The following is a 288,358-nucleotide window of genomic DNA, read 5'->3' on the forward strand; positions in this document are numbered from 1 at the left end:
ATAATTCCTGCAAGCTTAAGGCAATTACTTGACAGTTTAGTCAGCGTTTCCAAGGATAAGTATAAATATATTCACGAATATGAAATAAACAATTAAACATAGATATGCGGGAGGTTACTTCGTACCTTGGGGTCATTATGTCATTATAAAATAAAAGCTTTCAACTTATGACTGCAAAAGGATAATAATACGGCAAAAAGATAAGGTCAAAAATAGGTCAATTCTGAGTCCCAACAGGTGTGACTTGATATAATATGATATTGTGTTCATAATATTTGAGATATGATGTTGCATCTATCTATTGCTTTGAGCATAATCACTTGATGAAATATTGATGTCATGATGATGATAACCATAATAGATATGTGTTTATGATCTAATAGATCTAGGAGATTTCGTCTCTGGTCACACACATGCTAAGGCCTAGACAATGTCCAAGTAGCTAAGGTCGCTCCCATGCTAACTTGAAGAGAGTGACCAGAGGTTTGACTATTTTTGACCATCATTTGAAGTTGTCTAAACTCTGAATCATGATGTTCCTAACATATTCTGCCACTGATAACTGATTTTTGAAGTTATTGAGTTAAATTGTTGATCATATAATGAAGTATTGTGCATGAAATGAGATAGTCACCTAGAAGATATCAGGACCACAGATGTATTGCAGATAACAACAATATCTACTAATAGGAAAAGGTTGAATGTTTTCCATAACATGAACATGTAGACTAAACTTGTGTTTGCAGGTGACTGGGACATACATATAGATATATCACTATGTTTGTGCTACAAGAGGTTGGCATGATTTGGCACTACTAGTATATACGAAAAGTGTTTTATCATGATGTTTGATAATAACTTTGAATTAATGATTGAGATGTGCTTTGACTATATATCTCTCTACGATAGAATTTGGACTTGACCTGATGTCTAGTGATTTGATTTGACGATTGTTAATTTTCCCTGATATCAATACTATGTGGGCATGATGACTTATTTGGAGATTGGCCTCCTTATTCTTATCACAATGGTTTAAATAATGATAATTGTGATTTGGCATGAAAAATGGAACCTGTATGAGTTATCCTTAATGTATGAATTTGCACCTAGTGACGAGATTACTTATATTATGATTCTGAGAATTATTTAATCAAGTTCGGATTGATAATGCATGACTTGTTCGCATGATGAAGTCATGATTTGATATGAGCTACACCTATCCCCTGGTTGAAAGTATTAATACTATGATACTGATGACTTTGATAATGGTCATGCTTTGGATTATAAACTTTGATGAGTTGCCCTTGTTGATTGTTGGTATAACATTGAGTTATGTAAAAGATAATTATGGTGGCTTAGCAAGGCATGTCACCTATAGAGAGCTTTGCATGAAGAAAGCTCCCCAATCCAGATATGTCAAGATTTGACAATTATCTGATGAAGTCTGGATGATGTGTTCCAAGGTATGGCTTTGAAATTGATTATGGTTTTGGTTTTATATCTTGATGATCTACTTGTGACAGGTGATGAGCATCTGATGTTCTAAATCAGAGGGAGATGACCTATGAAGCCCAAAATGATGTATAATGGCATCTGACGCTTGAAGCATTGATGTTCCATTTTGAAAATCCATTTGTATATGTATGATGTGCATAGAACCTTAATGAATTCATGAGTGAGTTGCTTCACTCACATAGAGTTGCCACCAAGAATGCTTTGAAATACCTTCATGGGATATTTCTCCTATGATATGTATCTGCATAGATGTATTGTTGATGTTTGATATTATTTTTGATAAGCACCTTTGGATGTTGCTTCAGTATGCGATCTACCATGATATCTTGGACGAGAGTTCCATTACATGACCGAGGTTGATCATGATGTTGCTAGCATGGCTAGTTGTGAAGCATGATACAAAAGCTCCTTAAAGAGTTGTTTGAGCATGATCTGGATATGACATGGATACCATGGATATATTGTGATGATCCAATTGGCAGTAAGTTAAATATTTATAGTTGGGACCAAGATACTCTCATATATTGAGATAGTGTAGATGTCTGAAACAAGCTTAGGCTTGTGGTTGGTACCTCCTTGAGAGGGAGGATGATTATGGTATCCTTTTGTGATTTATGTGATTATATATGATCTGACATGATATTTGATGCTCTATATGAACAAGAAACAACTACTATTGAGACAAGCAGATGGAAGATATTCTCTCAAAGGCATCTTGGTTTTTAGAGAGCATCCCCTCCAAATGAGTGACAACACTGATCAAGGACATTGAGCGAACTCTTCCTACCCTGTTTGAGCTCCCAAGGTGAGGAATTGAGGGATAAGGGCTCTTGGAGTTGAGGGAACTCTAGACAATAGGGTGTTACCCCTATCTGTTACCCATAGGGTTGAGGGTTTTACTCCCCTTTTTGGTCTTCGTAGAGTATACCCCAGTTGGCATCATAACCACAAGAAAGGCTTGTTGGGACTATTACTCCTTGTTTGGCCAACGAGTTTAGGGTGTACTTCAAGGTGTACATCCCAATGATATTATGATGCAGGTGTTCTACCACATGACTACTGAGAGTAATTGTTAGGAAGATTGGTAGGCGATAGGATTCTGGGTTGAGGGTAAAGCTCCCTAAAGAAATTACGGGTTGAGGGTAAAGATGCCCATTGAAATTCTAGGGTCGAGGGTGTACTCCCCTGTGTGATCCAAGGTTGAGGGTTTACTCGCCTATGTGATGAGTTATCCTATTTCTTGGTATAAGTGGAAGCTATTTCTCCCTGATATTATCCAAGGTTGAGATGTGCTCCCTGATTATATGCTCTCTGATGATGATTGATGATGATCCGGGTAGCAACCCACCAACAGTGATTCCAGATAGCATCTTGATGAATATAGGGTGGTAGCTTGAGCTCACCTTCGGTATCAAATTATTCTTCTTCTGGATCTGAGAATGTTCAGCATATGAGCAGGAATAATGAAGAGATAAGCAAAAATATGCAAAGGATAGATCAATATGTACAATGATGATTTTTTATCATAAGACACTTGAGATGGACATGGCACAATGACTACATTACATAGATGATCTGTTATGATACGTGATGACACTCTAAGATTCCAGAATGGCATATTGTTTGATAGATATATATTGGTAGGTGGAATTCTTCTTAGTTGAGAGGGAGTGATAATTTTGGCAACTGCGGTAAAATTCCACCTTGGACAACTCAAATGACTGAGATAATGATTTCACTAGATTCGTCTTTTCAAGAGGACCAAATACAACCTAAAGATCACCTAATTCGGTTAAACAGAAATTAATTTTTTAATTATTTTATTCACGCATACATTATGAAATGGGTCTGCTCTAACCACATGAGTAACTACTTGGGTCAATCTTAATCCCAAGTAAACCCTCAAGAAAAACTATAAAAGGAAGAGAACTCAAGCTCATTTGGACACATTCAATCAAAGACATGTTTTGTTGTTCTATTTTGTTTGGGCTCGCACATGTTCATCAATAGAAATTTGTATTGAGTCTGAAAGTATAGGCATAAGGTTCACTCTGGGTTTGGGTAATCTAGATCTTGGCCACTGTCACAAACTAGAAGTTTTTCATCCACAGTAGTAGGCATAGAGTGGTCAAGAGAGTGCATTTGGCTCTGTAGTCACTCAGACACAGTTTAGAGGGAGAGAACTTGAGTTCTGAAGGGTTCAATCCTTGGTTGCTCTCACCAAGAAGCCCTGGGAGTGACTCTGATAGTACGGTCGCTGGTACAGTTCAACCAGAGAGTAACTTTTCCCCTTCTGGTCACTCGCACAACTCCTTAAGGGTGCGAATGTGCATTTTTACAGTCCGGAGCCAAGGTCACATGCACAATGACCTCCTAAGAGCGATTGAGTAGTTACAGTCGCGCACATAAAATCTTCATGAGAGAGATCATGAAGTTTAAGTCATTCGTAGACAATGTTTATAAGGGAAACCTAGTCCAGATCTAAGTTTTCGTCATCTCGACATCATTTATCTTCAGTGATCTGCTAGATCTGAGTTTCTTTGTTGTTATTACAGATCTGTAGATATGTATATCTGATCTATTGTTTTCCACTGCAAAACATATGTATTAGGCTCATTGACAATGACAGTAGTACTCAACAGTGTTCAACACAGTTATAGAAAATGAAATCAGTTTGTGATAGCAGATTATAGTCATCAGTATGAGGGTTCTGATTCCTAAATTTATTACAACTGTTTCATAGATATCATTATTGTGTTGCTGCATAGATAAAGTGATGGATAATTGTACTCTCTTTTGCTGCATCATTTGATGATGATTTAAGAAAAAGAAGATTTGCAAGGGTTTTACCCATAGTGAGTTTTGCCTTGGTCTCAAACCAATCTAGTGTCTCTATGTGTGTGCACACTTTCTTATATTGTCCCTTTTATATTCTGTTGCATTGATGATGATGGTGATGTTGTTTCTTCCTATGTAATTGCATATGTTGATGTATAATGGCATAGATCTAAATAATGTAATGATGAAATGGGGTGAAATTAATGTATTAATTATGAAATGCTTGGGGAGCTTTTCCTAATTCTCAAATAAGGGGATACTAATTCCCTTATAAGAGGCTGATCAAAAAAGCCAATACTAACTTCCAAAAGGTGTTGGCGGTTTGGGTCAAGGGCCTTCGATGGGTGATTCGATTTCGAAGGTCCCGGCGGCAGTCAACTTGAATAAATGAAGGGAAAGGCCAAAAATAGCATGGCCGTGTTGGGCTGGCATTTGGGGAAAGGGAGCCTGCCTGCTCGCTAAGAACGAGAAAATGAAAGAAAAAGGTTCGTAGGTCTTGTCCTTCCTAGGGCAAGCATCTTTGGTAAGGTTAGGGGATGTTAAGGGCAATCACCTTACTGTACTATCATAGCAAAGAACAATGTCGCCTTAAGAAAAATTAAAAAACTTGTCTTACCATCCTCAATCCGATGGGAAAATTGAGTTTGTGAATAAATGTTTAGAAAGATATCTATGTTTCTTTGCATCTAATAAAAAAACACAATGATTCAAATGGTTTCCATTAGCAGAATGGTGGTACAATAGATATTTCCGTACTTCATAAAAAATAACACCATTTATAGCACTTTATGGATATCTCCTCCATCCATCACATTACCTTTGTCAAAGGGACTATAAAGGCTCAAGAAATAAAGGACTGCATCCAACACCAACAAGAGGTTCTCAAACTATTAAAGAAAAACTTGGTTATGGCACAAAATAGGATGAAACAACAAGCATATCAATATCATAGTGAAAGGGAGTTTGAAGTGGGAGATTGGGTATTTGTGAGACTACAATCATATAAACAAATGTTCCTCAAGCAACAAAAGAAGGACAATAAATTAGATCCAAGGTATTATGGCCCCTATAAGGTGTTGCAGAGTATTGGAAGTATGACCTAAAAATTGAAGCTACCTCCATCTTCACATGTACATCGAATATTCCATGTTTCTTGCTTAAATAAGGTAATTGGTGATAATATCCCAATCTAAACTCTTCTACTAGAGATTAATTAAGAAGGAAAAATAATACTATAACTATGAAAAAAATTGAAACAAGGACTAAGCAACCGAGAAATCAAGAAACCACCGAGTACCTCATCAAATGGAAGAAGCAACATGGGAAGATGATTTTTTCATGTAGAAACACCCACAAATAGTCAAGTGTTGAGGACAACACTTGTTTGAAGTGGAGGGGCTTGCTAAGCCCTATATAAGCCCCATGTCAACCCAAGAAACCCTTATTAATCCCTATATAGTGAGTGATAACATTTATTGTTATATCGTTATGTAGGCTAGAACATCTTATCTATATATATATATATATATATATATCTATATATATATATATATATATATATATATATATATATATATATATACATATATATATATATATATATATATATATATATATACATATATATATATATATATATATATATATATATATATATATATATACATATATATATATATATATATATACATATATATATATATACATATATATATATATATATCTTGTTCATTGTATTTATTGTAAAAGGAGGTTCCCCCCTTGAAGTAGACTGTAATTATTGGTTTTTTTTCATTTCTAAGATGCAAGGACCATAACAATATATCATTGGCCAATTTCCTGTTGGAAAAATTTGTATGGGATCTGAAACAAACCTTCCCATTTAGGAATTGAAGCTAAATTATATAGCAAGATAATCCAAAACTCGAGATGGTTGCAAGGATATATTCTAGATGAAATGCAATCTCTTCATGTCAATTCATCAATTGTCCATCAAGTTCAGGCAGTGAAAGGTAGGCTTCACGAAAGTGGTGTACTTACCAATGTGTGCCTATTGTGGGACCCTTGATAGATTGAAACATATTTTATAGAATTCCCTGCTACAAGGAATTTGGGATGTATATATAAGCATATATTTGAAATAGTTTCAATAGAAAAGTCAAGATCTAGAACAATAGGTCCTTAGTTCTAAAGAAATAGTTCCTTGGTTCTAAAGAAGAATATTGGAAAGATCCATATGGTATCTGAAACAAGCCCTCCCATTGAGGAATTTGAAGGAAATTAGTATAGCAAGATAATCCAAAACTAGAGATGGTTGCAAGGATATATTTTAGAGATTTTATATCAATTCATGAATTGTCCATCAACGTCCAACAGGGAAAAGTAGGCTTTATGAAAGTGGGATACTTGCTAATGTTGCAAGGATATATTTTAGATATTTTATATCAATTCATGAATTGTCCATCAACGTCCAATAGGGAAAAGTAGGATTTATGAAAGTGGGATACTTGCTAATGTGTTCTTGTTGTGGGACCCTATATAGATTGAAACATATTTTATAGATTTCCCTGTTACTAGGAATTTGGGATGTATATATAAGCATATATTTGAAATAGTTGTAATAAAAAAGTCAAGATATGAAGCAATAGTTCCTTGGTTATAAATGAGAATACACCATTCAAGTAATAATGCTGTGACATATTAAGAAGACATCTTATAAATCTTAGATAGACAAAGTTCTATGAATTTTCTAAGCTTGAGATATATTGGTATCTTCTTCTAGAATTGATTTTCAGTTTATTGTTTGGGATATGTTGTTTATTTAGTCAAAAATATGATTATTTTGTCAATGGGGTTTCCATGGTTGAAGAAAGCAGGGCATTGTTAATGCAACACTAGCGTCAAGTCTTCCCAACACGTTTCTCTTTATGCTTGCACTTGTGTGTGTTTTCCTATGGAAAAAAATATCATTTAAAAAATACAACAATTGTTTAAACATTAGGCTTAAACAACAACATAACATGGAAGGCTCACAATCATAAGACTTATCGTTCTTAGTATACCTATTTCATATGTGCATACTTGTCCATATGTATACATCATAAAGATTATTATCATGAAGAAATTGTTATTATACTTAGAGGTATGTTTCGAAAATATAAAGCTTTTGTTCGTAGGAGAGGATTCACAATGTACCTATCAATTCTTCTAACTAATATATTTAGTAATTTTAAATAAAAAATTGAATATTTTCACACCCAATAAATATCCTTATAAATTAAAATGCTTTAAACTTTAGGCGATCATTATTTTTTAATTATTAGAAATGAGAATCTATAGATTTCCTTTAAATTTACTTTTATAATAACAAATCTATCAATCAATAAAAGAATCCCATATACATAGGTGCTAAAGAATGGAGTTCACCTATAAATTTTCAAACTATGATAAAATAATAGAGAAAAAAATGAACACCTAATTTTTCTTGCGATAGAACATATTTTTTTTCACCAACACCACATTTTAATTTCTACCATAAAGCATAAAATGTTTCATGCACCAATGGTATAATGTTTACATAAACAAAACAAATGGTTGTGTTAAGCCCCCATGTTAACCATAAAATCACTTATTAAGCCCTAGATATTGAGTTATTACATTTATATTGTTACGTAAGCTACAACATTTTATTGTACTCATTCATTATAATCATGCATTTTGTCTCCTACATACACATACACACACCAAGGAAGCTTAATCTTAGGATCATCATATCTTGTTTTGTATTGTATTAATTGTAAAAGAATGTTTTGCCCTAAAAGTGAATTGTATTAATTGACTTCTTATCATTTCTAAGACTCTTGATTCAAGACACATTGATTCACCACTATTCCTCCATCACTTAGAATATATCAAAATTAATTAAAATACAGTTTTCAAATCCAAAACATGTATTCTTTGCATTTTATTCAGCATACATAAAGCAACATTCAACGGTATAGAACCTAATCATATGATTACTAACAACCAAACAATCTTGATATAAAATTTTCAAAAGCAGTCATGGCTCTAAAAGACTGAAACTTCCACAAATAATTCGGATATTACATATGTTCCGCATTACTTCACAACCTTGAATGTCCATTCTTTCTTCTTTTGTATATCCTACCTGAAAAACCTTTCAAATCTTGATCAATACATATTTACTACTCGAGGCTCTAAGAAAGAATAGGGTATGAAGCACAAGTTGCAACACCTGCAGAAACACAATCCAAAATTGTGTTATCACGTTTTCTTTTTCATGTGCAACCTTTCAAATCTTGATCAATACATATTTACTACTCGAGGCTCTAAGAAAGAATAGGGTATCAAGCACAAGTTGCAACACCGGCAGAAACACATTCCAAAATTGTGTTATCACGTTTTCTTTTTCATGTGCAAAGCCTTTGAAATGCAGATTCTTGAACAAAAGAATACAATATATAAACAAAAAGGCATAAAATAACTTACCACACATATTCTTCCCCATCTCTATCTTGAAGAATCCATCAGCACCCCAACTCTCTCCCCAAGAATTCTTCATGATCCAGTATGGAGTCCCCTCCTCACTAACACCATACCCAACGGCCAAGACTGCATGATTGACATCCTGCAAATAAATTTCACACCCACTTTAATGCTTTCACATACAGTGGCCCCGCAAGCATTTCATCAAAGCCTCACGAGGTAAAAAATTGGGAAGTTTTAGACACAGAGACAGTCCACAAATGCTTCGGACATCCTTTATTTAGATCGAGGATTTCACATCAGGATTATAAACTTAACAATTGATCATCCAATGCCTATTTTTGTTATAGTTTGGATGTTTCAATAAAATAAAGCAATGGAAAATCAGCTTCGACGTATTTAGTTTTCTCTAAATTTGAATCTAGAACTATACTTTGTTTGGAATAATCCTTTTGAATAAAAAAAAAACTTTTTAATCATTAGCGATGAATTTCCCCGCACCGTTGGGCTTTGACCACAAGTTGGGTGGGTGAAGACTCCTTCCTTGTAAAATCGAATTTCATTAATAGCATTGAATGCCACACTGACAGGGCGAACTAGACCCACAGCGGCTTTGAGTTCATCCTCTGCCCCCTGTACATCATTTTTCCAGCATAAAATTCATTTACTTCACCAATGTATTAATTGAAATAGTTGCATATATTAGCAAATAGAAAGTTTGAACAAAATGTAAAGCAAAGTTACATTCTCAGCAATGAAGGAAAATCTGATGAGGGAAATAGAAGTTACCAAACTGATGTTGACACTATCAACAACCTTTACACCGACATTGGTTGCATCATATTTACAAACACCATCTTTAGCTTGGTAAGGATAAGCTTCCTCAGTGTCAAGCCCTCCATTGTATTTGATATACTCAAATGCTTGGGATGGCAGACCACCACTGCAACCAAAGTTGTTAAAATCTCCAGCACAATCAACCAGTTGTTGTTCAGACAAGATGACAATCTTTCCTGTAGCCTGAGTATAGGCAGCCTCTAGTGCTCCAGTAGTGCTGAAATATTTAACCAAATGTCAACTTGATTTTGGTCTACTAGAGTTCTGAGTGGATCATAAAATTAAGTTGTTTCTGAATCATTAACTTGATTTATAAAAAATAAAAAAATAGAGTGGAGCATCTACCTGAATGTCCAGCAGGATCCACAACTGGCTTGGTTTTTTATAGGACTCACTATGCCTTCTTCTCTCCAGTCTTTCTGTTAGCACAACAGTCCAATTAAGAAATAACACATATTAAAATATTAAAAAAAAAACACTTAAATATTTTTACGATTCCTCAAATTACAAATGCCAAAGAAGGAAGAGAAGATTAATCCAATCATCTAATACATAGTTGAAAGGGTGTATCCAGGCACAATAACATTTTATTGACCTTCTTGTGCAAAAAAAGATGTCATATTTTGTATTCACCAATATCTTGAAATTCCTTTCCTTTATATCCTTTTCCCATGGGGTGAAATTATTTCCTAAAGAAATAGGTTGCTAAAAAAAGGCATGAAATTCATGGAAGACTGGAAAATTCTAAACAGAATTGTATGCTTTATATGTCTACACAAAGTTAGTAAGACTGAGATACAAACATAAAGAAGCTTTGAAGACTTTCATTACTCGCAATGAGTTTATTTAGTATCATTAAGAGGATTATTGTATTACCTTCGCAGGAGGCTTGGCATAGGTCAACTTATGATTACTGTAGCAGCAGCTGAACAGTTTTGTGAAGCACCCAAATATTGTCCATGGAATTCCTCCCATGATATGTCAGCAAACTCTGCAAAACATTGTTCAACCTACTTTATCAGTTCCAACTCCATTTCAGCTTTAGTGTGATCAAGGTAAGCCCTGATGAACCCAACAAACAAATTTCATAGCATGAGTGCATTGTAAAATTTTATATTGTTCCACAAGATCTTTTTTTAAAGTTCCCTTATTTCAAACTTCGATTTTTTGTAGTGTCTTTTCTAATGACCTACTCATTATTCTTGTTTTGTTTGGTTGTCATTTGTTACTTCTATCAAGCATGTTCAACTCTTTCCTTCCATCTTTCGCAGACTTAGGTTCGCAGATTTTAATACTTCCCCTACTTACATCTACTAAATGTTGGACAGCTTGGAAATAATGTCATGGTATCCCAGCACTCGAGTGAATTGATATTCTATTTATATATAACCTAGAGTTTTGAGAAAAATGAATTAGGGAACTAGTTGGTTTGAAAGCATAGACAAATAAGATTCTATGTGATTTTCGCCGAAATCTTTCTCTAACTAAGAAACTAGTTAAGCACATTGTCATAGTCAGTAAAACCCATGGAAGTGTTGATAGAGACCGTAGATAATTAAAAATGGAAAATGTGATCAGTAATAAAATATAAAAACTAAACAAAAATTCGTATTATAAGAAAAGATGAAGCCACGTGGGTGTAACAGTGAAGCAGTTACAAACCCGTGAAGCTGCTGTCACAACCAGACATAGGCAACAACTGGATATGACATCCTTGCTGCCACCAGCCTGTGCAAGAGAACTGTTTATCTCTGTAACTAAAACTCTGTATATTGTTCTCCAGTTGAATTAATTTTAGAGCAATTTCTGAAATCTTCTTGTGATGAATCTTATTGATAAAACTTCTGATTTACACCGTTTATGACTCTTAGAATTAAAATTGCTGATGTAATTACCTGTTTCATTTCGATAGAATTCACTCTTAAAAAATTAGCATACTAAGACTTTTAAGGAAAATAGTAAAAAATTAGCATACTAAGACTTTTAAGGAAAATAGTAAATATATTACTTTTAAGGAAAATTGTAAATATATTTAATTATTGTTAAAAAAAGGAAATAAAAAAATTGATTCACTTTATATTTATTAAAATAGAAAAATTACATATCAATTAGTTTCAGATCACCAAGAACCTGGTATTTCATACATCATTAAATAGAGAGATTGAGCCCAAAACACATCTCTACAAAATGTAAAAGAGACACTGCAACTAAGATTCAACTGAAAAGCAATAAGAGTTTTGATATGAACTATACTGAATGGTTTGAACTATTCTGATGATGTGATTTTCACCGAAAATTTTCTCACTTTTTAGAACAGCATATTTTCAAAAAATATTAACATAAGATTTCACTTTTCAAAACCGTATATTTTTAAAGAAATATTAACACCAAATTTCCCCACAATCCAAATAGCACAGAGAAATGAACCATCAATACACAGGAATCCACAAATATGTTCAGAGAGAAAAATCTATTGTGAGAAATTTTGTAACAATTTCTGAAAAATATACGAGTACATTATGTAAGTATCATTATATAAACCAGTATTTTTTTCATCTGAAAAAATAGATATGTTGAAAACCAAAATAGACTATTGTTTTGTTGACTAATCACAACAATAGCAAATTTGATTTTGCCATTAAATAATAATTTTAAAAATAAAAGTTTTATACAGATGGAGATGTAGCTGTAAGGAAAAGAGTACCATTTTGATGTAGCTGTAAGGAAAAGAGTACCATTTTATTTCCATGAGTTATGGGTTTTTGGAATTATTGAAAATCCTTGAAATTTAAAAATTTTTATAAGTATTTAATTGTTTTATTAAGAAAGATTATTTTTATTTTATAAAAAAAAATAATTTATTTCGATGTTTTCTAATTTTTATTTGTTTTTATAAATTATATAAAAAAATTAAAATTATAAATAAGATAATTAAGTATTTTAAAATTAAAATAAATTTTATTAAAAATTTAATATTAAATATAAATTTTTAATTATAATTTGGTTAAGCTAAATTATATATCAAAATTCAATTTACCAGAAAGCATAAATAAAAAACTAAATCTAAATACAATATTTCCTAATTCATATATCAATATTTAATTTCTTTGAAAACAAAAGATTATTGCAAATAAAGATTATAATTTTTATTCCAATAATTTTTTATATATATTAAAAATATTCACTATAAATTTTTGAAATTATAATTTTACAATAAAAACAATATCATATTAAATTATATATCAAAATTCAATTTCCAAAAAAATATAAATAAATAACTAAAATTAAATATAGTATATAAATTTTGAATAATTTAATTAAAAAATACACCTCTTATCCTAATAACTTAATATTATAACAAACTATAATAACTTAATATTATATCAAATTATTTAAAATGTGTTTTGTTTTTGTAATTGTATCTTTTTTTTCGCGTGTCAAAAGATGTTTGTACAATGTCTCTATATCATACTAAGTTAGAGAGTACCTCAACTCAATAATTCAAAAGAATATATATTAAAAAAAAATGATTTTTTTTTTTTTTAATTTCTAACCTGGGGAATAGCTATATACCCTCCCTCAACAACACCACAACAAAGTTTATGGCATATGGGGAATAGCTATATACCCTCTCTCAACAACACCACAACAAAGTTTATGGCATATGAAACTATTAGACGTACATGGAATCTAAAGAGACATGAATGATACAACAATTAATTGCCTTTACTATTAACATAGATTTATATTTATAATACATTATTGTGATTGTTGGATTCATCTTCCAATGTTTCTTGGGCTCCTTTGACCATTCATCTCCCACACCAAAACCCTTGAAGGCTTAGGTGTCCAACATTCTCCCCCCACCGCCCTTTAACCCGAACGGGTATGTATGAGTCTAACAAAAGAGTTGTAATACAAAATGTGCAAAAATACATGGCAGCCCTAGGCTGAATGTGCTCCATGAAATGTTGGTATAAGGGGGTGGTTTAAGGATAACCACCAACACTGTAATGCTTAATGCAGTTCCCGGAACTCTTCCAAGTCTGGCAAGAAGTTGAAATCTTCTGCTAGAGGAAGTGTCCCTAATGCTTTGGAGAGGGAGACCTTCAACCTGGAAAATGGGACATCTATAACCTGTGGTGGTTTAAGGATGACCAACAACTCTGGAATGTTTAATGAAATTACTTGAACTCTTCTAAAACTGGCAAGAAGCTGAAGTCTTCTACTAGAGGAAGTTTCCGTAATTCTTTGAAGAGGGAGAAGCTCAACCTGAAAAGGGAGGTCTCACCTTGCATAGATGGTTTAAGGCTGACCACCAACCAATGGCATGCTCGGGGGCATCTTTGTCTCTGGATACAACTCCAAATCTGATATGATAGGTTGTGGCTCAAGCTCGCTTGATGTGGCTTTCAAGCTTATATATGACCATCACTTCCCCCCCCTGTTAGATACAAGGTGAGAGGATGAAGAGATCTCAACTGCAAGACTTTTTAATAGTCGAGAACAAATCATGTGGCATGAGCGAAATATCTTCTTGGTTGTTGAAGCCCATCACCAAGAAGTGATCTATCCAAGATTAATCTGTGTTCTTGCAGGAGGCTTGTTTTTGAAGCATCTGTTTGAAGAATGAGTACGCTGACTAGAATTCTTGCACGAATGAAGATAAAAACAATGATCTTTCATATGGCCATCTCTGTCACAATGTTGGCATTTGACATTTTGTTGTTGTTGCTATGGAAGAAGAGTAGAATCTAGAACATGTGAAGGTGAGTTGTCATGAAGAAATCCAACACTCTAAAATTTAATGGGCTTTGAGTAATATGGAATATGAAAGGACACCTCCTTATCATATCCAAGACCAGTTATGTGCTTGTTATGGACAAGCTCTTCCCAAGGTCTGATGATGTGCTTGGGAAGTGCAAGTTGAATTTCTGCATCTGCATGCAAATATGCTCCTAAAATGGGCACATGATGGGATTCAAGTTCAATTTTATTGATTTTGCCACTTGTTGGTTGTTGATGGGTGTCATGATGCTTGTGTTGTTGTAACTCATCTCTCTATAACTGTGATTCAAGTTGCAGAAATTCTATCTTTTCATGCGCATTTTGCAAACATGTTTGAATGTCTCAGAGAGAGGCTTTGTTTATTTTTATTGTATCATCAACAATAGAATGTAACAAAATTTCCATGAACTCTAATACTTCAGAAATTTGAGCCATTTTCTCCATACTTTATAAAAACATTGATCACAACTATGAACAAATGAAGAAGCAGCCCCTACTCACAATACTATGTCAAGAATCTTTTCTTTATCACTGGAGATTTGGAACTTTGAGTAAGTCAACATTACCATCGACTAAGAAATTTTTAGCTTTGGAAAGAGAATAACTTACAGTTCAAGGTATATAATTCAAAGCAGAGAATACATCATCATATATATACCTCAATGCACATATAATTTTTCATTTTTCATACCAAGCAAGTTGTCAATGCAAAGAGAAGAGCCACCATACCACATACCACTTGCAAAGAATACCATGAATTACACACTCTCCAACATATACATACCACGACCTTCAAAATATATGCTCCATTCACCATTGCACAAAAATAATGCAACAGATAAACTAACACCCATCACAATGCATATATATGGCTTCACCATATATAAAATAAATGCAGCAAACGAAGTTTAGATGACACTAGTACTCACGGAATTGTAAACACATCAATGCACCTTCTTCACCTTCAAACGCACAACACACCACCACATTCCAACACATATTCAATGTAGACAGTCATGATTTTAACCAACACACGGTTACGATTGAAATGATACAAGAGTTATCAGTGCACATATCATGCATAAATACAACTGCAAGAAGGTAAACTCCAAATGCAACAACAATACTCGTAGGAATGAAGGTACTAACCAGATGGATATGCATGGGCCATATGCATTTCCAGTGCCAACAAAAGTCTTGTAGTGTTGTTTTAATCAACCTTAATTGACTTACAATGAAACATTAATTGTCAGCCCAGGGTAGGCCTTGTTGTTTCATTGGAGTTCACAGTGTCTGTTCCGATACAATCCAGCCAAGCATAAGAAAGTGCAGAAAAGTTGTAAAAGATGTCGTTGATCTAAATTGCTAAATCAAACCATGCGTGTAGATACAAAAACACTCTACAGAATTAAATCACAACTCACAGCTATTGAAGTAAAGGCGCGCCACACAAGAACTAACATCTATTCTAGCTGGTTACTATTACTATGTTGTTTAACTCTGTGTAACAGCATAAGATAAATAGAAACAACAGCGAATGCAATCCATGATTTGTATAGCAACAACGAGAAACCATAAATCAATGAACTGAACTGAAATGTACACTACCTAATCACTGCAATCCCTGCCAAAGAGGAGGGCCCTTCCTCCTCAGTAGGGCACAGGAAGAACACAAAAATTGATTAACGAATCAGTTGGAAAGTAACAACATCACCATGCCAATTGATATTGAATAAGTTCACGATTACATAAACAGAGCAACGATACTCTTCTATATTTCGTCTGCTAATACATAAAAAGTCGAGTCTTTTATAATTATTACAACCCAAAAATCAGAAAATAGATCAGTCATGAGAATCTCTCGATTCTCATGCCGATAAAAAATAAAAAAGTTACAACTTATTACTAAATAAATATACATCGGTTGCAACTGCTTGAGTTTTGTTGCTTCAAAAATAAACAATCCTACTACCGATAGTTTTTATGTGGAATAGTACCGACATTTCCAGCTTCGGTGCAATAACATTGAGCAGATGGTGGTTTGGGATGACGCAACATAACTAATGACAACACCGTTGATGTGACGGCGGATCCACGCGAGGTGTAATAGCATTTGATGTGTAACAACAACCTGTAACGGCATCCAATGTGTAACAACAATCTGTAACAACAACAACCTGTAACAACACCTAGTATATAACAGTGATCTGTAACAGCACTCAGGGTGTAACAGCGAACCGTTCTACCCTTTTCTTGCAGTTAATCCTTGCTTCTTGCCTACTTCATAGCTTCATTAGCACGAGCCAACACCTGAAAAAGATGAACTTCCCAAAATACTCCTTCAATGCTCTCCCAGTTAGCCACAAAAAGGAATAAAGCCTCGTATTATTCGGTAAAATACAGCAAAGTAACATGACACTAAAATGGATTGGAAAGGTAAGAAAAGTTTGTGTTTGGTCATATAAGGGCACAGGCTTGGAGGATAGAAAGGTAAAAACATGGGAAAGAATGTGCAGAAAATAGGTAGAAAACCACACCCAACAAGGCCCAGGTCTCAAAGATAAAGATGACAATAATATGTGAGCCTTCAACATATTCAAAGTAGCATACAATAGATCTGAGCCGTGGAATTTCAACCTCCCCACTCAATTTCAAAAAATACAATGCCAAGGAGATTGCCTTATGCAATTCTCAATGCTCAACATTCAAATGGTCATGCCAATGCACCAATACCCTACAGAGCTCCAAGTTATTTAATATCAGGATATTTTATTCTTTAGCAATTGACAGGTCAAATCAATCCCCCTATAGGAAAGGTCGCAAAATTGTTGTTGCTACATATAATCATCTTAATTTGGTGCTCCAAATGTGTCATGTTTGAATCTCCCAAGGCACGAAAAAGTCGCAAAATTTTGAATTTCTGACCTCATGTTTCATGCCAGGGTTTGTGCTCATAAGAGCATGAAAACTGGGGTAATATAAGTTTTTTTTTTTTTTGTAAGCACAAGATTTGGAAGAGGATGAAGCAGAAAGAAGTTTCCTTTAAGTGGAGCTTGCTCTGGGGAGAGTATCAAGTGCAAGTACAACTTCGGTGAGAATCTCATCAACAATGGCCTTAAGCCACATTATACATATATCATCCCCTGTGTCTGAAGCTTCAGTTAGAAACCTCTCAAAAATGACTTTAGTTTACAGGGAAAACTCAAATGTTTCAGCTAAAGGAGTTGAGCTGAATTTACTAAGTTGGTAACAATTCGAGCAAATGAGACGTAGTTGATAGGTCTGGAGAGATAAATAAAAATGCAGAGGTGTTACTGCAATGGTAGGAAGGTGATAGAGACGTTAGAAAGAGTGTTGGCAACGATTTTTGTGAGGGAGAGGAGTATTTTCTTAACCAACAATCAGGTATGCAAAGATATGAAACGGTCAAGTGCGCAGATGTTCTCTTTTTGCTGAATATCCTAAAACCTGCATACAATCTCCAAGCCAACAAATAAAACTGCTCCAATGACAGGATTTCAATGCATGTAAACTATGCATGGACTTCAACACAGAGAAATATATTTATAGCACAATCAACTAACCAACACAAAGATGGTCACGATCCCCCAGATGCATTTTTCAACAACCTTCCATGGGTTTCACAATTTGGATTCCCAACTAGTATACATTCAATCGTTCACATTGTATACAATTGAAGCACTAGTCCTAGAATATAGCGTACAAGTGAGGAATTTAATCATTGTAGAGAATCACATAGGAAGCTCTCCAACCAATGCTCACACCAACAAAGAATTAACGCTCCAAATTTTTCATAGGAAATAGCATAAACAACTCTCGGTGGGAGTAGAAACTAGCAGAAGATAGGAGTTACAAAACTAAAATGGGCCCTGTGCTCTGATACCATGTTAGACGCACATGGAATGTGAAGAGACATGAATGATAGAACAATTAATTGCCTTTATTATGAACATAAATGCATATTTATAATACATTCTTGTGACTATTGGATTCATCTTCCAACATCTCTTAGACTCTGACCATTCATCTCCCACACCTTAACCCTTGAAGGATTAGGTGTCCAACATAAACCTTTTTTAAAAAAACCAAAAATATTTAATTTAAAAAGGTTTTTTTGAAAAACAAAAATCAAAGAATATATTAAAATTGATAACTAAAACAACTTAGGAATTTCCAAATTATTTGGAAATAACTATAATCCTTTGTGTAATAACACCACAACCAAATTAATAATACTATAAACAATGTTACAATTCTAATAAATTATTAAATTTTCTAGTTCTATTGAAAATAATATAATTCTTAAATCAATAAAATTTGTTATTTAACATGATTTTTGTTATTTAATATGTGTTTTTGAATGTATAAATAGATTCAGTTCTTTAAAAAAATTTGGAACACTTGCATTGTATATATTTCCCAACTCAAACTTATGATTCCAACAAAACCAATGAATCCCTATAAAATTTTGGAGAGAATTTATCAAAAATATATTCCCAAAAAAATAAAATTATGAAAGAATTAAACTAGCCCATAAGATTTTGAATGCATGGTGAATAGGTGCATTATTATAGGAACCAATTTCGAGAGAAGAATCATACATTCTCGGCTCATAGGGTATTCTTAAACCAGATGCCGAATATGTTCTTAGATACTGATAACCTACGAATGGGGGGACTGATTACGATGGAGGAAGTTGAAGGAGTTCTGAATTCCAGTGCCAAGGACAAGAGCCCTAGACCTGATAGATGGGGCATTGAACTATTTATTCACTTTAAGGATCTAATGGGGCCTGACATTCTGGCAGCTATAGAGGAATCTAGGACTAATGGATTCAATACAAGGGCAATCAATGCCACAATTATCTCTCTGACACCCAAAAAGGAGCAACCTTCATCTTTTGTGGAATTCAAGCCCATTTCCCTTTGTAATGCTATTTATAAACTTATATCTAAAATCATTGCAAACAAAATGAAATCTTCCTTATCTAAACACATCTCTCTAGAAAAGTTTGGCTTTCTGGACCATCAACTAATCTAGGACACAGTTGCAATCACTCAAGAATGCCTTCATTCCATCAAGACCCAAAAAATAAAAGCTAGTCTTATGAAGATCAATATTAATAAGGCATATGATTACATAGATTGGGAGTTCTTGCGATTGGCACTATACAAGATTGACATCAACCACCAAAATATACAATGGATTATGGCATGTGTAGCGACTGCAAACTTTGCTATCATCATCAATGGGCTACCTACCACTTACTTCAACTCTTCAAGGGGGTTGTGACAGGGATGTGCCTTGTCACCATTACTGTTCATAATTGTTTTTGTTGATGATGATGATGGTGGTTAATGTCCACTGAGACCAAATTGGTCTATCGGACCTATAATTTTCTTAGTTTTTAATTATCTGGCTCCTCATCTTTCTTGGCGAGATTGGTGTTGTAGCTTTCTTTTTTTTCTCTACGGTCTTCCAACTTCCTTTATCTTGCATCCCCTTCATCTCTTCTAGTTCTTGGGACATTGGTGTCTTAGCTTCGCGATCTATTGTGTTCATCCTTTTGAAGATAGTCGGAGAAGAAGTTTGGTCTAGGAGATCTGCTTTGCTGTTAAATGAAGATTTATTTTGTGCGGTCGAATCCTCATAACTGTTGATTTGTTGGGCGGGGCTTTCTCCCTGCCTGTCTTGAGAGTTGTTTCTTTCCTGCCCGATTTCTTGTGATTCAGAGTTTTCTCTAGAGTATTCTTCTTTGATGACAGTGTAGTGTTCTTTTTGTGCTCCTTCCCACCATGTAGATCTGTGGTGGTTGTTTCTAGCAGAATTTTTCTGGGAGGCTTTTGGGCAATTTTTGGCTAGATGCCCTATCTCAAAGCAGGATCGACATCTGAAGAGGACACTTTCGTAATCGAGTTTCTGGTTCCACACATAGTCTTTACTTGTTAGGTGTATTTCAGCTGGGAATCTAGCGCTGAAATCCATTTCCACACAGATGCATGCATAGGTGGTTCTTGCATATTCCTCTGTTTCTGGGCACCTGCAATAAAATTTCCCAATTGTATTTCCAATGGCTTTTAGCGAGGAGAGATTCCAAAGATGCAAAGGTAAGCTTGGCAATCTCACCCAAACTGGTGCTGAAGTTATGACTGTTGAAGAGGGATCGAATGATGGGTTCCATGGCTTCATGAATAGGCCTGAGTTTTCCCAAAACCAAGGGCCGGAATGTAGAATACATTGTCTACTTTCAGGATTTTCAAAATCTACTATAAAGAAACCCCTAGCACAGGGGTAGATATTAATTTCATCAGAAATGACAGGCTTCCATACCTCTGAGATCCAGTTGTGGAGAGTTGTTAGTCGCGGCCAAAAACCATTGAACCGGTAGATTAGGGCATTTTCGAAAAACTTCAAAGCCTCATCAAGTGAGGCCTGGACCACCTGGACAGTGGGAGTTGGGGCTTCACTGACGATATGGGCAGGAGCTTGCCCTCCAGAAGCGGATAAGCCAGCAGCTATTTTCGTGAAATTGGGAGCCATATTTTACTTGCCCGTAGAACCTAGCCGCAAAGAAATAAAGTAGAAGATAAGATTAGATCTAGATCTCGCTGTAGAAGATTAGATCTAGAACCTAGCCACCTAGATCTAGATCTAGCCACAGAAGATTGGATCTAGAATCCAAAATGTGAAAACAAACTTATTCACTCAAAATTTTCAAATGCCGGTGACTAACCAAATCTCATCTAAACAGCGAGTGTGAATCAGATCGCCACATCCACTATAAATAAATAACCAGAACCCTTCGCGGCAGATCGAAAATGGTAGATCGCCTCGCAGTGGAACCCAGAATGGTAGATCGGGGTAGAACACTTTGCGGCAGATTGAAAATCGTAGATTATATGTGATTATTAATAAATTTGAGAAAATATGGCAGAAAATTTCCTGCAGGAGCGCTCAGTTTCCGCGGCTAAAATGCCCTAAACACAGTTGTTGCAGCAATGACGCGGAAAAAGATTGAAGATGAGTGGAGGCCTGCTTTGACCATCATGAGAAATGTAGATCCTTCCTTCCGAGCCAGTCACACCACCTGATCATAACTTATATTGCGCGGATGCAGAGATTCCTGTAGACGTTGGTAGAAACGCGCAGCGTAGAAAGTACTACAACTATAACTTTAGACGTTGGTAGAAACACGCAGCGCAGAAACACTTCAGATCTGCAGCGCAGAAATAATATAATAAAATATTATATTACCTGTCCTGCATCACAAAACCACTTCAGATCTGCAGCGTAGAAAACCGAAGATATTACAACCATACGCTCCAGCAGGAAATACGACACGATTTGGTAGAAACGCGCATTACGTGTTATGGACGGATTGAGTAGGAAATTTTCAGAAGTAAGGAATAGGGGTTTGATTAAAGGGATTAATGTATCAGAGGACATATATATTACACATTCGATGTTCGTGGATGATCTGCTATTGGGTGGAGAGAATAACATTGAAGAATGGAGTCAGATTTATGAGATACTAACTGCATTTGGTGCGGCTACAGGTTTATACATGAACAAAGGTAAATCAACCCTTATTACAGATTCATAGGATGCAATGGTTAGTATGGAAGTTTTCCACATGTTTTGAATTACAAAGATACAAATAGATGAGGGATTCAATTACCTCATATATACATTGAAACCAAACAAATATGGAAATAAAGACTGGGAGTAGTTGTTAAAAAAAATTGAGAAGAAAATATTCTTTTGGAAAAATAAGTGGCTTTCCCTGGGGGGTAGACTCACCCTTATCAAATATGTTCTATAGAATATGTCAGTCTATTGGATGCATTTGTATATATTTCCAAAGGAAATTATACATAAGATCAATAAAATATCGACTAGATTTCTTTGGGCGGGTAAAAGTACAGGAAGGAAATATCACCTGGTTTGTTTGTCCTCCATAGCTTGACCTATTCAAAGTGGCAGATGGGGTATATTGGATATGGAACGCTTTAATATTTCATTGATCACAAAATCCCTTTGGAGGGCACTATATGGCACAAGTATTTGGAAAAATATCATGAAGGGGAAATACCTTTGTCATATTGAATCTACACAGTGGATTAGAGAAGGGGCTAAGGAGTATAAGGGTGCATCATACATTTGGCGCAGTATGATGAAAATAAATAGTGGCTCTTTATTGGGATGAGATGGGAGATTGGCGATGGTTATTAGATTCAGGTGGGTTTGGATGCTATCAAGGGTATGAATGGTCATCATTCACTTTCTGCCCCATTATTATATCATTTATCCCATATAGGTATTACTTATATCTGGCAGGTGGCGACTGAGCTAAACAAAATTTGGGTACTCGAACGTGGCAGAATGCAGAGACTATGGGGTTGTCAGGGAGATGGGGTATAGAATGGAAGGATTACATCCATTGTTTAATTCATACTAGAGCTTTTCTCTCTGACGTAGAGGATAAAATGTGTTGGGTGGGCACACTTAAAAAGGGATAGATTGCAGTCAAAGACATATATTCCAGATTCCCTTTAGATACATATGATGAAAGACTCTAGTGGTATAAAAAAACATGGTATTGGGACATTCCCATGAAGCTGAAATGTTTTAATTGGCTAGTTCTTCACAACAAAGTGCTTACTTGGGATATATTAATCCATAGGGGATTTCAAGGACCAGGCATTTGCTCCCTATGCTTGGAAGCCATGGAGGACACACATCACCTATTTTTAATATGTCCATTTGCAACAGCTATTTGGGATGGAGTTATGACACTACTCAACATCAAAGGAAGGTGGCAACAGGGATTGATTGAGGGATGTCTATCCTCCTGGTTCATCTCACATAAGAAACACTCAACATTACCCTCTATATATTCTGAGGGATATGGAGATGCAGAAACAAAAAAATATTTAAACACTGAGAACCAAATATCAAGGAAACAATAATAAAGGCTGTTAAATACTTCAGGGAGATTGGACCAATTATTAAAAAAGGCCATAGAAGTATCATCAAGTATATCAACATTTGGAAGGAACTCCCAACTAGGTTTTTTGATGGGCCATGTGTGCAAAGAAAATGTGGATGTGGGACATATATTGTAATGGAACCTGGCACGTTTTACCACTTTTGGTGGGAAGGAGGAAGGGGCACAAATAGCTTGGCATAAGTTATTGCACTATGGGGGACATTACTATGTGCAAAATGGTTGGGTATTGAGACTTTAAAGATTTACTGGGACTCAAAAGGTGTCATAGAATGGGTATGTTGTCACTCACTGCATTAGGGGTTTCAATTGGTCAAGGTTGCCCAAGAGAATTGAATTTTGGAGCCACTTTCCTAGGCCACAGAAGATCTCAGAGCTTAATCAAACCCACTCCAATGCCTAGTGCTCAGAAAGAGATTTCCAATGGTATATAGAAGTCCAAAAAAATGACTCTTGGATCAGAAGTTAGAGCCTATTGAAGATTACCTTTGGAAATCCTAGAAAACCAAGAAAATGGCTAAGTATGAGGGCATCCCGCAATCCCACATCCTGCAAATCAACAGTCTTGTAGTCATAGTAGTTCTGCATGGCCCCCGCAATACCTGTTGGGCCATCCTTAAGGAATTGCGGGGGGGAGGATCGTCGATAGTGTTAAAGCATCGGGGAGGACAGAGGTCGATTTACACTGAAATCAATGAAAAAAATGTCGGGCCTCACCCTTCTCACTTCTCCACGTGGCGAAATGTGGTAAATCCCACATCCCATAATCCCACAATATCTGTGGATCGACGGGGTTCTAACTTAGTAGACCTTGTGGGGGCCAATTCTGCAATACAATGTAAAAGTCCTAAGGGAGGCCGAATTTATTTTGCATAGGAGGAAACCTATGCAAAAACAGGGCTTTGTCACCCCCCTTCTCTCCTCCATGTGGCAGTGTGACAATATGGAAAATCTCACATGTCGCAATCCCACAATATCGACGGATCAGTGGGTTTTTCATTCCAAGACCATGCGGGCGCCGATTTTGCAGTATAGTGTAAAAGATCCAGGAAAGGCTGAAATTCATTGACAAAGGAAATGCCTGCAAAACCAAGGCAGTCGGCCCCCTTTCTCTCTCCTCCATGTGGAAATACGACGAGTGACGTGGTAGTACGAAGGGTGACGTGGCCATACAGAGGACATGTGTCACCCAGTTTCGACGTTTTTAGGGGTGAAATGGTGCCATTTCCAGGTGCCACGTGTCACCACTCATAGGATGACACATGGCAGCAATGATGTCATCTTGCAGATCGTCGATCAAAGCCATTAAGGGGAAAATCCAAAGGTAAGGTGCCTGTGATTGTGATATGCGGGGGATCCCCCCAGATACAATACAACATGTGTTATATTGTATAAGGATTTCACATCCAGACTATCAGCTCACACTAAGGAAAAAGGTAAACGGTCCCCCTCTCCTACAGTGCGATTGTGATGTCCTTGGTAGGCCTAATCCCGTAGATCGTTGATCGCAGTTGTCTAAAGAAGAAGCTTAAGGTAAAGCACAGTAATGGGACAATATGTGGTATTTTTCTTTACAAAAGAAAAAGGCTCCCAGACACAGGTATGATGGCCTTACCACCTAATGGATATGCCCCTGGTTCTATCCCTCGGTCATCTGAGGAAAGCCACATTATGGGCTATAATAAAGGGGGACTAAAGGGGAAATCAAAAGTGCCTGTTTCCCTATTTTAGAGGAAAAAAGCCCACACCTGAGAGACTGTGTTGTTACACTGCAATACATATCACCCACTACATCAAGGCACTGATAGTGTGGGATAGAGTTTTAATGGGCAGATGGGACAGAATCTAAAGAATTAAATGGAGCATGGCACAACAATGGAGCAGTACATGAGACTCAGGAAGATTAATGGCCCAACATGGAGCCCCATCCCTCTACATAGATAAAGACCACAAATACGGGCACTTACAGTCGACCCAAACCCTACTCCATAGAACAAGGCATCCGAGCCATAAAGGCAGAAGTGACGGGGTCAGTTGAGCAGCATAAGAGGCCATACCATGAGTAAATTACAACCTGAAGTAGAGGGGATCATAGGATGTGCACAAAGACTCTTCATTTACTTTTTTGTCTAGTTATTTACTTATTTTTGTCCTGTAACATGCCTTCCTTTCAATGAAGCTTTTAATTCCTTAATGTTTTGGGCCATAGAGCCATCTCTGACTGAGACAGCTAGTCGACTTGACAGCTGAGTCTAGACTAGAGATATTTTTCTATAATGAATGTTCTTGCTTCTCTCTCTAGATAAATAAGGGAAATCAAGTCTTAACAAAGGTTCAGAAATTCTATAGAAAATAGTACATGCCATTTTCAAAGTATTTTTTCTTTGTAATTCATATCTTTTTTAGAATATCAAGTATATGGTGGAGATTTCCCCTTCAAGTATTACAGTATGTGTTCCTTCTGTTAAATCTCATTTCATGTTCATCTTTCCTCTCTGTATTCTTGAAAATTATAGCTTCTAGAAATGTTTCAAGCTTCATCATAGATTTATTTGTATTGATATGTGAATGCAAGTGCATGTAATTATTTCAGAGATTCACTTGTCTCAATACTGTTGATGTGTATACCCATGTGGGTTATTGAAATCATATCTTTAAATCTGCAACACGTGAATCATATCATTCTTCCCCTCCTTCACCCATTATTTATGCTTGTAACTCAAATAAGTATAGAAATCCTTAATGCCTCAAGCTCTATGAGTTATGTGTAGAATGCTTGAAGCCTTATGCTCTATGTGATGAGTTGCTCCTTCTCCTTGTCCTCTCTCATATGCTCTTGCAAAATCTTATTAAATTGTAAGCCCTTGAATTACTTGGCCTCCACTGTTTTCATGCATATTTCTGAGATCTGAACTTGTGAGGAAGTACCAGAAATTCATGTTTTATTTCTTTGGATAAATGAACCAGCCCATTTCCTATATATATGTGTGTGTGTGTGTGTGTGTATGTGTGTGTGTGTGTATTTAGAAAGCATAAGTGATGTCTCCAGTTTCTTGTAAATAATTTGAGACACACCAATTTAGATGTGCCTAGGCACTGGTCTTGTAAGAAATCCAAGGTTGTCTCTGGGAGGTACAACATCTTTTGGCGTTGTTGTCAGGGGATCTTATTGAAGGATTTTTTCCCCTGGGATACAACAAGTTGAACACTCTTTTTATAGGTGAGCAGAGTTTGTTCTGATTGCATTCACATCACCTTGGTGACTCCACACCCCCTTGGGTACTCGCTCAGATACATCCCATCAGAAAGCCCCATTTGTATATGACCTAGAAAAGTTAATTTCCAAGAAAATCTAGAAAGAGAAACTCCCCCTGACTATGTTACCATCTCACCAGCCTTTGAATTTCTCTCATCTAGTTCTCAGCCTATTACTGCTCATTATTCAGGACTTAATCCTAAGGCCCTGACATACCCTCCTTCCCCTCCAAACATTGTGGTCTTGACCCCAGTTCCTCAAGAAAACTTTAATACCCCTCCACTAATCTAGATGGCTCTTCCAGTATTTTTGCTAAACAAGTATGCACCTATTGATCTACCTCAGCCCTTAAGTGTCATGCCCCAATATTACCTAAAGCTTTTGCATAGATTCAATGGGGAAGATGACAACACATTAGAGATACACATAGAAACCTTTTGTGCCTTTGCTGAGAACCTGAATGTGGAACATCTGGATGTGGTCATGAGACTTTTTGTACAAAATCTTGATGGAGAAGCCAGAAAGTGGTTCAAAGGCCTACAAAATGCCTCCATCAATACTTGGGAGGAGCTGGAAAATGATTTCACCCAGAAATACGGAGAAAAGATGAATCATGAGTACCTCTTCACTGAGTTTAATTTCCTAAGAAAAATACCAAAGGAGGATACTTCAAAATTTATCAAAAGATTTAATAAGAAGTACAATAACCTGCCAACTGACATAAAGCCTCCTCTAGCTGTAGCTCATGTGGTTTTCTTGGGAGCCTTTGAGTTTGAAGTTGGTTTTACCCTGAGAGAAAGGAAGTCTCTCACTCTAGACCAACCTTAGATTGATTCTCTAGAAGTAGAAGCAAATATGGCCTCGATAGGGAAGTCAAGGGTAAAGCAAGAACCTACTAAACCCAGAAGAGGGAAAGAAGAGGCATCCTCCTCTGGTCAAGATAGAGAATCATCAGACCTGAAGTGGGATGATCTAGACAAACTCATCAAGAGTTTATCACAAAAGGTTGGAAAGCTTGAAATTAAGAACAAGAACCTCTCCAGACATAATGCTCCAGTCAACAACTAGGGCTATAACCCGCAATATAGAAGACCTCCACTGCAACTACTTCCAAGGGAAAGAAACAAATAACTTGAACATATCCCTCACCCCTTATACTTGGAAGATGGTCCTGACAAACAAACATCAGATACACAAGAGATGCAAGGAAATATATATTTTGGTTTTGCTAAAGAAGAACACGAGAATATAGCTCACTAGGAGGCCAGTTATGATAAAGAAGCAGCAACAGATGAGGAAGATATGGATTATTATTGCAAATAGTGTGCAGAGTTCATGCAAACATAGCACCAACGTAATTATAATCTAAGATATTCAAGGAAGAGGACGATAGAACCAGAATGGCAAGGGGAAGATGCTCCTGAATTGGTTCCTCCAACACTAGACAAAGGGAAAGGTAAGCTCCATCCTGACCCACCCAAGGTAGAAGTCTATGAAAATAAGGAAAGCAATGGTCCTAAGGGGCAGATAGAAAAGGAGGCACCTATTTTGCTAACAACGGCCAATGGGAAGGGAGAAGGAATAAAGTTGAGAGATACAGAAAAGGTCCAACCTACATTCAATCTCTAGAAGGAGCTTGAAAAGGTAAAAATTCTTGTTCCTCTGACTGAGCTTCTAAAGCAACCTCATTACAAAGCTCAAGTCTCTCAATTCATGCATCCATCCACCTCAACATCATCCCATGATAGTTTGAACCTCCAAGAGGAGAGGCCCATGGTTTTTTTTGGGTCGCATGTGGAAGAGTTGGACCCTTCTACTGCACCTTTCTATGTGACTTTCGTGATCCATGACCTTTTGTTGCATAATTTCATGTTGGATTCTAGGGCCTCACACAACCTCATGCCACTATCAATAATGGAACAACTGGGTTTAGAGATCACTAGACCATACAAGGACTTGCACTTCTTTGAATCCAAGAGATTCAAGTGCTTAGGCATGATAGAGGATCTGGTGGTAAACCTAGCTCAGATCTCGCTGAAGAGTTTGGTAATGGATATAGTGGTGGTTGATATACCTCCTTGTTTTGGAATGATATTATCCAGATCTTGGGGTCCCAAAGTGGGTGGCTCTATCAAGCTAGATCTGATTTATGCCACCATTCCCACTGTTGGAGGTGAGAAAAGGAGGTTGTATAGAGAATCCCGGTTTGTGAAAACCGTGACCCCAGCTAAAGGCTCAGAAAACTCCCCAGTGCCTGGGAAGGATATCGACATCTCCTTCCTATTCTTAGAAGAAGATGAGAATCTCTTAGAAGAAGCATCAATACACTTGACAGGGAAGTTGAAATACCAACACTTAAATGAAAATGAAATATGGAAATTGTACTTCGACGGAGCAAACTAAAGAGAGGGAAATGGAGCTGGAATATTGCTGGTATCTCCAAAAGGTAGCATGATACCCCTCTCAATCAAGCTCGAATTTGAGGCGACCAACAATGTGGCGGAATACAAAGCATTTCTCCCGGGGTTACAAATGGAAATAAATATGAATATTGAATGCATATCAGCCTATTGAGACTCTGAGCTAGTCGTAAGGAAGATCCAAGACCAATGCCAAGCCAAACACCCCAGGCTGAGGACATACTGAAATGAAGTGTGGGACTTAATCAAAAATTTCTTCCTCGTCTTTAACATCTAGTTTCGGCCCAGGGAATAAAATAGGATGGCTGACTCTCTTGCGGTAGCTACAAGCACCTTCATGCACCCACATAATCCACTCCTCAGATATGAGATAGAAGTCAGACATAGACCTTCAATACCTGATAATGTCAAACATTTGCAGGTATTCGAAGATGACGAGTAGGTAAAAGGATTCACAAAATTCATTGGGGAGTTTTCCCACTCCACCATCGATAAAGAAGAAGAAGAATCAGAACAAGAAGCCACTTCGTGGAAAGACATAGTGGCTAGGTAAAAAAAATTGCAACTAAAAAGGAACACCATCCCTCATGGACTTGTTCCACTAGAAAGAATATTTAATAAAGATTACATAGCTTCCAAACAAATGGCCCTAGATAAGGATGAGCAAGTTGAAGACTGCAACATCAGATCAGAGGAGGAACCCCAGACTATCGAGCTGTCCAAAGGAATCCCCTTACAATACAAACAGAGGTATTTAGATCTATTCAAAACTTACAAAGATGTATTTTCTTGATCTTATGATGATTTGAAATCATTTGATACTAATACATTTGTTGAGCCCCAAACTTGCATCTTCCCTATACACCTTTCTAGCCTTTTTCCATTTACCTGGACCTCCTAAGCTGTCAAATCATTGCATATTAGTTTAAAAAGAGCATATAAAGTGGTTTCCTAACTATGTTTTGTGTCTGTTGTTTGAATTAGATTTTTGCTCATTCAGCTGCGGAATCTTGTCACTTTCCGTAGCCTTTTTGTTAAAGTCTATGTTACTGGTGTCTTCAGGAAAATCTAGCCACGTGGGGAAGTTGCAAATGATGTGGACTGGACCGAGTCCTATTGGCTCAGTCGAATTCACCAAAGAAGGCCGTGGTCAAAGGTAGTCAATCAGTGGTCAACGTAAGAGTCCTACAGTGACAGAACTCTGTTTTTCACCACGTGAAGACTTGCGTGGCCGTTCCTAGATTTCTGGGGACATATCAACACCTGTGGACTGCTCCATGAACCAAATCCAACAGCCACCCTCCATAGATTTAATCACCACAGCAGCCATGATGCTAGATCCCTGGACGTGGTTGTTCACGTGTCTTTTATCAGCGCAGATTTTAGGAAAGTAGTTATGTCATCCTCTGTTATAAATAAAGCGTTCTCATATGCATAGTAATGTAATTTTGACTGTTAACGAGCGCACTGTGCCGTGACTTTTTCTGTGTTATGACTGCATTTTAATACATGAGAAGACTCTGTTTATAAGCTCAATTCTTGGTTGATTGCTGATTGCCCAAGGTTGTGCAGAGGGCCCCTGTACACACCGAGGTTTTGTTTACTGTTGTATAGTTTCCTTCTTTATTTCTTTATGTTCCTTATGCCATAATCATTCACTTGTATATATTGCACTTCTTATGGTATTAACGTTGATTGCTTTCCATAGTTTTTATGCTTTACAATGCTGTTAACTGATGAGTGTCTTTGTTTCAGATTACAGTAGGCAGCCCGGTCATTCGCAGAGAGTTTTATAATGACTAATGACATGGAATTATTATTTTCCTTCTGCTGATTTATTTTTCTTAGTTCTTGGTTCCAACACTGTTTTATTTATTTCAGTTTTGCTCATTTACTTTTCTACAAGATAGATATTAGATTGCTCATGTCATTTTCAGTTACCTTCGAACTTTTCTGCAAGTTAGTTATTGAATTGCTCATGTCATTTTCAGTTACCTCTGAAAGCCATAGTAAGACTAATGGTGAGGGATTGAAGTATGAGTGTGTAGTTTGATATTAGTTTACTTTTCTGCAAGATAGATATTGAATTGCTCATGTCATTTTCAGTTACCTCCGAAATCCATAGCGAGACTTATGGTGAGGGATTGAAGTATGAGTGTGTAGTTTGATACTAGTTTTATTTTCTGCAAATTAGATATCAGAATGCTCAAGTTGTTTATGATTACCTCCGAAAGCCAAAGCGAGACGAATGGCGAGGGGTCAGAATATGAGTTGATGTAATTTGATTTTAGTTTACTTTGCTTGCAATTTTCATATTTCTTTGAGTTCAGTTTCTTTTATATTTATACAGCAGCAAGGATATTGGGTTTCATGATCAATAGTTCACTGTTTGTTTAATTAGAATAGTGGCATATTTTCATTCTCTTTTAGGAATTAATTTCATCATTGCATGTTTTAAAACCTTTTTGCAAGTTTGAAGTTTTGGAAATCATTTTAAAGGACATCATTGCCTTGAACATTTTTATCCATACTTGTCTTTTAGAATTGCCATCTCACATTAGGGAATCAACGAATATAAAACCAAAAACAAACTAAAAATCAAAAACAACAAAAAGTAAGAAATTCGTTATCTTGCATATATAGTGTGCCTCACTTCAGCAGTTTACGACTCTCGGATTGACAATTAATATAGCAATTTAGGACACTCTAAATTGACCAAACATTTTGGCGTCGTTGCCCGGGAAGTGAAACTAGGTAGCCAATTTCTTAAAAAAAAAACAGGAAAATTTCAAGGAAGGAAAAAAAAAATTGATAACTTCTCAAAGTATGCTCTCCTCTTGCACCTAGTGTGATCTGGAGGATCAGAAAAGAGAGTTATTGGTTTAATAATTTCTTGAGTATGCTCTCTTCTTGCACCTAGTGTGACCTGGAAGATCAGAAAGAGAATTATTAGCCCGACTTGAAGAAAAATAAAAAATGACATGCATAGAGCAAGAGATTCTAGGGGAAGGTTTATAGCTAGGGCCAAGAGTTCGATTTTTACAACTCCATCTACTTCAAGGCATAGACAAGATACACCTCCATCATCTCCAACTCACACTCCCAGCCTTAGGATTCCTGGAATTCAAGGGGCAACAACTGAATTAGGAGACTCTCCCACACTATCCACCGAATCTAACTTAGGAAAAGAACCTTTCTTTACTTCTATAGGAGAACAAATTGTAATCAAGGAAGTAGAATCACCTGAAGAAGAAGAGGGAGAAATTCCTCCTCGTTCGCCATTAGTAGAAGAACTAGAGGACTCTAAAATCTCTGAGGAAACTATCATGATAGAGGAAGTAGTAAACAGGTTTGGAGGAGGAGGTAGAGGTAGAGGTAGAGGAGGAGGAAACAATGGAGGAGGTAGAGGAAACAATGGAGGAGGTAAAGGTAACAATGGGGGAAATATGGATGGAGATAACTCATTTGAATTTCCTATAGTTGATGAGGAATCTCATACAACAAGAAAAACATCTCACCATCTGTCCTCCCAAACTTTTATGGGTTGCGAAGTGAGGATCCTGAAACATTTCTATTTGAGTTTGAAGTCATGTGCTGAACTTATGATTATATGGAAGAATCTCAAAAAATCAAATTGTTTCCTTCAACATTGAAGGGAGATGCTTTGAAATGGTTCATGGGATTAGTCACTCAATCTATTAGGACTTGGAATGATATGAAACAAAAAATTTTGGATAGATACCTGGACTATTGCATGCCCACCAACCATAAGGATGAGGTATTCAAAATGGTGCAAAAAGAAGATGAAAACTTGGAGGATTTACTTGAAAGATTTCAATACAACCTGAAAAGAGAAAAAATGAGTAACTTAGATGAGGAGACCTTGAAAGCCCTTCTATTAAAAGCCATTAGAGATGAATGGATAGATATTTTAAACATGATGGGAAAGGGAGATATTTCTCAACTTCCACTTCATGATATAGCAGAACTATGTGTCCATCTCTCAAGGGGAAAATCTAAAACCGAAAAAGGGCCTAGAGATCCTTCTCTCATTAGAGCAAACAAATCTGCAACTGGATCAGTAAGTAGGGATGAGATTGGCAATATGCTTGATGAGTTCAAAACTAATATTTTAGGGAGCCTTAGTGAGCAACTAGACACCCTTAAAATACAAAACAAGCAGAAAGCAGAAGCTGAAGCTTTGGCCATCTTTTGTCCAAAATGTACGAAGAAACATGCTCTAAGGGAATTCCCATTGGATGCAAAAGTTGTAGAAACATGCATGATTTGCTCAGAAAGCCATGAGACCAAGGATTGTCCTTCAATTCCTGGGCTCAAAGCTGTCTTTCAAGAAGATCCAAATTCAATTGAGTCTCTCTGCTTTGTTTCAAGGAGACCTTGGCAGGGGCAACAAAATCAAGGGTTTAACAACCCCAAGAACTTTCAACCCCCACCAAATTGGAATCCTTGGCAACAACCTTGGTCCCAACCTCAAAATCCATTTCAATCATGGGTACAAGATATGCAAAATCCTTATGGGAGATTTGCTCAATTTTATCAATATCCCCCATCTTTTCAAAATCAACAAGCTCCACAACTTCCAAATCAGAATCCACAACTTTCATTGCCATTTCCACAATAACAACAACCTTCTCAACAAAATCCAAATTCTCAACTCTTGCTTCCATTCCAACAAAAGAAAAATCAGTTACCTTCCCAGCTATTGCCAAATCCCAATAATAAAAATCCTCAAAATGCTTACATGGTAGAAGCAAAACAATTTCCTACCTATATGATTGTTCCTCTCAATGATGTACAACTCAGATCTGGTAGAGTTTTAGAAAAGCCTTCTATAGATGCTCAAAAGCAAAGTATTTCTAAGGAAGATTCTCTTGAAGCCAATAAAGGTACTGAAGCATCTCTTCAAAACCCAAACACTCAAAAAGAAAAAGAAAAAGAGTCAACCCCCACAACTCCTATAGTTGAGCAACCTGCATCTTCATCCACACCTCCTTTTCTTGAAAGATTACAAATTGACAAAGGAGTGGAAAAACAAATCTTGTTGCTTGACTATGATTTCCTAGATGAATTAAAGAATGTCTGTATCAAAACTCCCTTGCTACAAGCCATTAGAGAGATTGCTATTCTAGCAAAAACAATAAAGGAGTTGAGTCTTAAAAGACCAAGAAGGAAACCAAGAGATACAAGAAGAATCCACCTGGTAGGAAAAATTGCAGATATCATGATGGGAAAAATTACCATGTAGAAGTATGTAGATCCCGGTAGTCCAATTGTCAAGACACATATCAATGGGGTAGAAATTCCAAATACTCTGATTGACTAAGGGGCTGCTATCAACATTATGAGTAGACAGACTATGGAACAGCTAAAACTTCCTAATCTTCCTTTTACACCTACTCTACTGCAACTTGCAGATCAATCAATTATCAAACCAGATGGTGTATTAGAAGATATTTCGGTCTCCTTAGATTCTTGGGAATATCCAGTAGATTTCATGATTTTGACTCTCAAGAGTAATTTAGGAGGGCACCCACTCATCTTAGGAAGACCTTGGCTAGCCACAGCTGATGCTTTCATTAGTTGTAGATCTGGAGATATGTACATTTCTGATGGTAATTCGACAAAGAAATTCAATTTGTATCCTCCAACAAAAGCAATTACAGAAGTAGGAGATAATGAATGGGTCGATGATGAGGACACTATACAACCTGTCTTTACCATTTCTGAAATCAGTGAAGATAGTCAAATTCTGAACACATTAGAAAATTTTGAAACATCTTCAGAATATGACCACACACAATTTCAGTTAGATTCTGACATTGAGTATCTATCATCTAGACAAATGTCTCTTTACTCTATGGAAGAGTTTGGTAGTTTCGCCATTGAGATTTTTCCAGGTAAAACATTGAATATCAATAAAAATTTGGAAAAATCACAACAGGAAGAGCTAACCAAAATCTTGCAAAAACATTCTACTGCATTTGCATGGGAGTATACTGATATGAAAGGTATTGACCCTAAGACTTGCATTCATCACATCTACATCGAGGAAAACAGTAGACCAATCAGACAACCTCAGAGAATGATGAATCCAAACCTTAGGGAGATAGTGAAAGAAGAGCTCCAAAAACTACTCAATGTAAACTTCATTTATCCAATTTCAGATAGCCAATGGGTTTTTCCTTTGGTTATAGTACCTAAAAAGAATGGTAAATGGAGAGTATGCATTGATTACGAGGAATTGAATAAAGCAACTTTGAAGGATCACTTTCCTTTGCCCTTTATCGATCAGGTATTAGATACACTAGTAGGCAAAAAGTACTTTTCATTTTTGGATGGTTTTAGTGGCTATAATCAAATTTAAGTAGCGCCTGAAGATCAAGATAATACCACATTTACCTGTCCATGGGGAACTTTTGCTTACTGAGTGCTTCCTTTTGGATTATGTAATGCACCCGCAACATTCCAAAGAGTAGTACTAGGAATCTTTTCTAATCTAATCCTTGATTGTGTAGAGGTTTATATGGATGATTTTACAGTTTATGGTAATTCATTTGAAGAGGAATTAAAGAATTTGGAAAAATTCCTTATAAGATGTAAAGAAACAAACCTTTCATTGAGTCATGAAAAATTCTTTATGATGTTTACTGAAGGTATTGTTTTGGGACATCACATTTCAGGGGATGGGATTAAAGTTGGTAGATCAAAAGTTGAAGTCATCTCCAAGTTCCCTATTCCAAGTTATCAAAAACATGTTAGAAGTTTTATGGGATTTACTGGGTACTATAGAAGATTTACAGAGAACTTCACCAAAATAGTATCTCCACTCTTCAAATTGCTTACAAAAGACTGTGAATTCAAATGAGATCCTGATTGTCAATCAGCATTTGAAACTTTGAAAACAAGAATATCTAAAGCACCCATCTTGAGAGGGCCAAATTGGAAACTTCCTTTCCATATTTCTACAGATGCTTCAGATACAGCTCTAGGAGCTGTGTTGGGTCAAAAGGATTTAGTTCCTTATGCCATTTACTATACCAGTAAAAATTTGACTCCCACTGAGTTGAACTATATTGTGACTGAAAAAGAGTTCTTAGCTGTTGTTCATGCAATCAATAAGTTTAGACATTATATAACATGCTATGAAACTTTTGTCCATATTGATCATTCTGCGATTAGATATCTAATGAACAAACCTGTTACTAATGGCAGAGTTACAAGATGGCTCTTACTTTTACAGGAATTCAATATTACTGTGTTGGATAGACTAGGGAAACAAAATACAGTAGCTGATTTCTTGTCTAGGATCCAAAATACTAAAGAAGATTCTCCTGTAGAGGATAATTTTCCGGATGAATATTTATTTGCAATAACTACTAAGACCCCTTGGTATGCGGATATTGCTAACTATTTGGTTACAGGGAAACTACCTCCACATTTATTTCCTAGTGAAAGAAGAAAGATTATTTAGGAGAGTTCAAAATATTCATGGATTTCTAACGAATTGTTTAAAACAGGGCCATATATTGTCATCAAAAGATGTGTTAGGGAAGATGAAATGCTTGACATCCTCAAGGAATGTCATGATGAACCATGCGGCGGACACTTTGCTGACAAAAGGACGACCTATAAAATCCTTTCTTTAGGATATCATTGGCCTTCCCTCTTCAAAGATACAAAAGAATATGTCAAAAGGTGTGACAGCTGCCAAAGAGTAGGGAAACCAACTCTTTCAAATGAAATGCCATTACAACCACAGGTACTCATCGAACCCTTTGAAAAATGGGCTTTAGATTTCATTGGACCTATTAATCCACCATCTAAACAAAAGAAGTATATATTGGTATGTACTGATTATGTCACTAAATGGGTAGAAGCCAAAGCATTACTTTCTGCTACTGAAAATTCAGTTGTTAGTTTTCTTTATGAGGATATTTTTACTCGCTTTGGTGTTCCAAGAGAAATTGTGACAGATCAGGGAAGTCAATTCACATCCAACATGGTGGAAAAGCTGATGGAAGAATACAAAATCAAGCACAAAAAATCTACTCCTTACCATCCACAAGCAAATGGCCAAGTGGAGTCTACAAACAAAGTTATTGAAGGCATCATCACCAAAACTATTCATCTACATAGAAGAGATTGGGCAAAAAGGCTTCCTGAAGCCTTATGGGCCTACAGAACTACATGGAGGAATACAACAGGACATTCTCCCTATGAACTTGTTTATGGGAAAGAAGTCCTACTCCCCATTGAGTTTCAAGTCAAAACTTTCAAGATGGCAGTTCAGTTAGGGATGGATCTATCAGAAGCTCAAAAGCATAGAATGGAGCAGTTGAATGAGTTGGATGAGATCAGATAAGAAGCAATCCTAAGAACTGATCTATTTTAATATCAAAGAGCTAAGTGGCATGACAAATACATCAAAGAGAAAAAGTTTCAAGAGGGAGATTGGGCATTACTATTTGATTCCAAGTTTAAAGACTTCAAAGGTAAATTTTAGACTCATTGGCTTGGGCCATATGAGATTGACAAAGTCTTTAGCAATGGAGCGGTAAGAATCAAGACCATTGATGAATTTCAAACTCCTCTTATTGTGAATGGCCACAGATAAAAAATCTATCATAAGCCACTCTCAAAAGAGGAATTTGTCAAAATGTTTCAAGAGAATTCTGCAATAAAGCTGGTGAAGAAGAATCCTTCTTCTCCACCAGCCTAGCCTTTGTTCCTTTCTGTTAAAAAGAAATAATAATAATAATAATAATTTGTATAAGCCTAAAAACCAATCACTGATTGGCAGTCTTATACAGAAAATATAGAGTGAAAATCAAGAACACCTGACACCCTATATTTTCCAAAAAACAAAAAAAAAGCTCTTTCTTCCCCATTTTCACTTCACTTCACTTCATTTTCATTCCACTCCATTTCATTTTCATTCCACTCCACTCCATTTCATCCCACTCCATTTCATCCATTTCATTTCATAAATAAATAAAAGTCTCTTTCATGACCATTTTCATTCAGTTAGTTATTATCTATCCATCTTCATTCAACCAAGTGGTTGTTGTGTTAGTTTCCGCAGCTGGAATTAGTTTCCGCAGCCAGAAGCAGTTTTCGCAGCCACCACTCTGTTTTTCAAATTGACAGTCAAGATGTTAGTTCAATAATCATGAAAGCAAATGTAGGTATGACCTAGGACATATTATGAAGACATGGAGCATCTAAAGGCATCAATAAGGATCAATTGATCAAGGGCTAATGGACAACAAATGGCAAAGATTCCAAGGTATGAGTAAAAATTTCTTTCAAATAGCAATCAAAGCACATTTTTGCATAGTTATTAAACCATAAGCTCCACTATATGCAATGATTGCCATGATAGCTCCATAATTATTCCACGACATTCCTCCACGAACCATGCATTTATTTTCCAAACAGTCTCATGATTAATTCTCGAGTTTAACTCATATTTGACTGCACTTTCACACTCCACCTGTAATCATGGGATGTGATCGATTTAATTACGGCTCCTCTCCACCACATAATTTCCGCAGCCATTTCATAAACGTGTTAACATCTCCTCCGTAGCCATTTAGTTTAAAAATTATGCCGGGTTCACTTCACTCCCCTACCATTTTATTGAAGCCACAGCTACATTACCACCTCGTTCACATACGTCTCCACTCCATTTCATGAACTCACCTCGGCTGCCTGTCCTCTATTTTCCACTTACAGTCCCTGAACACTCCCGCTACCTGTTCTCCAGTTTCCATTTTCAGCCACTGTTTTCTTCTCCATAAACCCCGTAACCTAGCCGTCTTACCTCTGCTAAACCCCTCACATGCAAACGAATTTCAAACAGAAGAAAGGATGAGTCGGTTATTGAGGGCAGAACCGGAAGGGTCCATGTTTTTAGAAGGATACCCTCAAGTGAAAGACTTACTGAAGAAGGCAAAATGGCTACGTTTCATTCAAAAATTTAAGGGCCACAATAAGGAGATTACAAAAGCTTTTGCAAGGTCTTTTAACAGCCAGGTGGTGGAAATTGGGGACCTTAAGTTTACAGTCACCGAGGCATCCATAGCAGCTACTACAGACCTGCCCCAGGAAGGTGAATGTTGGTTCAAGAACAAGATCTTGGACGAGCAGGCTTGGAGAGTCATATTACGCAACCCAGGTATGGACATAACTATATTCACAAGAGGAATTCCTGTTCATGCTTTAAAAGAGGAGTGGGCCAGCTTACTGTTAATCATTCAAAAGTTCATTACTTGTGAAGGCCATTTTGGGGCAATGTACATGTATCATACTCAATTATTGATGAACATTTTAGAGAACCAAACCCTCAATCTGCCCTACTTTTTATTGCTGAGCTTGAAAAAGATGTGCACAACAATCCAAAAGAACATAGAAGACATAGAACCCCATTTGTATCATCATGGGCTTGTGAAAATTCTAATTGAAGACCAATTGAAGAAAAATAGGGACACTTGGGAACGGTTTTTAGTGAGAAACTACTTTCAAGAGCCACCCGAGGTGCCTGAGAGCAGTAAAGCAAGAAGGAGTAGGAGGAAGGAGACAAGTGCAAGAATTCAAGACCCTCCTATTAGTAAAACCAAAGAAGTTGATCAAAAAGAGAGGGAGGAAAGAACCAAGGATAGAAAATAGAGAAAATTGAAAGGGAAAAGAAGCATAGAGGATGTCTACCAATCACCAGAACCTTCTTTAGAAGAATACCATCAAGTATCGTCTAAAAGACTAGTGCATCTTCGAAAACAAGCGCTACATCCAAGAAGAAAGAAAAAGGAAAACGGAGTATGGAAGAAGAGAGTAGTAGCCCACAGCATTTAAGAAGAAGCAACAGGCTTAGAGGAAAGTGGAGGAAAGCACAAATAAAAGGACCCCACTTTATTGACTTGGGTGGGGAAACACCGGAGAAACCTCCAGCTGGTCGTAGCCCACCTCATCTTCAGCCAAATATTGAAACCAGTCCTCCAGATGTTGATATGAGTCCTTCTCGGCCAGAGTTAGAAATCAGTCCTCCTCAACAGGACTTTGGGGTCAGCCCAAGGAAAACACCCAAAATAGACCCAAATCAGCAACAGGTGTATGATTATCTAGAATCCTTAGAGAAGACAGCTGCAGGACCGAGCACGTCATCCACTCTGCCTCACACAGCACAAGAAGCACAAGTCCAATCATTGAAAGAAGAAGTGTTTGAATTGGAGGTCTTAAACAGACACATTAAACAATAAACTGAAGCATTAAAGGAGAAAAGCAGATTGGACAAGATCATTCATGACAACACTATGTTACATCTGGGACTGTAGTAAAAAAAGAATAGGAAATTAAAGAAAAAGTGCAGGAAGTTGAGTAGGGAATTGATCACTCTCAAATTCAGATGTTTGATGAGGAAGCCCAGGATGGTAGTAGTACCAAGGAAGAGGAAAAGAGGACTGGATGTACTTGCAGAAGCTTCACATCACCTGGACTAAAGGGAGGATGATCAAAATTTTGGTTGCATGAGGACATGCAACACCTTCACAGTGGGGGTATGTTGAGCCCCAAACTTGCATCTTCCCTATACACCTTTCTAGCCTTTTTCCATTTACCTGGACCTCCTAAGCTGTCAAATCATTGCATATTAGTTTAAAAAGAGCATATAAAGTGGTTTCCTAACTATGTTTTGTGTCTGCTGTTTGAATTAGATTTTTGCTCATTCAGCTGCGGAATCTTGTCACTTTCCGCAGCCAGTTCAACTTTCCGCAGCCTTTTTGTTAAATTCTATGTTACAGGTGTCTTCAGGCAAATCCAGCCACATGGGCAAGTTGCAAATGACGTGGACATGGACCGAGTCCTATTGGCTCAGTCGAATTCACCAAAGAAGGCCGTGGTCAAAGGTAGTCAAGTGGTGGTCAATGTAAGAGTCCTACAGTGACAGAACTCTATTTTTCACCACGTGAAGACTTGCGTGGCCGTTCCTATATTTCTGGGGACATATCAACACCTGTGGACTGCTCCATGAACCGAATCCAACAACCACCCTCCATAGATTTACTTACCATGGCAACCATGACGCTAGATCCCTGGACGTGGTTGTTCACATGTTTTTTATCAGCACAGATTTTGGGAAAGTAGTTATGTCATCCTCTGTTATAAATAAAGCATTCTCATACGCATAGTAGCTAGCTTTTGTAATGTAATTTTGACTGTTAACGAGCCCATTGTGTCGTGACTTTATTTCTGTGTTATGACTGCATTTTAATACATGAGAAGACTCTGTTTATAAGCTCAATTCGTGGTTGATTGCTGATTGCCCAAGGTTGTGCAGAGGGCCCCTGTACACACCGAGGTTTTGTTTGTTGCTGTATAGTTTCCTGCTTTATTTCTTTACGTTCCTTATGCCATAATCATTCACTTGTATATATTGCACTTCTTATGGTATTAACATTGATTGTTGTCCATAGTTTTTATGCTTTACAATGTTGTTAACTGATCAGTGTCTTTGTTTCAGATTACAGTAGGCAGCCCAGGCATTTGCACATAGTTTTATAATGACTAATGACATGGAATTATTCTTGTCCTTCTGCTGATTTATTTTTCTTAGTTCTTGGTTCCAGCACTGTTTTATTTATTTCAGTTTTGCTCATTTACTTTTCTACAAGATAGATATTAAATTGCTCATGTCATTTTCAGTTACCTCCGAAAGCCATAGCGAGACTAATGGTGAGGGATTGAAGTATGAGTGTGTAGTTTGATATTAGTTTTATTTTCTGCAAGTTAGTTATTGAATTGCTCATGTCATTTTCAGCTACCTTTGAAAGCCATAGCGAGACTAATGGTGAGGGATTGAAGTATGAGTGTGTAGTTTGATATTAGTTTACTTTTCTGCAAGATAGATATTGAATTGCTCATGTCATTTTCAGCTACCTCTGAAAGCCATAGCGAGACTAATGGTGAGGGATTGAAGTATGAGTGTGTAGTTTGATACTAGTTTTATTTTCTACAAATTAGATATCAGATTTCTCAAGTTGTTTATGATTACCTCTGAAAGCCAGAGTGGGACGAATGGTGAGGGGTCAGAATATGAGTTGATGTAAGTTGATTTTAGTTTACTTTGCTTGCAATTTTCAGATTTCTTTGAGTTCAGTTTCTTTTATATTTATACAACAACAAGGATACTGGGTTTCATGATCAATACTTCACTGTTTGTTTAATTAGAATAGTGGCATATTTTCTTTCTCTTTTAGGAATTAATTTCATCATTGCATGTTTTAAAACCTTTTTGCAAGTTTGAAGTTTTGGAAATCATTTTAAAGGACATCATTGCCTTGAACATTTTTATCCATACTTGTCTTTTAGAATTGCCATCTCACATTAGGGAATCAATGAAGATAAACCCAAAAACAAACTAAAAATCAAAAACGACGAAAAGTAAGAAATATGTTATCTTGCATATATAGTGCGCCTCACTTTAGCAGTTTACGACTCCCGGATTGACAATTAATATAGCAATTTAGGACACTCTAAATTGACTAAACAACATTCAACATAAGATTCCTTTGAAGAGTGGGATAAATCCATGCAAACAAAAACTTATACAGATAAATCCACTCTTACTCCCCTCAATTGAAAAGGAGGTAAGGAAGCTGCTGCAAGCCAAGATCATAGTACCTTTAAGGTACTCTGAGTGGGTGGCTAATTTGGTCACTGTCCAGAAAAAGAGTGGAGAGATAAGGCTATGTGTGGACTTCCAAAATTTAAACAGGGTGTCTCTAAAAGATAACTACCCTCTTCCCAAGATGGATAATATATTGCAGAAGGTAGTGGGTGCAGCCAGAATGTCCATGATGGATGGATTCTCCAGATATAACCAAATGGCAGTCCACCCTGAGGATCAAAAAAAGATTTCTTTCACCACCCTGTGGGGAAAATTTATGTACACCTGCATGCCATTCGGGTTGATAAATGTAGGGGCCACATTTCAGAGAGCTATAGACATAGCTTTCGTAGGCAAGAAAGACAAATTTGTGGTAGTATACTTAGATGACATCACAATCTTTTCTAAGATTGATGAAGAGCATATCCTCCATTTAAAGCTCAACTTCAAGAAGTGAAGAAGATATAATCTCTCTCTGAATCCTAAGAAATATCAGTTCGCCCTGAGTGAGGGGAAGTTGCTTGGACACATAGTAGGATAGGAAGGAGTAAATATTGATCCTGAATGAGTCAAAGCCATCAGCCATATTCCCTTGCCTAGAAACAAGAAAGAAGTCCAAGCCTTTTTGGGGAGGATAAATTTCTTAAGGCGATTCATACCCAACTATGATGAGATAGTCAAAGGTATTATAGACATTCTCAAGAAGGATAATGAAGTCAAGTGGAGCTTTCTCCCCATGATTCCTTCACTAGAATCAAAGAAGCTTTTTTAGAGGCCCCAGTACTAGTCAGCCCCAACTATTCAGTGCCTTTCTACATCTTTTCTTTCGCCTCTCCACATACCATTGCAATTGTGTTGTTACAGAAAAATAAAGAAGGTTACGAGCAGCGCATTGCCTTTTCAAGCCAAGTCCTAAGGGACGTTGAGTTGAAGTATACTATATTGGAGAAACAGGCCTATGCATTGGTCAAGTTGATGAAGTCATTTCATATGTATGTGCTGCAATAAAAAATCATAGCGTTCGTCCCAATGACTGCAGTCAAAGACATCCTAGTGCAGGGAGACAGCGAAGGAAAGAGGGGCCGATGGATAGCTGAAATACAATAATATGAGCTAGAAATAAAGCCTACCAAGCTCATTAAAGGTCGGGGTTTGGCCAATATTTTATTTGAATCCAACTGCCAAGCTCTAGGGATAAGCTTGATCACAGAGGAAGGCAAACCATAGGATCACCAGAGCGTAATTAAAATAGTTTAGCAGAAGATCTATGCCAAGTATGAGGGATTCCCTAGGTATAAGAACATTTTTCATTACCTCTTATTCCTAAGATGCTCGTTGGGACTGGTTAGATCTAAATACCAGAGTCTAATATTGCAGGCACAAAAATACATCATATCCAATGGACTTCTCTACTAGAAGGACCCAGTGGGGGTATTACTGCTATTTTTGGTTGAGGGAGAAACCCATGAAGTGATCGAGGATTTCCATGGGGGAGTCTGTGGAGGACACTACAGTTGGAAGAAAACAACACACAAAATCCTCAAGGCAGGATTCTACTAGCCCACACTATTTGGAGATTTTTATTCTCAGGTCAGGTCATGCCAGAAATGCCAATTGTTTGCTAAGAGAAAGAAGTTTTATCCTATCCCCCTGATTCTTATGCACATAGAGGATCCTTTTAGATAGTGGGAATTGGACTTCACTGGAGAAATAAACCCACCTTCTAGTGGCCAACACAAATGGATTTTAACAGCCATTGACTATTTCACCAAGTGGGTAGAGGCTATCCCAACTAGAAATGCTACTGACTCAGCGGTGATAAAATTCATGGAGGAGAACATACTATCCCACTTTGAGTGTTCTTTCAAAATTATCACTGATAATGCACAGGCCTTCAAATCTACCAAGTTCACCAACTTCTGCCATAAATTCAATATCATTATTGGACACCCTACTACATACTACCCTCAAGGGAATGGCTTGGTTGAGTCTTCTAACAAAACTGTGGTGAGGGTTCTAAAGAAGACCATCACTGAAAATCAAAGGAACTGGGACTCCCAACTGAGGTTTTCTCTATGGGCTAGCCGTGTAATGCCCAAACAATCCACCAGGAAATCACCTTTTGAGCTAGTATATGGCAAGGTTGTTGTCTTCTCGATCCAATTAGCAATGCCAATAGCTAAGTTGCTACAAGTATCTAAGGAAGAACTAAGCGCCTTGACTAGAAGGATAAATCAGCTCAGGGAGCTTCATGAGAACAGAGAGCAGGTGGGGACCAAATTGTCAAACTACTAACAAAGGATGAAATCTATATTTGACAAGAAGGCTAAGAACAAACCTCTTCAGCAAGGAGATTTAGTTCTCTAGTGGGATGTCTAACGAGAAGACAAAGCAAAACATGGGATGTTTGACCCACTATGGTTCGACCCCTTCAAGATTACAAAAGAAAGGGGAAATAACATTTACATGCTTGAAAACTTGGATGGTGAAGTACTAGAACTACATGTAAATGGTCAGTTCCTAAAAAAATATTTTCAAAATTAGAAATATATGTCTCTTGCTCATTGTAAATATCAGGTGTGTGTGTTGAAATTGTTATTTGAATTTTTCAGTTTATTATAAAAAAAGTCCTTTTTCACATAATTATATTTTGTTTAAGAATAACTCCATGCCCAATGGAAGGAAAGGCTACTAGTCTATAGGCCCTCAGCACCTTACTAGCAAGGCATTGTCCCCAGTTGGAGCCCGTGTTGTCACTCACTGCATTATGGGTTTCAATTGGTCAAGGTTTCCTAAGAGGAGAGAAGTTTGGAGCCATTTTCCTAGGCCATAGAAGATATTAGAGCTTAACCAGGGCCTCTCCAGTGCCTAGTGATAAAAAATAACTTTCCAATGGTATATAGAAGTCCAAAAAAAGAACTCTTGGATCAGGCGTTAGAGCCTGTTGAAGATTGCCTTTGGAAAGTCTGGAAAATCGAGAAAATGGCTAAGTATGAGGGCATCCCACAAATCGGCAGTCCTGCAGTTATAGCAGTCCCACATCATGCAGTCCTGCATGACCCCCGCAATACCTGATAGGCCATCCTTAAGGAATTCCCAGGGGGAGGATCACCATTTTAATAAAATGTCAGGGAGGGAAGAGGCTAATTTACACTAAAAATCAACGAAAAAAAAAGTTTGGGCCGCCCCCTTCTCACTCCTCCACATGGCAAAATGGGGTAAATCTTACATCCCACAATCTCGCAATATCAGTGATCGACAGGGTTCTGACTTAATAGAACTTGCGGGGGCCGATTCTATGATACAATGTAAAAGCCTTGGGGGAGGCCAAATTTATTTTACAAAGAAAACCTATGCAAAAATAGGGTCAAGCCGCCTCCCTTCTCTCTCCTCCACGTGGCTGTATGGTAAATCCCACATCCCACAATATCGGTGGATCGGTGGGGTTTTCATTCCAAGACCATGCAGGGGTTGATTTTGTGGTATAGTGTAAAAGTTCCAGGAAAGGCCAAAATTCATTAACAAAGGAAATGCATGCAAAACCAAGGCGGCTGGCCCCTTTCTCTCTCCTCCATGTGGCAGTACAGAGAGTGACGTGCCAGTATGGAGGGTGACATGGTTGTACAGGGGACACATGTCACCCAGTTTCGATGTTTTTGGGAGTGAAATGGGGCCATTTCCGGGTGCATGTGTCATCACTCACAGGGTGACACGTGGTAGCAATGATGTCACTACACAGATCAACAATCGCAGTTGTTAAAGGGAAAAGCTAAAGGTAAGGTGCTGTGATTGTGATATGTAGGGCAGCCCCCGGATGTGATATGACATGTCTTACATTATATAAGGATTTCGCATCCGGATTGTCGACTCGTGCTAAGGAAAAAGGTAAAGGGTCCCCTTCTCCTACAGTGCGATTGCGATGTCCTAGGTGGACCTGATCCTGCAAATCGGTAGTCGCAGTTGTCTATGGAAGAAGCTTAAGGTAAAGCACAGTAATGGACCGATATGTGGGATTTTTCTTTACAAAAGAAAAACGCTCCCAGACACATGTCTGATAGCCTTAGAGCCTGGGTGCTAAGCCTTGGTTCGAGCCCCCAGTCATATGAGGAAAGCCACATGAGGGGCTATAATAAAGGGGGGCTAAAGGGGAAATCAGAAGTGTCTATTTCACCTGTTTTAGATGAAAAAATCCCGCACCTTAGAGACTGCGTTATTACATTGTAATACATATCACCCACTACGTCAAGTCACAAATAGTGTGGGATAGAGTTTTAATGGGTGGATGGCCCGACAACTAAAGACTTAAGTGGAGCATGGCACAACAATGGAGCAATACATGGGACTAAGGAAGATTAATGGCTCAGCATGGAGCCCCATCCCTCTACACAGAAAAAGACTGCAAATATCAGCACTTACAGTCGACGCAACCCCTACTCCATAGAATAAGGCATCCGAGCAGTAAAGGCAGAAGTGACAAGGTTAGTTGAGTAGCACAGGAGACTATACCATGAGAAAATTACAACCTAAAGTAGAGGCGATCACAGGATGGGCACAAAGACTCTTCATTTACTTTTCTATTTGGTTATTTACTTACTTTTGTCCTATAGCGTGCCTTCCTTTCAATGAGGCTTTTAATTCTGTAATTTTTTGGGCCACAGAGCCATCTCTAACTGAGACAACTAGTCAACCTAACAACAGACTCTAGACTAGAGATATTTTGTTGTGATGAATGTTCTTTCTCCCCTCTCCAGATAAATATTGGAAAGCAAGACTTAACAAAGGTTCGAAAATTCTATAGAAAAGACTACATGCCATTTTCAAAGTATTTTTTCTTTGTAACTTAAATGTTTTTTAGAATATCAAGGATATGGTGAAGATTCCCCCTTTAAGTATTAGAGTATGTGTTCCTTCTGTTAAATCTCATTTTATGTTCATCTTTCCTCTCTGTATTCATGCAAACGTCCTCATTAGAGTAGCTGCTAGAAATGTTTCAAGCTTCCTCGTAGATTTATTTGTATTGATATGTGAATGCAAGTGTCTGTAATTATATCATAGATTCACTTGTCTCAATATTGTTGATGCATATACCCGTGTGGGTTATTGAAATCATATCTTTAAATTTGCAACACATGAATCATATCATTTCACCCCTCCTTCACACATTATTTCTACTTGTAACTCAAATAAGTATAGAAATCCTTAATGCCTAAAGCTCTATGCATTAAGTGTAGAACGTTTGAAACCTTATCCTCTATGTGATGAGTGGCTCCTTCTCATTGTCCTCTCTCATATTCTCTGCAAAATATTATGAAGCTGTAAGCCCTTGAATTACTCGGCCTCCACTATTTTCATACATATTTTTTAGATATGAACTTGTGAGGAAGTACCAAAAATTCATGTTTTATTTATTTGAATAAATGAACTAGCCCATTTCATATATATATATATATATATGTATATATATATGTATATATATATGTATGTATGTATGTATGTATGTATGTATGTATGTATGTACTTATAAAGAATAAGTGATGTCTCACTTTCCTGTAAATAATTTGAGACACACCAATTTAGATGTGCCCAGGCACTAGTCTTGTAAATAATCTAAGGTTGTCTCTGGGAGCTACAACAGGGTACATGGATCTTCTCAATTTAATCCATTCATTCTTACTACATAGATGAGGCACATTTGGATTCTGGAGCAAACCTTTCATCAGATCACATACAGGCATGTGTACCATGAACAAAATGGGGTTGCAGACATGTCAAAAAGGGGAATTACAACATAAACATGTATGATTCACTTTTATGCATATCAACAAGGTTCAGTAGTAAATGAAGGAACTATAGAGATCCTGTAGCACAACGTATACATAATATGCATTTTGTATAAGTTGTAATGATTCTAATTGAGACTATGACATAGATACTATAGAAACAATCAGAGGTTTATACTAACATATATTCAAGTGGAATCATAGGTAGGTTTGGATGATATGTTATGTAAGTAGAATATTGTATTACTCTTTAAATGGAGGTACATCGATAGAAACAAAAATATTTATTTGAGGAAGCAAAGTCTCGTTTCTATACTCACAGGGCCATTTCTCCTCCACTCCCTCTTATTTAAGCTCAAAATTTATAAACTTCACCAACCCAATATATGAATCTATTTATGTTTTACAAACCAATGAGGATAGATGTTGGTTCAATTACCCTCTAACTAAATTGTTGCATAGTCACATATCCATTCTCCGTATGCATATTAAATGGAACTCAAGGTCCTAATTAAATATCATAGTTTGGTGACAACTTATGTTTAAAGTAACAAGACAAGGTAAAATCTATTTGCGACCTCTGTGGTAGTTACCTTTGTAAGCTCACACCCAGGATTAAAAGATTCGTAGGACCTCTCAAGTGTCTCCACCTTGCAATCTCAATTCTACACAAAGGATGCATGCCTATTAATGGCCTCATCTGGTTTAGCTATACTGACCAAAAGAATATTCTCCCCTTTTCTACCCTACTTTTCTAGGTGACAAAGATGGTCTCTTGAATGAAAAATGAAGCGTTAACCTCAGTTTTAGTAGAGAAAAGATAAATTGTTTATTTAGATACAACCAAAATTAGCTATCTAAGTGTTAGCTAGTTCATATTGGAAGCTTTGAGGATTCACATGCCATTCTTCCCTGTCCACAAGAACAGAACACAGGTGGGATTACTACAAATCGATTCCAAACAGCAAGATTCAAGAGGATGGAGTTGGTGATGGGAGTTGCTTTCATATTGCTTGTATCCTTCTACACTATGGTCACATGGGTGATGCCTCGAGAGATTTGAACATGGGTGGGATTATTGAAATTGATTCCAAACACCAAATATTCAAAGGCCGGAGTTGGTGATGGGACTTTCTTTCATATTTCCTGTATCCTCATACACTATGGGCGTATGGATGACGCCTCCAGAGATTTGAACACGGGTGGGATTACTGCAAATCAATTCAAAACACCAAAATTCGAGAGGTTGGAGTTGGTGATGGGACTTTCTTTCATATTACTGGTATCCTCCTACACTACGGGTGTATGGGTGACGCCTCCAGAGATTTGAACACGGGTAGGATTACTGCAGATCGATTCTAAACACCAAAAATCCAGAGGCTGGAGTTGGTGATGGGGCTTGCTTTAAATATTCCTTGTATCCTCCTACACTACGCTCGTATGGGTGACGCCTCCAAATATTTGAACACGAGTGGGATTACTGCAAATTGATTCCAAACACAAAAACTCTAGAGGCTAGAGTTGGTGATGGGACTTGCTTTCATATTTCTTGTATCCTCCTACACTACTAGTGTATGGGTGATGCCTACAAATATTTGAACATGAGTGGGATTACTGCAAATCGATTCCAAACTCCAAAACTCCAAAGGTTGGAGTTAGTGATGGGACTTTCTTTCATATTTCTTGTATCCTCCTACACTATGGGCGTATGGGTGACGCCTCAAAAGATTTGAACGCGGGTGCGATTACGACAAATTGATTCCAAACACCAAAACTCAAAATGCCGAAGTTGGTGATGGGACTTGATTTCATATTGCTTGTATCGTACTACACTATAGGCGTATGGGTGATCCCTCCAGAGATTTGAACATGGGTGGTATTACTACAAATCGATTCCAAACACCAAAACTCTAGAGGCCGGAGTTGGTGATGGGACTTGATTTCATATTCTTGTATCCTCCTACACTACAGGCATATGGTTGACGCCTACAGATATTTGAACAATCGTGGGATTATTGCAAATCGATTCCAAACATCAAAAGTCCAAAGGCCGGAGTTGGTGATGGGACTTTCTTTCATATTGTTTGTATCCTCTTACACTACGAGTGTATGGGTGATGCCTCAAGAGATTTGAACACAGGTGGGATTACTGCAGATCAATTCCAAACAACAAAACTCCAAAGGCCAGAGTTGGTGATGGGACTTGCTTTCATATTGCTTGTATCCTCCTACACGGTGGGCGTATAGGTGACACCTCCATAGATTTGAACATCGGTGGGATTACTGCAAATTGATTCCAAACACCAAAACTCCAGAGGCCAGAGTTGGTGATGGGACTCGCTTTCATATTTCTTGTATCCTCCTACACTACGGGCGTATGGGTGACGCCTCCAAAGATTTGAACATGGGTTGGATTACTGCAAATCAATGTCAAACACCAAAACTCCAGAGGCTGGAGTTGGTGATGGGATTTTCTTTCATATTTCTTGTATCCTCCTACACTACGGGCGTATGGGTGATCCCTCCAATGATTTGAACACGGGTGGGATTACTGCAAATCGATTCCAAACACTAGAACTCCAAAGGCATGAGTTTGTGATGGGACTTGCTTTCATATTGATTGTATCCTCCTACACTAAGGGCATCTAGATGACGCATCCAGAGATTTGAACATGGGAGGGATTACTACATATCAATTCCAAAGTCCAAAACTCCAAAGGCCAGAGTTGGTGATGGGACTTGATTTCATATTTCTTGTATCATACTACACTATAGGAGTATGGGTGATTCCTCTAGAGATTTGAGCATGGGTGGGATTACTGCAAATCAATTCCAAACACCAAAACTCTAGAGGTCGGAGTTGATGATGGGACTTTATTTCATATTTCTTGTATCCTCCTACACTACGGGCGTATGGGTGACCCCTCGAGAGATTTGAACATAGGTGGGATTACTGCAAATTGATTCCAAACACCAAAACTCCAGAGGATGGAGTTGGTGATGGGACTTGCTTTCATATTGCTTGTATCCTCCTACACTACGGGCATATGGGCGATACCTCGAGAGATTTGAACATGGGTGGTATTATTGCAAATCAATTCCAAACACCATATATTCAGAGGCCGGAGTTGGTGATGGGACTTGTTTTCATATTTCCTGTATCCTCCTACACTACGGGCGTATGGATGACGCCTCCATAGATTTGAACATGGGTTGGATTACTACAAATCAATTCCAAACACCAAAACTCCATAAGTTGGAGTTGGTGATGGGACTTTCTTTCATATTGCTTTTATATACCTACACTACAGGTGTATGGGTGACGCCTCTAGAGATTTGAACATGGGTGGGATATATTCCAAACACCAAAACTCCAGAGGCCAGAGTTGGTGATGGGACTTTCTTTCATATTGCTTACATCCTCCTACACTACGGGCATATGGGTGATCCCTCCAGACATTTGAACACAGGTGGGATTACCACAAATCGATTCCAAACACGAAAACTCTAGAGGCCGGAGTTTGTGATGGGACTTGCTTTCATATTGCTTGTATCCTCCTACACTATGGGCATATGGGTGACACATCCATAGATTTGAACATGGGTGGGATTACTGCATATCAATTCCAAAGTTCAAAACTCCAGAGGCTGGAGTTCATGATGGGACTTACTTTCATATTAATTGTATCATACTACACTACGGGAGTATGGGTGATGCCTCTAGAGATTTGAATATGGGTGGGATTACTGCAAATCGATTCCAAACACCAAAACTCTAGAGGCCGGAGTTGGTGATGGGACTTTATTTCATATTGCTTGTATCCTTCTACACTACGGGTGTATGGGTGAACCCTCCAGATATTTGAACATAGGTGGGATTACTGCAAATCGATTCCAAAAACCAAAACTCTAGAGGGAAGAGTTGGTGATGGGACTTGCTTTCATATTGCTTGTATCCTCCTACACTATGGGCGTATCGGTGATGCCTCCAGAGATTTGAACATGAGTGGGATTACTGCAATTCGATTCCAAACACCAAAACTTGAGAGGTCAGAGTTGGTGATGGGACTTGCTTTCATATTGCTGGTATCCTCCTACACTACGGGCATATGGGTGACATGTCCAAAGATTTGAACATGGTGGGACTACTGCAAATCGATTCCAAACACCGAAAATCCATAGGCTGGAGTTGGTGATGGGACTTTCTTTAGCATTTCTTGTATCCTCCTACACTATGGGCATATGGGTGACACCTCCAGAGATTTGAACACAGGTGGGATTACTGCAAATCGATTGTGAACACCAAAACTCCAGAGGCTGGAGTTGGTGATGGGACTTGCTTTAACTATTCCTTATATCCTCCTACACTATGTCTGTATGGGTGATGCCTCCAGAGGTTTGAACATGAGTGGGATTACTGCAAGTTGATTCCAAACACAAAAACTCCAGAGGCCGAAGTTGGTAATGGGACTTGCTTTCATATTGCTTGTATCCTTCTACACTACTAGTGTATGGGTGATGCCTACAGATATCTGAACACGGGTGGGATTACTGCAAATCAATTCCAAACTCCAAAACTCCAGAGGTTGGAGTTGGTGATGGGACTTTCTTTCATATTTCTTGTATCCTCCTACACTATGGGAATATGGGTGATGCCTCTAGAGATTTGAACGCGGGTGCAATTACTGCAAATCGATTCCAAAAACCAAAACTCCAAATGCCGGAGTTGGTGATGGGACTTGCTTTCATATTGCTTGTATCCAAATACACTACAGGTGGATTGGTGATGCCTCCAGAGATTTGAACATGGGTGGTATTACTACAAATTGATTCCAAACACAAAAACTTTAGAGGCCAGAGTTGGTGATGGGATTTGATTTCATATTTCTTGTATCCTCCTACACTACAGGCATACGGTTGAAGCCTGTAGATATTTGAGCAGTCGTGGGATTATTACAAATCGATTCCAAACATCAAAAGTCCAGAGGCGAGAGTTGGTGATGGGACTTTCTTTCATATTGTTTGTATCCTCTTACACTACTGGCGTATGGGTGATGCCTCAAGAGATTTGAACAGAGGTGGGATTACTCCAAATTGATTCCAAAACAACAAAACTCCAGAGGCTGGAGTTGGTGATGGAACTTGCTTTCATATTGCTTGTATCCTCCTACACTATGGGCGTATGGGTGACACCTCCATAGATTTGAACGCGGGTGGGATTACTGCAAATCTATTCCAAACACCAAAATTCCAAAGGTCGGAGTTGGTGACGGGACTTTCTTTCATATTTCTTGTATCCTCCTACACTACGGGTGTATGGGTGACGCCTTTAGAGATTTGAACACGGGTTGGATTACTGCAAATCGATTCCAAACACCAAAACTCCAAAGGCCAGAGTTGTTGATGGGACTTTCTTTCATATTGCTTGTATTCTCCTACACTACGGGCGTATGGGTGATCCCTCTAGAGATTTGAACATGGGTGGGATTGCTGCAAATCGATTACAAACACTAGAACTCTAGAGGCCAGAGTTTGTGATGGTACATGCTTTCATATTGATTGTATCCTCCTACACTACGGGTGTCTGGGTGATGCATCTAGAGATTTGAACATGGGAGGGATTATTGCATATCAATTCCAAATTCCAAAACTCCAGATGCTGGAGTTGGTGATGGGACTTGCTTTCATATGGCTTGTATCATCCTACACTATGGGAGTATGGGTGATTCCTCTAGAGATTTGAACATGGGTGGGATTACTGCAAATCAATTCCAAACACCAAAACTCTAGAGGTTGTAGTTGATTATGGGACTTTATTTCATATTGCTTGTATCCTCCTACACTACTGGCATATGGGTGACCCCTCCAGAGACTAGAACACAGCTGGGATTACTGAAAATTGATTCCAAACACCAAAACTCCAAAGGATGGAGTTGGTGATGGGACTTGCTTTCATATTGTTTGTATCCTCCTACACTACGGGCATATGGGTGATGCCTCGAGAGATTTGAACATGGGTGCGATTATTGCAAATCGATTGCAAACATCAAATATTCAGAGGCCAGAGTTGGTGATGGGACTTGCTTTCATATTTCTTGTATCCTCCTACACCATGGGCATATGGGTGACGCCTCAATAGATTTGAAAATTTGTTGGATTACTACAAATCGATTCCAAACACCAAAACTCTAGAAGCCAGAGTTGGTGATAGGACTTGCTTTCATATTGCTTTTATACTCCTACACTAAAGGCTTATGGATGACGCCTCTAGAGATTTGAACATGGGTTGGATTACTGCAAATAGATTCCAAACACCAAAACTCTAGAGGCCAGAGTTGGTGATGTGACTTTCTTTCATATTGCTTGTATCCTCCTACACTATGGGCATATGGGTGATCCCTCCAGAGATTTGAACACAGGTGGGATTACTGCAAATCGATTCTAAACACCAAAACTCCAGAGGCTAGAGTTTGTGATGGGACTTGCTTTCATATTGCTTGTATCCTCCTACACTATGGGCATATGGGTGACACGTCTAGAGATTTGAACATGGGCGGATTACCGCATATCAATTCCAAAGTCCAAAACTCCAAAGGCTAGATTTTGTGATGGGACTTGCTTTCATATTGCTTGTATCATCCTACACTATGGGAGTATGGGTGATGCCTCTAGAGATTTGAACATAGATGGGATTACTGCAAATTGATTCCAAACACCAAAACTCCAGAGGCCGGAGTTAGTGATGGGATTTGTATCCTCCTACACCATGGGTGCATGGTGATCCCTCCAGAGATTTGAACACAGGTGGGATTACCGCAAATCGATTCCAAACATCAGAACTCCAGAGGCCAGAGTTTGTGATGGGACATGCTTTCATATTGATTGTATCCTTCTACACTACGGGCATCTGGGTGATGCGTCTAGAGATTTGAACATGGGAGGGATTACTGCATATCAATTCCAAAGTCCAAAACTCCAGAGGCCGGAGTTGGTGATGGTACTTGCTTTCATATTGGTTGTATCATCCTACAATACGGGAGTATGGGTGATTCCTCTAGAGATTTGAACATGGGTGGGATTACTACAAATCGATTTCAAACACCAAAACTCTAGAGGTCAGAGTTGATGATGGGACATTATTTCATATTTCTTGTATCCTCCTACTCTACGGGCGTATGGGTGACCCCTCCAGAGATTGGAACATAGGTGGGATTACTACAAATTGATAACAAACACCAAAACTCTAGAGGATGGAGCTAGTGATGGGACCTGCTTTCATATTTCTTGTATCCTCCTACACAACGGGCATATGGGTGATGCCTCAAGAGATTTGAACATGGGTTGGATTATTGCAAATCTATTCCAAACATCAAATATTTAGAGGCCGAAGTTGGTGATGGGACTCGCTTTCATATTTCATGTATCCTCCTACACTACAGGCGTATGGGTGATGCCTCAATAGATTTGCATATGGGTTGGATTACTACAAATCGATTCCAAACACCAAAACTCCAGAAGCCAGAGTTGGTGATGGGACTTGCTTTCATATTGCTTTTATACTCCTACATTGCAGGCATATGGGTGATGCCTCTAGAGATTTGAACATTGGTGGGATTACTACAAATAGATTCCAAACACCAAAACTCCAGAGGCTGGAGTTGGTGATGGGACTTTCTTTCATATTGCTTGTATCCTCCTACACTACAGGCGTATGGGTGATCCCTCCGGAGATTTGAACACAGATGGGATTACCGCAAATTGATTCCAAACACTGAAACTCTAGAGGCCAGAGTTTGTGATAGGACTTGCTTTCATATTGCTTGTATCCTCCTACACTATGGGCGTACGGGTGACACGTCCAGAGATTTGAACATCGGTGGGATTTACTACATATCAATTGCAAAGTCCAAAACTCCAGAGGCTGGAGTTTGTGATGGGACTTGCTTTCATATTGCTTGTAACATCCTACACTATGGGAGTATGGGTGATGCCTCTAGAGATTTGAACATGGGTTGGATTACTGCATTTCGATTCCAAACACAAAAACTCCAGAGGTCAGAGTTGGTGATGGGACTTTATTTCATAGTGCTTGTATCCTCCTACACTATGGGCGTATGGGTGAACCCTCCAGAGATTTGAACACAGGTGGGATTACTGCAAATCGATTCCAAACACCAAAAATCTAGAGGCTGGAGTTGGTGATGGGACTTTCTTTCATATTGCTTGTATCCTCCTACACTATGGGCATATGGGTGACGCCTCTAAATATTTGAACATGGGTGGGATTGCTGCAAATCAATTCCGAATGCCAAAACTCGAGAGGTCACAATTGGTGATGGGACTTGCTTTCTTATTGTTGGTATCCTCCTAAACTACGAGCGTATGGGTGACGCCTCCAGAGATTTGAACATGGGTGGGATTACTGCAAATCGATTCCAAACATCGAAAATCCATAGGCTGGAGTTGGTGATGGGACTTTCTTTAACATTGCTTGTATCCTCCTACAGTACAAGCGTATGGGTGATGCCTCCAGAGATTTGAACATGGGTGGGATTACTGCAAATCGATTCTGAACACCAAAACTCTAGAGGTCAGAGTTGGTGATGGGACTTGCTTTAAATATTCCTTGTATCCTCCTACACTACCGTCGTATGGGTGATGCCTCCAGAGATTTGAACACGAGTGGGATTACTGCAAATTGATTCCAAACACAAAAACTCTAGAGGTTGGAGTTGGTGATGGAACTTGCTTTCATATTGCTTTTATCCTCTAACACTACTGGTGTATGGGTGATGCCTATAGATATTTGAACATGGGTGGGATTATTGCAAATCGATTCCAAAATCCAAAACACCAGAGGCTGGAGTTGGTGATGGAACTTGCTTTCATATTTCTTGTATCCTGCTACACTATGGGTGTATGGGTGACCCCTCCAAAGATTTGAACACGGGTGGGATTACTGCAAATCGATTCCAAACATCAAAACTCCAGAGGCTGAAGTTGGTGATGGGACTTGCTTTCATATTGCTTGTATCCTACTACACTACGGGCGTATGGGTGATGCCTCCAGAGATTTGAACATGGTTGGGATTACTGAAAATCGATTCCAAACACCAAAACTCTAGAGGCCGGAGTTGGTGATGGGACTTGCAATCATATTTCTTGTGTCCTACATAACAGGTGTACGGTTGACACTTCCAGATATTCGAACAGTGGTGGGATTATTGCAAATTGATTCCAAGCATCATAAGTCCAGAGGCCGGAGTTGGTGATGGGACTTGCTTTCATATTTCTTGTATCCTCTTACACTACATGCGTATGTGTGATGCCTCAAGAGATTTGAACATAGGTGGGATTACTACAAATTGATTCCAAACAACAAAACTCCAGAGGCCGGAGTTGGTGATTGGACTTTCTTTCATATTTCTTGTATCCTCCTACACTACGGGTGTATGGGTGACACCTCCATAGATTTTACCATGGGTGGGATTACTACAAATCGATTCCAAACACCAAAACTCCAGAGGCCGGAGTTGGTATCGGGACTTGCTTTCATAATGCTTGTATCCTCCTACACTATGGGCATATGGGTGACACCTCCATAGATTTCACCACGGGTTGGATTACTACAAATCAATTCCAAACACCAAAACTCTAGAGGCCAGAGTTGGTGATGCGACATACTTTGGTATTGCTTCTATCCTCCTACACTAAGGGCCTATGGGTGATGCCTCCAAAGATTTGAACATTGGTGGGATTACTGCAAATCGATTCCAAACAGCAAAACTCTAGAGGCAGGAGTTAGTGATGGGACTTGCTTTCATATTTCTTATATCCTCCTACAATATGGGCATATGTGTGTCGCCTCTAGAGATTTGAACACGAGTGGAATTACTACAAATTGATTCAAAACACCAAAACTCTAGAGGTGGGAGTTGGTGATGGGACTTGCTTTCATATTGCTTGTATCCTCATACACTACGAGCGTATGGGTGTTGCCTCCATAGATTTGAACACGGGTGGGATTAATGCAAATCGATTCCAAACACCAAAACTTCAGAAGCTAGAGTTGGTGATGGGACTTGATTTCATATTTCTTGTATCTTCCTACACTACAGGCCTATGGGTGATGCCTCCAGAGATTTGAACACTGGTGGGATTACCACAAATCAATTTCAAACACCAAAACTCTAGAGGATGGAGTTGGTGATGGGACTTGCTTTCATATTTCTTGTATCTTCCTACACTATGGGCATATGGGTGACGTCTCCAAAGATTTGAACACGGGTGCGATTACTGCAAATCAGTTCCAAACACCAAAACTTTAGAGGTCGTAGTTGGTGATGGGAATTTCTTTCTTATTGTCGGTATCCTTGTACACTACAAGCGTATGGGTGACGCCTCCAAATATTTGAACACAGGTGGGATTACTGCAAATCGATTCCAAACACCAAAAATCCAGAGGCTAGATTTGGTGATGGGGATTGCTTTCACATTACTTGTATCCTCCTACACTACGGGCGTATGGGTTATGCATCCAGAGAATTGAACATAGGTGGGGTTACTGCAAATTGATTCCAAATACCAAAACTCCAGAGGTTGAAGTTTGTGATGGGACTTTCTTTCATATTTCTTGTATCCTCCTACACTACGGGCATATGGGTGACACCTCCGAAGATTTGAACACGGGTGTGATTATTGCAAATCGATTCCAAACACAAAAACTCCAGAGGCCAGAGTTGGTGATGGGAGTTTCTTTCATATTGCTTGTATCCCCTACACTACGGGCATATGGGTGACACCTCCATGTCTTTGAACAAAGGTGGGATTACCAAAAATCGATTCCAAACACCAAAACTCTAGAGGCTAGAGGTGGTGATGGGACTTGCTTTCATGTTGCTTGTATTCTCCTACACTATGGGTGTATGGGTGACGCCTCGAGAGATTTGAACATGGGTGGGATTACTGCAAATTGATTCCAAACACCAAAACTCTAGAGGTTGGACTTGGTGATGGGAATTGATTTCATATTGCTTGTATCCTCCTACACTACAGGCGTATGCGTGACGCCTCCAGAGATTTTAACATGGGTGGCATTACTGCAAATCTATTCCAAACACCAAAACTCTAGAGGCCAGAGTTGGTGATGATACTTGCTTTCATATTCCTTGTATCATCCTACACTACGAGCGTATGGGTGATGCATGCAGAGTCTTGAATGTTGGTGGAATTACTGCAAATTGATTCCAAACACAAAAACTCCAGAGAGTGGACTTGGTGATGAAACTTGCTTTAATATTGTTTGTATCCTCCTAAACTATGTGTGTATGGGTGACGCCTCCAAAGATTTGAACACAGGTGGGATTACTGCAAATCAATTCCAAACACCAAAACTCCAGAGGTCAGGGTTCGTGATGGGACTTGCTTTCATATTGCTTGTATCCTCTTACACTGTCGACATATGGGTGATGCCTGCAGATATTTGAACAACGATGGGATTACTACAAATCAATTCCAAACACCAAACTCTAGAGGCTAAAGTTGGTGATGGGACTTGCTTTCATATAGCTTGTATCCTCCTACACTACGGGCATATGGATGACACCTCCAGAGATTTGAACATGGGTGGGATTACTACAAATCGATTCCAAACACCAAAACTGCGGAGGCCAGAGTTGGTGATGGGACTTGCTTTCATATTCTTGTATCCTTCTACACTACGGGTGTATGGCTAACGCCTCCAGAGATTTGAACACTGGTGGGATTACCGCAAATTGATTCCAAACACCAAAACACTAGAGGTGGGAGTTAGTCATTGGACTTGCTTTCATATTTCTTGTATCATCCTACACTACGGGAGTATGGGTGATGCCTCTAGATATTTGAACATGGGTGGGGTTCCTGCAAATCAATTCCAAACACCAAAACTCTAGAGTCCAGAGTTGGTGATGGGACTTGCTTTCATATTGCTTGTATCCTCGTACACTATGAGCGTATGGGTGACGCCTCCAAAGATTTTAACATGAGTGGGATTACTACAAATTGTTCCAAACACCAAAACTTTAGTGGCTAGAGTTGGTGATGGGACTTGCTTTCATATTGCTTGTATCCTCCTACACTACGGGCCTATGGGTGATGCCTGCAGAGATTTGAACATGGGTGGGATTACTGGAAATCAATTCCAAACACCAAAACTCTAGAGGCCAGTGTTGGTGATGTGACTTGCTTTCATATTGCTTGTATCCTCCTACACTACCTGTGTATGGGTGCTTTCTCCAGAGATATGAACATGGGTGGGATTATTGAAAATCAATTCCAAACACCAAAAATCTAGAGGTCGGAGTTGGTGATGGGACTTTCTTTCATATTTCCTGTGTCCTCCTACACTATGGGTGTATGGGTGACACCTCCAAAGATTTGAACACGTGTGGGATTACTGCAAATTGATTCCAAATACCAAAACTCCAGAGGTTGGGGTTGGTGATGGGACTTGCTTTCATATTTCTTGTATCCTCCTACACTACGGGCGTATGGGTGACACCTATAGATATTTAAGCACAGGTGGGATTACTTCAAATCGATTCCAAGCACCAAAAATCCATAGGTCAGAGTTGGTGATGGCACTTGATTTCATATTGCTTGTATCCTCCTACACTATGCATGTATGGGTGACACGTCGAGAGATTTGAACACAAGTGGGACTACTGCAAATCGATTCCAACAACCAAAACTCTAGAGGCCGGAGTTGGTGATGGGAATTGGTTTCATATTGCTTGTATCCACCTACACTACGGGCGTATGGGTGACACCTCTAGAGATTTGAACATGGGTGGGATTACTAGAAATCTATTCCAAACACCAAAACTCTAGGGATGGAGTTGGAGATGGGACTTGCTTTCATATTACTTGTATCCTCCTACACTACGGCGTATGGGTGATGCTTGCAGAGATTTGAACACGGGTGGGATTACTGCAAATTGATTCCAAACACCAAAACTCCAGAGGCTGGATTTGGTGATGGGACTAGCTTTCATATTGTTTGTATCCTCCTATACTACGGGCGTATGGGTGACACCTCCAAATATTTGAACACAGGTGGGATTCCTGCAAATTGGTTTCAAACACCAAAACTCCAGAGGCCAAAGTTGGTGATGGGACTTTATTTCATATTGCTTGTATCCTCCTACACTATGGGTGTATGGGTGACGCCTCAAGAGATTTGAACATGGGTGGGATTACTACAAATCGATTCCAACACCAAAACTCCAGAGGCTGGAGTTTGTGATGGGACTTGCTTTCATATTTCTTGTATCCTCGTACACTATGGGCATATGGGTGACACCTCCAGAGATTTGAACATGGGTGGGATTACTACAAATCAATTCCAAACACCAAATCTCCAGAGGCCAGAGTTGGTGATGGGACTTTCTTTCATATTGCTTGTGTCCTCCTACACTACGGGTGTATGGGTGATGCCTCCAGAGATTTGAACACAAGTGGGATAAATACAAATCGATTCCAAACATCAAAATTCTAGAGGCTGGATTTGGTTATGGGACTTACTTTCATATTTCTTGTATCCTCCTACACTATGGACGTATGGGTGACGCCTCCAGAGATTTGAACATGGGTGGGATTACTACAAATCGATTTAGAACACCAAAACTCTAGAGGCCAGAGTTGGTGATGGGACTTTCATTCATATTGCTTGTATCCTCCTACACTATGGTCGTATGGGTGACAGTAGGGCGCGGGATACCCCAAGGCAAGTTTTGAGGCTTAAAGCCCAAGTTTTGACTAAATCTGATGTAAAGACTCTGCGATTTGTGGGCGTGGAGCGCGAAGTTGTAATTGAGTCATAGAGTTGTCCACCCTTACTTTTGTAATGTAATGTTGGCTTGAGAGTTCTACCCATGGTCTGCGGACCATGGGATTGTATAAATAGAGTGAGGCTCTAAGTTCTAGAGACATCTAATCTAATCTAGTCGAAGAGAATGAAGATGAAGCATTGATTCTAAGTAGAAGTGTAAAGTCGTGTCTTGGGTCGTAGAGTAGGAGAAGGCTCTGCAGCTGAGTGCGCAGAGGCCTAGTAGTCCGCAGTTGAGTGCGTGGACCCTTGCAGTTGAGTGTGCAAGGTGAGTTGAGTCTATAACCGATTGAAGAAGTAATAAAGAGAAGTTCTTATCATTCTGTGTACCTTTCTTCCTGTCTTATGCATTGAAGTATATTGGATATGAATTGCAAGTTTACTATTTATTTGTTGTGCGAACTTATATGAATGTGTTGAATAAGCTAATATAAGTATCTGTTTATGCGAATTTAACTAATAGTTATAAGAAGATAAGTAAGATCCACGGTGGAACTTAGGGAAAGAGTGCAGATCGCTACCTTAGTAGTGCGAAATCACCTCAGCCCCTAATTAGTGTTGCGCGAAGGCGATCGTAACAGAGCATGAAGGCCTCACATGTCAGGGAAGTGCGTGAAGTGACCTGCATGAAGCTACTCCTAGTTGGACTAGGTCGACACCTTAGACATCTCAAGGGTGTGGAAAATTAGTTCCAGCATCTCCCAATGCTGCTTCAGGTGAGACCTCAGTCTGCGCTCCGCAGGCTGTTGCCGAAAGGGTCAGTAGTACAGGGATTTGTTTGGCTAACTAACCCTGAACTTGGGGCATGCCCCATCAAGCCAACAAATGGTTTTGTTGTCAAGACTAGAATCTGCATAGAGATGTCTGATGTCATATCATTGGAATCCAACTAAGAAGGAAATTGAAGGTTGGTTAGACAAAAGAATTCATGAGTTCGCAACACAGGAGAACTAGAATTCGTGACTAAAAAAAGAAGAGTGGTTAGATTGCTACCTATACATAGAGATCCATGAAATATTCTTCGCATCTTTCCCTACTGAGCTATACAAGTGGGTTGTGAAGCTAGCAGATAGCCAAGGAAGGTGGAAGCTTGACGGCCCTATTGTGTGGACCCGAGAGTTGGTGTGCAGATTGGAAGCATCGGAAGATAAGATCATGCACGCTGTTGATCACTGGCTCGATTGGATTATAGGAGGATTAATCACTGAATTCACGGTAGACACTTCAGTCAGCTATAATGAGGCAGAGTGACGCTTCCTCAAAGGACCGTGAGGTAAGTACGTAAATTCCCTTAATACTTGGATTAAAATGTTATTGTGTGAAAAGATGATTATGCAGCTACATTGATGTCTAGGGCTACGCAAAGTGGAGAAACCTATAGGAATGAAGGAAGTAAGGGACTAGAGAATAGCCCTTTGATTTCACCTCCGCGAGATGAGGAAGAGCTCGCAAAGGTATCTCCACGAAGTGTGATCCATTAATAAGGTAGAGAATTTCGCACATACCACCCCCACCCACACCACCACTAGCTTCACCACCATCAACTCCATATTCGCCCGTACCACCTCCACCGCCACCGCGAGTCAATATGGCAAGTGCAATAAAGTTCTTTGTGTTCAAGGGATTGGGAAATGAAGATCTGGATCAATTTTGGTCCGTGGTAAAAGATGTATGGGAAGCGCAAGGAGTTATGGATGACAATATAAAGAAAGAGACATTGGTTAGCACTCTGCAGGATTGTGTGTTGACCTGGTACATTAAACAATCAAGTGATAATCCAAATGCAGGAATCACAGATATCCAAACTGCGCTAAATAAGGAATTTAGTAGGCCAAAGTCAGAAGTGTAGTCAATCATTGGGTTTAGAGAAATCACAATGGTACCAAGCGAGACTCCTTGGGAGCTAGATCAGAAGCTGAAGTGTATGATTCACGAAGCTAATATGACTTTGATGAATGGAAAACGCCACGAATGGTTTGTAGCATTGCTAATGCTGCATTTGAGGAACGCGTTATCGTAATAGAGGTTAACAACTCAAGCAGAGGCCTTGGAGATTGCGATGAGGCTGCATGAGACCCCAATACAGGATCCTAACTTGGGAGTTCAGCAGATCCACGTGTAGTTGAAAAACTTATGCCTTGAAATGAAGAGTCTGAAATAGGACAAGACAACTCAACCAGAAGTGCGCGAAGAGGTATGGTTCATTAAATGTAAGGGTCAAGGTCATGACAAAGGACTAGTGATCGGGGTTCACAAATTACCTTGTGGGAGGGGGACCAATGCCATTAAGGCCGAAAACACAAGCAGGACCTAGCATGGAACCTACTTTGTGGTGCACAATTTGTCAAATAGGAGGAAAGCATGCTATGGAAAACTGCCATTTGTTTCAGAAGTACACGTAGCATTCGTAGCAATTGTTTTTTAATTTCTATAGATCGGTTGGACATGATGAACGCACTTGTAGAAGGTATGACTTGATGATGGATAGAACTCCCACCTATAGAGTTCAGGCCGAAACGCGGCCCCTAGACCAGAATGTAGGGATGGCGTGAACCAGATTTCAGGGGCGCGGACGAGGCTGAGGTGGAAGAGGACCTAGAAGAGGTCGCGAACAGTTGATATGCTATAATTGCAGAGGGCCAGGACATTATGCCCCACAATTGTACAAATCCAACGTGTCCATCATGTCTATATTGTACCTTGTTTGATCATGAGATGGAGGATTGTCCTACGCTGATAGCTAGGCTACGTGAAAAGGGAGTGCTACCACCTCCCTCGACTCAAAACCTGCAGATGATGAGGTCTAAGTCGCGCGAGGAAGACCCAAATGTGAGAATTGTGCTCTGAAGTGGAATTACGACGAGAGATGATAAAGGAAAATAGCCAAAAGATAGTTCTTGGGTTCGCAAATCTCTGATGAAAGAAGAGAAGTTTGATTTGGAGTGCACTTGAGAAACCTTTATGGAAGCTAAGAAGAGCTTCGCTGATGCCTCCACTTCAGAAAGCAAGGATAGACTGGAGCCAGAGATGGACCCATTGATGCTCATAATGTTCCTAGAAATGTGCATGAAGCTACTGTGCGATAGTAAGGCTGTAAAGGGATTACAGGAACTCATTAACAAATGCGAGGGGACCACGCCAGGAGAACTGCGCATAATATGAAATATTAGAAAACACAAGACAAGAACAGGAAGATAAATGAGGTTAACCATGCAGATTGGAGAATATGAGATGGACCAAGTAATTTTGGATTTAGGATCAGATGCAAACGTTCTAGCGAAGCAGACATGGGAGCGCATGGGGAGGCCTACGCTGCAATGGTCTCCTATTTAATTGTACATGGTGAATCAATAGAAGATAATACCCCTAGGGTGATTGTAGGGAATCACTGTGCATATTGAGGGAGCGAGCGCGCTAGCAGACTTTGAAGTAATAGAGATTGTTGATGACAACAATCCCTACCTCGCACTCGTAGGAATTGATTGGGCCACTCACATGAATGGGGTGATAAATCGGAAAAAGCACAAGATGATTTTTGAGAAGAATTCTCCGCATAGTAATACTGTTGGACCCTGCTAAGGGATCATGCTACACTGAGCCAATGTGCGACTATGAAAATGATGACGATTTGGACTGCATATACAAAATAATCACACGAGAGAAAGACTGGGTAAATCCCACTGTGTATGGATGGATTTCATGGGAGCGTGAGAGCTCCTGTACTTCAGATTTGGATGAGGAAATAGAGCAGTGGCAGAATTGGTTACACGAGGTAACCACACTTAACTGTAACATGATGACAAGATCGTTGCGTTGTGTATCAACGAAAACGAGAGATTTACCTACTTATGATGGATTAGGTGAGGTAGATGCTTTTGTGGACCAATTTGAAAGGGAGTTGCTGGAAAAACAATGTTTCAAAGCCTTCAATTGCGTACTATGCGCTACGCCCATGATGTGGTTGGGTACGCACAAAGGAAACTTTAATGACTAGCGTGCAGGTAGGAGGATGATGCGCACACAGTTTGGGAAGCATATAAGGCAGTCGGTAGCTAGATACAATGGTCAGGATGGTCTGCGTGCGCATCTGGCGAGATGGGTACAGACCTATGGTAAACAACCTACGCGAATTCACATGAACTTCGCGAAGGGAAATATGGAAAATAAGCATGTGTTGGGGGGGGGGGGCAAATGCGCGAATGGCTCCTTAAGTTGGAAATGACATAGTGGTGTGGAAAGAATGAGCACACAGATGGTTATCCATGCGGAAGCCTTTAACGAAGTGTGTGGAGCACTGAACAAGGTATGTAATGCACAACGAAGTGATTGGGACTTGTGCACACCAGCAGTCCTATGGGTTTATAGGGAGACGTGTAAGAAACTGATGAGACTGATGCCTTCTAGGTTGGTTTATGAAGCGAACGCTGAAATACCGATGAAGTATATCATGCCTAGTCCACGCATAGCAGCACCCATGGATATGACAGATCGCAGAGCCTTGAAAGAAGGGATCACGCAGTTGGAAGAAGAAGAATGCTTGGGACCTGATGAAGAGATCCAGCAGGGTAATCTTAGGCTCCAAGAACTCATGAATAAAAACGTCCGTTTGAGGGAGAAAACCACCATGGCAAAAGAAGAAGTCAAGAAGACGGAGGGAGGAATGAAAATGGATTTTCTTGATAAAAAGATTATGGTGATAAAACAAGATTCGCATGATTATGTTGATAAATCTGGAGACTAGCACCGAGATTTGATCAGTTTGATGCCTTGGATTGGACCGCGTATTACTAAGAGGATCACAAATGGTGGCGTGATGGAGATGGCAAAGTGCGTGATGCAGGTAGTGAAGTTAAAAGGTGAACTTTTCTTAGGAAACATAAACGATAGTCAGTTGAAGCCGAATATAGGTAGCGTGGCCACCTGACTAGTCATGGGAAGCGCAGTCTTAGCGCTCCAGGTAGTTGAAAGGAGGCACGAGACTATAAATTACTCTGCCTAGAGCTGCGCGATGTCAGGGCTACGCACAGGAGAAAAGTGTCACAGGGTCCGCGACAACGCAAGGGTAGCTGTGCTGCGACGTAGGTTGGCTGAAAAGTGACCGTTATAGTCACTATTCGTGATGTGATACTTGGTTTGAGACCAAATGGAGTGGGAAGCATGCATTTAAGGCAAGATTTATAGGCTATATTTGGGAAAAGTTGCCACCAAGGGAGCATTAATAAAGCGGATTTAGGGGGAACGGTCGAATTCGAATTCAAAAGGCACTATAAATTACAAAGGGCTGCCCAATAAACAACACTTGGTCATTTGAGAATTGAGCTATCGTGCACCCAAAGACTTATAAACCCAGACCTGTTGAGAGCATTGTTTGAGCACCCACATGAGTAGTTGAGAGATTTCAAAAAAACAAGATGGAAGCGTCTAAAGAAGCTAGGGATATCAGAGAAATGACCGTAGAAGAGGTCGCGTGGGCCATGACAGTAGAAGATGCCCCTGAGAGCACCGAGATAGTTGTGGAAATCCCTAAATCACTGCGCACGCTGAGACCCAAGAAAGATAAGCAACCCATGATTCCGGTGCACGTGTCCTCTTGAAACCCACTATGAACTAAGTTGACCATGGAAGAAAAGGGGAAAGTGGTTAATTTGGAAACCGATGAGGAGGAGGAAGACGTTGAGGACATCCTGATAGAAGAAGATGAGGACAAAGACATGGAGGAAGAAACCGAAGGTGTGGACCCTCCAACTAGGTTTCCCGCGTATGTTCCTCCACAGAAGGGGAAGGCCAAGGTGCCCAAGGAACTGGATGATAGTAAAAGCTCTCTGCAGGCTCCATTGCTACCCGACAATATCATTTTTAAAGGAGCGCACTTGAGACAAGTGCCAAGTTTGAAGTTTGAAGATTGGGATCTCGCCAACCAAGAAAAATTCCCTCACTTGGCGACTGTGCAACTCATGAATCCAAAGAAACACACCGTGGCGGGAGTCATAAAGTTGGAGTTGCGCAAGTGGTTGCACAGAGTCGAAAATGCAAGGTTATTGAACCTGCTCTGGGTGCCAAATTACCATCGCACCCTAGTGACTATCTTCGTCATCAGGCAGCTGCTCTGCCTGGTGCATGATGGGTGTTTGTGGCTGGAGGAGCCCATCCCCATCATGGACCACCTGATCCATAGAATTACATGACTCCCTTGTAAGGGGGAAGACCCAACAGACATTTCAGAGGGTAAAAGCAGTGATTTTGCCATCTCGGAGGCCATGAAAAAAAAATATAAGCTGGAGAAGAAAAAGAGGGGCTACGCGATCTCTAGTATCAACAACAAGGTAGTCATAGTTGTGGCTCAGATAATGGCAAGTAAGGTCATGCGGAAGTTCTGCGCGGATGAGGTGCCCACACCGGTGGTTGCACTTGCTAAGTAGTGCACAAAGGGGGTCCAATTTAACTAGTCCGAATAATTGTGAAAGGAGTTCCTGGATAATTTTATTGAGGCACAAGAATAGGGGAAAAACTTCCACTATGCATGGCTTCTCCTGTCCATAGTGATGGTGGCTGGGGAATTTCCTAAGGACAGCCAGTTCCCCACAATTGAGAGGGATCTCCTAGAGGCTGTGAAGTACACTTTGCTATGGGCCACTATAGACACACACAAGATCCAAGATAGTAAAATATTATGGGTGTTCATGGAGATGAACATTAGAATGGGGATTAACCACAAGTCGCAGTTATCGCCCACTATTTATAATAGTTTACAAAGCTTCGCGGAGTTCAAAGCGAACTTCCATCACATCTACATCAGGGCGCGCAAGGACCCCATAAAGAAGTGGAATGAACTACCATACCTAGCCACGGACAATGTTATCTTCAATGTACTTGAAGTGTGGCCATTGAAGTGGCGTACTCCAGACATCTCCATGATGGAAGCAGACAAGTCTACTGCACAAAAAAAGAAGGTGGAGGAAAAACTGCAGGTGGCACAGTTGGCAGAGAAGAGAAGAAAAGAGGTCATAGCAACAAAGGCACAGGAGGCGTGGAACACTGTGAAGGCAGTCGTAGAACAAAAGAATGCCGCGGAAAAAGCATAGAAGGCAGCAGAGAAGGAGCACGAGGACCGGAAGTCGCCTTTTCCTGAGTAGGAACAAGAGATGGAGACAGAAATAGAGGAGGGTGGCACAGACCCACAAACAATGTCGACACTGTTAAAGCGCCAGCACTTGAGAGAGCATGTGGGGCCGTGAAAGAAGTCAAAAACGTCTAAGACTTCTTTCGACCCAATCACCCTCACTGAGGGAGATTTGCGCGATATAAAGGAGATGGTGTAGGATGTCACCGCAAAGGCCCTCTAGTAGTTCACGGAGGAGAATCAGATTGTGTTGGGGGGCCTCCGGGTACAGATTTAGGAGTTACGGGTGCACACTCCTCAAACTAGTACTCTCTCGACCAGCCTCGTAGTAGGAACAGTCGTGGCTGAGGAAATGTTGCGCATCCGTAGGACCAACACAATAGTGCTGCCATAGGGGGCACTGGTTACAGAGAACGATTGCGACAGACCTACAATCAATGCATTAAAGGGAGTAGGATTCAACATGGCTGCACTCCCTCAGGAGATGCTCTATGTTCTAAAGGATGAAGTTACTGCAGAACTACGGGCTAGGGAGGGTGGCGCATTACAGGTGTTAAGAGAAAAAAGAATCAACATGGAGAAATTAAACCTACAGCGCCACGAAGTAGTGATGCAGTACCGGAAGATGGTGTTGGTGGTTAAGGAGGCCTACCAGATGGTCCCTAAGTTAACCACCCCAGCAGAGGCACCAGCAGAGGCGCGCATCTAGAGGTTAGCAGCAGGAGTGCGTGAGGTGGGAGAAGAGATGGCCAAGGTTCAGCTGGAGTTGAACCTTCAGATAACTGAGCTTCGGTTGAAGGCATAGCCTTCAACTCCTCCAGAGGTAAGTGAATAGCGCGCTAGTGCCATCACAACAGGAATAGAAGAGATTAGCAGTGCAGTGAAGGACTGCACCAAAGTGTTGGAAGAATCGTTCAAGGTCCTCACTGCTCTGCAGGAGGACCCGAACATACAATGCTTGGAAGCAGAGGCACGTGAGCTACAACAATGACATGACAATGTCAAAGGGACCACACAGATGGTGGCCCTTACACAAAGGCTCGTGTGGATGAAACTGGCAAAAGTGCTCAAGGAGAAATTAGATGCAGTGTGACACAAAGAAGTGGTTTTGAAGGCGCACGTCCAACCATGGATCGATGAGGCCTTTGCCATCATAACAATGATTGAAGGGAAGCTCGCACAAATGTAGGGGACGCAAGAGCAGATACAACGAAGCAGTTCAGATACCGTGGTCTATGAAAAACACATCCAAGAGATACACCAGGTAGCTGCTCAGTGCATTGTCGACCTTGCAGTGGTCCAAGCAGAGTTGGGAGGTCTCCTCGCGAAGATCTCTGCACCGATAGAGTGACTCGAGGGCAAGTCACGATGTTTGTGTTGGGGGTCTGTTGGGCGCAGGATCCCCCAAGGAAAATTTTGGGGCTTAAATCCAAGTTTTGACTAAGTCCTATGTAAAGACTCTATGATTTGTGGGCGTGGAGGGCGAAGTTGTAATTGAATCATAGGTTTGTTAGCCATTAATTTTGTAATGTGATGTCAGATTGAGAGTTCTACCCATGGTCCGCGGACCATGGGATTGTATAAATAGAGTGAGGCTCTAAGTTCTAGAGACATCTAATCTAATCTAATCTAATCTAATGGAAGAGAATGAAGATGAAGCATTGATTCTAAGTAGAAGTGTGAAGTGATGTCTTGGGTCGTAGAGTAGGAGAAGTCTCTACAGCTGAGTGCACAGAGGCCTAGTAGTCCACAGTTGAGTGCGCAGACCCCTACAGCTGAGTGCACAGGGTGAGTTGAGTCTATAACCGATTGAATAAGTAATAAAGAAAAGTTCTTACCATTTTGTGTACATTTTTTCCTATCTTATGCATTTAACTATATTGGATGTGAATTGCAAGTTTACTGTTTATTTGTTGTGCGAACTTATATGAATATGTTGAACAAGCAAATATAAGCTAAGTATCTGTTTACGCGAAGTTAACTAATAGTTATAAGAAGATAAGTAAGATTCGAAGTGGAACTTAGGGAAAGAGCGCAGATCACTACCTTAGTGGCGTGAAATCACCTCAGCCCCTGATTATGGCTGCGTGAAGGTGATCGTAATAGAGCGCAAAGCCCTTGTTAGGGCCTAAATCTACCTCAGACTGAGAAAGGCAGGTCTAGGGTAACATAAAACCATGCTTAACCTGGTAGCTAGCCCTACCAGGTCGAGAGAGCACTCTCTCCTTGTCAATCTTAGGAGAATATAGAAAATTAGGCTTGAGATGACTGATGTAAAGACTAATTTTAGGCTAGGTATATGCTCAGAGGAGTTTGATTGAATTTTATGGTTGATTGCTGGCTCAAATGTGAAAGGCAAATTTGGGTCCGGGGAATGGACTTAGTCTTGCAGAGGTTTCTGTGGGGCGAGGTAGGCAAATGATTTAGTACTTTGAAATAAGTGAGATGGAGAATCTAAAGACTGGTGAGGAGTTGGAGAGTGCAATAAAGTCTCAGGGATCCTCTTCAAATAGTTGAAAACATAAATAACTAAACAAACCCTAGGTAGAGCACTGCGACATCAATGAATTCTACCTTTATCCTTGATTCATTTAGTTAAGCTGAATAGAGAGAGATGATGGCATACATAAGCACATGTAAACTTTGAATTACAGAAGGAAAAATAATACCAAATCAACTTGCCACAAAAATCCCACAAAATTCTGCAAATCCTGGTCTATTCCTTTGCCAAACTGCAGAGACGAATGTACAATAATGCTCAAAGCATTCACAAGAGTCCAACCTTTACAAATGACTGAAAAAATACTAGATATAGGAAACAAACAACTCATGCTAGGCTTTAGGGGTCGAATTCATGAGTTTAGAAGCTGTTTCAACAAGATCTAAACTAAGAACTGAAAAGTAGGCAGTGGAACAACCTGCCTCTAAAACCTAGGAAACTGATTCATTCAGTTCAAAACTACCTTTTCATGATGTATCTACCTCCATGAGTGAATTTTGAACATTTTTACATCAAATTCCATGAAGTTACATCAAATTACATCATGAGTTTTACTATGAGAGAGAGAAAATTCAAACTAAGAAAAAACTAGGCGAAAAACAGAGTTTTTTGGCAAAAAAGTCAATTTTCCATCCTGTGCACCGCGCCACTGTCCCGGTGCGTAGTGCATTTTTCCAGCTGAATTTCGAGGCCTTCCCGTGCACCAAATTTTCTCCAAGTGGGCTTGTTGGAAAGGACTATCTATATACTTTCTATAACAGGTGGAATTTATGAATTTGCTGTCCATTTACCCCTCCTAATGTTAGTTCTCCCAACACTGCTTCTTGTGTGGCCAAAAAGGGGCAGAAAGGGCGTTTTTGAGGTGTTTTTGACCCTTTTGGAAGTTCAAAACTTGAAAAAACCTTCTATCCATTTCTATTCATTCATAATTTTGCATGAGGAATCCAAAAATGTTGATTTTTCCTCTAGAGGAGGTCCCTAGCAAAAGCAAGCGCCAGGTGGCGCTACGCACCAGACAGAAAAATCTGTGTTTTGCTTCAAAAATTCAAAATTGAAATAAGTGTGCCAAATTTCTTGAAATTTGGACTGAGTGACCTGCATCAAGTACTACGTTGAGTCAAGGAAGCTTAAGCCAAGATCTTGAGCTTATCTTGCTCTTTCTTCCTCCTCAAAGTTTTCCTCAACTTGGCCTTTAAGGTCCTTATTCTCGCTTTGAAAATATTGTTTCTTGCCAAATAGTGATAGGCCATGTGCCTCAACATATTTTTCTCTTTTTTGGCCTTCTCCAACATCTTCTCCAAGTTCGTTTTTCCCTCTCAAGCCAAGATTCACGATCAGCATCAATCTCTCGCTCTAGCGGTGTCAACTTGATTTTCCTCCTCTTGGCTGCTTGCCGGTTTTCTTTTATGTTTTGCAGCTCCATGATAGTCTACTAGTCTTCCAACTATTTGTTCCTTTGCTCAAGATAGTTTATTACCCACTTGGCTCTTTCCAGGTTGAGAGACAAGTCATGAATGTCAACTTCTAGTTCCTGTATGATCTCCTTGAGCTTTGAGCTTTAGGAGCCCAAATCAGAGTCCTCATCCTGAATGAGAATGAAATCCCTCTCTTGGCCTTTAGAAGGCTTTTCATCATGCACTAGTTGTTTCCCTTTGTCATGTACCTGCTTTTTGTTGAAGGAAATGAGATCCCTTCCACCCCGGGTGGAGATAGTACTCGTTTGGCAGCTGCAAATAATATCCTTGTTCCCTTTTGGTAAGTGAAAAACACTGGCACACTGGTGGTTTGAGTCTCATGCACCTCTTGCTAATGTGAAGGCCTTCCTGCCTCATGAAAAACTGATGGTGTCACTTGAGGGCTTGTGAAGACCTCATGTGAAATGAAATCATCCCATGAAACATTCAGTAAACTCAGCTGATGCAAAACCACAATCTTGATCAATGCAAAGTGATAGATGTTGTTATACTGCTGATGAGGAGGTTTCCTTTGCACCAATGTGGTCATCTTCTCCATATTCCGGCATATGAAGTAGTGGATGTTCATCATCCTCACTCTATTAAAATGCATCAATAATCTGACATGATAGGTGTATAGGCGAGAAAATCTGCCTTCACAGCCAAAATATTTGATTATGAGTTTCATAAGGGGAGCATATGTGTCCTGTAGGTATCTGAAAGGGAAGACCCTACTGATATGCCTCTTAAAGCCAGCCTTGATATAAGGCTCATAATGATCTCTGTCCACCAGCTTCTCTTGTTCCACTGTTCGCCCACATTCGGAATACCTGTTGCTTTAGCTATAGTCTCAGGCGTGAAAGCGAATGTCACACCTGCCAAATTGACCTGGCCATTGTGAAGATGGAGCACAAAAAGTCTGGCAAGCTCATGGTGTTATTTGCCTCTTTCCACCATCTCACAAAAATGGTAGCAAGTTTGATGTTTGAAGCATGCTACAGCAAGAGGACAAGCCAATAGCTCAATAAGTGTAGTGGGCTCCTCCCGGATGTGTTTTCCTCCCTTGTGAGGCTTCTTTGGTGCATGAATTTCTTGGGAGGACTCACTTACTATTTCCTTATTTTTGTCATAAGATGAATCTATCTCCATGTTTTCCATTGTTTGATGTTCTTTAATGAGTATGAAGAGATTTTGTATGAACAATAGGTGTTTGTTGTTCAATGAAAGGGATTGAGGATGGAGGATAGTGAATGAGGGATTGTGATGTTTGTTGTAGGGTTTTCAGGAGTGGCAGGGTTTGGGGAATAAGGATTAGGGTTTAGAGATGCTAATTAGGGTTTGGGAGTAGTGGGATTAGGTATTAGCGTTTTTAGTTTTAGGGATACGGGGATAGGTGAATGTAAATAAAAAAAGGAAGGAAAAATGAGGTGAGTGAAATGTAGTGAGGGGGTGTGAAAATGGTAGAGGGGGATAAGACAGCAAAAATTGCAACTTTGTAAACCCTAGGCAGCTTTTCAATTTGACTGTGCAAGGAACTAGGGTTTTATTTTTCACCTATTGAAACACCATGAAAACTGATTAAACCCCTTGCAATGGCAATATGAGATGCTTGACTTACTTGGAAGGAAGAAGTTTGGAGCTTTGAGGAGGCGATTTGAGTGAAGTTTGGGCTCAGAAGACCGGTGCGTCACGCCCACTTACAGGTGCACCGCACCTCTCTGGTGAATCGTGCCCATTACAATTCCAGTGTTAAACCTACGTTGCGTGCGCCACACCGACCAGGTGTGTCGCGCCTCGACCAAGGTGCGTCGTGCCTCAAGAATTTTCATAGTTTGCTGCAAATTCACTCCTTCGGCTCAAAAATGACTTAACTCTTGTTTTTCTCTTCTTTGGAACACAAATGAACTTCTTCAACAAGAAAAAGACTTTCTATACAAAGGATTTTAATTTTTCACTTATAAAACCCACTTTTCTAATGTTTGGATTTCATTTGTCTTTAAAACTCTGTTTTGGCAGTTTGATTTGTTTTTTGCCTTTGATGGACTAAATGCTTTGAAATTTTGACTCTTTTGTAGGACTTGGAGTGCAGGAGCTTGGCAAGGTGACCAGGGCTGCATCTCGGAATTATTACATATAAGAAAAATGAAATTACATGAAATTTAGTATATGAAATATAGAAAACTCCGTGTTTCCTCAAAACAGGGTTTTGAGGAAAAATCAATCACTAAGCATGTGATTATTGAAATTTTTGTTGCTAAGACTTTATTTGACCTCCTCATGTGCCTGCTGACCATTTTTGAGCTTTTACAAGACTTTATTGACAAAACCCTAGACCTAATGAGACCTAAAACCCTAAAAATGACTTTTGCATATGTAAAGACAAAAAATGACTGTAAATGACCTGAATGTATGAAAATGGGCCAGCAGGTAAAGACCATGAGGGAAAATTGATAATATGGCACTACCATCAGATGATCCATGATCCTAATGGAATGCAGCTGATCGGATGAGACACCTAAAATGCAATGCAACAACAGAATTTTGATCACTGATGGAGGGATGAAGATACCGACACTAACAGGCCTCGCAGGTCAAGGAAGTGCATGAAGTGACCTACGTGAAGCTATTCCTAGTTGGACTAAGTCGACACCTCAGACATCTCAAGTGTGCAGAAACTTGGTTCCAACATCCCCCCATACTGCTTTGGGTGAGACCTCAGTCTGCACTCCGCGTGCTCTTGTCGAAAGGGTCAGTAATATAGGGATTTGTTTGGCTAACTAACTCTGAACCTGGGTCAGGCCCCATCAAGCCAATAGTGACACCTCCACAGATTTGAACACCGGTGGGATTATGACAAATAGATTCCAAACACCAAAACTCCAGATGCCGAACTTGGTGATGGGACTTGCTTTCATATTTCTTGTATCCTCCTACACTACAAGCGTATGGATGGTGCCTCCAGAGATTTGGACACTGGTGGGATTACTGTAAATTGAATCCAAACACCAAAACTCTAGAGGCCAGAGTTGGTGACGGGACTTTCTTTCATATTGCTTGTATCTTCCTACACTATGGGTGTATGCGTGTTGCCTCTACTAGTCTTCCAACTATTTGTTCCTCTGCTCAATATAGTTTATTACCCACTTGGCTCTTTCCAAGTTGAGAGACAAGTCATGAATGTCAGCTTCTTGTTCCTGGATGATCTCCTTGAGCTTTGAGCTTTGGGAGCTCAAATCAGAGTCCTCATCCTGAATGATAATGAAATCCCTCTCTTGACCTTTAGAAGGTCCTTCATCATGCACTTGTTGTTTCCCTTTGTCCTGTACCTGCTTTGTTGTTGAAGGAAACGAGACCCCTTCTACCCCGGGTGGAGATAGTACTCCTTTGGCAGCTGCAAATAATCACCTTGTGTCCTTTTGGTAAGTTACAAACACTGGCACACTGGTGGTTTGAATCTCATGCACCTCTTACTGATGTGAAGGCCCTCCTGCCTCATGAAAAATTGATGGTGTCACTTGAGGGCTTGTGAAGACCTCACGTGAAATGAAATCATCCCATGAAACATTTAGTAAACTCAGATGATGAAAAACCACAATCTTGATCAATGCAAAGTGATAGATGCTGTTATACTGCTGATGACGAGGTTTCCTTTGCACCAATGTGGTCATTTTCTCACTATTCTGGCATATGAAATAGGGGATGTTCATCATCCTCGCTCTAGTAAAATGCATCAATAATCTGACATGATAGGTGTATAGGCGAGAAAATCTGCCTTCACAGCTGAAATATTTGATTATGAGTTTCATAAGGGGATCATATGTGTCATGTAGGTATCTGAAAGGGAAGACCCTACTGATATGCCTCTAAAAGCTAGCCTTGATATAAGGCTCATAATGATCTTTGTCCACTAGTTGTCCCTTGTTCCACTGTTCACCCACATTCAAAATACCTGTTGCTTCAGCTATAGTCTCAGGTGTCAAAGTGAATGTCACACTTGCCAAATTGACCTGGCCATTGTGAAGATGGAGCACAAAAATTATGGCAAGCTCATGGTGGTATTTGAATCTTTCCACCATCTCACAAAACTGGTAGCAAGATTGATGTTTGAAGCATGCTATAGCAAGAGGACAAGCCAATAGCTCAGTAAGTGTAGTGGGCTCCTCCCGGATGTGTTTTCCTCCCTTGTAAGGCTTCCTTGGTGCATGAATTTCTTGGGAGGAATCACTTACTATTTCCTCATTTCTGTCATAAGATGAATTTGTCTCCATGTTTTCCATTGTTTGATGTTCTTTAATGAGTATGAAGATATTTTATATGAACAATAGGTGTTTGATGTTCTTTAATGAGTATGAAGAGATTTTATATGAACAATAGGTGTTTGTTGTTCAATGAAAGGGATGGAGGATGGAGGATAGTGAATGAGGGATTGTGATGTTGGTTGTAGGGTTTTTGGGAGTGCCAGGGTTTTGGGAATAAAGATTAGGGTTTAGAGATGCTAATTAGGGTTTGGCAGTAGTGGGATTAGGTATTAGGGTTTTTTGTTTTAGCGATAGGGGGATAGGTGAATGTAAATAAAAGAGGGAAGGAAAAAATGAGGTGAGTGAAATGTAGTGAGGGGGTGTGAAAATGGTAGAGGGGGATAAGACAACAAAAATTGCAACTTTGCAAACCTAGGCAGCTTTTCAATTTGACTGTGCAAGGAACTAGGGTTTTATTTTTCACCTATTGAAACACCATGAAAATTAACTAAAATGCTTGCAATGGAAATATGAGATGCTTGAATTACTTGGAAGGAGGAAGTTTACAAGTTCGTAGCTTGGAGGAGGTGATTTGAGTGAAGTTTAGGCTTACAAGACCGCTACACCGCGCCTCTCTAGTGCATTGCGCCCATTACAATTCTAGTGTTAAACCTGCATTGTGTGTGTCGCACCGACCAAGTGCGCCGCGCCTCGACCCAGGTGCACCGTGCCTCAAGAATTTTCACAGTTTTCTCCAAATTCACTCCTTCGCCTCAAAAACAACTTAGCTCTTATTTTTCTCTTCTTTGGCACACAAATGAACTTCTTCAACATGAAAAAGACTTTATAGACAAAGGATTTTAATTTTTCACTTATAAAACCCACTTTTCTAATGTTTGGATTTCACTTTGTCTTTAAAACTCTGTTTTGGCAGTTTGACTTATTTTTTGCCTTTGATGGACTAAATGCTTTGAATTTTTGACTCTTTTGCAGGAGCTAGAGTGCAGGAGCTTGGCAAGGTGACCAGGGCTACATCTCGGAATTATTACATATAGGAAAAATGAAATTACATGAAATTTTGTACATAAAATATAGAAAACTATGTTTTTCCTCAAAACAGGGTTTTGAGGAAAAATCAATCACTGAGCATGTGATTATTGAAATTTTTGTTGTTGAGACTTTATTTGACCTCCTCATGTGCCTGCTGACCATTATTGAGCTTTTACAAGACTTTATTGACAAAACCCTAGACCTAATGAGACCTAAAACCCTAAAAATGACTTTTGCAGATGTAAAGACAAAAAATGACTGTAAATGACCTGAATGTATGAAAATGGGCCAACAGATAAAGACCATGAGGGAAAATTGATAATATGGCACTACCATCAAATGATTCATGATCCTAATGGAATGCAGCTGATCGGATGAGACACCTAAAATGCAATGCAACAAGAGAATTTTGATCACTAATGGAGGGATGAAGATACCGACACTAACATTGGCTCCAATGGGGATGGTAGCTCCTTGGAGGTGCCAAGAACTACAGATCTCTGGAAAGTAGACATTGCCTTCTTCCATTTGGCTATGGAGTCAATAACTTCGACAAACCAAAACCAATCTCTTGACACACAACTGACTCAATTTCAGGACTGAAATCTAACTCAAAACTGACTCAATTTCAAGACTAAAATCGACTGAAAACTGACTCAAACAATCCACACCAAAACTGAAATCAAACCTTCAATTTTATAGCCTTCACTTCGGGCCCCAAATTAAATGAATGATAACAGTACACACTTGCAATGAAGGAAATAAAACGATATGTACAGTGATACATATGACAGCAGAAAACATTTCAAAGATGGTATCGTTTCAGCAACTGACCATTGACTGGCCCACCTGGACAATCTTCTCCATCCATTTCTTTTAGCAGGAAAGCATTTTGACCCCGATATGTAGCAATCTTGAATGGTCCCTTCCACAGATTCTCAAACTTGCCATGCTTGCCTTTGTCTTCGTTTCGAGCATCCCATTTCAGCACTATGTCTTTAATCTGAAACTTGTCTGCCTTTGCCTTTCGATCATATATTTTCTTGATTCTCTCTTGCAGCCTGAAGGTATTCTGAAAAACCTCCTCTCTCGTCTACTGTAAATGGATCATTTGATTGATTCTTCATTGCAAATGATCTTCTTGTAGAAGTTTAACAACTGGGACTGCGAGAGACATCGGGAACATCGTGTCAACACCATACATGATATCAAAAGGGGACATGCCTATTTATTTTTTCTAACTTACTCTATCTGCCCATAGTGCATTGACCAATTTCTTGTGCCAACTCTTCTTGTTTGTTTCCAGCAGCTTTTTGATAATATTGACTAATGATTTATTTGAGGATTCCGCCAATCTATTACCTTGTGGATAGTATGCAGTTGAGTGCCCCAAGGTAATTTTATATTTATTACAAAAATCAATCATCCTTTTAGATTTAAAATCTGCTGCATTATATGTAATCAGCGTGTTAGGACATCCAAAACGTGACAAAATTTTGTTTTCAAGAAACTGAATGATTACCAAATCAGTGGCCTACCAAGTGGGAATCGCCTCAATCCATTTAGTGAAATAGTCTGTCACTGTGAGGATCCACTTGTGCTGAGCTGAAGAAGTAGGATGGATCTCGCCAATGAAATCTAAACCCCACTACTGAAATGGAGCACTTACTTCAACCGACTTGAGTGGTAAAGGCTGTAATTTTCTCCTACCTTGAAAAATATGACATTCGTGGCAACTTGTAACAGTTTTGTACACATCAGCAAAGAGGGTTGGCCAATAATATCCCGCTCTCAAAATTTTATTAACTGTTGTCTTCCAAAATAGATGACCTCCACAATCTCCCTTGTGAAAATCATCCATGACCTATTTTTCTTCTTCTTCAACCAAACAATTCAGCAAGACATCGCTGGGATCTTTCCAGCAGAGTGCATTATTCATTATACAAAACTTGGTAGCTTTAAATTTCAGAGTCCTACTTTTGTTCTTAACCATTCTAGGTGGCGGTGAAAGATGTTGGAGCACATAGACAATATCCGAATACCAAAGAGAAAGAAGAAACATTTCTGATACCTGAACGAGTGAACTTTCTTCATCTTCTTCGGACATAGCAGCAATCAGATTTATGTCCAAGGCATGCAGATTAGACTCTGCCATTAGTTTGGCCAACCCCTGACCCTTGATGAGCTTTGTTGGTTTGATCTTCACATCATATTCTAACAAAGCTGCGATCCATTTGCTTTGTCTCCCTTCTGGATCTATCTGCACTAAGACATCTTTAACGGCAGTGTTAGGGACATAAGCAAGGATGTGAGAATGTAGAATATAGACTCGAAAATCTTTCAATTCTTTTACTAAAGCAAGAGCTTTCTTTTCAATAATGTTGTACTTTAAGGCTGCATCTCTTATTGTTGTGTTGAAAAAAGTAATTGCCTTCTCAAGCTGGTCTCTTTTCTGCATTAACACCACTGCCATAGTATGATCCGAAGTAAATGAAAACAAAATAAAATCTTGGGAATAATCTGCGCTGATCAAAATTGGAGCTTAAGAAAGGGCCAAATTTACCAAATTGAAAGACTTGATGGCTTCCTCAGTCCACTTCACTACACTATCTTTCTTTAACATGTTTGTCATTTCCCTCAAATGTTCTGCTAGATTTGACACAAAACGATGTAAGAAGTTCATCTTACTGTTGAATGATTGGATCTTCTTTTTACTTCATGGGAAATCAATCTTCTGAATTGCTTCTACTTGAGCTGGATCGATGCGGATTCCCTCCTTAGATATGATGTGACAGAGAAGCTTGCCTTCATCCATGGCAAACAAGCTCTTTTTTGGATTGAGAGATATGCCATACTTTCTACACCGCTGAAATACAATCTTCAAATGATAAAAGTGCTCTTCATCTGAATTAGAAAAAACTATCAAATCATCATGATAAACAACTAAAAATACATCTTTCTCATTTGAAAATGTGATATCCATAGCCCACTGAAAGGTTGCACCAGCGTTCTTCAATCCGAATGGCATTTTGGCATAATGGAAAGTTCCCCACGAAGTGGTGAACATTGTTTTGTCCCTGTCATCTTCATGGACCAGAATTTGGTTATAGCTAGAATACCCATCGAGTAGCGACATACGAGATGCTCCAACTACTCTTTGAAGTATGTGGTCCATCTTTGGCAATGGATAGTTATCTTTCAAAGACACCTTATTCAGATTTCTAAAATAAATACATAATTGAATCTCACTTGTTTTCTTGCGCACGGGCACCAAATTAGAAATCCAATCTGAAAATCTTATGGGAACGATTATGCCAGCTTTGTACAATCGATTAACTTCTTTTTCTATTGAGGGCAGCAGCTTTGGATTTACCCTTCTTAGCTTCTATCGGAATGGCTATTGATTTGGCTTGATCAGAATGATGTGCTGAATTATGCTCTTATAATACGCCTTCAAATCTGAATAGTCCCATGCAAATACATTAGTAAATGAAGACAATAAACTAATGTATTTTTCCTTTACTTGTGGAGGCAACACCTTTGATAACTTCACCATTTTTGGATTGTCTGCTGATCCAATGTTTACATCCTCAATTCCTTTCTCGGTTGGCACCAAGCTCGGTTTCCGGGCTACATCATCTTGATCAAAAAACTCCTCAAAAGGTATTAGACCTTTAGGAATGACATTTTCCTTCAGCTGCAAAACTTCCATCTGATTTACTTCCATGTCTGCTTCACCATCATCATGCTCTCCATCGATAGAAGTGTCTTTGTACTTGCCTTCATTTTGCAGAAATTCTTCGATCTCTTTATCATCTTGAAACACCTGCCAATATCTTTGATTATCAGGGATAGCAGGGTGATGTTTCACATGAATTTCAAACTTATTGTTTGAATTCATCAGAATTTTCAAATTACTTGCAGTTGCCGCAAGGGAATCTGCAATAACATTTTGTACATGAGGGACACATGTCAAAGTGTAATCTGGAAACAATCTCAAAATATCTAATATCGCATTACGGTAAGCCCGCATCCAGGATGTTTATCTTGGTATTCACCTTTCACTTGCTCGATAACTAACTCGAAATCGTCATATACTGAAATTATTTTAGCATTTAACTTCTTGAGGATTTTCAAACCAGAAATTAAAGCCTCATATTCAGCTTCATTATTTGAAAAATCAAAAGCCAATTTATACGAATAAACTCTTACATAACTTGGAACTTTTTTTGGAAGAAATGTAGGGTTGTGTATCCAAATACCAATTCCAGCACCTTCCCTACCTACTACGCCATCAAAATCCATGCTCCACAAACCGGCTTTGTCCTCCAAATGCTGAAATTTTGTTTTCTCTTCTACTTTTTCTTGTTGTCCATCAATTTTTTGCTACTGTCGGAAGGCTGATTGCTCAGTAGTACTATCAAGCCTTTGTCTTTCTTGATCTAGTATAGCTCTAAAATTTTCAGTGATCTCTGGAATATCTTCTACTTCAACTACTTGACTATTTACATCATTAAAACTATCAGAATATACAACAAAAGATTCTAAATCAGTATGTACATAATTGATTGGATGATTTAGAGGTTTCTCCTTGCTAGTGATCATGTACTTCATCTTTTTCTCCCGGTATAATTTCCTCAACTGACCAAACACGGGAATAGTAGCATAGGAGAAATCAAGTTGCAATGTCCCTTTGAGTTTTGCTCCCCAAGATCTGGAAAGAAGCATGCTAATTCTGGGAGGAATATCAACCACAACCACATCCAACAAAACATTCTTCACCAGAATTTGATCTAATGTGACAACCAAATATTTAATAAGCCCAATGCATCTGACCCTACCAAAATCAAAGGAATAAATATCATGGTACTTGCGAGTGATATCTAAACCCAATTTTTCCATGATTTCTTTGGGCATGAGATTATGAGAGGCTTCTGAATCAAACATGGCGTTGTGCAATACATAATCATGCAATCTAAGGCTAATGTAAAATGGAGCTACATCACTATCCTCAGATTGACCTTCTAATGCCGGACCAAAGATAAGTTCGTGCTGGTCATCCTCCACATTTAACATATCAGATAATGTATCCAAATTCAAAATCTTTGACACATGACCTTTATAGCTGCTATTTTTCATTAATTCAGTCAAAGGAATTGACATTTTTAACTTAGAAATTTCATTTTCTAAGCTAAAGGCTGAAGTTTTTTCTACCTCTTTGACTGGAGAATCCTTCTTTTCAGTCTTCTCGTTTAATACAATTGGCTGATTTAATCTTTCATTTGCTAATTGAGTTTAGCTCGTGGTAGGATCAGCTGCCTCGTTTCCCTTTTTCTGCGTTATTGGAGAGTCGTTCTTTGGCGGTGTCACTTCCTTCCTCTTCTGAATTGGATTGATGGGTACCTCTCTACTCCTGAGTGAATATTGTCATTGTTGGGTTGTCAAAGCATTCATGTATCCCCTCTGATATTCATCAGACTCTTCTTCAAGAATTGTTTCATTTGCCAAGATGAAATCTTCATCCTTTTGTACAGTTGGGCTTTCTGAATACTCTTCATCTTCCGTAATATAAATGGGTAGATCATCAGGTGTAAAGAAATGATTCTCCTCACCTATTATGTTCTCATCATCATCTGATTTCGGACCATGTACAAAATTCTGTTGTAAGGGTGTCTTTACTTGCTGTTGTGCTGCTTGGTCTTGTGCTCTTTGTTCTCGTTGCTTGATTCTGAATTGTGGTTGCTGCTGACCACGAAAGTTTGGATTTCTGACTTGTGTTTTAGGCTTATCAGCAATTGTGAGTCTATCAAACATCTTCTCGATCTTGCGAAGCAAATGATCTGAGGAAGAAGCTTCTTCTTTTATGGTCACCTTCTTTTCAGCCTTTGCTCTAGCTCTCTTGGCAAGTAGATTTGCCTCTACGCTGACTGCAATCTTTTGCATGTCCTCCAATGTGGCCAAATCTCTTTCTCTCAATTGATATTCCATGTTGGGATCAAAGCCATCATGAAATTTAATCAAAGCCAGCCCCATAGGTGGCTTTATATCAGCAGGAATTGCATTGTAAACAGTATTGAATCTGACACAATAATCTTGGACACTCTCACCAACATTCCTCTTAATAATTTTATATTCAGAAAGAATTTGAAGAGGGTTTTTCTTTACCTCCTAGCGATCCAAGAATTATCTCTGAAGAATAGGCAATGTAGTGATACTTGCAACTGGCAAATCTCTGAACCACTTCCGCACTTCACCTCCAAAAGTTTGCACAAATAGTCTCATAGTGACATTTTCTGCATCAATCTCATGAAGGTCAAAGAAATTGGTCATCTTATCCACATGCTGCTGAGCTGTGATACTTTCGGGGGTGCCATCAAACAATGGAATTTTTCTTTCGTAATCAGCGGGGATGGCATCCAAGTTTTGAGGCAACACAAGAGGTGCATATCGGGCAGCCATTGCTCTAGGTGGATTTGAAACTGGCCTCGGGGATGTAGGAGGAGTCAGAACAACGATAGCAACTGATGTAATTGGTGTATGAGGTGTAGAGGGAGGAGAGGAAATATGAGATGTTTGAGCTGTTGAAGGGGTTGATAGGGGAGAAGAGACAGGAGGTCTCTGATCCGATATGGTGGGCTGCACGGAAATGATGGGGATGAAAGGAGTTTCAATAGGAATTTCTTAACCAGATGTAATAGCAGATGAACCAAGAGTTGCAGATGTAGATTCTAAGAACTCGTGAATGTTTGTAGCCACAATGGAAGTTTGAAGATTCAAGATGTAATCGTCAATTGATCTATTGGCCTTTTCAATTTCAAGATCTTTGACAAACTCCATATTTAGGATAGTAGAACCAACAACACTTTCAGATTTAGTCTTAAACAACGACAGATCAAAATGTTCATCAAACTCAAGATCTTCAAGATATTCAAAAACAACCGGACATGAATGAGATTTGAACATGAGAATCACAGAACTTTCTTGTCGAAGAATTCTTGGGATGAGATTTAGGTTTTCATACAGAAGAGGAGGATTAGGATCAAGATTGGCCCTGGTGTATCGCCTGGAAGCGAGTGTGTTGAATTATTCCCAAAAATCAAATGGACATTATCAACTTGTTCAGCCTATCAAATTATAAACTCATCATCCAAAGTCTAGAATTGCTTTAAGATACTAGAGTAATCGTTTAGATCAAATGTTTAGTCTATAAACTAAACCAGAGATTGACTGAAGCAACATTCATCTACTTTCGATAATGTAAAGAAAGAGCATTTCGAAGGCTACCTGGCTAACTTCAGTCTTCGTCTATAGTCTACAAAGCAAAACAATGATAATAAACTTTTCTTCCCCAGTACAGTTGCCAATATGTTAGGGCCTAAATCTACCTCAGGCTGAGAAAGGCAGGTCTAGTGTAACATCACACCACGCTTAACCTGGTAGCTAGCCCTACTAGGTCGAGAGAGGGCTCCCTCCTTGTCAATCTCAGGAAAATATAGCAAATTAGGCTTGAGATGACTAATGTAAAGACTAATTTTAGGCTAGGTATATGCTCAGAGGAGTTTGATTGAATTTTATGGTTGATTGTTGGCTCAAATGTGAAAGGCGGATTTGGGTCCGGGGAATGGACTCAGTCTTGCAAAGGTTTCTGTGGGGCGAGGTAGGAAAATGATTTAGTACTTTGAAATAAGTGAGATGGAGAGTCTTAAGACTGGTGAGGAGTTGGAGAGGGCATGAAAGTCTTAGGGATCCTCTTCAAACAGTTGAAAACATAAATAACAAAACAAACCCCAGGTAGAGCACTGCAACATCAATGAATTCTACCTTTATCCTTGATTCATTTAGTTAAGCTGAACATAGAGAGATGATGGCATAAATAAACACATGTAAACTTTTAACTACAGAAGGAAAAACAATACCAAATCAACTTGCCAAAAAAATCCCACAAAATGCTGCAAATCCTAGTCTATTCCTTTGCCAAACTGCAGAGATGAATGTACAATAATGCTCAAAGCATTCACAAGAGTCCAACCTTTACAAATGACTGAAAAACTACTAGATATAGGAAAAAAACAACTCATGCTAGGCTTTAGGGGTCGAATTCATGAGTTTAGGATCTGTTTCAACAAGATCTAAACTAAGAACTGAAAAGTAGGCAGTGGAACAACTTGCCTCTAAAACCTAGGAAACTTATTCATTCAGTTCAAAACTACCTTTTCATGATGTATCTACCTCCATGAGTGAATTTTCAACATTTTTACATCAAAGTCCATCAAGTTACATCAAATTACATCATGATTTTGACTATGAGGGAGAGAAAATTCAAACTAAGAAAAAACTAGGCGACAGAGTTTTTTGGCAAAAAAGTCAATTTTCCATCCTGTGCGTCGTGCCACTGTCCTTGTGCATAGCACGTTTTTACAGCTGATTTTGGAGGCCTTTCCGTGCACCAAATTTTCTTAAAGTGGGCTTGTTGGAAAGGTCTCTCTGTCTACTTTCCAGAACAGGTGGAATTTCTGAATTTGGTGTCAATTTACCCCTCCAAAAGTGAGTTCTCCCAACACTGCTTCCTATGTGACCAAAAAGGGCATTTTTGAGGTGTTTTTGTCCCTTTTGGAAGCTCAAAACTTGAAAAAAATTTCTAGCCATTTCTAGTCATTCATAATTTTGCGTGAGGAATCCAAAAATGTTGAGTTTTTCTCTAGAGGAGGTCCCTAGAGAAAGCAAGCACAGGTTGGCGCTATGCACCAGGTAGAAAAATCTGTGTTTTGCTTCAAAAATTCAAAATTGTGGTTGGCCCTTTTGCATAAGCACAGCTCCGATCCCCTCACCTGAAGCATAACACTAAAAAACAAATGGTAGTGAGAAATCGAGAATGGTAAGTACAGGGCATGAGCACATCACATGCTTGAGCTTATAAAAATCTCTATTAGCTGCATCACTCCGGCTCCTTTCTTCGTCATTTCAGTTACGAATGCCTCGTATATAAAGGCATTGGGTAGATAGCAGAGGCACAGGCGAAGATAACTCAAACCTCCGCCTCCTAAAATGACAAGAATAGGACCTTTAGGTACTCGACCATAAGGACCTTTAGGTGCTCGACTGTTAAGGAGAGGGAGAGGAGGGAAATCTGTGATGTGAAAACCTCCGCCAAAGCATATATTCTCTATGTCATTATGCATTCATTCGTTATATACGTAATTACGCTTGAGCACTTAGCATGATTAGATCTGACCTGACATGATGCAAATGAGAGAGATCGATTTGGTTCATTTCGACCAGTGATTCCAGTCATGAATGTTCCGATATTATATATGCTTTGAATCTCCCTCATTCATCAGAGTGGAATGGACAAGATCTCTTCGATATTGGCTATTGATGGATTCCCCCAAAGCCTGACCCGCCTCCGGACTATTTGTGGGGGTGGATAGGGGAATCTCTTTCCGGAGGGATGGGGGGCGTGGAGAAGTAAGAACAGAATAACCTACCTCGGTATAAGCATCTTTTTTACCATCATAGTGGGGAAGGAAGCATTTGCCCCTGTTGCCTTTTAGCCATATAAAAGGGCATACCATAGAAAGAAAGCATGGATAAAAGAGACTTAGGACGTAGGGAGCACACATCGAACTAATACTGAGTCAAATAGAAAGTAGGATCTGGGCGAGACGATGACTCTCAAACAGGAATTGAATAAGTGAAGACGACAGGGATGGGGGAAAAGGTAACAGGAAAAAGACCAGTTCCCTACCTATGTTATTATTATCCATCGCAGTGGATCCAGTTCTAGGTTCAAGTAATTCTTTATTTGTTACAATGGACAAGGTCAACGTCCCGATGCGATATCAAATTATTTGGATTCTTATTCCCCACCTGTTGATTCCCCATATTAGACGAAGTTGGCATATTGTCCAACCACACTTATTTGTGTGCCTGCCCCGACTGGAACCTGAGGCCATTGAGAAAACTATATTGTCTGGATGGAGGCCTTAACAGTCGAGCCTGCTTACGCATCCTCTCCTCTCCCTATGGTCAAGTACCTAAAGGTCCTTATCAGTCGAGCACCTAAAGGTCCTCTCCTCTCCTCTCCCTCTCCTTAACAGTCGAGCACCTAAAGGTCCTTATGGTCGAGCACCCTAAAGGGTCCTCTCCCTATGGTCGAGCACCTAAAGGTCCTTATCAGTCGAGCCCCCTAAAGGGTCCTCTCCCTATGGTCGAGCCTGCTTACGCATCCTTAACAGTCGAGCCTGCTTGCGCATCCTCTCCCTTGGGGTCGAGTACCTAAAGGTCCTTATCAGTCGAGCACCTAAAGGTCCTTATGGTCGAGCACCTAAAGGTCCTCTCCTTAACAGTCGAGCCCCTACCGGTCCTCACCATATGAATAGTGAGTCCCTACCGGGCCTTGCCCTCAGAAGCGCAAGACCTCCGGACCTTGAAGGATATTTAGTTTCGTATGGACTTGTTAGCTCGTACAGCCAGGTCTATCTCTTGCTCACCATCTCTTGCTCTTGCTCCCACTCGTTCATACAGGTAAGGAAAGAGTTTGGATAGGATATCTCTAGTTTGGAAAGGTCAGTGAGGGGCTTTGAACTGATCTCTAACAAAACTGAGAAAGCTTCAGTCTACTCCTTTAGGAGGATATAGTATATCGTCATCGAGAACACACATTTTGTGTTCTTGCTCATTGTATGTTCTCAAGGTCTAATCGAAAAGTGGTGGTTTACTCGATTAGCAAGCAAAGGTCTATTAGGGTTATCAGATGATGAAAGGATCAAGATCAGGAGTTGTTTGAAACTATCCGTCCTAAGATAGCTAGATGGATAGATAGATACCCCCTTGTATATGTTGAAGGGCCAGAGCAAGCACGATGAATTAGGTTTCGTTGATCGGACCTTTGGAACTACTACATCCTCTTCCAAAGCTAAGGTGTTCGAGAGACATTCTAGCTCTCCCTAAATACACATAACCATATCTTAGTCCTGCTCTCACCTTCATCTTACCTCAGGGACCTTACAGTGATAGAACCAGAAGGTAACCCGGCCTTTTAGATTAATAAGGGCAAGAGGTAAGGACAGCAAGCATGTTCAAGAGCTATGATTCGAAGGGTTGGCCTGTAAGAGCTAAGGTCTCGAACGAAAACATAGCAAGCTCAAGACCGCAGCAAGCAGGTTATCCCTTGATAACTACTCTATGTGGTAAGAGCATGAGTTCCTTTTATCTGGGTTGACCTTAGATTAGACCTTACCAAAGCAGAGTTGTTGCCAGAACCTTCGATTTGAGTTGGGCCCACCCTTCTGAATGAAGGTCCATTCATGGTCATCAACTTCAACTGGTGGATCAATAGGTTCCGAGTAAACCACTGCTACGGGTGTTTCAGGCGGATCAACTGGTTTCGGTTAAACTAGCTCTGAAGCTAGCTCGGATGCATGAACAAACTCTTGATCTCACTTTCAATATACTGCGGGTGAACCTGCTGGATCAACGACTTAAACTTATGGTGGTTAAACTTACATATTCACCGGTGAAATGGTCGCTGTTGCTGAGGTGAAAGTGCAGGTTTCAAGTTATTATTAGTTACCCCCCTTAGAAATACAATGAAATAGTTGCTGCACCATGTTCCAATTGGGTAGATCTAATTGAATGGACCCAACCCTTCCACTTCATTGATTCGCTGGTTTTCTCCACCAGTAAAGGCCTTCCTTATTTATCCGATGAGCATCAATATGTTTCTCTAATAGTTTTCTGCCCACGTAGATAGGGGAAGGAAACAGCCTGATCAATATCAATTTCGGAAACCTCGAAGGGATAAAGAGCGACCAGTAAAGAAAGAACAGCAGTAGGTACCCGCTTGCATTGGGTGGTAGCAAGCATAGTCGAGCCTGCTTGCGCATCATGACTGGAAGAAAAGCATAATTACATATATAATAGTGGCATTTTCAGCGGTGCAACTAAACTTCGATGGATGGATTCAGTTATCATTCAAGGGCAGGACCAAGATGGAGGGAGACGGGCGCGTGAAAAGACCGGCTTGAATGACCTGTATTATAAATAAGCATCTGGGACTTGCGACCAGGGGATGAAATTGATTAAGTGGTAATCGTGTCGTGGTGAGCTTTCAATTTTATTTCGGAGAAGGAGTAGAGACCCTGACCTTTCTTTCTTATCCATAGATAGATCTTTATACTTCATGGCCGATGAATGTGCCCAGTTATATACGTATTGAAAGGAGCGTTAGCTGAAGGGTTTTGGGGGAAATAACAGTTGCGTACCAGGAGCTTAGCCCAAGAAACTACGTACGACATTACGAGATTAAGGAAGGGTCTCGGATACAGATAGAGGGTCGGGTCGAAACGAAAGAAAGTAGCACAGCCCAGTCCCGTTCCCTATGAAGCAAACGGTTTACGCTCCCATCTCCATCATCTCATTACGAGATGAATTACAGGCAGGCGGGAAAGAGACAAAGAAAGCGAGATTAGATCCGGTCCCACAGAGCTTGTACCGCAGAGAGAGAATGGAATGGGCTTACAGAAGCGTCATGAGATTAGCTGGCACTAACAGAATGGATTTCACTATTTACCTATCATTTTCACTATTCTCATTTGAATTTCATAACCAATAGTGGTTGAATGTTAGGAAGCGTATTAGCCTTTATGTATGTAATTACAGCAGCGCCGTACAACATCCTTATAATTGTCGCGAAATATCGTAGCGAAATATCGTATCTAATTCATTACCTTCCTAGGGCATGGAATTACACGACATTAGCATTAGTCGAAGAGGAACAGACGGGATATCAGTGGTGTTAGCCACAGAGGTACCGACGGGATATCAGGAGCTTAGCAATTATACGACGTACGACATTACGACATGATAGGACAGGTCTCGGATACGGAGGCGAGGATAGGACGTAGGGTTGGATAGGAAGGTCGGGTACGGATAGGACGGTCAGATACGGAATTAGCCATTCAACGAATCAACCAGATTGGTCAGACCAGGTCATCAAATAGAACAGAGTAGGCAGACCAGGTCATCAATAAAACTATAAGTTGGCTAATGGCCTAAAGAGTTTGTAATGTACTTTCCCACCTACGGGCGCATATGTATATATGTAAAGACCTTGGCCTATAAAAGGGTTTTGAACCAGTGGATCCCGCAGAGGCAGAAGCAGTGGTTTCACCTGTTTCTTTAGTTGGAGATCCAGTTGTGCTAGATATTTATATGGAATCACTTTGGCGGGCACCTAAAACTGGACATGAGCTGTTCCCAAGTTAGTAGAGGTAGAGATAAGCTCGGCAGGAGAAGCAAGATCGGGATGCCTCCATTTACTCTAACCAATTGAACTACAATACCATGGTCCAGTAAAGTCCACTTCTTCTTTTATAAGTAATCGATATCAAGTTAGTACCAACATCATTGTCGTTATTGATTACTTGTGCGTTACAGAGGACAGAAGTCCATAATACGTTTCAAGTTTGAGGGATTTGCTTCCCTTCCGGTTTGTGCGTGACTGAGGAAAGAATTCCATAATGCAATGCGGGTCACGCCGAGAGTCTTTGCGCGCTTAATGGGCACTGGAAATCCTTCCAGCCAGAATGAACACAGTTGGCGATAAACAAGCCCTGTCGCCCCTAGGCCGGTAAACCAAACCAATGTGTAGCCCAGGGGTGACGAACAGGACAGAAGTCCGATCGCGCGTGTTATTCCGCTGGTCTTGAGTAGGGGGGCATAGACGAAGAAAAAAGCCTACCTGGTGAGGACCTTGTCGGGGCAATGGTGAGTCCACTCCGGTGAGTAGGATGAGAAGAAGGTTATCCCAGTCCTGCTCTTCTGGCTCAATCCAGAGGCGGGAGCAAAGCGCTTTTGGCACAGACTATCTAGCCTGGTCAAAAGAGGGATGGTATTGGGGCACACACTGACCCAAAATCCGGTCTTAGGGCCGTAGATGGACATCCATACTTGGGTGTGAGCTGTCTCTGAACAATGCTATTCTATAGTAATATAGGATCCTGCGCATAACAGTTTTGACTGTAGTCCCCCCAGGCCCCGATTCAAGGAAAAGAAAAGAAGTGTATTTTCGCTCCCGGGACAGGTAGGATAAGATACCCTGGTAGTCCATGATGGAGTCTTCGATCCTTATCTACCGACATTCGAACGCATTCCAGTATGTGGGAGGTATGCGCTAACAAGGTAGGCTCCTTTCGGGGTAGGCTAAAGCTAACGGCTCGCACGAAGAAAGTGGCCGGGTGACAAAATAGTTATAATGGAAAAAGTAAATAGAGAGTTCGAGCGGGTGTGACGAACATGTGATTATTTTGGAGTGATCGAGGGACCACACTATTGGAACACACAAGGGCGGGTCCCAAGTCTAATATGAAAGGAGCTTTCAAACTGCCGCTCTCTATCCTTATAACAGGGAGATAGCTTTTAGATCAGCACCCTTAATATAAGAGAATTCGCCCCACTTTTCTCAGGATCAGCACTGGTTTTCACCTATCTAATAGACTCCTTGTTGCCGAATGCACAAATGCACTTGACTGGGGAGTCGCCCCCCCGCTACTTACTGATCAATGGGACAGATAAAGATCAGAGCAGAATTCTCCCATCCCCGTGATTTCACACCGCTATTATATGTCCGGAAGGGATGAAACGAAAGGCACCACCCACTTGCAGAACCAATTACCAATGGAATGGAAAAGGTCTCTTCAAGCTCTACCCTATTCGTTCCATTCGCTCAGTAGAAAGCGTGAAACGCAACTGCATGCCGCGAGCGGGTGAAAATCTTGTATCTAGAATGCTGCGGAAGCTAAGTCGCTAATCTTTCTTCTCTTCAAGTTCTCGCTTTCTGAACATCTCTTATCACTTCGATAGGCGATCGGTGTGAAGCTCATTAGATCGTACTAATACTATCTAATAAGTTAGACTATCTAATAAGTTTTGGAATGCGCCCGAATTATCGGTATAGAATTCGTCTATAGATCAATTCACCTCCCACTTCCCGTCTTTAATATGCGCCCCGCTTTGACTACGGATTGACTTGGGGCTATCTGACCTTATATGGGGAGGCAGGTGAGCTCTCGGGATTGGGGACCTGGTTCAAAGATTATCTCTCTTCTGGATACGACGGACGGGGTGGTTGTTTGTTCTTTGAAAGCAAGCACTACTAGGGGGTCGGGTAGGTAGGCGGGGTCATTCGTTCTTTTAAAGGTCAGCCATTGAATTTGTCTGTCGGAAAAGAAAAGTAATTCTCCTAAGAGCCTGGGCTCGGAAAATCCCGTTAGTGCGAGCGTATTCTAGGCCACCCTAACTTTTCCCATAATCAAAAACTAGCGGTCCCATCCCTAAAACAAGTGAAGTGACCTATCACTCTCAAATAGGGTAGGGAAAAATGTATGGCCTAAACCTTGTTTGTAGTCACTTTCATTCGATGTCCAAAGAGAGGGGGTCCAACAGGTATGCTCCATCTGTGGTCCCGAACTCTTTATTGTCTATAGGGTGAGTAAGCGAACTCTCGACCAGGGGAAGAGGGAACTCGCTTCATTTCCTAATTCCCCATAGCCTAGTTAAAGTATGTTCCGGAAAGTCCTGAAGGAAAACCTATATGTGGTAACACCTTTACTTGAGGCTACTTCCTTATCCTTATCTATGCGAGTCTAGGAACTCAAGGTTTAGACCGTCTAATTGTATAGTGAGCATTCAGCCAGGAACTAACCTAATCTGGTATAGCTATGATGTGTAGCCGGCACCAATCGATATGGTACAGGTTCAGTTGTTGATCCCGGGAACCAACTACTGGTACAGGGATTGTCCTCCTACTCGTACGCGTAGAGGGGGCTCTTATCCAGCCAGAAATTATATCTATGGTAGAGGGATAAAAGAGCCCTATACTTGGAATATTCTTCTGTATCCGGCACCTATACTTGCAAGAGACAGGGGAATACGTCTGTTTGGGTTACGCAGTTGAAATAGGCTACATTATCTATGCGAGGATGTATCTTTAGGAGCTCGAGGTGTTTGGATCCTAGCATTAGTAGAATGAAATAAGGGTATATCTAATGAAGAGCCGGCAACAACGACAGGTACGGGGATGCTATTTCCCGGGTCAGAAACTACAGGTACGGGGAGCTATTTAGCACCCGGCAACTCTAATTGTACAGGCAGGGGGCAATTCACCAGCCCGCAACTCATTATCCAAGCCTTAGGAGCGCTACTACTCGTACGTCTATCTGCCTTGGGAGAGCTCAAGATCGTACAGGTCTATCTTCCAGTAACCATACGCCTATAGGAAAGCGTCTTAAAGGCCTTTATGTAAGGGTTCGCATCCTGCCGTATGCCCCAACCGGATGAAAGTCCCACAACCGGCCAAGTTGAAGGGTTCATGAGAGCCCCAAGTGGAAGGTAAGGGGAGCAACCCAGCCAAGCACTACATATAAGTTCCGTAGGCACACAACCAAGCTATGACGAGCAACTAAGTGGGTGATCATCCTTAAATAAAGAACTAAATACTTATCACTTACGATTTAAGCCCCCTATTCCCCCCTGATCGCAGTATTTTTCCATCTAAATACCATTTTCCCTACCTTCGCAGAGATCTATTTACTATTTGATTCTCTCCTCTATAGAATAGAAGACTATGAAAGGGTTTTGGAGAATAAATGAATAATTCATAACCTTCTTTGCAGGTTCAATCCCCCATTCCTAAGAGTTTTTTAAAGACTTTGCGAACTGAAACATCTAAGTAGAAATAGGAAGGAGAATCCACCCTTATGGATGGGGGCCTCGTCTCGTACATCCATTGGTGGGCTTATCATCTGTCGGACCTCGTGCTGCTCTTTATTAGGCTGCATCCCTTGTGCTGGCTGGGTGGCCGCATCCCTCGTACTTATCTTGCTTGGCTGAGAATATGTCTCTTGTACCTCGTCCTGCTATTGCGCTGGATCCATAGCAATTTGGCCAGTCAAAGCTGTCAAGCAATAGATAAATAAAAGTTCGATTTTGCGTAAGCATTTTAGGACTGAAGGGATAACGATTTTGCGAAAACATAGCCCTCGATACTCGAACTCAAACTTGACCCTAGACCTAGACCCTCTACGGAGGAACCATAGCTCTCGAACCTCGAACCTAACCCTAACCCTCAACCTCTATACCCGCTACCATAGACACGGTCTTACCTGACTTACGTATACACAACATTAGGTACTACATCACCATCACGTAGGGTACCTCACATAGCCGAGCATTGCCAAAAGGTCATTGCCTCAAGGCATCATACGCCATATCGATTTTGACCAAGTTCGCGCCATACGCGAAAGAGAAGTGCCCCCATCATTACCACCAGACGACGATAGAGGCCACAGGTTACCTGTTCAAACACCTTACTCCGTTCACCCAACATGGATGGTACCAGTACAAAGATGAATCGGTAACACTGTTATTTGTGAGTCACCACTAGACATACCATCACACACATTCGTCCACCCAACGATATTTCATATGTTACCATTTGAACACCAGATGAATGAGATCGAGCCAAGGTGTTTGTTGCCATACGAGCATTGCCTTTGAGCCAGGGTGGCACCAAATGAGATAAGAGATGGACCCCATGTTCCCAACAGATGAGAGACGAAAGGACTTACCGGCAGACGACGAGAGGAGAAGAATCACAGGAGATACCCGAGAGAAGGAGGTAACCCATCGATCTAACGAATTAGGTTTATTATGTTACCATGTGAACACCAGAAGAAAGACATTGAGCCATGTCATTTACATATGAGCAGATCGATTGAGTTAAACGGATTGAGAATTGAATCTTCTTATGATGTTGGTCGTATCGGAGCGGCCACTTAGGAAACATTCCCCAAACTCATACACCCCTTCCCAGTTGCCAACAGATGAGGTTGAAACATTCCTAGAGCCATACAGGTCAGGGAAGGCAGATAGTAGATAGATAGACATTCAGCGAGAGAGAGGGGACTATAGATAGACTTTCAGGTCAGGGAGGTTGAGACATTCACGCTGGTCAGGTAGTGTCTTTCACATAGGTCGGGTAGCTGGTACGGAGGGAAGAAGTGATCTACTTACCTTCCTCCATTCCTTATCTATGAGATTCTAGATTCCATTAAGCTAGTAACAGCCAGCAAGCACGTAAGTAAGCCTGCCTCATAGGATGAAACACGGAGCCCGCATCCTTGAAAGCCGAACACAAATCTGGATATGTGTAACCTGCCCCGGGATAACCATAAAATGCCATTCTTCCCAAATAAAACAAAATCACTTGAAATTGAAGTTGTAATATCATCTCAGGTTCAAAAGAGTGCTTCCATCGTGCGAAAATGGCGATCCAATATCTTTCTCCTGTAACTGTGTCCCCCTTCCAGCTTCTCCCTTTCCTGCCTTCCTCGGCACACGTTGTTTTCGCGTCACGTTCTAGCCTAACGGGTCTCGGGTAAAAGGCAAGCAAGCTCCGTCCGTCAAGTTCATTGTATCCAGTTTGCAATATTTAGATCCGGGTAAGATAGGGTCTCAATCGAGAGGAGGGAAGGTATATCAGGCAGAGAGAGATAAGATAGAAGGCAGGCAGCAAGATCTTTCAGGCAAGGCAGGAAGTTTGTTCGATGAAGGCAGGTTGAAGGTTTGTTGTTCGGTTTAGTTTAGCGAAGCAGAATCGGTCTTCGTCGGAGGTCAGTTGTTCTCCATGCATTCAAGATATAAGCAGGAAGGTTCAAGATCGACTACAAGCAGTCCTCTCATGCTCGCTGGGCAACTGAACGCTGGACGTTTCCCTAATAATCTGGCCGCTCTGAAACGGCCAGGGAGGTATCTCTATCCGTCCGTTTCAAACCCCGCCACATGGATTCTTCCTTCGTCCGGTGGAAAACGCCTTCACACATACATCTAGCATGCACGTAAGTAAAGGTCAAGGTAGGCCCAGTAAGAGAGCAGCAGCTACCGATACTCGCCCCAAGCAAGTGTTATTGAAGCCTTTTTGTATAGAAGCCCGTCCAAAAGCTCACACGGTGGGTCTACGATGGCAATTGATTGATTGATTGGATTTATTAGATTGATGGCCAGAGATACCGGTGGAAAATAACCGAAACAAAGAACCGGAGGAAGGCAGCTCTACCGATACGAACTACTCTAACCTCGATACCGATACTAACGATACTAACTCTACCTCGAATTGACATACAGGACATAGGAGTTCAATAGTTCAATTCAAGACAGACTTATGTTCAATGAAAGACAGACGTTCAGTTCAGTCTACGTGAAGCATATATACGTTCAATCCATGGGAAAGGGTAGCTCGGATGGTTCGATCAACCCAAACTAAATGGTTCATGGCATGGGGAGCAAGGGAAGAAGCTACAGGTCCTCGTGGAATCGATCATGCACCCGTGTCTCATAAGTTCTGGACGTAATTCATGAATCCATAGGGCAGTTCCGATCCTCCGACGATCCCACACAAAACTTAGCGGTCTAAAGCAAGTAGGCAGTCAATAGTAGCTGTACCTCCTAAGATTATTCATTAAGCAAGCATCTCCTTGTAGTAATAAGGCCCGGCAAACAATGCTCTGAAGCAGTCCTTCCATTCAATCCCATCCTGCCCGGAATAAGTCTATAGCTGTACCTCCCAAAAAGAAATGAATCAAGTGTGATAGGGCTAAAAGGTCTAGGTCTGAAGGTAGGTAGGTTGTATGCTAACGCTTAAGTAAAGGTTGTATCATGCTATGCCATTTATATCCCGCCCATATTGATAAGAGAAGGGTTTTTCTCTCTCATAGCAGTACCTCCTAATTGATTCATTAAGTAAGTGGTCTAGTTCGAACATGTCTAGGTTTTAAGGTGGTGGTTAACTATGATGATTAACATAATCAATCGGAGGAATTTCATTACGCGGAGGAATGTGATGAAGATCGTCCGTACGAAGATGGATATCCTTATAGTAATAAGTGTAAGAATCAAGATGGATGAAGTGGATAATGAAAGGCATCCTGAAAATAAGATTCTATATCTATGTCGCCGTTACCAGTTAGGTGAGAGAATAACGGTGCTACGCTACATGAGTTAGTTGAGTGTGCTAACGCACCCTAAAGGGTCCTCTCCCTATGGTCGAGCGCCTCCGGTCCTTATCAGTCGATCCCCCTAAAGGGTCCTTATTAGTTGAGCGTGCTTACGCACCCTAAAGGTCCTCTCCTTAACAGTCGAGCCTGCTTACGCATCCTCTCCCTCTCCTCTCCTTATCAGTCGAGCCCCCTCTCCTCTCCCTTGGGGTCGAGTACCTAAAGGTCCTCTCCTTAACAGTCGAGCCTGCTTACGCATCCTCTCCCTTGGGGTCGAGTACCTAAAGGTCCTCTCCTTAACAGTCGAGCCTGCTTACGCATCCTCTCCCTTGGGGTCGAGTACCTAAAGGTCCTTATTAGTCGAGTGTGCTAACGCACCCTAAAGGGTCCTCTCCCTATGGTCGAGCGCCTCCGGTCCTTAACAGTCGAGCACCTAAAGGTCCTTGGGGTCGAGCACCTCTCCTCTCCTCTCCTTAACAGTCGAGCCCCCTCTCCTCTCCCTTGGGGTTGAGTACCTAAAGGTCCTCTCCTTAACAGTCGAGCCTGCTTACGCATCCTTATTAGTCGAGTGTGCTAACGCACCCTAAAGGGTCCTCTCCCTATGGTCGAGCGCCTCCGGTCCTTATCAGTCGAGCCCCCTAAAGGGTCCTTATTAGTCGAGCGTGCTTACGCACCCTAAAGGTCCTCTCCTTAACAGTCGAGCCTGCTTACGCATCCTTATCAGTCGAGCCCCCTAAAGGGTGCGTTAGCACACTCGACTGTCAAGGCCGCCATCGACGGAGTCACTCACTATTCATATGGTGAGGGTCCTCTCCTCTCCCTCTCCCTCTCCTTAACAGTCGAGTACCTAAAGGTCCTTATGGTCGAGTACCTAAAGGTCCTCTCCCTATGGTCGAGCCTACTTACGCATCCTTAACAGTCGAGTACCTAAAGGTCCTTATGGTCGAGTACCTAAAGGTCCAATGGTCGAGCCCCCTAAAGGGTCCTTAACAGTCGAGCTTGCTTACGCATCCTCTCCCTCTCCTCTCCTTATCAGTCGAGCCCCCTCTCCTCTCCCTTGGGGTCGAGTACCTAAAGGTCCTCTCCTTAACAGTCGAGCCTGCTTACGCATCCTCTCCCTTGGGGTCGAGTACCTAAAGTTCCTCTCCTTAACAGTCGAGCCTGCTTACGCATCCTCATCCTTGGGGTCGAGTACCTAAAGGTCCTTATTAGTCGAGTGTGCTAACGCACCCTAAAGGGTCCTCTCCCTATGGTCGAGCGCCTCCGGTCCTTAACAGTCGAGCACCTAAAGGTCCTTGGGGTTGAGCACCTCTCCTCTCCTCTCCTTAACAGTCGAGCCCCCTCTCCTCTCCCTTGGGGTTGAGTACCTAAAGGTCCTCTCCTTAACAGTCGAGCCTGCTTACGCATCCTTATTAGTCGAGTGTGCTAACGCACCCTAAAGGGTCCTCTCCCTATGGTCGAGCGCCTCCGGTCCTTATCAGTCGAGCCCCCTAAAGGGTCCTTATTAGTCAAGCGTGCTTACGCACCCTAAAGGTCCTCTCCTTAATAGTCGAGCTTGCTTACGCATCCTTATCAGTCGAGCCCCCTAAAGGGTGCGTTAGCACACTCGACTGTCAAGGACGCCATCGACGGAGTCACTCACTATTCATATGGTGAGGGTCCTCTCCTCTCCCTCTCCCTCTCCTCTCCCTCTCCTTAACAGTCGAGTACCTAAAGGTCCTTATGGTCGAGTACCTAAAGGTCCTCTCCCTATGGTCGAGCCTGCTTACGCATCCTTAACAGTCGAGTACCTAAAGGTCCTTATGGTCGAGTACCTAAAGGTCCAATGGTCGAGCCCCCTAAAGGGTCCTTAACAGTCGAGCCTGCTTACGCATCCTCTCCCTCTCCTCTCCCTCTCCTCTCCCTTGGGGTCGAGTACCTAAAGGTCCTCTCCCTATGGTCGAGCCTGCTTACGCATCCTCTCCCTTGGGGTCGAGTACCTAAAGGTCCTCTCCTTAACAGTCGAGCCTGCTTGCGCATCCTCTCCCTTGGGGTCGAGTACCTAAAGGTCCTTATTAGTCGAGTGTGCTAACGCACCCTAAAGGATCCTCTCCCTATGGTCGAGTGCCTCCGGTCCTTAACAGTCGAGCACCTAAAGGTCCTTGGGGTCGAGAACCTCTCCTCTCCTCTCCTTAACAGTCGAGCCCCCTCTCCTCTCCCTTGGGGTCGAGTACCTAAAGGTCCTCTCCTTAACAGTCGAGCTTGCTTACGCATCCTATGGTTGAGCGCCTCCGGTCCTTATCAGTCGAGTCACTAACGTACCTGGGCATGGTGGTAGTTAGTTATATATGAGCATGTAGTAGTTTAGGTTCAGTATGGCGTAATGACATATATAATGATAGTGATTTCCTAGCTAGAGGCAGCCTTGAGCAATATATAAACCCCCAAAGAATGAAGCGATAACTCGATTTGGGGATGCGCTTTAAGGCTCGACCACTATTTACCCACCCAATCCCCTTAGGCGGAGGTTTTCACATCTTTCCCTTAATTTACTTATTGGGTGGGGGGCCTGGTCGAGCGTTAAAACCCTACTAATTTGGCCATTTCAGGATGCGCAAGCAGGCTCTCAATCTAGGGAGAGGAGGCGGAGGTTTTGAAGCGTAATGACATATATAATGAATGAATGCATAATGACATATCTCGAATGACGTAATTACGTATATAATGAATGACTGGAATCACTGGTCGAAATGAACCAAGGACCCGACAGGGGGCTCGACCAACGCCCCCTCCACCCAATAAGTAAATTGAAACTTTAGTTTCTCGACCACCGGGAGAGGTCCCGGAGGGGCTTGCGCTTCCTCTCCCTCTCCCCTATGGTCGAGTACCTAAAGGTCCTAATGGTCGAGCCCCCTAAAGGGTCCTAGTGCAAGGAGACACGGACTAGTCTTTCTTCTCCCCGTACGGATGGTTGAGCCTTAAAGCGTAATGACATCTATAATATATGCATTGTCTGCTAAACCGTAATGACATATATAATGAATGAATGCATAATGACATATGCCCATAGCAGCATTTTCTGCTAAAGCATAATGACATATGCCCATAGCAGCATTGCTATCCACACCATTTAGGAATAGCCAAAAGCGAACGCCGGCACGAAGATCTGAGATGTCTTCCCGGGCGGGCATCATTGTCAGACGGGAAACACACCCGATCCCATACCGACCTCGATATGTGAAATCGTCTTACGCCATATGTACTGATCTTTCTCGGGAGACATGGTCAAAGCCCGCTCTGAGATCTGAAACTCAAAGGATGCGTAAGCAGGCTCGACTGATAAGGCCGCCATCACCTTTAAGTACTCGACCATAGGGAGAGGATGCGTAAGCAGGCTCGACTGGCCGCCATCGCCCCTACTTTTTCATAGGGTTTTAACGCTCACTCATCATATGGGTGAGGGTGCGTAAGCACACTCGACTGTCAAGGAGAGGCCCGGTAGGGGCTCACCATTCCGATGGTGAGGGATTTATCGCTCTATTTTCCCAAAATAGAGGGACGGAGTCACTCACTATTCATATGGTGAGGGGTTTCAATCTGACTTCAACTATATATACTAACCACCTGAGCTCGAAGGGGGAAGGATCATCTAAATCTACGTCTTTTATCTCTCTCTATGTGCTTCTCCGGCGTATCGAGAGGAACGAACGGGTGGACGCCCGCCCTTGCCTGGTTGGAACTATGATCACGAGATAGCGAGTGCTGCAGGTGGATGGGATTTCCCTCTATCCAATAGGACCCCACCTATGAATGTAGCAAAATATGGAGATGGCTAACAGGTATGGAATTCGAGACAAAGAAAGATCAGCAGATTTGCCCAGATCGGGCCAAGGTTTCTGTTCAGTTGGAGTGGAGATGCTTGTCCGGTTATTCTACCTCGGGCCGAGCTAACAGCTGATGGTTTCTACCCGGAGCCGAGTTGAGTATTTGTCAATCTAAGTCGCCTTACCTATTCATTTGAATTCCCCCTACCAATTCCATAGAGGCACCTTTTCCGAATGGCGTTGGTTGTCACTAGACATTAGGAATTGATCCCTGGCACGACGCGCAAAGAAAGAAGCTTCTCAAGCGTGATTGCCCTTTGCTATAGCAAATATTTTGATTTGAGAATGCTTCTTTTCACCTTTCTCTCTCGGTACTTGTACGCTATCGCTCTCCCGTAATATGACTGCTTTACGTTTCCCAATGAATAGTTATTACCTATGTAATAACACCTATCGCTAATTGGACCTTCCTTATCGCTGGCGCTCACTGCACTCCGCGTTCTTCCTCTCCTTATCAGTCGAGTCATGCTTACGCATCCTCTCCCGGGGGTCGAGCAACTAAAGTTTCAATTTACTTATTGGGTGGGGGGGCGGTGGTCGAGCCCCGTTGCCGGTCCTCTTCTTCCCTCTTCTATCGCTATCTAGGAAGTCGATCCGCGAAAGCTAGACCAAACCAATAACCAACCCAACCTGCGCATTACCAAATCGATGGGTCCATAAGCAAACAGAACAATTGGGATATTCTTCCCTTTTCATGGCAGGGATATTCTTCCCTTTTAGTCGCAGTGATCATAGTCATGGTCCTAACCCATAGGACCTACCTAATCGCCGCTAACGAGTCAGTATTTTGTTACAGGGGCCTAAAAATACTATCTACAAATTACCCAGGTACCTTATTTAGAAGAAGAAAAAGAACGTACGGGCTTGATTGAAGGCTTGTAACTAGCTCTTTCCACCGGCCAAGCAGTAAGGAACGCACCTTCTTGCCAAGGTAAGGTTTTTTCACTTGCTTTCAGGATGGTCATGCTCGCTTCTAATTACGTTCTGAAGAAAGCTTGCCCTACTTGTCAGCGTGCAATTAAGGGAAAGATATTCAGAAACCAACCTCCCAGAACTAGAACTATTTTGAACTAACCAACCCTAACTTGAAGGCTTGATAGTGACAAAAAGCGAGGAAAGAAGCTGTTACGTTGAGTTACAAAGAGTGACAAAAAGCAGATACAAAGAGTGACAATGACAAATAGTGACAAATAGTGACAAAAGCATATTCATTATGACTTACTTAAAGCACCTTGCCTAACAGAACATATAAAACAGCCTGAGAGGCAAGGCAGCAGACCCTCATCAATTGATTACTCGTTGAACTCATGATGGTGGAAAGGCGACTACGGGCTGGCCGGAGCTAGAAACAAAGGATCTTGCCTGGGGAAGGAACTATATAGCAACTTGGGGCTGGCCAACCCCACCCACTGAAGGCTGGCCGTAGCTCGGATGGACAAACTGCTTTCTCATTGAACCGTTTCATACACTCTATTCTCCTTGCCCTCACCCACTCTCCGGTTAGGGAGTAGAATCAAGGGATAGATAACTTCACCCACGGTTGGCCTAACTCTGCTGTCCATCGAGAAGTAGGAAAGCTATCCAGCCTATAGCTAGTCGATGGTAACAGCATTAACTACAGCCCCACCCCCACTGAGACTAACCTTCACTGAACACCCCAGGGAGGGAGAAGCCTACTTACTGCCTGAGCCCAACCCGATATTGAACTGAGCCCAACTCCCTGATAATCCTTAGGGAGGGTGTCGCTAAACGACTGCTTTGATCTTGCCTCGAACCCTGCCTACTGATCGGTTTGGCCCGTGTTATTAAGGTCACACGCTTCTACAGAGGAAGGACGGACAGGCAACTCCCATCCCGTCGGTTCAAATGGCCCTTATATACTCTTCTCTTTCCTTAATAACTTGAGATTCTCCTAGCTTTTCTTCATGGATGTTACTACCCGACGAGATCACACCACTAGACAAGAATGAGGATCTTCCCCCAGATGACCTATTTCCTTCCTCAACTTGATTGCTTTTGGCTTGCTATACTAGTACTATGGGCACATACACACATTGATCGCCCAACAAGCAAGAAAGAGATTATGGTTCTTCACGAATAACACAGCGGAGGACACCTACATTTTAGGTAGGTCTCAATCCCACTCTATAATGGGGTAAATAAACCAACCTACCTATTTGATCGCCTTCATCATCCCGGCCAGAAAGTGGGGCGCATGCCCAACCACATACAGAGGTCAAAAACCCTAGGTCAGTTGGAAGGGGCAATGATGGATGGCATAGATGGAACTTTGAAGTTCCCATCATCGAGTAGGCCGGCCAGGGCTCCAATCCAATATTGCTTTGCTGGGAGAGAGAATTGCATCCCAGACCCAGAGCAGACCCCCATTGAACAGGTGACTAACGAACATATATAGAGGTGAATCTGTCCCTCCCTCACATTGCGGTTTCTTTCATTGAGCCCTCCAGACCCAGGGCTAGGGTGTATTCTTCAATTTCGTGAAAACAAATACATACTAAGCTCGTCTTAGCGAGCTCTGTGTGGGTAATGAAGCCACCCCCCCCCATATTTTTTCATATCAAATCCTGATCCATACGGAGCGAAACGAAACCACTACCCCACTAGTCACTTTGATCTATACTATAGTGCGTGCGGTGTTTGCGAATAAAACTATAGCAATGACTCAATTCCGATCCATCATTTCTACTCTCACCCATAGAAAGAGATGCGAATCATAAGAAGAAATACTGGGTGGGCCCCTCTCAAATAAGTAACTAATGGTTTAGTTTCAGAATTCCGAGAAAGTATCTCCGCTTTATAGAGAGAAAGGGCCGAGGGACTTCACTGCTTGGTCGAGCGGATAGATGTTGAGCTTCGATCGATCTGGGGCTAAACCATAGATAGATAGGGGTTCGCTTATCCATTTCCTCTATTTTCATGGGTAACAAAGCAGTACAATAGTGCCGGTGCAACGCCTTAGTGCCAGTGAGCGGAGGGAGTAGGACCAACCATGCGGGTTAGAAGCAGCTATCTACCACCTCCTACACCTCTATCGACCTATCTTCAAAAGGTTTTCTTCCCGCAGACGAGTAGAAACATTCTGAAAAGAAAAGCCCGGTTCAGGGGAGGGTGGGATACCTCCAGAGGTGGGCCTGGGGATTTGACAAGGAGTCAATAATTGACCATTCTGACAGGCGAATCAGCAGTTTCAATAAGCTCGCGGAGCAGAATCCAAAGAAGCGGGTGGAATCTTCTAAGGATACTGGGCGGGCACTACATCTTTAGATAGAACTGGCGGGGCATAAATAGGTCCCTCCTACCTCCAAGAATATGGAGCGGGTGAGTCACTACAAGAACTGGCGGGGCGAAAAGATGCCTGCCTATTTCGGTTCAGATTACAAGGCTACTACTGCGCGAGGCGGCCTATAGATACTTCATTCCGATTCGGGTTACACAGAAGATTCGGATTACTTAGTATCGGAACAAGGCGGCTTAGCTAGAGCATTGGGATGGATTCGAATGAAAAGGCAGTATAGAGACTGACTTTATAGTTCCAGCGGGGCTAGTTCTTTCTTACTGTTTCCCAGGGCCCTCGGAGCAGAGGAGAAAGAGAAAGAAGTGCCGAGTGCAGATGAGAAAAGCCTAGACAAACTGAAAAGGTTTAAGGCTCAACCATTACGGGGATATGTTTCCGATGAAAAGAAAAACACTAATTACACCAGAAAATGCATATATTATATATGTCATTACGCTTTCTTATCAATGCATCTATTATATATGTCATTACGCTTTAAGGCTCAACCATCCAGCTTGGCGGAGGTTTTGGAATATTGAGCAACGAATGAATGCATAATGACATATATAATGAATGTCACTCTCTCTGGTCTCGAAGTCGAAAATGAATGACGTAATTACGTATATAAAGAATGACTGGAATCACTGGTCGAAATGACATATATAAAGGTGCGAAGCCGCTTGTCCCTCCGGTCCTCCCTTTTCCCACTCATTGAAGGCCAAGCCAAGTGATTCATCTGGAAAGAGGGTATATGGCTCGAATCTGATTGATCGATTCATGGTAGGCACGGGCATTTCGTAAGTGTGAAAGATGCCTCCCTGGCCCCCTACTATATAGCCTGGGCGTGTTAATTCCCTGCGGGGACCAAAAAGCCCGTCATTCTCTCTTGAAAGCCTACCCCTAGCATTCTATCTACCTGAAAGGGAAGCGAGACTCGAAGAGCATGGTATGGGGGATCGACCATAATGACATATATAATATCTGCCCTCAATCTCTCTCATTTTCTCTGGAAGGGAAGGGTGGGAAACTATTTACCCACCCACCCCAATCCCCGTGTGAAAAAAGAAATATGGGTGAAACCCAAAACCATAATGACATATATAATCTCTCTCATTTTCTCTGGAAGGGAAGGGTGGGAAACTATTTACCCACCCACCCCAATCCCCGTGTGAAAAAAGAAATATGGGTGAAACCCAAAACCATAATGACATATATAATATCTGCTATCAATATCTCTCATTCTCTGGAAGGGAACGGATGCATCGAAGAATCAATCCCCTTCGACATCGAAAAAGGTCCGGGGGCATCCCGGCGACATAAGTAAGCGTATAAGGAAATCTGAATGGCGCTTCTCCACTTGTCGGGAAGGGAAAGAAACCCCGAAACCTAAATGGCATTCCAACGCCATGCTTCATGGGTGGGAGAGCAAAGACATAGTCCCGCGAACGCGATAATGGGCCATCGCGTCGACTCTGGCGTAGAGTGCGTTCTGGAGAAAATGGTTGGGTGCGTTAGACACACCTGGTGGGGTGCGGGAACCACCTTCGGCCCAATATGGGAAGTCGGCCCGTATCCCACTCACATTACACTCCATCCCAGCAGCCATCACGTGGTCCAACGAAAAGTGACCTATGATGGAAAGGGTAGCATCACCTCAACTGCCGAGGATCCCATCTCCCTATAAGAGAATCATTGAAAACCCCATGCCATCTTCCAATCCAGCTGCCCGGGCTCCAACCCAACCGGACCCATTGAAGACCCGGTGCGTATCGCTCGGAAATAGGATTCGTCTCGCCAATAAGGGGGCGGATACCGTAGAACAGGCACCTGAGGAACGTAGAACAGGACCTGAGGAACTTGGAGATTGGGACATGAGTCATTGAGTAACTGAATGGAGGTAAGGGAGAAGAGGGCACGATTCGAATTCAGGTCATCTGGGCGATTTGATTTTCTCGTGGGATCTGAATCTTGGAATTGAAAGGCAAGGACCCGGAGGGGCTTGCGCTTCCTAGGGCAAGGACCCGACAGGGGGCTCGACTGATAAGGAGAGGAATTTCTTACTTGTCCCGCATCGGGCAAGGAATCGAACCTTGAGGGCCCATAAAACAGCCTCTCGAAGGGGGGACGCTTTCGCTCATCGGATGAGCTCCAGCGCTCCGGGACAGGATTTCGAGAAAGATATGATCGACCTGGATCTAACTTTGATTGATCGAAATCCTTGCCCCTCCGTCCTGATGTATACAGCACCGGCTCGATGGATTCCCTCGTTAGCTGGCACTTTCCCTCATAGCCGAGCCTCATGCTGGGGTGAAGCGATGGGCTCGACCGACTCTTTGGTCCGTTAGGCCCCTCCCATAGTGATTCTACAAGAATTCCTATGACCAATGTAATTGATAATTAAAGGAAGGCGGGGAGGACGGATTCACCGAGGGCTAGGCACCATGGGTAGGCGTGGTTGGCCTTCCATAGTTGGGGTGAAAATCATTTACTTATCAATCACATGAGGTATTCTGTTAACGCTTGTAAGTTTACCACTATACCCTTCAATTTACAAGTCTCACCGTAACAATTGGAAGAATAATTACACCCCCCAATTTACAAGTATCACCGTAACAATTGGAAGAATAATTACACCCCCCAATTTACAAGTATCACCGTAACAATTGGAAGAATAATTACACCCCCCCCTTATTGGTTTGAATAGCATCTTTCCTCTCGATGGCGGCCCTCTTGGGTTTACTTATTGGGTGGGGGGCTTATGGTCGAGTACCTAAAGGTCCTTATGGTCGAGTACCTAAAGGTCCTATGGTCGAGCGCCTCCGGACCTTATGGTCGAGCCCCTACCGGTCCTCTATTGAAATTGATCTTAAAACAATGACCTTGCAGCAATGACTGTGTCCATCCCATCCCGAGTATCCAAGCCAAGCAGCCCGGCCCAGTAGCGCATTCGAGTCTCCCCAGCCAATGAACCCATTCTGCTATATAGAAACTTCATGAAATGAAAAATTTGATGAATAAAACATTCTTTTTAGTCCCCGTGTGAGGCCCATGCCTCCGACCTCAACAAAATGCTACTGCTGAAGAACCAAATTCATGTCACTCTTCGATTGATTTTTCGTCGATTCATTCACACACACATTTCTTTATTTATTGTAGGGGCTGACTGCCGGCTGGAAGCTGTATGAGCGGTAACGTCCACGTACGGCTCTGTGAGAAGGTGGACGGAAATGGCCTTGTTGTACCCTACTCTCGTCTTCGATGGGGTCTGCTCCTTCTTTTCTAGGGGAGTATGCCAATATGATCTTAATGAGGTGCGGAGCTTTGCATCTGACATTCGTTGGGCCTCTGCCTGCGGGAGCCAGCGTCCCCGGGCCTTATCTGACTGAGCAGAGCTCTTTGAGGGGAATAAATCAAGGTGCCGTAAGGCCTAAAGACCATAAGGAACGTAGTCGCTCGACCATAAGGATGCTACAGCAGGCTCGACTGATAAGGCCGCCATCACCGGCAGGATGCGTAAGCATGCTCGACTGGCCGCCATCGGCTCGACTCTTTTTTTTACTTATTTGGGGGGGCCAATAAGTAAATTGAAACTTTAGTTGCTCGACCATAAGGTCCGTCAGGGTGCGTAGCACGCTCGACTAATAAGGCCGCCATCGGCTCGACTGATAAGGAGAGGATGCTACAGCAGGCTCGACCACATTAACCCTTATCTAACGAACGAAGAAGTCATCTTTTCAGATCAATACTTCAGACAATAAGGCAGGCCTTTAAAGGAAGGATATATTATTTGATTCTGGGAATCTTGGTCTGGGGTAAATCCTGGAGTAGGTAAGGTCCCCGGCCTTATCCGGTCCTGAAAGGCCGGCCTTACTGGGTTGGTCCTGACTGCGCCGGTCAACCCAGGAGCAGTAAGGCAGGTAAGGTCCTGTGCCGGCCGGTCTTACGCTAAATCAGAACCTTTCAGTTTGAGGGGAAGAAAATAGTATCCTGACTGTGCTGGCCCTAGATTGATTCCCTCAAGGGTTGCTTCGCAGAGCTAGCGAAAAGAAGAACCAGGACCTTTTTTTGCAGTAAACCCCTCCGGGCGATCCGGAGAAGACTAGTGGTAGGTGGTCCCGCGAAGCTTTCGGAGAAGGGTAGCCTAGTGTGTAAGCACAGCAATGAAGGCGAACCCTCGGACGACCAATCTAAGATTAGGGGGGAGATCCCAAGTAGTGGTGACCTTGTAACTCTTCCACCTATGCATGTACCGAATGCTCATACGGGGAAGTGCACTCCTGGGTCTGGAACCAGGGAGGGTTGCTCCGATAAAGACTTTCCCGTCCACTCCAGGGGGTGCGGACACACCTGCGCGGATTGCAGGTGACGGTGACAAGAATGGCGGGGAAGTGAAAAGTACCCGACGACATCCAGGGATGAATGTAGACCCATCGGACAGGGATAATCATTCCGGTCCCGGGGGAGGATACTCACTCATTTATTATGAAGTGGTAGAACCAGTGGCCCTATCACTGGCAGGAGGCGAAGCGCACCCACCCATTGACTGCCTGCTGCTATTGCGAAAACAAGGTGCCGTAAGGCCGCTCGACCATAAGCCCCCCCACCCAATAAGTAAATTGAAAGGTCCCGGAGGGGCTTGCGCTTCCTAGTGCAAGGACCCGACAGGGGGCTCGACTGATAAGGAGAGGATTGCTCACTCATTCATATGGGTGAGGAAGGATGGCTTGCTCGACAATAGGTTCTTTATTGCTCACCCATCAAGGGTGAGGAGGGCAAGGAAGGAACTAGTCTCTTGAAAAGGGAGAGGATGCGCAAGCAGGCTCGACCACTATTTACCCACCCACCCCAATCCCCTGAGGCGGAGGTTTTTCTTCCTTGATGCTTATTGGGTGGCCCCTCTCAAATAAGTCACTAAGGTTAGTCCAAGTAGGACCTAATAACTTATAATCTATGTAGGAACTGTAGAATCGCATCGAGACGTCCTACTTGGACTAAAGGCAAGTGTAGTAGAGCTCTTACGGAAACAACTAGTATAGTTTTACACCACTACAGGGAAGAAATATCTATACTCACTATCACTTCGGAGTCTCCTCGGATAGGAGGAACTGACACGTAGTTTTCTCCTCACCATCGGAATAGTGAGTCCCTCTCCTTATAGTCGAGAGTTCGGCAGGCTCACCCTACCGGGCCTCTTTCTTTCAAACAAATGTAGTAGGGCAAGTAGTTATTACTCTACAGACTACAGCTCTAACTCTATATATATGGAGAACACTCTCTACGGATGAGGAAGGGTAGTAGTCGAGAAAGAAAGAACTGAAAAGAAAGAACTTAGGGAAAGTTTGGAACTTACTTTTTAGGACTAAGCCAGCGAATAAGGGAATTTGTGTGTACATCCAGAGGCCAGTAATATGACAAATTAGGGGGCAAGCAAATGGTTGATATGGGGAACCTTCTCTCTTACTAATATCACTCACTTCCTGGAAACGAACGTGGGAACCTTAATAGTATAGTCCCTTATCCTTTAGGTCTTATGGTCTACCGGTATCATAATACATGTATGACTACTGGCAGCTGTATGACACAAGGTCCCGGAGGGGCTTGCGCTTCCTAGTGCAAGGACCCTCTGACAATGTGGAATAGTATGTTTCCATCGTATGCCCTAAGATTGCATAATATATATATAGGAATGATATATGCCTTCGTACTCAGTCACTTTATTATATGGCTTCACGTGTAGACTTCACACTTCTATATTTCTTATTATTTGGTTTTGTTATTTGGATGGAATTGGCATATAAACCTGGCATTTCCACTGGACATGGAGTAGTAGTACCGGCATATTCAGAACTACTAGTGAAGTCTCCATTGCCTGTTGAGACTGGTTGGTGGCTTATCAGCGAGCAAATCAAATATGGGACTGACTTATCGGCGGACTTATTGGAATGTGACTATTTGACTTATTTCTCCTTCCTATCAGCTATGTTAGAAGTGGGAAAGCTAGTAGTTCAACTAGGGCTAGTTTCTTTTGAATGGAAAAGGTAAACGTATAAATGCGATATCCTATAGTAATAGGCTGTATAGTAGCAGGTCTGGCTGATATGGCTAGGTATCCTGGCTAGTCCTCATTTGTCAGTAAGAACCATGCCCATATAGATAACCACCTTCCTGGGCACGTGGTAACCTCCTTAGGTGTAGTCCATCCATGTCAATGGGTAGAGTAAGAAAGAGCCTTCTCTTATTAGCCCTACTTATTAGTAGTTCCACTTATTAGTTTCCAAGGTAGGAGAAATGAGCTTTCAACTTGCCTTGATCTCTAGCAAAAGTAGTGAAATGAAAGGGGTGTTAGATCATACCCCCACCCATCAGAGGTAAACTGCAGGAAATGCCATTTTCGTCAAGAAGAAAACTACACTTTATGATCCCCGATGATATTCCTCCAACCCCTAAAAATGAGGTGAGGTATTGAAATGGAAAAGTGAAACGTAGAATAGAATTCACCCATCCATGTGTCCTTTCGAAGATCCTGAGGTGCATAGTAAGTGTGGTGGGTACTATGGGTCCACGGAGAACTTGGCACGAACACCTATTCTCTTTCTTTTGGTTTCACGTCTCCATGCGATATCATATGTATATAGCCGTACCTTACTGTGTAGGGTTGTAGGTTGAAGGTGAGAGATATGACTCGTAGGACTTAAGCTAAGGCAAAATAAGAAGGGCAATACTAACTAGTCCTGTCTAGAGGGGAATTATTAGAATAGAGCGAATAAGCTAGGTGGAATCAACTGGTTTCGGTATTTATGGAATGGGTGTTCAGGCAGGATCACCTAAAATGGATAGTTTTAGTCCCATTGGTTTATTCCCACTATTGGCAACCGGTAATTGGGGCACCATCACCTCATCCTGGGGATCTACCTATTGGCTGGCAGTGACCTTTTGGCATGGTATCTCAGCGAACCCATGTGCCTCACTCATTCCACTTGGTTCCGTACCTTCCCGTACTTCTTCTATGGAACTTAGTGCATGGACAAAGCTAATAGTCTAAAGAGTGCTAGTTCATAGTCTATTGTTGTGTCCGTTATGGCTAGTACTTACTCTACAGCTATTCTATTTTCTTATCAGGTAGTCCCAGCCAGGAGTCCTTGCCGATCCTAAGTGTCTTTCGTCGAGCCCTCTCCTCTCCTCTCCCTAATGGTCGAGCCCCCTAAAGGGTCCTTAACAGTCGAGTACCTAAAGGTCCTTTTAGTCGAGCATTCGTTACCTCACCCTGCCGGACCTCTCCTTAACAGTCGAGCATGCTTACGCATCCTACTAATTTATTTTAGCTTGGCGGAGGTTTTTCAAGATTCCCCTCCTCTCCCTCTCCTTAACAGTCGAGCACCTAAAGGTCCTCTCCTTAACAGTCGAGCCTGCTTACGCATCCTCTCCCTCTCCTCTCCTCTCCCTTATGGTCGAGCACCCTAAAGGGTCCTCTCCCTATGGTCGAGCGCCTCCGGTCCTTATCAGTCGAGCCCCCTCTCCTCTCCCTTGGGGTCGAGTACCTAAAGGTCCTCTTCTTAACAGTCGAGCCTGCTTACGCATCCTCTCCCTTGGGGTCGAGTACCTAAAGGTCCTCTCCTTAACAGTCGAGCCTGCTTACACATCCTCTCCCTTGGGGTCGAGTACCTAAAGGTCCTTATTAGTCGAGTGTGCTAACGCACCCTAAAGGGTCCTCTCCCTATGGTCGAGCGCCTCCGGTCCTTAACAGTCGAGTACCTAAAGGTGATGGCGGCCTTAACAGTCGAGCCTGTTTACGCATCTCTCCCTCTTGGTCGAGCACCTAAAGGTCCTTATGGTCGAGTACCTAAAGTTTCAATTTACTTATTGGGTGGGGGGACTATGGTCGAGCCTGCTTACGCATCCTTATCAGTCGAGCCTGCTTACGCATCCTTATCAGTCGAGTCACTAACGTACCTAATTGATAGCCTGGTGAAATGGTGGTAGTTATATATGAGCATATGGTAGTTTAGGTAGAGATAGAGATGTGCACCTCGGCGAGATGGCGTAATGACATATATAATTCATGCATAATGACATAGAGAATATATGCTTTGGCGGAGGTTTTCACATCTTTCCCTCAATTTACTTATTGGGTGGGGGGGCTTTTGGTCGAGCACCTAAAGGTCCTATTATAGCATTTTCAGGACCCTTTAGGGGGCTCGACTGATAAGGAGAGGAGGCGGAGGTTTTGAAGCGTAATGACATATATTGGGACTTGGGAGCACTTGAACCTATTTCTATATTTAGAAATACTAATGAATGATATGTACAACCCTATTTAGGATTGACAAATAGGCACAGTGAAGGGCCCCTTTGCTTGGTTACATCAACCCATCTTGGCTTAGCTGTTGCTTACTCACTCCCTAGGTGATGCCCTAGTTCTCGGGGATTCCACTATGCCGAGCTACACCAGGGGACTATGCAATCAGGAGGGACGGCCATATGTATATGTGCTCTACTTAAGGGCTACCTCAGATAACCATGCACAGATGCCTATTAGATAAAACACACAAGCTAAGGGACGGCAAGGGGTTAGCAACCCTCTTCGCCTGGAACACCCACCATGCCACAGGATTGATAACGTTCACCACCGCGGATGAACAGTAAAGATACCCTAGAAGAGAACATTAGACTGAGGATCAGAGCCTGATGACCGGAGAGCAGGAGTCCTTTTCCCTGATGAGTAAACTAAGGAGCGAGATTACAGTACTATATAGGCACAGAGCCAGGAGCGAGATCCCATTCCCAACAGACAGGGCCGAGGAGTAGAAACAACTATAGCGAGTAGGCATTAGACCTACAGATCCAGATAAGCCAAACGGACGGAGATCCGGATGAGGACACATATAGACACATATGGATGGATGATAATATGACACGACGCGAGATGATATGATAGCGCATTCATACACTTTGACAGAGCCCCATTAATACCCTCGGGGCGGGGGATTCCAAAGCGGAGATTCCAAAGGCACATGTATGGTAATCTCTAAGGCCATCCCTTCGTCAAATCGATAAAAAGTGCATCTAGCTGAATCGGAAAGCCTTGGATATAGCAGCCCTGTCGGTGAATCAACAGCACATAGCGTAAGGTTGAGACAGTGATTCGTAAAAGGTCTATAATGCACATCGAAAGTACATCGCGGAGTGTGGAAGTCACACCCTGTAGAGGGAGGATCAACAGCTCATCACCAAATGTCAAAGGCCATAGATTCAAAAGGTTCCAGGCCGGGAATTCAAATTACATCGCTGTGCGCAGCGGACCAATCATTGAGAGAAGCGAACAGACCTATCCGAAAAGTTTCAAGGCCAAATCTTCTATTGACATAAAGCTGTAGGCCAGCCTCCCTTCATACTCTGCTTTCACTTGGTCAACAGCTACTTTGACCACCTTAGCTGAGGGTGGTGCCTGCGCGGGATAAACTCAGTCTCCAACCATGGGGCCTCAATTTCGATCTTTTGGATATGCAACTGAAACAACTTAGTCAACTTGATCGGGGTAAACACGAGAAACAACTAAAGAATCAACTGGATCAATGGATGAAACTGTAACTCAATCAATATCTTCCACCGCCTTGACTTTTGTCTCTACCTTTCCTGTTACTGGGCGAAGGTAAGCTAGGACAGGATCTTGACCTAGAGTTCAATATTGATCCGCGGGATCTTAATCTGGATCCGAGGTGGTAGTGAAAGGCTTCTTTTGCGCTCTTCGCTACCAGGTAAACTGGTCAAACTAAATCCTAGCGTTGGTGAATCTGTACTTGGAATTGGATATGCTTGGGTTCTGCTTTGTTTTCCCTTGCCTTTAGGAGGGCTCGTAGCGCCTATTGACTGACCAATTGATGGTCGTAAGTCGTAACCAATGCCCAGCTTATGTGTGACTTATGTTGAGAGTACACGTGATGACTAGTACGTGCGGAAAGTATACTATACATCTAAGCGATGACTTTTAGAAAGATGTTTACACACTTGTGGTATGCACATTATATACAGATATATATCTTTACGCCCTTGCTAATGGCGGGGAAGAAAGTCCAAGCATAGCAGGAGGTTCACCACCACTAGAAACAAAGGTAGCAAAGTCATACCCAGTTCCAGGTTACCTTGATGACCTAGAACTAGTAGATCCCACAACTTCACAAGGCGAGGTACAAGAATGAACATCTAGTATGGATGTATAAAGCGTGATACCATCGTTGAGGTCCAGGGTTACCCCGCTTACCTAAAAGCCAGTGTGAATAGTATAGGTAAATTCAATTGACCGAGAAGTGAAACCCAGTAGAAGATCGAGCGGATTTCATTGCAGAGGCGAAGGTAGTATCTAAGGTGGCAAAGCACACAGCGGAGTAAGCTATAGTAGCAGAGGCAAGCAGTTGACCCAGTCACATTATAATAGAGCCATAGCCAGCAACACTACTACTAACAACATTAGTAGTATAGTCCTAGTAAGCAGAAAAAAGAGTAGATCCAGTTCCGCCAGCCTTAGCAGCCGATGATCCAGTCAGAAGTTGACCTCATTGACCGAGCAAAGGAACCAGTAGCTATAGAAGCAACATATTATATAGATCATAATGACCAAGATGCAAGGGCATTCTCAGTAGCAGATCCAGTACTAGCACCACTAACATCAGCAGATCGAGTCGCATACCCAGGTGCCACTCCTGTATCAGTCCCATAATCTGTGCGGTGGATGCATACCCACTAGCGGTAGCTTCCTTCCTTCTAACTTATCCCGTCCTAACTTGCTTCCTTGGCTCAATTACATATGCGTTATATAGATAGTTGCGTTATATAGATAGTAGGGGATTCCTTATCAATAAGGTTCAAGGTGTTGCCATATTAACCCGTCGCAAATCTATACCCATATGGATACCTTCCTTGGTGACCAAGATGCATACCATAGATACCTGTAAGCAGCAGAAGGAGAACCAATAAGAGCAGTAGTATCATCTTCACTAGTTCTCACTGAAGTAAGAGTGATGATTACTGCCAATGAAGGAAGTGTTTCCAACGAGTGTTACTTTGCTGCTAACGAATGAATGCTTTGCTTCACAAGTGAATTCTTTGCTTCACGAGGGAGCCATAAGGTGCCGTAAGGCCGCTCGACCATAAGCCCCCCCACCCAATAAGTAAATTGAAAGGTCCCGGAGGGGCTTGCGCTTCCTAGTGCAAGGACCCGACAGGGGGCTCGACTGATAAGGACCCTTTAGGGTCCTCGACCATAAGGGAGAGGAGAGGATTGCTCACTCATTCATATGCCCACCACCCAATAAGCATCAAGGAAAGAGAATATCTAATAAAAGAAAGAAAGTAGCTCCGTGGGGTCTAGTTAAGACAGTTATAACCTCTCCTCGCGATAAAGAGGAGCCAGACCAGCGTGACTTTCTAAAGTGAGTCAGTGAACCGATACGAATGATAGAGGCAGTTAACCCATACGGAGGCAGTAAACTGATAGCAATCGCATCTGTAAATAATCAATATCCTTGCCCTCAGAAGCGCAACCCACCTCCCTTAGTGGCACAACCTGACTAGCGTGAATGAAACCGTGTGTATAGCACATGATCGATCCTAATATGAAGCAGTTGATTCCTAATAGTAAGTTGATCCAGTCGATGAACCAGCAGCACCAGTAGCGGATCAATATGTAGCTGGAGTCATAGTGGTAATAGCAGTTTCTGACCTAGGAGCTAAGGCGGTTTATGGATATGAAAAGTGGGATGCTCATGGTGGTAATTAAGATGCTCGTGAGCGTGATCGGTATTCAGAGCCGTATGTTCCAGGAGCAGGACCAAATCGAGTAGTTGAAAAGGTTGCTAAGCGCCTAGTGGAATTTGTAGATGTAGATAAAGCCCTAGGTGCACACGCATTCCTGTTCGGATCGTTTGTTAGAAAGCCACTACCCTACCTTTCATCTTTGACTCTTTGGAGTGCCATAGCCCGCAGCACTTCAGTAATGAGTGTAGTGAGTGATAGAAGTTTTCCCCCTGTACTTGTTGGACTAGGGTGTGTTTTGGGGTATATAGGTGTTTTACCGGAAGCATCGCAATGTGTGGGACGTATTCAACTAATTGTATCAGGAGTGCTTGCTGTGAGTGGTGGAGTCAATGGTATACAGCGCTCCCATCTCTGTCAAGCTCTCGTCCTAGAGGCAATGGGATACAAAGTCTATGGCAACTTGAAACTCCGGAATGACCTCCCTACGTTATTGTAAGCTGTAGGCGGCGTCCAAAAACACTCTGCGTAGGTGCCATTCTATTGACGATGGATTTCTTCCCTCATCACTCCCAGCTCAGCTATTGTGTTGCTAATTTCCATGGCCAGCTGAGCTAGCTCCTCCTGTCCGATCCGGTTATGTAAGCTACGTAGGCCACATGATTCAACTAGCACCTATTCGTTCTTCTAAAGGTCGGATGTAAGTGCTTCTGCCTTTGCTTTATGAAGTGCTTATTAAAGATCATAGTCAACTGCATAATCGAAATAAAGAGAAGAATCAACGGAATCAACTGCTACTGGTGCTTCTGTAGGTTCTTATGCATCTGGCTTTGGAAAATCTGAATATGGATCTGCTGCATCTTGGTCACGATCGCTTTCAACCCTAATCAAAAGGCTCCTCTACTGGTCACATAATCTGGCCCATTCAAGTTTACCAAGTATTTGAGTTCCGCAGCATTATCTATAATGTGCCTCTCTTACCCGCCCAAAGCAAAGCGCGGTTGAATAACTTACCCCTTCAAACTCTATATTGCCTTGCCCCTAGCGGTAATGACCATAATGACATATATAATAGCAGCATTGTCGAAGATCAGGTTCTCACTTACCAAATCTTTTCTTAACCAAAGGGTGTTAACGCTCACCCCAATCCCTTGGGTGAGGGAGAGGATGCGTAAGCATGACTCGACCAACGGGAGAGGATGCGTAAGCATGACTCGACCAACGGGAGAGGATGCGTAAGCATGACTCGACTGATAAGGAGAGGAAAAACCTTTCCCGAGTGTCACGAGGGGAATGGGGGGGCGTGCAACAACCTGAAACTCCCCACACAAGCACTGCCTGCCATATCGCTTCTTCGAACCGAGCCAATATATCCGATCCTGGGAGGAGCCGTATGAGGCGGAAGCTTCACGTACGGTTCTGAAGCCGAGCCTTTCCAGCCAGCAATGGGGCTTAGGGACCGATATGATGATCGGTTTAGGTAGGGCGGCCTACTACAACCTGTAGGGATACCCGTAGTGAGACCGCGATCCACAAACGAAGCATGGGACCCACCCTTACTCGAGAACGGAGAAGGGAAACATAGCATGTCGCAAGAGCGAGGCGAGGGGGGGATGGCCCTACCTGCCCCCCGACCCGATGGTAGGAGCCTGCCCCAGGACGCCTCGCGAGCCTCCTGATGCTTTTAGAGATGAGGCCTTTCGGTCGGCGAAGCCAAGTCAATTTCGGGCCACCAAACCCTCACCATATGAATAGTGAGCGACTCCGTCCCTTCAACCAGAAAAGCGAACGTACGTTGTAACACTCCCTGCCTTCCAAAGGTGCCTAGATAGAGGACAGGCCAGACGCAACAGAGCGACCGGGAGCGGATTACCCACCTAGGGGGGAAAAGAGACGGCCATCTCGAAGCACATTGCGACCTACAGGCAGCACCGGCGAGACCCAACACAAGGGAAGGAAACTCGATTGGGAGTCAGAGGATCCATAGCACCTGCCTACCTCGATTTGGAAAGGACCTCGTCTTTCTTCATCATTTTGGCGCCGACTGACTAAGGGTAAGGGATCTATTCTCTGCAACCGTGCAGATTTGACAACCTAACGATACATCCAATACCAATTAGTTAGTGAATACGGCTCCAACACAGATTGGACGCGTTGTTAGACCTCTGGATCTCCAAAACCAGAACCAAGATCGGACCAAGCAAGAAGGAAAGGGAGGGAAGGAGGTCAGGTTATCGCAGAGCTCTTTGAGGGGAATAAATATGAGTAAATGGCACAAATTCTGTTCGAACCTTTTGGTATGTATGTATCCCTTCCCCCGGAACTATAGATAGATCCGAAGATCCACGAGAAACTCCATTCCGCACTACTGAGTCGTCGGACTTATCCACCAAGGATGGGATAGAATTTGAGTTTGTGGATTGCGTCGGGGAAAATCTACCTACCAAAGCTAGGCAGATATATAGACTCATTTCCCGCTGCTAAGAGAGAGCAAGGAACAAAATGATTGTTTTAGATATCATTTTTGGGATTCAACTGCGTTAAGTAAGTCATTCAAAGTATGACCATTTCCATGAGAGGTAGTCGTAAAGTGACTAATTTCTCATGATTTTTGAATAGTTCACTTAGCACTCATTGCATCGGGTGATGCTCACAGGGGTGAAGAAGTGGGATTGAAACTAGTGAAATGTGGAGAACGAATCACATAGCATCAATCATCACTTCCGGGGCTTGCACCCGGTAACCAGGACTTCCCAGGAGGTCACCCATCCCAGAACTCCTCTGGCTCAAGCGCGCTTAACTGTGGAGTTTTTCCCCACAATCAAGCCCACTTAGCTTGCTACCCCATTTGCAAAACCTTAGCAAGTATTGTGCCTCATGAACCATTCAGGTAGAGATCCCTTGACTCTTATTGAATTTAAGTATGGGGGATTTTCGCAGTGCATTATATTAGATATCATTTTTGGGATTCAACTGCGTTAAGTAAGTCATTCAAAGTATGACCATTTCCATGAGAGGTAGTCGTAAAGTGACTAATTTCTCATGATTTTTGAATAGTTCACTTAGCACTCATTGCATCGGGTGATGCTCACAGGGGTGAAGAAGTGGGATTGAAACTAGTGAAATGTGGAGAACGAATCACATAGCATCAATCATCACTTCCGGGGCTTGCACCCGGTAACCAGGACTTCCCAGGAGGTCACCCATCCCAGAACTCCTCTGGCTCAAGCGCGCTTAACTGTGGAGTTTTTCCCCACAATCAAGCCCACTTAGCTTGCTACCCCATTTGCAAAACCTTAGCAAGTATTGTGCCTCATGAACCATTCAGGTAGAGATCCCTTGACTCTTATTGAATTTAAGTATGGGGGATTTTCGCAGTGCATTATATTAGATATCATTTTTGGGATTCAACTGCGTTAAGTAAGTCATTCAAAGTATGACCATTTCCATGAGAGGTAGTCGTAAAGTGACTAATTTCTCATGATTTTTGAATAGTTCACTTAGCACTAGCGCCCACCCTCACTCCTTTCGGGTATGCGGGTACTAAGAGTCCTCCCACTACCAACCAGCAGACAATATATCATCTGGCTGGGTCTTGCCGGTATCAACAACAACAATCTAAATCACAACCTATGGAAACGGGAACAGCAACTCACTATGGCTCTTGGCTGGCCCAGACAACGTCCTGTGGGTGAGTAAATGCAACAAGACAGGCTAGACGACGTCCTGGGCTGCAGTAGATCGAGAGGTCGTTCCGTCCCTTGTCCCCAATAGGAAATAATATGGGTAATATGTTTCCATACAATGTTGCTCCGATCTGACCCAGCTGGCGAGCAATCCCAGTCCGCGGCAGAGGAGACAGCGAGCGTACCTTTGTTCGCTTCTTCTCCACCAAGCACGGGAGTTTGGGTGGGGATAACTGTAGGTCGGTGGCTACCTGAGGAAACTCCGATTCGATCCGCCGGCTGGGAGGCACCTACCTCATCCCGATCGCAAGGAGAGGTTCACCATGATGGGCTAGGTACTTCTCTTTGTGTCCCGGAAAGGTCCCGGAGGGGCTTGCGCTTCCTAGTGCAAGGAAGGACCGGACATCATACTTTTGCGGCATGCTCTTCATATTTACGGATTCGCATGCATATAGACAGACTCACTCCCTCCTTCCCAACGTCTTTCCTTATCCATCTGACTGAGGTAGATAAACATATATATATTATGACTGACTTCCACTTATTGATTGATCCCGGAAAAGTGAATGGTTCCATATTGGGATCGAATGAAATGAGAGTGATACTGAGGTTTCGTGAATGGGCCCCTAGCCAGCAGCCCGCCCACACCTGTGTAGAGTGGATCGTTCAGCACCTGCGGCACGAACCAATTTTTGACCCATCGGCCCTAGTATCATAGGCGACCGAACGGCCGCCCCCCTAATTACTGGACCAACCTGCTATTATAATTCCATAAACACCTAGCGAAGATATGGCAGACAGATGAAGTATACCTATGTCCGAATCTGGCGATACCATACCATGATCAAAAGGTACAACGGCCCGAGCAACCAAACTTAGCATAGATGTAACCACTGGAGCCATTCTAAAAAGAGATAAATTAGCACTACTTGGTGAAATAGGTTCTTTCATAGCTAATTTCAAACCATCTGCTAAAGGTTGTAACAATCCGAACGATCCAACTACATTAGGACCCTTTCGACGTTGCACGAGAGCCATTACTTTACGTTCGGCTAACACTAAGAAGGCTACTCCTAGTAGAAGTGGTATGATTATTCCAGGTATTTCAACTAGAATAGCAATGTACATTTCCGATTTCCTATTTACTCATGATCGGGGTCGCCCCGATCATGTCATGATATTTCTCTCATGATTGGGCCAATCATGATAAGGATGGGACCTATTCTCGAGGAGCATCTCCAAAGGGAGAGGAACTATTCACTATTCAAGGTCATCCCCTATATTTCTTTCTTCCCCTCAAAGCCTGCGCATAGCTCAGGTAAGGTCATCCCCTTCCCCTCAAAGAGCTAGAAGGTGGTAAGGTATAATCCTTACTTAGCGGAGCTAGCGGAAAATAAGGTCCAGGATGATGGCGGCCCGGTGGTCGAGAGTTCGTTATCTCACGATGGCGGCCTTTTAGTCGAGCGTTCGTTACCTCTCCCATAGGTCGAGAGTTCGACAGGCTCACCCTCATCCATATGATGGATGAGCGATAAATCCCTCACCCTGCCGGACATTTCTTCCCCTCAAAGCCTGAGCAGAGCGAAAAAGAAGGTCCTGAAAGAAAGGACCTGACTCTCTCTCCCAATTGGTAGGTAATAGTGGTCGATGCTAAAGGGGGAGTGACATTCGCAACTCACTCTATGTTCCCGGCCTGGGTGATATTCCATCTTTCTTTCCAAGAGTACTACCCCGTACGTAGTCCATGTCTGGGGAGGTGCGGTAGATAGGTCTCCCACTTAGATCCCCGTTAGCATATTCGAGAGAGATAAGGGCCCCATATTACTTATGGGCGGAGCCACTCACTATTCCGATGGTGAGGGGTCACTCACTATTCATATGGTGAGGGTGCGTTAGCACACTCGACTGTCCAGGATGCGTAAGCAGGCTCGACCATAAGGGAGAGGGCTCGACTGATAAGGAGAGGAGAGGAGAGGGATTGCTCCGTTAGGTAGGTTTTTACGGTCCGGAGCCAGCCGGTAATGGACCTCGCGGACAGCCAAGCTAACCTTTGTTCCACCGCCCGCTATCGAGACGATTTCTTTATGCCCATCAAAGAACCTCGAGATGCTAATCCACGAGAAACGATACGAGGAATGCGAAATAACTTATATACGGAGCGAGAGCGACCAGTGAAAATACATCGGTTTCTTACTCGTGCAAAGGAACTATTTCTCGGCAACTTAGGAAACTTATAACGATGTTTGTCCCACATGTCACTGGGAGGATTGGGATCCCTACAAAAGGCCTTATGAGGCTCCCGTCTTAATTCATATTTAGCCGCAAGCAATCTACGTCTGTGATCTCGTATATTTCGCTTCTCCAACATATTCCTAATAATCCCCCTCATCCCTCTGCGAAAAGCCGCTCCACGATGGTAGAGTCTCATCTTGCGTGTTGGCCGAAGTTACAATAGTCACATTGAAACCTCGGATATGCTCGGAAATATCGAAATGATCTTCTAGTTCCGGGAAGAATTCGCAAAACTCCGTCTCCATCGGGAATTGAATGGATTTTTTCCGTATCTCGACCGGAGAATTGTAGATAGACATTACTGCCAAAATCTTTTCCAAGAAATTATACATCATATGCCCTCGGAGAGTGCTTTGTCGTGCTAGGTTACTGACATATCCCGTGTCTTTCTCGGACCCCTGATCGGGAAAAAATTGATTGGATCGAAACGACTTTCCTGTCGAACCTCTTTGTGCCTGTACGAATCTCTGACCGCGCGGAATCTCCATAGCCAATTCTCTATCTGTCATTATGAAATTTTGGAGTGCCTTTGGAAATACTATTATTTCACACGATCTAGGAACTTCCGTGATGTTGGCGTGATTCGATTTAAGCAACGGATCTTGACGTAATACATTTTCGTGATGAAAATGGAGTCCATTTGGTGTGATAAACATAAGTTGGCTTCCCCGGTTGAGATATAATGAGCATTGCGAACTACCTCAAAGATAGTGGATCGGAACGATTTGGGGCTTGCGCTTCCTAGTGCAAGGACCCGACAGGGGGCTCGACTGATAAGGACCCTTTAGGGGGCTCGTCCATAGGACCTTTAGGTACTCGACCATAAGGGAGAGGGAGAGGAGAGGAACTCTCATTTTCGTTCGTGGGGGTCGGGAATGGTTATTTGGTTGGAAAGAGTGAGTTTCATTTACACCTCTACCTACCGGGTAGGTCTCTCTAAGGATCGGTGGGCTTATCAGTCGAGCCTGCTTACGCATCCTTTCCGGTGGTCAAGCCTGCTTACGCATCCCCAAATGGCCAAATTAGGCTATTTCTTAGGTCTACGCAGCCTTTGGAACCCCAGACCAGCTTGGGCATGTCAAGTAGCCATAAAACGCACGCAAATGCCCTCTCCTCTCCCTATCAGTCGAGCACCTAAAGGTGATGGCGGCCTTAACAGTCGAGCCTGCTTACGCACCCTTTCAGACGAGATTCCACGGGGCTCTCGATGCATGCCTCTGGAAAACTACCGCAACATAGACTGGCTAAAGAGAGATAGATCGAGTAAGTGAATAGGTCTACATTGAATTATATATATGTCATTGCATCAAAACCTCCGCCAAGCTAAGATGCTTATGGGGTGGTGGGGCATATGGTTGAGCCTTAAAGCGCATCATGACTGGAAGAAAGAAATGAGAAACCATAATGACATATATAATATATGACTTGAAGAAATGGGAGAAGGGAAAGAAATCGATCTCTCATTCATGGCATAATGACATATATAATAGCTACATGCAGATGACCTCCTTAGAGAGGGACGGGACCGGCATTCATCTATTGCTGGTGGCATATCTCTCTCATACAAAAGGGTTGGGAATGGATACTTATCTATTGGCTCGGTTTATTGGTTGGACCCTACTAACCTCATCCGTTGCTTGGTCCGTCTTACCTATCGCTTGGCTTGGTCGTCCCGGCCTCCTATTTTCCAGTTATTGCTTGTTCAGTTAGATAATGGTGAAAATCCCGCTTCTCCTATCTGATCCAATCAAGGGCCAATTCAATTGCTATCTACTATCTACCCGGAACCCATTATCGGGGCAGGACAAGAATACATCGGTTCACAGACAGACAAAAGAAGACATCACCACCTGGCATCGAGTGATCGACACCTGGCTCTCGTCGACCGCTCGCTGTCTATCGTCGACCACTGGCTCTTACCTCCTGTCTCTAATCGACTATCGGCTGATCTCCCTCCTGACAATGATCGACTGGAATGACCCGGCTGGCGGTGATCCACTATCGGCTGACCTTCCGGCAATGAGCACTGGCAATGACCCCACTGGCGAGGACCGGCAACGGGGCTCAACTGATAAGGATAATCTTGAAAACCTCTCCCTCTCCCTCTCCTCTCCCTTATGGTCGAGTACCTAAAGGTCCTTAACAGTCGAGCCTGCTTACGCATCCTTATGGTCGAGCCCCTGACGGACTTTATGGTCGAGCCTGCTTACGCATCCTCCGCCAAACTAAAATAGCAAGAATGGGAGGGACATAGTCGCTTGTCCGCATCGGGCAAGGACCAGTAGGGGCTTGCTTGACGTTAGGAGAGCAAGGGGAATCTTGAAAAAACCTCTCCCTCTCCCTCTCCTCTCCCTTATGGTCAAGTACCTAAAGGTCCTTAACAGTCGAGTACCTAAAGGTCCTCTCCTTAACAGTCGAGCCTGCTTACGCATCCTTATGGTCGAGCCTGCTTACGCATCCTCCGCCAAACTAAAACGGCCAAATTAGTTGGGATAATGTCCAAAACCTCCGCCAAGGGAGCTGATCATAAAGAATATGGTCGAGCCTGCTTACGCATCCTCTCTTAGCTAAGCACGAGCAGGGCTAGCAAGGATCTTAGCTAAGCTAGAACAAGCAAGGCTAGAAGTGGATCCGTCATCGAGTGGATCCAGTGGGAGTGGTGGACCCGTCTCCATCTCCGTCCTCCATCTCATCTCCGTCCTCCATCTCATCTCCGTCCTCCGTATCCGTCCTCCGTCTCCATCGAGAGGACCCTCACCATATGAATAGTGAGTGACTCCGTCGATGGCGGCCTTGACAGTCGAGTGTGCTAACGCACCCTTTAGGGGGCTCGACTGATAAGGACCTTTAGGTACTCGACCCCAAGGGAGAGGATGCGTAAGCAGGCTCGACTGATAAGGACCTTTAGGTACTCGACCATAAGGATGCGTAAGCAGGCTCGACTGTTAAGGAGAGGAACTTTAGGTACTCGACTGTTAAGGACCTTTAGGTACTTGACCATAAGGGAGAGGAGAGGGAGAGGAGAGGACCCTCACCATATGAATAGTGAGTGACTCCGTCCCTTTAGGGTGCTCGACCATAAGGGAGAGGTTTTTCAAGATTTCCCTCTCCCGGTGGTCGAGCGTTCGTTGCCTCACCCTACTAATTTGGCCCCACGAGGAGGCGGAGGTTACCCTCACCATATGAATAGTGAGCCCCCTAACGGGTCCTACCGGGCCTCTCCTCACACGTTACCTCTCCTCTCCCTCTCCCTTATGGTCGAGCACCTAAAGGTCCTCTTGGTCGAGCACCTAAAGGTGATGGCGGCCTTAACAGTCGAGCCTGTTTACACATCCTTTTAGTCGAGAGTTCGGCTGGCTCACCCTCACCCATATGATGGATGAGCAATAAATCCCTCACCCTTACAGTCACTAACCAGCCGCACGAATTTTTCTTTCGACGTCGTGTCTTTATATACGCTATTTCCGTAAGCGCGAAGCCCTAACCAGTAAGGTGCATCCTTATCAGCGCATCCTTGGGAGTGGATCTAGTTGGTTCAGAGAGAGAAAGAGCGAAGCCCTCTCCTCTCCTCTCCCTAATGGTCGAGCCCCCTAAAGGGTCCTTATCAGTCAAGCCCCCTAAAGGGTCCTTATCATTCGAGCCCCTGCCGGTCCTAACCAGTGAAGGCGAAGCCCTTGCTAGTAGAGTGCATCCTTACTGGTGGAGTGCATCCTTACCAGTGCATCCTTGGGAGTGGATCCAGTCGGTTCAGAGAAAACAAGTTGTTCCTCTCCCTTATGGTCGAGTACCTAAAGGTCCTCTCCTTAACAGTTGAGCCTGCTTATGGATCCTTATGGTCGAGTACCTAAAGGTCCTTAACAGTCGAGCCTGCTTACGCATCCTTATCAGTCGAGCCCCTCTCCTTATTAGTCGAGCGTGCTACGCACCCTGACGGACCTCCCACGTTACCTCTCCCAGAGGTCGAGAGTTCGACAGGCTCACCCTTGCCCTCCTAACGTCAAGCAAGCGGGTTCATTTGACTTACTTTTTGATCAGCTCCCTTGGCGGAGGTTTTTCAAGATTCCCCTCTCCCGGTGGTCGAGCGTTCATTGCCTCACCCTACTATTATAGCCATTTTAGTTTGGCGGAGATAGATCGAGTAAGTGAATAGGTCTACATTGAATTATATATATGTCATTGCATCAAAACCTCCGCCAAGCTAAGATGCTTATGGGGTGGTGGGGCATATGGTTGAGCCTTAAAGCGCATCATGACTGGAAGAAAGAAATGAGAAACCATAATGACATATATAATATATGATTGGCCTCTGCACTCTCTCGATTGGAGACGGAAGGGCATCTCTCATCGATCTGGTTTAGTGCCTTCCCTGGTTAGGTTTACTGCCTGGATTTTCTATCTTTACAGCTATGAGGACCCGGAGGGGGCTCGACTGATAAGGACCCTCACCATATGAATAGTGAGTGACTCCGTCCCTTTAGGGGGCTCGACTGTTAAGGACCCTTTAGGGGGCTCGACTGATAAGGAGAGGAGAGGAGAGGATAATCTTGAAAACCTCTCCCTCTCCCTCTCCTCTCCCTTATGGTCGAGTACCTAAAGGTCCTTAACAGTCGAGTACCTAAAGGTCCTTATGGTCGAGCCCCTGACGGACCTTATGGTCGAGCCTGCTTACGCATCCTCCGCCAAACTAAAATGGCAAGAATGGGAGGGAATCTTGAAAAACCTCCGCCGGAACATAAAGCACCTGGACTTGAACAAAGAGAATGGGGCCTGAAAAAGCTTTCCCCGCATAACGTACCTCTCCTCTCCCTCTCCTTAACAGTCAAGCACCTAAAGGTCCTTATGGTCAAGCACCCTAAAGGGTGCGTTAGCACACTCGACTGTCAAGGCCACCATCGACGGAGTCACTCACTATTCATATGGTGAGGGTCCTCTCCTCTCCCTTATGGTCGAGTACCTAAAGGTCCTTAACAGTCGAGCCCTGCCGGGGGCACCCTATATAGATTGGCCATTTTACCTTTGCGGCGGTTTGAACATCTTTCGATGGCGGCGGTTTGAACATCTTTACCTACTCCCCCGGTATCGGCTATGCGGCAGCTGACAATGTGCTCCGTTGTATCGGCTAGCGGCTAGCGGGAATCAGAACCTCCTGGTATTGGTCGACTATTGGCTGACTGGCATCGAGTCAAAGCCATTGAGAGTAGCACCATAATGAAGTACCGTCCATTGAGTAGACCAGCATTGAATACCCGATTGAGTACCGAAATATCCAGTGAATCTTCTATTGGGATCAAGTATCAGCATCAAGTAGCATCAACAGCAGTATCGGCGGCATCAACTCTTGTATATTCTCTTGGTATAAAGTAGCAGCATGGAGTACCAGCATAGAGGTAACCGGACGGAATAGAGTATCAACATAAAGTGGTATTGACTCTTGGGATCGAGTACCTACCAGCATAGAGTAACCGGCAGTAAGTAGCAGTAACCAGCATAGAGTACCAGCATCGCCACTTGGATCACCACCTGGATCGACACTTGGCACTGATTCTTGGCACTGAGTATCTGCCTGCACCGACCAGAGATTCAATGAGTAAAACGTCATTCATGCATTGACAAGAGTGAAATCACTGACCGGAGCTTCTAGGCGATGGGAGTATCCAGCCTAGCCTAGCCCAGTCGAGAATAGTAGCCCAGCGGAGTAAAGTAGCCCAAGCCGAGTATCCCATTCCCAGCGCGGTGATTTCAGTGGATCGGAACTTGGCATTGAGTGATTGAAAGCTGGATGGACTCTTGGATCAAGTAGCGGTATCGGCTGCATCGACTACTCCTGTCATCGAGTGATTGAAAGCATCAACTAGCGGGAATGGGCACCCTGCTAGGAATGACCGGTTGGGTTGGCTATCAGCTGGGAATGATTGACTATTGGCTTGCAATGGCACCTCCTAATGATACTGTCTATCGATGACCGCCTCCCTCCTTATTGGCGACCTCCTCCTGTCAAAGACACCACCTCCTGGCTATGTGGACGACTAGTTATTAGTGGACTTTCTGGCACTACTTACTGGCTGTCGACCCCCTCCCTGTCAACGAGACTGTCTATCGGCGACCATTGAAAATGACCTTAACATAATCGTTTAAGTATTATAATATCAAAGCAACGCGGAGAGCGAATAATTCATAATCGTTCAAGTCTTAATTAATAAGAGGCTGTGCTGCGATTCATTCTTTCATTCAATTCTCCTTCAGATTTCATCCATGCATGCCGAAATCCAATTATCCCTCTTATTAGCAGAATAACTATTAGGAGAATTAGAGTTCCTCGGAGCCCATGGATGAATAGCCACTTGATAGGCCGAATGATGATAGAAAACCAATACCAAATGATAGTTAGCCACCACCGATACATGATGATAGTAAGTCCCAACACATGGGGAACTAACCACCTTAACCACCCAACGTATGGTTTAGTAGGCCATCCTTACTACGGTTTAGTACGGTTTAGTAGGCCCTTCTTAGGCATCACCTTCTCCCGTTGATCCAATTGTTTAAGTCTATCCAGCAGCAGCCCTGAACGATATGTTAGTTAGTAGATTCGGTTGATTCAGCAATTGGTTAAGCCGTTGATGAAGCATAAGTGGATTCTGTTGATCCAGCACACGTTGAAGCACACGAAGATCGAGAGCCAGAGCCTGACGTTCGTAAGCGAGATGAAGAGTCTGGATACAATGCAGCTAGAATATATACACCTAAGCTTTCTAGTGAGATTGCTAGATACATAGATACGAGATCGGCACTTGCTAGTAGATAAGTTGCACCCATCAGAGTGAACTGGAAAAAAACTGTGCCAAATTTCTTGAAATTTGGGCTGAGTGACCTGCATCAAGTATTATGTTGGTTCAAAGAAGCTTCATCCAATATTTTGAGCTTATCTTGCTCTTTCTTCCTCCTCCAAGTTTTCCTCAACTTGGCCTTTAAGGTCCTTATTCTCGTTTTTCAAATCTTGTTTCTTGTCAAATAGTGATAGGCCATGTGCCTCAACATCTTTTTCTCTTTGTTGGCCTTCTCTAGCATCTTCTCCAAGTGCATGTTTGCCCTCTCAAGCCAATATTCACGATCAGCTTCAATCTCTCGCTCTAACGATGTCAACTTGATTTTCCTCCTCTTGGCTACTTGCCGGTTTTCTTTTATGTTTTGCAACTCCATGATAGTCTGCTGGTCTTCCAACTATTTGTTCCTTTGCTCAAGATAGTTTATTACCCACTTGGCTCTTTCCACGTTGAGAGACAAGTCATGAATGTCGGCTTCTTGTTCCTGGATGATCTCCTTGAGCTTTGAGATTTGGGAGCCCAAATCAGAGTCCTCATCCTGAATGAGAATTAAATCCCTCTCTTGACCTTTAGAAGGCCTTTCATCATGCACTGGTTGTTTCCTTTTGTCCTGTACCTGCTTTTCTATTGAAGAAAACAAGACCCCTTCCACCCCGGGTGGAGATAGTACTCGTTTGGCAGCTGCAAATAATATGCTTGTGTTCTTTTGGTAAGTGACAAACACTAGCACACTGGTGGTTTGAGTCTCATGCACCTCTTGCTAATGTGGAGGCCCTCCTGCCTCATGAAAAACTGATGGTGTCACTTGAGGGCTTGTGAAGACCTCATGTGAAATGAAATCATCCCATGAAACATTCAGTAAACTCAGCTGATGCAAAACCACAATCTTGATCAATGCAAAGTGGTAGATGTTGTTATACTACTGATGAGGAGGTTTCCTTTGCACCAATGTGGTCATTTTCTCAATATTCCACCATATGAAATAGGGGATGTTCATCATCCTCTCTCTAGTAAAATGCATCAATAATCTAGCATGATAGGTGTATAGGTGAGAAAATCTGCCTTCACAGTCGAAATATCTGATTATGAGTTTCATAAGGGGAGCATATGTGTCCTGTAGGTATCTGAAAGGGAAGACCCTACTGATATGCCTCTGAAATCCAACCTTGATATAAGGCTCATAATGATCTCTGTCCACCAGTTGTCCCTTGTTCCACTATTCACCCACATTCAGAATACCTGTTGCTTTAGCTATAGTCTCAGGTGTCAAAGTGAATGTCACACCTGCCAAATTGACCTGGCCATTGTGAAGATGGAGCACAAAAAGTCTGGCAAGCTCATGGTGGTATTTGACTCTTTCCACCATCTCACAAAATTGGTAGCAAGATTGATGTTTGAAGCATGCTACAGCAAGAGGACAAGCCAATAGCTCAGTAAGTGTAGTGGGCTCCTCCCGGATGTGTTTTCCTCCCTTGTGAGGCTTCCTTGGTGCATGAATTTCTTGGGAGGAATCACTTACTGTTTCCTCATTTCTGTCATAAGATGAATCTGTCTCCATGTTTGCCATTGTTTGATGTTCTTTGATGAGTATGAAGAGATTTTATATGAACAATAGGTGTTTGTTGTTCAATGAAAGGGATTGATGATGGAGGATAGTGAATGAGGGATTGTGATGTTGGTTGTAGGGTTTTTGGGAGTGGCAGGGTTTGGGGAATAAGGATTAGGGTTTAGAGATGCTAATTAGGGTTTGGGAGTAGTGGGATTAGGTATTAGGGTTTTTAGTTTTAGGGATAGGGGTATAGGTGAATGTAAATAAAAGAGGGAAGGAAAAATGAGGTGAGTGAAATGTAGTGAGGGGGTGTGAAAATGGTAGAGGGGGATAAGACAGTAAAAATTGCAACTTTGCAAACCCTAGGCAGCTTTTCAATTTGACTATGCAAGGAACTAGGGTTTTATTTTTCACCTATTGAAACACCATGAAAATTGACTAAAACGCTTGCAATGGAAATATGAGATTCTTGACTTACTTGGAAGGAGGAAGTTTACAAGTTTGAGCTTGGAGGAGGTGATTTGAGTGAAGTTTGGGCTCAGAAGACCGGTGCGCCACACCCACTAACAAGTGCACTGTGCCTCTCTGGTGCATCGCGCCCATTAAAATTCCAGTTTTAAACCTACTTTGTGTGCGCCACGCCGACCAGGTGCGCCGCGCCTCGACCCAGGTGTCCCGCCCCCCAAATTCACTCCTTCGGCTCAAAAATGACTTAGCTCTTGTTTTTCTCTTGTTTTGCATGCAAATGAACTTCTTCAACATGAAAAAGACTTTATATACAAAGGATTTTAATTTTTCACTTATAAAACCCACTTTTCTAATGTTTGGATTTCACTTTGTCTTTAAAACTCTGTTTTGGCAGTTTGACTTGTTTTTTTCCTTTGATGGACTAAATGCTCTGAATTTTTTACTCTTTTGTAGGAGCTAGAGTGTAGGAGCTTGGCAAGGTGACCAGGGTTGCATCTCAAAATTATTACATATAGGAAAAATGAAATTACATGAAATATAGAAAACTCTGTTTTTCCTCAAAACAGGGTTTTGAGGAAAAATCAATCACTGAGCATGTGATTATTGAAATTTTTGTTGCTGAGACTTTATTTGACCTCCTCATGTGCTTGCTGACCATTTTTGAGCTTTTACGAGACTTTATTGACAAAACCCTAGACCTAATGAGACCTAAAACCCTAAAAATGACTTTTGTAGATGTAAAGACAAAAAATGATTGTAAATGACCTGAATGTATGAAAATGGGCCAGCAGGTAAAGACCATGAGGGAAAATTGATAATATGGCACTACCATCAGATGATCCATGATCCTAATGGAATGCAGTTGATCAGATGAGACACCTAAAATGCAATGACCAAAGAGAATTTTGATCACTGATGGAGGGATGAAGATACCGACACTAACAGGCCTCGCAGGTCAGGGAAGTGCGCAAAGTGACCTACATGAAGCTATTCCTAGTTGAACTAATTCAACACCTCAGACATCTCAAGTGTGCAGAAACTTGGTTCCAGCATCCTCCCATACTGCTTCGGGTGAGACCTTAGTCCGCTCTCCGCGGGCTGTTGCAGAAAGGACCAATAATATAGGGATTTGTTTGGCTAACTAACTCCGAACTTGGGTCAGGCCCCATCAAGCCAATAATGACACCTCCATAGATTTGAACATGGATGGGATTATGACAAATAGATTCCAAACACCAAAACTCCAGATGCTGAACTTGGTGATGGGACTTGCTTTCATATTTCTTATATCCTCCTACATTACAAGCATATGGGTGATGCCTTGAGAGATTTGGCCACTGGTGGGATTACTGCAAATTGAATCCAAACACCAAAACTCTGGAGGCCAGAGTTGGTGATGGGACTTTCTTTCATATTTTTTGTATCTTCCTACACTACGGGTGTATGTGTGTCGCCTCTAGATATTTGAACACAGGTGGGATTACTGCAAATCGATTCCAAACACCGAAACTCCAGAGGCTAGAGTTGGTGATGCGACTTGCTTTCATATTGCTTGTATCCTCGTACACTATGGGCGTATGGGTGATGCCTCTAAAGATTTGAACACAGGTGGGATTACTCCAAATTGATTCAAAACATCAAAACTCTAGATGCCAGAGTTGGTAATGGGACTTACTTTCATATTGCTTTTATCCTCCTACATTACAGGGGTATGGGTGATGCCTCCAGAGATTTCAACACTTATGGGATTACTGCAAATCGATTCTAAACACCAAAACTCCAGAGGCCGGAGTTGGTGATGGGACTTGCTTTCATATTGCTTATATCCTCCTACACTATGGCCATATGGGTGATGCCTCCAGAGATTTGAACATGGGTGGGATTACGACAAATCAATTTTGAACCCCAAAAATCCAGAGGCCGAAGTTGGTAGTGGGACTTACTTTCATATTGCTTGTATCCTCCTACACTACGGGCATATGGGTGACGCCTCCAAAGATCTAAACACGGGTGCGATTACTACAAATCGATTCCAAACACCAAAGCTCTAGAGGCTGGAGTTGGTGGTGGGACTTGCTTTCTTATTGCTTGTATCCTCCTGCACTACGGGCGTATGAGTGGCACCTCCAGAGATTTGAACATGGGTGGGATTACTGCAAATCGATTCCAAACACCAAAACTCCAGAGGCCGGAGTTGGTGATGGGACTTGCTTTCATATTTCTTGTATCCTCCTACACTACGAGCATATGGGTGATGCCTCTAAAGATTTGAAGATAGGTGGGATTACTGCAAATCGATTCCAAACACCAAAACTCTAGAGGCCAGAGTTGGTGATGGGACTTTCTTTCATATTGCTTGTATCGTCCTACACTACGAGCATATGTGTGACACCTCCAGAGATTTGAACACGAGTGGGATTATTTCAAATCGATTCCAAACACCAAAACTGCAGAGGCCAGAGTTGGTGATGGGACATTCATTCATATTGCTTGTATTCTCCTACACTATGGGTGTATGGGTGACGCCTCAAGAGATTTGAACACGGGTGGGATTACTGCAAATTGATTCCAAACACCAAAACTCGAGAGGTTAGAGTTGGTGATGGGACTTGTGTTCATATTGCTTGTATCCTCCTACACTACAGGTGTATGGGTGATGCCTTCAAAGATTTGAACACAGGTGGGATTACTTCAAATCGATTCCAAACACTAAAACTCTATAGGCCAGAGTTGGTGATGGGACTTGCTTTCATATTTCTTGTATCCTCCTACACTACGGGCGTATGGGTGATGCCTCCAGAGATTTGAAGACGAGTGGGATTACTGCAAATCGATTCAAAACACCAAAACTCTAGAGGCTGGAGTTGGTGATGGGACTTTCTTTCATATTGCTTGTATCCTCCTACACTACGGGCATGAGTGAAACAGATTAAAAACCATAGAAGTCAAGAAGAAAGGGCAAGAACCCAACTCCTACTTAAGGTCCAACCATCATCCATATTGAGATTCCTCGGATGCTTTTCAATTTTAATGGCCTCTAGTAACTTCCTATGATGAAAGTGATCAATCCTAGCGAGGATTTGAGAGTTCTCAATGCAGACATGATGCAAAGTTTTCTCTGCATGCTCAGCAATAGTTGAGGAACGAGAATGCCTATCTCTAAGGTCGGCAATATGTTCCTGAATACAAAGATTAATGAAGCAACCCATTTCTATTGATTTATTTTTATTTTTATTTTTAGTTTTTATTTATACCATACACACTTAAATTATATAAATATATACGTTCATAAAAAAATTTAAATAAAATATATAAAAATCATATAGAAATTAAAAAATATTTTAATCTTTCTTTTATATATATATATGCTTTTTATATATTTTATTTAAATATTGCACTTTTATGGTAAGAATTTAATTTATTTAAATATTATCCTTCTATTCTATATATATATATAATGTAATGTTTTAAGATATAAAAGTTAAATACATAAAAGAAATATGTAATTTAAAGGATAAGAAACTTAAGAAATGTAATATTTCAATAAGATAGGAAAGTTAAATATATAAAAGAAACATATATAGGTTGAAACAATATTTTAATATTTGAATTTTAAGAGAATTAAGAATTATTTTTGAATTATTTTGATTCAAAAATTGTTTATTATGATTATTTGAGAAGAATTTTATCAATCAAAATATTATGGATCACAAAAAACTGAACTCAAGAATAAAATTTTACTCTGTGTGTGTGTGTATATATATATATATATATATATATATATATATATATATATATTATTTTTACATTAATTAATTATATATATATGAATTTTATTGTGATTTATTATTTTAAATATATTTATATAAAACATAAATGTAATATTTCACAATATATATATATATGTTTATTTTTTGTTTTGTAAGTTTCGTAAGACTTCTCCCCTGGATCAAGGAATGACAAGATAATTTAATACCTAATTTTAGTTTCAAAATTTTAACTAAACCAAATGACTTAGCTTCTCCCAACATGGTTTAAAAAAACACCCATAACCATAATCCTACTTTTTTGGGAAAACATCCTACTGCTAACCAGATTCAGCACTAACTATTATGATTAATTGCCACCATTTTAAGACTTTTATCCAGATTTTAAGTACAGATGCAAACAACTATAGAAGAGAGGATGGAATTACCATTTATTGCCAAAGTATAAGGAAGCTTCATGCTGTTTCTTGACTCGATCAGCTCCACGTTCTTCACAAAAACATTGAATCTGCGCACAAGCTGATGGACAGAATACCTCTTGCCATACCTGCACAGGATTGAAAGAAAAAACATTACAAACTTTAGCTAAATGCAATTTTTAACTGATCTCTTAAATACCCACATACATAACTATCTATTCCCATTCATATTGCAACATAAGATGCTACAAGGCGGCCATGAATGCGATTCTAATACAAAGCAAGAAAACCCAAGCAGAGACAGAAGAGATCTCAGCTATCAGAACCATTTAAACAAATCACAACACAGACCTGAGAGCGAACTCCGCAAACTGTAGATACTTGGGATTGGTTCCCAAGATTTTAAAGAAACTGGACTCCAGGTCCTGGATCTTATTAGTAACCATATCAATATAATCCGTTTTTTCAAACGACTTGGCAGCAGATACAGATATGGCCAGCGTTAACAAAGTGCTCAGAACAATGGCGAGGACGCGAGCCATGGCGGGCGAGACTCTTGGAACCTCTGAACGCAGCAAAGGACGAAGAAAGAATGATGTGGGTTCGTTGGAGAGCTGTTGGATTCCTCTTACCTGTTTATGTAGCGAAGCTTTCATAGCAGAATCTGCAGGTATAACGATAACTAAGTCTGAAGTCTTCTCGAGTGGGCCATCCGATCATGCGCGCTGTTGCTAACATTAGAATAAATATTTGTTTTACTTAATAGCTTTATGTTAATATATTAGAAAATGAGTTCTAAATGGACACCATAAGTATTATAAGAAACAAGAGACACCACAGGGAAGAAATTATATGATGTTGCATGTTATATACTTATTCAGTGATGGAATCATTTATGTACTATATTGCAAGATGATTGCAAAAAGTTGTACGCAGCCATTAAAGTTTTACATTTTTTTTTTTTTTTTTGGGAAAGAGTGATGTATTTGATATGGATGGAAGGATTTTGCAATTTTGTTGTATTGGAGTTTCATTCTTAATGTCTATTAGTAGGTGGCAAAGTCAAATATAGCCTGCATATTGATTTTCATAGTGGAATACAATTTGCAAGATTGCAACAATGGTGAAAGAAATCCACAAATGCTTATTACATTGTTGTTTCATACTATTGCAGATATCTCCAAATGCCCCAACTAATCAACCTCTTTATGAGGCATTCTCTCAACAATGCCAACCATCATTATCACAGACATACTATCAGCTTCACTCCAATTGAAATAACAAGAGTCATTTTTACTAATTATGATAGAATTCCACATGTAAAATTCCTAAATCTAGGTATCCTACCACCATACCCTAATTGAAATCCTTTATGATTAAGGATGAAGAGGCCTTTCCATAATGGTAAGGCTTTTGCTTTATTATTTGATGAAGTCGGGAGTTTCCCACGTAAATTTTAACTCTACATTTCCCTCCAATTTTAGGAGGACCAACTCCACCCTATGACTCCTTATAGATAAATAGTTTATATAGTTTGAAGTAACAGAGAATTTATGCTCTAGGTTATGGTTATTCTTGAGGTGGTCATATGACACCCATGTATAAACATCACAACATTAACATAGCATTGTCACTAACATAATGTATCACATTATCACTATACCCTACCAAGTATGTGACATTAAATACACCCACTAAGCATATTAAGTACACCATAGCTATTTCTCTACTAAAATATTATATGTATCACATTATCACTATACCCTACCAAGTATGTGACATTAAATACACCCACTAAGCATACTAAGTACACCATAGTTATTTCTCTACTAAAATATTATATATCTTTTTTCTAAGATGACAAAACCTAGCATAACTTAGTTATCAATTGACAATGGGTACAACCATCATTCCCCACTGTAGAGGTGGTTCATTACCATTGTTCAAAGAAACCACATACTTGAAATAACCCATTGGTGGTCAATACTTAAGGTAGATTTTCACTCTTGCCATATGTCTTTGGATCTTTGGGTCATTGCCCTAATTCCTTACATTTGAGTATGATGAGTCCTTAGTGAATAAAAAACAGATTTAGTTCTTACTCCAAAACTAAAAAAATATTTAACCATAATAATAATTGCAAGAAAGTTAACATTCTTTCCGATCATTAATAAAACTACTCCCAATACATAATTTTGTGATCATTGATGAAACTACCTCCAATAAAATTATGTATTTTTAATAATATAAATAAAACCAAATACTACTTTTAATTTTCATATAATATAAAATATAGATATATAAGATATTATTATATAAAAATATAATAATATAAAATATAGATATATCCGATACGTATCCATTCTTGAAAATTAGTCTAGATTATAATAAATTTTATCTAGTACTGTATGATCTATGCTTCTTTGCTATGATACGCATCCATCCTCAATTGAAAATTACCATAAATTATAATAAGTTTTACCTAATAACGTATGATCCATGCCTCCTTTCGTTTGGTATTTAATAATATCAAAAATAAATGTTAACTGATACTTTTTGTTTGGTATTTAACCATATAAAAAATAAATGTACTTTTTATGTGCGCTAGAATTTTAATTAAAACATCTAAACGGGTGGGCCAATTCGCATATGTCCCCCTCCAGATCATGCATGCTTTTGAAGGCGGGAGGATGTGTGGCCCAACACATAAACTTACAGATATCAACGACAATAAAACACAGATTTATGCGGATTGTAAATAGAAATTATGTCATCCAAGGTGGTGGATGACGTGGTATTTGTTTAAACCAACACACATCTACACATCTATATATAGGTAGTGATTACCTCAAAATGTGTAAAGAGATGCTGATAAGATTGTTGACCTTGGTCATTCTGTATTGTCATAAATTTTGTATGGATTAGAACTATGTTAATGTGTGTAAGTGCATTCACAAGACTAATATGTAATAAGGTAGTACTAAATATTATGACAGACTTTCATTTTCATTGTTAGTTTGAGTGTAAGTTTTGGTTGTTGTGTTCCTTCTCAGAGACAAGTTGTTGAATGTAAGGGAAGTTAGCCATAAACAAATCATGGCAAATGTTGAGATTTAAAATATCAAGCAAATCCTTGGTCTGTAGCATGGAAAGGAATATGACAGTGTCAAATCTCTAAGATATAGCCCTCTGATGATTATTACATATCAAGTACATGATGTATGTTGATAATTGTGTAGTTTCTATGTAAGTTGGAAGGATACATTCAATTGGAAACTAATTGTTTATCCTTTGTTTCTTGTAGGATCATGATGGTTCCCACGTCAAAGGATTGTTGAACAACTTCATACACTCTTTCTGACCTTCTCTACTTAAGATTCCTTCTTTTCTCATTGAATTAATCACTCCTATTGTCAAGGTTATTGCTCTCAACATAATCCATGTTCTTACTAAGTGTACAATTCCATTAAAAAAAAATCAACTCCTTAACTGTACCAAGATGTATATTGTTTCAATCCAATGGAGCATAAAGGCGTGCATTTTTTTTTGTTTTTATTTTTATGAAGGCAACCCATAAGGATGGAAGGGTGTTGTCTTTTTACACCATTCCTGAGTATGAATCATGGAGAAAAGCTCTCGGTGGAGATGCAATTTAGCTAGCCTTTAGCAAGAAGAAAATAGAGGCCAAAAAGAACTTTGTGAACAAGGAACTGACCATATTTTCCATGGTTGACTTGTAAAGATCCATCCCATCCGTGGTCAACGGATTGAAACCAGGCAAAGAAAATTTTTGCTTTGTCCTTTCAAGAAAAAAATTGTCACATAAGCAAAGGTTTCCTCCCTTTACCACAAAATATTTTTTTACTTCCTCTCTTATATTTACTCTTAAAATTTGAAAACATTTTTTTACCCTTTTCAACAGGTTGCTCGATTCTTAGGTTATGTCTCGGAGCATTATGCTTACCACCATGGTGAGCAGAGTCTTGCAAGCACAATTATAGGAATGACACAATATTTTGTTGGAAGAAAAAAAAATTGTGGGGTTCAAGCTACTTCTTAAATCTTAATGATCTTTATCTCTAGTGTTTCTATGTATATCTAAATGATGCATATCTACTAATGATCATTTCATTTTTGACAGGGTGGATAAGATCATGTGAGCACTCGATATGTCTTCACATGTTTGTCACCAATAACACATTTCTTATTCCCAAAGGAAGAAGATGTATTGTTGGACTACTTGAACGAAGATGGCCATAAAGTTTAACCAAAATCCTTACACTGCTTGAATTATAGTCTCTTTAATTTTTTTATTTAATTAAATTTCAACAAAATTAAAATATCCCCAACCATATTATATAATATTGAAGTGCACAGAAAATTACATGGAATCCTTGTTTTCTCACAGAATTCGCAGATCACAATGAGCAAGCATAAGGACTTGGTCATAACCAGAGCTTAAATATTTAAGCCAACCAATAGGTTTTTTGCATTTTCTACCCCTTGAGTGTAAAATATTTAAGCCAATGAATGGCCTAGTCAAGAATCTTCACTTTACAATAACCTCATACAACCCACTTGCAAAATATCATGAAACTTATTTCTTTGAAGAAGCATATATCAATTCTAGACAATATATTAGTTCCTAATAACAATATCTATATAAAAGATACTAGAACATGCTTTCACTCATGCCATGCAAAATAGTTGAGTGATCTACTTGGACTTCCTAATGAATTCATCTAAACAAGTTGTAGTGAACTAACCAAATGCAATGTATCATTGTACTCCCAAAGTCAAACCCAAATTAGCCTTAAAAATAATATATTATCAAAGTTATGAGAAAAAATATTAAATAAGAGATGTTGCTAGATTGGCATGAAATGCATATTTTTAAGCATTGAAAACCACTTAAATTATATATTATTACTAGAAAATTGCATTAATGGCCATTAAATTTTTCTTCATAAATCTACCCATATCACATGGAAATATTTTAAGGAAAAATATATCAAAGATTCAATTTGTCAATAAATAATTCACTAAGGCAACAAGTTCACATCTGAGCAGCAAGCTCAATTGCAAGCACATTTAAAAAAAATACTCAACAATCTATTATTACTTATGAAGTGTACTTCCAAGTCAATGCAGCAATACCTGTAACAACATGACCGGGATAAAGTTGCACAACATTTAGAAGATGGAGTCAAAGTATACCTATATTTACACAAAGAACAATCTAAAGACAAATAACAAAATAATATTGTCAGGTCTCCCCAACAGAAGGTGACAAGCATCCAATCTGTATTACATCAATAAACACCCAATTCTTATATGGCCCAATATTAAACCAACCTAGCATGAGTTGTCTACTAACATACACTCATATTTTTTAACCAAGAGGTTTTATAAAGACCAGTTAGAGGAATACAAGTCGAATAGAGTTTCTAGACAATTTAAGTTCCTACCAAATGATTAATGGATTCTTTATAAACAATCACCTTGCAAACCCTCTTCTTGCACTTCCAACTAGTTTGGAAGACTCCCTCACATTTTTGTCCTCTTTTGGCTCTTCTGACTTAGGAGGTTTGGAGGAGATTTCTCTTCTCTAATTGATGCATGACCTATCTCTTTTGCCCTATTTTTCATTTTCTATTCCATTTTCCCTTAGCCTTTAGAGTATATTTAGCACCTTCATCCTCTATAATGGTCTTAATTGATGGGAATTCATTTTGGAGCTAGAACCTGAGACCATTGACATATCTTTCTTCTAATTGCGCTTCATCACCTTGGATATTATTTCTGATTTGAGCCTCATGAAATACTATGTATAAACTTGGACAAAGTGCTCACTTTCCCTTGAATTTTGAAATTCTCAAAATAATTTATGTTAGTAATCTGAAGGTAAAATCTTCATCCTCAAATGTTTCAACATCTTAGGCCAAATCCCATCCTTTTCCTTGCCTTGTCTTTTTCTGTGATTTTGCCAATTATCCCATGATATGACTTCAATTTTGACACTAAAATTTTCATTCTTTGTGGTCCTCTTCCTTAGTCCCATCTATTATTTTTCCACGATCCTGGTATCTAGGATAGAATCTTAAATCATTGACGCTACCAAACCAAGAATCACAATGAAGCTACTTTGCACAACGGAATATAAGCAACAGTAAATATACAAGTGCACAAAATAGACACAAATTTTTACACAATTTTGTTCATAACCCAACTTTGATATATTAATCAACCTAAATAATACAACATTCTAGGGCACCCGTACTAGGGATAATGACCCTCATACATCCACTAATAAAAATATACAAAACTGGGGCTTAGTGTCAGTCCATTGACAACCAATCTACACCAACAAGATACTCTGACCATATGGCTGATGTAGCATGCTCTCTTAGCTCCTCTCAGTTGTGCCCTGTACCTGTCGAGTCCTTCGACTACCGATATGTAGCACCTGCCTCTATCAATGGTCCAAGTCCATCTGGCCATTGAACCTTGATTGTCCAATATTCTCACTAGTTGTGCCTTAGTCCATCAAGGGCACAACACATCAAGACTCATGTCGAGTTGTTCACAACTCCATTTGTGAACAATTCTCATCTACCCACTGCTGCTTCTCAACTACTTAGGGACTTCAACCCACTACAGTCTTCTTGTGCTGCTCCAATGAAGAATAAAAAAGGGCATGGAGGGCTGCCACCTATCACTACAAGATGCCCATCTCTGATAATGAACATGGGCTAGAAGGACTACCCAAATTTTATCATAGATGTCCTTCTCCACATGGCAAGTCTAGGGCTACTCAAACTCCTGGATGATTAGACGTATCATCTCTTCTTCTGCCACATCTAAAAATCCCATAGTCCATCAAGATATTTGTTTCTTTGGGCTTGAAGCAAGCCTATACAATCCTCCCAAGTTGTCCTTTAGGCTGCTCCAACTCTACCTCATCTAGGCCCACACTTGGTCCACTCTCACACTTCCCTCCAATAGACCACGAGTGTCCAATACATGTTGTAACATTTACTCACTGGTTAAGGCATCCTCACACTAGGATAACTCTTCTTGTTATCTTCTAACAAACTCCTCCAATCTTTCCTCTTGTAGGATGATTATCCATTTAACATCCATCCATCATCAAGAGACCATCTGCAACTCTCTGTTGCTACCATATTTCCTAGGGTTCTATGCTTCTATAATACTAATTAAGTAACACCACTAGCCCCAACCCACTATTATGAACTTGTGTGAACTTCTCTCAAAAGGTTGGTCCTTCCATTGTCCAAAAATAGGCACCCAAATTTTTTGTATGGTACGAGTCTCCTCCTCAACGTACCCTACAACCCATTGACAATATAACACAACCCCAATACTTATGGAAGGCGCCCCTTTTTTGGTTGTGACCTCCCTTCGTTGATTGTGGCTAAGTTAGGAGAGTACTCCTAAGCCTCTCAACCCATCCAACTAGCCCTCCAACTCACTATTGTAAGCACCATACATCTGTGTCCAAGAAAAGTGATATACTCTACACCATAACGCACACAAATAACCCCAAGACCTTACCTCTATAATGTGACCTTGTCTCCACAATACATCTGAGTGTTTTTCTTCCAAAACAAGGGTACTGACCCTCTTGAATATGCCCTCTCTCAAGCTCAGACCACTTGCAATTTCTTCATATCCTATGTGACCCTCCAATCTGAGGTAGACAAACCCCAAACCACAACCAAAACAGTCAAGAAATCACCCTTTCCTACTCGGCCTGACCATAGATACACTCAGCCTCCTAAACAATCATGAAATATGCTAACCTTAGCCTCCTTTCCCTTCACTTGGAGTCTACCTTGGCCTGCGGCTAATTCAGATATCTCCTCACCTAAAGCGAGCTCTTTCTCATGCCAAGGATGTGTGTAATAACCTCACACAATGCCTCTTATATATGATTCTCAAGGACTCCAACGAACTTCTTTTGAGGGCTTGGATACTGTCACTAGACCTCTAACAACTAGGTTGAATTTACCTCTCCTTATACAAGCCCGCACTCATACTTCAAAAATTAATCTCCATTTCTACAACTTTGATTCAAGTTATTTTCATTGTGTTTGGTTTCTCTCCGAGTCCTCTATCAACTCAAAACATCACATGTAGAAATCTTGTCATGGTTTTGGCCCAAAATCTTTGGGTGAAAAACCCCAGGCTTGGGTTTCAAGCCCACAAGGCCACTTGTGGAGCTCCTTCCTCCAATCCCTTGATCCTCAAGGCTTGGACTACCTCCCAATCTACAAATCTCAACACCATCCATTTAAAAATATGTAAGTTTTAAAGTCAATCCATAAACAAATTAGGTTGAAATTTCCATTGAAATTTGATACCTCTATTTTTTGCTTCGTTCCCTTCTAGAAAATTGCTTTAATTAATATTTCCATGGTATTTTGAACTTTAATGGGGAGCCCCTTACACCCTAGGTTCATTTTCAAAATCTCGAGGTTGTAGTCTAGTCTCTGTGGCATAAACTACTTTCCAATCTCCATCATTCCATCTACCTCTCCTTTCCCTATTTTAGCGAATCCTCTATGTGTCATTCTCCTTGGTCGAGTGCTCTGGATGCTCTGATAATGATCTAATACAAAAACTCTAATTGTGCAACAATGTTTCAACTTTGTGGTGAAGTAAAAATAGAGATACAATTTTTCTCTCCTTTCAGTCAACTAATCATTCAAATATGTTGGTTCTCTTGTAATGCCTTTGTTCTAGCTGCATAAAACCCTCCAGAATGTGAATCTAGCCCTTTAGAAAATACTTAGATCAAACAAGTGATATATTAGGGACAAATACAGTTAGCTAGGTTAGGAAGCACAAAGAATATTAGTTATGAAACCTGGCTTTTTTCTCTTATTAAGAAAACCACCAATAACACATCAGTGGCTAACAGATAAGTGACTATTTTGAAAAATAAAAAAGCTAACTATCCTCTAGGGACGCTCATAAATAAATAAATATACATAGTACAATACAAGTCATAATATGGGTAAGACACCAACTGCACAATATGTATTATTTTGCAAAGATACAACAATTATCTTTTGAAAAAAAGAGTTTGTATAGTCATATATCATCTTCCACAACTCTCTCAACTTCATATGGAGCAATAGTCAGGAAACATACTATATGAACCAAGCAAAAGTCTAAGACATATATAGCCTACTCTGAAATCTAAAAGAAATATTTTGGCATAAACTTGTAGCTAAGCATGGTCTAAAATATCTCCTCACAACTTGGATTGGGAATGCATCACTCTACTTCAACCAAATCATCTCCATGGAAATCCCCTCCACCAAAATCTCCTTTCTGCAAAATTTTTGTATGCATTTCCCTAAGACAGTTGGGTTCATCCCTCAACCTCACTACAGTTTCTCCTTTCTCTTCTTCATGGTTGAGAGGGAGGTAGGTACCTCTCCTCTTCCATTCGTCTGAGACCTTCTCCCATACTTTGGCACATAGCTCTATTTTGAAAGAAAAATTTCTTGGAGAGGGAAATTAACTTTATTCTATTTGTGAGGTTTACCAGCATTTGACTTGCAAGTCATTTGTTGTTGTGCGACTGCTCTAGTGAATTTCTTTGTTGGTACTACCACGGAGATGAGTGCATTGCTTGAAGCTCTAGATGCAGTGATAATTGTAGGCGTAGAATTTTCCTTACGACTAGAAAGTGCATCGTTTTCCAACATTATGATGGCTTCAGCCAACTCATGAAAATACTCGGCCATTAGAATATGTAAAAATCCTTGTCGAAACAAATAGATGAAAGTGAGAAAAATAAAAAGGTTCACTCCCGACTTGACATGGCAGGAAAGGTGGCCTAACACATAAGTAAATAGTTTATCGTGGAACTAAATTCACCTGAGACCACGGGATCATGCATCATGGTATTCAACTCATTGGAGCAAGGATTACAACATGATACTACGAGGACAAATGTCACTCTCAGACCACAGGGAAAAATGTCAGCCCAGATGAAAAAGGGTTGACGAATGTTTGGCCTAACTATTTTAAAAAATAGACACCTTACAGCTAGAAAGTGCAGTGTTGACCAGCATCATGATGGCTTCATCCTTCCCATGAAAATACTTAGTGATGAGAATATGTAAAAATCCTAGTTGAAACAAATAAGTAGAAGCAAGAAAAATAGGCAGGTTCACTCTTGACCCAACACTGTAGGAAAGGTGGCCCAATGCATAAGTAAACATTTGATCATGGAATTCAATTCGTCTGAGACCATGGGATCATGCATCATGGAATTCAACTCATAATAGCAAGGCTTACAACCTAAGAATAAGGGGACATATGTCATTCTCAGACCACGAGGACAGATATCAACCCAGATGCAAAAGGGTAGATGAATGGTTGGCCTGGCCATTTTCAAAAAGAGACACCTATTGACATAATTAACAAAAATAGTTTAGCTAAAAAAGATTAGCCATAATTTGTTTTAAAAAATACTGAAAATTTGTTGAATAATTTAATTTTAAAATTTAACTGATAATGATGATGCTTAATATCATCTAAGATTTATATGGTTTATTAGATTTTAAGATAGTAAAAGATTACTGGAATTTTTAAATTAAAATATATATATGAGATTAAAATTGATTAAATTTGAAGTTGGCCAAATTTCATATTTGGACAAATTTATTCTGAGGTTCCCAAATCTCGAGCCAAACATGAACAAATAATTTCTTTAAATTCATCAAAAAATACTATAGAAATTCATTTCAAATTCGTTATAAAATCAAATAAAAAACAATAAAACCCTAAAGGTTAAAACCTACTCTCTTTAAAAAAAAATAGAAATGCAAGTTGCCTACATTAAGGGGATGTTGTCTCTAGATGTCAAAATAATAAAATAATAAAACTAAAATTAAAATTAAAGTAGGCTATATGTGGAATATAGCCTATTTAAAGGAGGAAATTAAACCATCCTAGATCCATCTTAAATCTAGATCTATCAAACATCCAAGTTTCCTACATTAAGGGAATGTTGTCTCTGGATGTCAAAAAAATAAAATAATAAAATTAAAATTAAAATAAAAGTATGCTATATGTGAAATATAGCCTATTTAAAGGAAGAAATTAAACTAACCTAGATCCATCTTAATTCTAGATCTATCAAACATTCAAATTTCCTACATTAATGGAAGGAGGAAATTAAACTATCCTAGCTCCATCTTAAATCTAGATCTATCAAACATCAAGAGGGATCAAATCACTTTTATGTGCCTAACGCAGATGGTGTCTAGGGGAATTGACCCAGTGACCTCCTAATGAAGAAGTGCTTTAGCAATGGAACCTCGACCAATTAAGCTAACCGTTTGGACTATCATATTCACTTAAATTATATAAATTTATATATTTATAAATAATGATAATAGAAGTGTAATATTACAATAAAATACAAAAATATATATATAAAAGAAATATATGTAATTTGGAAAAAAATATTTTAATCTTTAATATTTTTAAATATACATATATTAAATTCTTATTTATATTATACACATTTAAATTATATAAATTTAAAAGTGCAATATTTCAATAAAATATAAAAGCTAAACATATAAAAGAAGCATATGTGTATTAAAATAATATTTTAAATTTTAAATTTTGTTGTTATTTATTATATTGGAAAAATATAAAAAATAAGTATGTAAAAAAGAGGTTTGTACATTGACAGATTTGATTCTCTCAACTTTTGATAAATTTAGAGTTATGATGGATCTAGACTAGTTTACATAAAACACAACTTCTTGTTAATAAATTTTAAATTTTAAATTTCGTTGTTATTTATTATATTGGAAAAATATAAAAAATAAGTATGTAAAAAGGAGGTTTGTACATTGATAGATTTGATTCTCTCAACTTTTGATAAATTTAGAGTTATGATGGATCTAGACTAGTTTACATAAAACACAACTTCATTTCTATTTGTTTATCTTTATCTTAATTTTTTATTTGTACCATAAACACTTAAATTATAAATTTATATATTTAAATACAATTATAATTGAAGTGCAACATTTCAATAAAATACAAATGTTAAATATATAATAGATATATATGTAAATCAAAAAATATTTTAATTTTTAAATTTTGTTGTTATTCATTATGTTCATATATATAGTTATAATAGAAATAAATATTGTAATAAAATATAAAAGTTAAATATATAAAGGAGATACGTAATTTTTCTTGGTACACTGATAGAAAGGGAAAATGTGAGATGCATCAACAATTCCTATAACGGTTTATGGAAACTAGACCAATAAAAGATAAGTACTTTTGCTCCAAAAACAATACTGTATACTTCATTCCTAACTTTATACTCACTATATAAACTAGATTTCAAATAACAGATCAATTTGAAGAAATAATGAATTAGGAAAACATAAAAATCTTTAAGTTAAATAAATTTATATATTTATAAACAATTATGGTAGAAGTGTAAAATCTCAATAAAATATAAAAATTAACTAGCATTTGCACCAGATGTTGCAAAGGAAACGTTGCAAATCGCCCTATTATGGTAATGGTTCCAGATCAACTTTTTGTGCAATTATTCTCCAACGGCGTTTCCATTTATACACGTCTCCATTAGCATAATCAAAGGCCTATTTCTTTTGATAAGAATCTGTGGCAGCCCAAATTTTTTCTTCTGCAATCAATTCTGATCAAGATGCATCCATAAATTATTCCCATGAAATATTATTCCCTAGGTATTCTTTTGTAGGAAGCTTGCTTCATTCCATGAAAGGGAGTTCACTAGATAGGAATCTGAGAACACCGAATAGAGTCCCCAAAACACATAATAGGGCTTTGAAAACTAGAGGTTTACATAGAAGGCAACTATCTATGGGCTCTATACCAGACACCCAAGGCCTCTTCTTTCTATCGCAGGCTATGAATGGCAGCCTTTCTATTTACAAGGGGCTTGTAAAAACAAAGGCATTAGAGCTATCAACAAAGCACAGGAAATCAAGGATACCATTAATTAGCCATGAGAAAGAGAACCAATCACATTTGAAAGAAAATAACCTACATTCTTTTCCTCTAGTCCCAAAAGGAAACACTGGAGCTCAGAAATAGGCCTCACTGATTTGTACAATTCTTATGGAGATGCAACCCCCAACACCAAAAAGAAAGGTAATAATTTTGGAATCATGTATGTTAGCAAAACACTTATTTAGCATAATCATGCATCATAGAAAAATACTTCTTTAGCAAGTGAGCATCTTTTAGCTCCTTAGCACTGTTTGATATTGTAAGTATAAACTACATGGGTATCTGTATATCATATGAGTATAGTTTTTTTTTCCTAGAAAAAAATTATGAATTCATTGCAAGTAGAAAAGAACTTACATTTCTTATGTGTACTTGCACTTTCAGAATATCGTATGAGTAGAGATATTGATTCAATTTATGTATGATATTATAACATTTACTAGACAGAACATACTCCCCTATGTGCCATTATTTCCTGTATTGCACCAGTATGTGTTAGATGATTCAAAAAATTTGCAACACTTATTTCTAAATAAAATATCGATCGATGTATGACATTTCCATTGAATAGATACAATGCCATTTTCCTCTGAAGATTTCACACATTATACTTTTGGCCTTATATAGTCCAGATGAGATGTAGGTGAGGTATGAACAATGTAATCATAAATAAAAATTATATTAACTCAGTAAAATAAATTGGTATTATATATTTGTGAATTATTCATAATTAAATAAAAATACTATAAACCATTTGACTTCATTATTTAACAGATATTTCTAGTTCTAGATCTGATTTTGGTTTTGATTAATTATTTTTTTAATCAAAGCTTTACTTGGATTTCAAATTTTTAATTTATTTTTGTTTTTTAGATTTTCTAAAAAGACTTTATTGCTCATTCTGATACTTGTTTGTTTGATCTTGCTATCAATTTAACAATATTACATGGCTACATGCCAATCCAAATATATCAAACTTTTTTAGTAACCAGAAAATCCATCTCGTACCTTTACTTCTAAGGCCTGTACATTTTGACTTACTTTTGGTAGATCTGGTACCCTTTCCATTCCTTTAACTTTGGCATCAATTTTTGTTCCTAAATTCTCTATTTTATGGTACAAACTTAAGCACTCTGCATCAAATGCCAAAACATGTAGGTACTAAAACTATTGAAAAACAAATCTGCCTTAAACTTCCATCTGTATTCCATTGATGATCCACTTTCTAATTCAAATTCCACCAGCATTTTGAACATGAGGACTTTATAAATAGACTCTATATGTGAAGCAGTAACCATGGAATCCTGCAATAAATAGCAACAACAATGACAAGATGAACAACACAGATAACTTTTCAGATTATATCTGGAAATATTTAACAACATAAGAAGAAAATAAATACATTCAGTAACATGAGAGAGACATGACAGAGCTCAAATTCATCTTATAATTCCAAGAAGATCACCAAAAATAATTCATTTTTCAATTGGCTACCAAAACACTCAAGCAAGCAAGCATATCAATGTTGCAGCCAATCAACAATTATGTAAAAATTACCACTACTACAACTTTTATGCTTACTTACATCTACTCTGAACCAAAAGAATTAGATTTCAAGTTCCAACCTCTTTAAATGGGAACTGAACCAAATGCAAACCACTTTATCTATATTTTGATGAAATGCACACCCACCAACCTCTTTAAATGGGCACTAAACCAACTACAAACCACATTATCTATATTTTGATGAAATGCACACCCACCATATCTATATTCTTATGAAATGCACACCCACCACTACCACTTCCCCTCATTCTGAGGATGGTAACCAAGGTTAACCAGTCAATTGCAATTTTGGAAAACTAATCCAATAGAGACATTGAATGACACCCATGACATTCACAAAGGCAGCCAACCTAGGGACTTGACTCTGAAACCTCACACTTGCAATGCATAGCACTTTAACCACATGAACTAACTCATCAGGTCACAATCACATATAACTATTATTATCCTCTTTCGTGCTCTTTGTAATATTATGCTTATGCTACAAATATATCTACAATGATTGCTAATTTGAAGTGCACTTTGTCTCCATGTACTTATGGTCAAGCATTTATCTTCTCCCCTTACATTTATGCATTTCAATTTCTTGGTGCAAATTCCTCATCATGAAATTGTTCATGGAACACCTCCATGGATTCATAGAATAGCCCCACTAAAAATTTTAGGCCAAAAAGAAATATGATCTATTGGATACATAGATGCATCGAAGTTCGATAGTTGAAAAAGTCAAATCAACTAGGAAAGTTAATAGCAGAGATCTTAAATCATAACATCTCAATATAGAGAAGCTAACTCACACTATTATTATGTTCGAACAAACATGCTTGGTTTGAGTGAAACTACTTCAATAGCTCAAAATGTTGTAGTGTCTTAGCTATCTATTGGCTTCTCTCAACCCACTCAAATAGGCACAATGAGTTGTTGAATAATAGTACCTATTAGTAGCCTCACCTGGAAACAAAATTTGCAGAGGCTTGCTGCTAGTTTGATCCTCTGCATATGGCAATGGCTCATCCAATATATCAATATCATCCCATGTTGAGCCCACAGGAACATAGGCATAAGACCCCAAAACAGAGGATTCCTACCCGAGTCACTCCTCTGAATGTCATCTATCACAGAACTCTTATCTCCCTCACCAACGTTGTTGCTTCCCTTCTTGAGATCCATGTCGAATGCAGATAAGGTATCAAGGAACCCTCAATGACCTCCTGGTCCAATAAGGAATCCATTGTAATTGCTTCCTTTTCAACAAACCACGCCAAAAAACTTTGGATTGCTTATGGATTTGCACTACTGTGTAGGTTTTCCTCATCCACCATGGAATCAAATCATCACCACCATCACCATGTTTTGGCCCTACAAAGACCAACTTGAGATTTAGCAAGTGAGCATCTTTTAGCTCCTTAGCACTGTTTGATATTGTAATTATAAACTGCATGGGTATCTGTATATCATATGAGTATAGTTTTTTTATTAGAAAAAAATTATGAATTCATTGCAAGTAGAAAAGAACTTACATTTCTTATGTGCAGCTGCACTTTCAGAATATCATATGAGTAGAAATATTGATTCAATTTATGTATGATATTATAACATTTACTGGACAGAGCATACTCCCCTATGTGCCACTGTGTCCTGTATTGCACCATTATGTGTTAGACGATTCAAAAAATTTGCAACACTTATTTCTAAATAAAATATCGATCGATGTATGACATTGCCATTGAATAGATACAATGTCATTTTCCTTTGAAGATTTCACACATTATACTTTTGGCCTTATATAGTCCAGATGAGATGTAGGTGAGTCCAGGTGAGATGTAGGTGAGGTATGAACAATGTAATCATAAATAAAAATTATATTAACTTAGTAAAAGAAATTGGTATTATATATTTGTGAATTATTCATAATTAAATAAAAATATTATAAACCATTTGATTTCATTATTTAACATATATTTCTAGTTCTAGCTCTGATTTTGATTTTGATTAATTATTTTTTTAATCAAAGCTTTACTTGGATTTCAAATTTTATTTTATATATATATATATATATATATATATATATATTCTAAAAAGACATTATTGCTCATTCTGATAGTTGTTTGTTTGATCTTGCTATCAATTTAATAGTATTACATTGCTACATGCCAATCTAGATATATCGAACTTTTGTAGTAACCAGAAAAGCCAGCTCAGACCTTTACTTCTAAGGCCTGTAAATTTTAACTTACTTTTGGTAGATCTTGTACCCTTTCCATTCCTTTAACTTTTGCATCGATTTTTGTTTCCTAAATCCTCTATTTTCTCGTACAAACTTAATCACTCTGCATCGGATGCCAAAACATGTAGGTACTAAAATTATTGAAAAACAAAACTTCCTTAAACTTCCATCTGTATTCCATTAATGATCCACTTTCTAATTTATATTCCACCAACATTTTAGACATGAGGACTTTATAAATAGACTCCTTATGTGAAGTAGTAACCATGGACTCCTGCAATAAACAGCAACAACAATGACAAGACCAACAACACAGATAACTTTTCAGATTATATCTAGAAATATTTAACAACATACGAAGAAAATCAATACATTTACTAACATGAGGGAGACATGACAGAGATCAAATTCATTTTATAATTCCAAGAAGATCACCAAAAATAATTCATTTTACAATTGGCTACCAAAACACTCAAGCAAGTAAGCATATCAATGTTGCAGTGAATCAACCATTATGTAAAAATTACTACTACTACAATTTTTATGCTTGCTTACATCTACTCTGAACCAAAAGAGTTAGATTTCAAGTTCCAACATCTTTAAATGGGCACTGAACCAACTAAAAACCACTTTATCTATTTTTTGATGAAATGCACACCCACCATATCTATATTTTGATTAAATGCACACCCACCAACGTCTTTAAATGGGCATTGAACCAACTACAAACCACAATATCTATATTTTGATGAAATGCACACCCATCACTGGCCACTTCCACTCATTCTGAGGATGGTAACCAAGGTTAACCAACCAGTTGCAATTTTGGAAAACTAATCCAACAAAGACATCTAATGACAGCCATGAAATTCACAAAGGCAGCCAGCCTAGAGATTTGAATTTGCAACCTCACACTTGTAATTCATAGCACTTTAAACACATGAACTAACTCATCAGGTCACAATCACCTATAACTATTATTATCCTCTTTTGTATTCTTTGTAATATTATTCTTATGCTACAAATATATCTGCAATGATTGCTAATTTCAAGTGTACTTTGTCTCCATGTACTTATGGTCAAGCATTTATCTTCTCCCCTTACATTCATGCATTGCACTTTCTTCGTGCAAATTTCTCATCATGAAATTGTTCATGGAACACCTCCATGGATTCATAGAATAGCCCCACTAAAAATTTTAGGCCAAAAATAAATCTGATCTATTGGATACATGCATGCATCGAAGTTCGATGCCTGAAAAAGTCAAATCAACTAGGAAAGTTAATAGTACATATCTTAAATCATAACATCTCAATACAGAGAAGTTGACTCACACTATTATTATATTCAAACAAACATTCTTCATTTGAGCAAAACTACTTCAGTAGCTCAGAATGTTTTAGTGTCTTAGCAGTCTATTAGCTTCTCTCAACCCACTCAAATAGGCACCATGAGTTGTTGAATAATAGTGCCTATCAGTAGCCTCACCAGCAAAAAAAAATTTCAGAGGCTTGCTGCTAGTTTGATCCTTTGCATATGGCAATGGCTCATCCAATACATCAATATCATCCCCTGTTGAGCCCATAGGAACATAGGTATAAGACCCCCAAAACAGAGGGTTCCTGCCCCAATCACTCCTCAGAATGTTGTCTATCACAAAACTCTTACCTCCCTCCCCAACATTGTTGCTTCCTTCTTCAGATCCATGTTGAATGCAGATAAGGTATCAAGGAACCCCTCAGTGACCTTGTTTGATAAGGACTCCATTTTAATTACATCTTTTCCCACAAACCACATCAAAACAACTTTGGATTAGTTATGGATTCGCACTACTGCATAGGTTTTCCTCATCCACCATGGAATCAAATCATCACCACCATCACCATATTTCCGCCCTGCAAATACCAACTTAACATTGGGGGTATCTGAAACATCAGGGCCCATATGCAGTAACACCTTATCGACAACGTCGAAGCCAAGACTATTGATTGCACTGGCTTTGAGGGGTGGAAGGTGTCGCTGGAAGCCATGAAATACAGGGACCCATGGATTCTAATCCTTGCTACTATCTACATCATTCTTATTGCAGTTTTTGATAACAGACTTCAATACACCCAATGAAATAGTGAGGATAACATGATTGGCCTTAACATCAACATCAGGCCCCTTCAACAACACAGACCTTCTCCCACCAATCCCCACCTCGCAACCCCAGGCTACACTCTCAATCTTAGCATTGTACACTATACTCTCCGTTATCACTCTAAAATTTCCCTAAGGTTGTCATGAAAGAAATAATAGAGGTAACCACAAACCTACTTTTGAGATCAGGATCTAGCCTTCCTAATGCTCAGAGAGGGCTCTCTCTTAATGATTTAACTTTGTTGAGTTAATTGATTTTAGGCTAGTTATGTAAGCTTGATTGGGTTTTGATTTGGTGGTGGAATCACTGATTCAGATGGATAGATAAATGTGTTTTTACCATTGGGCCATGGAGTCCAAATTGTCAAGAAAACAGGACTGAATCAAGTTCTAAAGATAGTGTTCACATGGCAAGGTAGCTGAGTAATTTCATATCTTTTAGGTTGGATGGTGAAGTGGTTTTTCAATCGAGGTCAAGGAGCAGTCAAGGATTACTCAAACCGGATAATGAAGGAAATGAAAGAGGCCAATCAAAACTAGGGAGCAATGAAGAATTCCCTACTCTGGATATCAGAAATAAACATAAAAATGAATCATTGTTCAAGACATAGTGTACTTAAAAACATTATGTAGTAACATTCAAGTTATTTCATTCAAATTGAAAAAAATATATGTATGTCAAAATACTTAAGAAAATAACAATTTTACAAATGAAAGATACTTCACTGAAGTGGCCCAACGCATGAATCCTGTAATGCAATGCCTTTATTACATAGTCCAATCTGCTGACTTGAAAATGTTACAATAAACCCTCATGTTTTAGATCAATATAACTATAGAAATGTTCAAAAATCCACACTCTATACTTTGAATTATGAAGTATTTATACAAAAAATAGTTACAAAATATCCTAAACTGTTTTAGGAATTATTCAACGAAAATAAATATCTTCATGCAAGAAGATAGAGACACCTAGGAAACTAAAAGGCTAGATGTCCCTTCTTTCACTGATTTTATTGTTTTATACTTTGATATTTTGGTGCTTTCTCTCCTTTGTTGTTGCTCTATGCTCGTTGTTATTTTACTTTGCCTTTTGATTGATACTCTTTCATCTGATACTCTTTGACTTAGCTGATCTGTTGTTTTACTTTCACTGCTCTGTATTCATTGTTTACCTTGCATTTTTTACAGTAAATCATTTAACTTTTCCCAAGTCTCTATATCTGGTAATTTAATATTTACCATTCTTCTATAGACTTCATCAGCTTCTGTATATTTTTCAAAGGTGGGCTTGTTTACAAAAAGATGTTTTACCTCATGCTGGAGGTAAAAGAGGTTCTCAAAAGTCTGGTAAAGAACCTTTCCTGTAGGCATCCCTTTCATGGAGGAACTATTGGCTTGCTCCTTTGCTACTTCTCTAATTCTCTTGTCATAGTCTTCATGTGGCATTAACCTGTCATTAATTACCAGTGGATTAGGTAGACCTTTCTGCCTCAAAGCATCAAATTTGACCATGAACCTGCCTATAGCTAGCTCCATTGTTTGGCATTTGTCCTCAAGTTGCATCATCAGGTTCCTCTTGGTGATTACCTTCTTCACCTCTAGTATAGTGCCAATTTTATCAGCTATTCCAAGCTCCTGCAATTCATATTTATTCTTTGAGTTAAGGAACTGGATTATTCTAGAGGCTTCTTCTGGCATGTTTCCAAGTTCGATCTTAACCCTTTGAATTGCTTCACTAGCCTCTTTGACTAAATCATTTTGTTCAAAGATCACCTGTATAGATGGCCAAATATCATTGACTGAGTCAATGATATTGGCCCATAAAAGTTGTTTTTCTTGGGCTAGTGGCTCTTTCAGTGTTAATTCTTTTTCCAACTTCCCAATCTTTTCATTCAACCTGTTTGTCTTCTGAACTTCATTCTTATGCATAATTTGAGCCAATTTCTTCTCATCCTCTAGACTTTTGATTTTTTCCTTAAGTCTATTTATTTTAGTGGTCTGGATGGACATATCCTCCATGGCTTTGACCAGTTTAGCTGCTTCATCACTAGGATGAGTTGTTGTTGTTGTTGAACCTGTTGCTGATGTAGTTATTGTTGCAACTAGAAGTGTTGTAGCTAGTGGAGCTCTTGGGGCTAATGAAGCTGCCAATGTTGAAGGAACTATTGTAGTAAACGTAGGAATAGCAATGGAAGTGGCTGTCTCAATGCTGGCTTGTTTCGGTTGTATTTAATTGTCCAATTCATTCTCCATTTCTTTTAACTAAGAATTTAGTTGGAGAATGAGGTCCATCATTTCATCTTTCTAGCTTTGGCTCTCTAGAACCTCCTTGGTCTGTGGATGTTTAGAAGGAGGCAACTTCAGTTGTTTCTTCAATGTAGCAATGTCTTCATTTTTCTTCTTTATGAGATTTTCTACAACCTTGATGTCATTTGGATTATATCCAATCTCAATAACCAAGTCTTCTAGTGACTTTATTCTGTTATCCTTTGCCTGTGATGATGCCTTCTCTAGTTTAAACTATGTTGTGATGTTTGTTAGAGAATTTTGAAGTTTATGAACACTCATGGCCTTGTTGGTCATCGTTGAGTAGATAATTTCCCCTACTTTCTTATTAAATTCAATTTGATCAATAGGGTGAACATCCCTGGCTAAAACTTCAAATTTTGTTTTCCTGTAGTCTGCTGATGATTTAGGCTGCTGGACTGTAGGCTGAAAAAATGTTATTTTCATTTTACCAGTTTTAATATCAAAAGTTGACATCAACCTATTCTGATTGTTAGGAGTCTGTTTGATGTACTAGGCATATGTTTCAGCCTTTAATGCCTCATTCCTTAATTTGATCTCTTTATACTTCTCCTTTATGTCCTTTTCCTCATCTACTGGTTTGCTTGATGAAGAAACCTTTGTTGTCTTGAAGGGGTTTGACCCAGGTTCGGAGTTATTTAGCCAAAAAAATCCCTAAACTACTAGTCCTTTCAGCATCAGCCCGCGGAGCATGGACTAAAGTCTCACCCAAAGCAGTATGGGGGGGTGATGGAACCAAGTTTTCACACCCTTAAGATGTCTGTGGTGTCGATTTAGTCCAACTGTACTTATCTTTGTGCAAGTTACTTCACGCATTGTTCTAACCTTTAATACCATCGCGATTTGCTACAATCACATTTCATGCAGTCCTAACCAAAGGCTGAGATGAATTTGTGCTGCTACAGCAGCAAACTGCACTATTTCCCCAAACTACACCATGAATCTTACTTATCTTCTTATAGATGTTAGTCAACTTCGCGTAAATAGATACTCTATCTTGTATTCACTTAATCAATACAATCATATATATTCACGCATCATATACACAATAAAGTGCAATTTATACCTAATATATTCAATGCATAAAACAGGAAATAAATACACAGAATTGATATGAAACTTCTCTTTATTAATGCTTTCAATTGTTACATACTTGACTCACCCTGCGCACTTAGCTACAAGGGTCTGCCCACCCAGCCGCGGACTACTAGGCCTCTGTACACTCAGTTGCAAAGCCTTCTCCTACTCTACAACCCAAACTAGACTTTTCACTTCCGTTCTTCCACTATGCCTCTATTCCATGTTTTTATTAGATCCTTCCATCCATGATGATCTCTTAACTACTTAGAGCCTTTCTCTATTTATACAATCCCATGGTCCACAAACCATGGGTAGATCTCTACAGCTGAAATTACATTACAAAATTGAGGGCGGACAACCCTATGACTCTTTTACAAGCTACACACTCCGCACCCATAAAATGCAAAGTCTTTACATTGGAGTTACAATTTTTGACCAAAATCTGGGCTCTAAGCCCCAAAACTTCCCTTGGTGGATCCCGCGTCCAACAGGCCCCCAACATAAACATCGTGACTCGCCCTCGAGTCACTTTGTCGGTGCGGAGATCTTTGCACGAAGACCTCCTAATTCTACCTAAATCACTACAAGATAAGCAACGCACTGAGTGGTTTCCTGTTGTACTTCCTCGACCCGTTATTCAAATATCGTTGTAGCTAAACTACTGCCTTGAACCTTTTCCTGTGTTGTTTGTAGTTGCGCAAGCTTTTCTTCAATGCAGGCTATAACGAGGTACGCCTCATCAATCCACTGTTGTAAGCGTGCCTTCAAAACGGCCTCCTTATGTTGAGCAACATCTACCTGTTTTTTGAGTGCTTTCGCCTGCTACATCCTCACGAGCCTCTATGTAAGGGAAACCATCTACGCGGTCCCTTTTACTTCATCGTATTTTGTTGTAGCTCGTGCACCTCCATCTCTAGGCATTGTATGTTCGGGTCCTCCTGCAGGGTTGTGATAACCTCGAACGACTGCTCAAATAGATTTGTACAGTTTGTCAATGCATTGTTAACCTCTGTTATTGATGTTGTAATCGCGTTGGTGCACTGTTCCCTAACCTCTAGTGGGGTTTAAGGTTGCACCTTCAATTGTAGTTCGGAAATCTGAATGTTCAGTTTTAGCTGAACCCTGGTCATTTCTTCCTTTGCCTCGCGCACCTCTGCTTCTAATTTCCAGACGCGTGCCTCCATTGGTTCTTCTACTTGGATGGCCAACTCCGGGACCATATGGAAATCTGCCTCGACCACTTGCATGAGCTGTCTGTTCTGAGCCACTACATCGTCACGCTGTAGGCTCAACTTTTCAATCACTTCTCACTCATTACCTAGAGTACCCAACCTTCTGTGGTTCGCAGTTCTACAGTAACTCCATCATGCAAAACATAAAGCATCTCCCGAGGGAGCACATCCAAATTTATCCTGATTCCCTTTAGCCCGCTGACCATAGGCCTGTCGGCCTCATTTTTTGTAACTAGTGCTCCCTTTGGTAGCATAATTGTGTTAGTCATCCATGCGCATAGCATCTCCTCGGCCGCGACCATGCCTATTGCGAGGTTGGTTGACACAGTGCCAGCATGTGTGGTGTGCACCTGCAACTCCTGTATCTATGCTTGGAGATACCCAACACCATCTGGTGTTCCTCTGCAAATTGTTGGAGGGTATCCACAGTAACGTCCCTCACTGTCTCCCCAATGTCATGCAGATCCCCCTCAGTGAGGGTGATCGAGTCAAAATAAGTCTTTGAAGCCTTCGACTTCTTCCGCAGCCCTACCTGCTCTCTTCGATGCAGTCGTTTTAGCTGGGTGGATGTTGTCTGCAGGTCCATGCCACCTTTCTTTGTATTTGTCTCTTGTTAATGCGAAGGCAACTTTTCTCCCTCGCGCTCTTCCTCGACTTCCTTCTAATGTTCTTTCGCCAGCTTTGCAGCATCATGCGCGCCTGGGCCTTAGTTGATGCTACTTTGTTCCTACGTTTTTCTGCCAACTGCACCATCCACAGTTCCGCTTCATCCTTTTTCGCTATGCGGAAAAATTTTCTGCTTCCACCGCGGAGCTAGCTGGAGTGTGCCACTCCGAAGGCCATGACTCAAGGACTGTGAAGATGATGTCATCTGTCACCAGGTAGGGTAGCTCATGCCATGTCTTTGCGGGGTCCTTCCGTGCCCTGATGTAAACGTGATGGAAATCTACCTTGAACTCCATGAAGCTCTGCAGACTGTTGTAGACCGTGGGCAATAATCACAGCTTTCGATTAATCCTCATTCTGATGTTCAACTCCATGAACACCTAGAAGATTTTACTGTCCCTTATCCTCTGTGTATCTCAGGTTTCCCACAGAGAAGCATACTTCGCTGCCTCTGGAAGGTCCTGTGTGATCTTCAGGAACTAGCTGTCTTCAAGAAATTCCCATCCCACCAGTATTATGGACAACATAAGCCAAGCATAGTGAAAATTCTTCCCCTGCTCCTGTGCCTCGTGGCAGTTCTCAAGGAACTCTCCGCATAAGTAGTTTTCCCAGTTGAATTGGACCCCTTTTGTGCATTGTGTTGCAAGTGCAATGATTAGTGTGGGTACCTCATCCATGCAGCACTTCCGCATAACCTTCCCTACCAATATCTGCATCGCGAGCCTGCTTACGCATCCTTATCAGTCGAGCCCCCTAAAGGAACTTTTACCGCAAGGTTATTGATGCTAGAAATCGCGTACCCTCTCTTCTTCTTCTCTAGCTTGGACTTCTTCTTCATGGCCTCCGCGATGGCTAAATCATCACTCTTACCCTCCGAGATGTTCGCTATGTACTCCCATTTGCAAGGGAGTCCCCTGTAATTCTCTGAATCAAGTGGTCTATGATGGGGATGGGCTCCTCTAACCACAAGCATCCATCATGCACCAAGAAGAGTAGTTGCCTGATGACAAAAATGGTTATTTGGGTGCGATGGTAATGTAGCACCCAGAGTAGGTTTAACAATCCTACCTTTTCTAAACCTCTTAGCCACTTACGCAGCTCCAACTCTATGACTCTAGTCGGCGCATATTTCTTTTGGCACATTAGTTGTGCAGTTGCCAAATGTGGGAACTTCTCGTGGTTCATGAGATTGCAATCTTCAAATTTTAGTACAGGCACTCGCCCCAAGTGCGCTCCTTCAAAAATTATGTTGTCAGGGAGCAGCGAAGTCTGCAGAGAGATTTTGCTCTCATCTATGTCTTTGGGCACCTTTGTTTTACCCGTCCGCGAAGGAACATATGTGGGCACCCTAGTAAGAGGGTCCACACCCTGGGTGTCAACCTCCATTTCTACATCCTTCTTCTCCTCTATCAAGATTTCTTCAAATTATTCCTCCTCATCGGCCTCCATATTAATAGCCTTCCCCTTTTCTTCCAGGTAAGCTTAGTCCTTAACATATTTCTAGGGGATATGCGCATTGGTACCATGGCCTACTTGTCTTTCTTGGGTCTCAGCGTGCGCAGCGATTTAGGGATTTCTCCAACTATCCTGGCACCTTTTGGGACTTCTACTTCCGTAATGGCCTGTGTGGCTTCCTCAGCGGTTAATACTCCAATATCCATGGCTTCCTCAGGTGTTTCCATAGTGTTATTCCATAATTCTCTTAACAGCTCAGGTAATTGCTCAAACAATGAATTCACCTTCAGAAGATCGAACAGATCTGTGTTCATGCATGTCTGTGTGTGCAACAACTCAGTCCTCAAATTTCCAAGTGTTGTTTGTTGAACAACCTTCTGTAATTTATAGCGCCTTTAGAATTTGAATTCGACCATTCCCCCCATATTCGGTCGATTAATTCTCGATTGGCAGTAGATTTTCAAGAATCTAGCCCATAAAGTTCACCTTAAATGTCATCTGCCTGCTCCATTTGGTCTCAAACCGAGCATCATGTCATGAATAGTGACTATAACGGTCACTTTCCAGCTGACCCATGTGGCAGTGCAGCTACCCTTGCATTGTCGCGGACCCTGTGACACTTCACTACTACACGCAGTCCTGACATCGCGTAGCTCCCAAGAAGAGTAGTTTATAGTCCCGTGCCTCCTTTCAGATGCGTGGAGTGCTAATACTGTGCTTATGTCGGCTAGTCAGATGGCCGAGCCCCCTGTGTACACCTTCAAACGACTACCATTAACTTTTCCTGGGAATAGTTCTCCATTTAACTTTACCAACTATATCGCACAACCATCTATGATCTCCTTAAAAACATATGGTCCCAGCCAATGCATTCTGAGCTTCCCTACAAATTTATCAAACTTACTATCATACAACAACACGAAATCATTCACCCTAAAGGTGTGCAACTTAATATGTCGATCGTGCCAAGCCTTTTCGCGCTACTTTTGGACATGCTGGTGAAATCCAGCCAAAAATCATTCTTCTTCGAGCTCCTCCAACTGTGTGAGCCTCTGCTTGAGGGCTCTGCGGTCTATCATACCTGTGAGCACTATTATGCGCATACTAGGCACGATGTATTCTATAGGCATTACAACTTCCACTCCATAGACAAGCCTAAAAGGTGTTTGTCCCATCAGTTTCTTGCATGTCGTCCTATAAGCCCATAATATTGTAGGTACATGCAGGTCCCAATCACTTTGTTGTGCATTGCATACCTTGGTCAATGCAGTCTCTAGTGCTTTGTTAAAAGCTTCTACTGTCTCATTAGCCCATGGGTGATATGGTGTGCTTTTCTGATGATACACCTGAAACTCTTCCGTCAGTGCGTTGATCGTCTCATTCAAGAAATGTGTACCATGATCGCTCACCAAGATCTTCGGACATCTGAATCACGTTAGTACGTGTTCAAACAGAAACTTCACGCTGTCATGGTCATGCAATATTTTACTAGCTGCGCTTCTGCCCAAAGAGTCAGGTACTTCATTGTAGTAATTATATATCTCACGCCTGTCTTTCCTTGACATTTGATAGTTCCTACGGAGTCGATTGCCCAATTTTTGAAGGGCTACAATGTCATTTGTGAATTTAAAGGCATCTCGTCCCTCGATGATGGTTTATCTATTCTATTACATACATCACAGGCCTTGCAATGTGATTTTGAATCCTGATGAAGGGTCAGCCACCACAACCCTGCGCGAAGAATCTTCTGCGCGGTTGCTCTCCCTGCATAATGTCCTCCTGCAACACCCCCATGAGTGTCCATAGGGATTTTGCTTCGTTCAAACTCAGGTACATGCCTTCATAGTATCTCATCATTCTCCATCTTATATAGATTCCCCGCAATGATAGAGAAATATGTCGCGTGCACCACTAGTTCCTTCTTCTGCTAGACAGAGTACCCTACCGGCGTAGTTCCAGTTGTTAAAAATTGAATTATATCTTCAAAATGTCCATCTGCTACACACACAACAAAAAGCTACGCATCGTGTAGTCCTTCTTCCAAACTAGTGGGTTCCTCCTCTGTCTCAATGCGCGACAAGTGATCTGGTCCCATGTTCAATCGTCCAGGCTTCACAACAACTTCAAAATCATATTCTTGGAATAGCAAAAGCCACTTGCATATGCGCCCCCCCAACATAGGCTTATTGACCAAGTATTTCAGCACGGAATGATCTTTATACATCTTAAAGTGACCTCCTAGCAAGTAGTGTCAATGCTTCTAGAGCGCATATACCATAGTCAGTCCCTCGCGTTCAGTGGTGGAATAGCTCTTTTCTACTTTAGATAGTCTGCGACTTGCGAACGCGATAGGGTGATCCAAGCCTTCTCCACCATCTTGTGTTAGTACTGGCCCCAGCACTATACATGACACATCAACATGGACATGAAACTCTTTCTTCTAGTTCAGGAAGACCAGAATCGGTGCAGTAACTATCTTTTCTTTCAATACATTGAGGCTTTTCTTACAGTCATCATTCTAGTAGAACATGACATCCTTTTCAACAGCTTTTCCATCGGTGCAGTGATCTAGGCATAGCCTTTGATGAACTTCTTGTAGTGCCCCATATGTCCCAGAGTAGCGCGTAGCCGTTTCTCACTCCGCAACGCTTCCAAATTCAGAATCACCGCGATTTTTGCGGGGTCAACCATTAGCCCTTGTTTACAAACCACATGCCCCAACAGGTTCCCAAAAGGAACAAGGAACATACACCTATTGAGGTTGAGCGCGATTTGGTATCTTCAGCATGTATCCAACATCAAGCACAAGTTTGCTACATGGCACCTAACTAGCCCAAATACAGTCCAATCATCAAAATAGACCTCCAAGAACTTATGAATATATTCCCTGAATGCCACAACAACCACGCGTGAAAAGATAGCAGGGGCATTCTTCAATCTAAATGGCATGATAGTATATTGAAAGCAACCCCACTCAGTCGCGAAGGTTGTTTTTCTCCTATCCTCCGGTGCGATTCTGATTTGGTGGTACCCTGAGAACCCATAAGTGAAAGAATATTCTTTGTGACTGCCTACATTGTCCAACACCTCATCCATGAATGAAGGTGGGAATAGATCATATACAAATGCGTCATTAAACTTTCTAAGATCCATGCATATTCTTATTTCGTCCTTCTGCTTCTTCTCTTGTACCACCATTGGGCTTACCCAATCGGATTCCTCCACAGGCTCAATGATGCCTGCCATGAGCATCTTGTCTAGTTCTACGTGGTCCTTCTCCTTGTATTTCAGATTTAAGCGATACGACCTTTACTTAACTGGCTTCACGTTGGGTTTTAACGTGATCTTCATTACCCCTAAATCTCTAAGTGTCCCCTTTAAATCCATAAACTTGGTTGGGAATAAATCTTGACATTCACAGAGTAATTCAGTGACCTTATCCACTATCGTACTGTCCTAATAGTCTCCAATATTCGCGAATTTAGGTTCCGTATCCATACCAAAATTCACCTGCTTAGTCTTCACCAATGTGGTTATGTCAGGGTTCTTAATCTGTGGTACCTAAACCTTGCAGTGGCCTTCCATCTCTGGAATGTTAATTTTCCACAGATCTTCATCTTCTTCTTCAGTAGTTACATTATAAAATTCCATTGCACAACTCAGCTAAGTAGCCCATTCAAGCTGAATCAATTCTACCAGCTCCTATTGTATCCTAAAGATGGTTGCTTTTACCTCTTGTAGTGCTTCATCAATATTGTCCCACCCAACCTCAAAACTAAAGGTCATCATGAACCCTTCGTGTAGAACATCCCAGTCACTTGTCTCATGGCAGAGCTCTTTTTCTACATACCAATCCATTGGTATAACATCCAGGGTATGACAGAACAGGTGCACCCACTCAAGTTATGTCTTTTCCCCATAGGCCTGTGTCCACTTGGTCAGATGCATGCGTAGATCATCCTGCCCATTGTACTTATCTATCAATCGCACCCTAGGCTTCCCAAATTGTGTGCGCATCATTCCCCTACATTCGCTCCAGTCGTCAAAACTTCCTTTATGTGTACCCCACCATCTTGTGAGCGTAGCGCATAGTACCTAGTCCAAGGCCTAGAAGCGTTGCTTTTCCAGCACCTCCCTTTCAAATTTATTCAAGAAGGTATCTACCTCACTTATGCCATCATAAGTAGGTAGGTCTCTTACTTCCGTTGATGCGTGGCGCAGTGACCATGTCATCATATTACACTTCAGTGTAGTTACCTCATGTAACCAATTTTTCCATTGCTCTGTCTCCTAATCTAAATCTAAAGTACAAGAGCTTTTGCACTCCCATGCAATTCACTCATCTGTGGTAGGATTCACCTAGTCCTAGTTTCACATTGTTATCTTATAGATGCAATCCAAATCATCATCACTTTCATAGTCGCGCACCAATTCTGTATAGTGAGATCCTTCAGCATTGTCTAGGGGTATAATTACACGTAGTGACTTCTTTTCAAAAATCATATTCCATTTTTTCAGATTGATCACCCCATTCATGTTAGTGGCCCAATCAATTCCTAAGAGTGCGGGGCAGGGATTGTTGTCATCAACAATCTCTATCACTTCAAAGTCTGCCAGCAAGCTCGCTCCCTCAATATCCACTGTTATTTCCTACGATTGCCCCATGGGTATTATTTTTTGTTGATTCGCCATTATTTGGCTTGAAGGGGCCTAATCTAGGTTCAAAGTTATTTATCCAAACAAATCCCTACACTACTGGCCCTTTCGGCATCAGCTCACAGAGCACGGACTGAAGTCTCACCCGAAGCATTATGGGGGGATGCTGGAACCAAGTTTCTGCACCCTTGAGATGTTTGTGGTGTCGATTTAGTCCAAATGTGCTTATCTTTGAGCAGGTTACTTCGTGCATTGTTATAACCTTCAATACGCTTGTGATCTATTACAATCGCCTTTCGCGCAGCCCTAACCAAGGCTAAGATGCTTTCGTGTTGCTACGGCAATGAACTTCACTATTTCCCCAAACTACACTGCGAATCTTACTTATCTTCTTACAGATCTTAGTCAAATTTGCATAAAGAGATATTCTATCTTGTATTCACTTAATCAATACAATCATATATATTCATGCATCATATAAACAATAGAGTTCAATTTATACCCAATATATTCAATGCATAAAATAGGAAATAAATACATAGAATTGATATGAAACTTCTCTTTATTAATGCTTTCAATTGTTACAAACTCAACTCGCACTGCGCACTCAGCTGCAGGGGTCTGCACACTCAGCTACAAACTACTAGGCCTCTATGTACTCAGCTATAGAACCTTCTCCTACTCTACAACCCAAACTAGACTTTTCACTTCTGTTCTTCCTCTATGCTTCTATTACATGTTTTTATTAGATCCTTCCATCCATGATGATCTCTTAACTACTTAGAGCCATGCTCTATTTATACAATCCCATGGTCCTCGGACCATGGGTAAATCTTTACAGCTGACATTACATTACAAAATTGAGGGCATACAACCCTATGACTCTTTTACAAGCTACGCGCTCCGCGCCCATAAAATGCGGAGTCTTTACATCGGAGTTACATTTTTTTACCAAAATTTGGGCTCTAAGCCCCAAAACTTCCCTTAGGGGATCTTGCGCCCAACAAACTCTATGCTAAGTTGTTTTTGAATGCTTTGGGAATTAGAGGTGGAAGGTTGATGAGTTTCCTCTGAACTAATGGAGCTGTATTTTCTCTGACCATTGTTTCTCTATCAATGATTTGAAGTGTCTCAACTGTCCCAACCATCTCTTCTTGCTCATTGACAAGATTTAGCTTGGTCTTCTTCCTGAACATGATTTAAAATATATCATGTGTTGTATCTATGCTTGAAGAAGAACCTTATTACCTTGCCCTCTTTGCACTTTTGTCCTGTAGGGTTGGAGTATGCAGAATGGAACTAGTATCCATCTGTTTTTCCATATCTATCAAGGTATTTTCCAACCATTCTGACTGGTTGACATATTTTTCAATGTCTACAGCGGACTCATGCATAAAAGGGCTTAATTTGAACTTGAGCCTTAGTTTGTTTATGACTCCTAAAGGGTCATACTGCCATTTAAAACATATGCTGAACTTCATTTCCTGTAAACACTTCTCTGCTTCTTCTCCAACCTCCCTATTATTACAGATAAAAAGACCAAGCTGGTCTTTTATATTGAACTGTGTTTTCTTCCTAGCGGATAGGAAATTCACATCATCTGAGTTTATAATCTGCCTAATATATTCTAATGCAAATATCCTCATGGGAAGATATTTGGTCAGCTTATAATGAGTGAGATGGCATCCATATATTCTAATTTCAGTGTGGTCTTGGTATAGACACCAGTCTCATATTCTACTATTCTTAGACAACTCAAAAACTCTTTTTATCTCATCATTGATCATGGGTTGATTGCTATTGGTTATCATATTTACAACTGGATGCACAAAGGAATCAATGGACTCTTTGTAACTTAAGACAGTGGAATACTTTTGGATTAAGGGTGTCCAAAAGATGACTAATCTAGGATTGACCTTAGTGTCTAGCTTTTGGATATTGACTAGAAACTTATCTGATTAGAAATACAAGAACATGTGGAATAATACTAAAGAGTATTTAAATATTCTTTCATTTGGCAACCTGATCAATTGATCATGGATTCTGTCTGCCAAGAACTGGGCAAAATTGAAAATTGTAGCTAGAGGCTTGCCTAGGCAAAAAATAGAGAGGGAAGAAAGAATAGTCTCATCTACATGTTCATATGTGTTGTATCCTAGAATAAAAGAGAGCATGGTCATAATTTGTCTAGCCCTCTCAGAGAAAATGGTAGCAGAGTAGGGGGACTATCTATAGGGGTATGAGACTCTTCTAGGATGAAAGTTTGAAAGATTTGAGTCCTCTTGGGAAGGTCCAACTTCAAATAGAGTTCAAGTAGGTATTCAATGGAAAATGGGGTTTCATTTGGGTTTGGCTGGATCTGTAGCATTTGGTTTATTGACTTTGTAGTGATTGTAAACAAAATCTGCTGGTTAGGAGAGACTATGGCTCTTTGGCTTGGGATATAAAATTTTTTGCATAGATGGATGATTTCAGGGAACTAGTATACCTATGGGAACAAGTATTTGGGAAAATTGGATTCCCATAGATGAATGTCATCATTTTGGTTCAGGAATTTGTCTTTACTCCAGCAGTGGAGTTTCAATAGATGGTTAGGGGAAACTATGTCTTTAACTTGGAAATATGTGTCAGCCAATGGGAGGTGGTCAACATCCAAGTGAGCAGTTTGCAGGGGTTTCTCATTTACAATGCTTTTGGAATCCATAATTTGGTTTGTTCTATTGAATTATTTTTTATCTGGCTTAATAAGTAAGACTAGGAGTTCTGGAACAGTGGGAAGGGTGAATATAGTCTGGAGAAAAGGGTTTCTTCAGATGCACAGTAGGTTTCTTCAGTTTGGTAAGGTTTTTAATTAATTTAATTAATTAACCGTTTATAATTACTGTGCAACTCTTATGTAGAAGGTTGTTATGGTTTTATTCAAGAATACCTGGAAAAACGGAGTTTTGGTGTGCAGTTAGGGTTATGTGGTAGCAGCAGAGGTTTCTGAGACTTCAATTGTCTATGTGCTACTTGAAACTTGAAGTATGTCATGTCTTCTGGTTGTAGGTGAGGTTAAACTGGTTTAGCAGAGCTTTGAGTTCAAAATTGGTCTACAAAGGTTGTTTGCAATGAAATAACAGCGAAAAGGGTAAAAGGGAAGATTTTTGGCTTTTATCCAACAACCTTTAACATTTGGGCACAAGATTAAATTATGAATAGTGGCTAGTTTCATCCTATGCGAGAAGGGGGTTTTGTGGCATACCGCACCTCTTTTGAGTGAAAGATGGTATTTTCTGAGAGCATGCAATATAATGTGGGGTTGCCACGTAGCAAAAGAGCGCTCAGGAAAAACCGCGAATCTCGCGTGCTTTTGGGATTTTAACAGTCAGACAATGGGAGTGTGTGATATGGATGTGGGCCATCAGATTTGGGAGTGTTTGATCAGATGGCTATCGCGCAGAGTTGCAAGGGCAGAGTCAGGGTGTGGTTGGCGGGACCCGAGGATAATTAATGAGACAAGTTACATATTTTCAAAGGTTTAGTGAGGGTTGGGGATTTACACAGTGGGGGGTTAATATACATAAAGCGGGACTATAGGTTAGGAAATAACTTAGGATAAGGGGGTCTAGTGGGTTTTTAAGGGAAAAGGGAAATTAATAAGGGGAAAATGATTTTTAAAGGGTAATGTCTAGGGAAAAGTGTAAAATCAAGGGGAAACAGGGTTAAAATGAAGGGAAAGGGTTTTTACAATGGGAATGTGTTAAAATGAGAGGAAGTGAAAGGGAAGGGTTCTTTGGAATCAAGAAGGGGAAGTTAATGAATGAAAAATAATGAAGGGGTAATGGAGGGAAACTTAGTTATGTAAGGTTTTGAGTGAAATGAGGGCAAATTAGTTAATGAACTTTAGTATTTAGGCCTAAAATCAAATAGAACTTGTTTAGGGTAAATACCCAAAGTACTACACAACTTTTGTGAATGTCCTCTTTCCTTTGATAGTTCCTCCTACACTTGAAACATAGGATTAAGCATAATGAAGGTGCATTTGAGCTTGTAACCTTGTGCACTCCAAAACCTCTTGTACCTACCCTTTATTTACCCTAGCATTTTCTCTTCATTTATTGGGTGCATTTGAGCTTGCTAACCCATGATTTCTTTTTCTTTGATAAGAAAACTACCTAATTCTAACCTTATAACTTCAAAGGGCTCAGATTAAACTGATGAGCTCCTTATTATTCTCTACTTAACTACTGATCCACCAAGGTTAAACAGTTTGGTTGGATCTTCATTCTTTATCTATCAACATGAAATTTAAAGCATGAATGAATCAAGATTAAACTCTTTGACCATCATGGATTATGGAATTTTTGACAAGCTCCACACAATCTTATTTTTTCAAGGAAAAGTAAAAGGTAGTGGCATTTGAATTTGCATCACTTTCAGAATCTATTTTAATCTCTTTTTGGTGGGGTTCATATTTTATTTTATTTTTGATCCTTTTCTTTTAGTCCTTTGATTTTTCTTATAGGAATTACCCTCTTTACATTTTTTATTAATATAGGAAAACATTTTGCAGAAAGCAAAAGTATGTGCAATATTACAAGATTAATCATAGACAACTCAAAATTATGAATCCTATTATTATAGGAACCTAACAGTGGCTCCACATGGGGATGGCATTTCCTGGTGAAATTTCAAGAACTTTAAGATCAGTAGCCTTTGCAATTTTGATTGTGGTTTCCTTGTAACTGATTTTCAGTGATCTACTTTATTCATACATATGATGGTACACCTTTCAAATATTAAGGCCTTCTCTTCGAGCTTCAACCTCAAAATATAATCATCCAATCCAATCTAAACTTTGCAATTGTCAGGCCAGGGTAACTCCAGAATGGTCAGAGAAAAACTGATTACTTAATTCATTAGCTAACTATCATTTATATACATAAATGGGACGGATCAGTTCATCTTCTTGATGACTGTTCGCATTCCAATTCACCCATCCGTTGAGGATTAGGTGTCAACATTCCCCCCCTTAATCTGAAGGGATGTTGGTGAGTCCAAGCATCGTTCTGAATCTTTCAAGCTTTTCTCTTCCAAGCGCTTTGGTGAAGATGTCTGCAATTTGCTCGTTTGTGGAACAATGACGGAGATGGATTGTTTTGGCCTCAACATGATGTCGGATCAGATGATATTTAGTATTGATGTGCTTATTGCGATCATGGAATTTTGGGTTCTTGGCCAAATTTATTGCAGAGTTGTTATCAATCATGAGTGGAGTTGATTGTATTTGTTTTACCTGCAAATCTTCAAGAATTTTCCTGAGCCACACAATTTCTTTCGTTGCTTCAGCTGCTGCCACATATTCTGCTTCTGTTGTGGAATCTGCTGGTACTGATTGTTTGCGTGATCTCCAGGAGACAGCTCCTGATCCAAGACTCATAGCATATCTTGAAGTAGATACCCCAGTTTCTTTGTCTCCATCGAAGTCTGAATCAGAGAATCCAATCAAGTTGAAGTCGTACACCTGTGTATACTTGATTCCAAGGTCTTGAGTTCCCTTCAAGTACCTTAGAAATCTTTTTGCAGCAGACCAATGTCCCTCACAAGGCTTTTGCATAAACCTGGAGAGGATTCCAACAGCAAATGAAATGTCTGGTCTGGTAGTAGTGAGGTAGATGAGACTTCCTACAAGCTGTCTATACTTTTTTGCATCCTCAAATTCCTTTCCTTCAATAGATGTGAGCTTCAAGTTTTGTTCCATTGGAGTAGAAAGAGGATTGCACTCTGTCATGCCAAATCTGTTTAACAAATCTCCAATGTATTTCTTTTGAGAAAGAAATATGGATTTTGGATGTTGGGTTACTTCAATGCCAAGATAATAATGAACATAGCCCAAATCAGTCATTTCAAAACTTTTTCCTAATTCTTTCTTTATGGATGCAATATAGCTTTCATTGTTCCCTGTCATTAAAAGATCATCTACATATACCACAAGATATACAACTGTTTTGCCAACTTTCTTGACAAATAAAGTTGCATCATCAAGATCAAAATGTTTGAAGTTGAGTTTCAGAAGATGCTCAGTTAGTTTTTCATACCAGGCTCGTGGTGCTTGTTTGAGGCCATACGAGGACTTCACAAGTTTGCATACTTTGTGTTCATGTCCTTTCACAGCAAATCCTTCAGGCTGGGACATAAAAACATTCTCTTTTAGATCTCCATTCAAGAATGCAGTTTTTACATCCATTTGATGGACTTTCCAACCGTTCTGAGCAGCTAGTGCAAAGAGTGTCCGGATGGTGGCCCATTTTGCTGTGGGGGCAAAAGTTTCCTCATAATCGACCCCTTCTTTCTGTGCAAAACCATTTGCCACAAGCCTAGCTTTGTGCTTTTCAAGTGAGCCATCAGCTTTGTACTTGTTCTTGTAGACCCACTTGCAGCCAATTGGTTTGGTTCCAAATGGAGGATCAACCAGCTTCCAAGTGCCATTCTTTATGAGGGCATCATACTCCTTTTGCATCGCTTCTTTCCATTCATCATGAGAAGCAGCTTCTTTGAAGGAAGTTGGTTCAAAATCTGTAGACAAGTTCAATTCACAATCATAAGTAACATCCATATCAACAGGTGAATTAGAGTCATCTACATCACATCCATCTTGTCGGTTTGTATTTCTGGTTCCTTTTTTTCCAATTTCATCAGGATGAACACTTTCAAGTGTCTTTGTCAGCCACTTTGGGGGACCTTTCTGAGATGGTCCAGGTTGTTCTGTTGATTGAGTTGGGACTGAATCAAGATTGAGTCTCCCAATTCTATCAATTACATCACTTAAAGGATCATCCGGTGTTGGAGTTTCATGCAAGGGAGATTGTTCTTCAGAAGAAGATTCCACATGTTGATCTAGTATAGGAATCCCCCCTTCAAGATGTGGAATCTGATTATCAAACTCTTGAAATGATTTTGTTTTTGTGAATCTATCCAAGCGATCAAGTTGCCGCTCAACAACACTGTCAAATTTGGATGATTCAAGAAAAATGACATCTCTAGATACAACAAACTTTTTATTTACTTCATCATAGAGACGGTATGCTTTAGATGTGTTTGAATACCCCAGGAAGATACACTTACGACTTCTAGCACCAAGTTTGTTTCTATGTACCTTTGGTATTAAAGCATAACAGGTGGAACCAAAAATCCTGAGATGTTTTACCGAAGCAACATGTCCATACCACAATTCATAAGGAGTCTTGTTTCTTATAGCACTAGATGGACATCTATTCTTTATATATGCAGCACATAGAACAGCATCAGCCCAAAACATTATCTTTACATTTTTTAAGAAAAGCATGGATCGTACCATATTCAAAATTGTTTTGTTCATTCTTTCAGCTACACCATTCTGTTGAGGATTATAAGGCACAGTTGTTTGATGTTTAATCCCATGTTAGCGAAGATAGTGTTCAAATTCATTTGATGTATATTATTTTCCATTATCAATGCGAATAGACCCAATATGAGATTGTGCATCATTTTCAATCCACTTATGAAAATTCTTGAATGTTTGAAAAGCATCAGATTTGTTCTTGAATAAATAAACCCAACACATTCTGGTGTAATCATCAATAAATGTCATGATATATTTATTTCCATTTGCAGAAGGAACAGGCATTGGACCACATAAATCTGAATGAATGAGTTCAAGCTTTCTATGTGCTCTTGAATGTGAATCATGAAAAGACTGTTTGCTATGCTTTCCTAGAATGCAAGCATCACATTGCTTATGTTTTCTAGAAATTGTAGGCAAACCAGCAACACCATTTTTCTTCAACAAGCGGAGAGTATCATAGTTTAAATGTCCAAATCTAGCATGCCATAATAAACTTGATGGAAGTGTACCTTCTTCATGATGATAAATATATGAGAAATGTTGTGCATGAGCAGAGGTTCCTTGCAGTTTAAGAAGTCTTTCTTCTTCTATACCCCTCATGACAAGTGAGTGGACAGATGCCTTTCTTACCTCAAGCTTTCCATCAAACATGTGAATGGAGTGACCTTGCTGGCGGATGTGGACCAGGGACAGCAAGTTTCTCTTGAGCTGTGGGAGATATAGAACATGATCCAGAAGAAAGTCTGGAAGACCAGGCAGTTTAAGCCTAATTTTGCCAAGCCCTGATGGCTTGATTTTTTACTGATCTGCAAAGTATACTGCTCCATCAACATTATCAGTGAAATCTTCAAAAAAAACTTTCCTATGAGTCATATGACAGGTTGCTCCTGAATCAAGCAACCAGTCATTTTTCGAAGAAGCAAGTGAAGCATTAAACAAATCTTCATTTACTCCAATGTTACATTGTGCCTCAATATAGTGAGCGGATTCAGGTGCTTTACCTTTGTTTGTGTCATCAGTTTTACCTTTCTGCTGATTTCTTCTCTGCTCAATTTTGTCCCATGGTAGCTTGCATGTAGAAGCATCATGTGATCCATTTCGTTTGCATCGAATGCAATGTAGATCTGCTTTTTCTGCTTGAGAATGTCTGCCCCCCGCCTCTGAAATATCTTCCTCTTCCTCTTCGTCCACCTCTTCCTCTTGTAGAATCTTGAGCAGGATGCTTTTCTTTATGAGCAAGGCAAACAGTCTCTTCAGAAGATTCAGGGACTGTCTTCTTTCCAAAGGCTTTCTCTCTTTCAGCAAACTTTTTCACAAGAGACTCAAAGGTTATGTCTTTAAGATTTCCATTTGCTTGTAAAGACTCAAGATAATTGGAGTAGGTAGGATAGAGTGCTTTGAGAAAGGCAATAAGAGAGATATCCAGCTCAACCTTAGTGGATTTAATATCATGCATTATAGACTTTATTTCAGATGCAAGAGCAAGGGGATCATTATTTTTCAGTTCAAGAGTGAAGAGTTTAATCATGAGCTAAACAAATTCAAGTGCAGAATGTGAATCATAGAGTTCTTTCAGCTTTTGTAAAGCTTCAAAGGCAGTGGAATAGGATGAAATATGACGACTTACTTCTTCATTTATAGATGCTGTGATCAATGCATAGGCTTTGCTGTTCTTGTTTTCCCAAATGACAAGTTCTTTATCTAATGTAGGCTGCACAGGGTCTTTGTCTTCTTCTCCGACACACACTCCCTTCCACAACTCATTGTAGATGAGGGTGTGTTTTACCATCCGAGACCATTCAGAATAGTTCTCCTTGCCAGTGAGAACTATTCCTACCATAGAAATGATTGAATGCATTCTGTAAAAAAAAAACTTCTGCTAAAAAAAAAAACTTCTGCTGATAAAAAACTTTTACTGATGTACAGTGAAATTGTACTCAAAAGATTTCTGTGGGAAATAACTTTGGTTGTTTAAAAATAATCAGTCATTCACCGCGAGCTCTACAAAGTTGGAGCAGCAACGGTATTAACCGCGAGCTCTACAAAGTTGGAGCAGCAACGGTATTACAATTTCAAAGTTCACTGAAAAGACTAAAAAATCACCATAAATCCCTTTGATTCTCTAGACCTGAGCCCATAACCAGATTGACTCTCAGCCCTTACAAAAACCCCCGCATTATGGAATAATGTCAGATACCATACTCTACATTTTGGCCCTTACAATTGGTGTACAAGTGAGAATAATCTCACAATTTGTCACATATTCCAGTTCAGTATAATTTCAACTATCAAGTTCTCTTGAGAATGGATATTAAACGACTTCAAATGACATCGTGAATTTAATGCCCACTCAATAGGCGCAGCATGCTTTCAAAGATGGATTACATAGCCCCCTTACAATCTTACTGACTCATACAAAATCATCAGCCTCAAAATCCAAAGCATTGCGCAGTCATAACATAGCAAGTAGCTGTGAGACAGAAAGCATTTCACTTACTCCAGTAACAAAGGTGTCTAATGGGAAGCTCGAGGCACACTACAAATTACTTTCGACATAATTTGAGCTGAATGAATACCTCGCTAAAAAAACATTTCTGCGTTGTTGATCTTCTTTTCTACATGGAGTCATTTCCAATGTTGGAGTCGACATCTCAAACATCTACAATATCAATCGAAGAGAAAGGAATTTGATACCAGCAAGGGAATGTTCAATTAAATCTACATCATCACTTGCTCCCACGCATATTAACTTCTCTTGACTTCGCATATCCTTGCTGTCGTGGGTTTGGCCCCTTCTGGACGGCTCTTCCTCAGGCCATTTTGGCACGGTCATTGTTATCAGTGATGTTATCACCAAATTACCAGGTGTAGTCGAGTCGGAGTCTCAGAAACGCACATTCAGATTTCCAAAACGCAAATTCAGATTTCCAAAACGCACATTCAACAGCGCATAACTATGGACAGTGCGCAGTCTCAGGACAGAGGTGCTCAGGACAGAGGCACACAGTCTTAGGACAGAGGGCGCAGTCTCAGGACAGAGGCACGCAGTCTCAGGACAGAGGGCGTAGTCTCAGGACAGTGGGCGCAGTCTTAGGACAGTGCGCAGTCTCAGGACAGAGGCAGGAGTTACAGCTATTTTAGGAACTGGGACCTATGCTCTGATACCATGTCAGGCCAGGGTAACTCTAGAATGGTCAGAGAAAAATTGATTGCTTAATTCATTAGCTAACTATCATTTATATACATAAATGGGACGGATCAGTTCATCTTCTTGATGACTGTTCGCGTTCCAATTCACCCATCCGTTGAGGATTAGGTGTCAACAGCAATGTTATGTACAATGAGCAAAGTAAACAACTGATCTAATGTTAATCTGGGGAAAAATAATCCTTCAGCATTCTACCATTCACTGGTCCACTTGGTAGATCTATTCCATCTAACTTCCTCAAGAAAAATGCTTTGTTATCTCTGTAACCATAAATGATATAAGGGCCTTGCCATAGGAAATAAAATTTACCATGTTTACCCTTTTCTTCTCTACTGGAATCCCATTTGAGTACTTTGTCAGGGTCCTATGTAAAAATCATTAGCTTTGGTTTTCTTGTCAAGAATCTTTTTGATTTTATCTTGGATGACTTGGGATTTTACATAGACTTCTTCCCTGGTTTGTTTTAAATGTATTGTCAGATTTATCCTCCTTTGGATATCATTGGATTCTACCTGCATTTCTTGAATCATTTTCATCACTGGTACTCCTAAATAGGATGGAGAAACAACATCCATTCCATATACTAGTTGATAAGGAGACGTACCAATCGACTATTTGTAGTTAGTCTATCTACCCATAAGGCATTAACCGACTTTTTGTTCTAGATCTTCTTATTGTCTTCCAACAATTTCTTGATGATATTAACAAGGCTTTTGTTTGAGGATTTTGCAAGTCCATTACCTTGAGGGTAGTAGGTAGTGGAATGGAAAAGGGTAATGTGATATCTGTTACAAAAGTCTACCATTTTCTTAGATTTGAAAGTAGCTACATTATCAGTAATGAGCTTTTGTGGGCATCCAAATATTGAAAGGACATTTTTTTCAAGGTATGAGATGATGACAGAATCAGTGGCTTATCTAGAAGGGATGGCTGCTATCCATTTCGTGAAGTAATTAGTGACTGTCAAAATCCATTTATGTTGGGCTGAGGAGGATGGGTGAATTTCACCAATGAAGTCTAAACCCCACTGCTGAAATGGAATTTCTGTGGAGATGGGTTTTAGGGGCAAAGGTAATAGTTTTTTCTTGCATTCAAATATTTGTCATTTGTGGCACGAGGTCACATATTTCTTGACACCTGCAAAAAGGATGGGCTAATAAAAACCTGCCCTTAAAATCTTATCAGCAGTTGTTTTCCAGTATAGGTGTCCTCCATAATATCCTGCATGAAATTATTGCATAACTTTGTCAGCTTCATCTTTTAATAAACAATTCAACACACTGCCACCATTATCTTTCCAAAATAAAGCATTGTCTATGATACAATATTTCATTGATTTCATTTTCAAGAATTTAACTTTAGTTCTAGATAAACCAGGAGGAGCTTGTAAATTTAGTAAAACAAATATGATATCTGTATACCAAGGTGAATCTAAAAAATCTCCATTGATCTGTGGAGTCGACATCTCTTCCTGATCGACTAGAGCACCAATGAAATTTATATCTAAGGCCTGACAATTTGATTCAACCATGAGTTTAGTTAAACCTTGGCCTTTCATTAGTTTTGTGGGCTTTATTTCAATATCACATTCCAAAATAGTGGAAATCCATTTTCGTCTCTTTCCTTCAGGTCCATCCTATGTTAGAATTTCCTTTGCTACTGAATTTGGAACATATGTAATGATGTGTGAGTATAAAATGTACACTCTGAAATCTTTAATAGCCTTCACTAAAGCAAGTGCTTGTTTTTCCATTATATTATACTTTAGTGTAGCATCTCTCAAAGATTTGTTGAAAAATGCAATAGGCTACTCATAACCCTAATCATTCTTTTGCAACAAGACTGTTGCAATAGTGTGTTCTGAAGCAAAGGAAAAAATTATAAAATCTTTTTTGAAATCAGGGCTTATGAGGACAGGTGTTTTAGTAAGGGCTTCTTTGATTGCCTCAAAAGACTGCTTAGCCTCTACTGTCCACTTAAGTGTTGAATCTTTCTTTAACATGTTATTCAATTCTTTGATTAGTTCTACTAAGTTAGAAATGAATCTTCTAAGAAAAATTATTTTACCTAAGAATGATTGTAATTATTTAATGTTCCTAGGGTGAGTGATGTTTAGGATTGTCTCTATTCTAGCTGGATCAATTCTAATTCCCTCTTTTGAAATTATGTGTCCCAAGATTTTACCTTCTTCTAGCCCAAAGAGTGTCTTTTTGGGATTCAAAGAAATGCCAAATTTTCTACATTTAATAAAAACTCTTCTTAGGTGATCTAGATGTTCATTATCTGATTTGGAAAACACTATGATGTCATCTTGGTAAACAACTAGAAATTCATGGATTTCTTTTGCAAAAGCTATGTCCATTGCTCTTTGGAATGTTGCTCCAGCATTCATCAATCCAAAAGGCATCTTCAAATACATGAAAGTACCCCAGGGAGTGGTAAATGTAGTCTTTGCTTGATCCTCTAGTTGAACTAGGATTTGGTTGTATCCAGAGAATCCATCAAGTAATGAAATTCTGGATGACCCTACTACCCTCTGGAGAATATGGTCCATTTTAGGGAGGGGATAGTTATCCTTTAGTGATACTTTGTTCAAGTTTCTAAAATCAACACAGAGTCTGATTTCTCCTGTTTTCTTTCTAGTAGTGACTAAATTAGAGACCCAATTTGAATATCTAATTGGTGTTATGATTTGTGCCTCATACATCCTTTTTACTTCTTTTTCAATCAATGGCATAAGAACTGGATTAATTCTCCTAAGCTTTTGTTTAAAGGGTTTCTGATCTTCTTTGATGGGTATCTTATGTTGAATAATGTTGGTGTCATAAGACTTAAGGTCTTCATAACTCCAGGCAAAGACATCTTGAAATTCTTTAAACAGAGTTATGTATTTCAGCTTTTCAGCTGGAGGTAATGCTTTGGATAACTTAACAAGCTTAGGTTTTTCTTCTGTTCCCAGGTTGCATTCTTCTATGTCTGATCTTAAAGGCTCCATCTTTGGTTTCCTAGCTACATCATTTGAATCAAACAAATCTTCTAATGGGACTAATCCCTTAGGCAAAAAGTTATTTTTAAGGTTTAAAATCTCAAAATCGTCATTAACTAGTTCATCTACTTCTACTTTTTCTAAGTTATCTATTTCTACTTTAGTGAATTTAGTGGGTTTATTTAAACTTAAAGCATTTATATATATTTCACTATACATGGTGTCATCTACTGTACAATCAATATCTATGTTACAGTTTTGGAATTCTCCCTCAGCATTCATAAAATCATAGATTTGAGAATCTTGTGAAAAAAATTTGCCAATATTTTAGATTGTTAGGTATAATAGGCTTGTGTCTCACCTCTGGAGTGTACTGGTGATTGGGTTGAAAATGTAATCTACAAGTGCTAGCAAAAGTAGCCAAACTATGAGCTTGCATGTTCTGTTTCCTAGGAATAGCAGCAAAATCAATTTCAAGAAGTTTTTTAATGAGATTTAGGACAGTTTCTCTGTATTGGCTAAGTCTAGGATTATTCACATAATACTCTCCTCTAATTTGTTTTATGATCAATTCAGAGTCTCCCATGATGGAAACTCTCTTGGCTCCAAGATTTCTTACAATTTGCAATCCTAAGATTAAGGCTTCATACTCTGCCATGTTGTTTGTGCATTTAAAGTTTAATCTAAAGGCATGACCTTCAAAATGGTTATTTTCCATCTTATGAATCCAAACTCCTGCTCCTGCACCTAATCTATTCACTAAACCATCAAAGTCTAAGTGCCACTTAGATTCATGAAGTATATTTTCATTGTCAGGTTCTTTATGTTCTTGTTTGATAACTGTGTTATTGTCCTTTTCAGTGTCTGAATTACATAAAATGAAAGAATCCATATCAAAATGTACATAATAAATAGGATAGTTCTATGGTTTATCTATACTACTGACCATGTACTTCATTAAAGTTTCTCTATAAATATTTTTGGGCTGATCAAATACTGAAATTGTGGCATAAGACATATCTAACTGTAGAGATCCCTGCAATTTTTCTCCCCATGAATGAGACAATAGCATTCCGTACTTTAGAGGGATATCAGCAACTATAATATCCGTGACAATACTCTTACATGGGTATTGAACTAGAGTGACACACAAGTCTTTTATCAGGCCTAGGCACTTGACTTTACTTGAATCAAAAGAGAAAATATCTTTGTATGGTCTGGTTATATCTAAATCTAATGTTTCCATGATTTCTTTTGGCATTAAATTGTGAGACGCTCCTGAATCTAACATAGCATTGTGCAAGATTTGATCATGAATAGTCAAGCTAATGTAGAATGGAGGAACACCACTTTGTTCATGTTTACCATTTACCTCAGGACCAAAGATTAATTCTGGTTGGTCATCATTTAGATTAACAAAGTCTTCTCCTTCATCTATATTCAGTGTTTCAGTGATTTGGGCTTTGTAGGAATCATTTCTTATCAATTTTGTTAAAGGAACTGATATTTTTAATTTGGAAATTTCATTTTGGATATTAAATGGAGTCTGTGTTTTGCCTGACTGAATGACTTCCTCCTTGGCAATTGGAGTTTGTGTAGTTTTTTCTCTTTTATCCTCAGTTGGTAATTCAGTTTGTGTTTGGGTGTCTACTGCTTTACTATCTTCAATTCTTTGATTTGGAATAGTTTGGGAAGTAGTTGAAATCTGAATAGCTTTTGAAGCTTGAGGATTAGTTGATTTTTGGTCATCCTTTGAAGTTTTCACAACAGCTGATTTTTGAATATCAGCTGAAGTTTTGATAGTAGTATCTGTGATGTCTACAATTTTTGGACTGGCTGCAATCTTTGGAGTGAAAGTTTTTTGGGTTTCCCTAGAGAGAATTTGCAGCACTTTGGTTGCAGGAGCTCCCACTGTTTTCTTGGTTTGAGTTTGGACAGTTTTATTAGTAGGGGCTTCTGTGTTTTTCCTACTCCTAAGGTTATATTTCTTATGAACTTCATTAATGGAAAATTCATAACCTTGTTTATAATCAAAAGACTCTCCAGATTGTAACTGTAATTGTTGTAACATGCATAATTCCTATTCTTCTTGGGTAATAAAAATAGCATTATCATCATTTATTCCCATTAAGTTAATCTGAGTGTATTGGTCTTCTTCATTTTGGTGACAACTTTCAGCATAATTTTCTTGGAAAGGTGGTCGAATCTGTTGATCACGTGGCCCTACTCTAGGCTTACCAGTATTGTGATTCTTCCTACAATTAAGATTTCTTATTTGAGGGCCTTATTGTTGATTATCCCATTGTGGTTTTCTTTCCATAATTTCTAATCTATCCACTAAGTTTTCTAAACTTTTAGCCAAAGTATCTATCTTGAAATCTGAAGTGGATGGTTCTTCCTTAATGGTTAACCTCCTATCATTTCTTATTCTAGCTCTTTTGGCCAACAAGTTAGCTTCTACACTAAATGCATCACTCTGAATTTGTTCTAAAGTTGGAGGGTTTCTTTCTCTCAATTGGTAAGACATATCAGTGTCAAAACCATCAGGGAATTTGATTAGTGCTAAGTCTGGGGGAGGTTTGATATTTGCAAGGATTTCATTGTAAATACTGTTAAACCTAGCACAATAGTCGTGAATAGATTCATGAGGAGCTCTTCTAATGTTTTCATATTCAGATAATATTTGTAAAGGGTTTTTCTTCCTTTCCCATCTATTGATGAACAATCTATGGAAAGCAGGTAAATCAACAATATGACCAGCAGGTAAACCTTTAAACCATTTCTTGACATCTCCTGCTAGTGTTTGTGCAAATAATCTCATTTGTACATCTTCTTCATCAATTTCATGTAATTCAAAGTAATCATTCATTTTATTTACATGTTGTTGTGCAATATATTGACCAGTACCATCAAACTGAAATATTTTACTCTAATAGTCTTGGGGCATAGCATGTATTTGAGCTGGTAAGGTTAAAGGAGCATATCTGGAAGCCATGGCTAAGATTCTAGATTGGCTAGGAGGTAAAGTGGTAGTGCTTGAAGATGAACTTGAACGATTACAGGTGAGCTTGAAGGAGTTACTGGTGAGCTCGAAATATATGGAGACGGAAATAATACTCTGGGTTGAAGAGGGAGCTTGGGGATGAATGATTCTGTGGAATTAAGTGTAGTGGAAATAATAGATGAGGTGGTACTAAATAAAGATGAATTTACAGATTTTGAAGGAATGGTAGAAGGCTTAGGAGTAGCAGAAATTAGGGTTGCTAATTCAACTAACTGTTGAAAATAAGCTTCATCTATTTATCTTATCAAATTTGAGGTTAAAGCATCAAGTTTGTCGAAAGTGTCTAGAACATGTTGATCTAAATCAGGGTGTATAGTAGTCTTCTTTGATACAATAAATTGAATAAAAGCAGGGTCTATTACACTATCATGAACTAAAGTTTCAAATTTGGTACAAAACAATGAATGCTCAAAAGATAAATCAAATTGAAGATCCTCTAAGTTTGATAACTCTTTTAAGAAGTGAATCTTCTTTGGTTAGCTGACTAATGCTTTCTTGACTTTCTACTTTATTATTTTTTCTCAATATTTTGTCTGGATTATCAACAATTATAGCAGGGTTTGGATCTGGATGTGCCCTGGTATAGTATGTTCTTTTGGAAGCCATAATTTTTTATTTTTATTTTTATTTTTTAATGAAATATTTTACAACCCTAAATGGCCCTAAGGTGCAAAGATGAGATTTAGGATTTCCTTTAAGATTTATTGAATTGAGGACTCGTCCCCACTATGGTCGCCACTATGTTATCACACTAAAATTTCCCTAGGGTTTTCATGAAAGAAATAATAGAGGTAACCACAAAACCTACTTTTGAGATCAGGATCTAGCCTTCTTAATGCTCAAAGAGGGCTCACTCTTAATGATTTAATTTTGTTGAGTTAATTGATTTTAGGCTAGTTATGTAAGCTTGATTATGTTTTGATTTGGTGGTGGAATCACTGATTCATATGGATAGATAAATGCCTTTTTACCATTGGGCTATGGAGTCCAAATTGTCAAGAAAATGGCACTGAATCAAGTTCTAAAGATAGTTTTCACAAGGTAATGTAGCTGAGTAATTTCAGATCTTTTAGGCTGGATGGTGAAGTGGTTTTTCAATCAGGGTCAAGGAGCAGTCAGGGATTCCTCAAACCGGATAATGAAGGAAATGAAAGAGGTCAATCGAAACTAGGGAGAAATGAAGAATTCCCTACTCTGGATATCAGAAGAAAACATAAAAATGAATCACTGTTCAAGACAAAGTGTACTTAAAAAAATTGTAGTAATATTCCAGTTATTTCATTTGAATTGGAAAACATATATGTATGTGAAAATACTTAAGAAAATAAGAATTTGACAAATGAAAGATACTTCACTGAAGTGGCCCAGCACATGAATCTTGTGATGTAATTCCTTTATTACTCAGTCCAGTTTGTTGACTTGAAATGTTACAATAAACCCTTAGATTTTAGATCAATATGACTATAGAAATGTTCAACAATCCACACTCTATACTTCGAACTATGAAGTATTTATACAAAAAATAGTTACAAAATATCCTAAATTGTTTTAGGAAATTCAAGGAAAATAAATATATTCATGCAAGAAGATAGAGATACCTAGGAAACTAAAAGGCTAGTTGTCCCTTCTTTTACTGATTTTGTTGTTTTATACTTTGATCTTTTGTTTCTTTCTCTCCTTTGTTGTTTCTCTACACTGGCTCTTCATGCAAGAAGATAGAGACACCTAGGAAACTAAAAGGCTAGCTGTCCCTTCTTTTATTGATTTTTTTGTTTTATTCTTTGATCTTTTGTTTCTTTCTCTCCTTTGTTGTTGCTCTACACTCATTGTTCTTTTACTTTTCCTTTTTACTGATACTCTTTCATCTGATACTCTTTGACTTAGTTGATCTACTATTTTACTTTCATTGTTCTATATTCATTGTTTACCTTGCTTTTTTTACAGTAAATAATTTAACTTTCCCAAAGTCTTTGTATCTGGTAATTTAATATTTACCATTCTTCTATAGACTTCATCAGCTTTTGTATATTTTGCAAAGGTGGGCTTGTTTACAAAAAGATGTTTTACCTCATGCTGGAGGTAAAAGTGGTTCTCAAAAGTCTAGTAAAGAACCTTACCTGTAGGGATCCCTTTCATGGAGGAACTATTGGCTTGCTCCTTTGCTACTTCTCTGACTCTCTTGTCATAGTCTTCATGTGGCATTAACCTGTCATTAATTACCATTGGATTAGGTAGACATTTCTGCCTCAAAGCATCAAATTTGACCATGAACCTACCTATAGTTAGCTCCGTTGTTTGGCATTTGTCCTCAAGCTACATCATCAGGTTCCTCTTGGTGATTACCTTATTCACCTCTAGTATAATGCCAGTTCTGTTAGCTATTCCAAGCTTCTGCAGTTCATATTTATTCTCTGAGTGAAGGAACTAGATTATTCTAGAGGCTTCTTCTGGCATGTTTCCAAGTTCGGCCTTAACCCTTTGAATTTCTTCACCAACCTCTTTGACTAAATCATTTTGTTCAAAGATCACCTGTATAGATGGCCAAATATCATTGATTGATTCAATGATATTGGCCCATAAAAGTTGTTTTGCTTGGGCTAGTGGATCTTTCAGTGATGATTCTTTTTCAAACTTCCCAATCTTTTCATTTAACTTGTTTGTCTTCTAAACTTCATTCTTATGCATAATTTGAGCCAATTTCTTCTCATCCTCTAGAATTTTGATTTGTTCCTTAAGTCTATTTATTTCAGTGGTCTAGATGGACATATCCTCCATGGCTTTGACCAGTTTAGCTACTTCATCACTAGGATGAGTTGTTGTTGTTGTTGAACCTGTTGCTGATGTAGTTGTTGTTGCAGTTGGAAGTGTTGTAGCTTGTCGAGCTGTTGGGGACAATGAAGCTGCTAAAGTTTAAGTAACTATTGTAGTAACTGTAGGAATAGCAGTGGCAGTGGCTATCTCAATGCTAGCTTGTTTCAGCAGTATTAAATTGTCCAATTCATTCTCCATTTATTTTAATTGAGCATTTAGCTTAAAAATGAGGTCCAACATTTCATCTTTCTAGCTTTGGCTCTCTAGAACCTCCTTGGTCTGTGGATGTTTAGAAGGAGGCAACTTCAGTTGTTTATTCAGTGTAACAATGTCTTCATTTTTCTTCTTTATGATCTTTTCTGCATCCTTGGTGTCATTTGGATTATATCCAATCTCAATAACCAAGTCTTCTAGTGACTTTATTCTGTTATCCTTTGCCTATGATGATGCTTTCTCTATTTTAAACTTTGATTTGATGTTGTCTAGAGACTTTTGAATTTTCTTAACACTCATGGCCTTGTTGGTCATCGTTGAGTAGATCATTTCTCCTGCCTGCTTATGAAATTCAATTTGATCAATAGGGTGAACATCCCTAGCAAAAACTTCAAATTCTATTTTCCTATAGTCTGCTGATGATTTAGGCTGCTGGACTGTAGGCTACAAAAAGTTCATTTTCATTTTACCAGTTTTAATGTCAAAAGATGACATCAACCTATTCTAATTGCTATGAATCTGTTTGAAATATTGGGCATATGTTTCAGCCTTTAATGCCTCATTCCTTAATTTGATCTCTTTATACTTCTCCTTTATGTCTTTTTCCTTATCTACTAGTTTGCTTGATGAAGAAACCTCTATGCTAAGTTGTTTTTGAATGCTTTGGGTATTAGAGGTGGAAGGTTGATGAGTTTCCTTTGAAACTAATGGAGTTGTATTTTCTCTGACCATTGTTTCTCTATCAATGATTTGAAGTGTCTCAACTGTCCCAATTATCTCTGCTTGCTCTTCTTGCTCATTGACAGGATTTAGCTTGGGCTTCTTCTTGTACATGATTTCAAATCTATCATGTGTTGTATATATGCTTGAAGAAGAACCTTCTTCCCTGGTCCTCTTTGTACTTTTGTCCTACAGGGCTGGAGTATGTCGAATGGAACTAGTATCCATCCATTTCTTCATATCGATCACGGTATTTTCCAACCATTTTGACTGGTTAGCATATTTTTCAATGTCTACCTTGGACTCATGCATAAAAGGGCTTAATTTGAATTTGAGCCTTAGTTTGTTTATGACTCCTAAAGGACCATACTTCCATTTAAAACTTCTACTGAAATTCAGTTCCTATAAACACCTCTCTGCTTCTTCTCCAGCCTCCCTATTATTACAGATAAAAGGACCAAGCTGGTTTTTTATCTTGAACTGTGTTTTCTTCCTCGCTAATACGAAATTCACATCATCTGAGTTTGTAATCTACCTGATATATTCTAATGCAAATATCCTCATGGGAAGATATTTGTGCAGCTTATAGGGATTGAGCTGGCATCCATATATTCTAATTTCAGTGTGGTCCTGGTATTGATACTAGTCTCCTATTCTATTGTTCTTAGACAACTAAAAAACTCTTTTTATCTCATCACTGATCCTGGGTTGATTGGTACCGGTTAGCATATTTACAACTGGATGCACAAAGGAATCAATGAAATCTTTGTAACTAAAAATAGTGGAATACTTTAGGATTAAGGGTGTCCAAAAGATGACTAATATGGGATGGCCCTTAGTGTTCAACTTCTAGATATTGACTGGAAACTTATCTAATTGGAAATACAAGAACATGTGGAATAATACTGAAGATTACATAAATACTCTTTCATTTGGCAATCTGATCAATTGATCATGGATTCTGTCTACCAAGAACTGGGCAAAATTGAAAATTGTAGCTGGAGGCTTTCCTGGGCAAAAAATAGAGAGGAAAGCAAGAATAGGCTCATCTACATGCTCATCTGTGGTGTATCCTAGAATAGAAGAGAGCATGGTCACAATTTTTCTACCCCTCTCAGAGAAAATGGTAGCATAGTATGGAGGACTGTCTATAGGGGTATGAGACTCTTCTAGGATGAAAATCTGAAAGAATTGAGTCCTATTAGGAAGGTCCAGCTTCAAATAGAGTTCAAGTAGGTATTCAATGGAAAATGGGGTTTCATTTGGGTTTGGCTAGATCTGCAACATTTGCTTTATTGACTTTGCAGTGATTGTAAACAAAATCTATTGGTTAGGAGAGACTATGGCTCTTTGGCTTGGGATATAACAGTTTTGGCATAGATGGATGATTTCAAGGAACCGGTATACTTGTGGGAACAAGTATTTGGGAAAATTGGATTCCCATAGATGAATGTCATCATTTTGGTTCAGGAACTTGTCTTTACTCCAACAATGGAGTTTCAATAGATGGCTAGGGGAAACTTTGTCTTTAATTTGGAAATCTTTGTCAGCCAATGGGATGTGGTCAACATCCAGGTGAGGGATTTGCAGGATTTTCTCATCTAGAATAATTTGGGAATCCATAATTCAGTTTGTTCTATTGAATTATTGTTTATCTAGCTTACGAAGTAAGCTCAGGACTTCTGGAACAGTGGGAAGGGTGAATATAGTCTGGAGAAAAGGGTTTCTTCAGATGCACAATAGGTTTCTTCAGTTTGGTAAGGTTTTTAATTAATTTAATTAATTAAACTTTTATAATTACTGTGCAAAGATTAAGTAGATGGTCATTATGGTTTTATTCAAGAATACCAGGAAAAACGGAGTTTTGGTGTGCAGTCAAGGTTCTGTGGTAGTAGCAGAGGTTTCTGAGACTTCAATTGCATGTGTGCTGCTTGAAACTTGAATTTTTTCACGTATTCTGGTTGTAGGTGAGGTTAAAATGGTTGAGCAGAGCTTCGGGGTTCAGAATTGGTCTGCAAAGTTTATTTGCAATGAAATAACGACAAAAAGGGTAAAAGGGTGGCTTTTTGGCTTTTATCCAACAAAGATTAACATTTGGGTGCGAGATTAAAGTATGAATAGTGGGCAGTTTCATCCTATGCGGGGAGGTGGTTTTGTGGCATATCACATCACTTTTGAGTGAAAGGCAGTATTTTCTAAGAGCACGCGATATAACATAGGCCTACAACATAGCAAAAGAGTGCTCGAGCAAAACTGTGAATCTCACGTGCTTTTGGGATTTTAACAGTCGAATGATGGGAGCGCATAATGTGGATATGGGTCGTCAAATTTGGGAGTGTTTTATCAGATGGCTATCGTGCGACATAGTTGCGAGGGTAGAGTCGGGGTGTGGTTGGCAAGGCCCAGGGATAAATAATGTAGCAGGTTACATATTTTCAAAGGTTTAGTGAGGGTCAGGGATTTATATAGTGGGGGGTTAATATACATAAATCAGGACTATAGGCTAGGAAATAACTTAGGATAAGGGGGTCTAGTGGGCTTTTAAGGAAAAAGGGAAATTAATAAGGGGAAAATGATTTTTAAAGGGTAATGTCTAGGGAAAAGTGTAAAATCAAGGGGAAATAGGGTTAAAATGAAGGGAAAGGGTTTTTACAATGGGAATGTGTTAAAATGAGAGGAAGTGAAAGGGAAGGGTCCTTTGGAATCAAGAAGGGGAAATTAGTGAATGAAAAGTAATGAAGGGGTAATGGAGGGAAACTTAGATATGTAAGGGTTTGAGTGAAATGAGGGGAAATTAGTGAATGAACTTTAGTATTTAGGCCTAAAATCATATAGAACTTGTTTAGGGTAAATACCCAAAGTACTACACAACTTTTGTGAATGTCCTCTTTCCTTTGACAGTTCCTCCTGCACATGAAACATAGGATTAAGCATAATGAAGGTGCATTTGAGCTTGCAACCTTGTGCACTCCAAAACCTCTTGTACCTACCCTTTATTTACCCTAGCATTTTCTCTTCATTTATTGGGTGCATTTGAGCTTGCTAACCCTTGATTTCTTTTTCTTTGATAAGAAAACTATCTAATTCTAACCTTATAACTTCCAAGGGCTCAGATTAAACTGATGAGCTCCTTATTATTCTCTACCTAACTATTGATCCACCAAGGTTAAACAATTTGGTTGGATCTTCATTCTCTATCTATCAACATGAAATTTAAAGCATGAATGAATCAAGATTAAACTATTTGACCATCATGGATTGTGGCATTTTTTACAAGCTACACACAATCTTATTTTTGCAAGGCAAAGTAAAAAGTAGTGGAATTTGAATTTGCATCACTTCCAGAATCTATTTTAATCTCTTTTTGGTGGGGTTCATATTTTATTTTCTTTTTGATCCTTTTCTTTTAGTGCTTTGATTTTTATTTTAGGACTTACCCTCTTTACATTTTCTATTTTTAATATAGGAAAACATTTTGCAGAAAGAAAAAGTATGTATAATATTACAAGACTAATCATTGCCAATTCAAAGTTATGAATACTATTATTATAGGACCCTAACACTCTCCTCAGGTAGCCTGTTCACAAGTTCCTTCATGACACTAGAATACCCCCTGGGGATAGACAACTGTTTCCCAAGGAATTCCCAATACTCATTGAAAAACTCAACATACACATTATCCAAAATTGTCTGTAGTAGTGGTGATACTATCATTGTGACACAGACTATGAAACATAGCCTCCTGCAATGACCTCAGATCCCAATTAGGTCTTGGCTCCTACCCCAATTCTGTTGAAATAACCGATGGGGATGTAGATAGGGCTTCATTATTCTTAACATTCTTTGCTAAATATTCCCCCAACCCTACTCTCAGATAAACCCCCAAGCCCCCATTTAAGGCCCCATGCTTGGGCTCCTCCCCAACATGACCATCTGGTAAAATCATATCTTGCACCTTACCCAATAAATCCTTATACAGTCTAACCATTAGATCTGCCAAAAATGGAGGCCCCAATAATCCTCCTTCTGCCAAAATGGTTGAAATGTCCTTGAGACCATCCATGAACTCCCATGGCTTCTCCCTAGGCACAAATCTACTTATCAATGGCATAAATAGGGATCCCTTCAATACCATGAATCCATGTTGCCCCTCGTTCTACTCTTTCACCATGAAAGTCAGTGCTGCAGATCCTTCCTTCGGCTCAATTTCTGGCCTCTACGATCATGAAATCCAATTTGATTGAGGCACAGGCCTCCATTAAACGATTTGCAGTAGAGAGGCCCGCCATTCCTGCTTCTACTATGATGATATGAGGCTTTTTCGCTATATTCGTGATCTTTTTCGATGCATCCAACTGGTATTTTTCAAATTTTTGAAGCCCTGAATGGACCAAAAAGAAGTATTGTAGTCGAAGAAATATAAAGTGCTTGTGAGGAAGATGGATTTTTCCAGGTACGTAAGCTTTCAAAGATGCATAATACTTCATCGTATTTTGGTTTTCTTATAGTTTTCTGATATATTGTTGTACCAGATTGTGAACCATGGTGTGCTAGAGATGGTCATGAAAAGCATGATGGGAATCGCTAAGGAATTCTTTGACATTCCTCGGGAAGACTGAGCGTGCCTCTACTCAAAGGACCCAACGCAGAGTGTTCGGCTTTCACCAAGCTCTAATATTAGCAAATAAAATGTCCTTAATTGGAGAGATTATCTGGAGCATCCATGTCATCCTCTAGAAGAAGTGATAGACTCTTGGCTTGAAAATCTTGCAGCTTACAGGTAATCATTTACAAATTTACATAAAACCCTTGAAATAATAGATAAGGGGTTAGCTAAAAAAAACAAAAAAGTTATTTTTTCTGTCTTTATTATAGAGAAATTGCAAGTAAATATGCCACAGAAGTGAGAGCACTAGTTCTAAGACTGCATACCCAGGTCTCCATGGCAATGCTTCCTCTAGCTTCTATCATCTCCAGATACTCCACCACACAACGAAGCTCACATATCTATAAATTCTTTGCATTACTTACATTCAGCAGCACTCGTCTATAAGTTTTTTGTTCTGTGCATTTGGAAGCTGAAGGGAATTGGTCCTGCCCCTACTACACAATAAAGGCTACCTCTCGATCAACGGGACCAACTAATGGATCAATTATTGGATCTGCTACTATACTGCTTTTCGCGAGGCTATATGTATTTTTCCCTAACTTTGTAACTGTTTTCCTTTCTTAACTAACTATTAATCCAATGTCACAAACAATTTTAATCGTCTAACATCTCATCAGACGCTCCAGATTGAGATTGGTGGGAATTTGGGGAATTAAGAGGGGAACGCCTTATGGCGTAAATATATAAAAGAAAAATATGTTAATAAAATATTTTAATATTTAAGTTTTGTTTTCATTTATTATTTTTGAATATATATACATGTCAATTTTTTATTTATATCATACACACTTATATAATACAAATTAATTAATTTATCAATAGTTATAGTAGAAGTGTTAAATCTCAATAAAATATAAAATTTAAACACACACACACTCACATATATATATATATATATATTGTTGGCATTTTGGCTTAGGTATGGCGCTATGATACAGGTGTTGTCCTTGATGGCAACTCTCTTTGATGACAGATCTCCGTTCAGTCTACAGAATGAAGAGAAATCTCATATACGCAGGTTAATTAAGTCCAAGTTGCGTATACACGCTGGTGATATGCATACTAAGTCGCGTATACGCAGGAGAGCTATATAATAAGGCGCGTATACACGCAGATGCATGAACAGAAAAGTGCGTATATGTCGGGAAGTTTCCTTTTGGTCCATGGTAGTTAGTCCTCGATACTTGTGCCCATGTCTTTGGACCAAAGTACCTCGACAGTCGTGTAGATCTCTAATTTCGCAGTTGATGGTTTTGGATTTCTATGGTTTTGGCTCTTGGTATTGAGCAAGGCCTAAGGCTATATAAGGAGAAGAAGATCATTAGGCAAAATCATCTTTCGAAAAGGCTTGAATATCTGAAAAAGAAAGAGATCTGATATGCAGGTTCTGGGTTGCTTGATCTAAGCCAAGGAGAGATCACATCGGTTGATGGAAGACTAGATCTAAGGATAGATCGGGATCTAATGGTTTGAAATGCACTATCATGATATGGTTGATTATGCGTATTTCTAGATCTGCATACTGTCGCAATGTTATGTTCTGGGTCTAACTGATGTCCGGTACAGCTGCAAATTGAGAAAGTTTATTTTTAGATCTGTACGCAGGTTGGCTTCGGTAAAAGCGCGTGTATACGCGGGTTTTGCTCATTGAAGTAGCGTATATCTTTTGAAGCTTGATTTTGGGTTTACAGTTGGGTCTGACTGTTATTGCAGAGTTCTGTAGTCTGCTCTGTGTTCTGGTAACTGGTGATTGACAGGGTTCAGTGGTTCAGTGATTCAAAGTTTGGTTGTTTTATGCTTCAATGATCTGTTGTGAAAGGTGAATGAATTGTGGCCTTCAGATTGTAATGTTGTGCTTCAGGAATATCCAGTCTGAAAATGTATGAAAGGTGGTACTTGAAGGAAAGAAGATTGTAGGTCAGCACCTACGTACTAGTATCTTGGCTAGTACAAGAGCAAAGGGGGTTGGAGCTCCCTTCCAAGGAAGTTTGGAGAACGAGAGCAGGTTGTAGCCTTCTGCAGGTTGTAGCCTGCGTACTGGTATAAGGCTGCACCAGTACAAAAGATTGTAAACTGAAGTTTCATATTAAAGAAAGATAGAGACAACTTGCAGCAGGTGGTTTTCACCCACATTGGGTTTCCACCTTATATCTTGGTGTTCATGTGTGTGGCTTTTGATCTGTTCTGTTATACTGCACCTGTTTACTGTTAATGTGGTGAATAATGTCCTGATGAACTTAACTGAAGAATAAGCTAACTAAATTATGACTTTTCTTCTTATACGCTGTTTTATTTAGTCACAGTAGCGTGTACACGCTGGTTCACTTAACTGAAGTAGCGTATATGTTTCTGAGCATTGAAAAAGTTTGATTGATCTGATAATACTGATTCACCCCCCCTCTCAGTATTATTTCCAACATATATATATATATAAAATAAACACTCAAAAAAGAAGTTTATAACTTGAGAAATTCGAGAAGATTATATATTTATAAACAATTATTATAGAAATCCTATTATAATCAAACATTAGAGGGAATCCAAGCCTTTTAAACACGTCCACCGACTGCAGAGTCTGGTTAGCATGCCTGTCGTCATAGGACTATCATTGAACACTCGACTCTGTCTCTGGAAGAAGGAATGAGGGAACGAAGGGTTTGCATTGTTAATTTACATAAATTTAAATATTGTATCTAGTAGAAGGAACGAATGAACGCATTTCCTGAATTGGTAAACAAGTCGTTGTTGTATAAATCTCTCTCAATAATCTATTAGAGCGAGACCTTCTGAAATTGACCAGAGCGAGACCAGGAAAGTGTTCTGAAATCAATCACAGTGGTGGGCCCCAGTATTGCAGCAATAATGCTACAACTCCTAGAACTCCCTTCTTTACTTTTATCAACCCGATAGTTCGTAACAAACTTGGAAGCGACGGTGCTGTATGCACAAGTACTAGCTCTTGCCGCAACTGTCACTTGGTTAGCTGGCACAAGTCCGTTAGGAGCTTAAGCCAACTTCTATGAGCTCTTAGAAGAAGCTTTTTAATTGATGGATGAAAGCTAATCTCGAAGGAAGCTAATCTATTTGCGAAAAGAGATTGAAGAACTGAAGGAAAACGCAAACCCTAGCAAACCCTAATTCTACCAGCTAGTCCTACTGATGCAAAGGAGAGAATGCAAACTACTAAAAGAGATGCCATTGCTTCTATGAAGGTAAAATACATGTGTTTAGACTACCTCTATCTGAAGAAAACATCTTTTTGTATTTTTGATTAAGTCGTCAGTTTCATCATGCATATGCTTTCACTGTTCTTTGACTGTGCAGGGGTGGATCAAGGAGGAGAAATGCTTGGAAGAGGTTGGGAAGGTTCGGAGAGGGTCTAAGAAGTCCCTAACACCCTTCCAGAGACTTTCACAAAGTTTGGCTATCAAGAAACCTTATTTGTGAGCTTCTACAGGAAGTCTATAGGGGTTCTACAGGATGTTCAGGAATTTCTACAGGATGTTCAGAAATTTCTACAGGATGTTTAAAAATGGGATTTTGGAGGATGGGTGAGTGAGGGAAGATGCATGAAGGGATATGGAGGTAGGATAGGGGTCTGAAGTGGCCCAGGGACTGGTGGATGGAGTGGTGAGAAGATGTAGATGGCTAAATTGGCTCAAAGAAGGCCGAAACAATGATTGCGCAAAAAGGTAGGGTTACGTGGGCAAGATGACAGATGTGAGACGAGGAATCTAGCTAGGAGGTGGAGCAGATGGCTCTGATGAAGCTTAGGTGGATGAAGGAGGGGTAGAGATTCCCTGCACCGTATACATTCAACTGAATCAACAAAGTCTTGCAAGTAATCAAAGTCCTAGCTAATCTGATCTAACTGACAATATAGTGAATGAACAACAACTTTATTTGAAAGAGAACCATGTATATCAACTATGCAATGAAACATTTCAGAGATCTGAACACATAACCAACTTCTGCAAATGAAAACAATACACTAAGGATTGCATGGTAAAGCAAACTAGTGTTTTTGTTTGGGACGGCACGGTTACTTCAATTCTAGCCCCTCATCCAATAAGGAAGAGGTGAAACCAACAGTATTTTTTTGACCCCTTTTTGGAGCCTTTTTCCTGTTATTATCCTACCAATCTATTCTAAAAATCTGAAGCATTCTATTCATAAACAGTGATTTGCTTAATCCACACAACTTAATCTGCCTAACAGAAATACGTTTGCAAATGCACAAAAGGAAAACAACGATGCTTAAAGGAAAGATAACAGTACATAAAGGAGGCCCTAGGCTCTCAAGTTGGGCCCAACCCTGAGAGCTATGGCTCCTATAGGAAACTCAGAGTTGATATGAAATAGGACTGCTTATCATTATCAAAAAATAGTCATCAGTCAAGAGTTATGCCAAAATGGCTACAAGAAAACAAGCTAAAGCTGACAGCACTGTAGTGCAAAAATATGCAATGGTTTCAAAAGTCCCTTACGAAGGCTGAGGCCTTCTCCTTTATACACCACGAGGGCCCTAGCAGGCCTCCTAAATCTGGGGGACTTGGCTGTCCAACTGTCAGTAGATAGTCCCTTTTCCAAAATCTGCTTGGTTGCCTTCAAGATCCGGTTTTGGTGGCCTATGAGCTCGGAGTTTGAGGGTGAAGATCCCGAGGAAGGGCTATTTAATGTCATAGACAATGCCCCCACGAATCCTCACCTAAAGCTTGGCTGTCTTATAGCCCATGATTGCTCGGTTTTGCTCCAACATGTGTCAAAAAAACCTGAAATAAGCACATTTTAGCCACCTAGCAAGAGTGACCACCCTTATTCGTACAAATGACATAAACATACTAAAAGAATATTGCATAAGCTATGAAAAATGGAGGATTGAATAAGGACTGAACAAGGAAAATTAGGCAAAATGAGCCCAATAAGTTACCCAATTTGGGGCTCATCATCACCCCCCTACTAAGAGGGTTTCTCATCCTCGAGCAACTAGTCCAGCTCCTCGTCCTTAATTGCTTTGATCACCTCCCTCACATCCCAGGCTTCTGAAGTAGTGTCTTCTTCACTGTCATGGAATCTGGCCTTCTTTTCCACCTCTTCCCACTGCTTATGTTCTTCTTCTTCTGTGCCTCCTTCTAACAATCCCAAAAGCAAAGTGGGACTTAACTTGAGGCCTATCCAGCTGGCCTAGAGGTTCTGCATAGACTTTTTGTAGACAGGCTCTCATGCCAAGGCCTCCCTCATTCTAGTTGGAGTGTGGTATTCCCTGATTTTGAGGTTGTGGGACAATGTGTTCCACCTACGGGTGCAAGCATGAACACAATTGTCCCCCAATAGTCGCTCCATATCCTCAAAGTGTGCTATGGCCTGAGCTTACCGATCCATGTACTCTAACAGAGCCTGAGAGTTGGTTGCTAGGTGCTGGTGGGCGGATATCAATGTTGTGGGGTCCTTGGCTGTTGTGTCCTCTTCTTTCCTCTGTCCTTGTAGTTGTAGCTGCTGTTTGAGCTGCTCATTTTCTTCCTGTAGCCTGACCTGCTAGATGCTCTCCACATGTCGCACCATAGCCAATTCTCTTCTGGCCTCTTTGAGCTGCTCCTCCAGAGGACCTATATCTGCTACTCCCTTGGACTTAGCGATTTTCATCCAAGTGTGGGTCCTCACCCTCTCTTCCTCTAGTGCGAGGAAGAGTGGCACTGTGAATTTCTGAGGAATGATCTTTCCGGCCTCCAAGAAGTTATAATAGGAGCCCAAGCTAGGCTAGGGGTTAGGTTCCATAATGTGCTCGACCACTTCTTCCTTCTGGGGTGATTTGGCTGCCCCACCCTCCATTTCTTCGGTCTCCTTCAGTCTAGCCAATGTTTCGTGTAGAATAGTTTCAGCATCCTGTAGAGAGGATTTTGTGTCCAACCTTTCCATTCTCTCCCTCCAGGTGGACGTCTTCAAGCTTCCCCACTCATAAGTGATGGATGCCTTGGAGGGGGACCTCTCCTTTGGTGTGGTAGGGGTATCTATAATTGTGATTGGCTCTTTTGATGGAGGTTGGGGTCTACCAATCTTAATCCTCACACTCCTCCTTGCCTTAAAATACAGGGGAGTCTCCCTCTTTCTCTTTTCCTTCTGCTTGGGAGAGGTGCTTAGGGTGGCCAGTACAGCTGTTGTGTCCCTAACTAGAATCTCGGCTGATTTCTCCTTCTTCTGCCCTTTTTTCAGACTTCCTGTAGAAATGCCTGTAGAGGCTGGTTCTGGTTTCCTGTAGAAGCAGTTTTTGGACTTCCTGTAGAAATAGCCTTCTGGCTTCCTGTAGAACCAGTTGGCACTGTTGTAGCCTGCTTGGCTAAGGGTGCTTTTTCCTTTAGCTTAGCTGAGGCTGCCTGAGGGGTGCCTTCACTGGCTTGGACTTTCTCGGTCCTTTCTGCCCTGCTCTGCAGTCTTTTCTCCCTGGGTATTTGTGTCATTTTACCACCCACTGTTTTGGCCTCAATAGCTTGGCCTTTTTCTCGTGGCTCTTTCTGTTCTTTCCTTGGTGGTTTGCCCAAGGTTTCTTGACCTTTAGCTTTCTTTTCTACCTCGGTGTGCTCCTTCTCCTCGCTGCTGGAGGAAGTGAGCTCCTCGGCCAAAATTCGGATGTCATCATCCTTAGACATATTTCGAAAATTTTCCCAAGAGAGAGGGAAAATGTAAGTATGGAGTGCATCTTCCACGAGGAGCTTGATAAGCCCATGATGGGCCAGCTGGTCTGGTGTCCCCTCCCTCAGCTTTGTGGCACACTCAATCAAGGATTGCAGGAGGAAGTAGGGGATGCTCAATTTTTGTTCTGAGGGCAAATCCATTTGGTGCCTGAGTTCTGTTAGCAAATGGAAATGATAACCATATACGATGTTGAATCGCCCCTCACAGGTAATATACTTCATAATTTGGAGGCTGAATTCACTCCAAAATGGCTGTAGGCTGGTTCTTCGGACCCCATTCTTGTCCTTTGAAAATTGTTCCTCTGGCAAGAAGAACTCCTTTTTAGCCTTTTGACCCAATTTTCTCTCCTCCTTATCCCAGGGTACCCCCATCGGTAGGTCAGTGACTCTGCTAATGAGCTATGGGGTGAGTCTTAGGGTCAATCCTCTGAAGTTGACAGTGGCTAGTGTCTTTGATTTCGGCTTCAGGAACCTTAGGAATTCTTCTGTAATTTCATCATCGTGACCTCGAAGTTTGTCACAGAATGTCATCCAGTGTGCACAGGAAAATAAGTCTACCACCTCAGGGGTTTCTCGGAGTTTCTTGGAGTCCGAGGGTTCCTTTCGGATAAACCCTCCTGGCATGGTGAAAAAGACTCTGTTTTTGCTTGTGCTTTGAGTAGAAAGGGAATTCTAGGTGTGTCTCCTTCTCAGAGCGTTAAAAACGGTATCTGCAGGCCTCTTCGTATCAATTCCTCTGTTTTGAAACCTGACTGCTTGTGTACAGAAGGACGACTCGGGATTTCTCTAAACAGAGTGCAGGGCTATGTTTCCAACATACACACAATCATATAACATTCACAGTTTTTCCACCAGTTAGCCTTGACAGTGTCTCACTTCTCTACAGGAGGGATTTAACTCAGGACTTCATGGAGAAAATCTTGGACGCAAACCACGAAGACAATTTCATGCAACGATAAGTAAACTGCTTTTGGATTCACAGACAGACTTGCTTTTAAAAAAAATTCTACCCCAGCACGTCGAATTCACCACCTTTTGAACTATTTTGCATGGGAAAGGTATGTTCGGGCTTACCTTTCTGAGAATTGCCACCCTCGACGTGAAAAATCCAAGCTTCTTCGTAATGTCGGGCTTCCTGTAGCGCACCCTCCTGTAGAAAGCTTTCCCTGCTTCTTGAGGACGTTACGGTGGTTCTGGACGAGTCTGAGCTGCGGAAGGACATTGGAACAGACCGAGAAGCTCGGGCTAACAACTTGCAGAGGAGGAGGACGCGTACTCGGCTGCAAAAACGGTTGCAAGTGCGAATGACAGTAGTTTACCGTGAGTTATTCGACCGACCAATTTGAAATGCTGCGGAATTCATGGCACGAGGGTGAGCTATCCAGGCCGATCCGTTGGCCGACGTCACAGCCATCATTCCTCAGCGTGTCTCTGACCACCAAATCCTTCCCTCTACATTCACCACCGCCATTTCTATCATACTGCCAATTCTCCTCGACTGGACACTCCCCACGTGTCAACTGCCTGTCCTTGATCTGTGACTAACTCTCTTGGGTAGCCAAACTTGTAGAAGATATTTTCCCTCAGAAACTCAGCCACCTTTTCTTCTGTTGCTGCTTTGATTGCCTTTGTTTCTGCCCACTTGGTCAGATAGTCGGTGCACACAATGATGTAAGACCATTGCTTTGAAGGAGGGTTGATAGGACCCACAAAATCCATGCCCCACTTCTCAAATAGCTTAAAGGTCACTTGAGGTTGGAGAGGCATTTCATCTCTTGGAGTCGGTTTCCCCATCCTCTGACATCAGTCAAACTAGCTGACATATATTCTGACATCCTGATGGAGAGTAGGCCAATAGTAGCCTGCCTGTAGAATTTTGAAGGCAGTCCTTTTTGCTGCAAAGTGGCCTCCACAAGGTCCATCGTGACAGGTTAGGAGGATGTCAAAGACTTCTTCCTCCCTAACACAATGTCTCAAGATCTAATCTGGACCAAGCTTAAACAAGTTGCCCCCGATCCATGTGAACGGAGCACTCTTCCTTACAATTCTGCTCTTCTCTTTTGAGGACAGATATGGAGGGAATTGTGCTGAGACCAAGTAATTTGCTATATCAGCAAACCATGGAGAGAGTACTGAGATAGCAAATAGATGTTCATCTGGCATCTGGTCATCCACTGTTCCTTCTTCACCTGCAGGCAAATCCAATCTCGACAAGAAGTCAGCAACAACATTTTCTTTACCTGGTTTGTCAACGATAGTCAAATCAAACTGCTACAACAAAAGTAACCATCTAATAATATGAGCATTCACATCAGGCTTATTCATTAAATATCTAATCGCAGCATGATCAGTATGTACAAATGTTTGATAGCCAGTGATGTAGTGTCGGAACTTGTTCAGGGAATGGACCACGGCCAGGAACTCCTTCTCAGTTACAGTATAATTCAATTCTGCCTTGGATAAGTTTTTGCTGACAAAGTATATGGCATATGGAATTTTTTCCTCAACTTGTCCTAAGGCTGCCCCTATGGCTTTGTTTGAGGCATCAGTGTGGATGTGGAAAGGTAGGGCCCAGTTTGGACCTCTCAAGATCGGGGCAGACAACAGCTTTTCTTTCAACTCATCCAATGCCCCTTGACAGTTGTTAGTCCATTTAAACTCAACATCTTTCCCTAAGAGTCCAAACAAAGGCGAGGCTAGCTTGCTGAAGTCTTTAATAAATCTTCGATAATATCCTGCTAAGCCTAGGAAACTTCGAACATCCCTTACCTTTTGAGGAGGTGGGACCCTATGGATGATAGCAATTTTATTAGGATCCACCTGTAGTCCTTTGCGAGAAATGGTATGTCCTAACACGGTCCCTTAAGTCATCAGGAATTCACATTTTTCAGGACTAAGGGACAGGTTCATCTCTATGCACTTGCTTAAAATTTTCCAAGGTTGGACAAGGCTTCTTGGAAGCTAGACCTGTAAGGAGTAAAGTCATCCATATATATTTCCACCGAATCATGAACCAACTCGGCAAAGATGCTCAGTACAGCTCTCTGGAAAGTGGCAGGGGCATTGCATAGCCCAAAGGGAAGGACACGATAGGCAAAGGTACCCCAAGGACAAGTGAAGATGGTTTTATCTTGGTCTTCTGGGCTGATTTGGATTTGGTTATACCCGCTGAACCCATCTAGGAAAGAGAAAAACTTCTTCCCTGCCAGTCCATCCAACACCTGATCTATGAAAGGAAAAGGGAAGTGGTCTTTCTTAGTGTCTTTGTTAAGTTCCCGGTAATCTACATAGATTCTCCACTTCCCGTTCTTCTTGGGTACCAACACTAGAGGGTAAACCCATTCAATGTCCGAGATGGGGTAGATGAATCCTGCATCAACAATTTTTGCACTTCGTCTTTAAAAATGTCCTTAAGGGTTGGATTCATTCTCCTGTGAGGTTGCCTGACTGGTTTACAATCCTCCTTAATGTAAATATGATGGGTACAGACCAAGGGATGGATTCCTTTCATTTCCTTGTAGTTCCAGGCAAAAGCCTCCAAATGGCGGGTCAAGAGGCTACATAGCTCCTTTTCCTGAGAGGGAGAGAGAGAGGAGCTGATCTTTAAAGTTCTTTCAGGGCCAAATTCCACATTCTTAACTCCGGGAGTGGTCGGATCAGTCACACATAGGTCCACTAAAGCACTGGCTTGGGTATCTTCCACCAACTCTTCCAAGGACAATGCACCGGGGGGAGAATTTGGATCAAGTTCTCAATCAAATCATCCTCGGGTTGAGGATCTCCTCTGGTGGTTTCTACGGTGCACAAGGGTGCAGAGTATACCTCATCCTCATCTCCTTCTTCTAGCCAGAGCGGTAATTCATGTTCTAGTAAGGGCTGGGCAGGAGGGTATAGGACTAGCTGCTTGGACATAGAACCATTTTTGATGGTCATTTTTCTAGCTCGACAACTGATGTAAGCATCCATAGTGGCTAACCAAGGCCTTCCCAAAATGAGGGGGTATCCAGTAAGCTTTACCTTTGGTTGAAGGACTAAGAAGTCCGCAAGATACTCCCAAGAGTCAACCGAGACCAAGACATCCTCCAAAATTCCTTCGAGAGTCACGGTGGAGCGATCTGCCAATTGCAGGACTGTCGAAGTCTTCCTTAAGGAACCCTGAAGGTTGAGTTTAAGCATGGTGTCCCTGGTCATCACATTAATGGCAGCCCCTAGATCAATCAAGGTATGGGGGATAATGGTGCCATTGATGTGGACATCAACTACAGGACTCCCAGGGTCCAAATACTTTGGACAGATTACTTGCCCCAACATTAGATCAGACAGTTGTCCTATGACATTGATCGTCGAGGCATCTCTCTTTCTCCTGCCTGGGTGCCTGAAACACTTCTCCTTAATCAATTTGTTGTATATCGGTACATCTTTGATGGCCTGGAGAAGGGGTATTTTCACACACAACTATTTTAGTTCCCCTAGAAGTTCAGTCTCCTCTGGGTTTGGTTGTGAGGTTACTGTTAGTCGCTCAGGAAAGGGTGGAATGGCTTTGGGTTCACTTTCATGTTTCTCCTCCTCATCCTCTGGGGGAGGAGGTTGGCGATCTGGAAGGGTCTTTCCGGATCACAGGTTGATCTCCTGGATCTCCACAGCATAAGTAGGACATGTTGTTTCCCCAGTGTATACCTGTTGGGCCTGTTGGTTGTTGGGGTTCGGGTTCGGTTGGGCAGGCATCTGGGGTTGTCTTGAAGGACCGGGAGGTAACCGTTGTGGCTGAGTCAGTGGTGGAGGCAGAATGGTGGGAGGAGAGTTGTATTGGGGCCTCCACCCCAGTTGAGGTGCGTTCCACTGAGGCTGTGGCTGGACATGTGAGTGAAACGAATGAGCAGTGGGTTGAGAATGGTATTGAGGTGGATAAGACCACGGAGGAGGTGCAGACCAGGAAGGATGAGAAGGGGGACCCCAAGAAGGCATGTGAGCAGATTGGTTGGGGCTATAATAGTATTGGGATGTCCCTTGCATCCCTTGCTGGTAAGGTCTAGGTCCATGCGATCGCCTTTGGTTGAGGAAGTAGAGAGGTTCAGTGGGTGCCTCAGTCCCTTGGTACATGGCTTTGAATCCGGGCAAGGTTGGGCATTGGTTTGTAGGGTGGTTCTCCTCACAAACGAAACATACCTCCACTGAGTGTAATGGACACTCGTTCTTAGGGTGCTTCCTCGTACATCTGGGACAGAAAATGGCCAAAGCCCTCTCAGCTTCCTCTTTCTTTTGTTGGATTCGGAATGTATCAAGTTGCATGGCAATGATCTATCTCACCTCATTTTTGACGTCTTCCAGCTGATTAGCAAACTCATGCTTGGAGAAGGTAGTACTAGCTGAAAGCGAATTCCCCCTACCTCTCTTCCGGGCTACCCTAGAGTGGTTTCTAAACACAGTCTTTATATCCTCATAAGGTAGTTGGTAAATATCCCCTCCAGCTAGCATGTGAAGGGTATCTAGAAGCTCTTCAGGGACTCCTCGGAGCAGAACCAGCTTTAGAGATTTAGGGTCAAGTGTGCACCTGGCCCGTTTATAGCTAAGTTGGAACCTTTCCTCAAAGTCATCTAGAGACTCATCATTTCCCATGGTCATGTGAAATATTTCCCCCTTGGTTTCCTTTGACCTACAGTAATCCCGGTATTTTTTGTTAAAGGCTTGCTGCATCTGAGCCCAAGTGGTGATACTATTTCCAGGTAACCCCATGAACCAGCGTAATGCTGCATCCTTGAGGGTGGAGGGAAAAAGTTTCAACTTTTGCTCGTCTTCTGTATAGTCATAAGTTTAACAAAGGACAACAAACTCAAACAGGAAGGCATCAGGGTCTTCAGTGGTCAATCCAAGGAAATGAGGTAAGGCTGAGGGACTTATGTTCTTCATTTTCATGTCCCCGTTAGTCTCTCGGATGGGAAAGGTACCTTCTATTCTTTCATCATCGTCTCTACCATTTCTATTGTCATCCATAGTCTCACAAGGAATATTTTCTTGCTCTTCTTCTGTTATAGGATCTTCGTATATCTCAGGAGGTTCACCTATAGGTTATTCTGGATCACTGCCACCAAAGAAGAGTGAAGGGTGACTTAGTGAAGTGGTGGGGGTGTTGGGTAGGAATTTTCCGGTATTATCTCTGTTCCTACGAGGCATGAAAGGACTTTTGGCTACTTTTTCTTTTTTCTGCTTGTACCTACAAAACTGAAGTAGATTGAACTGCAACTAACTATCTTGCTGAAATGAAAATGCGGAATTGAAATGAAAGCAGGAAAGGACTAATCTATTTTGCTCAAATGAAATTGCAGGAATGAAAGGCTAGTCTACGCTTACAGAATTGAAAGGCTAATCTACGCTTGCAGAATTGAAAGGTTAATCTATGAAAGCAGGAAATGTCTAGTTTACTTTCGTAGAAATGAAATTGCAGAATGGAAATGAAATAAACTAATTAGTAGAAGGCGAGAGTAGGAAAATAGAAGAAAAGCAACAATCAAAAATACTCTGACGCTTCCCCGGCAACGGCACCAAAAAGAGTGGTGGGCCCCAGTATTGCAACAATAATGCTGCAACCCCTAGAACTCCCTTCTTTACTTTTATCAACCCGGTAGTTCGTAACAAACTTGGAAGCGATGGTGTTGTATGCACAAGTACTAGCTCTTGCCGCAACTGTCACTTGGTCAGCTAGCACAAGTCCGCTAGGAGCTTAAGCCAACTTCTATGAGCTCTTAGAAGAAGCTTTTTAATTGATGGATGAAAGCTAATCTCGAAGGAAGCTAATCTATTACGAAAAGAGATTGAAGAACTGAAGGAAAACGCAAACCCTAACAAACCCTAATTCTACCAGCTAGTCCTATTGATGCAAAGGAGAGAATGCAAACTACTGAAAGAGATGCCATTACTTCTATGAAGGTAAAATACATGTGTTTAGACTACCTCTATCTGAAGAAAACATGTTTTTTGTATTTTTTATTAAGTCGTCAGTTTCATCATGCATATGCTTTCACTATTCTTTGACTGTGCAGGTATGGATCAAGGAGGAGAAATGCTTGGAAGAGGTCAGGCAGGTTCAAAGAGGGTCTAAGGAGTCCCTAACACCCTTCTAGAGAGTTTCACAAAGTTTGGCTATCAAGAAACCTCATTTGTGAGCTTCTACAGGAAGTCTGCAGGGGTTCTACAGGATGTTCAGGAATTTCTACAGGATGTTCAGAAATTTCTACAGGATGTTTAAAAATTGGATTTTGGAGGATGGGTGAGTGAGGGAAGATGCATGAAGGGATATGGAGGTAGGATAGGGGTCTGAAGTGGCCCAGGGACTGGTGGATGGAGTGGTGAGAAGGTGTAGATGGCTAAATTGGCTCAAAGAAGGCCGAAACAATGATTGCGCAAAAAGGTAGGGTTACGTGGGCAAGAGGACAGATGTGAGACGAGGAATCTAGCTAGGAGGTGGAGCAGATGGCTCTGATGAAGCTTAGGTGGATGAAAGAGTGGTAGAGATGCCCTGCACCGTATACATTCAACTGAATCAACAAAGTCTTGCAAGTAATCAAAGTCCTAGCTAATCTGATCTAACTGACAATACAGTGAATGAACAGCAGCTTTATTTGAAAGAGAACCATGTATATCAACTATGCAATGAAACATTTCAGAGATCTGAACACATAACCAACTTCTGCAAATGAAAACAGTACACTAAGGATTGCATGGTAAAGCAAACTAGTTTTTTTGTTTGGGACAACACGGTTACTTCAATTCTAGCCCCTCATCCAATAAGGAAGAGGTGAAACCAACAGTATTTGTTGACCATTTTTTGGAGCCTTTTCCTGTTATTATCCTACCAATCTATTCTAAAAATCTGAAGCATTCTATTCATAAACAGTGACCTGGTTAATCCACACAACTTAATCTGCCTAACAGAAATACGTTTGCTAATGCAAAAAAGGAAAACAACGATGCTTAAAGGAAAGATAATAGTACATAAATAGGCCCTAGGTTCTCAGGTTGGGCCAACCCCTGAGAGCTACGGCTCCTATAGAAAACTCAGAGTTGATATGAAATAGGACTTCTTATCATTATCAAAAAATAGTCATCAGTGAAGAGTTATGCCAAAATAGCTACAAGAAAACGAGCTAAATCTGACAGCATTGTAGTGCAAAAATATGCAATGGTTTCAAAAGTCCCTTACGAAGGTTGAGGCCTTCTCATTTATACACCACGAGGGCCCTAGCAGGCCTCCTAAATCTGGGGGACTTGGCTGTCCAACTGTCAGTAGACAGTCCCTTTTCCAAAATCTGCTTGGCTGCCTTCAAGATCCGGTTTTGGTGGCCTGTGAGCTCGGAGTTTGAGGGTGAAGATCCCGAGGAAGGGCTATTTAATGTCATAGACAACCCCCCTACGAATCCTCACCTCAAGCTTGGTTGTCTTCTAGCCCATGATTGCTCGGTTTTGCTCCAACATGTGTCAAAAAAACCTGAAATAAGCACGTGTTAGCCACCTAGGAAGAGTGACCACCCTTATTCGTACAAATGACATAAACATACTAAAAAATATTGCATAAGCTATGAAAAATGGAGGATTGAATAAGGACTGAACAAGGATAATTAGGCAAAATGAGCCCAATAAGTTACCCAATTTGGGGCTCATCACAGAGCGAGCCCAGGAAAACGATCAAAGCAAGCTAGGAAAGAAACCCCTATGTATACTAATTCATGTGATGACAGAATATACCAGTTGGCTTGTTGAGAATAGGAAAATGGTATTTTGAGGAATCATTCAATGAGGAGTTTTGATGCTACTACAGAGACATATAAATCATCCAATGAAGAACTCGTAAGTGCATAATTTAATATTTTTCTTGAACATAAATTTAATATTATTAAATCTTTGATTGCAACATTGGATGATTTATAGGAAGAACATAAAAAGGATGAAGAACCACTATTGATTTATTGTGCCAACTGTAGAAAGAAGCACTTCCTTGGAAAGTGCCCACTTGGCGGTTTGAAAGTTTGCAAAATTTGCGAGGATGGTCATGCAACTAAACATTGCCCATCACTTCCACAATTATGAAAACTACTCAGGAAATCAAGGGATCGAATCAACCACCAGGTATAACTCAAAACCCATCACCATTTAATACTTGGACTAATGATTATTATCCTAAGCAAGTTCCTCAACGGATTTATAATCTTTTTGTTCCATGGAAAAATTATAATCCTCCTCCAATTTAATATCCTACTTCATGGCCACAATGGCCCTCTCCCTAGACTTCTTCATCAAGTCAGATATTCCCATGGCCTCAATAATGGTTTAGAACCTTTTTCTTAGGGCATTCTTTCATGAAAAATCAACAACAACAACCACAATTTCCACTCAATGCACTACCAAGTCATCCTCCTCCATGGTCCCATCTACGTGTGCAACCTTACCCTGATCCATGCCCTAACCCTAAGCCATACCCTATCCCTTATCCTAACCCATACCCTAGCCCTAATGCATACCCTATCCCTTATCCTAATCCATACCCTAGCCCTAATCCACACCCTAGCCCTTATCCTAACCCTAGACCTATACCTAATCCAAACCCTAGACCTATCCCTAGCCCAAAGCCTAACCCAATTCCTAATCCTAATCCAAATCCTAGTCTAATCCTTAACCCAAACCCTAGCCTAAACCATAGCCAAAACCCTAATCTAAACAAGGAGGTTGCACAACAATCTAAAATACCTATTATTCACATTGATTACCCTATTGAATGAAATGATATATCTTTGAGGTTGGGCGAAGGGGTGAGTTTGGAAACACCTCCTATCACTACAGAACATTCACCCTAGGAAGATCTAATTCAAAGACCATTAGAGGAGCAATATTTGATTGAAACCTATTCTAAAATTGTTGTTGAAGCTAAAAACCCTAAAATTTCCCTTAACCATTCTTGTCAATTTGAAAAGCAGATATTTGAGCCCGAACTTGAGGGATTTTTCTTTTGACTTTCACCAAATCCCTTATGCATCTTAAAGAGAGATTATCAAGTTGTGGAAGGCTTGTATCAGTTGGAGAATCATGAATATATGGATCTCATTGAATCCTGGTTTCAAGTAGTCATGAGCACACCTTATTTCCTCATCATTTGATAACTCTTGGTACCATATCAATCAAAGCAACTGGTTTCTCATACTCTGGTATGTGTTGAAGCTTATTCTTTAAAACTCAGTGTGAGTATATTTAACATTTTTTTACGCACATGGATACATTGGAAGTACTCCTACACTTGAAGGAGACCTTCCTTTCTTTAAATTAGGGTAGGGTAGTATTAGAACAATAAATAAAAATTCCATTTGAAATAGCAGCACTCTTGAAACTGCAATTCTTAAGGCACAACTTTTGGAATTTCTATCATTAAGCACTCTTGTGGTAAGACTTGTGAGAAGCAATTCACTCTTAATGCCTCATATTCTATAAAGTGACTTTAATTGTTGGTTGAGATTAATCATTGGGTTAGTTAGGGGGATTTTTATTTTTATACTTAATACTTTCCATTCATAAGCTTAAAAATTTAATCTTGACCTATTCATTATAACAAACTATCATCCAAGAAATCATTTCAAGTTTCTCTTTGAAGGTATTGATGAAAAGCCTCCTATGGTGGACCACTCCTATAAAACCCTAATGAGCTCTCATGAGAACCCTAGCATGATCAAGTTAAGGAATATTTCAGTCATTATCTGAGATGTTTTCTTTAAAATGAGTATTTAGGGTAGAAGGACCAATCGGTAAAGATTAGTAATTAAAAACTTTTCATGCCATCTTGTGCTCTTAAGGAGAAAATTTGCCTCCCCACCTATTAAGTAACCTACTTAAGGTTAATTATAATCAAAGTTTCTTTTTAAATGATTAATTGAGGGATGGGAGGTCTCATTACGAGATGACCTACCATGATCATGGGTCCTAACAAGAATGACATTACTGCTACTGGTCACCAAAACAGGGTAATGGCTTTTAGTTGAAAAGCTAGAAGACAAGTGGTCTTATCACGAGTCAGCTTGTTCATTCTTGTTAGTTCTTGAGAATGGCACTGTTGTTAGTTGGTTACCAAGCTAGGATAGTGGCCTTCAATTAACTTCTAAAAATTGTAAATGTTTTCAATTGAATCTGAATTTATATCTAATATATGGGACACAAGCATTTTGTGGGGTTAAAATGCATCCATGTAGAGGCTATAGACACCTGCTAGCAGCAGGGCCATGCCTATGGTAATAAGTTAATTTTACACTATGATTTACTTGGTTGTTTTTGTCTTTCCCTAAATTCATTATTATATATCTCCGAGAATGGTTTTAAGATTCTTTCAATAATGTTATTTGGAGTTCTATATTTAAGAAATAATTTGGTTTTTATGGATGTGGGACCCTTAGTGTAGGTGATTCACTTTGCTTGAATAAGAGGAGCTTCAACTATATGCTTGGGTAATGGTAAGATGGTCATCCTGGGAAGGTATCATTTTGTCATACTTCTTTTTCCTTATTTCCATCCATTTTAATTCCTTGGCTTTCAAATAATGTCACTTCTATTTATAATAATGAGGCTATTGAAAGTGAAGACTTACTGATTTGGATTACTCTTGAGATGCTTTATGGAAATTTTTATGGTTGGCTATTTCATTATGATACTATCCTTGCAGTTTAGCATTTTTTTTAGCAACCCTGGTATTAGACTTTCTTTGGATCAGTCTTAATGAATAAATAATCCAGTACAAAAATGAACCAGCATGCATTATCTTTTAGAATAATCAAATCTAGCATGGAACATTTGTTTACATATGGTTGCAGGAACATTTATGGTTCAACTTTGGTTTTTTTTTGCAAGGGAACATCAGTATTAGTTGATTCGCTTACATGAGGACATACAAGATGATCAACATGGGAGGATATTAGGCCCTAGAATTGTTATGTTTAATTCACATTCTCACCCTATGATTACTCATGGTTTTCATTGTTACTATTATCATTTTGAACAATTTTTGGGAATGCGTCAACATGAAATAATGATCAAGGATACACATGCATCAACAATTAATTTCACTTAGTTATGTTCCTGCACTAGCGCTCCTACACTAGCATTCCTGCACTATAGAGCAACCAATTTGGGGCTTCGACATTTTGGCACGCTTCCGACGAAAACTGAGGCAAGTTATTTTCCAAAATGATGTTCTAACACTTTTCGATGTGTTTTATTGAATCCAAGTTGCACATGTGGGTATCTAGAAGAAAATCAACAAATTATCCCAAAATCCCCACAGTTTTCAAACTTCCAAGTTTGACCTCGATTTGCGTGCAACTGGCTGTGAATCTGGAAATCTGAGAAAATGGGTTTTTACCAATATAAAAAATTATCTATAGCTGACACCATTTCTTAATATTCACTTTTTTTAAAAGTTACATGCGGGTCTTTAAGTCAGTTTCATAAAAAATCATTGTTTTCCAGAATTCTAGAATCTTGTAAAAAGAGCCATTCAAACAACTTCGAACACTCTTTACGAGGATATGGAGTTGAATGAGACAAATATAAGATACAATTTTGTTTAAAATATGACAAAATGTGTTCCCTCCAAACCCTTTTCCAAAATTCACCATGGTTACGAAGATATGCCAACATCTTTGAGGCCAATTTGTTAAAAATATGCAATTTTCTAGAATTAAGGAAAATCACTATTAGAGTCAAAATTCGCCTTGTAAATTTTATATATGGTTCAGCCATGGTTTGTGTGAAGGGAGGAGATGTTATTATAGCTTCATATTGTTGGTTTGGCATTGGAGCATATGGCTTGGTATGTAAAGAACTGAATCATTTTTAATAAGAGACCCCTAATGCCAGTTTTTTTTCTCCAAATCTATTGTTTTTTAATCATCATTTTCATTCCGTAATTTGATTTAATTTTAAAAGAGTGAGAGTTGGATGGTTTGGGCCCAAACAACCAAGATTAACATCCCTCACTATAGATTAGTTTTCAATCGTTATAAATTAGCAAAAGTTGTGTTGAATGATGATTTTATGTGTATGAATAGTTTCTTTGATATATTTGCATGACTCAAAACATTCAAAGATTGTTTCCTTTTAGATTGGAGTAATGGTCTAATCACGAATCATTAAGGACTGTGTTAATGAAGCATGAAAGATGCTTGAATGTGAATTCTAAAACCAACTCTATTTAAATTGTATAATCTTACATTCCGTACTTATATAGAGTTATTCTATTCTTTGACAGGTTTTGTAATATCATGTTTTATATGAATGTCCAGCGATAATATGATGAGATGTTAATGGTTGTAGCTTAGTTAGAGTTGAAGTATGGTTGGATTGAGAGTTGTAGGTTAATGTTTTTCATGGAATAGGCTTTCTAAGTTTATTTGATGTACTTTTAAATTAGAATAAACTTTGATTTTTAAATGTGTGAGAACATTAATTTGAAGTTTTTAGTTTCCTTTGAGTGTTTGAGAGTTGAATGTTAGGAAAGATAAAAGACTAGTTTGAATTCTTGTTGGCTTGCATCCCGGGACTTAGACTTAGTGATTAGATTTGGTTTTGTTGGATTGTCTATTTTCCTTAGTTTAGAATTGCTTGGATTAGAATTAGTTTTGTTTAAGATTGAAATTATTATAAGCTTGATACATAATGGTAATTAGTCATGTTTGATTTCAGATTTCTAAATTTTATTGTTTGAATTGTAGTTAAGTTTTACTTGCATTGAGATTAAGTTTGATTGATTTAATTTACTTAGATTGAGATTAAAATTGTTTATTTGCATTCTTTACTTAATTCAGAAATAGGAATTTGATGTTAATTTAGTTTAGATGCTTTAATCTTGGTTACCTATGCTTGTGCCTCTAAGTCTTACGACCCTAGATTGATAATTTAATGTTGGAATTATAACACGTATAATTTCCCCAATATTTTTGGTGTCATTTCTAGGGAGGTGTGAAAGGTATTAGAGTGTAGTTTCTTTCACAAGTTTTTTGTGATTTTAATTGCAGGACAATTAGAGGGTGGAGAAGACAGTAAGACATGAGTGAAAAGCCACGCATCCGCTTTGGTTTGGGGTCTCTACAAAGTCGGGTTGTCCAAGTAAGCAAGGATTTCAAGTTTGGTGAGTTTTATTGCAATTAGTTTTAATTCATTTAGATTAGAAATGGAATCTCTTTAAGATAAAACATTTTGGGCAATGTAAGAACCCCCTATATATACTAATCCATGTGATGACAGAATATACCAATTGGCTTGTTGAGAATAGGAAAATGGTATTTTGAGGAATCATTCAATGAGGAGTTTTGATGATGCTACAGGGACATATAAATCATCCAATGAAGAACTCACAAGTGTAGAATTTAATATTTTACTTTAACATAAATTTAATAAAACTAAATCTTGATTGCAACATTGGATGATTTACAGGAAGAACATAAAAAAGATGAAGAACCATTGTTGATTTATTGTTTCAACTGTACAAAGAAGTACTTCCTTGGAAAGTGCCCACTTAGTGGTCTGAAAGTTTGCAAAATTTGCAAGGATGGTCATGAAACTGAACATTGCCCATCATTGCGACGATTATGAAAGCTACTCAGGAAATCAAGTAAGGAATCGAATCAACCACCATGTATAAATCAAAACCCATCACTATTTAATACTTGGACTAATGATTATTATCCTGAGCAGGTTCCTCAACAGATTTATAATCTTGTCGTTCCATGGAAAAATTGTAATCCTCCTCCAATTTGATATCCTACTTCATGGCCATAGTGGCCCTCTCCCAAGACTTATTGTTTGATTCATATATCCCCATGGCCTCAACAATGGTTTAGAGAATTTTTCTTAGGGCAGTATTTCATGCAAAATGAACAATAACAACCACAATTTCCACTCAATGCACTAACAAGTCATCCTCCTCCATGATCCCATCCACCTGTGCAACCTTACCTTGATCCATACCCTAGCCCTAATCCATACCCTATCCCTTATCCTGATCCATCCCCTAGCCCTAATCCACACCCTATCCCTTATCCTAACCTTAGACCTATACCTAATCCAAACCCTAGACCTAGCCCTAGTTGAAAGCCTAACCCAAATCCTAATCCTAATCCTAATCCTAGTCCAAGCCTTAACCCAAACCCTAGCCTAAACCATAGCCCAAACCCTAATCTAAACAAGGAGGTTGCACAACAATCTAAAACACCTATTCTTCCTGTCGATTCCCCTACTGAATGAAATGATATATCTTTGAGGTTGGGTGAAGGGTTGAGTTTGGAAACACCTCCTATCACCATAGAACATTCACCCTGGGAAGATCTAATTCAAATATGATTAGAGGAGAAGTCTTGGATTGAAACCTATTTTGAAATTGTAGTTGAAGTTAAAAACCCTAAAATTTCCCTTAACCATTCTTGTCAATTTGAAAAGCAGATCTTTGAGCCCGAACTTGAGGGATTTTTCTTTTGGCTTTCACCAGATTCCTTATGCCTCTTAGATATTGATTATCAAGTTGTGGAAGGCTTGCATCAGTTGGAGAATCATGATTATGTGGATCCCATTGAATCCTGGTTTCAAGTAGTCATCAGCACACATTATTTCCTCATCATTCAACAACTCTTGGTACCATATCCACCAAAGCAACTAGTTTCTCATACTCTGGTATGTGTTGAAGCTTATTCTTTAAAACTGAGTGTGAGTATATTTAAAATTTGGTTACGCACATGGCTACACTGGAAGTACTCTTACACTTGAAGGAGACCTTCCTTTATTTAAATTAGAATAGGGTAGTATTAGAATAATGTCGAAAATAACAACAAGAAATGATAAAAATAGAATCCAGAAATTCCAATTTTAATTTGTCCTTGAATTAAAATTGTGAATTAAAATCGAATTTAGTCTCACCGGTTGCTTGGAAATAATTAATTAATTTATCTTGAGTTAATTAGTTGGAGAAATTCAAGCTAGAAGTCTTTCTGAAGTCATGCAATAGTTATCCCTTAAATTATGGAGATTATCCCTTACTTAAGGCGATAAGATTGAGTTATATTTGAGTTGTAATTAGTTAGCGCAGTTTACTGAGTTAAGTCCAATTAAATTAGTTCCAAATTGTTTGAGGAACTGATTGTGAGTTATCATTCAGTTGATGCATGCATGCACTCAACAAGTGTACTCCAGATAACTTAAGATTCTCTCGTCAGAAACTCATGCATGTCTATTTAGAGAAAGACCCAATTGAGCTAAATGTCAAGGACAGGTTACAATTAGTTGCATGATTTTTCCTATAAAGGAAACTCATCCATTGATCTGAAAATGGAATGTACTTGAAAAAGGGTGCAAGGTATCCATTTTCATTTATGTAAATGAGTGCACACATACTCCAAGTTTAAATCTGAAAATGTGAGAACTTATTATTTCTAATACAGAGATAGACTGTAGGGGCATTTACTGGATATGTCACCTCTAAAGAGAGAATGAGATCCAGAAGCTATCTGGCCCTCTATAGACTCTGCTTAAAGAAATAATATAAGTAAACACTCAAATTTAATTAAAAAAGACCTTGCTTGAACTTGACGTTATGCGGAATTTTAGCTTGAAAGAGGTGTATGTCTTTTTCTTTTGTTTATGTGTTTTAACTTGATTTGTTTCAGCTGATATTAAACATATATATCAGACATATAAGGCAGAAAATAAACATCACACATAACAGCAAATTTAATGAGTTCACCCCAATCTTGTGGGCTACGTCTCCTGTGAGCTCTAGTCAACTAGACTTGGCTCTTTGGGATTATGGCTTGTATTCTCTTACAAGTTCCACACTCAACTCCAATAGGTTACTAATTGAACCTATGGGTTTAGAAAAACCATATACATCCTTTTCATGGCTGTCCTCTTTGTGCAGGCAGATCTAGGCTCCCTTGGACTAGATTCCTTCAGTAGGTGCACTAAGCTTCCCTGAGCTTCTTAATGGCACAAACTCCTTTAGAATGCTTCAAATGTCTTTGAAACCTCTGCTCTCCAGCACATATCTAACATAAACAAATGACTGTTCATTTGCTCAAAACGAGCACTGCATCCCCGATCTAGGCCTTCCTTCATGGATGGCTCTGGGCTGCCTAAAACTTACCTTCAGCATCTCGGCCTTTAGAAGTATCCAAATGGTTCTGAAAACACCTTCATTGGATTTAGAAGGTTCTTTACATTAGAAATAGGCTTTTGTTTCACCTCCAATGGCTGCACACAACCTAATGCAGCTCCAACACTGAACAGGCCCTGGTGGCTCCTGGAACTTTCCCAAAGAAAAAAAACCTGAAGATGACCTCTGTTCACTGTGAAACTTGTGCTAATGGATCCAGAAGGTCAAAGAGACCCAAAATAAAATAAAAAATCATCTCAAAAGGTCTTTCCTAGCCAAAGTTATGGCTAACTGAAAATTTGTCCAGTTTCTCCTGAAAAACTCCACTAAATGTGGAACAATTGTAGTTTATCCCGCTATTTTTGGCACAATCCGCCAATTTTGGAGGCAGCCCACCAAATTTGACCGAAATCGCTTGGCGGACTACTAGTTGACTGGCAGTTAAACGGCATGTGACCACAAATTTCGGTTAGCAAACCGTGACCAACGGGTTATAGCTCCAGGTTCCGCCCGCGTGGTCATATGATATGGGGCTGGCCCATTTCCGCCCCAAATGAAACTTATTGGAATTTTAAATATAAGTTTCAGCCCTTTGTAAACAAGAACCAAGGTCATGGGCTAACAATAAAGCGTTGTGCTATAGAGTGGTTGGTCATGGGTTCGACCCACTGAAATGCATACCAAAATTTTTAAACAATTGTTCCAATGTCCATCTTGGGGCCATGTGGCAGCCTCTGGGCTTGCCACATGGCACCTTTCTATTGGTTGCCCTGAATGGAATATTCCATGAATATTTTGAAAGGAATATTATATTTCAAGGCTTTTTTTTAATTCAAAATTAAAGGTTATTGGGCGATTTTCAAATTGGCATAACTTCTGCATACGGTGTCAGTTTTTCAAACCATTCATGGCACCGGAATCAGGAAGATGAGACCTGTCCACTTGTTTAGGTTCCAACCCAATCTGAGCACTTTCAAATTTGAGTATTTTTGACACTTGGACTTGAGCTCCTGATCACACCTCCCAAATGAGAGGCTTTTGGTCCCCAAAAGCTTACTGAAATGTTGAACTAAATTGTAGTACACATGATGAGAGAATGAACATCCTCTTCTCTTCAGCCCTTCAAACATTTGCTTTGCATGGAAAATGACTTTGAACCACAAATGGAAAGAAATTGACATTTCCCTTCCTGAATGCGCTTGTCCTCCTGTCCACAACTATCTTTCTTGCACTCACACAGAAATTTTCTGGCGAGAAAATTATAGAATGAAACTGAACAACGCTGCCTTGATCAATGATCTAAGGTGGCTCAAACAAACAAGATATTACAGCATAAAATACATGCATACATCTTAAATTTACATATGTACAAAAGGAGTACGTCTAACTGTGTCAAGAATTCCATCCACTTCTCACCAAGCCACTTCCATGGCGACTTTTGCTACTGCAACTTTTCCTCATGTGAAACTTCCTGTTCCACATCAATAATGGAGTCTGTGGTTCCATATTTGCCAATCTTCTTGTCCTCTTGCTACATGTGTGTGAGACGACGAGTTGGATGTAAAGTCCAACAATGAGAGACAACATGTCCCCTCTTTTGGAGAAAAGTGCAAATCTTATGCACCTTCTTTGAAGGTAGTCTTCACTTCATCTATTTCCTGTGTGCTTTCTTCCTCATCCAACATCTCAAAACATGATGGTTAAATTGACCACAATATGTACAAGAAATCTTTCTTCCATTAAAGCATGTAAAATTTTCATGCCTTGCAGAAACACAATCAAATTGATCATGAGAAGATGTATACCTCTTGTGCTGCTTTGCATGTTCATGTTTTTTACCTCCATGAGGAGATGAACTAGTAGAGGCTCTAGTTTTCAATTGCGGACTAACATCATCATTCTTGTCTTGAAAACTGCCTAGAATTGCATGCTTGCCATAAGCTGCATGTCTACCATCTTCTTGCTACAAAAAAGGCTTAAAGAAATGGCAATCATCTTTGAAACAAATTTGACATATTTTCCTCATGGAACTTGGAACAAAAGTTCTCTTTGAATTAGCCTCACATGCCTTCATGGCTTTTGAGTCTTCACCATTAAATTGCACATAACCAAGTCCAAGATTCTTGGGTCGTTCCTCAACAGAAAGGGGTTCAATCATGCCTTATGCATGCTTTCCTAATCCTTTGCCTTCATAACCCATCTTAATCATTAACTTGGATCCTACTCCCCTTGTATTCTTTTCGAAAGATCCAACACATCTTTCTAAAGAGGAAACTGAAGACAAATCGGAATGGATTACCTCTTTCTCACGCATGTTCTTGGTAAAAGCCTCTTGGGCTTGATGAAGTTGCAACTCCATATCATGCAATATTTGAAGAATTTCTTCCTTATCCTGCTTCATGGCCGACAATTTCTCACAAAGCTCTGTGCTTTCTCTTCTATCCTCAAACAGGATCTGCACCATATCCTTCAATATAAGGAATTCACGCTTCATATCCTCATCAAAGAACCTTGTGAAGGAGGAAACTTCACTTGTAGAAGTTTTCATTATGATGTCAATGAACAACTTAAATTCAACAATGTTCTTAAAGCTTTTCAAAACAAATGACAAAGCCTTTTCACCCAAATGTCTTTACAGCCATCACATATTCAAGCAGCCAACAATCATACAAATCAAGTGAAAATCTTGTTCAAGCAGCCAATAGGAAACCAACTCAAGTGAAAATATTGGAGTGGTTTTGAGGTCCTTTGGGGTAAGGAAAATATCTTCTATTCCTGTTTGTCTTCTCCAAGACTTAGCTAATCAGTATCTATCCTGAAGCTTCAACAAACTCAAACAACATGCAGTTTGCAAGATAGTAAAGCAGTCAATCTTTTACACTACTTTAAACACCTTTCAAGCTATACAATCAAGCTATTGTGATGTCAATCAAGCAAACCAAGTGCTCTGATACCAACCTGATCTGAAAATGGAATGTACTTGAAAAAGGGTGCAAGGTATCCATTTTCATTTATGTAAATGAGTGCACACATACTCCAAGTTTAAATCTGAAAATGTGAGAACTTCTTATTTCTAATACAGAGATAGACTGTAGGGGCATTTACTGGATATGTCACCTCTAAAGAGAGGATGAGATCCAAAAGCTACTTGGCCCTCTACAGACTCTGCCTAAAGAAATAATAGAAGTAAACACTCAGATTTAATTAAAAAAGACCTTGCTTGAACTTAACGTTATGTGGAATTTTAGCTTGAAAGAGGTGTATGTCTTTTCTTCTGTTTATGTGTTTTAACTTGATTTTTTTTAGCTGATATTAAACATATATATCAGACATATAAGGAAACAAATAAACATCACACATAACAGCAAATTTAATAAGGAGTTCACCCCAATCTCGTGGGCTACGTCTCCTGTGAGCTCTAGTCAACTAGACTTGGCTATTTGGGATTATGGATTGAATTCTTTTACAAGTTCCACACTCAAATCCAATAGGTTGATTGAATCTATGGATTTAGAAAAACCATATGTATCCCTGTCATGGTTGTCCTCTTTGTGCAGGCAGATCTAGGCTCCCTTGGATTGGATTCCTTCAATAGGTGCACTAAGCTTCCTTAAGCTTCTTAGTGGCACAAACTCCTTCAGAATACTTCAAATGTCTCTAAAACATCTGCTAATGTCTCCAGTACATATTTGGCATAAACAAATGACTGTTCATTTTCTCAAAATGAGCACTGCATCCCCGATCTAGGCCTTCCTTCATGGATGGCTCTGGGCTGCCTGAAACTTCCCTTCAGCATCTCGACCTTTAGAAGTCTCCAAATGGTTTTGAAAACACCTTCATTAGATTTAGAAGGTTCATTACAATAGAAATAGGCTTTTTTTTCACCTCCAATCGTTGCAGACAACCCAATGCAGCTCCAACACTGAACAGGCCCTAGTGGCTCCTGGAACTTTCTCGAAGCAAAAACACCTGAAGATGACCTATGTTTGCTGTGATACCTATGCCAATGGATCCAAAAGGTCGAAAAGGCCCAAAATCAAAAAAAAAACAAATCGCCTCAAAAGGTCTTTCCTAGCCAAAGTTATGGCTAACTGAAGATTTGTCTAGTTTCCCTTGAAAAACTCTACTAAATGTGGAACAACTGTAGTTTATCCCACTATTTTTGGCACAATCCGCCAATTTTGGAGGCAGCCTGCCAAATTTGACCGAAACCGTGGACTGTTAGTTGACTAGCAATTAAATGGCATGTGACCACAAATTTCAGTTAACAAACCGTGACCGCCGGGTTCTAGCTCTAGGTTCTGCGCGCATGGTCATATGATATGGGGCTCGCCCATTTCCGCCACAAATGAAACTTATTGGAATTTTAAATATAAGTTTCGTCCCTTTATAAACAAGAACCAAGGCCTTGGGCTAATGGTAAAGTGTTGTGGTAAGACTTGTGAGAAGCAATTCACTCTTAATGCCTCATATTCTATAAAGTGACTTTAATTGTTGGTTGAGATTAATCATTGGGTCAGTTAGGGGGATTTTTATTGTTATACTTAATACTTTCGATTCATAAGCTTAAAAACTTACTTTTGACCTATTCATTATAACAAACTATCATCAAAGAAATCATTTCAAGTTTCTCTTTGAAGGTATCGATGAAAAGCCTCCTATGGTGGACCACTCATATAAAACCCTAATGAGCTCTCATAAGAACCCTAGAACAGTCAAGCTAAGGAATATTTCAGTCATTATCAAAGATGTTTTCTTTAAAATGAGTCTTTAGGGTAGAAGGACCAATCAATAAATATTAGTAATTAAAAGCTTATCACGCCATCTCGTGCTCTCAAGGAGAAAATTTGCCTCCCCACCTATTAAGTAACCTACTTAAGGTTAATTATAAATAGATTTTCTTTTTAAATGATTAATTGAAGGATGGGAGGTCTCATTACGAGAGGATGTACCATGATCATGGGTCCTAACGAGAATGGCATTACCACTACTGGTCACCAAGCCAGGGTAATCACTTTTAGTTGAAAAGCTGGAAGACAAGAGGTCTCATCACAAGTCGGCTTGTTAATTCTTGTTAGTTCTTGTGAATGACACTGTTTTTAGTTGGTTACCAAGCCAGGAAAGTGGCCTTCAATTAACTTCTAGAAAATGTAAATGCTTTCAATTGACTCTAAATTTATATCTAATAGATGGGACACAAGCATTTCGTGGGGTTAAAAGGCATCCCTGTCGAGGCTATACACACCTGCTAGCAGCAGGGCCATGCCTATGGTATTAAAGTTAATTTTACACTATGATTTACTTGGTTGTTTTGGTCTTTCCATAAACTCATTATCATATCTCTCCGAGAATTGTTTTAAGATCATTTCAATAATGTTATTTGGAGTTCTACATTTAAGAAATAATTTGGTTTTTATGGATGTGGGACCCTTAGTGTAGGTGATTCACTTTGCTTGAATAAGAGGAGCTTCAACTATATTCTTTTGTAATGGTAAGATGGTCATCTTAGGAAGGTATCATTTTGTCATACTTCTTTTTCCTTATTTCCACCCATTTTAATTCCTTGGATTTCAAACAATTCCACTTCTATTTATAATAATGAGGCTATTGAAAGTGAAGACTTACTGATTTGGATTACTCTTGAGATGCTTTATGGAAATTTTTATAGTTGGTTATTTCATTATGATACTATCCTTGCAGTTTAGCATTTTTTAGAAGCCCTGGTATCAGACTTTCTTTGGATCAGTCTTAATGAATATATAATCCAATACAAAAACGAACCAGCGTGCATTATCTTTTGGAATAATAAAATAGAGCATGGAACATTTGCCTACATATGGTTGCACGAACATTTATGGTTAAAATTTGGTTTTTTTTTCCAAGGGAACATCAGTAGCAGTTGATTCGCTTGCATGAGGACATGGAAGATGATTAGCATGTGGGGATGTTAGGCCCCAGAATTGTCATGTTTAATTCATATTCTCACCCTATGCTTACTCATGGTTTCCATTATTATTACTATCATTTTGCACAATTTTTGGGAATGTGTATGAAATAATGATCAAGGATAAACATGCATCAACAATTGATTACACTTAGTTTTGTTCCTACACCAGCACTCCTACATTAGCATTCATGCACTAGAGAGCAACCAATTTGGGGCTTCCACATTTCAGCACGCTTTCAGGGAAAACCGAGAAAGTTTATTGTCCAAAATGATGTTCTAACACCTTCCCATGAGTGATATTGCACCTAGGTCACACATGTGGGTCTCTAGAAGAAGCTCAACAAATCTGCCCAAAATCCGCACAGTTTTTAAACTTCCAAGTTTGGCCTCGATTTTCGTGCAAATGGAGGTGAATCTAAAAAATATGAGAAAATAGGTTTTTTTACCAATATAACAAATTATCTATAACAAAAATTGTTTCTCAATATTCACTTTTTTTCAAAAGTTACACGTGGGTCTTTAAGGTACTTTCATAAAAAAACATTGTTTTTCCAGAATTCTAGAATATTGTAAAAGGAACCAAACAGACAACTTTGGAAACTCTTTACGAGGATATGGAGTTGAATGAGACAAATATAAGAGAATTTTTTTGGTTTAAAATATGACAAATTAGGTTCCCTCCAAACCATTTTCCAAAATTCGCCATGGTTAGGAAGATATGCCAATATCTTTGAGGCCAATTTGTTAAAAATATGCAATTTTCCATAATTAAGGAAAATGATTGTTAGAGTCAAAATTTGCCTTGTAAATTTTATAAATGGCTTAGCCATGGTCTGTGTGAAGGGAGGAGATGTTATTATAGCTTCATATTGTTGGTTTGGAGTTGGAGCATATGGCTTGGGATGAAAAAAATTGATTCAATTTTAATAAAAGACTTCTAATTCCAGGTTTTTTTCTCCAAATTTATTGTTTTTTAATCATCATTTTCATTTTGTACTCTGATTTAATTTTTAAAGAGTGAGAGATGGATGGTTTGGGCCCAACCAACCAAGCTCAACATTCCCCACTTTATATTAGTTTTCAATCGTTAGAAATTAGCAAAATTTGCATCGAATGATGATTTTCCTTGTATGAATAGTTTCTTTGATATACTTGCATGACTCTGAACATTCAAAGATTGTTTCCTTTTAGATTGGAATAATGATCTCATCATGAATCATTAAGGATTATGTTAATGAAGCATGAAATATGCCTGAAAGTGACTCTGAACCCAATTCTATTTAAATTGTATAATCTGGCATTTCGTACTTATACAGAGTTATTATGTACTTAGACAGGTTTTGTAATATCATGTTTTATATGAATGTCCAACGATAATATGACGAGATGTTAATGATTGTAGCTTAGTTAGAGTTGAAGTATGGTTGGATTGAGAGTTGTAGGTTAATGTTTTTCATATAATAGGCTTTATAAGTTTATTTGATGTAGTTTTAAATTAGAATAAACTTTGATTTTTAAATGTGTGAGAACATTAATTAGAATTTTTTGGTTTCCTTTGAGTGTTTGAGAGTTGAATGTTACGAAAGATAAAATACTAGTTTGAATTCTTATTGGTTTGCATCCTGGGACTTAGAGTTAGTGATTAGCTTTGGTTTGGTTGGATTGTCTATTTTCCTTAGTTTATAATTGCTTGGATTAGAAATAGTTTTGTTTAAGATTGAAATTATCATAAGCTTGATACATAATGGTAATTAGTCTTATTTGATTTCAGATTTCTAAATTTTATTGTTTGAATTGTAGTTAAGTTTTACTTGCATTGAGATTAAGTTTGATTGATTTAATTTACTTAAATTGAGATTAAAATTGTTTATTGCATTCTGTACTTAATTCAAAAATAGGAATTTGATTTTAATTTAGGTTAGATGATCTCATCATGCATTACTTAAGCTTGTTCCTCTAAGTCTTACGAACCTGGATTGATAATTTAATATTGGAATTATAACACATATAATTTCCCCAACATTGAGCTACTTATCTTGGTATTGTATATTGACGATCTATTTTCGATGGGATTGGAGAAGCTCATAGCGATGTGCAAGGAGGACCTTGCTTCGAAGTTCAAGATGAAGGATATTGGGCCCATGCACTACTTCTTGGAATTGAAGATGTAGCAGCAGCCAAGAGAGATATTCTTTGGGAAAGATAAGTATGTTGAGATTCTGAGGAGGTTTGAAATGGAGGATTGCAGGCCAATGTCTATACCTAAGATCACCAACTTGAGGAAGTTAAGTGCTTCCAAAGGTGAGTTTTTGGATCCCACCTTGTATAAAAAGTTGATAGGGTCCTTGATGTATATGGTCAACACTACACCGAATATTTGTTTTATTGTGAACACACTTAGTCAGATCATGATGGGGTCGAGGAGAGTTCATTGGGTGGTAGGGAAACATTTTCTTAGGCATATTTTTTATACAATGGAGTATGGACTGAGGTATGTCATATTTGGTTTAGTAGAGTCGCAAAGCTAAATAGATTCAAACTAGGAAAGGAGTGCAGTGGATAGGAAGATCACTTTAGGTTGTTGTTTCAGCTTGGGATTAGTTATGATATCATGGTATAGTAGGAAGAAACACACAATGACACTTAGCTTGGCAAAGGTCAAGTACATGGCACCAATTTTTTCAAGATGTGTAGCCATATGGCTTCGCAAGATGCTCATGGGGTTATTTTTTCTTGAGATGGGGCCCACTATGATTTACTATGACAATCAAAGTTGCATTGAGCTCTTTGACACTCTAGTTTTTCATGATAGTTCCAAGCATATAGAGATCATATACCACTTCATAAAGGCAAGGTTCAAATAATTGTTGTTAGATTGTATTACATCTTCACAGAGGAGCGAGTATCAGATATTCTCACCAAGCCTCTAGTGAAGGGAAACTTTATGATTTATAGAGACAAGTAATGGGTCGTAGAGAATCCCCTCCATGATAAGACGGAGCATTGATTTTGTAGGCTTTGAAGGTCTTCTACATTGGCTTGGTGTCTTAGCATGCAAAAGGTATTTAATTACCTCTTTAGGTGCTTTCTTGGTGGAGTAAGTGATATTATGATTTATGTCATAATGTTAACATAGGAAAAGTACAATAATTAATTTGAATAAATATTGCAACCTATTAGGCCAAAGTTATAAGGATAAGTTATAAAATTATTTAAGTGGCATAGATATAATCTCAATCATTGATCTCAAGTGAGGCCTTGGATTTAATTCTAGCCATTCATCACTTATGAGATTAGAGTAAGGGATTTTAGCTTAATGTTGTAGTGTTTTCTTCTCAATGATGTACAAAAAGAACCCACTTAAGATTGTGGATGACAAACAATCTCAATAATAGTAATGATTGCTAAACATTGTAGATCGACAGCTATTGATAGAAACAAAACCTGCCAAAATTCTTATCTATGCTACAATCATCATTAAACAGTGAAAGAAAGAGTAATAACCCCAAACATCCAATGGAAACCAGATATATAAAGAGTAATTTTATAATAACACCTGTGAAGAGAACAGATAAATGTTACCAGTCCCCCTTTATGGGATGGGTTATTGGCTATCCTCAAACGTCTTTAGTTTCTATAAAGTCTCTCTCCTCTATAATGCATAAACCCAGTGAAATATGGTGTGTGACAATGAAAATAAGCATAGTTACAATAGTGAGTGCAACAATGAAAATAATCAAAAGTGAATAATGAATGGAAAACCCTCCTATTTATAACAAAATATTGAGTTATTTTCGAATAATGAGCAATAATAAAATATTATTGATCCCATTCTTGGAATTACCACTTGGAATATTTTATTATATTTGTTTAGGAGGGAAAAGGTATTTAAACTTTTATTTAGAAATAATCAATAAATAAATGATATATTTATTATCTCAAGGAATTAGTTAAGGAATAATAAACAAATAATGATTTATTTAATTATTCGTAAGGGATTTAGTCAAATTTAACAAAGAATAGTAACTAATTAATGATTAATTAGTTATTCTTAAAGAAAAATGAGATAAATAATGATTTATCTGTTTATTTTTCATGATTGGGTCAAATTTAACAAGGAATAATAATAAAACAATGGTTTAATTAATTATTCTTAGAAGAAAATCAAATAAATAGTGATTTATTTAATTATTCTTCATGGGTTTAACTATAAATTCCTTAATAAAGGTGGTTGATTAGGTAATTTCTCACAGTGAAAGAAATTTTACTATGGTAAAATTGGCTTTACATGGTGTACTTTGATCCATCTAGTAAATTAGGCTAGATGATCAATTTTTTGTTGATAATAGATTGCCCCCCAACGTACGAGTGTTAGGAGAAAAATGTATGACCGAAGTACATTGTAAAGACACAATCACTTAGACAACACAGGGGGGTCAAGGAGAGAGAGAGAGAGAGAGAGACTAATGAAGCTGAATCTGAGAGAGGATAGTGACAGAGGGGGCGAGACTAATGAAAGTCTCCTTCTATGTTGTGGTATCGGACCTCAATGAGGCGAGGGAGGCATACCCATACCTGCCAAGATAAATTAGTACAAAAATAATGGTTCACCCAGAAACATGAAACTGAGCAATGAAGTACATGTTGAATGGTACATGGCATGTTGGCATAACAAAGCTAGAAAATAATACAATGTGTCCCATATACATAATGCACCTGGTAAAACATGATCCAAGACTGAATACAATAATATCTGAGTACATGAGATATAAAGCCCCTTCCCTCAAGAAATGGGTGGGAGGGAGGGTAGAGCAATCGGAAGAGCCCTGCTGAACAGGAAAGGGCTCTGCAAAATTGAACGGATCATCTGAAGGAGACGTGCATGCTATGGACACTGTGATTAGTAGGAACCAACCCCATCAACTCTGTGGAACTGCATCTGAGGCTGTAGCATAGTAGGTATGCATCCGGGCATGTAGGGGGCTACCTGAAGGGCCACCCCTCATGAGGTCTCAAACATCTCACACACACTCGGGAATCACTAGTACAATCTACTACATCACTGGACCATCAAGTGTATGGATCACGAACATGAAACAACCAAGTCAAAGGGAAATAATGAGACCCTCTACTCGATCCAAGGCACCAAACAAGAATGGAAGTTGGAACTGAGATACACCGCCCTCTAGGTCGTTCTTCTAGAATAAATGAGCTGATGTCAACAAAATAGGGCCCACGATAGATGAGGCAATGAGGATCCTCAACTAAAGCATGAGGTAAAATAGTAATGTGACTGATGGACTGACACTAAGGATAATCGGGAAATAGGACTGAGGACAAACAAATGACCACCCTTGTTAGAGCATAAAGTGCATGGTTGACCTGGCAGCAACTGACTCAACTCTGGAGGGGATGGGGACAGTATGACTGGAGGCCAAAATGGGCAACATAGGATGAATGGTATGCAAATATGGATGGAATACTATGACATGATATGATGGGGCATGAAATAGACTCCAAGAATTCAAGGGTGACTCATTGCGGAAGCTCTGAACAAGGGTGACTCGATGACCCTGCCACACAGACAAGGCCTGATGGGGACCATGAAAACATGAGTAAACGATGGTTGCTCACAATGACAATCGACATATGGTATGAAAATTATTTAGAGGAGGTGGACCTCAAAGTACAAGTGTCGCTTTATGACTAAATTCGATTTTTTTGGGTGGCGAAGTGACACTTCTTGAAAAAATGGTTTCCCGGTGAAGTGTCAAATCATCAAATGAAGTGGTGCAACCTACCTAAATTCATGACCGAAATAAATACATGCACATCAATGGGAAATGTTATGGGTAAAATTTCTTGAGGTAGAGTGCATTATGAGGATTGGGAAGGAGTTGGCCTTTGAAATCCTCTAAGAGATATGCCCCCTTACCTAAGTCCTTACGAATGATGTAAGGTCCTAGCCATAATGATTCAAACGCCCCATGCCCAAGGGTATCATGGACCTAGTCATACACCAAAACAAGATCACCTTAGTAAAGGCACGAGGATTGACTTTTTGGTCATATTGAGATTTGGTGTGCATTTTGGCTGCTTCAATGGTTTGCAAAGCAACACAACGGTCTTCAGAAGTGCGTTCAAGCATGACAAGTCTTTGTTCTAATGGTTGGGTGTTGGGGAGAATTTCGATAGCTAGGTGGAGGGAAGGGATATCACACTCGATTGGTAAGACTGCCTCCTCGCCAAAGACAAGGTGGAAGGAGTAAACCTAGTGGCAGTTTTAACAGAAGTTTTATAGGCCCACAAATTTTGGAAGAGAATAAGGTGTCAGTTGGTCTTGTGCTTATTCACCATCTGCTAAAGCATTGTCTTAAGAATCTTGTTGACTGCTTCAACTTGTCCATTACCTTGGGGGTAATAAGATGATGAATATTGGTGTTGGAAGCCCAACAGTGAGGATAGTTCATGCCATGCCTCATCTTCAAAATGTCGGCCATGGTCAGAGACCAATTGTTTCGGAACCCCAAAGCAAGTGATAACATGGTTAAAGAAGAAAAGGGTTGCGGTGGTTGTTGTGTTATTGAACGTTGACATGGCCTCAACCCATTTTGTAAAATAATGAACCGCCATGATAATATACTTATGGTTATTAATAGATGATGGTCAACACTCCATAAAGTCAATGGCCCATTTACAGAAAGGACCATCTGCGATGACAGGATGGAGGGGAGCAGGTGGGGCTCTTTCCTTTGGGGAAAAGTGTTGACAATTGGGGCAGTGTTTGACTGCCTCAATGCAATCACTGAGGAGAGAAGGCCAAAAGTAATCGGTGTGCATGAGTTTATGGGCAATGAACATACCAAAGAGGTGACCACCACAAGTGCCACTATGACAGGCATTTAGCACATGCTCTACTTTAATATGGGTGATACAATGACGAAGGATAGAAACCACACTGCGACGATAAATGTTGTCACCGATGATGAGGTAGCGAGGGGCTTGGTATCAAATTCGTCATCGATCATCACAGTTGAGATTGGGAGAAAACTTTTGGGTTCACAAATATGTGATAATATCTTCGTACCACAAATCTTTTGAATTGATGATGAACAAGTGTCCATCCGTGAGCTCATCGTTAACTGAAGGATCACGTGCACCAGTGGGTAATTGAGAAATGAGTTCGATTAGGGCCAAACCTTTCTTACTCTTAGGTGTAACAAACTCAAGATCGAATTCCTGGAGGATGAAGATCCAACGTGCATACGTCCCATTAATGATATTCTGACTCAATAGGAAGGTCATGGGGTTGGAGTTTACTACGAACCTAGTGGTACGCGTGAGGATATAATGATGGAAATTTTGGACGGAAAACACGACAGGCAATGCCAACTTCTCTTCATGGAAGTAGTTCACAAGGGGGCCTACTAAGTTCTTACTGACATAATAAATAACATGCTCATTTTGATCCTCGTCTTCTTGAATAAGAACCACAATGATCGAATGGGCAGAAGCTGAGATATATAATATGATGTCCTTGGTGAAGTCGGGGGGACTAATCAACGGTGCAGAAGTGAGAGCTTGCTTCAGGGCATCAAAAGACTATTGAGCACGGTCATCCAAAACAAATGGAATGGTCGAGCATAGGAGTCTCAGAAACCCATGCACGGTGGTCGCATAGTCAGGCATAAACCTGTGAAGGAAGTTGGCTTTGCCTTGAAGGCTTTGTAACTGGCACAAGGTACGGGGAGGTGGTAGTTCAAGAATGGCTTTAAATTTCAAGGGGTCAAGGGTCATACCATCTTTCGACACAATGAAGCCTAATAGACAGTCAGAAGGAACACAAAAGACACATTTCAACAGATTAAGATGAATTTTATACTGGTGACATCGGAGAAAAATGGTGTGCAAATCATGAATATGTCGTGCTTGAGACCTCGAACGAGCGGTGAGATCGTCAAGGTAAGCAAGGATAAGGTGCACCAAGTCATGGAAACAATATGACATGGCTTGCTGAAATGTGTCTCCAACATTTTTTAAACTGAATGGCATGACCTAATATGCAAAGGTTCCCCACGGACTAATGAACGTTGTCTTTAACTGATCGGCACAACGGATACTGATCTAGTTTTACCCAGAGAATCCATCCATAAAGGATAGAACCTCGTGCCCTGCACACTCATCAATGATCTGGTCAATAAAGGGTGTGGGAAAGTTGTCTTTGGGACAAGCTTTTTTCAAGTCGTGAAAATCCGTGCAGACATGAATGGTGCCTTTCTTATTGAGAACAGGAATCAGGTTGGATACCCATGTGGTATACTCAATGGGATATATGAAATCAACCTACTTGAACTTATTTATTTCGGCTTTGATAACCTCACATCGAGAAGGGTGGATAGGTCTCAACTTCTACCAGACAAGAGTGGCATCAGGCCATGTGTCGATGTGGTGTTCAACAATGGCAGGATCAAGTCTGGGCATCTTTGAATAGGACCAGGTGAAAACATCACAAAATTATTTGAAGAGCTTGGTGTAAGCTTCAATTTCTTCTCAGGTGCATTGTGCCCACAAGGTAACATTTTCTTCGACCCCTCGTTGATCTGAAATGTTGATTTTATTAGTAGGAGAGATGTCAACCATGTTCCATTCTTCGAAAGCATCGAGGGAAAGTATGGGATTTCAAAGCTAATCAACTTTGTCGTGGATGAAGTCTTTTGATTTGACAGCATACTGGTCATGTCACTATTGTGGCAGGAAGTATGCACAGTGGTGCATATCGTCCCAAGGGTAATTAGGGGTAGACATGGCTGCCATGATGTCCTCATCGGAGTGGAATATGGATAGATGGGAGGAAGACTGGCTACATGATGCGGCGGAGTTACCTAGTGCATCAACCAGAGAAAGGAGGTTCACATACACATCGTCTTGAATGGTAGACGACAAGCTGGTAGATGAAGGATCTATTGATGTTGAGACCTGGGATTTTTTCGAAAGAGGTTCGACAGAAGCACGCGCGGAAACCTCTGAGAGGTTAGCCTCCGACGAACTCAAGGGTGATTCCTGTAACATGCAAATCCTCATAGAATTAATCTCTAAGATGGGAGGGGGAGGATCAAGGAAAGCACCCAACAATGAGGATTCCTTATAGACTCGAGGTAAAATACTGGTGCAAGGATTTGAAGACTAGTTGTTAGACATCGACAAGATGATGGACTCGGGGGAGGTCACGGATGTCGGCTTGTAGTAAGTCAATTGATCAATGGTAATGATCTTCCCTTCATGGGGGAAGCACATCTTGCGGAACATCGCAGACACAACAGCTGACATGGCATATGTGTAACTACGGCCTAAGAGGATGTTGTAATCCAAAAGGGCATCAATGACTTCGATATCTAAATGGATAGTCTTGCCCACAAGGGTCACTTGACAGTTGCGGTACATGCCAAGGGGCTGGGAGGAGTGTCCATCCCACACTTGAAAAGTGATGTGGAGGGTTACAACTCAGGTGACTTGAATTATTTCCAAACAATAGTGGAAATCACACAAGTGGATGCACCTTCGTCAATAATGCATCTGGAGATGATGGCATTATAGACTCTAACTGGTATCTGGAAAGAAACAGATGAAGGTAATGGGGGTGCTCTGATGTATCAACCGGGAAGACAACCAAATGATCGTCGAAAGGATCTACTGCACCCAAGGCAATTAGTAGAACCTTCTTTTGGGAGGGGCATGACTGGAGGACTTCCAATGTCGACATGGCAAGAGGTGATTACGCCAAATCGTCTACTACGCTGTATGTATGGACAGCTCGGTTAGAAGCCGCATTATGGCATAATGGTCCCTTTGGGATCTTAGGAATGGCCTCAACTTTGGGTTGAGGGATCTGTAAAGGACCATTTGGTGTCGTAAGAGGCTCAGCAGACACTTTGGTTTTGGACTCGACAGCTGACGAAGTGGAGGGCTTGTCATATTAACGCGACCGAGTTTGTAGGTATGTATTGGAGGGATTCACCTCATCAGATTTCATCATTAGGTCTGGTAATCACGGGACCATAAGGTTGGGGATGTGGGCTGCTTGATATCGCTAGGGTTGAGTAGCGACAAATCCTTGTTGAGGGAAAGGATTTGTGAGCACGGCCGGTTGAGGTGGCATAGGATCCTGAGGTGATTGTTGACCTCGAGAAACTTCTTGAGCTTCCCATAGTTTGCACATCTAGGGTAAAAGAGGACACTCATGTGTATAGTGGCCATGTACACCACAACATGCACAAGGCTTGTTCATACGAATAGCCTTGTTCTACTTGGGTTGGTCGCCTTGTTGCTAGTTGTTGGTGTTAGGTTGGTTCCCCCGAGGTTCACCAGGTTAGTTACCTTGGTTACCCTGGTTACCCTTGTTACCCTTCCCCTTATTATTTTTCTTCAAATTCTGGAGATTGTTATCACTCCGTTGTGAAAAAACTTGGCCCTGAGGGGGTAGTGGCTACTGGGGCTGAGGATGCGTGGGATCCTGTGGCGCTAATGCTTGAGGGGTTGGAGCGCTCGGATGTGCATAAGGAGGAGAAATAGTTTGGTAGAGGGTTGGGGCTCAAGAAACATGTTGCTGGGAGGAGGGGCATAAATGTTGGAGGAACTGGTTCCCCCTTGCTAATAGCCATAATTCTGATAAGAATATGACGAAGAGTGTGAAAGGGATCCAATGATACCATCAGCGGCGTGAGATGGCCCCAATGCATTGGCACTTCCAGGATGAGGGAGGTCTAGAATGACAGTATAGACATAACCGGATTGAGCATAGATCAGATCGTATCTAAAAGCAGTCTAGAGATCTTCTTCCTTGGTATGAGGAAAATGGGATGTGACATCTTTCCCGATGGGGGATAAAAGGCTCTTAAGAAACCAGTCTAGATAGACACGGTCTTTGGAAGGCAGGGCACGACATGTGCTCCTCCTTCGACACCACTCTTGAATATGGTCAGAAAGGTGAGTGGTGGAGGACTAATGGAATGTGGTCAATATCTCCGTACCAGTGTCGTATCAGAGAGGTAACTGGAAATATGATAGGAACGCTTTAGCAAGCATCACGAAAATGGAATGAGAGGCGGAGGGCTGGTCTACATACCATTTTGCAATGTCTGCAGTGAATGTGCATTGGAAGAGCCGAAGACAAATGGAGTCATTGATTATGGAGTTGGATGAACACCACATGTGAAGGATCGAACATGGTTGGTAGGATCCTCTCCAGCAATACCCTCAAACTTTGGGATGTCTAAGGGAAGCTTAGTTGGCATAGAGGGCCAACCAGCATCATGGTGTATGGGGTTGTTTATCAACTGGTTAAGATCTGGTAGACTTAACCCAACTAGGGAGCATGGGGGTTGTCGGAACGGTTCCTGAGACTATTTTGCCTTATGTGACCACTGGTATAGCACCAGAGCCACCACTATCTTGGGTTCTTGCACCAGCTGTGGATCCATACATGGTGATGATATGTGGTGAAGGAGGCTCAGAATCATATGAGGAATCAGAAGGACCAGGAGAAGAGTCGGGATGGGGACTCAGAGGGCTATGAACTCGAACCTGATGGGGAGGGATAATATGCCCAAGTGGAAACTGGGGGTGAAGGCCTAATAGTCTCCATGACACATGCCTTGGTGGTGCAATGATGCTAGGACACATGAAACATCGAAATGGTGAAGGGAGATCAACTAAAATAAATAAAAGAAAATAAAGAGCAACACAATTAACTAAACCCCACCTAAACCAGGTTTACAAACACTTTACTACTTGATGGCTAAACTAATGGGAAATACACTGAAACGGTCAAGAGATCTAAATGTCGGTGTGACTAGGATCAAGTGACTCTAAGCTTCTAGGAAGTGGTGCAGCAATAGCAAAAACCAAAGAGGAAGATCGCTGCAAAAAGACAGGGAGATGGGTGGAACACCTAGGGCAACTGATGGGACCCTAAGGGAATGACCAAACAAGTTTAAATGTGAAACTATGGATGGTAGAAACCTATCTTATCAGATCTGAAACAAAAAGTTATATATCTAGAAAATGTGGTCGAAAGTGTTGCAAAAACTCAGGCTTCTCACTCAGCTAAACTCCTCCTAGAAAGGTGGAAGTGTACTAGAAGCCCTAGGGGAGGCTAAATTTGACTTCAAGGAGTAAAACGAAATGGATCAAGGCCTAAGTAGGATGAGACAGAGGTCAGACACCTAGCAGACAGCTCTCAGCAAAACCCAGAAACATATCTAAGAAAAACCCTAGGTTCTGAGCTGTTTTTTTATAAAATCGCACTTTTTGGGCTGAAAGTTGCATTCTGAAGTATAGATTACACCTTTTACGCTGAAAACTATGATTTCTGTTCCGAGACTCTCGGTCTGCAAATTTCAAAAAAAAAATTATAATTAAATAAAAAATAAAATTAATAAATAAATAATAATTAAATTAAATTTAAAAATTTTAAATTTAAAAAAATAAATTTAAAAAATAAAAATAAAATAAAAAATAAAATAAATAAATAATATTAATATTAATATAAAATAATAAAAATAAAAATAAAAATAAAAAAAGTAAGTGTCGCCTTTGTCGCATCTGGTTCTTGTTAGTTGCAGAAACGACCAGAAATCTTGCGGAAGTCAAAAATTTATCAGATCTAGGGTTAAAACACTAGGAAACGTTAAAAAATTGAAAAAAGGAAACCCTAAGCTGATAACCAAAGGTCACCCAGGCTTCTAGATCTGAAGTATAAAACCCAATGGATTCACCAATTTGTTGTAGTGTTTTCTTCTCAATGATGTACAAAAAGAACCCACTTAAGATTGTGGATGACAAACAATCTCAACAATAGAAATGACTGCTAAACATTGTAGATCTACAGCTATTGATAGAAACAAAACCTGCCAAAATTCTTATCTATGCTACGATCATAGTTAAACAGTGAAAGAAAGAGTAATAACCCCAAACATCCAATGGAAACCAGATATGTAAAGAATAATTTTATAATAACACCTATGAAGAGAACAGATAAATGTTACCAGTCCCCCTTTATGGGATGGGTTCTTGGCTATCCTCAAATGTCTTTAGTTTCTGTAGAGTCTCTCTCCTCTATAATGCATGAACCCAACAAAAATATAGTGTGCGACAATGAAAATAATCAGAGTTACAACAATGAGTGCAACAATGAAAATAATCAAAAGTGAATAATGAATGGAAAACCCTCCTATTTATAACAAAATATTGAGTTACCTTCGAATAATGAGCAATAATAAAATATTATTGATCCCATTCTTGGAATTACCACTTAGAATATTTTATTATATTTGTTTAGGAGGGAAAAAGTATTTAAACTTTTATTTAGAAATAATAAATAAATAAATGATTTATTTATTATCTCGGGGAATTAGTTAAGGAATAATAAACAAATAATGATTTATTTAATTATTCCTAAGGGATTTAGTCAGATTTAACAAAGAATAGTAATTAATTAATGATTAATTAGTTATTCTTAGAGAAAAACAAGATAAATAATGATTTATCTATTTATTTTTCATGATTGGGTCAAATTTAACAACAAATAATAATAAAAAATTTGTTTAATTAATTATTCCTACAAGAAAATCAAACAAACAGTGATTTATTTAATTATTCTTCTTGGGTTTAACTATAAATTACTTAATAAAGGTGGTTTATTAGGTAATTTCTCACAATGAAAGCAATTTTACTATGGTAAAATTGACTTTACATGGTGCACTTCGATCCATCTAGTAAATTAGGCTAGATGATCATTTTTTTGTTGATAACACTTTATGAAATTATAAAATAAGCCTAAGGGAGAGATGAAGACACATAATTTGTTGAGAAAGTGCTTTTCTCAAGAGCAAGAGGCTCGATTATTATAAATAGAAGTGAGGAGAATTGCAACAAGGAATTTTGGGAGAAATTTTAGGGAAGTCGAAGCTAGGAAAGAAAGAGTTTGAGTCAATTGAAGAGAAAAGTAAAATCATAGGAGGAGTAACGAAATATATAGAGATTGAATTGTTAGTGATAGGGATAAATTTTCTAGAGGTCAAGTGCTTTAGTAGTGCCAATTTCCAAGGGTCGGTTTCTTTGGGGCCGAGTTCCAAGTTCCAAATAGTTGTATTTTTTTGTGTATTCTTTGTAGGTAGATGCCCAAATTTTCCTGTGAAATTTATGACAATGGAATATTGTATTGGGAACAAATTTCTTCTTTTTGTGTGATTGATTTCTCCTTTTTATTTCCACTGCAATTTATTTTTTGATTTAATATACCAACATGTTTATTTTATCAGCAATTTCATAATTATTTGAGATAAATATTTTCTAGGTCTTAATAAATTACTAAAGTAAAGTAAATCATACTTGGTAAAAAAAAAATTAACAAGGAATCAAAGTCCTTGATTTGCAAAAACTTGGAGGAAGAGACATCAAGATACTTGAAATTTCCAAGCTAATTGTTGGCTTGAATAACCACTTTGTGTTTTCCCTATTGATCTCATCACCTTCAAAACACTTAATATTGATGAGGTATACATGGTGTCTAATATTAAATATGATTGTAAATGTCGTTATTTGGCAAAATACTTCTAAGAGAGAAAAGAGAGGATTTTATATGAGTGGAATCTTAGGGCATAATTGTTCCACGAGACACTGGTTTTGGATTTCATCAAAATCCCAAAAGCTATTGAATTACATTCATCTCTCTAGTTTTCAATCCAAATTTTACAAGGCACATTACCAAACCAATGCAACAATACAAAGTTTGGAACCTTTTAAGTTTTGGAAACAAGGAAAGATTTTTGCATGTTTCTACATTAGAAATAATTAATGGAAGGAAGAAGAAGAGTGATAAGTCAAGGAAGCATGATAAACAATCTTGAATAGAGGATACACAGAGTACACAGACCTTGTATCCATCCCAAGACTAAGAATTGATATTTGAAAAAAAATGAGTCAGAGCTTCCAATATAGGACAGTGCAAGAGATTGAATAGAGAACATATACCTTGCAGCCAGCAGAAGAACAAACATGCGTGTACAAGGTAGAGGACAGAGGCCTAGTGGTGTTTTTGAAGACAAATCACTTTGTACGAACCCAAGAATAGAGATTTTTATAGACATAATTGGGCACTACAACTCCAATCACATATGTCTATAAACCAAGGGCTTCTAAGTCCCTAAAAGTGTTGTTTCATACCCTAAAGGAGCAAGGTCAACTAATTACATCATCTCCCAAAAGTTCTCCCTGAAAAACTACTCAGAACTGGTCAAAACTAGACCATACAGACTGCTCAGTGCTAAGGGTGTGATGCATCTCACCTGCCACATGCAAAAAGTGCAATGCATACTGAAAATCCCTTTTGTGGGGTGCGATGAGTGAGAGCAGACAAATCGCAGAGGCAGTTGGCTAGGTGGAAACCCAAAGAATCTTCTAGAATGTGTCCATTTGACACTTCCCTCTCTGAATTCGCCCAGGGATGATTAAGAGATCATGAATCTCCAAGTGGAACCAAGAACTATTAGAGAGAGGACACTAATAAAAATCCTAGAAGCTGACTCACCCACCTGCAAACATCTATATATGGATCCCTCATCCTAGAGATCCAAAGGCTGGAATTTTGTATTTTGTAAGGAAGTGTTGTTGGTTTCTCTGTGCAACATTATTGGGTGATAGAAGCTTTTCATGAGGTGAAGAGGGCTTTCATGCTGGGAGGATGGCATTGGGTCAGACCAATGGGTTGTAATCCTATCTTCTACTACTTCTATCAATAAAGCTATTTGAGTTTTCCTCCATATGCTTGTGTATCTCTGAATCTTGTTTTGATATATGCATTTGTATGGTTAATATATATCTGATCCTATACTGTTTATGATTATAGATCTCTATGCTTGGATGGTATCATGCTGCTTTGACTCCACAGGTGTTCTTTGAAGTGGGACAAGTGAGGAAAGAGTGGTGAATTTATGTCAAAGGGGAAAGGAAACAAGAAAGGAGCCAAGAGAAAGACTGAGGTTGGTACTCTCTGCTTCTTTCTCATCTATATCTCATAAAGGAAAACACAAGTGACTTTAGTTTGTTTGTTTCTAAGATAGCTACCCGTCTTAGTGGGACTAATAGCTTTGAATGGACACTAGTTTTCCCGATAATAAAATGGCGACTCCACTGGGGATATTATAGCTTGTTTACTTGTTTATATTTGTTTGCTTTATAAACTACAGACGGAGCCTGAAGTTAATCCAGCTAGCCTTCGAACTGCATTTGCTATGCAAGTGCAAAGTAGATCAATGCTGCTTCAGTCCATCTCTGGGTTTTGTTTATAAACTGAAAAACCAACTTGAAAACATCCTAAGTGCCCTAGTGGTAGCTTAAGTAACCTCATTAGATCAGCCCCTATGCTTTGTATTTACTGACTATCATTAGCTCGGCCTAAATCCTTGAACTAAGCTACAAATTGTGACCAAAAACCAAGTTAAAGTCTCGTCCCTGGACCATCGCATGGTCTCCTTTTGACAGTCTAGATGCATCACACCTCCCATGTGTTGTAGGTGAGATGCATCCCTATTTCCCTGTGTTACAGGTGCGATGATCAGATAAGACTGTTTCTACCTCCAGATTTTGGTTTTTTCTTCATTGTCTTCAGCTTTATTCAGGAGTTTTGTTGTCTGTGATTAGTATACCACTGTTGAAACTCCCTTCCTTTGCATTATTCAGCCTCCATTGTACAAAGAATTGTGAATGTTTTTATGTATTTTTTTCCATTTACAATTCTCCTTTACAAAAAGTAGCTTAATCGAACTGTCGTCTTTTGATTTGGAAGTGTCGCAAGTGTCGTTTTCAGTCAAAGAAAAGAATCCTACTCTTTTTTATAGTCGATTACACTGTTACTCTTGTATTTGATTTGAATTAATAGTATTTCAAGTGTCAAAAAAAGTTTTCAAATTGAAGTTGAAATTGTCGCTCTTATCCTTCCTTTCGTTTTTTAAATTCGAAATCGCAAAGTGTCATCTTAGCCTTCCTTTCATTTTTTGAATTCGAAATCGCAAAGTAGTTTTCCTTTCATTTTTTGAATTCAAAATCGCAAAGTATCGTCTTAGTCTTCCTTTCATTTTTGAATTTGAAATCGCAAAGTGTCGTCTTCATCTTCCTTTCGTCTTTTGAAGAGAAAATTGTTAGTACTGTCGCTTTGAAAGAAAAGATAGTTCAAATTTTTACTTAGCATTCTTTTTGTCATTCACACATTAAGAAAGCAAAAAACAAATACATGCATGTGCATTTGAATTTAGACTACTTGTGGAGATTGATTTAGGACAGTGCATTTTAGTGTGTGCTCTCTGCTCTATGCTGAAAGATTTCTATTTCTCTTTCCTTAGCAGCTAGGATTTTCATTGCGAAAAGAAGAGTAAACGACTATTTATCATCTTAGATTGCATATTTAGGAATTGTATGTCTACATCACGCGGTGAACCTTAAAGGAAAACTTCTTAAGAAATATCAACTGTAAAATAAATTCAATGAACATAAAAATGCTTTAGAACCTAACGCACAACATTTAGTAGTCTAGGCTAGAGACGTATTCCGGCGTCGTAAAGCCTGGTAACTATCGCTTTCATCATAGGTTGGGTGGTTCCTCATCTTTGAGACGACAAGTGCCAGTACAGACTTGTGCTCCCATGTACCATCGAGTATATATTGGGAGACCACAATAGGCTATATCCTTTATCCTTAGGAAGCCATGTCTGCCACCCTATCGATCACAATGCACTGAACACAGCATTCGAGAAGATTGATTGCCGTGCCGTAAAAAATATTCTGCAGTTTTTCGATTGGTTTGGTAATCCCTCTATCTAGATTTCCAAAGTTGTCACTTTCGTTCCTTTTTAGACTCCTTAAAAGAAAAGGTCCATCTGAGCACTTGTCACTTCAGACTCATTAAAAATTGAAGGTGACTAGAGTCATTTTTAGCTTTTTCTCAACTCTTAAAAATTGAAAAGCAAGTTGTGTCAAAGCGTCATAAAATTTATTTTAGTCGGAAAAACATCATTGTTCCCTCGTTGGTCTTAGGTTGAGAAAATGGAGTCCACCAATCAAGGATTTCCCCTTGGATGGAATCCTAGCCCTTTCTCCTCTTAGGGAGATGTTGGTGCACCTCATATGGCCACATTGTCCCTTCCAAGACTGACAATTGGCCTGCCAGTATGGCTCTTCTCGACCTCTGTCATTCAAAACACCGTGATTCCTGAGCAATCAAATCAGCAACTAGATGATACTGAAGTTGCCCCCCAACCTTCTACTTTGTTTATTTCTCCCTCTCCTTCTTCCTCTTCACTTGGTAAAGCTGGTAAAACTAAAAACCAAGTAACTGAGAAGAAGAAGAAAGAGAAGAAGAAGAAGACGAAGAAGCCAACGGCGAAAGGGGGAAACCATGCAACGTCTGGCGAAAATCCACACACTGCACCTTCCAAACCTAGATCTCCATGTGTCATTTGCAAAGGAGACCACTATCATCAAGATTTTCCTTGTATCCCATGGATCTTAAGGGACTGGTCTCCCCGCTTGCACAATCCAGTGTCCTCAACCTCTGATGATCATGTTGAGAGTACGCCATCAACTAGTGAAAATGAAGTCACTGGACAAAAAGGAAGATCTAAAATTCCTTGTAGACTGTGTGAAGGCAATCATGCCATCCACCGTTGTCCCTTCCTAGACGAAGCTAAAAGAGTCTTGGATAACCATCCTGCTTCGCCGCTACGGCTTCCTCCTGGATACAAGAAACTCTTGCCGAGTCCATCACTAGTTGAAAATCCGACTGACATACCTTTGTGGGTGGTCGAAGCATCTACCATTGGAGATAAACCCTCTGAGTCCACCCTGGACCAAAGTCAACAGGTCGAGACAGCAGTCGACCCAATCTTGTCTTCAGAGGATCCACCTTCAGATGATACCGTCACCAAGGAGAATGAGAACGACACCGTTCAAATTCTTTTTGTAAACAACGACTCCGATGAACATGGGGGAAATCTACCCATTCCTTTACCACATGAAGGAAGTTTGTTAGAGATTTATCCAGCCATTTATTTGGTCCCACCTCCAAGCAACCTAGTCGTTTCCTTTGACTGGAATCTACTAGGCAGACCCCGCCTACCATCTAATGTACCATTCTGAATCATAGTACAAGCGTGCAGAATTATCATGGTTGGTAATATCATAGATGAAGGGGCTTCTATGAGTATCCTTTCCTCAACTACTTGGAAATCGCTTGGTTTGCCATCGCTTCTGCCTGAGATTCAAAATCTGACACGCTTCAACAAAGGAACCAGTCGACTATTAGGGATCCTTCCAAATTTACCTATAACTTTGAGAAGGAAAACCGTTCATCTAAACGTGATGATAGTCCAAGGACCTTTAGATTACAATCTACTCCTTGGGCGTGACTACATTTATAGCATGGGAGCTATTATTTCCTCACTCTTTCAAGTGATGTGTTTTCCGCATGAAGGCAGAGTGGCCCAGCTCGTAGACCAGCTTTCATTCCCCGGCTCCAAAATAGCTAATAGTCAAATTCCATCCCTAACTGGTCTTTTTACGCAAGGAATTTCTCATCAATCTCCAGTCCATCCACCTAATGAGCGTGAGTGATTCGGTGATTGTGATTGAAACCTAGGAGGCATGCGCCCTGTTCTGCTTCAGCAGGAAAATCCCAGTTAGAAGGTAGGTTTCCACGTAGGAATATGACTAGTCTGACATACCCGTCCGTTTAGGAAAATGGGATTAGACTGGAATAAGATTCCTCTATGAGAAGGTATGCCTTTCCCGACATAGCCAAGGAAGTGTTTTGTCTGCAAATTGAATGGTAACTTGGAAACTCTACTTCGTTATACCTGGGGGAATGCAAACCTTTTTGCATGAAAGTGAAAAGAGACCATTTATTTTCTTAGTTTGTAAGTTCTTAACCCTTTAAACTCATAGGATTGGTCATTCCTAGCTTACATAATTAAAGGATCCGGAGCAAAGTTTCGAATGGGGCAAGCTCCCTAAAAAATGAACCTATCGATGAGACATCCTTATCATACGACTGGCACGAGCAGTTTTACACGAAGTTCAAGCTCGTTAAAAAATAAACCTAGCAATGAGCATATGTTCCACCAGAGTTTAAGCTCATTAAAAAATGAACCCACCTCTGATAAATAACCACTGTGACCGCATTATTATTAGCTTTTGAGCCTTGGTTGTGTTCTTACTATTACCTCCACTCTTTTTTAGCCAATCATACGCCTCCATTTGATTGACTACCCCTTTTGAGGAACAGCTGCGACGAGTGATCCTATTAGCCACCTTCTTTACACTGTCGTGATTGAAAAGTTCCAAACCTTACCGGGAACCAGCTGTTATCCGAAAACATCACTTGTTCATCAAAAAACGAGTCTCCTTTAAGCTCTTTTCATCTGACTCGTAAAATATGAAAAGATTGCCGAGCGATTGGCCTCTCCAGCTCATTAAAGTGATTGGAAGTGCTATCCCTCCTCTAGATTTTAATATTTTTGGACCTAAGGGATCATTATACAAAAACATCGAGCATTTGTCTTGTTCGGCTCGTTAAAACTATCGAAAAGTCATCCCTTTCATATTGTTTTATACTTTTTTGGACTTAAGGGATTATATTACAAAAAAGAAATATTGAAGTTTCCTTTCCGTCCCTTTTCAAACTCTCTAAAATTGAAAAGGACCAAGTTATCTTTGTTGTTAAACTCATTAAAACAATAGCGACCAACTTGTCCATGCAGACAAGAGAGAGTTTCACTGTTGCTAGGCTCGTTAAAACATAGCGACGGGTTTTCCTAAAGGGCGAATTATAGAACAAGCATATGTTATCCTCCTCAAGCTTGACAAAAATAAAGAGGTACTGGTCAGAAATGACTCGGGAAAATTTGGGAAGAAAACTTGAAGAAACTTTATTGGTAGCAGGTCGCTCTTGAACATGACACTTTCACTCCATTCCATGTCATAGATGTGGGATTCATTAATTCCCTCCTACGACGGGTCACTTCTTGTCAACATCAGAGCATTATCCAAGAAGTCGACCTAGGAACAACCCTTTCAGTACTTTGAAGCTTGCATGCCTCAATGGCATGTTTCTCACTTCCGGCAACAGGTTTACATTAATGGCTTTCAACCGAAAGATTTTACGTGGTGTTTGACATCGACTCATGTATTCACACCATGTGAAATGTACTATAGTACCTTGAGGGTCATTATCATTATCAGTGATTCCTCTCGCACCTGTTAACAACTTACATCATTGGCCGGTAATCAAGCGATGTCTTTCCATGTTCGATGCCAGAACATCTTTTCACATGGATCGACTTGTACTTCAGGCGAAGATTGAATGAGTTTTGAAGACCCCGGATCTAGTTTCATCCATCCAGGCTGCGATATATTCATGAAAATAAAAACATCAAATGTACATCATTTCTACACAGATAATCATCCAAGCCAAAGGATGATGGCACTACCAGAATCATCAGTCTGCCACACAGACGGTTGTCTGTCCTATGTACATGAAAATGAATTTATAAAGTTGGGCATGGGAATGCCCGCCTCAGCTAGATCATGAAAATATTATGAAGATAATGTATTGTATTGTATCTTATTACAGGTCACCTTCCAGTTCGAAAAACCTTGGATCCTCATGGTAAAGCATTTCACCTGACATCTGAATATTTACGAACTCATGCTTTAGGGGCAACTGTTATAGACATATTTGGGCATTGAAACCCCAATCACATATGTCCATAAATCAAGGGCTTATAAGTCCCTAAAAGTTTTGTTTCATACCCTAAAGGAGCAAGTTCAGCCGATTACATCATCTCCCAGAAGTTCTCCCTGAAAAACTACTCAGGACTGGTCAAAACTGGACCATACAGACTGCTCAGTGCTAAGGGTGTGATGCATCTCACCTACCACATGAAAAAAGTGCAATGCATATTGAAAAGCCCTTCTGTGGGGTGCGATGAGTGAGAGCAGACAAATGGCAGAGGCAGTTGGCTAGGTGGAAACCCAGAGAATCTTCTAGAAACTTCCCATTTGACACTTGCCTCTCTGAATTCACCCAGGGATGAGTAAGAGATCATGAATCTCCAAGTGGAACCAAGAACTATCAGAGAGAGGACACTAATCAAAATCCCAGAAGCTGACTCATCCACCTCCAAACATCTATATATGGATCCCTCATCCTACAGATCCAAAGGCTAGAATTTTGTATTTTGTAAGGAAGTGTTGTTGGTTTCTCTATGCAACATTGTTGGGTGATCTAATCTTTTCATGAGGTGAAGAGGGCTTTCATGCTAGGAGGATGGTGTTGGGTCAGACCAATGGGTTGTAATCCTCTCTTCTACTACTTCTATCAATAAAGCTATTTGAGTTTTCCTCCATATGCTTGTGTATCTTTGAATCTTGTTTTGATATATGCATTTGTATGGTTAATATATATATCTGATCCTATATTGTTTATGATTATAGATCTCTATTCTTTGATGGTATCATGCTTCTTGACTCCACAGGTGTTCTTTGAAGTGGGACAAGTGAGGAAAGAGTGGTGAATTTCTGTCAAAGGGGAAAGGAAACAAGCAAGGAGCCAAGCGAAAGACTGAGGTTGGTACTCTCTGCTTCTTTCTCATCTATCTCTCATAAAGGAAAACAAAAGTGACTTTAGTTTGTTTGTTTCTAAGATAGCTACCCATCTTAGTGTGACTAGTAGCTCGGAATGGACACTAGTTTTCCCGATAACAGAGCTCAAAAGAAACCTCCACAAAGAATCCATGTTGGTGAAGTGAGTGGGATATAATTCCCTTATCTACAAATCATTGAATGGCCAATGCATCGGGTCTCCTCACCATGATAGCATCAAAATTATATTGAGGTTCTATTCCATTTAGCACTAGTGATTTATGTCATGGAAACATAACTTGTAGGCTCTCTCTTATAGCACAAAGTGGCACTAGGGAGAAGTTGATAAATTCCTCCCTTTGGCCAAGAAGATGTGCAATTGGTTAATGGATTTCCTTAGTTCCATAAATTGGTGGGAAAAAACAGTGTTCTATCAACAAATTCTTGACTTACTCAATGAGTAGTTGGAGAACAATGCTTCGATTTGGATCCAATTTGGTTAGACCTTCAAGTTGTTAGTTATTCCTTTTTCGTTTGAAGACCTTATGAAATGTACAACAAGAAATCCATATGTTCTGATGGGATTTCATGTGAATCTTACAATACCACTTAAGAGTTTATGAACCCAATCCTTATATAAGGTTAGAGAGATTCCATTCATAGAAAATCATTCAATGATTTTCCCAACATAGGAAAACATTAAATTCCTACTAAAGGTCATCAATATATTGAGGATTTTCAATTGGTGGATAATTAGAGGCAATAACAGATTTATCTTTTAGGCTATCAACCTATAAGATTTTCAATCGGTGTTCAGTTACTTGATTCAATGACTCTTACAAGATATTTTTTGTCCAAAACTCATTGTTTTAGGTGAAATGCATTCTTTTGTATGCTATACACACTAAGCATACAATTTTTGTCAAAGAAAGATATATCATTGAATGGACAATGCCCAAATATAATTGTTGTTTGGAAAGAGATTGAATGGACCAAAGTTAGGCCAAAACACATTTGTTTCTCAAAATAAACTTTGAAAATATGTACTATTATGTTGGATGCCCATTTCATTAGCTTACTTCACTATTAATGGCATCACAACTAAAGTAGTGAGTTTCTTACGTTTAATTAACAATAATTTTCCTTTAGCACTAGTGCTCTGCATCATGAAAACATAAGTCGTAGACTCACTCTTTTAGCAAAAAGTTGTGACTGTGAACATCCAAGGAATTCCTATCCTTGACCAAGAATATGCGCAATTGGTTAATGGATTTCCTAGTGGGAAAAAGCATGCTACCAATAGAATCTTGACCTACTCACTGAGTAGCTAGATAACATTAATTGGACTTAGATCTAATGGGGTTTGACCTTCAATTTTTTAGGTATACCTTTTCCAGCCATTGGTGCAAAGATAAAATAAAATGTGGCTAAATGGATTACCAAAACCTTTTTCTTAGTAACCTACTAGAATATTTTCTCTAAGTTACTAGCAACTATCCAAGATTATAATTGTTTCTACTAAGCACCTATCATTATAACTTTAATATAATAAAAGAACTAATAAAAAAATTATTTTTCTAACTATAAGGGTATCAGTTTAAATTGGAACCTTTATTGTACCCCAGGGGAGAAAGAAGGATTGATAATCATTAAGTTTCATATACAATACTTGGCACTTTGCATGAAATGGATTATTCAATCTAAGAAAGGAATTAAGCCCAAAACCACATTCTACGTAACTAAATCCTACTTAGGTACACCATATGCAACCCACATTAGAATTGAAGGATCACTTGCACCTCAAAGCATGTGGAAGCCCTAGGACGCCATTAAACATATTATTTGGTGGAGAGATCAAATAATAAACATGTGTTTCATGAATGAACATTCACTTTGGTGGTCTCATGTTCCTGAGAGGGAAAGCATTATTATAGGCCATTTTGTCACATTTGATTAGTGAACCTCCTAACGAGATCAATCAACATCCTACTCCCCGTCATCACCATCTTGCACAAACACCTAAGCATGTTCCCTTCATCCCCCATAATTTCAGCCCTAAACTTCTTCATCTGAGACAGTTTGAGGACCAATGCTCATTGTAAGCCTACTAGGGTGTGGTCACCTACAAGTTGCTCCATTTTGGCTTGCGTTGGTCACCAACAGGTTTCTCCCCTTTGCACCTGCGTTGGTCCTAGAAATCTGATGTAACAACCTTGTTGAAAATTCCATGTAACAAAGGCAAAATAATAACCACAGATGATGGGACACTTATTCCAAGCTGAATGCTGGGAAAAATCCTTGTGATGGGGATCTCTTGTGATTGGTTATGGCCAAGGAAATTGGCAAAGGCAATGGCTAAGACTTTAGAAAGAAAAAATGGCATTTTTGGCACAATTATTTATGAAAATAATGGAAATTAGGGGAAAAAGAACATGAAAGGTCACAGGTTGCATGTGAGGAGGAAAATGAAGGAAAATAATGGAAAATGAATAAAATAGAGGCCTCTTTCATAAAAATGCTTCTAAGGATCAGTTGGTAACCTTTTTGTCATCTTAGTTTTGGAACTCTCTCATTATTCTCTCTCTCTCTCATACTCTTGGAGACTTAGAGTTTTCTTGGAGCACTCTTGGTGGGTGTGGCATACTTGGATTCTTGTAGCAAGAAGGAAAAGGAAGAGTAGGAAATCGCGAGAGGGCATCGGGATCAGAAGCTACATCATATTTTCTTGCATGTACCGAGTTGTCTGTATGATTTTTTCACTAGTTTTGGCATGCATGGCATATGAATGTGGATTCTTGGTCATGATCTACTATTGGCATGGAGGATTGCCTGGATTGACAGTGGATTTCCTAGCCTTTCCATTTCCTCGATAGCCATGGTGATTGTGGGTTTACTTTCATTATTTTTTTTTGTTGGTTATCATGTTTCCTTAGCTTGGGTTAAGTTATTAATAATTGGAAACCCTAGTTGGACAAACACTCTGGAAGCCCTGTAATAGCTTGGGTTGAGTTACTAGTCCTGGAAATCCTGGTGGGTTGAGTTACTAGTCTTGAAAGCCTTGGTTGGACAAATGCTCTGGAAGCCCAGTAGTAGCTGTGGGTTGAGTTACTAGTCCTGGAAGCCTTGGTTGGAACAAACACCCTTGAAGCCCTAGAAGGCTTGGATGGAGACCAATCTAATGATGGTTTTGTGATGTATGACCATGAGGTGGAATCATTATTTGATGGGTTGAGGTGGATGGCCTCTGGAAGCCCTAGATGATTGTTACATAGCATTTTGTCATTGTCCCTGTACTCCCCGTTCCTTGATCTTGGAGGACCTCTACAGTGAACCCCACATGCTTTTCCTTCATGAAGAAACTCCCATTGTGTCCCTCTTCATGAGCATATCAATTCCCTTTTGCACCATTTCCCCTGAAACTTCTGTTTTTCCCATTTTACAAGACCTGCGCTAATGGCCTTTGTCTACCCCACGCCGATGTGAAGAGATTAGCACTACTCAGTCGTGCCAACCAGCGTGAATTGTTGAGTAACAATCATGCCGACCAACCTCTGGCACTTGTTGTCAATTAGGAAGTCGCACCGATTCCTGTAAGTGAAGATTAGGGCTTGGCCCCAGTCTTGTCCAATGTGTTCTACTCTTGTGTTTTTGACCCTGTGAGCTTTTTGATTGTTTTCTCCCTGATTATAAAGCTACTTTTCATTTGGTTTTACTTGCTTGTTGGCTTGTCATCTTTCTATTCGATTGATTGAGTCATTAAGTGGCCAATGACGCTAGGGCATCTATTCAGTCGCCCATTCAGCAACTTGTGGACTCATTAAGTTCGGTTGTGGATGTGTTTTCTCCTTGCATTTGTTTTTTGGTCCTTTCGATGACTTTGACCTCTTTTGCACAAGTTTGAAAAAGTTTGGTTTACTAGCTTGAACGTCTCTTTTTGGCATAGATTACATTGTTGGCCTTGTGTTTGGTAAAATCGGTGTTTCATTGATTTGAATGAACCTCTCTTTTCATGTTTTCATCTGCTTGAAGAGCTCATTGTCTTGAAAACTTTTTCATTGAAAGTTTGTATGTGAAGTTTGTTTCATGGTTTCATGAGAAAGTATGAAATTCTAGCCTGTTGCATCATCGTGTTACAAAATTTGCATCTTTTTCAAGACTAGAATTGCATCAACATTTGAAAAAGGAAGAGAATTTTTTCATTTTGAAAGGACTAATAGATAAGTGCTTGTCATGAAATTAGGAATTGGAATGCATTTTTCATTAGTTTATTTTTTTGAAAAAGCATAGTGAAAGATCATTTTGTTTTCAGATTCTTAGCTATTTTCATTTGATTGAGTAGTTTTTACCCTCTCTAGTGTAGGCATTTCATCGAATTGAAAGGGTCTTGTCCCATTTAGTTGCATTTTAGGTTTTTCAAGTAGCATCGTTAAGACCTGAAAACTGAAACTTAACCCAAGATCAACTCTAAAATGAATTCAATTAACCTAAGGTGCATTTGACATTAACGATCATATCTAGAAGGTCTAGGCTAGAGACGTGTTCCGGCGTCTTTAAACCTAGCAGCTATCATTAACTTCGACATTAGACAGTGCTAGTATGGATTTGTGCTCCCCATACCATCAAGTATATAATGGGAGACCCCACTAGGTTTCAATCCTTTTATCCTTAGGAAGCTGAGTCGGCCGCCTTGCGAACATGATACACCGAACACAGCATTTGGGGAGATTGCTTACTCGTACTTCTTGGTTTGCCAGGAGGTATTCTGCAGTTCATGGTTGCCTAGTAATCCTGTTTACCTAGATCATCCAAAGCAGTCATTTGATCTTTTTGACTCATTAAATTTAAAAGATCATTCGAGCACTTGTCCTTTCAAGCTCGTTTCCAATTGAAAGTGATAGAGTCATCTTTGTTTCTTTCTCGACTCTTAAAAAATTAAAGAACATCAATATTTTATGCGTCTTAATAATTGATTGCCCATGATCCAAAACATCATGTTAGTCTTTTTGACCAAATTGTGAGTTCCCTTTAAAGGACATTTTAAAGCCTTGAAGTTATTTGTTATGTCGACTAAGACAAGGTCATCGTGGCTAAACCATCTGGTTCACCAAATTCCTCTTCCTCTCCTTTGTCTGAAACATTGTCTGAGGAGTCGTTTCCTAAGTTATCAGAGTCACTTGGGGACCAAAATGTTGAACTCGCAATTTTTTTGAGTGTTCAACCATTGTCATCTCATCCTCCGCCTACTTTCGATTCAGGGTCATCTGCTAATCTTAGCCCCAAATCTCCAGACAATCCCATTCGAACTCCAGATAACTCGCTGACCACTAACGGTCAGCTTGGACTCATTATCTATCCTCTAAACCCTTCGTTTGGTGTTGTTGAGATATCACTGTAGCGTCCTTACAGTCTGTACGACTAGTCGGGTGTTCCTTTGGAACTATCCACCAGTACACGTTTGGCCATTCGTCGTCGCTTGCTTTCAAACATGGAACCCGAAAGCGATGCTCCAGTCACATCTCCAGATGACTCCGAAGTTTCTACTCCACACACTGTTGAGGGGGAAGAAATGCAATTACATTTTCCTCCCGAGGGTTTCCCTTATTCGAAAGGTATTCTCACCAGCTTGCCACACAGCTATGTTTCTTTGGGGCACTTAATTTCAGGCACACCTAGTGCCTCATCACTCTACCATAATATTGTATGGGTGTTAGGCATCAGGCCTATGTCAAGTCCGTTTGTCATGAACACGACTTTCCAATAGGTTGTTGCTTCAGTCTCGGTGCAATCCACCATTCCGAATACTCTTGTATCATTGATCCCAGTTACACATCAGTCACAACTGGCAGTTTCAAAGATTATCTCTGCCATTTATTTTGTCCCATTAGTGAGTGGCTAGATTTTGCCACCGCCTGGGGGGGAGAACCTGAATGTCTCTATGGTGTCAGGTTCCACTAATGTGAGTGGCTCACAAGCTCACATGCTTGGTATAAACCAACCTGTTATAGACATATTTGGGCACTGCAACCCCAATCATATATGTCCATAAACCAAGGGCTTCTAAGTCCCTAAAATTGTTGTTTCACACCCTAAAGGAACAAGGTCAGCTAATTACATCATCTCCCAGAAGTTCTCCATGGAAAACTACTCAAAACTGGTAAAAACTGGACCATACAGACTGCTAAGTGCTAAGGGTGTGATGCATCTCACCTGCCACATGCAAAAAGTGCGATGCATACTGAAAAGCCCTTCTGTAGGGTGCGATGGGCGAGAGTAGAGAAATGTCAGAGACAGTTTGCAAGGTGGATGATCATGGAATCTTCCAGAAACTTCTCCTGTGACACTTGCCTCTCTGAATTCGCCCAAGGATGAGTAAGAGATCATGAATCTCCAAGTGGAACTAAGAACTATCAAAGAGAGGACACTAATCAAAATCCTAGAAGCTGACTCACCCCCCTGCAAACATCTATATATGGATCCCTCATCCCAGAGATCTGGAGGCTGGAATCTTGTATTTTGTAAAGAAGTGTTGTTGGTTTCTTGGTGGAACATCATAGTGTTGGGTGATCTAAGCTTTCATGAGGTGAAGAAGGGCTTTCATGCTGGGAGGATGACGCTAGGTCAGATCAATGGGTTGTAATCCTCTCTTCTACTCTTTATATCAATAAAGCTATTCGAGTTTTCCTCCACATTCTTGTATTTTTGAGTTGATATGTGCATTTGTGTGGTCATTATATATCTGGTCCTATATTGTTTATGACCGTAGATCTCTGTGCTTTGATAGTATTATGCTGCTTTGACTTTACAGGTGCTCTTTGAAGCGGGGTAAGCAAGGAAAGAGCGGCAAAGATCTGTCAAAGGGGAGAGGAAACAAGCAAGGAGCCAAGTGAAAGACTGAGGTTGGTACTCTACTTCTCTTCCATCTACTTCTCATAAAGGAAAACGAAAGTAACTTTAGTTTTTTTGTTTCTAAGATAGCTACCCGTCTTAGTGGGACTAGCAGCTCTGAATGGACATTAGATTTCCTGATAACACAACCCTCTTCTGGTATTATTTATAACCCTACTGACCCTACTGGATCAAGCAATGTCTAGTACCAACAAGTTCAGAATCCTATTGGTCTATCTGGATCGAGCAATGTTTAGTATCAGCAGCCCTATGGGGCTCAGGTCCAATACCAAAATCCTTACATTCCATATGGTCCTCAAGGATTGGTTAATCAACCTTACACCCTCCAATCTGGGTAGTACATCTAGCCTAGCTACGGCCAGATTCAGTTCGGTAATTTCCTGGGCACTGTTCAAGTACACTTGCAATAGCAAGGATAGCCTTTACAACAACTAGGGAAACCTTTATTACCGCAAGGGCAACCTTTGTTGTAGCAAGGGCTCTCTGCGTAATAGCAAGGGAAGATTATCCCGCAGCAAGGTCTCCTGCAACAACCACAAGGCCAATCCTTGCAGCAAACTGTGCAACAGCTAATGCAATATGCTCCGCATACCTCTCAACCCATACCCTCGCAGGGCCAACCTCTGCAAACCCAAGGAAAAATTTTGCAACCACAAGGTCAGCCCTTACAACAACAGAACCAACCAAGGCAGCAAAAACCCTTGTATACATATCAACAAGATCAACCCTTGCAGGGGCAGGGTCAAGTTCAAGTCCTGCAGCAGCAGGCCCAGAATCCTCTTATCCTAGGTCAACAAGTTCAGAATCCTACCGGCCAAGGGCACCAGGTACAAAACCCCTACGTCCAAGGGCAACAAGCATATCAACCTTATGCCCAAGGACTGCAAGTCCAAAACCCTCTTGTTCAGGGACAACAGGTTCATCAGCCCTATGTTCTAGGACAGCATGTCCCATATCCATATGTCCAAGGTCAACAGGCTCAACAGCCTTTTAACCCATATGTTGCCTATTGGTAATATGTGCTTGGATAGTTTCAAGGTATTCAAGGTCAGAATCCTCCCTATGGTCAAGGTAATCCACAATGGGGGCAGCCTCATATGCCATATGGCCAAAATCCCCCACTGTGGGGCCAAAATCCTTACCAGCAAGGATGGGCTCCTTCCTATGGACCCGCTTATTGACCTCCCATGCCTTTTAACACTCAATTACCTTTCTTGGCTACACTTGAGTTGCCAGATGTATCGCGCCTTACGAATGATCCGATCCTTCATTCGTCGTACTGGCCTCTGGTGTCGTCCAAGATACCAAGTGATTGCCCAAAGTTCGATGGAAAAGCTAAAGAATATCCTCAGGCCCATGTGATGACATATCACCTCTGGTTCTCATCGAACTCGTACATGGACAATTCCATTCGTCTTCGTCTTTTCCAACGAACTCTCATGGGCATTGTAGCAAAATGGTACATCGAGCTATCTCGAAGTACTTTCCATGACTTCAATTCATTAGCCATGGCATTCCTCACGCATTTCCAGCTGCCAGTTCACTATGAAACTGGCACCTATTTACTCACATCGCTTAAGCAAGACATTGTGATGCACATCTCTGATCATATCCATGAATGGAGACATAGACGTCACCTAATCAAATTCAAGATAGATGATCAGTTGCTCACTGAATGGTTTACCAAATCATTCATAGCCCCAATTTCTCGTGATATAGCTATGGGTGGATGCGTCACTGAAGAGCAAGCCATTTCCCATGCCCAGTACTTGGATCTAGTCTACTCTCAGTCTGGAAACTTATACGAGTTGTTACCCAATGCTCCACGGCCATCATCCGATCCTACAACATCAAAGTCACCAGTTGTTCCTCTCGTTGATGGATTTATTAGTTCAATATCCCATACCCCTACTAAAACTTCTTCCAAACAGAAGTCTGTCTCGAATGGTTCTCCTAATAGTTCATCTCAAAATCCGCCAGGCCCTGGTAAAACCTTAGATGTGCACGTTGTCCAGTCTATCGTAGTGGAAAAATCCTCGAAAGGAAAAAAAGAAAGGCAAAGGCAAAGCTAAAGTCAATTCCCCGAAACAAGGTCCTCCCAATCATTTGCTGGAGAATCTTCGAAACAGAAACCTAAGTATCCCTACCTCATTTGTGAGGAGGATCACTGCACTAAGGATTGTCCTCGACGATCCAAAGTTAGTCGACTGCTCAAAGGGACCCCTGCTGTCCTTAAAGAGCCATTTCCGTCTTAGCAAACTCAAATGGTAGACCAACACCGATCTAATTCCTCTAGATCTCAAGTGTTCATGATGAGCATGCCCCATTAATGTGGCCACCCGATCAAAATATTATCAAACTACAGCTCTGACATCTGGGAAAGAAAAAGAAGCTGCATCTTCTTCTTCTACCCCGAGTTCTAGCCCTCTGCAAATCGAGCGCCCTAACCCTGATTCGGCTATGCGGCCACCCTCTCGAGGTGTGCTGCAGAAATCCTCATATAATCCCAATGCCCAGGCCACTCAGCACTACAATATTGTTAAGGGTTTGGCTCAGGCGTCGTCAGCCATGTCATCTCTCAAGGTACTCCAAAGCTACCCATCACAGCGGAAATATTTGATGTCAGCCATCGGGGGCATCGATCCCATCGATTCTATTTTTGATATGTTTTGATCTGGAGAACCATGTTCCATGGCTCCCTCATCAGAGTGCCTTTCTTATTCAGGTAATCATTAATGAGAAGACCATCCACACTGTCATCGATGAAGGTGCTTCCACCTGCATCATGTCAACTTCATTTTAGAAGTCTATTGGTTCCCATGCACTAAACCAGTCTTCGAACACTTTGGAAGGTTTCGATGGGCACAATTCGCGACCCTTCAGTGTCTTACCTAACCTTTCCATCACCTTGGAAGGCAAGATAGTGCAAGTCGAAGTAGAGATTGTTGACGCCAATCTCAGTTATAATCTTCTACTCAGCTGAAGTTGGACTCATGCCATGCATGTTGTGGCCTCCTCTTTATTTTGCGTGATTCGTTTTCCCCATCAAGGGAAGATTGTCACCATTGATCAGCTGTCTTTGTTTGCCTCTTCCTCTTCAGATGTCAATGTTTCGTACATCAAGCACTCTGGTTCTCCCTATGAGAGTGTGGGGGCAGGTCTCTTTAAAGATTCTACCTTAATGGGAATTTTTCCACTCCCACCTCCTCATGTTGCCTCTGTCAACATGATCTCAATAAAATCTAATCCCTGGTTCATACTTGCACCAGATCTTACTAATACTTGGGGCGAGGTTATGCCGCTTAGTCCCGCTGAACTCAATTACGTGGAAATTGTTTCAGCTTCAAACTCTGCATCCTCTGATTCTCATATGTCGAAGACCTCTCTCAATATGTACTCTCAATCCCCCTGGTTTGGCACTTTGGAATCATCTGATCCCTTAGCCAAGACCTTCCTCACTGATGAAGGTATCATGGAAATCATGTCTCTCGACGAACCACCATGGATTAATACTCATCATCGCTCCTCATTCTTGCCTCGTGTGATAGTTATGTCTACCAATTTCAAAGAGTCCTCTTCTCCATTTCTGCCACCGACCATTACTCATGAAGTATGGTCGGAAGGAAATCTGGGTAATATTACCCAAATGATGCTAATTGACATTTCTATCAAACCCGGTGTCATTGAACATGTTCATATTGGGGTATCTTGTTCTCCGGATGAGATCAAGACATATACTCATATTTCAGGAATTCCGTGATGTGTTTGCATCTTACGAAGAAATTCTTGGCATCGATCCTAGCATTGTGGTGCATGAAATACCAACGTATCTACATGCGAAGCCCATTCACCAACGGCTTCGCCCAGTGCACCCTAGGAAGGTCGCTGCTATTAAGGGTGAAGTCGAAAAGCTTCTCAAAGTTGGGTTCATTTATCCCATCCCCCTTACAGACTGGGTGTCCAATATTGTCCCGGTGACTTAAAAACAAGGCATGATCCACATTTACGTGGATTACCAAGATCTTAATCGATCCTGTCCTAAAGACAACTACCCTACTCCCTTCATTAATCAAATCATTGATGAATGTATCGGGAGTGAGATATTTTCCTTTATGGATGGTTTTTCTGGTTATAACCAGATTAATATCACACCAAACGACCAAGAGAAGACAGCCTTTATCTACCCATGGGGTACGTTCGCGTACAAGAAGCTCCCTTTCGGCCTCAAAAATGTTGGAGCCACGTTTCAACAGGAAATGTCCTACATGTTTCATGATATTCGCAACATTGTCCAGCCTTACTTGGATGACCTTCCTGCCCATTCTCGTAAGCGCCAAGATCACCCAGACCATCTTCGGTAGATTTTTCTACGCTGCAGACACTATAACATTCGGTTGAATCCACACAAATGTGTTTTCTGTGTGGAATCAGGACAACTCCTCGACTTCATCATTTCCAAGGATGATATTTTCCTGGATCCGCTAAAAGTCCAGGCCATTATAAATTTACTCCCTCCATCTTCATTTCACCAACTCTAGAGCCTGCAAGGTGTTATCACTAAGATTTTCCCTAGAAGTTATCAAAAGAAGGAAAGGATCTGAGGTAACCACAAACCAATCTTTTAAGTATAGATTCTAGCCAACCTACACTCAGAAAGGGCTCTCTCTTTATGATTTAGCTTTGTTTTGATATAATATTAGGCTAGTTATTAAAGCTTAAGGGATTTGTATGGATTTGGTGGTGGAATTCAGGAACAGATGGGAAAACTAGGCTTTTAGGCCATTGGGCTATGGAGTCAATCACGGATAATTCACTAGATCAACTCAAATTGCTGAGGTATGAGTTCAACAGGCAAGATAACAGAATAAAAACAAACTTTGGGGATTGAATGGGTGATATTTCTGCTCAAAACTAGAGGGAAATTAAGAATCATCAAGTCAGGATTAGAAAGAAGAAAGGAAGATAGGTCAATTGGCAAAGGGAAATTAAGAATCCTATACCAGGGACTTATGAGAAAAGGTACGGGGATAGAGGAGCAACTAAGAATTCCTTTACCGAAATATCCTAGAAGAAAACATAAAAATGGTAAACTATTTATAGCGGAGAGAAATAAAGCTAATTCTGATACACTTTTGACTATTTTACCATTTTGATTTAAGATGCATGAAACATTGAAACATATAGAAAACACATAAAATCACAAGGATAGAATACTTATTTGTGATCACACTACACAAGAATCTGATGAAATGTCCTCAACTTTCATTCCTTTTCCAGCAAAAATCAAAGTTTGATTACAAAAGATTTATCAGCTTGATAGCATAGATATACAGAAATGTAATAGAATCCACCCTCAATACTTCGAGTGGAGAAGTATTTATACAAAATTTACATCAAAAATATCTCATAACTATATGAGATTTATTCTAGGAATTACAAAATATCTTTTACAAAAATATAGAGATAGATGTAAAACTGATTGCTGCTGTCCCTTTATTCATGGAAAAGTTGGAGGTTGAAGCTTGAATTTTCCTCTTGTTGTTGCTTTGGTAATTGTGTGTTGGATCCTTGTTTACTTTTCCCTATTGATACTCTTTACCTGTTTACCAGACTTTACTTCAGTGAATATTTTCTTTTACCGCAAAGTTACCATAGTAACTTACAGGATTACAAGCATATCAGTCCACCATTCTTCCTGGGGTATCTTCAACCTGATCAATTTTCTGTCAATTTCATCAACCTCAGTGTGCTTTGCAAAATTGGGTTGAGCTGTGAACAAATGTTTCACCTCATTCTCAATATAGAAAAGGTTTTCCAGCCATCATATAGCACTTTTCCTATGGGTATTGCTTTCACTGTTGAAGAGTTGGTTTCATTTCTAGCCTATTGGTGCAGTATGTCAATGTAGTCTTCATGCTTCATCAGCTTGTCGTTTATGACCAATAAATTTGGAAGTCCTTTCTCTCTCAGAATGTTATATTTTATCATAAACTCATCAATGTCTTCTTGAATACTTTGACATCTTCTTTCCAAGTTAAGCATCAATTTCTTTTGGTCAAAACTCTCTTGATTTCAAGGATGGTACCAGCCTGATCTTCTATATCCTTTTGTTCCAGTTCTTCCCTGCTTTGGCTATTCAAGAAATTGATTAATTGGATTGCCTCTTCAGGTTTCTCCCCCAATTCTTCTCTAGTCTTTTGTATAGCCTCTGTAGCTAGTTTCATTAAATCAATTTGTTCAAAGATAATCTGAATAGAAGACCAAATATCATTAATGGAATTAATGATATTGGTCCATAAAATCTCTCTAATATCTCTTAAGGGCTTTTCAAATGTTAAGTCCTTCTCTAAAGTTTTTATTCTGTTAGTCATCCTTCTGTTCTTTCTCTCCTCTTCAATGTAGTTTATCTGTGATATCTCATAATTGTACTCTAAGTTAGCAACCTTTTCTTTTAATTTTTGTATCTCAGTTACTTGGATTTTCATTTCTTCCATGGACTTGATTAAGTCCTCTATTTGTTGTGTTGAAGTTGTTGTTGTTTCAGAAGTGCTTGTTGTAGTTTTTACTGGAAGAGCTATTGTTAGGGGAACGTTGGGTGCCAAAGCTGCTGCAATGGTAGATGTCACTGCTGTAGAAACCATGGGTACTACAATCTAAGGCATGGTGGTCGACTCACCTTGTTTAGACTACAAAGCTTTTTCCAACTCTTGTTATGTTTCTTTCAGCTGTTCATTTAACCTAAGGACCAAGTCCATAAGTTCCTCCTCATTTTGTTTCTCAATGAATTCTGCAGTTTGTGGATGTGTGAGGGGAGGGAGCTTGAGTTGTTTTCTGAGTGAAGCAATGTCTTCATTTTTCTTTTTTATCTAACTCTCAGCTACCTTAACATATTTGGGATTATGACCCAACTCAATCACTAGGTATTCTAATGAATTTATTCTAGTGTCCTCAACCTGAGAAGAGGCTTTTTCTAACTATAATTGTGTTGTAGTATTGCTCAAAGAATTTTGCAACTGATGTGCAATGATGGCTTTACTGGTCAAAGTGGAATAGACCATCTCACCCGTTTGCTTGTGGAGCTCAATTTGATCAATTAGGTAGATGTCTTTAGCAAGAGCTTCAAAATTTGTTTTCAAATAATCAGCCATGGACTTTGGTTGTTGTACTATTGGCTTCAAGAAGCTCATCTACATTTTTCCTTCTTTGATGTCAAAAGCTGACATCAACCTTGTTTGATTTGTGGGAGCCATTTTCATATATTTGGCATTGGTTTGAGCTTTGAGTTGCTCATTCCTAGTCTTGATCTCTTTGTATATTTCCTTCAAATCTTAGCTTTGCTCTGATACTGCTCTGAATGATGACACTTCTACACTTGGTTGCCTGCTTAATGCCTAAGTTTGGGAGGTAGATGGTGTCTCTCCTGCTACTATAGTCTGTACTGTGTCACTTCTTGTTTCTTCATATTCCTGCTCAGACAGAGGATTCAATCTTGTCCTTTTAACATATACCTGGTCTAATGGCACTATTGAGGGACTAGCCTCACTCCTGCTTCTTTTCTAAACTCTTTCCTCATTAAGAGTCTGCAATACTGGAGGATTTCCCATGTTTGTTTCAGTTTGGGTCAATTCCTCAGAAATGCTCTATGACCCTGAATCTTTCCTCAGTTCTGAAGTCTCTGGTTGTCCTAATGACTGTGCACTCAGCTCCTGTGCTGGTCTCTGTGAAGATTCTATAGGCACCTGTTCAAAGGAATCCAGATCAAGTCTTTTTTCTAAATCTTTCATAACATTCTCTACTTCAACTTGTGTGCTATCTAGTTCTATAAGTGTTCCCTCCACCCATTCATTTTGATTTGCATATTGTTATATCTCTGGAATTCTATGATGAATGTAGGGGGACAACTTATGCTTTTATCTTCTGTCACTGATGAAGCTGTGAGGATCATAAGGCTAGATGAAACTCTTTTTCAGTCTCATTCTTTCAAGGATTTCTTCTATTGTTTTCCCTGCTTTTCTATTGTTACAAACAAATGGTCCTAGGTGATCCTTTATCCTCAACTGAGCTTTCTTCTTAGCTTTCATAAAGTGGATTTCATCAGAGTTGATCATTTTCCTGTAGTACTCCAGGGCAAACAATCTCATGGGGACATATTTGGGCAATTTGTAGGGAGGCAATTCACACCCATAAACTCTGATCTCGGTATGGTTTTGGTATAAGTACCAGTCACCAACCCTATATTGCTTGGATAATTGAAGGATATTTTGATATCATCACGGATTCTAAGAGGGGGACTTCCTATCAACATGGTAGTTATAGGATGGACAAACTAATCAATAAAATTTGTATAAGAATAAGGGGAAGAAGGTGAATAGTGAAAAATTGAAGTCCAAAAGACAACAGACCTGGGATTCCCTCTAGTGTCAAGTTTTTGGACAGAGAAAGGGAATTTATCAGACTGGTAGTAAAGAAAAAGATGATACAAGACTGAGGAATATTTAAAGACTCTCTCATTCTCTAGTCTCATGAATTGGTCATGTATCTTGTCTGCAATGAATGTGGCATAGTCAAATTTAGCTGAAGGAGGTTGACCAGGGGTGAAAATAGACATGTAAGCCAAGGTCAATTCATCAACATATTCACTAGTAGTAAAACCCAAAATGCAAGCAAACATGGTGATGATATCCTTGCTTAGAGTTGTAAAGAAGCTTGACATATAAGGAGGGGGGTCTTTGGGCCTGTATTTTTCCTCCATGAAAGTCTAAAAAATTTGGTTAATTTCATAACTAGACATCTTGGTGGATTTCTCAAGTAATTCTGCAATGGAAAGAGGAGTGAGGTTCTGGATAGGCTGTAATTGAAACATCTCATTAATAGACTCGGCTGTAATGGTGAAAAGGATTCTTTGGTCAGGGACATTACAGCCCTTAAATTGGGATTGTAATTTGCATGGAATTGGTGGACAATATCTGGAAAAATGTGAATGGTAGGGAATTGGTACTTTGGTATATTTGATTCCCAAAGACCTATGTTATCAGAGTGGTTCAGGTAATTGTCTCGGTACCTGCACTAGAATTTCAAGGGGCTATCCTCAAAAGTGAGGTCTTTGATTTGAAAATATTTATCGGCCAAGGGGAGGTAGTCCAAATCCTTGTGGGGAGTAGTGATTGGAGCAATGTTTAGGGAATCAAGAGCTTCCATCCTTGGTTCTTGTGTTTTCAAGGAGAAATTTGGGGGTTTTCAAGGAATTTCAGGAAAAACAGGTGCCTGGGGAAGCAGGGGACTAAGAAAATAGCTCAATTGTACTGAATAATTTGGGTTTAAATCAATTTAGTGGAAATTCAGTACAAAAACAAGGTTTCTGAGAGGGAAATGTGGTAAATACCTGTTTTGGTCGACTGTCTGGACAAATGGCTACAGTGAAGGCTTTTCAGGGTGCGCACAGTAGTCCGCAGTGGTTTGGAGTTCAACAACTGATGGCAGTTGACGGTTGGAAGTCAGTTGCTGGACTGGACATACTCTGTGTGTGCATGGAAGGCAAAAGTCGCTTTCTCAAGAAAAAAGGGAAAACAATGAACATTTTTGTTTTTATGCACAAAGTCAATGATTTTTGGTGAGTGAATGAAAATGACAGTTGGCAGCAACTAATTGATGGGACACTTTATCGTTTAGTGGAGGCAGTATACAGGAGCGGTAATGGTTTTCATCGCACTGCCTTTGGGAGGTTGGTGGTTTTGGCGAAGGGTTGCACGATGCCATAGATTGAGTGATACGTAGCACAGGAAAAAAGTAAAAACTGCTTGTATCGCTCGGTTAACGTTTGGCCCAAATGTCTATGCGATATGTGCGAGAGTCGTTGGATGTGGGGAGGCTGATTAGACGGTAGTCAGCAGCAAGAAGTGGTGGTAGTTAATGGAGGGGCCCATTTATAATTAAAATGAATTTAATTACATCGGGGGTGATATGATTGGCGAAGAGGCCTTTTAACTAATCCAGGTGATTAATTAATCCCTTTGTAACACAACGGGAGTTTGGTTCTTAACTAATCGCGGTTCGATTAATTAATCTAACTCAATTAACTTTTGTTATGATTTATTTTACAAACCATGGGGCGGGATATTTATTTACTAGGAGGTTTTATTAATAATACAAGAAAGGGTAGAAAAAATTTGAGAGTTAAATAATAATAAAATTAAAAGTTAATATGATTTATGGAAAAAGAAAATGTGCTAAGTAAATGTCTCTGAAAATATATTCATCATCCAACATTATAACTTAGGCTAAAATGTGTTTGGGGGGTTTTTATAAAGAACCTTTATTTTTCCTAAGTAAAATAGTGTTTTTACTTAGGAAAAGCATTTGAAGGAGATAAGTGATTTATGGAAGGAGTGAATTTTGATGAAGGGGATTTAGCACTTAGGCCTTGCAAGTTATTGGGCTGAGGGTCCGGTCCCTCCAGAAGTCAGAGAAATTCTCTAAGCCCCTTTAACTTTCAGGTTGTTGGTGCCTTTAGTACTTATGGGAAATTAGTAAAATTTAGGGAAAAATGAGTAAGGAGGATAATTAGTTTGACTTTTGTCTCTGATGTAAATGTCTTCATTGTCATCCATACTTTGTCAAAGTGATGAAAGAAAAAGATTTGAGCTTTTAACTTAACCATTCATCATACATAATTCTTCAACCAAACATCTACTTACCCTACCTACTTATCCTACCACTTTTCCTTCTTTTATTAGGGTGCACTTAAACTGGCAAACCCTTATCAAACTTTTCTTTTCTTTTACAATAGAAATCTATCTAAATCTAACCTTATTACATCCAAGGGCTCAAGTTAAATTGTTGAGCTCCTTTTATTCACTCTACCTATCTACTTATCTGCCAAGATTAAATAGTTTGGTCAAATTCTATTCTCTATATCTATAAACATGAAATTCAAAACATGAAATAACCAAGATTAAACTATTTGGTTACCATGGATTGTGGCATAAATGACAAGTTGCACACAATATTTATGATACAAAAATTAAAACAGCAGTGGCATTTGGACTCGCACACTTTCATGGTCTTTTTTTCTTTTTCTTAGGGTTCATTTCTTTCATTTTTTGACCTTTTCTTTATTCTTTTTGCCCTTGATTTTTCTTTTAAGTCATACCCTCTTTACATTTTTTTATTTTTTTATTTTTTACAAATATGGAAAACATTTGCAGAAAGAAAAGGTATGTACATATTTCAAAGCTAAACCAAGTCAATCATGATATATGACACCTATTGGTATAGGAACATAACACAAGGAAAGGCCAACTTCCTCCATCGTTTTATACCCAACTACGCCAGGCTAGCTACAAGATTTACCTAGTTGCTCAAACAAGGAACACCCTTTACGTGGGATGAGGTGGCCCAAAAATATTTTGATGGTCTTAAGGTCGTCCTCATAAATGCTCCTCTATTGCATCCATCAGACTATTATTGAGATTGCTTCCTTTACCTAGCAGCGGCCCTAGAACGATTGTTATGGTGTTGGTCCAAGACGATGACGAAGGCAACAAACATGTGATCTACTACTTTGGTCTAAATATCCTCAACACTGAAATGTGTTATGCACATGTCGAGAAGTTGGCTTTGGTTGTCGTTCAGGTTGTTCAACGCTTTCGGCATTATATCCTTTTACGTATGACTACAATGATTTCTGAATGCAACCCTATGACCTATATCCTGACTCATCAGTTGCTAGGGGGCAAGTATTCTAAATGGATCGTTTTTCTGCAAGAATTCAATTTGGTATTCACTACGGCCAAATATAAGAAGTCACTTGTTTTCGCTGAATTGATTTGTTCCCTTCCCTCCAAAGCTCTCCCTGCTGGTGTAGAAGAATAGCTTCCAAATGAGACCCTTTTCCTAATTAGCACCCTTGATCCATGGTACGGTGATATCATCATGTATCTCCAAACCTCCACGTTTCGGTCCGCATTGACCAAGGATGATCGTCGAAGGATTCGACATCATTCCCAACCCTACCGTATTATTGGTGATACTTTATACCATGTCAGTGTCGATTATGTTCTTCGCCGATGCCTCACGATCGAGGAAGCTGAAAGAGCTCTCAATTATTGCCACTCTAGGGCACGTGGTGGTCATATGTTTGGTTACACTACAGCTCAGAAAATCCTTCGCGTTGGTTATTTCTAGCTGTCTATCTTCAAATACTGCATTCTTACTGTCTGTAAGTGCCACGAATGCCAAATTTACCAATGCAAGATGCGCGCCCCACCCGCTCACCTACACCCCGTCATTACCGTTGGTCCCTTTTCCAAATGGGGCATGGATTATATGACATGTAACCCTCGTTCGGGTGGGGGACATGGCTATATTATCTTCGTTGTGGATTATTTCACCAAATGGGCCGAAGCGATGCCTACATATTCCATAGATGGTAAGACGGCAGCTCAATTTCTTTTTAACCATGTTATTTCTAGGTTTTGCGTACCCCAATCCATTGTCATAGACCATGGCTCCCATTTTAGAGATTACATGATGGCAGAATTGACATCTGCATTGGGCTTGCAGCACGATGGCTCGACCCCATATTACCCTCAGGCCAACAACCAAGTTGAATCCTTGAACAAGGTTTTGGTCACCATGCTTCAACATACTATTGGGATGCACAAGTAAAATTGGCATCTCATGCTCTTTTCAGCTCTATAGGCCTACCGAACTTCAACCAAAGATGAAACTAGTTTCACACCATTCCAACTGGTCTATGGTTTGGAAGCAACATTGTCGATCAAATGTGAGATTCCTTCACTCAAATTAGTTGTTGAACTCCTCCCCGAAACATCACCTTAAGAGGAACGCCTCTTATATTTAGAACGACTAGATGAGACTCATCGTCTCGTTGCCTTGGTTATCGAAGCACAAAAGAAATGAGTCAAATCCCATTTCGATCAGTCAGTCTCCCCTCGCACTTTCTCTGAGGGTGATTTGCTTCTGTTATATGACCAAGCTAATGATAAGCTGGGGGCAGGCAAGTTCAAACCTATGTGGCATGGGCCCTATATTGTAAAATGTGTTTTTCATAAAGGATCCTATGAGCTTATTGATTATGAAGGAAACCCTCTCGAAGGAAACCCTCTCGATAAGCCCCAAAACGGGCTTTACCTCAAAAAGTACTATGCTTAGGTCATCTTGCATGGTTACTTATGTACATTAGTGTGCGATTCATTTTTGTACAGCGTGGTTTTGTGTGATAGTCTTCAAACAGCTTTCCTGTTTACTATGCTTTCCTTGCTTTGGAGATGTCTGCAACTCCTCGCGTTGGTTTCGCCAATGGTGCTTGCCGTAGTACCCGGAACCTATCATTCGTGGCATGGGCTATCTATGACCCTAACAGTGAGTTGATTGACCTTCAAGGTATCTGCCTAGGTCGTACAACCAACAAGATTTTTGAATATAGTGCGGTCATCGAACTATTGTTAGAAGCCATTGCTATGGGCATCAGAAAATTGATTGTCAGCCTGGATTCACAGCTTGTCGTCCTTCAACTCAACGGGAAATATTCTGTCAGGGACCCTCAAATATTACAAATATATCTCTAAATCTGTCTATTGGAAAGACATTTTGATTATATTATATATCATCATATTCCTATACGCATGAATACATTTACAAATGCATTAGCTAATTACGTGTTGGATAGACATTTATGAAACATGTAAAAGATAAGACAAACCATTTGTACCATAATAGATAGGAAAATAAAACATATATATATGTGTGTGCGTGTGTGTGTGTGTGTGAGAGAGAGAGAGAGAGAGAGAATGTTTGATACATCAGAACCCCAAAAATTTCGCAGGTTTGAATGATACATATTGCTCTTAATGAAAAAGAAGACTGATCTCACATTGAAAAGAAATAAAGATCAGTTTTCATCATTCTTTCACATCCTGAAGATGAACCACCATTGCTGGTTCGAAACGTCGATCTAAAGAAAACTATTGTGATGAATCTAGAAGATGATCTACACAAATTTGAAGATCGCAAAAACCTTAAAGGCAAAATATGTGTGTCTATAATAACATCAATGGCTCGTATGCCTCATACATCTGTGGCATGCAGGCCTCAAAAATACGTAAATGTTGGACCTAGGAACTACTCAGCATGGTGGTCATGGTAGCACGAAACAGCTCGTGCAACACGACTTAGCAGTCAGTGGATCTGATCTGAGACGCCCTATGTGTGCCTCTGGTACCACCGGGGCATGTCTCCTATCCAAGCATACTCTAGGATACCATGAGTTAACCCCTCGAGGTTCCTCGCGAAATCCTTCTCGTTGTCGCTCCCTTCTGGATAAGGGGTGACAGCATCAATAGGATGGGGGACACACCTGGCTATCGGGGACATCCCAACCGGCCGCTCTGGTCCAACATCTGCATAAACAAGACAAATGCTACAAGCATGCATATACCAAAAACAATTCAAAAATCTCAAAATTCAAAGTTTGATTTTTTACCTTTGTCATCGAAGTCCTCTCCATCTAGTAAGGGCATATCTGGGTCTCCATAGAAATCAGTGTTGTTGTACGGCCAATCCTCCACAACAATCTTCTATCAGCATAGCCATGAGAAGAATGCAAGTCAGTATAACATATGCTGACCCCCAGTGATCCTAGGCATCAAACGACTCCAGCAGGCCATCCGCGGATCACGTGGCGCAGGAAGATCGACCTCAATGAACTGATACTGTAACAGTGGCACTCGTTCTAGGAAAAAGGTCACAACTACTGATATGAAGCCAAATTGCTTTAGATTCCCTGCCTTTGCCTTGGAAAACTAGCACTTGATGTTCATCTTCATGGCCTCTGCCTAGTTGAAGATTATAGGAGTTGTGCAGTCAATAGAATAAAGGAACTTCGACTTGTTAGTCTCATGTTCCGCCTGGGACCCCACTACTCTGTTGATAGTCAACAAAAGCACCCTCAATGTCAAATCTCGCACACTAGAAATCTCTGGATTTCAGGGCCTCAGGGCAGTGTTCGGCAAGCAGAGAAGATATGCTTGCCCCGATCAAACGTGACCCATACAAGTTCACTGGCTCACCTCTTGAAGATAATCCAGTGATGAAGTAGATATCTGAAGTTTTCAACTCCAACTCCTAGTCCCCAATGACAAAAATCTCGTGATTGATGTCCCAAAGGCTTATCAAGTATCGAAGCAACTCGAGCTGGGCCTGCATCCCTAGTGTAAAGAAAAATTTGAGCCTGTGAGCCCTCAAAACCTCCATGAAATTTGAATCATTCAATGCCTGGGTGTCAACATCTTCGCTTTCTCTTTCCTTCCAATCCACCATTATCGACAATTTTTCTCTTGCAAAAGCCATTAATTTGAGTCAATTATCAATTTTGGCACATAAAAATCAAGTTTTAATGGTCAGTTTTTGAGAAAAAATGGTTTTTCCCTATCCACCGCATCGGCGCGCTTGTTTTAGAAACAATCGTACCGGTTGTTGTGCATGGTTATGCAAATCACCCTTGGTCGGCGCGATCCCATGCCCGGAAATCGCGCCGACTGAGGGAAAAAAAATTCTAAAAAACCTCCCTAAAAATCCAAAAAAATGGTTAAAACATAAATGAATAGCATGGAAATGGAGCTCAAGGCTTTGGCTGTTACCTGGAACTGATGGCTCGTTGATTGACCTCCTAGATCGCCTACAATCATCTTCGGAACAACTAGGTCAAAAGTGGGTAAAAAGTCTTCACTACAAAGGTAAAATGGTAAATGGCAAAAATATATTTACTTTTTCCCTTTTTATTCATGTTTTCATGAATATATCAGGTTTTGTAAATATTTTTTACCTATTTTGCCTTAAGGACTCGATAATACACTTTGCCTTACTTGTGCAGCAACAAGTGATGGATGTTCGACGATGACGATGAGTCACATTTCAACTCTTTTCTCGACTTGTTAAACTCAAATGAAAAGATTGCCGAGTATTTTTTCCCTTTTTGACTCATTAAAGAGAATTAAAATGGGGGGTACGCTTTCAGCTCTTTTCCAACCCTTTAAAAGTGAAAATATGGCCGAGCCCTTATTGTTTTGAACTCATTAATGGATGTGAAATGTCTTGCATCCAATATAAGTTTACCCCTTTTTCAGGCTAGGAGGCACTATTTACGAAAAAGGTACTCCTTGACTAAAATGGTCAAGCGGTTCTCTGAAGTATTGTTTTCTACTTTTTCGGGATCGAGAGACACAAATGTATGAAAAGAGACCATGTGGAGTTTTCTTTTACGTGTCTTTTTGAAACTCTCTAAACATGAAAAAGATACCGAGTTACACCTTTGTTGGACTCATCAAAACTATTAAATGACATTGGATTCGTCATCATGACGAGCATGAGCTTCTCCTTCCTAGCGCTCGTTAAAATTACTAGGTCGGATTCGTCCGAAGGATGAACTTACAGTGCAAGCATATGTTATCCCCTTCAAGCTTGCGATTAAAAAATAATTGGGGTACTCGCCAGAGATGGTGGGGGGGAATTTGGAAATCTATCAGTCATGTCGGCAACTCACTCTTGAACATGACACTCTTTGCTCTGTGTTGGGTTGGGACATCCTCCTTTGCATCATTGACCCTCCTAGGTTTGGGTTGTTCATTTTTTCCTTCCATTTGATCTCTGCCACGTCATCATGACCACCGATCCTATGGATCAAAAAGCTTCCAAACTTCCAATTGTGTCGCCGATGTGTTTCAAGAGTTGTCCTTTTGCAGTTACACTTACCTCTGATTCTTTGTGTCATCCAAAATCATTTTTCATCCTCTCGTCTCGTGTCAATGATGTGGGATTCATTATGGCCCTCCTTCGACACGGTTGCTTCCCATCCGAGAAGTTGACCAAGAGACTCCCTTCCAGTACCTTAGAGCTTGCATGCCCTAATGGCAAGTTCTTCGCACTCAACGACAAATTCACATCATTGGCTTTCGATCGAGTGATTTCATGGATGTTCGGCTCCAGTTCTTGTATTCACATTCTATGAATTGTGTTGATAGTACCTTGAGGACCATTGTCATTATTGGTGGTTTCTCTCGCGCTTGTTAACTGTTTACATCATTTACTAGTAATCAAGCGAATTTCTAGCATGTTCGACGTCAACACATCTATTCGCATGCTAGGATCTGTACTTTGATTGAGTCCTGTTGGAGCGCAAGACCCTGGACTCAGTTAACACAAGTCCAGGTTGCAAAGTGGTGTGACATGGTTATGATGATATGCATGTCTCTTTCAGTTGGCTGGCTGCAACCAGACCGTGAGTTATCATGTGATCCTTCTCATTATTGGATGGTTGTGACCATACCTTGGTTTTATTATGATCCTCTTTGATGGATGGTTGCGCCCATACCTGGATCCATTTACATGATCATTCTCTGGATGGTTGCGTCCATGCCATGATTCATGTATCATTCAATAGAGATCTCAGTTTATGTATATGTATCTATACGTGCTTGCAGGTTTTCCGATGACAGAATGGTTCCCCGCACTGATTTGTAAAGCATTTCATCCCTCACTCTAGCTCAGCCTTCACACTTTAAGGGGCATCTGTTACACAGCATTTTGTCACTATCCCTATCCTCCCTGTTCCTTGATCCTGGAGGACCTCTACAGTGAACCCTGCATGCTTTTCCTTCATGAAGAAACTCCCATTGTGTCCCTCTTCATAAGAAGATCAATTCCCTTTTGCACCATTTCCCCTGAAACTTCTGTTTTTCCCAATTTATAAGACCAGTGCTAATGGCCTTTGTCTACCCCACACCAATGTGCATAGATTAGCACTACTCCTCATGTGGACCAGAGTGACTGAGCTGTGTTTCAGTCACGTCGGTCCTGTTATAGTAAGTTTTCTAAATTAGATCCGAAGCTTCCAGCTCTAGAAGCTCTGTAACGGAAGTCTGGTAAATGGTTTGGCCGGATGGGGTCGAGGACAACAGTTTGGGCTCATTTCCCCTATAATGATGGAACTACCTCAAGGGATAAGTCCTTCTCCCATTAGAAGAGGATCCATCTCCCATCCATATTTCCTATATAAACCTTCTTTCTTCCCAAGCACAAACTAGGGTGAAAGTCGCTATCATAGTTAGAGTTTTAGTTGAGAGTGAGTATACTATTTTGGATTAGACAAGCAAGCTATTACTAGTTGTAGCTATCTAGTTGTGTGAGGGAGAAGTGTGTTTGGTTTGGAGTGAAGCCTAAAGGGAAGAGCCTTTAAACTATTGTTGTTTGAAACCATCATGGAGTGCTAGAAGAAGTGTGTGGGAACCCGGTCTTGTCAGAGGAAGACTGCAGCGTCAAGACGAATGGTTGCGATCTTTCTTTGATATTAATATATGCAATTATCAATTGATTTCCTACATGTTTTGTAATATTACATATTCGTGTCTTAAAGCTTCTTAAGTCATTGAGTAAGTTGAATTGCAATTTTTCTATTATTATGTTTGTGTGTTGTTGTTGTTTACTTGTTTCAGGAGCTTGAAGAAGGAAACGACAGATTGTTGGAGCGAGAAAGCAAGGACATCATCAAGCAGGATAAGTGACCAAGAGGTGGGCCCTCTTGATTGATTCTAACCTAAGGAAATATTCCATAGAATGTATCTATGTGGCTAGACCCATTATTGGGCTAGAGGAATTCGTTCATGTCCGCACTTATAATTTTACTTCACCACAATGACTTTTTATTGATGTGTTCTATGAGATCCCACATTCATGCTTGGAATATGGCACGAGAGTGAATGGTTGAAGAGAGATTTGGCTCAGCCATTCTACGTCAGGTGGAACGTGGAAATCCCATCCTGGGTTTGGAGTTTTCATCATTAATGAAAGGTTAATTCTCCTTGTATTTCTATTATTATTTTGATAGATTATATTGTTGAAGGAAATGTAACTAGGTTCGGTCTTCATAAATGTACTTTTGATATTTGTACTTATTCAAAAAAAGAAATATTATTTTTATAATATATATCAATGAGTTTCTTGCTCATTGAAATAGGTCTAACACATCTTAAGTGTTACAGGTGAGTCAAATATTCAAAAGGAAATGTTGAAAGCCTTAAGTGCTTCTTACACCATGTATGATTATGTATTAGGGTCAAGAGAATACCTCCAAGCAAAGTCAATTCTCCTCCTATGCAAAGGCACCATCAAAGAATCTCCTTCAAGCATGTTACACCACTAAGGAAACCATCCGAAGTTTGCATAACAAGTCGGCCTACAAACAGTTAACATGTCAGCCTTCTAGTCAGCCAAAAATGAGGGACAGACCTCTATAAATAGAGCTTGTCCACTCCATTACGATGCCAATCAAGAGCTCTGAAATCTGAGAAGAGAAGAGGCTAAGAAAAGGACGAAGAAGATGTTTTCTAAGGCAGCAAAGGAAGAGAGAAAGAAGTCGAGGTGGAAGGGACTGTTTTTCTAGGGTTAACACAGCCACACATGCAAGAAAGGAAGGGTTTTCCTGCAGTCATAATAGCATAAACCCACTGTGACAAATCTCTCTATTTTGGGCTAGTAAACAAGGCCTATAAGGCCTCCCAATCAAGCAAAGAGGAAGGGCACTCAATCGAAGAAGAAAAGAAGCCACAACCACAAGTAAACCACCACATGTGCGAGAATTTAGGGCTGTAGGACAGCCACATCAAGGCTGCACCTACACCTTGAACAATATAAACTTTGAAACGGAAACTATAAACTCAAAACGAGAACTCTACCCAAAAAACCCCGAAAAAACATGCAAAACAGTACTAAAAACAAAAAGTGTGTATACTAGAATGATGGTTTTTTTTTAGGGTCAATTTTGAACATGTTTTAAAAATGGAAGTGAGAACGATTTTTTGTGCAAAAAACAGCCTGAAAATGAAAAGTGTCAATAATGGAATGATGGATTTTCTTTTTTAGAATCAATTTTCAACATTTAAAAAAATGCCAGTAAAACCGAATTTTTATGTGCAAAAATTGCACCAAAAACACCCTCAAAACGAAAAGTGTTGATGTTGGAATAACACTATTTTTTTTGTAAATTTTCAACATTTTGAAATAATGGTGTAAAAGATTTTGTTATGACTCCGAAAAAACATTAAAATATCAAAAAAAATAATGAAAACATAAAATTATAAATAAAAACAATGAAAAAAACACAAAAAAAAAAAAGTTTAAAAAAAAAATAACAAAACGTAAATAAAAATATATATTTAAAAAAAAAAAAACCAAAACAAAACAAAAAAACAAACAAACAAAAACAAAATTAACAACATTTTTTTAATGTGGTAAACCATAAAAAAATTTGGAAAAAATAAAAAAATACTACAAAATTAAACAAAATTAGGAAATTTTAAAGAAGCATTAAGAAAAACTAAAAAAAATAAATAAAATTAAAAACAAACTAGATTAAAAAAATAGAAAAATCACAACACAAAAACAAAACAAAACAAACAAATTACAAAAATTAAAATTAAAAACCCTAAAAAACAAAAATATGTTGAAATTAAAAATAAAATAAAAACCCGAAAAAAAAAAAAAAAAAAAAAAAATATATATATATATATATATTTTCAAATTAAAAGACATTTAATATTAAAAAAAAAAATACAACAACAACAACATATTTTTTATTTAAAAAAAAAAAAAAGACATTTCAAATTTTATATTAAAAAATTTAAAATTTGGATTAAACAATGATTTAAAATTTGGATTTAAAAAAAAATAAATAAAAACAAAAAAAAACATTAGAATTATAAAATAAAATAAAAAAATTAAAAAAAAAAAAAAAAAAAAAAAAGAAGTTAAATATATTTTTGATATTTTTGAAAATAACATTTAAAATATATATATTTTAGAAGTATATAAAAAAAAAAAAAAAAAAAAAACATTTAAAATATATATATATACATATTTAACAAAATTTATTTTTTATTTAAAGAAAACAATTTTATCTGCCACCGCCCCCACAAGCGGCCGGGCGGTGGCTGTTTGATTCCGAGAATCAAATAGCCACTTCCCGGCCACCCCCACGAGCAGTTGGGTGGTGGCTATCCGATTCTCGAAATCGGATAGGGGTAGCCGGGTGATGGTTATCCGATTCTCAGAATCAAATAGTCACCGCTCGACCGCTTCCTATATATATTTTTAAATATAATAAACATATTTAACAAAATTTATTTTTTATTTAAAGAAAACAATTTTATCTGCCACCGCCCCCACGAGCAGCCGGGCGGTGGCTATTTGATTCCAAGAATTGAATAGCCACTTCCCAGCCACCCCATAGGCAGTTGGGCAGTGGCTATCTGATTCTCGGAATCGGATAGCCACCACTCAGCCACCTGCGGGGGTGGCCAGGTGGTGGTTATCTGATTCTCAGAATTGGATAGCCACCGCTCGGTCGCCCATGGGGGCGGCCGAGTGGTGGCTATCCGATTGTGAGAATCGGATATCCACCCCAAGGGCAGTCAGGGGGTGGTTATCTGATTCCTAGGATCGGATAGCCATTGCCTGACCGGCGGTGGCGGTGGTTATCCGATTTTCGGAATCGAATCGCCATCACCCGACCGCCCGTGGGGGTAGCTATCCGATTCTCGGAATCGAATAGCCATCGTCTCGATGCCCATGGGGGTGGCTATCCAATTCTCGGAATCGAATAGCCATCGCTCGGTTGCCCATGGGGTTGGCTATCCGATTCTCGAAATCGGATAGCCACCGCCCAGCCACCTGTGGGGGTGGCCCGGCAATGGCTATCTGATTCTCAGAATCAGATGGCCACCGCTCGGCCACCCGCAGGGGTGGCTGGGCGGTGGCTATCCAATTCCGAGAATCGGATAGCCACCCCCACAGATAGTCGGGTGATGGTTATCTGATTTAGAGAATCGGATAGCCACCGCCTAACCGCCCATGGGGGTGGCTATCCGATTCTCGGAATCGGATAACCACCACCCGACCGCCTATGGGGGCATGGCCCTGGGTGGCGGAGCTATGTGCATATATATTTTTTAAAGTTTTAATCGTAAATATATGTTTTTTAAAGTTTTAAATGTTTTTTATTTTTTCAAAATTTAAAATATGTTTTTTTTTTTTAATTTTTAAATGGTTTTTTTAAAATCTTTTAAGTATATTTTGTGTTTTTTAGGTTTTTTTTTTAATGTTTTTAATCTTGATTTTAATAGTTTTTTAGATTTTATTGGCCCTTTTTTTCTATTTTTTTTAAATCTAGTTTGTTTTTTATTTTTATTTTTTTTTGTAGTTTTTTGTTAATGCTTTTTAAAAATTTTCTATTTTTAATTACTTAATTTTTTAGTGTTTTTTTTTTTTTTTTTTTGCCAACTTTTTTATCGTTTACACACACACACACATATTTACATTTTATGTTTTTTTGTCCTTTTTTTAAAATATATTTTTATATTTGTTTTTTTTTATAAAAAAATTTACATAAAAAATTTGAATGTCAAAATTTGTTAAATTTAGAAAATAATTATACATTAGAAAATTTAAAGTCAAAAAATAGGTCTTTTAAAAAAAGGGCCTGATGCAGAATCACCACTTTTTTAAATCAGCATGCAAATTACTAACATTCTATAATGTAATGTACATATAAAAATTTAAAGTGCCAAAAACTATGCTCTAAAAAAAAATATGTGTGTTTTGCATCCCGCCTTTTCAAAATTGAGTCACTCCTTTGCTATCTCTACAAAACGGGTAACAGTATTAGTTCCTGTTTCAAAGTTTGCACTGTTCTTGAAAAAGGAGCTCATTTGGTCAAGAAGAATGATGGGATCATCACAAGAAAAGGGTCTCATCAAAAGGTGTCTCTTTTAGAGCAAGTGCAACAGGTTTATCAACAGTTGAAATAAGAACAAAGCACTGGAAGAAGGAAGATGAAGTGCCAAAAGGAAAAGGACAAAGTGTCGGGGAAATAAAGTGCAGGAAAGAGGAAGGACTTGACTTGTGCTGGGAGGATATTCAAGTGACGGGTCTAGGGTTTGGCATTGATCAATAAGAAGCTTCAATAATATAAACTTACTAAAGGGTTTTCCTCTCAAGAGAAGAGATCTTTTGGCCTTGGCATAGAGCCAACATCTTGTGTTCTTGTTCTTATATTTTGGTAGCAGTTTGATGAAGTACACACACATGCATTAATAGGAAGAAAAAGAAGATTAAGCTAACAAGAAAACAAAAAAGTAAAAATACTCCACAAATTGTTATCAAGTAACGAAGAATCACACTCCACTTATTTTCACTAGATTCTTCAACATATATGTGGTCTATATGGTTGTACTTTCATGAGTATTTATGCTTCTATTATGTTGGTTATGTATGTGTTTTATGACAGCAACAATGTATAGATTTCATCATGTTTTTACTTGTAATTTAATGATCAATATATCTATGACCTAATGGATGGAATGGAAGTTGATGTATTGAGGCATCAATGGTTCTTAGCAAATCTCAGCTAAGTATGAAACCCCTATGCTCAGAACTGTTATCTACATCTGTAGTTTACATATTTGTGATATGTTTGACAAAATGCCTGTCATGGCTAGTAGGGGTCCAGTGAAGGTCTTAAACAAGTATTTGCTTTAGCACTATCATTTCCATTTTATTTTATTGTTATGAAGAGATCGTTCAATTCTGGGCAGTGATATGAGCTCTGGGCCTGAAAATAGTGGCTCAAATTCTGGGGACGCTAGCATAACACTAACTAAATGAGTCTCTAGACGCTAGTAGGCAAGCCTGTGAGAGAAACTTTGGGTTTCTGGATGTTGTCATGCCTATAGCATGAGAGAGACTGAATCTTAAGTTATCCAAAAGTTCAGTGGGATCTAGGGGTAAGTTGTCTAAAGCGTTGGGTTGGTTCCTGAAAGTCCTGAAGCTAATGTTGAATGTCTGTATGGCGTGTTTTTGTCGGTTCCACTTCCTTAACGTGACTTAGGAGGTCGAATCATATCATAGTGGCCTCTCATCACATGTTTATCCCCGTTGGCTGGTTTCTTAGGTAGATGTGGGAGGAGGGTGTTACAGAGTGGTATCGGAGCATGGTTCACCCCGGACTGGATGGGATATGTGTTGGTCAGGCATGCATGCCAGCTGCATGTGTGTCTCTCACACTTGCATTCCATGTTCTTGTTGCATTTGCACGATGTTGTTCATGGTTGTAGTGATGTCATCATGCGAAACTTGAGGTTGTTGTAATGAAATGCAGCATCGTGAGTGTATGATTGATTACATGTCGATTTATGTCACTTACATGTATGTTGTAGTATGTTTGGTTACATTCTTACATGCTTGGTTACATTCTTGTATTCTTGGTTGCATGTATCATTCTTACAGGTTTGATTTCAATTATCATTCATTCATGATGGATCATGTTTGCTTATGCATATGTGTAGTTGGTTATGTATTGCTTATGCATGTTCATGTTTGCATGTGGTCAAGCATACAGTGATGTAGTGGTTGTTTCCATGCATGAGGTAGTGGTGTGTGTTGTTGTTAAGGTCATGCAATGATAATTAAACCCTAGCTAGAATGACGGTTGCATGATCATATGCTTATGTATTAAGTTTCTATATGCTATTATGATTATGTTATACATGTATCACACTAATTTGTTGATCTTGCAGACAAGGTATCCTCCCCTAGCTATGCTAAGGTACATTGGTTTATTGTGATTTGGTTTAGCTGACATGATATACCTTACAGGAAGAAATATCAAATGGCTAGCAAGATGGTCGACTATAGAGACTCTCTTTATGAATCTGAAGAGATGTATAGTGTTGGGAACTCTTCCGATTTGGCAGTTACACTGAGAAGCTTAAAGGAAGAAATAATGAGTTGTAAGGAAAATAATGACATAATCATGCAGGCACAGGAGAAACAAGTAGAGGTAAATGCAATGGTACTTCAGAGTTTGTCAGATTTTCAGCTACAGGGACCACATCGGATCAGCTATGAGCAGGAGGATAGAACTAATGGGCCATATGGTAGTTAGAAGCATGGTGGTAACAGGTTAGATAAAGATGACACGATTAGAGATGGAAGATTATTGGAATATCCGGATAGGAGGGGGGATAGACACATGTATTATTATAGTTCGGATTCATATAGGCATCATGATCGGCATCGTTATCATCCTTATAAGAGGAGTGATAGGAGATAATTATTAGTTGAGTTTAAGAAAGCAAAGCCACTAACATTTGATAGAAAGATGAAGAAACCACAAGATGCAGAGGCCATGGAAAATTTTATGGGCTAATATTCATAGATGGACTAATTTTCCATGCTTTTTCCAAAAAAGAGATTCACCAATTTCCATTTTTCCTAAAATCGATTCGCCAAAATGTTATTGGATAAAATTATTTTACATTAAAAATCGCCAAAACTTTATAGAGACTATCACCAAAAATTTATAAAGGCTATATAAAATCATTAGAACTTTGAATGTTTTTATAAAAATATCACCAAGCATTTTACAATTTTCATATTAAGAATTAAAAAGATTCGCCAAGGTTTCTAAAATTTAAAATAAATTTCCATCCTTAAAATTTTCCTTGGCAAAGGCATGGTTGTTTGGCATGAAGAAATTCTTCAAAGTGCATGACTATTCAGAGAACATGAAAGCTAGAGTGGCTGCATTCAGTCTCAAAGGTAAAGCAGACATTTGGTGGGAAGATGTGAAGAATGTTAGATGCATTCATGAAGAGGATTTGACTTGGACCGAGTTTGAGCGGCTATTCGAGAAGAAGTATTTGTCAGAGAGGTACTTTGATGATAGAGAAAAATAATTTTATGAGCTATAGATGGGTTCCATGACAGATGATGAGTACACTAGAAGATTATTGGAGTTGTTGAGGTATGTGCCTTATCTCATAGAGGAAAAGGCCAAGATTCAGAGGTTCATTAGTGGGTTACCGATGGCATTTAAAGATAGAATTGAGTTTGATGAGCCTATATCATTGGAGGATGCTATTCGAAAGCTAAGGAATTGTTATGAACAATCAAAGCGCTAAACTGAGACTAAGCCAGACTTGAGAGGTAACGCAAGGAACATGGAAAATGGGACAAAAAACGAGCAAGGCCTCAGGATACAGGTAACAAGGAGAATGTTGCACCACTTAAGAAGTTTAATGCATCAGATAGAGGACAGAGATTCTGATCAAGAGAACAGAACAAGGAGACAGGCTGGAAGCCTATAGAGTGTTGGATTTGTGGCAAGGATTATCGCAGGAGAGATTGTCCATAGAATCATGGTGGTAGACCTCAGATATACAGTGCACAGGAGGCACAGACTATTGGGGATGTTGATCAGAGTATTCCACATATTTATGCAACATTGGATAACAAACAGGCAGAGCATCAGGCATTTATCATTAAGATGGACGGTAAGCTTTATGATCAAGTTATCTATTTTGATTGACCCTAGATCTAATTATATCTATGTTAGTCCTGACTTGGTGGATAAATGTGGTTTAAATAAAGAATTGCATGCATATTCTTGGTTAGTGCATTTGGCTACAAGTACGAGGAAGCGAGTTCGTAATTGGGTGAGAGCTTGTGCATTTGATTTGAATGGTATGTTGACCGCAACACATTTAAATGTGTTACCGTTGGGATCATACAGTGTGTTGTTGGGCATGGAATCGTTGTATCTTCATAGAACCAAGGTAGATTGTTATGACAAAGCCATTGAGTATGTGATGACAATGGAGAACCAGGAGTCTTACAAGGTAAGAAGAAAGCTACACCAGTTAGGATGGTTACAGTTATGCAAGCAAAGCGTAGCAGCGAGAAAGGGTGTAAGTTATTTGCAGTGCACATTTCTAGTGATAAGGGTAAGGAAGTTGAGGATATAGATGTGTTGAGCAGGTACCCAATTTTACAGCAATTCAAGGATGTATTTCCTGAGGACATTATAGAGTTGCCACCCCACAGGGAAATAGACTTTTTTATTTAGTTGGTGCCAGGGGCAGCTCCAGCATCAAAAGCACCTTACAGGATGAGCACACCTGAGTTGGTTGAGTTAAAGTTGCAGTTGAAGGAAATGTTGGACAAGGGGTACATTAGGCCAAGTGTATCACCATGGGGCACACCGGTATTGTTTGTGAAGAAGAAAGATGGTACTCTCAGGTTATGCATTGACTACAGGAAGTTGAACAAAGTGACCATCAAGAACAGGTACCCATTACCGAGGATTTATGACTTGTTCGATCAGCTAAAGGGAGTAGTAGTGTTCTCTAAGATTGTTCCAAGATCCCGATACCATCAGGTACGCATCAAAGAAGAGGACATTTACAAGACTTCTTTCAGGACTAGGTATGGGCATTATGATTTTGTTGTAGTTCCATTTGGCTTAACTAATGCTCCAACTACATTTATGTGTTTGATGAATAGAGTGTTGCATTCGTACTTGGATAAGTTTGTTATTGTGTTCATTGATGATATATTGGTATATTCTAAAAATGAGGAGGAGCATGCTGAGCACTTAGCAGCAGTGTTGAGGTTATTGAGAGAGCATCAGTTGTATGTTAAGCTCAGCAAGTGTAGTTTCTTTCAGACTGAGGTACACTACTTGGGGCATGGTGTCTTCAAGGAAGGCATTGCAATGGATCCAAAAAATATAAGAGCCATCATGGAGGGGTAGCTCCTAAGAAAGTGGATGAGGTGAGATCTTTCATGGGTTTGGGAGGTTATTACAAGGGGTTCATCAAGAACTTCTCACAGATTGCTTATCATATCACATCATTGCAAAGGAAAGGTAATTTGTTTGAATGGACAGAGGAGTGTGAGGTTAATTTTGAGTAGCTCAAGCAATTGTTGACATATGCACTAATGTTGAGATTGCATATCCAGACAAAGTATCATTAGGGGAATTTTGAGGTCTAAAATGGGTCTCCCGAGAAAAATTTACAACCAAAATAAAATTTATAAGAACTAATAGGATTCAAGATGATGATGTTAACCATGGGGGATGATTCCGAAAACTGCACGCGCGCTCTACTAGGATACCTCTGACTGCGTTCTCTGCTACAGTCTTCAGCCCCTTGGCATGGCCCCTCCGGAGGCTCCACTGGAGGAGGCCGCTCTTCAGCAGGCTTTCTCTGCTTTGGTCAGATCATTACAGCCTCAAAGACCTCACCCTACAGTCTCCAAATTCGTGAAAAAACTTGATGGTTTACAGGAAGTAATCTTACCTCCAACCTTGCCTCACATGGCTGCCCTTGCTTTAGCAGAACAAGGTCTCATTGGGCAATTTACTAGGCTTTGGCCATCTCCAAAAATAGTGCAAAGATGGGTGGAAAGGAACTGGTCAGATAAAACTCAAGGGAAAATCTCCATTAGATTTTGTGGGAAAGGGTATTTCACTTTTCATTTTGAAACAAAAGAAGATAAGGACTTAATCTTCCGAAATGGGCCCTATTTCATGGATTCAAGAGGATTATATCTCAACAAATGGACTCCGGACTTTGATCCAGAGTTGGACATACCCAGTGTTGTTCCTGTTTGGGTCCGGCGACCTCACCTTCACCTTCATTGCTAGGGAGACGAATCAGTCCGTGCTACTGGAGATGTTGTAGGAAAATACATTGATTGAAGTGAGCCTAAGGACAACATGCAGGCTTGTGCTCGCATTTGTGTAGAAGTTGATCTGGGCAAAGGACTGCCAGAAGCCATCAAACTCAAGGTAGATGATTGGACTCACATTCAGCAATTGGATTACGAGCAGATTCCATTCAAGTGCAAGGTATGTCACGAATATGGCCATTTTTCTAATCGTTGTACTAAAAATCTTGATGTAGAAAACATCCCTCAAGAAGAGCAATGGGAAACAGTTAAAAAAAAAAATTGCGCCTAACCCCAAACCAAATCCTGAAGCTGGTCCTTCTTCTCATCCTCCTCCCAATCCCCCATCCTCATCATCCCTCCCTTCTCTTAACCCTGATCGCCAACCTGATCCTCAACCCTCCTCTCCTTCCACATCCTCTCCCCTCCTGAAGACACTCCTACTCCCGTGATCCAATCTGATCCTTCAGAATCCCCTCTCCCTCTGATCATCTCCTCCTCCTTCCCTCCTGACCCACCCCCTCCCAGAATCACCAGAAGAAACTCCAAGGAACATGGTGCTACTCTTGACAATCAAAAGAAGCCTAGAAGGAAGTCAGCAAAACAACACAGAGATGAAAATGCCCAGAAAGATATAGCAATGGGCATCCAGAACCCCATAGAATCCTATATCTTAGGACAAATAGAGAATGATTTAGTAAATAAGGATCAGGGAGTGAGAGCAACTCCTCGCAAACCTCATTTGAAATGATGAAAATCCTCTCATGGAACAGCAGGGGACTAGGGTACCCCTCCAAAGCAAATGCCTTAAAAGACCTAATAAATCAAGAGAAGCCAGAAATTGTATTAGTCCAAGAAACAAATCAGGGACAACTAGAAATGAACAAAATTATTGCACAACATAAGCAATATAAAGGATGTGTTTGTGAGTCTAGAGGAGCCTCTGGGGGAATTGCTACACTTTGGCATCAAACTAATTGGAGCAACACAGCAGAAACAGTAGAACAGCACTGGATAAAAATTGTCTTGAAGAACAACTCGAGCAACCAACAGATAGTTATTTACAATGTCTATGCTCCTAATCATTATAGAGATAAGGAGCAATGTTGGGACTCTCTCAGCACAAATATAGAGGAAGAAGATAATAGCAACATTATTCTGGGGGGAGATTTAAACCTCATTTTGCATTCTAATGAAAAATGAGGAGGCAGCTTCTCCCCAGATCCATCTAGAAATCAACTGGAGAATATAATGCAGCATGGTGATCTCGTAAATGTTATTCCAAAGAACCGAAAATACACTTGGAACAATCGTTGGTTGGGAGAAAATAATATCATGGAAAGGCTAGATTGAATGTTGGTGAATGTTACCCTTCTATCCACCTTCTCTACTGCTCATGCCTCCATTCTACCTTTTGCAGCCTCAGACCATTACCCTACTACATTGACCCTCGAATCCCACTACCCCCTAGGACCTCTTCCTTCAAATACAGTCCTCTTTGGAACGATAATGCAGTAGCCAAAGATCTTATACAGCAAATCTAGCGACAACACGTTGAAGGTTCCCCAAGTTTCATTTGGGAAAGTAAACTCAAAAACGTAAAACATGCTCTTAAGGATTGGGCAAAATCCCACTACAAAGAACCAGAAGTGAAAAAAAGAGAGGCAAAAGCTAAATTAGAAGATCTCCATAACACAATGGAAAATAGAGAATACCAACAGGTAGAAAAAACTCAGGAAAAAAACCTCTATAGCCAGCTATATAGCATCAGAAGAGAAGAGGAACAGAAATGGCGGATCAAATCGAGACAGTTATGGCTAAAGGGCAGGGATAGAAATACGGCTTTTTTCCACAAGAAAGCCACAGTTCAAAAAATCAGAAATAAAATAACAACTATTACAGATAGTAAAGGCAATCAGCAAAATAACCAAGCTGCCATCAAACAAGCCGCTTCAGATCACTATAAAGAACTCCTAACTGAAGAAGGAGAAGAAGAATATTATACAGACCTTTTGCAGCATCTGCCAAATAAGATCACTGCTGAAATAAATGAATGTCTAAACATAGATATAGAGGAAGAAGAAATCAAAGGGGCCATCTGGGCCCTCCAGCCAGACAAAGCCCCAGGACCAGACGGCTTCCCAATTTGCTTCTATAGAGCGCATTGGGAAACTATTAAAAAAGATCTCATCAAATTGGTGAAATGGATTCAGAGGAAAAAAAAAATGGGAGGTTACACAAACTCAACCCATCTAGCCCTCATACCCAAGGAGACTCGACCCACCAACTTCTTTCGTTTCCATCCCATATCCCTTTGCAACTCCTCATATAAAATCTTTACTAAAATCCTAGCAGCCCGCCTTAAGCCTTTGTTGTCAATGCTCATATCTGAAAACCAAGGTGGTTTCATGGCAAATAGGAAAATTTCAGACTCCATCCTCCTCGTTCAAGAAGCAATTCACTCTAGCCATTCTAGGAATGAAAATGGATTCATCCTGAAGCTAGATTTGGCGAATGCCTTTGATAGGGTCAGACATTCTTTTCTGATTGTCGTTCTTCAAAAAATGGGTTTTGTTGCTTCATTCCTTGATCTCATTAGAGCTTGTATCACTGGACCTTGGATATCCCCCCTTGTTAATGGCAGGCCTGGACCATCTTTTCAATCTTCAAGAGGACTAAGGCAAGGTTGTCCTCTCTCCCCCTACCTGTTTATCCTGATGGCTGAATCCTTCAGTTGCGCCCTTGACCACAAGAGGCGGGCTAGCCTCATAACTGGCATAAAATATGAAGATGGAGTTAAAAATATCAACCATTCCTAATTTTCTGATGACACCTTGTTGATAGGAGGAGCGTCTGCAATTATTGCTCGAAGATTCAAAGCTCTTCTGGAAAAATACATGAGATATTCTGGAGGCATGATAAATCACCTAAAAAGTTGCATATATCGCTGGCATGCATCAGCCCAAACTCTCCACAACATAGCCAACATCTTTGGAGTCCCTTGCAGATTAAATTGGGATCACTTCAACTATTTGGGAATGCCAGTGAGTATAGGACCCACAAGAGCTGAAATCTGTGATACACTTCTTGATAAATTAAAAAGAAAAGTTCAGCGATGGAGATCTACTTGGCTTAATCTGGCAGGTCGATTGGTTCTCCTCAAATCTGGTCTCTCTTCTCTTCCACTTTATCAATTCACTCTTATACAGGCTCCAGCCACTTTTCACAACAAAATGGAGAGCATCCTTAGGCATTTCCTCTGGCAAGGAGGGAAAAATGAAAAGAAAAAATTTAACTTGGTTAGCTGGAAGCAAGTTATCCAACGCCAGGAAAGCGGAGGACTTGGAATCAGATCTCCTAAACTTACAAACTTAGCCTTTGGAGGCAAGATAGTATGGAGATTAATTGATAAACAGCGAGTTTTGTGGAAACAAGTTCTCGAAGCCAAATATCTTAGCAGTCCAAGGCAGCAGCTACTAGAAAGAGAAATACCCGCCAAAAGCAGCACAAAAATTTGGAAACTTTGCAAAAAAGTTATCCCCTTCATGGCACAAAATACTTCTAAGGTTCCCAAAGGTGGCAGCAAAATCAACATTGGAGCAGACAAGATTATGGGGAACCAGCCCATTAGCAATCAACCAGGCACGGACCAAATTCTCCTTTTCCTACACAACAAAGGAATACATTATTTGGATCAAATCTCACAATAGAACACAAATACGCAGGCCTGGAAGGGATGGAGCTTCCCTCCCATTCCTAGAAATCTAAAAAAGAGCAGTGACAGTCTTCAAGTTCATCTTGACAACATTGCACCAATTATTAAAAATGGCATTGATGGCTTCCGGTGGGACCCCACAAGTTCTAGTTACACAATCCAAGTTAGTCATCATTATTTGTGCAGTAGGGACTATCCTGTTCCTCCTTGGATGTACTGGAAAACCGTTTGGAAGTCAGAGGCCATCCCCAAAGTTAAATTTTTCATATGGACCCTCCCGATGCCCAAATTGCCAAGAGGCAGAAGAAACTATCCAACACCTATTTATCTCATGCCCCTTTGCAATCTCTTGTTGGAATGGTATCTCCCCTTCTGGCCCCCTCACTTGGAACCCTCAGCATTCCATTGGTGAGATCCTAAACAAATGGAAGAAGAGCTACCCCTGGCAGCATAAGAAAAACAACATAGCTAAAAGGGTATGGGATGCTCTCCCCTATGCCCTCCTATGGAAAATTTGGCTCGCAAGGAATCGCAAGATTTTCAAAGATCAGGAGACCATCACTAGGCAATTATGCAGCAAAGCCAAAAGTCTAGCATTAGAAACCATTGCTGCCAAGAACACAAAGGAAATTGATCTTACCAGCCTTTGTGTAGAAGAAAGAGACTTTATCAGCAGCTTAATAGACAACAACAGGGGCATACAAACAGCAAACATCTACAGCCATCATTCCAGCATTCCTAGTCACAATTGGAAAATCAGAGTTAATCAGGATGAATTCTCAGAATGGCTTAGGAACAGCAATTCCCATTCCCTCTTCTTTGATGGAGCTTCCAAATCCAATCCGGGAGTGGCAGGGGCAGGGGGAGTCATTTATAATCCCAATGGAGATCCCATAGCATCCTTTGAGTGGGGATTGGGAACTCTATCTAATAACATAGCAGAAGCACTTGCTCTCTATCAAGGTCTTATCCAGCTCCAAGAACTTGGTATCCGTAACGCGATGGTTTTTGGAGATTCTGCTACCATTATCAACCTTATGATCAGCAAGCATAAAGCTTCTAATATTTTCATCCAACAAACAATAAGCAGATGCCAAGCCTTAATCTGCCAAAATTGGGACCTTTGATTCTTCCATGTTCTCTGTGCCTTCAACAAAGAAGCCGATAAATGTGCCAACCAAGTGTGCAACAGATCCAAAGGGAATATCCTTTGCAACAATGTGGAACGCCATCATCATCTTCCTTGATTTCTCTCATGACTTGTGACAGTCCTCCCAAATCCGACCCCTGCAGCAACTTCAAGGAGTATCCTGAAAGGATCCAAAACAATCTTGCCTCTGTCAACTCTCTGCCTCCGAATTTTCTGCCCCTAAATCCTGTTGCCTCCTCTGTCCTCTCAATTTCTGGTCACCCTCGTGACCTCCGTGACTTTTCCCTCCCTCTCCGAGTGATTTCGTCCTTCACCTCCCGCGGCTTATTCTTCATATACCCGATACCCCTCTTGCATTTTGGCATTCTGGTGCTAAAGTCCCATCTCCATGTTTCCTTGTTCATCAGAGAGTCCTTTGTTGCCTCTATGATTTTTTTCGTCATCCGCTGCTCCTCAGCTCCCGCTTTTAGTGCCTCCTGCAGCGCCAGTCCCCCTCACTCTCTTGCTTCATCCCCTAATGGTCGCCTCTGCCTCCCTGTTTCTGTGATCATTGTTTATCACGATTTCATCTTTGCTCTAATACGGGATTTTGCTCCTCCTCATTGCAGCTTGTCTCTACTCTATATTCCGCTCTTCATCAATTCACTTTTCATTTTATCGATCCCCCCTTTGCACTTCAGAAATTAGCAGCTGAGGTCTCAAACTCCTGCGCTCAATTTTTGTCCTATATCCTATAGAAAGTTCATTGCAGCCTCTGTTATCTCCTTTTTCTGCAATTGCTCTTCTGCTCCCTCCTTTCGTGCCTCCTGCAGCGACAGTCTTTTTGGAATTCCTCTCTCTCCCCAGAAAGTTAACCTCTCCCACTTCCCTATTTCTCTGCTTGTCTATAGCGTCGGCTCTATATCTGTGTTATCTGCAGGCAGGGAAAATTTTAAGAACCCCCCCTAAATTTATAAATATAATAAATGGGCGAATATCCGTGGTATATAGGAAAAATGGAAGGCGATTTTATCAATAATATAATATGTATATATAATTTTTTGGCGAATCTCTCACCACGCATGGCGAATATTTTACTCAATTATAAAATCATGTAAGATCTTGGCGAGTCTTTCACTAAATAATAAAATTTTGTAAAGTCCTAGTGAACCTTAGCATAGGCTACATGCTGGTTTAATTCCCCCATTTAAATAGGCTACATTCCATGTGAATACCATGGGTCAATACCATGTGCCATTTTGGTGAATACCATGGGCCAATACCATGTGCCATTTTTATTTTTATTAATTCTAATATTAGGGTTAATAATGGTTTTTTGCATGGTATTAATAACAATCTAGTCCATGGTATTTGTCCCATAGTATTTTGGCCATAGGTTTCACCTAAATATAACCCATTTTTTGAGTGTTCGTAAATATAAGGTGACTTATGGAGTAAATATAAAAAAATGTTTTATTTGTTTACCATACCTCTCGTTTATTTATATTTTTATTAATTTACCATACCTCTTTTACAAATATGGTATTTGGCCCATAGGATTCACTTAAATAAAACCTCTTTCTTGAGCCTTCATAAATAGAACGAGGGTTATGGACTAAATATAAAAAGAGGTTTTATTTATTTACGATATGTCTAGTTTATTTATATTTTTATTTATTTACCATACCTTTTGAGTAAGTATAAAAAGACGTTTTATTTATTTACCATACCTTCACTTTACTTATATTTTTATTTGTTTACACCCTTACATGTATATAAGGTGACTTATGGAGTAAATATAAAAAATGTTTTATTTATTTACCATACCTCTCATTTATTTATATTTTTATTAATTTACCATACCTCTTTTGTAAATATGGTATTTGGCCCATAGGATTCACTTAAGTAAAACCTATTCTTGAAAATGGGCGAATGGATTCACTTAAATAAAACCTATTCTTGAAAATGGGCGAATGGAAGATTGTAAGTCCTAATTTCAAGGGCTAAATTTACCTTTTTTACCCTCTCCCTTAAAATAAGGTGGGCTATTTGAGGTGATTTGTAAAAATGTACTATGATACAAAATATTCGCCCACTAAAAATTTAAAACCCCTTAATTTCGCCAAAGGGCGAACATTCGCCCCTAAAATTATCCTTGTCTGTAGGAGCAACCCCTACTCATCGTAGCAGACCCCTGCTCTCCGCTCAGCAACAGGATAGTTCTAAGGACTCAAAGATGGCTCGAAGTGAAGATTGTTTACATTGTGCAAACCTCCAGGCAGAGTTGGAACAGATCAGAGCGCACCAAAGAATCCTGGATGCGAAAATTGACACAAATGCTCAGATGACCAATGAAAAATATGAAGTTGATCTTAATCTTTTCCTCCATAGGGTCTCCTCACTCCAGGAGCAGTTCAACGACCTATCCAATCGGTGCGCCCATGCTCAAGAGTGAATTGAAATTCTTAAATACATGTTGGAGAAGCATAATGCACCTAGCACTAGCTCTTCCAGCTTTAAGAACGCCGAAGTGGACAGCAAACCGGATGAGTCAACGGCTCGCCAGATTAGCCACATCAATATAGACTAGGATGTTCTGCAAAATCTACACTTGCATTTGCTTCCTTCAAGTCAGAAATGACAATAGACTATGATAACTTTGTAACTCAATCTACCTCCAAGCTCAGCCTATGAGCCTCAATCATGTAACTCGGGAGCTTAGTCTCCCAAATATTTTTAGAATATAATCAGCGGCCGACTATGTTAAAAATAAATAAAAAATAAAAATAAAAAACAAACCATGGGGGATGATTGACTATTTTTGGAGTAAAAAAGTAAAAAGATTCAAAAATAATAAAACTACTTTTTCTACTTGTATTTTCAACTTATCTCCCTAAGGTTTTACTCAAATTTCGAGCGGAAGTACTCGTTGGATGCAAAATTTAATTCCTTATCAAAGGAGTACGCATGTTGCATACTTTCGATGGACCCTGCTACACAAAAAATGAGAAATACATGAAAAAACGTGATTGCAATCACGTTTTTCATGTATTTCTCATTTTTCATGTAGTAGTGTCCATCGAAATTATGCAATATGGGTACTCCTTGGATGAGGAATCAAATTTTGCATACAATGAGTGTTTTCGCTTGAAATTTGAGTAAATCCATAGGGAGAGAAGTTGAAAAAAATATTTTTTTCTTTGTTTTCTCTGTTAGCCTCCTGTTGCAACAGGTGTTCATCTTTCATGATTGACAG

General features: G+C 39.9%; 2 pseudogenes across 1 annotated transcript; both read right to left on the bottom strand.

Moving 5' to 3' along the window:
• Positions 1-8,327: 8,327 nt before the first annotated feature.
• On the bottom strand, positions 8,328-137,436 carry LOC149254805 (thiol protease aleurain-like; annotated as a pseudogene). Its single transcript, XR_016266317.1, has 8 exons — positions 137,192-137,436; positions 136,850-136,968; positions 10,573-10,687; positions 10,042-10,115; positions 9,649-9,913; positions 9,361-9,492; positions 8,863-9,001; positions 8,328-8,608 (listed from the first exon to the last, which is right to left on the bottom strand). The product of XR_016266317.1 is annotated as a thiol protease aleurain-like (transcript).
• A 17,646-nt stretch (positions 137,437-155,082) lies between these two features.
• On the bottom strand, positions 155,083-191,673 carry LOC149254806 (putative polyamine oxidase 5; annotated as a pseudogene).
• Between the last annotated feature and the right edge of the window lie 96,685 nt (positions 191,674-288,358).

The sequence above is a fragment of the Pinus tabuliformis genome, chromosome 7 (genome assembly GCF_031772625.1).
Source record: "Pinus tabuliformis cultivar Carrire ecotype Pingquan chromosome 7, CPIR1, whole genome shotgun sequence".
NCBI lineage: Eukaryota > Viridiplantae > Streptophyta > Pinopsida > Pinales > Pinaceae > Pinus > Pinus tabuliformis.